The following is a 288,358-nucleotide window of genomic DNA, read 5'->3' as shown; positions in this document are numbered from 1 at the left end:
TGACAGTAAGCCAAAGGTACTGAGGATGAATTCAATCAGAGCTGATGAGACCAGCACATATCTAAAGATTAGGTTACAGCTATGCGTCTGGGTTTCTTGGAGATCTGGTTCTTGAACATTTTTAAGAGCAATACCCTTTCAGTAAGCCAAACAGTTTGGAATTTGCCTTAGCTCTATGAAAGCACAATGAAAACTCTCTATGCAAAAAAGCTGTAGTGTTTCTCTTTCAAAATAACGAATACAGCTTCTCGCCTTCACTGGCAAAAGCATCAAAAGCAAACTTCTATTTCTAGCATCTGTATTTAATAAAGAGTAGTATGAAGCTGTAATTCCTGAACTGAGAGCTTTCTGTATTTTTCTGTTCTTTGGTTTTCTAAAGGATAGCAAATACTCTCTTAGTTTGCCAAACCTGTCCTGCAGGGCTTAGCTCAGGAACTGATTTGCCTATCAGTCACTCAGCCAGCTCTATATTTATATTTTCAATGGAGACTTGATTTCATAGCCTCAGTGTGGGGTAGATGGTGTCTGGCTCTCAGTGATATACTTGGAAGGATTCTGTATATGAAAGTATATTTAGTGGGTGAAGAAGTGAAAATGCATGATTTAATTCCATCCTTGTTTGATTCAATGTTTGAGTAAAATGGTAAGAAGTGTTGACTGCAGATCAACACAAGTTTTGCTATCCTGGAAAATGCCATTTCATTTGTCCTACACTGCTCCCTTGGACATAAAAGGACTATATTACAACAGTAACTGGGGTCTTATAGCAAAAAAAACACTGCTTATTTTCATTCTCTAGTGATCAATGCTGAAAATTATTTTACAGGAGAAAGCGTGGCATTAGAATTCTGCATCTGGGGTTTATTGCCTCACCAGAAACAATAGACCTGGTTAGCTTTTCCCAGTGATACAGAAACCCGACCTCCTGACAAATGCCTGCAAATGTTTAGACTGAACCAGGGTGCCTGAAAATGGGGGGTTTGGTCATACAAGATGGTGTGTCATACTACTGCACATCCCTTTGCTTTGAACATTATTCACTATATTTGTGGATTCAGTTGGTCTCTTTAGTTCTCCTCTTTTGTTTTCCAAGTGGCTAAAAGAGAATTCTCTAGAGAGCCAATCTCACTTACTCCACGTGACTTCTATTTATCAACAAATTTAGTTGTTTTGATATGCCCTGCAAAACATAAATTTTTCCTTGGAGGGAAAGACTTCACAGGTAATTGGCAAAGCATGAAGTTTGACTATAGCCCATGTAAGATAGACCTGTAAGGGTAAAGACTGTCATGAGGACAAAGTGGATTGCTCTTGTGTTTTCTGTGGCTTAGGAAGGAAGAAAATTGCGGAGATATGCAGCCTCTGATTTATGAAGAATAAGGCTGAAAAAGCTCATCATAGCTATTTAACCCAAGCCTTCCCAAAGGGCAGATGGCATAATTTTGCACCATATTTATATTAGAGCCCATCTTTCTGTAACATATCAAGTCTTACATTTAGGATCTGAGTCCTATGCTTTTTCTTATAAAACATGCAATGTTTGTGCATCATGGCAAAGGAAGCATTTGAAGGAGAATAATAAGGTAACCCACTGCATGTTTCTGGAAGGTTGCTTGAAGGCAGGAACACCAGGGCAAGATGAGAAAACAACATTTGAAAACTTTAGTAAGCTGTGATTCTTACTAGTGCTGAATGAGGGATGAAGTGAGGAAAGTACACAAAGTGGTGAGGTGAAAGGTTAGTGTTCAAACTGCTTTTGGCAATGGAAGACAGGTAAAGGGTTACTGAAACAGAAAATAACTCCAGGGCAGGCTAGGAAAATGGTCTTTGAAACATCACGCCAAGTAGACAATGAGCACGGCAAAACTGCATTCATCAAGGCCAGGGAAAAGGCTGTTGCTAGTCAGAAAGTGAGATAAGGAGAGCCAGGGGATGAGTTTTAGGTATGTGCAGAGATAGCAAACTTTCTGTGGAATAAACTTGCCAACGTACAGCCTAAATGTAAGGACCTAGATGTTTTCATTTAAGTTTAAGATCTTGCAAGATTAAACTTTGTGTTGCAGGCAGAGTAAAGATTAAATCCATAGTGAACAAGAAAGGAAAGGAGGTCAACTTTTTAGGGGGAACTGGGCCATAACTCAGCAGAAGCTCTTGAGCTGGCAATGCTGTGTGTTGTCACGGTATTAATTGAACATGAAGTAGTGCATACAGAAAACCTCTTTTTAACGTATTTTATTATTTTCATTTTTTACCCAAAAAAATCTTTGGAAGGGAGGCTGAAAAAAAAATTTCCATTAAATGTTGTTAAACATGATGTTTGTAATTAAAAACAGTAAAAACCAAACAAACCACCTAATCCCCATATAATCAAACACAGCCTTTTACAATAGCTGTTTTTCCCACCAGTTCAAATCAACAGTTAGTAGATTTGTGGGGAGCATGCAATAGGAAAAGAAAATTTTAGCTTTCACACAACATTGCCTAGAAGTCACAGAGAACACTAGGTGCAGGGCGAGGATCTTCTAATCAGTCAGTGGAACTGTTCCACATCTCAGGAAAATAAAGATGCCTTGATACCTCTGTTTCTTTCAGAGCAATTGGAACCAGACTTCATGTTATAGAAGAAAAACTAAAATTTAAAGTGATAGTGGTGAGGATGTAAAGAATTCCATGTAATGATCTCATCTACAAACAGAAAGCCAAGATGATCTTCCCAAATAACATTCCTCTGCTAGCTGAAATACCAATGTGAGAGACCCATAATGATTCTTTGAATGTATTTTCAGGCAAGACATTATTACTGTATTAAGTCCCTTAACACAGAGCCAAGGGTTGAGACTGCAACTCAAGAAGTGTTTAATAGCTTTTTTATTATAACCCATGTGCATTGGCTGGCACCAACTCTCTCAGATGGATTGTATTCAAAGCTGCCACAGGCATAGCCGTGCTGGAATAAGGCGCATTTTGCAATTTAGCTATGGCTTGATCTGTACTGAACACTTTCCTCTGCAGTTGGCAGTGTTAAATGCTCAGTCATTACTCTGAAAGAGCAGCTTTTGTCTCTCAGATAATCAGGACAATCACATTTTTGTAATGGGAATATGTTTACAATTACTTTTTCTTATCTCTGACTACTGTGTTCTGTTGTATTGACAGTGGTGTTAGGAAAAAGTCTACTGACTTGTGAAGAATGCAGAAAGATTTTATGGGACAAAGGCGGTCAGTTTTCTATGCAGAGTAAGTTAGCTCAGCAAAGGTAAGTCCAGACAAAGATACTAGTTGTGGCGCTGCAGGAAGCACTTATCACGCTTAGTATTTGAAAAATCAGTCCTCTGGGTTGCAAAAATTTTCAGGAAAGCATTTACAGGCTTCCTTTTGTATGTGGCTGAATGCTTATGAACCAGCTGCTCAAGCTGTTGAACTTTTCTCTTGATAATTGAAGCAGGTGGAGTTTAACAGTTACATCCCCTTCCTCCTTTCCCTTCACGTCAGACTCCACTGTAATATAAGCAGAGAAGCAACCACATGAGATGCTGGTGAAAAGAGTCAAAGCTAGAATTCTCTCCTGCTTGTTTGTCTTTCCATGGCTGGAAGATGGCTTGAGCTTGTTTCTTGGTTACTTCAGAACATCCTGGCCCCTCTTCTCCATCTTCTCCTAAATGCTTTGTTTGTATCTGTCTGTATATGGAAGATTATTTATTGCTTTAATTTCCGTGGTATGTGGTTGCTCTGTTTTGCTTCAGACAATATCCTGTGGCTTTTGCTAGCTTCCACTTTGGATACCTCCTTGTGTTCATTGTGGCATCTTTATTTTCATATCTGCTGATGAAATATGTTGTCTTGAAGGTTCCTTAGGGAGTTTTCCGTGCCCTCCCCCTCATCTCACTTTTTATTGATGCTTTATATTCCCAATGAGATTTGATACCCAAGGCCTTCTAGTTGTCTGTGTTAATTTATTGTGTCTCAGCCCTGAGCATCCTAATAGCACCACATGCCATATTAGCAACTTTCAGAGACCTTGGCTTTAAACTTGAATTCTGTGAATTTGCATGGGTGTTTGATTATATTCTTATGTAACAAGAGGGTGAGAAAATATTTTACTTTTTAGCAAGACCATACTGATGATCAATTTCATTCTTCTGCAGTGCCTGAAGGCTTGGGATAGTAGTGGTACTGTGTAACTTTCCGAGGAAGTTTGGCTTGTAGGCCATATTTGCAATAGGGATGTACTTGCCATTTGATCAGGCTGATGAAAAAACAAAAAAACAACCAAAAGCCAGGAGAAGAGACTAGATTTTCACTTTCTTTCATATGAAAATTAATTTCTCTTGGTTCTTTTTGGTGATGAGAAGTGTATGTTTTTGTGCAGTTATACAGCAGGACTTCCATAATTACAATTTAACTCTGCTGGCTTACATCAAAAACTATCCATCCCTCTCCTGTCTCTTAATATTGCCTTCTAATGGGCTTACATCCCTGTTGGAGGGTTTATCTTCTCCCATGTGGAGAAATTCTGCTGAGAATGTGATGAGACTTACTGCTAGTGCCCTGCTGCAGAGACTTATGGCATGTCCCAAAGATCCTGTTCTTCTAAGAGTCTTCCATCAGACTGCAGTTGAAATGGGCAAAGGAGCAAACAATTTAACAAAAAAAGAAATTATGGTTTCTTTATTTTGTTGTTGATGAAGATATTTTGCCTTATGCTGGAGCAGAGCATGCCTGGGCTTACAACTTCTGTCACTAAACTAATTGCTGTAGAGTGTTCGGTATCTCTGAAAGATTTTTGAGGCAGACCTAACCCCTTGAAGTGTATTTCCCACTAAAAAACTAAAAGAATAGTTTTAAGACATAGAGGAAACTCCATATTCCAGTATCAGTACCACCTAGCAGGAGATACTACCAAATGTAACTACAGCATTCCAATATAGATGCTCTGAATACTCTATATTACATTTTGAGGTTTAGCTTTTAGTTCTTCACTGTTTTGTTTCACTTGCACAAATGAACCCCTTCACCTCTCTAAAAGGATCTCTATTGCATCCACACTAGCTATTGCTATTTCAGGAACTTCATACTTGGGGGTGTGTGTGTGTGTGGAAATTAGAACTATGCAGAGAGAAAATGAAAACAGAAGTCAAGACTAATTTTGTGCTCTGCCCCTGGCAGTCAGCCTTTGCTTCCCACCTTTCTCTCTTTCCCCGAGTGTCTTGAATGGTTGTTCCTCTTGGGGGCTCTGCCAGACTTGCTAAGCCTGGTTAAATCTCCAAGTTTGAAATGGCTTGTTCTTTCCTTAGAAACTATGCCACCAAACAGCTAGCAAAAATGAAGCTCTTCACTTTGTACAGTGTTTGAGGGACACTCATTAAATGGCCAAATTTTGGAAGGCCCACATATTTATTACTCTGCCCATAATTGATTTAGTGGTGGACTTGGTAGTAGTGTTAGGCTAACGGTTGGACTGGATGATCTTAAAGGTCTTTTCCAACCTAAACGATTCTATGATTCTATGATTCTACATTCTGGCTGAAACTGCTGGGAGAGATGTAGCTGCCCCTCACACCTGAGAAATACAGTCCTCTTTCAGTTCCAAAGTCTGCTGTCAAATTAAACTGCACAGTGCTGTCTAAAGGCACTGTCCGAAATACAATCCTAAGAGAGATTAGAAAAAGGGCGGGGGGAGGGGGAATATCACTCCTTTTCTTCCATCAGTTTCTATTATTCACGTTCAGCAGTCTACTGATGAGTGGCAGATTCATTGATTCTTTTGCATAGCTCAGGCTTTCATACAGAAGGGGAAGATACTTCAAAAGCCAGATAATGTGATTATGAAAGCATAAAAAGTATCAGAGAGAGTGTGTAAAGACAGAAGTAGAACTCAGCATGGTAACTTTTTTTTTTTTTAAGAAGGCTGAATTTTAAACAGTTTCCTTTTATGCCCGCTGCAACTGGAATCACAGTTGCTGTTGAGAATATTGCAAAGAAATATAAACAATCAATTTTACTTTCTTGAAAGACCTCTCAAACAAACATTTGCTCCAAAGTGGGATGGTAATCATTATTTGGAGAGAAAACTGTGACTACTTTTACAGTTTTAATTGCTTAAGAATAGATTTCATTGAACCAAAAACCCCAATTAGTTCTGGTATTGTCACCTGCAATTTTAAACAGCAAAGCAGAAAACACATTGTGACATATAAGGACTGTGCTAGAGGCTACTGAGAGCAAAGTGCATCTATACTTGAGATACTATGTGCAGAACTGATGCCTTATCTCAAAAAGGATATTTCAGACCTCAAATGAATGCAAAGAAGGGTGATGACTCTATTAAGAGGTCTCGTCTCCCAGCAAAGATGTTAAGTTTAATACCATCAAACAAACAAACAAACAAAAATACTCTTGAGGAAGTAGATCAAGAGCTTGTGTTTTCCCTATATCTGAACATTTGGACCAAAGCACAGTCAATGACACTAAATAGTGAGCAGTTCAAATTCAACCGACAAAAATTTTCTTTTTCACAAAATTTGTGATTAAGATGTGCAAACTCCCGAGAACTGCAGTGAAAATTAATTAGAAATTGATTAGATACTTGTACATGGATGACAAGACACTCAGTGATGTTGGTGGTAAATGTTTTGGAGTGGATCATAAATCTTGTGCTTTGGCATCCAGGAGACTGATAAAGATCAGGTGAGATGGATCAAATTTCCCCTTGTGGGTTTTAAGTGTGCCATCCCTTGAAACCTTTAATACCAGGGAGATACAACATACTGTAATCAACGGACAACTTCTCTGATCCAGGGTGGTAATGTGGGATACTAGGTAAAAGTGCCTTAGGCTTTCAGCTAAGAGTTTGAATGTGATTCAGCAACCATGGGAATTAAGTATGTACTTGAACTTAAATGCTTGTCTAAATGTGTTGTTGTATTTGAATATGTTTACTTTCAAGAAAATCTTCCTCTTCATAAAAAGTTACAGGAAGAAGCTGTACAAAGGAATGAAGTTAGCATGAATTTGAAATTTTCCACTGCATGTTCTAAAGGTTTTTATTACCTAGTGCATATTCAGCCCTAATACTTTTAGAGAACATTGCAGGCAAGCCTCAAGTTTCTTCTACTTAGCAAAATGTTTTCACTGCTGCAATGGCCTCTCCATCACAACTGGCTAGCCTTATGCTTAATTTTTTTTTGTTACAGTGGTGCACTGTCCTGGTTTCGGCTGGGATAGAGTTAATTTTCTTCCTAGCAGCAGGCATAGTGCTGTGTTTTGGATTTAGTAGGAGAAGAATGTTGATAACATGCTGATGTTTTTAGTTGTTGCTGAGTACTGCTTATGCTAGTCAAGGACTTTTTCAGCTTCCCATGCTCTGCCAGGCGCACAAGAAACTGGGAGGGGGCACAGCCAGAATAGTTGATCCAAACTGCCCCAAGGGCTATTCCATACCATATGACGTCATGCTCAGTATATAAACTGGGGGGGGTGGCCGGGGAGCAGCGATCGCTGCTCGGGAACTGTCTGGGTATCGGTCGGCGGGTGGTGAGCAATTGCATTGTGCATCACTTGCTTCGTGTATCATTATTATTATTATCATTATTATACTGTTACTATTAGCATTACTATTTTACTTTATTTCAATTATTAAACTGTTCTTATCTCAACCCAGGAGTGTTTCTCACTCTTACTCCTCCGATTCTCTCCCCCATCCCATCGGGGTAGGGGGAGTGAGCGAGCGGCTGCGTGGTACTGAGTTGCTGGCTGGGGCTAAACCACGACATGCACAAATTCAGGAGCTGCATTCTAAATAGATCTGTGCAACGTAAGCATATGTCTGTACCAAAACAAAAATGTCAAGCGTCTTGTGAATACCTGTTGCTCTTTCAGTTGGAATTAAAAGCTTCATATCCTGGCAACCTAATCTAAGGGGTTTTTTTTTTGTCACTAATTAATCCTGCTGACCCACCTCTATTTCTATGTGTGTTGTCTTTATGAAAATATCAATGATCAATGAGAAAGCCCAGGTTTCCAGTTAACCTAGCAGGCACATTGTGTTTGGTATTGTGTGGATTCCATGGGATAGTAAAGAATAGTTAAACTCTGCACTTGGTTTATATGTATATTTTGAGAGACATAGGGTTTCTTTTCCTGTTCATACAGCATTTAATACAACACAGTTACAGGCTGAACAATGTACAAGTACACCTACATCTTTTCTTTAGGAAAGTATAAAGAAGAGGCAATACATAAGAGGTGTTGTGTTGTTGAAAGTATATTTCTGGATGGACAATGCATTTCTCTGATACTTCATTGTTTAATTTCAACTTCAAGTAAATATTGTGGATAAGAAAATTTCCTTGATGTGTTTTTGCTCAAGAGCAAGATGTATGCACCCTTTTTAATGGATTCATAAAGGGAATGGTAGCAGTGTTGTTTCAGCCTTTTCCAGCATCTAAATCTTGATAAATAATTCAATAAAAATGATAGCTACAGTGAATAGTAATTAGGTTTATGAAAGAAAGAGCAGTTACTTCAGGTAAAAGAATGAGGGCCCCTATTTCTCACATTGCCCAGGCAAACATCCATCATTGTTCACTGTTAATGTAACTGTAGGTCACACTTTTTTCACACAAATCAAGCAGTGCAATTCCAGTTTGAGAAAGTTAAGGCCAGAATATATCCTTGTATTTTTTAGTACAGCTGCTAAGTTTCACCCAGTCAGCCTGTGCTTAGTCTTAAAGCTAGCTGAAATTTCAACTGCAATTACACTGGGACATGAGATGTACCATGGCTAGCTCTCAGAAAGACGGATCTCTGCCCTATCTGCAGGTATTAGCCAACCTTTTCCATTTTAGATGACCAGGGTATTCAGAACAACTAATTGAATTTGCTCAACTAGACTACACCAGGTGCTCTGCGAACAGAGCATTTAAACACTGATGAAAAATATTTAAAGGAACAAACTTTATAAGAAGTTTCCAAACTTCTCATTGACAGACCCTGATATGAGTTTGATATTCAACCATCTACCACTCTATCCATTCACTTCAGTAAGAGTTCCCTGATTTATAGTACCTCATATGCTGCCCAGTTTCTTTGACTGTTTTGAGTAGTTTACAAATTTTCAAAGTGTGCTCTGTTCTTGGACACCTGCTGCTGCAGTGGCCTGCTTGCTTAGGAGGTCAGAGGAGGTGAACATAGTCAAATAAATTTTTTGTACCAAAATAATTGGATCAATTCTACTCAGTCTGCCTCATAAGAATCCTTTCAACTTGGTGAAGTTCTGCATTTCAAGGGATAATAGTCCATAAAAGACCCTTTTTTCCTATTGAAAAGGTTCAATAAATAATGAAAGGAATAAGAAATACTGCACTACACTCTAACATTATGCAATCAGTGTGGCTGATGTGATTTATCAGTCTTTTACAACTCCTTTTGCTGCCAAAGGAACTGTTCCATGAAAAATATTCTGTAAAGTGGGAGAAACGATTTTTTAGGTATGGCTTATTTTTATGACATGCATCAATGTAGATTCACTAAATTTGTAGAAAAAGCCCACCAGTCACAGAAATCTTCCCTTTGCTTCCTTCCATCCTTATTTTCCACCAGAGTTCCCCGCATGGGGACTATGTCCTCCTGCTTCCCTTTGTTCCACTAAGCCAGCAGCCCAGAGTTGTATGCCCGCAAGGAACACAACTGTTTTCCTTGCTATACTCTTAATATTTAATATGTAACATTCAGCTCTGTGTTCTAAGTTAAATTGTTCAATAGACTATGTATTATTCAATAAAGGAAACTTAGAATGTTAAATAAGCAGGAATTTAAGATCCATCTATATGAATGGGCCTGATTACATAACATTTCCTCGCTTTATTTTGGGTTCATTGTTACTTTTAATCCTTTCATTATTTGATTAGGTTAAAAGCGAAGCAGTTTGCCATCCAGGACACTTCTAGCATTGACCTCCTTTCTTCTAGATAAGTACAAATGTGCAGTTAGTACCTAGCCCGAGTGCGTAATTCACGCAAAATTAATAGAGGGGCAATATCTGCTTGAGTGTTACGAAACCAGGACAAATGAATGTGCTGGGATTTTTTTTCCCTTCCATATAGTTTCTTACAGAGGTTTAGAGGTATTTTTGCAGAGTATTCTTTTATTAAAGAGGGTGGAGGATTCATACTTGCTGGCACATATGAATTACTTATACATTCCCAGCTCCTATTATTATTTATCTCACAATAACAACAGGAGTCCCCACCAGACTGATTTGCTGTGCCAGCACATATTAAGACTAAGGTACCTTCAGTGAACCACAAAGCTCACAACTGAGTCTAGAGAAAGGCCAAAGAACAGCAGCACAGATTTTCTATGTTTTATTTATTGAGCAGGGATTTAAGTATGAAAATAATCTGGGGCCAGTTTTACCAAGGCATTTGGTTGCCTCACTTCCATTTAAATAAATGTGAATTAAGTGCCAAATTGCCAGTTGAAAAACTGGCTGACAGTGACATCTAAAAAAATTATACCAGGTCTTGGCTAGAGGCATAAATTGCCCTCAGGTTTGCTGATACTCATTCCAAAATAAGTCCATTTTTTAGCACAACCACTTGAATCATTTGGTGGTGCTTGATAAATAATACTAACAACCCCAACCCCAGTGCGAAACCTAGAGCTGCTATGATACGATTGCTCAAGAAGTAGGAGACACGGCTGTTAGCACGTACCCTATCTTCCTGCAGCAGCAGAAATGCAATGTAACAAATCCCCTCTGAGACCTGAGGAAGACGACGATGTCTAGCAGTATCAAGAGAAGGAATTTTTTTTTTCTCTCTTCATTCCATGACAAACCTTATTAATCTTGCCTGGGCAAAACCACCGTTCTTGGATTGTTAGAAATCATCCTGTAATTTTCCAACCTGTCTATTTCTGAACATTATCTATCCAGTTGGTCTTGTGCCAATATCATACTTAAAGTTAGCTAACTCTTCCACTATCTTGACATTCATAGAATCATAGAATCATAGAATCGTTTAGGTTGGAAAAGACCTTTAAGATCATCCAGTCCAACCATTAACCTACACTACCAAGTCTACTCTAAGCCAATCAAGGGTAGACTAGACTAAACCATGTCCCCAGGTGCCACATCTACCCATTTTCTGAACACAAAAAAACCACATCCTCTACAAGATGAGTCACCATATTCTCCCTCAACCTTTATATTCCTATGCCAAGTGGAGCTTTTTATATCCTTGCTCCCCAATGGTCTTAGTCCATCTTTTTTGTTCCTCTTTCCATTTATGTTCTTTTCTCTTGAAAACAGGTGCTTAGAAATGTGAATACAATTCCATCTGACACCAGACCAGGCCTTTTTACAACTGCATGGGTAATTCCTTGCCTGTACTGAAACAAAGTCACGGGTTCAATCCCTGCTCACTGCAGGGGGGTTGGGCTAGATGATCTCTCAAGGTCCCTTCCAACCCAAAGCATTCTATGATTCTATGATTCTGTGAAATTCAGAATACTTTGCCATTTCTACCCGTATTGTGTTGGCTTTGTCCTTGCTTTGAGCAACTTGCTCGTGGGTCTCCCATGCACAGAAAGGAAGCTCCTTGGAGATGAACAAAGATGAGGTGCAGCCCGTTGGACATGTAGCAATAAGGGCCATAGCAGAGCACAAAGGAAATACGCTGACTTTGAAGACACAAATTGGTGTTCATTTCCTCTCCAGGGGACACAGTTTTGCCCTTATTAGCATATGATGTAGTATCCCTTCACATTCAGGTCATTCAATGGCATTCTGGTTTTCCACGCACACATGTCACAATAACATCCCCGCTGAACTGAAGGCAAATAAATCATAAAATCATACTTGAGGGTAGCAGGGGTCTGCCCAGGCGCTGGCATCGGGGCTGGGGGGCCCCTGTGAGGGGAGGCCGGGGCTGCCCCGGGCCGGACACAGCCGGTCCCAGCCGGTCCCAGCCGGCTCCAGCGGCCCCAGCGCAGGACACAGCTGAGCCCCTCAGCCAAGCTGGGGGCGCCGGCAGCGGGGAAAAGAGGTTTCCGAAAGGGCCCGAGGCGGCCCAGGCAGAGGAGGAGGAAGCCAAGGAGGGAGCAGCAGCAGAGGCAGCCCGAGGCCGCAGGAGGAGGAGGGCAGGAGGTGCTGCAGGCCCGGAGCAGGGATCCCCTGCAGCCCTGGAGAGACCCCGCTGGAGCAGAGAGCCAGCCTGCAGCCCGGGGAGGGCCCCAGGCCGCAGCAGGGGGATATTTCCTGCAGGAGCTGCGGCCCTGGAGAGCCCAGGCGGGAGCAGGTTGTCCCTGCAGGACTGCAGCCCGGGGAAGGGCCCGCGCTGGGGCAGGGAGCCGTGGCAGGAGGGAGGAGCGGCCCAGAGGGGCTGCCAGGGGCTGGCCCCAGCCCCCATGGCCGCCCTGCCCCGGGGGGAGAGGGGCTGGGGGTGAGGGGGGAAGGGGGGAATGGGAAGATGGGAGGGGGGAAGGTGTTTTAGTTTTTATCTTTGTTTCTCATGATCCGAATCTGTTCATGCTGGCAAGAAATTAAATTAGTTTTCCCAAAGTCTAATCTGTTTTGCCTGCGATGGTAATTGGTAAGTGATCTCCCTGCCTTTATCTTGACCCATGAGCTTTTTCATCCAAGTTTGTGGTCTGCTTTTTGCATCCTTGTGAGAGCCCACTCTGAGCCAGGGGACATATAACCTGGACACATGTGTCTGCACCCAAGTTAGTAAGTCCTTCTGAGAGACCTTGAGATATATTAGTTCAGGCTTTGAACAACACCAATACAGCTACATGTCTCTGCCTGTACACTCAGCCAGCAGAGACTGGCTATTTTTGTTTCCTCTGCCTGCCTAAATCCACAAGATATATTCTGAGTGACCTTGCACTGAGGTTTGCCAGGAAAGATCATGGCTTGAAGAATAACAGATTTTTAAATTTATTTCACCATAGAATCATAGAATGATAGAATTGTATAGGTTGGAAAAGACCTTTAAGATCATCCAGTCCAACCATTAACCTACACTACCAAGTCTACTCTAAGCCAATCAAGGGTAGACTAGACTAAACCATGTCCCAAAGTGCCACGTCTACCCGTTTTTTGAACACTTCCAGGGATGGGGACTCCACCACCTCTCTGGGCAGCCACCCTTTCTGTGAAGAAATTTTTCCTAATATCCAACCTAAACTTCCCCTGGTGCAGCTTAAGCCCATTTCCTCTCGTGCTATTGCTAACTGCATGGGAGAAGAGCCCAACACCCACCTCACTACAACCTCCTTTCAGGTAGCTGTAGAGAGCGATAAGGTCTCCCCTCAGCCTCCTCTTCTCCAGGCTAAACAACCCCAGTTCCCTCAGCCGCTCCTCATTAAGGCCTGTGCTCCAGACCCTTCACCAGCTTTGTTGCCCTTCTCTGAACACGCTCCAGCAACTCTTCCCAAAATATCTAGGCACGATCTGCATAGCTCTACATGTTATGTGTGTGAGATACTGCAGAGTCTGTATTTGCATTTAGGCCGAGAAAGCAGTGTTGCACAAGAGGTGTGTTTGTAAATAGTACTGAGATATCCCTCTGAATTACAGCAGTCTGCTAGGTTCTTGGTGGTGACAAGAGACATCCTAAGGATGTGCAAAAGAGTTAAGCATCATTGCTTCACCCCAGGTGTGATTCAGAGCTTTCTGGGAGGCCACGGCTGACTTTTAAAAAAAGTATTCGCTCCAGCTGTCCTGAGATAGATGAATTGTCTCAAACGTTTAAGGGCTGGCTGCTTCTGGCAGCATGAGGGAGATAGACCCTCTAATGTTTGTAAATGTGCATGTCACTTCTGCTGTGCCTGTGACTTCTGCCTCTGTATCAGAGACCGCCAATGACTGGGAGTGATAGAAATGTCATCTTTGTCTCCCAAATGCAGGAAACTCAGTGGATGAGGTTATAGGAAGGGGCACACATAGTTGCTCATCAGTGTTTGCAGGGGTGGAGGAAATGCAGGACCAGGCTGGAGGAAGCATGCGGTGAAATGGGCGCCAAACAAGTGAATTGCATTTTTAACGTGTAAACTTTTAGCCCTGGGTGTTAGTCACTGTAACTCAGATATACTTGCAGTACCAGTGTACGTACAAGGGTGTGAAGGATTTTTCAGTTTTGGTCTGCACTAGAGCTCACTTTATGTATAGTCATACTGCCATGAGCTATTTCCCATCAATTGTAGGAAGCATGTAAGCAACCGTCCTTCAACCTTGAAGTCTGAATGTGATTTTTCTTTTCATGAAGCTTCCTGCTTTGGTTGTCAAGGAATACTTAAGAGAAAATAAAATGCTATGCAATTATGATCATTGGCGTGGATATTGAAAGTTAAAATAATCACAATTTCTTATGGAATGCAAAAAGAAAGAGTAAAAATAACTAGAAGAATATTTTTATTTCAGTGGCTGAATGATGAGCGATAAACTTGATGGTTTGTTTCTAATCTGCCCTCTAGTGTTCAGGACGCCTTATCTTCTGGTGTGTTCTCATGTCCAAGGACTTGTTTGAGTGCAGGAAATAAACAAGGGAAGTGCAGAAATGAAAATGGAATAACGATTGAAACAGTAGAAAAAAATTCTAATGTCTTCTCAGTATGAATTCAAAGGATTCAGTTTATTTCATTGATTTGTCATATTAGAGAAACGAGAAAAGAATACATTGCAAAACTGATCAACTCCAATTTCATCTCAGATTTCTTAGTCTCTTAAAAGATTAAGCTGACAAAATCTTTGTATGTGTGTGAAACTGTGGAAAGATTGATATGTTTAGAGGTTATTTTCCTTGTAATTGAAACAGATTTGTTGAACTTTCCTAGAAATACCTTTTGGGTAATTTCAAATGTAAATTTATGGTAAATTAGAAGTTGAGAAATATAAATATGAGAATATTTTGGAAAACAACTTTGGTTTGAAACTGATCTGATCCTTTAGAACCAGCATTGTATTAGTCATCGTCTCAAAATATGTTTAAGATTTCAAATTCATAAGAAAAGAGGTATAAAAAAAGTATTAACTCATTCTAGAAACATGGACTGCAACCATATTTGTACTAAATGTGAGCTAAAACTATGCATAACTAGCTTAGTTCTGTAAGACCCAAATTTGTGTTTGTGCCTGTATGTACAAAAGTGCACACACACACATGTAATATCTTGTCAATATGTGATTATGGACTAAATCATATTGGGGGTATGCTGATGTATGTAATGTCTGTGTGCATTTATATAAATTAATATATATCTCTCTCTACAGAGTGTATCTGTGGATGTATGTATGAATGTGTGTGTGCATATATATTTATTTATATATTCATGTGTGATTCTAGATCATTAAAACATGAGGAACTAGAAAACTGGGACCTCTGCATTGTTTTTGTAGATTCTGGAGGATCTGGAACAAGGTGCTCAGCCACAGACCTCAGGCCACCTGGCTGAGTTTCCCACTATGGTACTTAAATAGTATTTAAGACACTTGACTCTTAGCCCCCCCCCAGAAGCAGGGATGTGCAGCAGTCCTTGTGCTGTCCCAGCGGAGACCCTCGGGAGGCTATAGTGCATAATCGCTCTTGCCTGCAGGCTGGCCCACCTTCACTGAACAGGCAGGGAAATCCCTGGCTGTGATAGCCACTGGGCCTGGTCTCCAGGCAAGTCCCCTGGAAACTGGGAGCCCTCTCAGCCCTCCAGAGGTATTCAGTCTTCCTGCTCCCTAAGACAAAGTAGCCCAAAATGTGAAAGCTCGAGTCAGATATTTTTCCTAGCTACTGCTCAGGGTAGGCTGGAGATAAGCTGAAATGGCTGTTCTTTGAGCAGCCTTCTGGAGATCCAGGTCTCTCCAGAGGACAGGGCTCTCCTACCTAACCAGACTGGATTACCCCACCAGGATTTTCCTTCCCCAGGACTACAGTGAAAAGCCTGCAGCAAGACTAGCCAAAGCACACAGTCCTGTTGCTCAGGGCTAGGACTGACAAAGTCTCCCATTTCAATCTCTTTACACCCTGTGCAGAACCCCTTCCAACTGCTTGTTGGGTGACACATCATTATTCTGCACCCACCCTGACCCTGTTTGTTCCTTATGTCACAACTGTAGCTCAGCAAAGGATTTATTAAAGTTCACCCCGAAATGAGTAATGATGCTGTTTGGTGACAGAACAGAGCAGAACAAAAATGTTTCCACTTTTTTTCTCCATTTTGAACAAAAATATAGGTGTGAGATATCTGGCCACATTAACGAGTCTGCTTTTGCCTGGAAGGGAAAGGTATAGCTAGCTTCTGAGGACTGCGATCCTGGAGGAGCCTGTGGAGCTCACAGCAAGGTAGCCAGGGTTGGAATATGCTCTCTCTAGGTTTTTTCCACCTTACATCCAGTGACGTGCACATGCAATATGTTGCCATTTCTGTTAGGAGGTAGTGCTTGTCATGGGTTTGTGCTGTGGCCACTCAAGCATAAGGACCCTATTTTGCTCTGTTAAAACCCAAACACTAGGTGCTGTTTTGGGCTGTTTATGTAGATTGCAGAGGATGATGTTAACACCTAATTTAAGCATAGAGGGGCTGTTACCATCCCTTGTCCCATGAGGCAGGGCAAACAAGGGCATGCTCTGTGATGGGAACTGGACAAAACGATAAGGGTTCATCACTTCTCAACAGACAGGCTATAAGAAGAGCCTTTACTGTTTTTCACCTTGATCTATCCCTCCTTTCTCTTTCATATCTCTTTCAAATCTGGGTGTTGGCAGGGAACTGGGTCATGCAGGCTTTCAAGGCAGAGGGAAATATTTACTTTTCCCTTTGTGTTGAAGAGATTGAGTCTCTCTCTTGCCCCATTTAATTTCAGAGCTGGGTAACGAAGCCAATGCTATTGCTGTGTTTGTGACTAGAGAAGAAAGGAAAAAAAAAAAGAATGTGATGTAATGCTCTGATAAATTCAGTGATTATCTTTAGAGTTCTTTAGTTTTCCTTTTTATTGGTTTGACATCTACCTGCTGTGCCAATCTGTTAGCCAGAATGTCGTCACTGAGAAGTACGCATGCATATAATCTCTGTTTTTCCTTTCACAGACTGAGTGCAAGGCAGGCTACTAAGGGAAGATTTGGAAAACTGGAAAAGTGACTTCTGTAGTGAGCCAAGTCATAGGAATCATAGCATAATTCAGGAGGTCTTTAGCTCAGCTCTCTGCTCAAAAGAGTCAGCTGTGGGGTCAGTTAAGATTGCTCAGGGCTTTATCCAGTTCAGTCTCAAAAACTTCCAAGGGTGGAGAGCACAAAACCTCTCTGGACAACATGTTCCACTGCTTGACTGTCCTCATGGGGAAAAGGTTTGAATCTCCTTATTTAAGCTTATGCCTATCGTCTCTTGTCCCCTTACCATGCACTGCTGGGAAGAACCTTTTCCTGCCTTCTTGATGACCTCTCCCCATAGGTAGTGAGGTGGCTGCTGACCTCTCAACAGTCTCTCCAAAGCAGTCTCTTATCCAGGATGAACAAGCCCTGGTCTCTCATCCTCTCCTTACCGGGTAAGTGCTTCAGGTCCTACAATCCCAGTGGCTCTCTGCTGAACTTGCTCTGGTTTATCCATGTTCTTCTTGTACTGGGGGGACCACAATGGGACATGGTACTTAGGTGATCTGAAGAGCGCTGAGGAGGGGAGGGATAATCCCTTCCCTTGATGTATTGGCTGTGGCCCTGTTGTTACGGCCCAGGAGGCTGTTGGTCTTTGCTGCCAAGGCTGACATTCAGCTCAATGTCCACCAGAACCCCCTGACCCTTTCCTGCAGTCCATCAGCCACAGCCTCTGTTGTTTCCAGTGTTTCTTCTTTCCCAATCCTTTACACTGAATCAGTGGTTCCAAGGACACAGCAGTGTTTGTAAGAGCCATGTTTTTCAGTTCTTCTCATTGGTTGTTGGATCTATATATAACAATATTCTTGATGTTATGCCATGATGTTGCTGTGGGCAGAGTAGTGCCAGGTGCCTCATGCTCCCACCCACTCTGTGGTGTGTGTACATGGAGTTGCTTACTTGTGCTTATGTAGCAGGGAAGACCATAAAATATACTCTGACGATGGAGCTGTGCCCAGGGCTTTGGCTCTGATTAAGGCTCTGTTGCTGTTAGTGCAGGTGGGGATTTTTCCCATTGGGGTGGAATGGACAGGAGGAACAAACCGATGGTTTTTTCCCCCGTCAGATCTGGGAAGCAGAGAAAGAAAAGGAAAGTGCCGTTCCTTCTGTCACACGTACGTCCAGGCTTTGCAGTTGTCCCCTGTACTCTGACCAGGCTAAATTATATAAGGTCTACTGCAGCTGTTCTTCAAGAATAACAGGGGAAATCTGCACAATCTGCAGGGAAAATCCTCAACAATTTTCTTTTTTCTTCCTTTGGAGCTGGATAATGTCTTTTCTTTAACCAGTATTTTCTGTAATAGCATAACGAAGGATATGCTGCTTTGGTTGAATGCTGAATGTGAGTTCTGCTGGGGGGTTCAGTTTACTGGGAAACCAAATCCCTCCTTGTTCATGTCAGGCCTCCAGCTGAGAAGTTAGTAAACGCAAAGGCCTAAGGCCTTCCACTTCTAGTCATTCAAATATCTTTAGGTATCAATATCCAGGCTGTATTAAAGATATGTGTTGAAGATATGCCTACTTGGCTGGGACATGCAGTGAGAGGGTGCTATGCTGTCATCATCCCAGATTAGCTCTATCTCCACACCTACTCTGTCTTTGTCCTCCCCATTGAGATAAACCGTTTGGTGTCATGTATTATCACTGACTCTTGTTGTCATACGCTCAATAGAAGCATACTGACAAATGAAGAGGGGGAGATGTTTTTGAATTGTGTACCTGTGGACTTCAAGATAAATCCTATGCAATGACAAATCTGTGAAGCCCTCCAGTTGCTGTCTGCACCTGTGGTTTACTTCTCACTTTAGACTTGTAGTAGTTCTCATTCTCTCTTCAATAAATAATAAGCTATAAGAACAGCAGCAGATGTCTACACAGACATTAAGACACGGTTCTGTGATTCCTTATGCAAGATAATATTTTTCACCTTTCTTTGAACTACTACAGACTGAAGAGCCGCATATAGCTTGCATAACCCCCTTTATGAAAACCCTTAATGTTTAGCTTGTCTTAAAGTTACGACACATGTATTTCATAACCACTGTTTGGCCTTGCATGCAAAGAGAGGTGATTTTTTTTTGGCATTAGATCTACAAAGCAGGTAGGTTTAGTTTCTTCCAACTAATTTTTCCAGCCACCCAGCAGGCAAGTGAGAACTCATCCTTTGGCACTGTGTAGCCATGGTCTATGGGATTTCAGAGGTTAGTAAGACTGAGACTCAGACATCATGCTCTGAATGGCAAGCAATTTTCTGCCTCCAATCCTCAAATTACATAGGCAAACTAAAAAATTGTAAGGCACTTCAAGAAGTCTGGGTGCACTAAACTTCCACCTTTCTACATGAACTGTATTTTTTCTCTCCACCCAAAGCATCCCAGTATTTTCTTTGATTTTCCAGTTCATTCCTTCCCTGAAAACAACAAAGAACATGAAAGCAGGCATCAAAGGAAAAGCTCTCCTGAAATGAGCCAGCGGCTGCTCTACAAAATGATCAGAGAAGGTTCCTGGAATCTTGTTCCCAACATCTGATTATCCCCTAGGCTGTGCGGTGCGTGCACTTGCTATAATGCACAGCAATTACACAGTGGCTGTATTGCTATGGCTGTGGCAGGGTAACCATGGGATGGAGACCTGTCTGAGTTCATTCAGGGACAGGAAGAGCAGAAATGAAATTTACTTTAACACCAGAAATCCTCTGTTATTTTTTAAAGTAAGACCTCATGAAATTTTAGCCGTTTACAGAATGAAAGAAGGAAGTCATAGTCTCTCAACCATTAATGCTTGTGAATGGGTTACTTTGATCTGTGCTTCTAGTCTGCTCTGCTGACTTGCCAGAACAGAGGAACTCAGCTTTATGGTATACATCATCTTCATGGCCTTTCGGTCATAAATTCATTGCCTCTCTGTACCATCCCCTAGATTACTTTATTGTAGCTGCTACAAACTTACTAACTTGGCTTGCTTTGCTGAGGGAGGATCTGAAACCTCATGCTGACTAGTCATAACTCAAGAAAGGAGAATGAATATGAGGGAGTGAGAAAGGGGATCAATGGGTATGTATCTCTACTTGTAACAGATTTACTTAAGCGATGTACTGCTGCATTTACACTCCATCCAATAGCTGTGCAAGTCTTTCCAAAGCAGTCTGCAATGTAGACGTGACTCAAAAGTTGTTACACTGAGCTCCTTCCACCTCATCATGCTATGAATGACCCATTTGCTGAAAGCCATTTTGAATCTGAGGTAAGGAAGTGTCCACTAGCATTATTAACATCATTAACACCATTAACATCATTAACAGGGGTGGTTGGGACACTGAAAAATATCCTATTCTGTTTTTATTGCAATGGAGTCTATAGAGCTGTGGTAGAAAGGTGGGACTCATAAGTCTGGATAATGACATCTTAAATTGCTTTGCCCAGACTTGTCAGAACTGTTTAGAGTTTGACTTTTCCCTGATCTTACTCCTTCATACCATTGCACTTCCACCTTGAGTCAAGGAAGACAATAATGTCTCTAGCAGTTTCCATCTTACCACTGTGTAAACGGGCTTTGGAGTGTCGTTGACCTAGAAAGCAATGTTTGTTGGAAGTTATAGGTCAGCACTTAAGGTAACTTAAACCAGCTGTTCAGATCTCAAATATTAACCTCCATCACTGCTGAAAGTGCTGGTTTGCCACTTGCTTGGGTTTTGTACAACAGATTGCCATCCACTGGCTGAATAACAAGTTGCATGCAAGCATATCTTTGAGTAAGCTGTTTGTTACGTTGTCCATTTTCTACCTGTAGTAGAAATTTCCTCAACTGCATTTAGCTTATCTGTAACATGGTTTACCTAGGCACAGATGAGGATGATGTTTCTCCTCTACTTGCAAGGCTGCAATGTGAAGCTTTTTGGAAGTAATGTTAGACAAGTGTTTGGTTCGGATTTTTTTTTTTTTTTTAATCTTTATATGCAAAGTCCACTTGATAGCAAGGAACTACTAGTACTGCCTGCCAACTGGTATTTTGCATTATAAAAGAAAGATGTATATAGAAAAGAAGCTGAAAACCACTAGGGAAGAGTCTTAAACAAACAAGCCCATCTGGCTGTTTAGTGAATTAATATGTATTTTAGGTGGGAGTGGTACCGATGAGTGTTGTTAAGGTTGTCCAGCATTCCTTATAGTAATACTCTAGCTTTTATTGCTTATAATTTTGCTGTATCTTAATTGCTTGGGCTGAAACTCTTTATGCAGAGGCATCTGCCTTGCACTGAATTAATTTTGGAAAACTGCAGCCAAAATAGTTTAGCTGTTTCCATAAAAGTATCTAGGAGAAATAATCAGTTTTGCCCAGATTAGAAAAGGATCGTATGCTTTTCTTTGGAAGACTTGCACTCATGTGCTTGGGAGCAGATACTCCAAAGAGAAAAGAGAAGAAGAAATGGTCTTTCTGTTGTGTCCATCCCTCAGAACTTCAATCTTAAGGCAGCCCATAAACATTTCAATAAGCATAGTTTTCTGGTGTTCAGCAGCAACTAGACATAGATAGCTAAGTTCCCCCAACATGGTAACTGCACTGGATATTTTCCAGTCTGTGTCAAACAAGAATTTATCTTCAACTTGCCTTCCTTTTTCTGGGAAAATATAGGTTAGACCAGATCCAAGGTGGGACACCAGGTGGGAGGTGGCACATGCAAGGTGGGAGGAAGGCTCCCTGTACTGTGCCCAAGCTAAATAGGAGAGGGAGTTGCCCTTGTGATTTACAGAAAAAAATTGGCAGAGGGACATCTGGGAGGTAACAGGAGACCTAGGAAGAGACCAAGTGATTTGGGTTCAGGATATTGTAGGTTGACTAGGATGGATGTGTGTGAGGTGTGACTATACGCGTATGGCAATATATGTGTGTGGACGAAAAATGAGGCTATGTGTAAAACTAAGGGAGAGGTTAGCAGTGGGTGACCTAAGGGGGCAGAGATCAAGAATCTGTGGAATGCGTGCTGGGGGTAGCAGGTTATGGGACTCGTTCATGACTTCACAGAGTGGTTAATGTGGGAAGGCACCTCTTCAGATCACATTGTCTGGTGTAGGGGTGATAGCCCTGGTGAAAGCAGGATCAGCTAGAGCAGGTTGCCTAGGACAATGCTCAACCAAGTTTTGAATATTTCCAGTGATTGAGACTCCACAACCTGTCTGGGCAATCTGTTCCAGTGTTCAGAGAGTTCAGCGCTGACCTACAGAAAGTCTCAGCTGCTTGTGTGGGTGCCTCGGAGAAATAAAATAAATGGCAGTGACAGCCCTTTTTCCATAGGGTATTTAGAAAAATAATGATGGGTTTTGATTCTGTGAGGTACTGCAGTGGTGAGCGAAGTGCTCTGCAGCTCCTGAGGCTGTCTGTAACATGACCTTTCAGGCCTGGACTGGGTTATTCACAAAATCCTCTTCCTCCCCCCCTCCGTGCCATAAAGCTGAGGGTGGAGGATGCTAATCTTGCATGCTTGGGTTCACTTTTTGCTTCAGCCATTGGTAAGATAAGAAACATACCTCCAAATCAAACTACTGCATTTTGCAGAGGACCCTAGAAAGATGTGCTTAAGTAGATATCTGATATTGGTCACTCTTTAAAGATGTCCAGAATGTGTTTATTCCTCATTCCTATAGTTTACTGTCAGTAGATGTGTTATTTTGCAGAACTTTGTTCTGTGGTACACAAAAACACTTCAGAAATTGTTTTTGAATTCCTATTACTGCTGTAGTTCCTTCAAGTCCTATCAGAAGTTTGTATCATGTTAAGCATTTGAAAAGCGCTTAGTTTATTTACTCTGGGTTTTCTATTTAGTAGGCAATCTTCCAGAGTCTTGAAGTAGAAGACTGTATCCTGAGATTTCCAGCTGCCTTCCAGGTAAGGGAAGCATTGATGGATAAATATACCTTTTTCTTATTTAAAGCAAGGCTGGTTACTTGGCAGGTTTGCTGTAACAAGTAAGATGCCGGACTACAATTTGTATGGTAGAATTAAACAAAATATTAAATGGATAGTAGCTGAATGAGGACTCTGTGGCTTGAGGATGGGATAAGTGTAAGAACTTGTAAGGAGAAGTATAAGCTTATGACCTTGAAGCTTTTCTTGGATACAACTATTAAAGCAAGCCAAATCTTTGTGATCCTTGCATGTATTATACAATGTGGGTTTTGTGTGAAATACATACTTAGTAAAATGGTAAATTATACTTTATACTGTGAGAGATTATTCTTTTTCTAGTGCTGTAGTCTTTACCTTTAATTCTCCTGTATGACACGTGAAAATGCTGCATGATTTTAAATGCTGCATGATTTTAAAAATGCTGCATTATTTTAAAAACACCTTTATACTGTGGTACTCCCCAAGAATCTTCTATATTTATTAGAATCATAGAATGGTTTGCATTGGAAGGGACCTTTACAGACCATGTAGCTCAACACCCCTGCCATTGGCAGGGACATCTTTCAGTAGATCAAGTTGCCCAAAGCCCCGTCCAACCTGACTTTGAACACTTCCAATGATGGGTCATGAATAATGGAGCTCTGAGTGTCACCAGCTACATCAAAATAAATATAGATATATTTTAACTAACCACTCTGAATGTATTTTATCAAATAGCTGCATGAAAGGCATTTTCTGATCCGCTTCCTGTTTTTCTCCTTCTTCCTTTGCTTAATTGCTCCTTTGTTGCATAGCGTGAAACTGGATTATATGAGACTGTGTTGCCTTTCACATCAGAGGGTGTTTCAAATCCTGCTACAGCAATATGGTGCAATGCTTCCTAAAAGGGTCTTGGCCATCTGAATGCTCCTAGAGAGTATAGAGGATCCAGAAGAAATCAAAGCCCCAAGACTGAAAGTACTGCCTGTTTTTGTGGGCCACTTTCCCTTTGGACCTTACCTTTTCCTGAAATTATAAAGACTGAGTAGAAAGAAACAGCCCCTGGAAACTCTGCATCATGACCAAGAGGTAAATTCAGCTTCTCAGTTAATCAAAAGAGAAGCCTAACTTTCTCTGTCCATTAACTACAGAGCTGTTGAGTCTCCTGCTGCTAGCCTGAAGCATGCATTTGGCCCTACCTTCTGCTCCTCAGCCACAGCGTTGACATTACACATCCACAGTGCACTGTCACAGGGTTTTCGTGCTGCAGACTGTGTCCCAGGGCTTGAAGAAAGCTGCTGCAGCCACGATGTGGTCTCTGCCTGTGACCACTCATTGGGTGCTCCAGGTGGAAGCTTCGTGTTGTGGTCTCTCCCTGCCACATGAGACAGCTTGCCTGAGGCACACTCACTTCCTTGTCCTGTATGTGTGTTTAACTCACACACTTGTGCCACTGAACACCTATTAGGTAACCTGCTACCTAATGCGAATATCTGTTCCAGGCTATTATTAAATAACCCAAAGGCTCTACACAAAGAATCTAGAATATGACATTTGCTGCCTATGCTGGTCTCTGGGACACCAAGTATGTCCAAGGATGTCTATGCTGTCAAGATTTCACCCAGTTTGGGAGCATTCAGCAGCTAAACAGGCACACAGGTATCTTCATTGCTGAAACCTCAGGCTCCTGTGGGGCTAAGGTGGCAGCTAAGAAGGCATTTCCAGAAGGTATGTTTTGGTTTTAAGCTCTGTTGACAGGCATCAGAGCTTAGATGTCTGATTTGGTGGGATAGCTCTTTGAAACAAGAATTAGGGATGGGATTTGTCTTTACCTCAGGGTGTTGTAGATAAGTACAGCTAAGTTAGTCAGCCTTGGTGTCTTCCTAATAACAGGGGAGAGAAAAGGAGACACAAGGGAAAATTTAACTGATTTGTTTTAGAAGTCTGTGTTAGGCTAAGTTTATTCACCTCTCTTCAGTATTTAAAGTAAGAAAATAATCTAGACATGACTAGGGTGCATAAACATAGATATCTAGCACCGTCTGAGATGTCCTAAGGGGTCTGTAATTTCTAAGCAGGGCTGGAAGATATGACATAGGTTATACACTTAAAAATGAAAGCTATGACTGAAAATGTAGCCTTTCTTCTAGACTCTGTCAAATATGGCTGTGATATGTCCTTTCTTTATAGAATTATATCTACTTATGGAATCAACATGCTTTATGTGTTGTAACATAACTGACTTCCCTAGTGAACTGGTGCAAGTCATTGATCTCACCATGCAGGACCTCCTTGCATGACCAAGGTCAAATGAGATGTTTTTGCCTTTTTTCTTTCTTTTGTTTTGTTTTGTTTTGTTAGAGGTTTATATCTACTTTGCACTCCCTTGGCACAGTTGAAGATGTGCACTCTGCAGTGTCCAGACAGTGAGGTGTAAGAGCCACTGGTTTTAGTGGGCTTTGCATGTCCTTAGGGGTGGATTTTTCCTCAGTGTTGCAGACTACTGCCAACAAGAGAACTAAGGTGGGCAGATCCTCAGTGGTGTAATATAGCCATGCTGAGCCAAAGCACCTGAAGCCCAAGTGGTCAGCTATCTTCTGCTGTTCTCATGTGTGTTCTTCAAATCAGAGATGCAGCTCTCAAAAAATAGCCCTAATAAGCAAAGCTGGAAAATACAAGCTTGCAATCTGATTACATGTACCTCAGCAGATACATTTTGCAGTACGCTCCCTGATTTAGCAGAAATAAGATCTGTTTGTGGTTTCAGTGATCTATTCAGAATAGCCATGGGTTTTGCTGTCAGCTAGTTAGTTATGGAGTGGATGATTTAGATATGCTTACCATCATTACTGCAATGAGATCTTCTCCCCCTGCACCCAAAATTACAGCAGGGAATCCTCTGGGCTGTATATCTACCAAATATTATTTTTTAGCTCTTGAGAAATGGTTCAGAGTACTGCCTAATTTTACATGCATGACATTTTTAAAGATTAAAATAGGTAACATGTTTCCTGTTTCTTTTTTGAGTGGTAGAAAGGCCCTTTGAGTCAACTATTCCACAGAGTCTCTGAGTGGACATCAGAATTATTGCCAAAAAGGATATTCATTAAAAAAACTATAGGGGCCATGATTTATATGCTGACTAGTTTTATAAGATAGATGGAAGCTGTGAAATGGGAAGCTATTCCAAGGAAATATGACAATATATGCTGGTTGGCACATTTTGCTCCTCAGTTGGGTGGTTCCAGGTTCTCCCATAGTAATGAGATATATACAAAATGCCTTTATATGAACCACATTATGACTCTTCAAATGAACATGGTGTGGAGACACTGTCTTCTAGAATACCTTGAGAAGAGGTGCCACCAGCACATCTCCTACCACTGCTACTCCAGGTCTGATACCTTAATAGGAAACACCACCCAGTGCATCTTCTTGGTGTCTCAAGCTTATAGCTTCAAATTGTCTGCAGCATCCAGGCTACAAGCAGAGCTCTGGCAGTAGGAAGCAAATCTCTTTAGAAAGTTTCCACCAGTGATTTTTCTTTTTCAGTAGGTTTTAGACAGGGTTGCCCGATGTCCTGCAAACACTACCAGCTCTTGAAAGAACTGTCATGGCTTATGAGCATTATGCAGCTTTTCACTGACATTTTTGGATGGAAGTGACATTTGATTGTCGTGACCTTGCTGTGTCTTGTGATGTTCCAGTGCAAAATGAGAGCCTCATGACATGAGTATTTGATAGATAAATGGCAACTGAATGCCTTGATTTCACATGTCTCTCTCAGTTAGGAGTCCACATTTTGATCATGTGGAAGTCCATCCTCCTGAGGTATTTTTCTTTCTTATTTTCAGATTTCTAGAGAAAGGCAAATTTCAGCTTGTTTGCTTCATGTAATTAGGCATGAAAGTATTAGTGTCCTGGGTTGTGTAAGAAGGTTCCTTTCAGAAAGGTTTTTTCTCACTGTTTTGTGGTAAGAGGCAGTTCTCTCTTTCACAAGGAACTCACTTAGAAGGGGATTTCTCTATGCAAAAAACACCTTTACACAAGAAGACAATAAAATCCCACTTTTAAGTCCTGTTTTAAAGAAAGAGGATTGACCTTCAGTTTAAAAGAGAAAAAGTTTAAAATTGCATCAAAACAGGAACTTTGAAAATTATTCCCCTCCTCAGCTTTGCTGTTTTGTTTGCTTCCTTATAAAAATGCAAGGCACCCCTGAAAAATGAAAATCTGGTCTCCTAGAAGCTGGTGTTTGACCTTTGCAGGGCAGCTAGCTCTTTACCCACAAGTGTAAAATGCAAACATTTCAGATGCATCGCTCCATCTGTTTTCCCGGAGCCCCAGCGCCGCGCCAAGGAGTGACCGCCATCCTCCCCACCATCGCTGTCCCTCTGGACGGGCTCTGGGGTGAAACGCCCGTGCCTGTACATCGAGGGCCCTTTGGCCGTGACGGGTGCTGAGGAGATCGGGGTGCTGGGGCAGCTGTTGCGCTGAGCGGTGCCGCTGCCGCCACTGAGTTGGGTAACCATAGCAACAGCATCACTGCCAGCATCCTCCTCCTCCTCACTCGGCTCTCCTCCTCCTCGGCATCATCAGGAGCAGCAGCAGCAGCAGCAGCAGCCCTGGCAGGAGCCAGAGCCCGGCAGCCGAGGCTGCAGCCAGCTGCCTGCTGTCCCCTACCTGCACCGTCACCCAGCCACAGCACCGGCCCCGCTGCTCTCCACGGAGGGGAAAAATAGGAGAGAGGGTGCTGAGGGAGGTGCACTGCAGAGGGATCCCAGACAACCCAGGTAAGAGCTGTGGGTCTGCTCGCAAACTCCCCGTGACCGATGTGGTGTGTGCCTGGCGTGTGTTTGCGTGCGAGTGTTTGTTGCTAGTTTTCCGGCTCGCTCCTTCTAACAGCAGTGTGATGACAATTCAAGGCAAGCATGTTTTCCGGCTCATGTTTCCCATCTCTGCCATACTGTCCCTCTCCCTCTCCTCCACCCAGATACATAAGGAATCATAAATAATACTCAAAAAGGTTGGTAGAAAATAGGGTGAGCGGGGAACCCAACGTGATCAGTGTTGAACGGCTGTGCTTCCAAAATAAAAGTGGACAGCAGCAGCAGAGCAAAGGTTGACATGGTAATTAATAACCCTTAAAAAAAAAAAAAAAATCATGCGACAACGCACTTCTGTCTCTGCCCGCTCCACAAATAAATCTCTCTCATCATATTCAGCAGAGAGCTGTAAACCAGAGAGGTGTATGAATAGCCAAGACTAGAAACCTCACTGTAGTCCACAACTGGCACATTTACCTTAAGTCCTTTAAAGCCAGACTAAATCATTGCAATAACAATACAGTCATACCTGTGTGTATATTTATATATATATTTGTAAAAAACCTGCTCTTAAACCTCTACACCTTCTAAGAAGAAAAAAACCCCAGAATCTTATTAAAGATGTGGGTGTGATGTCCAGGCAGTAAGAGACGCTCACTTCATCTGTGTGTGAGAAAGCATGTACTGGGTACATTTGAAAAGGTAGGAAGAATAGCTCTAATCCAAAGGCATATGGGGACAGTCCTTGTCATTTTAAAAACAGAAGAGATCCAAAGCTGTGGAGTGTCCTTGTGCAGGCAAATATATGTGGATGAGTGCGTACATGTCTGAGGAGCATTGAGGGGGAGAGAATAAGAAGTAAGTTTAAGCCAAGCTGTAAGTGTTTGCTACGTAATGACTGAAGAGAGCTCTTTCCATTTCCAAGTAACTATTTTTATTTATTCATTTATTTATTTTGTCAGTGGTAAGGAGAAAGAGAGCTGCTGCTGCTGCTGTCTATCTCCTTCTCTAAACCCCTGTTCTCCCTGTCTGGTGTCCTGATCTTCCCCTGTCCTCCCCAAATCATCCTTGTCCGTGTGGCTGGAAATGCCGCTGGCTTTAATGATGATAAGCATTTTAATAGAAGGCTTTTGAGCCCATCCCATGATATGATACAGTTATAATTCTGCTTCCTAATTATACCGTGGGGACAGTCTGGGTATGACCCAAGGCCAAGTAATATGGTAAAGGCTAAGAGGCACCTGTCTTTCATGTTAAATCTGATTTGAAAATCACAGGGGTTTTTGGTCCCAATCCTGTGTTTTGCTACTTGTCTGCAGATCCTCCTAAAATCAGCAGGACCTGGAAGGTCATTTGTGATTATAGGTATAGAACAGAAGGCAGAATTGGGCCCACCTTTTCTCTCTGATTATAAAGATCATCCTCCTGCAAGCTACAGGAGAACAAGGAATTTGGGTAGGCAGGACCTCATGCCCAGTTCTTATGCAGAAGTGTAAAAATTACCTGGGAATTATGTTCCATCCCAAGGGAACTTGATAGGATAAGGGATAGAAAAAGAACATGCAGACAAGTATTGGGAATCAGTGCTTTGATTTGCAAAATAATTTCCTTAGGAACCTGACCTTATCATCCCAACAGGTCTTCTCTACAAGGGGTTATTCGATTCATGTTAATAACAGTGCTCACGGACACTAAGTTTAACTGAAGAGGATGATTTTGGATACTTGTGTTAGTTAAACTGAGGCACGGTAGGGCTACAGTCCTCAGGACACTTGACTAGCCTGGCCACGTTACACAGTGTATTTCTGCATAAGATTTGGTGTCTACTTCAAAGCTAGAGAATATTTAAATCTTGCAACTTCTTTGTAATAACAGAGAGGGAATAACAGTGCCTGTAAAAAGAGCACAAATCTGATCATGCTTCTGACACTGAGGTATCTATCAGTAGTAGAATGAAAATCCTGTTCATACGTGTTGCAGAGATTTACATCTGTGCATAGTCAAGGGGGCACCTCAGTAAGGCATGGAGCAGCGATCCTCTCATCAGCGCAAGCAAATGAGTGAAGGTCAAAGGGCTTTGGGGATTACACATTAACACCTTGCAAATATTCTTATGTAGCCTTACTTTGGTGCTAGCTGTGGGCAGATGATTATGGGGAAACCCGAACTCATACACGGACTTTTGATTACTAGGGGGCTGAAAAACTTTCCTTATAAATGGCTCTGGGAAAGGTAGGGAAGGTTGATGTTTTAATGAGTACTGCTTTGCCATCAAAACCCTCTGTGGAGGGCTGTTTGCTTAGGGAAAGACAGCAAAGATGTTCCCCTCCTCACATAACCGATTTTTAATGCTCAGGGCCCCTCCTCCCCTGCACCTCTTTCCGTTGCTTAAACTGGAAAGCTTAGAGAGGTTTTTTTCATTTTGCCTTATAGCTTTTTCTAAGGTTTTTTATTTGTTTAGTAATGGAAGGTAACACAGTCTTTCTTTTGCTTTGTGCACAGCTGTTAAGAGCTGGTCTCTTGATGCCCACTTAGTGTTGTTCACTAGCACTGTTCTAGGGAAAAAAGCTATTTTTGTATCTAATGATATTACTAAACATCTTTTAAAATCCCAATCCTTATTTTCATTAGTCACCTACTGTGTCTCCTGGAGCTCAGAACAAAAGAAGAATTATAGAATAGTTGCTGTTCAAAAGTCAGCGTTTGCCAACAGGTTGAAACAGGGATTTCTGAAATGCTGCAGCCAGGGCTTTTTTTCTTTCTTTTTTTTTTTTTTTTTTTTTTTTTAAATAAGGAAGCTGCCGTTTTCCAGATCCTACTCTCTAGTAACCTGAGGCAAGAGATGATTTGATGATGAATGTTGTACCTTGCATTTAGTTTAACAATGCTATTCATTTTATTTTGAGGCTATGTTTAAACTGCTGTTTACTACTCCATTCAATAATCACACTCGGTGATTTTCCCTGTTGCAATATTGTAAATTTTTCTCTTTACACTATATGGTGATTGGCTACATTTGCTGCTTAATGAGACAGACATGTAACCATGGAAAATAAAAGTTTTCCTAGTGAGTAAGGGGAAGGTGAGACACTCTGTGTCTGTTTGGTCCCCTTAAAATTAGCAGGAGTTGTGGCCCATCCATACCTGGTAAGGAAATAACCTTTTTTTGCCAATACTCATCTTCTTGAGGGGTCAGTCTGGTCTTGGCAGGTTCTCCTCAAGTCTGAATCATACCCAGGCTCATGGAATATGGACCTTTGTGCCCACCCAGCGGATACCCTCACAAGCACTTGGAAAGATCGTAACTGCTTTCTAGTCTATTGACTTAGGTAGTGGAATCTCTTGGTCTCTTTGTTCAGCATCTCCTGGGGTCCATCAGCTTCCTTGCTCATGGGTTAAAACTTCCCCCTGCCTCCAGCTTGGTGAGACAGACTGTGAGTCTGTGCTTCCCAGCAGCACAGCTACAAGGCATTGAGAAAAGTGTGTCTAAGAGCATGAATAGTGCAGGTGTCTCACTTCGTGTGTATTTCTTCTGATCTTCCCTGTACCCACTTCCCTTCCTTACATGCCAGCAATGCCTGACGTGCTGCAAAGAAACCAGGGCCTGTGATGTAGCATAACCTTTGCTAGCACTGCTCCAGGAAGTAATGGTCTGAAACTACCCAGAGCGATTGCGGCTGCTGGGCTGATTGGAGTCCTTCTTCAGAAGGTCAACACCATGACATCCCTGATCTCAACTTGTCGGGCAAGTGAGTCAGAAGTTGACTTCCTTCAAATCTTCCAAATCCAAGAAGATATGATTTTATTCTCTCTCTAATCCTATTATTAGTTTCTGCAATGTTAAGAACTCTGTTATTCAGCAGTTTTACTTCTTCCCTGTTTCACTGCAGCAGACGGAGCATCCCAACAAAGTGTAAAAGGGAGAATTTCTTTCTTTTCTACACTCAGATGCTGCTGACACCCATGTGTTGTCCCAGATCAAAAGAGAACACCTTGGAGGGAGGTGGGGGGTGCTCTCTCTGGTCCTCCTACAAACCTGCCAGAAATCTCATGGCATTTCTGCTTCTCTCTGGGGTTCAGACTTGCCTTGGTGTGGTTTGTTTGTGCTTGCAGCCCCCACACCTCAGATGTGGCTATGTTTCAGTACTGAAGTAACCCATTTTTATGGCTGTGTCAAGTAAAGAGTGATTCTGGTCCTGCTGGTGTCCACAGAGAAATCTAAGTTCATCTTCAGTGGACACAGAGGGATCCACAAAGTTAACATCTTTTACTGCATGTGAGGCATTGTCCTGGCATGTCCTTGATACCTGATGCATTTTCTCATCCTTAGGATCATAGGTGTAAGACAGCCTAAGCAGTAGTTTGAACTTCTGCTGGTATATATATGTACCAGATTCTTGCTTTCATACTTTCTGATCTGTGTCTAGTAATTATATTGATCTACATTTGTTCTTATTTTTTCTTAGCTATGTGGTGTTGTCATGGATAGGTCAGATCTTATGCATCCTATTGGACTTTAAAGGAGGAATTGCAGATATTACACTTTATACCACAGACCTGTATTGATAATGCATAGCAGTGGTGCTACAATAAGTTGGTGTCTCTCTCTTTTGCATGCAAATTTCAAATTCTGACCTCCTGGTTAACAGTGTGGCTTTTAAAGATTCACAGCATGCAGCACAATGACAAGTGGGACTTTCTTAATGTAACTTGGCTTGGTGGGGACTGCTTAGAATCACAGAATCATAGAATCGTTTAGGTACTTGTGCTATTAGGACCACTGATGCCACCATTTAGCAGCCTGGGGAGTAGCAGGCTCTTTCTTTGTCCAGCTAGCTGGGCAAACAAATCTCTCCTGTTGTATTACTATCCAGATCTGCACGACTGGGAAAGAATCTGGCTCTACCAGCATCTTCTAATGTGTAATTTTAGTTCCTAACATGCTGCTAACACTGCATTTATTTCTGAGGCTAGAAAGCAGTGTTCCATTACTTTTTTATGGCCCAAAAGAACATGAGTATTACTTGGAGGATGTGGCTTGAGTGCAATGTTGTTTGTATCTCTGTCAATTTTTCAGCCTATACTGCCAAAACCGCTGTGGCAGTAGGGAAATCAATCCTATTTTCTGAGAATGATTTCATAAAAAACAGAGCAAAAGGACCAGTATTTCCCTCCACTGAGTCCTCTACAAGTAGGGTGTTTCAGTATGAAAATTTCCATCCCTATTATATTATCTCCTTCTCCTTTCCACTCATAGCCTCTTGTTCTTCTCAGTGGCTGTGACTTGACCTTGTTGTGGGCAGATCATGTTTGTAGATGGTGTAACCTCATGGTCTAGATAAATAGGCCCTTGGCTTGTGAGTGTCAGCTTTGAGGATGTCTACACAGAACTACTGCTGAAATGATTTTTTTTGCATAAGAAAGTCTCCCATTTGTTTTAGAGGTGATGGGGAAGCATGGAGCAACACACAATTATGGAAAATCATGTCCCTTTGTATACTACTTTTCTGGGTTTCTGTGATCTAACAAAATGTGGGTTCTTACTGGTATTTTGGCTTCTGCAAAGTATTGAGACTGAGCTACAGGTTTTGAGCCTAAAATGCAGCTGCTAGCTGCTCATACCTGTAGCAACTCCGTACCCTCTGTGTGACTGAGTACCTGAGTTCAGCAGGTACTGGTTTACATCTACACAGCTCTTCTGTGCTATTAGGACCCAACTATCCCATGTCTTAAGACATGAGGATCTCTGTGGGATAGGGCAGAAAACTTTCATTAGAGCTGAGCAGCATCTGCCACTGCAAGTGACTCTTCTTACATGCGCTTACAGAGTACACTGCACTGCATAAATCTATTCTACACCATGCAGCAGCACAGCCCTATTTATTTTTGTTGCCTGTCAGTCTTGGTTTAAAATCTCAGCTGAAAACATGTCTTTTCTGTCCATGTTCCCTCATTGTTTTCTCTCTGTTTCCCTCTCCCTTTGCAGCTGTGTTGAAGTTGAGCTGTGTGAGGGTACAGTTTGCCAGGGTAGATGTTAGAGAAAATAAAGTTGCATTGTGTTATGTTCTAGAGCGCTTTGCTCTACAGCCACCCAGCCCTTTCACTGCTGGAGGATATAGGATGCTTGCCAGTGACTTCAGAAACAGCAGGATTCATCCCCATGCACAAAAGCCTTTTCAGAAGGAAAGATAATGCACAAGGCTGTGAAGAGATTGCTGTTTGAGAAAGGTGTGGAAGCCTGAACCCCATGAGCTAAAAAGCTTTTGTTGGCTGCCATGGATAGATTAAAGTCATGCTGCTGTTTTAGCCTCAGACGTCACAACCACCAGAACGTTCCTTGTCTTTCTGTGGAGAAATGAGCAGCAAAGTTATGGACATTGAGAGGCAGAAGAGGGACAAGGCAGAGACACATCATTTCAGCAAGGCTACTCTTTTTTGCAAGAAGTCAATGTCTGCAGCTTGGCCCAAAACAGGGAGGAACCATAATTACAGAAGGTTAGGCTAAAAGCACTTAGATATGTTCTGTCTTTTATGGTGGGAAAGGGAGTAATAGATTTTGGATTTCATCAATTCTTTTGTCTGCAGAGGGAAAAGAGATTGTTTGGGAAAAAAAACCAATAAAAAAACTAGTGAGGAATGATCAGCAGACTCTTGCTAATTTTTAGCAGCACTGTAAATTAGGTCTTGTTTTCTTTAAATGACTTGCGTTGGTAGTGGGTGACATAAGTGCTTTAGAATCATAGAATCATAGAATTGTTTAGGTTGGAAAAGACCTTTAAGATCATCAAGTCCAACCGTTAAACTTGCCGTGCTGAGAAGCTCATTGGTTTAGTGCAGCTAATAATAACACCCTAATCGAGAAACAGAAGGTGGGATAACTCGGCATCAGAAATTGGAATGCAGAAATAGTCGCTGCTAGTTGAACTAAAAATACACAACAGCATAACCCTCTTGCCTACAGCATCACATGCTGAACACACATTGGGCTCTGGCAGCGGGGGGAATGGCTTTCCTTTGTTTTCGGCAGCTGCTAGATCAGCAGTGCTCTGTGGTGACCCGCATGTATGACCGACAAACTCTACCTCAGATGTGCAAGGCCCCTTGTAGCAAGTTAATTAGTACCCTTGGCAAGTTAATAATTCTCCAGAGCCATAAACAGACTATATAGGGTGAAACAGACTATGTAGGATGACTTGGGAAGCCAGCTTGTCCTAGGGTAGGACTATGTGATCATGGTAGCACCTGATGAGGTGGAAGTGACCTGCAGCAGGGATAGGGATGTAACCATGGCTACTCTGTTCCTCTGCTCCGTGCTCCTGCTTGGGGATAAACAGCAGATGTCAAGATCCCTGCTGAATTATGAGCCTTGGAGTTATCGCTGTGCAAGGGTTGTTTGTGCTCAAAGAGATTTATCCATTCTTTTGTACAGCCTCCCAGGACATACCCAACCTCTCAACTTAGGCTTTAGAAGGGTGAAATTTGATTTAGCATGTACACGTTTTTTCTGCTATGAACTCTGAAGTCTCCATGACAATAAGCTAAGAATGGCCCAGATGTAGTGGTGATAGGGGATGCTGAAATAGATTAGTTAGATTAAATTAGGACACATCTAATGCCAGAATCAGCAGTGCAACATGGAGTATCTGCTGCATTGTCAGGTGGTAGATCAAAGATGAGGAACACACTGTAGATGAAGAAAGGTGTTCAGTGAAAAGAGGGAGTTAACTGACTGTGTTGGGCATAAGTGATGAGACATTGTCTCCGGAGGAAGGACGCAAACACAACATAGAGCTGAAGCAGCGAAGGCAAGAAGCAAGGGTTTAATGCTCTAATCTGAAATTCCTACATTATACGTGGTAAACCCCTGGCTGTGGTGGGAACCCTTCACTGGTTCGAATACAGAGACAACTGTGGCTGGGGTAGGAGTGGGCAAGGATATGACTGTAGCTGCTGTGGTCACCACACCTGCAGGCAGGAGGAATACAGGTGGCTGCATCAGCACTCCTGACTTGCTTCCCCTCCGAAAGGCAGGTATCTGCTTACCATACAAGCACAGGTGCTTCCCTCAGAGCAGAAAATGGCAGTATATTGTATGAAGAAATATAGCTAACAGAACTGTTTTTAAAAGATTCAACCTAAAGGTAAGCCCTTTCCTCAATGCACCTGAGCTTTTCTTCTGTCTATTTTCCTTCTACGCTATATTACAACCAGTAAGTGTGAGGCCATCAATCTCCCTTGTGTCTCATCTGAGACTCTTTGGAGTCATGGGGATCAGCTGTAGACAGGCCAGGCAAAGCACAGAGGTTATTTCTCTCGCAATAGGTGCCTCTTGTGTGGACTTCTCTGGGCTGAGGTTACTCTAGATAAAGGAAGCACCAGGAATGACAAGCTTGCTTGCCAGTCCCTCTTAGCCAGTCTTAGCTTCTTTCTGGGACTGCTATTCTACTTACTCTTTGATTAACTGAATAGCAAAAAGCCATTTTTGTTCATAAGATAGGTTCATAGGATAATTCAGGTTGGAAGGGGCCTATTCCAATCACGTGATCAAATCAGGGTCACCTGTGGGGCCAGACCAGCTTTCTCAGGGTTTTATCCCATCCAACTTTTTACCCATATAATGAAAAGTGGGTGGCCTGTAAAAGCTTTTCAATTTTCAGGACTAGGGTCATCGGGAGATTTCAGAGAGAGATTGTTCTGAGAGAGAGAAGGTCTGACAGCATGTGCAAAGAGAATTTCCACGAGGACTTCTGACCGTGGAGATACCCAGAGGAAGGTGGCAGAGACTCTTAGAAGAGAACGTCATGCAGAGCATGACAGAGGTGAAGATGAACTCATCAAAAGCAGCCTTGGGCTGTCAAGGGCAGGTTTATTCCTAGGCATAAATGGCTTCCTCTGGGGACTTGTGGAATACGCATTGCTGGGGGGGAAAGTGCTGACGTTTATAGTGAAATGGGTCTGGCTTGCCCTGCTTCTGCACATGGCAGATGACTGTTCGGGGAAATAATGCCTCAGGTCAGTGATTTAATTATGTCTGGTTTGGAGACCTTTTACCATACCTGAGATAATTCAAGGCTTAAAGGATGGCTTTTGGAAGAATCACCTGTTCAGCAGCAATAATCACCAAGTACTAAGAAAAGATCACCTCACTTAGTCATTTCCCTCTTATCCTATCTTCCCACTAAAAGCTCAGTTTATAAAAGCTTTGCTTTCAGGACCAATGCCACTGATAATCAGAAACCTCTCACTGTAAGAACATTTAAAAAAGAGTTTGAGGACCAATTATATAAATGTTTCCTCTTTTGTAAAACAGCTTGGGACTTGTAAACATACTGAGTCCACATCTCTCTAAATAATTCATCATGATGAATTATTTAGTTGTGTAAGCTGTGTTTTACGTAAGGAAATGCTTTTCTTAATGTGAAGGAAATGCAGATATTTTAGATAGTTTTGAAAGAAGTAGCTGCCATTTCACTATTTTGCTTCTGTCTGCATTGCAATTGATTTTTGTCATCAGTGCGTTCTTCAGGAATGGCTGATACCAGGTCTGTAGCATGTCAAGGTGACTTCCTCAGCAGCAAAAATCACAAAACCTTTCAGCAGAATAAGGCTTATCAGAAGTCGAGGAGAGCACCTCCTGTTGTAGATGTGCAAAGGGCAGATCTTAGATTCATTGTTTATTTTCCAGATGAAACTGGGCATGATGACTTCAATCCATGGGAGAGGAGTAAAGGTGAATGCTGTTACTGATGGAGTCTTTTGTACAATGCTTTCCTTTTTGAGCCCCATTTGTGAGCTTAACTTGAATTTTGTTCTCTTTTTTTATATTTGGATAGTTCTTTTGCATTTTCTTCTCTCTCCCCTTCCTTTTCCTCCCTCAACAACAGATGATTTTGAAGACTGCATGAATGAAACAAAATGTTGGCATGGTCTAGCTGGATTTCCTGACAAGATAAACATTAAGTTAAATGTGAGACATATGCCGTAGTGTTTGACTGTAATTTTATAGGTTCTTTTATATGTTATGGTTGGCAACAGAATCCCTGTAGCCTATTCTGGCTAGAAAGAACAGAATTTCTTAGTCTTAAGACAGACACATGGTCTAAAATTGGTATATACCACTAGCTATACAGTGTGAGTGGTGAAGTGAATATTGGTTATGAGTAGTTTTCATTCCAATACATTTTATAATTGGACATGGTTATTCAGCCATGGTGAATTTGTGATAGGGATGATGGTCTCATTATCAGCAGTCCTCTTTTCTGCCTTTATCCCACTTTCGGTGTTAAACTGACTGGAGGCAATGCAGCTCCATTTACGCCCACTGTGGAGTACAGAATTGCACTGGGTGAGAATATTTCCTCTGATGGTTGCACGGGTACAAAATTGGAGGGATATTGGCTCCAGCTCACCCTGTGAGACATGAGTTTGTGTAGCCAGACCACTGGAGAGAGGATGAATGCCATGCCCCTTCTGACCCCCCTCAATTTTTGGGGACCAGTCACACAATCTGGGAGCTCTTTGAACTGCAATGAAGTCTTCTGATCCTCCTCACCACCACCACCTTTTCATGCAAGGATCTCCATGTAGAGATGCTGTTGCTAGTTCATGTATGGGAAGATGCAGGCCCATGAGTGTTTGCATTTTATATGAGATGCTGGTCATGGGTGGAATTTAATTTGCTTTACTTTAGTGATCTGCAGTGGAGTCAACTTCATCCAAAGTAGCCACCAGCTTTCTTCTTGTGGACAGGCCAGTGAAACAGATATTTCTAAGGCACTACACAGACAACTTTTTTAAAATGCCTGCTTTAGGATAGAAAGATCATGCTCAAATTTTGTCTCCACTGTCTAAACAGGAACCTGGACAAATAGTTGAGGAACAGCCATCTACATTGTCGATGTCTGTCATTTTACCAAATGTATCCAATCTTATTTACTGTCAAAATATGGAACAGAGCATGGACGTCCTGAGCCTTAGTCCTCTTCTCCAGGCACCATTGTCACTTGTTTGTAGGTTTCCTGATATGTGTGGCATAATGATCTTTTTTTGCATGAGGGATCATATGCAGGTCTCCTGCCTTTTTCATTCAGGTTTTCAGTCTGTTCTGGTATTTGGCATGGCAAGACCACCTTTCCTCTGATCTGCCATCACGTTCCTCTGTATGACGTCCTGCTTTGGACTCCTGGCTGGTTGCTGCACTACCACAGTGAAAGAATGGTGAAGCAGGCCCTAGTATTGCTTCACATTACGTATACTAAAGGGTTTTAGTAATAAGATATAGTCAGGGAATAAATGGCATGTTTGGCAAAAATGTAGCATGTTTGGAAGGTGCATTTGAGCTTCGAGGATGCAAAACCCATGAGCCAGCTTGGATAACAGAGCCACTAGAACGGCCTCAGCTGCACCAGGACGTCGCTGGGATCCACACCTGTTTGGTAGGGTGCTTTAGCCCAAGCACAGCAGCATCTTTTCCATCCTTTCCTTGCTCCTGAGACAGCTTGTTAAGAGATAGCTTAAGCACACCTCTGCAGTGGTTCAGATATGCAGTACCCTTCATTTGGAGGAGTAATTTAGTGCTTTGTGTGGGTGCATTTATGGGAACACACAGCTTCTCTTAAAGAAATATGCATGTTTCTGATATTTGCAGATGTTATAGCTGCACTTTAAGAGTACCAAAAAAAAAAAAAAAAGACATTTTGGTGGAGGAATTTTCCATTGTTCACCAGCAGTTCTTTGCAGACAACACTTTTAGTTGTGAATATCTTAGAATATCTTATTTGTACCTTAATAGCTTTTTCTGGGTCGGGAGAGAAGAGGGTTCCCAAAGCAATGAAGTATATCTGGTAGTAAGCAAATCAACAGCCTTGTGAAAAAACTTGCACCTTAAGGCCTTGTTCCTACAACTGCTATTGGAGCGGCAATAAACCATGCAGAGGCTTAGCCCTTGTTGCCTTCGTCAGGACTCCCACCTGGACTTTGCCTTTTGGTAGTCTGGAGCCTAAACTTCTAACGTGGTTGTAGATTTTTCCTGGCTCATTCGCCGCAAGTCTTTCTGACTCTGGGTGAAGTCAAGGAGAGCAGCAGTATGATGCCGGATGAACACTTAAAGCCTGAGGTGTGTAGAAATGAGAAAAAATTGAAAAATCCAGACAGTAAAGTAGTCCCCAGACCCATGCGTGTCTTCGCCCACCCCACACGCAGACCTGCCGACCTGGATGATGTATGTAAGGTACAGCCAACGTGCCTCTGTCCCCAGCTCCCCCGGTGCCCAGGGGCACACTTGGCACGCCGGCGGCTCTTGGCAGCCGCGCTGGGGCTGGCGGCTCTGCCGTGCCGGTCCAGCTGCGGTGTCCTCACGACTGCGGCTGGTGGTGCAGGAAGGAGGCTGAGATGCTTTGCCGCTGCGGCTGCTGACGTGAGTGGCTACACTGCCGGTGAAAGTTGCGTCCCAGACATTGCTGGCAATATGTTGAGCAGTGTTTGTCTTCTCTCTCCACTACTGCGCAATGTAGTACATGATCTGGCACAACTGCTCTTCACTTTTCTGTGGATGCTCCAGCGTCAGGTGGGTGGCTTCTCACCAGGAACCTAAAGTATTCATCTAAAATTTTTGTCTCTTCCAGAGAGAATTGAAACTCCTTCCTTATAAGAACAATATTTATCTCGTTTTGTTTATGAATCTTTGTCAAGTCTCGGCAAATCTACTGTAAGCCCCAAATCAGTGTTGAATACATCCTTTTTTTCCAGATCATTGATTTAATGATCAACAAAGTAATAAAGATGGTAGAAAATGCAGAATTACTAAATTTAGGCGAGACTTGTGGAAACTTAACAAAGCTGTATGAAGGAAAATGAAATTCTCTGTTGATGAATACAAAGTAATGTACAATGGAAAGAAGTAACTTGAATGATTCATTTCCCTTGCTGGGTTCTAAATAAATCCTCACCACTTGAGGGGAGATCCTCCAGAAAACCTTTCTACCTGTATGGTTATCTCAGTAAATAAAATCCTCTGTGACTGAATAGATTATTTGGTGCATAAGAACTGAGATGAGGATTATTTCTGAATATAAGAATTAATATTTTTTTTTTCCTGTAGTGAAATATCTGTCAATTAAAAAATGTTTTCACTTAAATTAACATCAACCTGTGGGAAGTATTGATGTTCTGAAATTTGTTTTGGGGAAAAGCTGGAAATTACGTGTTCCTTAATCCTATTAGAAAGTGCAGGGTTTGTTTTATTTAGAAATGCCTTTTTAAATTTCAAATTGCATTTTTTTTCTAGAAATAAAAAGCTATTTAGATTTTAAAAACCCCAAAACCTCAAAATGAAATGTGCTGATTCACTGAAACACAGTGTTTCAGATCCATCAAAATATTTTTATTTCTGTCAAAAAATGCTATTTTGTGGGAAATATAGGGTTTTCATTTTGAGTCTGAAGACAAATACCCACCCACTCACAGCTGGAGAATTGCTTGCTATAGGTCTCATGGGTGTCCTCTCCAAAACATTACAATGTCTTACCAGAAGCATCTTCTAAAATAGTGAATTTTAATCTGGTCATTGTTTCCTATGGAGTCCACATCATAAATAAGAGGCTTCAGAAGCAGGTGACCAGAATTATTAGCGATAGGAAGACTTTTCTATGCTTTGGATTTGAGTAGATCGAATATGTTATTTCAGCTGTGAATGTAGAAAATCCCATAGCTGAAGGGCCAGGTACTGATGTTCTCAGCTCCTATGAAGTTAATAGAAAAAATTCCCCTTGGATGGGGAAGGGTTTTCACTCCTGGTATATATCAGTAAGGTAGCTTATATGCCAGGCTAGGTGCAGTAGTGCTCTGTAGAACTAACTGGTGAGTACCTAGAATAAGAAGAGGTGAAACAGTTTACATTTCTCTCTTTTCTTTTCCAAAAATAAGAGAAAGATAGCATTCTGTGAAAGGCAATACATTGAATGTAGATTAAAAAATGTTTTTAAACTGTGAAGCTTGCAGAAAACCCAAACTAACAAAAAAAACAGAGGCCAAGGCTTAGGAGAATTTAAAGAAGGAAAATGGGGGAGAAGGGGAAAAGTACTACTCAGTTTTATAGCCAATAAAAAACATTTGCAGTTATAGGATGAGTTTAAAATCTCCCAGGTGCTGACACAGAGGCTGAAAAAAAAAAAAAAGGAAAGATTCCCATCAGATTCATTTTTGCATCAAGCAACATCTGAGGGACATTATGACAAAACCTGCCCACTGCAAAATACACTTTGTAACTTTTCATTATCGTAGATTCATAGAATAGCCCAGATTGGAAGAGACTCAAAAGATCATTCGGTACAAGCTTTCACGGGAAAGGGAGCTGAGATGAGATGATCTAGCAGCCTGTCCAGCTGCATCTTGAAAACCTCCAGAGATGGGGACTCTACCACTTCCCTGGGGAGGTTATTCCAGTGATTGATTGTTATCATAGTAAAAAAATTCTTTCTTATACAGTCATGAAACCTCTCCCAGTGTGAATTGCAACAGTTGCCCCTTGTTTTCTCCTCTTCCTTGTGAGGAGAGAGCCTCTGTCCTCTTTGTAGCTGCCCTCTAAGTACAAGAATACTGTGGTGAGGTCTCCACCGAGCCTGCTCTTCTCAAGAGAGAAGAGACCTTCAGTCAGAAGAGATGTCCTTCAGTCTTTCCTCATAGGGCAGGTTCTCCAGCCCTGCTTTGATCATCTTTCTAGCCCTCCTTTGGACTCTTTCCAGTCTGTCCATGTCTTTCTTGAATTGTGGGGACCAGAACTGGACAAGGTACTCCAAATGCGGCTGGCAAGTGCTGAGCAGTGGGATGATTACAAGTCTGTCTCTGCTAGTAATACCCCTGTGGATGCAGCCCAAGATCTGATTTGCCTTTGTTGGTGCAGCGGCACGCTGCTGACTCATGTTTGGCTGGTTGCCCACCAGGACCCCCAGGTCCCTTTCAGCAAGGCTGCTCCCCAGCCACACAGATCCTGGCCTGCACTGGGCTCGTTGGTTTTGTCATCCCAGGTGCAGCACTTGGCGCTTGTCTCTGTTAAACTTCACACAGTTGTTGCTTGCTCACTGTTCCAGCCTGTCCAGGTCTCTCTGTAAGAAGTCTCTCCCTTCTGACTTGTTCAACTCACCAGCCAGTTTGGTGTCATCAGCAAACTTGAGGGTGCTTTCAGTCCGATCATCCAGGCCATTTATGGAGATGTTGAACAGCATGGGGCCCAGTATGAATCCCTGGGGGACCCCACTTGTGACACGGTGCCAGCCTGAGTAAAAACCATTGATCACCACCCTCTGAGTGTGGCCTGTTAGCCAATTTCCTACCCACCTTGCAGACTGCCCATCCAGTCTGTATCTTGCCAGTTTGTCTCACAGATACAGTTTGTCTAGATTATCATTACAGGATTATTTTTACTTTTCATTGAAACTTCTGCAATTGGTCTTGCATGTCTGCATGCCAGATTTGTCTCTGTACTCTGAAGTCAAAAGGTGAACTCTGATATCCATTTCTTGGTTTATAAACCCCTATCCATATGTAGAGATGATTGTAGTGTTGTTTTTTTTTTCAGTGCTGATATTGTTAGGTCACAGTGCACATAACACTACACTTTACTACACAGAATTCTATCTGTATTTTGCTTTGCTTTTTAAATGTCACAGTGCCTTCCCTGCTCAAAGCATTCAGAAAGCTTGGTTTTGGTACTGCATACTGTGTTATGCAAGATTTTTTTGTAAAAAAAAAAAATCAACCCAAACCTGTTAATTAACTTCCTCAGCACTTCTTTTCTTTTTTTTTTTTTTTTTTGTAAACATGAGAATTCTATTTGTTCAATGTGTAGAAAGTAAGAACAGTGAACTCTGTACTGAAAATGGAGGGGAGGAAGTACAAAGGCACTGCAGAATGCCAAATCTTAGTATATACACGGAGAAATAAGACTCTTGTCACAACAGAAACCAAACTGAAAATGTTTTTTCTCTTCCACCTGCATGGTGAAGTTGTCCTATAAGAAATTGATTATTAGCAATCTTTTCATCAGGGCTCAAAGGAGACCCATCTGCTTTACCACAGTAGATTAAAACATTCAGTGTCTTTCTCAAGAAAAATCCCCATTGTACCATAGTAGGATTTAATATTTGCCATTATCATGTAACTGTGATTGTAAAAGGCAGTTGTTAAAAACCACAGTGTTCATGATGGTATGTTTAAAAGAGGAAGGCTAAAGGTAGCAAAGCTCCAGTAGGCATTTTTCTTTCTTTTTTTTTTTTTTCCCCCTCTCAGCTTAGAAACACCCCTTCACAGCTTGCTCCCTCTCTTTTCCCTCTTTGTCAAGCATCTTCTATGACCTCCCCTAGGTCACATGCAGAATGGAGGCAGAGTTATGTAAAATAGCTCTCAATATAATGAACTTCTCATAATGCTTGGGCCTGTTCTTATCTCCATGTCCCCATACCACAGATTGACACGGAAACAAGGGAAATAGTCTCATAGCCACTTCCCTGCAATTGTGTTGTGCCATTACTGCTTCATGCTAATCTGCCCAGGCATAATTCCCTGAGTGGAACAGGTCCTGACTTTGGTGGTCCTTCAGCATGTAATAGGGCTGGCCTGCTCATCTCCAGTTTCATGGACACATGCTGGCCATTGCCTCCTGCTGATGTGCCCTCAGCTCCTCTCTCTTCATCTCTGTTGTCCCTGTATGGGACTGTGCTACATTTCTGTTTCAACTCAGTGCTAAGCCCAGCAAACCACCTTGCTGACTGCTAGGGCATGGCTCCCAAGTATTTGCTTTTCCTTTTGTCCTTCTCCCCATTAGCCAAGACAGAGAGCTGTGCTGACCTGTCTCCTCTGGTTTTGGAAGGTTAGCTCCTCCCTTTCCTCCCTCCCTTACTCTCAAAATTAAATCTCTTTTCTCCCCTTTTGTCCAGTTTGGGAAGGATGATCTTGAGGTGGGTCTATCCTTGTGCTTCTTTGTCTCATAAGAAATGGTCAACTCCTTCCGTCCATTGGCTTGGTGTCTCTGGGAAGCAGAATGCGAGTTCTGCATCCTGGAAGCTTGTTCAGCTTTGAGGATTGAACAGGTTCCTAAAAGCAATTGAATTGATGCAGAAAAAATATCATATTATTACTGAAATCTGTAGCACCTTCGTCTTAGGCGGGCTTGAGATTGCTGTATTTTCTGGTAAAATAAGCTGGATTGTCCATGTTCTTCCTTCCATTCCCTGGCTTCCCTCTCCATACCTTCATTCCCTTTCCTTCCAACCTATAACAAATCTCTGTTTCTCCAAAACCTCATCATCTTTCCATAGGAAGGGGGCTTTCTTTCCCATCTCTCTCTCTCCTCCCACAGAGTTTAAACCATCCAGATCTCCTGTACTGGGGAGGGGACCGGTTTTCCCACGTAGGACCATGTTCTTATCTCTGCTGCGATCTGTCTTCTGGAAAGACCCCATCCTCTTCTAACCCAGGGAAAGAAGAGAAAGAAAATGGCAATCTTTAAAATTGTTCCTCTCTAAATGGTTGGAACTAATTACGAAGGCTACAGCTAGTGTGAGATCAGCTAATAAACTCCTTGAACAGGTCTCTGAAGTCTGTATTAGAAGTGTATGAGTCATAGTTGCACCAGCTGATTGCAAATAAGTGGGTGGGAGGGGAATAAGCCCTGTACTTTGTACTGGCAAGGTATGAATAAAGAGCTATCAGCAGGCCTGGGAAATGAGCAGGGGTGAGTTTGGACTGACAGCTCTGCAGCAGGGAAATGGAGGCAACTGAGTGCTTGTCAAAGAGGTAAAGCCTGAGCTTTTAAGTTAAATCACACCTTGAAAGCACCCTGTCCGAACAATGGAAGTGGGAGATCAGCAGAGGATCGGTCAGGCTGTGAGGCTATGCAGTTTAGTGCATATGGGGCAGGATTTAGTCTCTGTGCCCTGGCCTGACTACTTGTATGTAGCTCCTTGAACACCAACATTTGGAATAGGAATGCACTGTGAATTGAGTCAAAAATCAGAAAACACATTCAAGTTGCAGTGTTTAAGATCAATGTGGTGAAACTCTCTGCATCCGTGGCCTGTTACAGTCTGAGACTCCAGATGCAAAAGTCAGTTCTGAACCTGGGTCTGAGCCTAAGATTTGGTGAAATTATGTCAGAGGGTCCTTGCTTGCCCCCAAGATCTTGCAGAGGCTAGAGTGTGTTGTGTTTGATTTGCAGCAAAACTCTGCAGCTTTTTTTGAGTGAGGAAAACCCAGAATGAAGGAAACGGGGAAAATGATTTTGTACACCCCACTGCAGCAAAACACCCTGCCTTTGCACATATCACTGCTCAGCCTGACTGCTGTTTGTGTGTTGCAGCACTAGATCAGAAGAGGTTTGTCAGCCCTGTGAAGCTAAGCCTTGGCCTTTAGTTGGTTTCTGAGACTGAGGGGGCAGTACCATCTGTGTGGACGACATCATCTGCAAGCACTGCCCCACTCAGGGATGAAGCTTCTCGTGGGTCATAAAATCACGTGTCAGTTTGCCGTGTTCCACTGAAAATGGCTGTTTGTGTGATTTGTATTATTGAAAGATAAGTGCAGCCAAAAGGATTTACAGGATTAGTGTTTACAGATGGTAATATTCAAGGGTGATGGTGAGGGTGGGGCACAGAGCTCAGAAGATGCAGATCTTACACTTTGTCACTGAATGTAGTCTTAAGCAAGTAATTTCTGCTTATCTTGGAAAACTCACACAGCCTAGACCAGGTATGGTGTTTTCTGCTCTCTCTGAGGAGATAATGCAGGAGCTAACCTTTTTGGGCACATCTTGCTTGGGTTTTTGAGATGTCATCTGGACTTTTGAGGTGTGCATATTGGCTTGCTGCTTTCAGCACGTCATAAGATAGACAAAGCGGGATGCAGTCTTGCACATGAACAGACGGTGGTGGATGGGGAGACATGACCTGGGTTTAGCATGGGGCCAACAATGCATTTCATATTGGGAAAATAAGAAACCATGGACAACTCATGCCTGAAGGATAAAGACAGTATGAGAATGTGGTCTCCTTGCAGTATGAAAAACCAATCCACACTGGCCAATCTAGTTATAAAGCCAACATTCTAGGGCAGGTTAAAACAATTCAGCCAGACACATCATCAATAACCGATTATTTGCAGCTAAAATTAGACCTGGAATTGGTATTTTGTATCTTAATTAAAACAAAGCTATCTTTACCAATAAGCTATGACAACTTTGAGCAGACGTTTCCTAGCGAATGTTAATCCCTCAGTCTCTTTTGATTAGTAGATGGGATTACATTAAAATCGATCCTCCTCCCGAGGTCCATTTGTGTGCTCTCTCTCAGTATTGAATTACATAGCTGGCCTCGTGCCAGGCACAGGTCCCCCATCGGGACAATGAAATCACAGCCGCAGTGATGCTCATTTGTGTTTTACAGTACGCCATTTATTTATTACAAAAGGCTCGTGAGATTTAACGCCTTGGTGAGATATTATCTTAGGTTTCAAATCTCTGACAAACCTTATTACTCTCTTTTCAGTTTGGTTTCCACACAACTGGCTTTTGAAGATAGGAGGGGAAAGGGTAAGGGGAAAGGGTAAGGAGGAAAAATAATGTCATATTTAAAATCTAGCTCTAGTAAGATTTCCTCAGTTGTACTGGCTGATCTGAGGGAATTGTTGGGTTTCAGCCTGAGACAAAACATCACTGGAGGAGCTCAGAGAAATAGGCATCAGTTTGGAAGCATGTGGATCTTGTAAAAAGATGGACCCCTCTGGCTCATAATTGAGCTTTGGACAGCCAAGCCCTGAAAGAAGCTGTCCCTACATTGTGCTGACCTGTTGTAATTGTTCACTGAGGGTCCCTCTGAAGCTGGTGGGAGTCAATGACATGGTCCTTACTGAATTCAGGAGTAGAGAACAACTCCAGTGTCTTTGTCTTCTGTTTCAATGTTGTTTCTCAGAAAGTGAGAGTAATTAAAGCTACGAACAATTCTTCCTAGGGAAATTGAAAAAACTTCATAAAAAGTAACAGCAAAGAACTGTTGACAGTCTGGAAAGTGTAAGAGCTGGACAGCTTTCCATTTAACTCCCTCCCACCTTTTCCATCTGTAGCTCTTGTCATCAGTCAGCAAGCCAGCCAGGAGATGGTGATAGCTAAATGGTGTGCATTCCCTTAAGGTTTGAGATTACATCTTTCCTTTCCTCTCTGATATTCTTTAATAGTCAGCTTTTATAAGGTGCACTGTGTTCCTTGACTTGTGCAGTTGTGATCTAGTAGCTATCTTCCAGCACCTGACTGGTTCACTTGGAGTTGTATTAGCATCTTGTGAGAGTGTGAACTGATCTCTTAACTGAGCTGCTAAGCAGAATTCTGAGCCTGCCAAGGCTCAGATGTGAAGTGGAAACATATATATAAGTTAGGCAGGAAATATAAAACATTATGGGATTCCTTACACTGTTGTAAACAATGTTCTGTATCACTTTGCTTATGTGATTTGGCATTTCTAACAGAATTAATGCCCTATGATAACAGTAAGAAGGACGCTGTTCCTGAGTGGAATGGAAGTAATGTGGGATACGAGTGACGGATGTTCCTTGAAATGAAGAATATAAGAGACTCAGGATGGCAGACTAATTACGTAGCTTGTTTATTTTACAACAAAGTTCTCATTACTACAGTTGGTGTCAAATGGAGAAGAGGAATCAGTTATTCACTGTCTTGGATCTGGTTTATTTTCAGAACTCCAGGTTTGTCTTTGAATACCCAGAGATGTGGTGGCAAGAGTTTCAGAGGAAGAAAGATGGGCACAATACCTTGTTATATTTTGTAGCGGTGAATGTCTGGTGAAGAGTCACCTTGAGTCCATGTTAAATTTTATTTATTTATTTATTTATTTATTTGTTGTGGTAGCAATACCCAGGGTTCAGGATAGATACTTTATCAACTTTGATTGTGCCTCAGCCAGTATTTCACCTGCAACCCCTCTCCCCCCAGCCCCAAGCTGTCCAAATAAATTAATTGCTACACAGCATTGTGTGTTTCTTAAAGCTATACAAAAATTTGGGAGTTGAGGCGTAGGTGCTAAATATTTATTTTCTTTACTGTGATCTTTCCACTCAGGAAAAAGCAGCCTTAATTGGACTGGTTAAGAAACAGAAATGCTAACAAGCTTTACCAAGTGAAGTTGATGATGATAATTCTGTCTTGGAACGACAACAGGAACATGAACATATGTAGCTTTAAAACAGTCGCTGTCTTTGTAGTATGCTGAAGCAAGAAACTTCCAGTGCAAAACTAAAAAGAAACATAGGATACCTTCAGTAGTATGAGACCAGTTAAAAAAACCCAAACCCTGCTGATTGGTTTTTATACTTCAGATGTCTTCGTAAAGCTGTGGGGAATGTGCATAGTCCAGTTTCTTCTGTTTTATTTGGGCATCTGCAACATAAAAAATGGCTGCTTCTTGCTGCTGTTTTCCTGCAGAATCAGGGCTTTTGCACTCTGTGTCTCCAAAGACGCTGTGGAGTAGGTTTGAGTTGTGTTTTCTTGAGACACTGCCTCATCTGACTCTGTTCAGGGTAATCCATTTTATCACATGATAGCTGACCAAAAAATGAGGAATGGTGAATTTTCCTTTGTATTTCAGAGTGTTTCTTTAGTCTCATGTGGCCAAATATCTTTAAGCAAAGGATTGTTTTGTTTCATTTCATTTTTGTAGATGTTAGTGGCTTTCTCCCAACACAAAGAAAGCTTGTGCTAAGCAAACCAGTTCTACATTTTGCCTACCTAACTGCATGCAAGCTGGAAGTTGCTTCTTACTGTGGCAAGCTCCCTACTGTTCTGACGAGCCTTGGAGAGTCTTGGGCTTCCATGTACCCAAGCTCTGTGACAATGCTCCATGTGCTTGTATTACCAGAAGTGACTGTTTACCCATAATGCTTCAAATGCTGTTTTTCAGCTCAATGATTTATTCTGGGGATCAGGGAGAGGCTGCAGATCTTTTTGACTGCCTCAAAATTGAATAAACTAGTAGATCTGCGCATATTTTTGAAAGCAAACTGAGCTGTTGCTTAGATTTGTTTAATTTTACTAGAAATGTGAAGAAACGTGTTTTGAGAGCAATCAATCCAGTGGTGCCAACTCAGTATTTGACAGACAACATGAAGAAATACTACAAAACAAAGCAGAGCGATTTGGAGCATCCTGTGGGTAGAAAAGTCTAATCCCCTGAAGATTTGCTTGCTTGGGTTTAGGCACAGGTTTGCACTATTAACCTGCACTATCTCTACCCTGGGTGTTGTGCCACCAAAATCAGGCTAGACTGGAAGTGGACTTGAGCTGCTGTGCATCCAGGTTGACCTCAGTATCAAATTTTGTCTGGAAAAGCAGATTTTGTTTTCTTAGCTATTGGAAACAAGTTCCCTGTATAAATCCTCCGTACACAACCAGTAAGACCAGGTTTTGCACATTGTAGTGGAAGAGCACATACAAGGCAAGTCATATTGCCTTTAATTCGGTATTTTTTCATTAGTGGAAGGATGATTTTACTTACTTACATTAGTGGAAGGATGATATCTAGAGAGATAACATTTTAGTTGAGCTCTCTGGTTTGACGTAAAGAAAAGACAAATTTCTTTGGGATTTCTCAACCCAGTAGACCACAACAGATAATTCCCTTATACCGTTTTTACAGTGTCTGAGCTACAGTAATGCTGTTCTTCCTCCATCTGTGATGCAAATCGTTAATGCTTCTGTGGTGAGCTAGGATGATCCCTGCCCAAGTCAATCCTTGCTGCAGGTCACTCTCTTCTGTTGATTGATGCAGAACAAGGTGGCAGCACTTTGTGGCCAATTAATTTGTCAAAGTGACTCTATTGATATTGGTGAATATGAGACGCAGTAAATAGTTCAGGGCCTGCTTTGAAGCAAAAATTAAGTCTGATTTGCAATACGAGTATATTCACTGCCACCTATGAGCATGATGAAAATTTAGAGTTTTCCACTAGTTCCGAGTATTTTAAGCTATTGAAACTGATCTCCAGGCATGGAAGCAGAGAAGCTTTTTCTTCATACCTGCCTTCCCTCTGCAATAATTCTAAAGCACCTGAGATGGACACAGCCAATGATTCCAGTCAATCATTGCATGCAGGTAAGGTGGCTTCTTGAGAAATAAATCTGCTTACTTAGAATGACCTGCTGGTGCCTAAATTAGAAAAATGTCACTGTGAAAGTTAGTTTCTCAAGATAGAGACCCTCTGAAGTCAGGGGAAGGCATTTATTGGCTTGAATAAGACCAGCATTTCACCTGCTAGTTTTACAGAATTAAGCCTTCTCAAGCTTACTGCTGTGCAATCAATAACTGCTGCAAGAACAGTATCCACAGATGGAGGGTGAATAGCTCTGTAGCAATTTCAGACATGAAATTTTGTTTTTCAATTTATCTGCATCTAGCAATTTCTTAATTATAGTACCCAGCACTTACAGCTATTTACTTCCTCAAAGCACTACAAAATTATTAACAAATTAATTGTTGCTTCATTGCCCTACAAAATATCCTGATGGTTATCTGATTATCTGGTCCTGCAGTAAATGAGAATAACCATACTGGTCATAAGACTACGTCACATATGGTAGAAAATTCAAAGAAATTTTTGCTAAGTGGGGACACTGAGACCACCCATTATGAATACTTGCACTATAAAGTTTATTCAGTGCTGCAGTATAATTCCTGTATTGTGGCAGATGACTTGGGGAGAACAGGAAGAGCAAAAGGAAGCTTGTCCAGTCATGGGAGCAAAGAAGCTTCTTCTGCTCATATGGGAATCCACTGAGGTAGGAGTGTGGCTTAACAGGTGGAGGACTATCATCTGCACAAGGGCCTCCTGAGGAATGGAAATGTTATGGATGAAAGGAATTATGTCTGAAGTGCTGCAATTAAAGGCACTATAAGTGGGCAGAAAATCTGAACTGTCTTTTTTGGAAAGGGGAGCTTCAATTTCATTGATATTCTTTCTTTGCGTTCTGTAAATTTAAGTATTTCCTTCTAAGAAAATATGATCTAACGTGAGGATTAATTAGACTGTTAACCACATTTATCTCCTTTACACAAGAGATCATTCCCTGATGAGGGTGAAAAAGGGATGTTTTATAACGAGTAATGAAAATATGGCAATTTAGGGAATTAACATAGTGTAGTGGCTGACGCAAATGTTTTTCTATTTATAAGACTAAGTATGTTCGTCTGTCAGAGCCTCAAGAGCTAAATGCTGGGAATGATGGACCCCTAGTGCCAAGGCTGTACAAACAGGCAAGGGGAAGAGTTGCTTGCTGAGGGCAAAGAAAAGATCTAAACGACATGGGAATTGTTCAGTGCCTAATAAAGCTCAAATTTCTGTGCCCCCCTTACAAAGACTACAAGTTTTAAAATGCAGATGAGCCTATTTAAATGTATTTATCATATTTAGGCACCTTTAGGCCTTCCCCTGATAAATTTGCTTAGACTTTTTTGGGACTGAGGTATGCGTTTAGCCTTTGTGAGTGGTGATGGGAGGATATTTAGACTGTTGGCATGAAAAGGCGGCTTCTCTGTCTAATAGCTTTCTTACGCTTCCTGTGTTGTCTAATGGGTCCATGCTGATTTGGGTTAATAAAATGGGGGGATTAGAAATCACCAGTTGCCTCATGAAGGATGCAATCATACACTTCTTGAAAGAAATAGACTTCCTTTATGTCCGTTTGACCTCTGAGACACTAGGAGAAAGCAATACATTCCTGTTCGAAAATTGCCCGCCCTTGTTTTTGGACTGTTGCCAGCGTGTTGTGCGAATCACAGCTTTGAATCACAAAGGTTCCTAAGGCAAGTGGGTTTGGATGGTGCCCTGGCAATTTGATGCTGCACACACGATTGCATTCTTCCTGGTGATACAGTCCTGCAGTGTGGTACTTTTAGTCTTCAGCTTCATTTTGAGTTTCCTCCTTAGCTTATTTCCACTCATCTCAGGATCACTTTTCAACATTTTTTGAGCCTCAAAGAAATTGAAGATCCAAAGTTTGCAAAGGAACAAGGGATAACCAGCCAGGTTAGCTCAGTTGGTTAGAGCATGGTGCTAATAACGCCAAGTTCACAGGTTCAATCCCTGCTCACTGCAGGGGGGTTGGGCTTGATGATGTCTCAAGGTCCCTTCCAACCTAAAGCATTCTATGATTCTATGATAAGCCCTCTTCCCTGACAGAAAAGTACCTGGAAGTTATGGAGGGTAGAGACTAGAGAATACCTGCTTAGTTTCCATCGCTTGTGAGAACTTCTGAGGCTTTGAGCAACCTGATCTAGTGGAAGGTGTCCCTGCCTATGGCAGGGGGGTTGGAACTACGTGATCTTTAAGGTCCCTTCCAATGCAAATCATTCTATGATTCTATGATGGGTTCTCTGTGTGAGGCTACGGGTCCTCCTGTAAAGGACTCCTTCCCTTTTTCTTTTGCTCATTGCTGTCATTTCTTGATGGATTTGTTCCTGTTCTTTGGAATGTTTGTGTTATTTTTATTTTAAAAACAGGTTATGCATCTGTTTTTCCAATAGCATGTCTCTTCTCCAGCTTTTAGCTGGAGTTTTTTGCTAGAGAGACTGAGTCAATGATTTGGTCACTAGATGCTCTTGCCAGATTTGCTCCTTGCCATTACAATAAGACAGACAGCATTTTTCTTTTTTTTTTTTTTTTCCTCCATTTAAAGGAATGAACCTTCCTAGCTGACAAAGCCCTCTAGCAAAAGGGATGGTTAACCCGTGAACAACGTTTATGCATATGAAATTATCTCATTCTGAAGATGTAATTAAGATTCTGCTTCACAGGGTTAGGAATAAAGTCCTCCAATTTTTAGTTTATTCTAGCACTTTAAAATTTAGCATTTAGAACCTTCTTTTAAAAGATTAGTGCAAAGTTGTTGACTAAATGGTTCAGTACATCCTCTTTATATAACCCTTTTGCTGGGCTGGATTCCAGATTGTCTTGATTTCATATGTTTTGTATCTCCTCAAGAGAGATTAATTCTATGTTAATTACCATATTAGGGTCAGCTAAATTAACAGATATGATTTGTGATTTATATAACTTTAAAAGCACTTTACCTGCTAACTTTTTTGATGTGACATTTGAATACATTCAGGAAAGAAGTTAATAATAATAATAATTTTAAAAAGCTAAGTATTTTCACGTATGGATATAAAGATTGAGGCTTTGATAAGCAGCTTTGTATTTTGCTGGATTTTGTGTGAGGGGGACTACCAATACTGATGAGAAGGAAATATTAAGTCTTTACTGAGGCTCAGTGACTAGTACTGGAATACTTTGTTCTGATTTCAGATGGGTTACTGGAAAAATGAAAGGTTTTAAAAAGTTTAAAAACCAATAAACTTCTTGGAAATAATGAGAGACTTAGAAACAGTCTACTCAGCTGACTGGCTGCAATTCTGATTTTCCTATTTTAGAGTGCACTGGAAATGCTCCAGGCTCCACCAGTTCTGTGGAGTGCAATGGGGAGAGTATCTAGGTGCACATGTAGTCACCTTAATTCGTATGTCCGAACAAGGAGCCAAATGCCATATGAAGAGGTTCTTTAAATATTCCCCATCACTGCATGGTATTATGTGCTTGGTAGTCAGATCTTGCTCTTTGTCTCAATGTCGTTATTGAGTGTGTCTTCCACGTTCACTTTCAACACCATTTGGTGGGTATTCCATGTAATCTTAATACCATGGTGTGAGCAACAGTCATATCATGACTACTTTGTCCTGCATCTCTGTGTCCCCTTGTGTTGCTGTTTTTCAGCAGTGTTGTCAACCTGTAGTACCTATGGTTTGCATCACTTGATCCAAAGCCCAGTAACATTCCTGTGACTCTCTACCAAAGCCTCCTTGACCTGTGACACTCCGATGTTATAAAGAAGGCATGTTCCTGAAGTCCTCATATGACTTGGATGTACCCCACTGGAGAACCATAGCTTTCCTGAGGCTGATGCATTTTTATAGCTGAAAGCACTTAATGGGAATGTAGATTGTGACCCTTCTTTGAAACTACTGCTACTCAAACTCATTGTGTATCGTTACTAGAGACACTGGGGGAACTTGCCTTCTGCATAAGGCACTCTCAGTTCCCTATCTTTCAAAAAATCAAGTTCTGCTTTTTGTCCCTTCCTACCAGAGTTGGTCAGGTTGTATGGATATAAACCAGTGCAGAATTAATCCATTCTGTGCTGATCATTCCTGATTAAAATTTACCACATTTAATGTTTAAAATGATCTTCCACTGTTTTATTTAGCATCCTTTTTTGTAAAATTCTTTGCTGTTTGGCTGTGCTGTTGGACATAAGCTATTTAAAAACTACAATTGTAGGAGAAGATAGCATGAAGGTGACAGTGTAGACCCATCTCTAAAGTGATAAACTGACCAGATCCCAGTTGCTCCCCAAAACAGTCATGCTGTGTGCAATATTTTGTATATATTTCACCAAGGCTTAAAAAAGAGATCATACTTGATTGAAGCATTAAAGATTTTGAAAGACTTCTATTCTCTACCTGTAATCAGTGCTACGCAAAAGAGTTTCAAAAGTATTCAAGAAGAGATTTCAGGTCTAGCAAAAAAAAAATCTTGAGACTGCAGTAGGGATAAATGCAGTTTGGTAGTCATTGTTCAAGCTCTTCAGCCACGTTTCCACTTGCCAATTCCAAAGCTGTCTTGTTAAATATGAGCTAAAGAAAACACTTATGGGCATTTGGTTGGTGGACATTTGTGGAAAGTGGTTCAATACCAGCAAGATGCTGGAGCACAAATTACCTGGTGTTCTGGAGGAAGAAGAAAGTGTTTGGAATCGCATGAGAAAAACACTATCTGAAGTACTTTCTGGGGATGTGAAGCTCTCATGCCTGAGCATTTCATTGTAGCCTTTGAGCCAAGTGAGTGCTATTTATTCTGTGGGTTTGGGGTTTTTGTTTGTTTGTTTGTTTTGCTTTTTGTTTTTTTCCATAAAGGGAGTAGAAACATAAAGAAATTAAATGACTCATCCAAAGTCAGCTATAAAATGTGTCACAACACAGGAACAAATTCAGATTTCTTGTATCACAAGGTTGCACAATGTTCATTGAATCATTCTTCCACCTTGAGGTGAGAGCAGGGTGCCAGGCTATTTTGTATTGAACAAATATCTATGCAAGGGTGGGACTGTGAAATTAAGTTTTGGAAAGGATACAGTGACAGCAGCAAGCGCAGATTTGCTGTGCTGGATCCACATGTTTGCTGTGGATCCAGACAAGAAACAAATGGTGGAGAGATCCAAGAGCTAACTACATCAGGTAATTTCACCAAATGTTTAGTGAACAGAACATTGACTAATGTTTAGTGAATAAAAATGATGCTTATAGTGACTCTGTGTCTCTTGACCAGTTACACTGGCTGAAGTGAGTATGAGGAAAACAGAGGCAAAACTCATAGACAAAGGAAAATTCTTTTAGAGTTCATAGGAGTTTTAAGCCTTTATGTAGTTACATTTGGTTGAAAATTTGGCTATTTAATTCCTTAGGCGTTCTTAGTAACATCCAAGAGTGCCAGCAGTTACCCTTGACTATGAAAATCCACTCTGTACTGGCAGGCAACGGACAGATATTAATTTCATTTCTTCTCAGCTGAGTTATGAAAATGTGGTATTTCTGTACATAAACCTTAGAAAGTCCAAATTATACAGAACAGTGAAACATGTATCTTCAGAGACATCAGGCAACCAACCTCATGCATATATATTTTATCTTCTGTCCAAGAATAGTTGACACATTTTAGTCTTCAATAGCATCAGACAACTACACGACACCTTGGAGATCATCTAATGATGATGAAAAACGTAGTTTGTTAGACAGCTCTTCTGATCTGTTTTAACTCTATGGAGTAAAAGCTCTTATGTGTGTAAGAGGAATTTTTCAGTGGGAAGCCACAAAGCGATCTTCCAGAAGCAGCAAAGGGCTGACGTAAACCTCACTGTTCTGTCTGTAAGAAATTTTTCATTTAGTGTCCTTTCTCTAATTCAGATAGTGACAAGAATGCTTATTAACAGCAACTAAACTGAAAAATTAAAAAAAGAAAAAGTCCAAAGCCAGAACATTCCTCTGTGATTCTGGAATAGTAATCACAACTGTGAGATTTCTTCTGGTTTTGCACAATTAAGAGAAAGGCAGTGAATCCAGTCCTGACTAGGCTTGCTGCAGAAGCCCAGGCTTTAGCAGAGATGTACTTTGATTTCTGACTGGTTTTGCTTCTGCAACTTGTTTCAACATTGTTCATCTTTGTCAGGATCATTAAACTTGAGGGTGCCCTTTTTAGTTTTGGATTTGAGCCAGCAATTTAAAAGGATGCTCCCTCAGCGGCAAGGACTAAAGCTTGGTGAAGTGAGAGATGAGACAACGTAATAGTGACTGGCTGCAATTTGAAGCATTTTCAGCACAAATGACAAAAAACACTCTTAAAACTGCAGGGTCTGCTTCTCAGTGTTGACATGTACTTGGCATGTTTGTACAAGTCTTCATTCACCATCTCTCTATGCTTGGAATAAGCACTGGGGATATTTTCAGACACTATAGCAGAGGATGTGTTCAGATATGGAACAAAACCCTACTAATTATCAGGCCTGTTGCGGGGATTTCTAGCCATGCTAACAAAGAACGGGAATATGGTCTTCTAGACATTTAGATTTTCCCATTAGATATCATCATCCAAGCAACAAGCATGGAAATTATATAAAGAATTGTCCTGCACCCACATTATATAACTGAACATGTGTGTAAAATGTTGTGCATGTGTTTGTATATGCATGCATATGTGTTAGTAGCCATGTGTCTTCTTTCAGTCTATAATAAACATATTTTGAATAAGCATCAGTCTCAGGCATTGTTTTTGTTGTCTTCCAGTGTCTGTGGTCTGTTGACTAAGGAATTCCTTCAGTGGTAATATATCTTCATATCTTGCTTGCAGTCTTTAAATACCCAGCTGTTCCGTCTCCCTCCTGAAGACTGAAAAAGAAAATACCTGTTCTTATTAAAAAGTTTAGCCACCTTTTTGTAGTGACAAAACATTCTGGGCTGTTGACAGGTAGAGAGGAAGGAAGACAGAATTCACAACATACAGCATGTAGATACCTCCTGTGTGCACTTCTTGCTGCAGTAAAGTGTAATAATCCACTCGCTCATCTCAGCTGGAATTTTATATGTTTCAAATATAAGAACTTTATATATTTTCATGTGAAAATCCCTGGGAAGGAGGGACGGGAGCTGTTTCATTGCCTTCAGCTGTTGACTGGGTACAGCAAGATTAAGAATTTAATTATGAATTTACCTAAAACTGAATTACATTGGGTACTTCAAATTCAAGACAACTTACTGGTATTTCAGCTCTCATCTTTTCTGTTTAAATGTCTAGATGTATATCACCACATTTGTATGCCAGGTTGACACAGTACCTAGTGTCTGGGCTAACCCTGATCTTTCTTTACTGAGGTCTTGATTGAAGCATCAGCAGTGGATTACTGGGTTTGATGTTGCTAGATTAGATGCAGCCTATGGCTGAATATTGATCTCTCGCATCCACAGTAATGCACTGGAAAGGAAGAATTCACCTTAGATTTTTTTGTGTGTTTTCTGACTCATCAAACCAAGAGGCAGCATTTCCTCGTGGTGGGAGGAGGATTTTAGCATGGGGAAAGAGGAAAACAACTGTTTTCCTATGCTGTAAAGAATTACATTCACCCAGGTTGTGCTATACGTATGCATGCCAACAGAATACAGCTCCTAAGGTCAATTTTCATGTGTAGCAGGGTTGAAGGAAGATGATATCCTTTCTATCTTGTTCCTGCAGCTCAACCTGGGCCAATACTCATATTTCCTATAGTCTGCTGTTGTGGCTTGTTGGTCCTGGGATTTTGAAGTGGATGACTAGCAATTTTTCTGTCATTTAAAAAATCATGTTCATATGTAAGGGAAAGGTTGAAAGGACCTGAGTCAGTTCATATAAAATTTTCAGTTTTGGTGTGGTACCTTTATTGTGTGATAACAGTTTGTCTAGGTTGGATGTGCAGGCTTCTATCTCTCTGGTACTGTCCTTGCCCTCTAGTCATACATCTTCCTGACAGTATTTCTACTGTGGTGGTAAGAAAAATATAAAAGTGCTCTGAACTGGAAGTCAAGAAGGGAGGAAAATAATCCATTTATTGAAGTTTGATCATGTAATTTATTTTTTTACATACTTTTTTAGTATTTTGTGTTTATATTCAGTGAAGTGGTTGCTTATTTCAATCTTTCATGCCGCAACAGGAAAAAAAAATGAAACAGGACTTAAAAATTGGAATGCTTTTATTGCAAACAGTCCAAAATTACCAGCATTTTCCCAGGCATGGTGTTCACCATGGGAATATTTTATTTTTCTTTTTTCACTTATTTTTTGTTTCCCATTGAACCAAATATCTGGTTGTTAAATCTTCAGGTGACAATTAAAAAATAAATAATAACAGCAGACCCAACAATTCAGAACAAGGAAACAAAAAGATGCTCCTATGATCCTGTTTGTAGTAGTTTTCTTGTAATAGAATATTTTGAGACTTTGTATATTCCTAGCTTCATATCCTGCTCTGACTTGCTTAGCTCCTATTCGAGCTTAGTGGTAATATTATTCAATATAATAATTGAATTATATTGAGTGGCTGCAGATTATAGATCCCAGTTCACAAATGGGGGAATCATCCATATGTCAGATGACACTTTGTGCATTTTCAGTTTTTCCTTTATACTTCTCCACTTATAATAAAAGAAAGTAATTTCTCTTTGTCCTTTTTCTTTTCTAAAAAAAATCTCTATTTTTAAATAAATGCTGCCCAACTAGGATGCAATGTGAGTAACTTACTAAGCAGAAAGTTTTTATATCATAGATCATGACTGCATTAAAAGAGAAGCTTTCACATATTGGCGAGCCACATGATGTTCACTTTGTGCAAGGAAAGGCATGTTCAACACTCTGCAGTCTACAGCTCTTAGTACATTAATGTCCAGTGATTACTGTTGATAGGACAGCACCAGTACGCTTAAAAATCCTGGGGGAAGGTTATTGTCCCCAGACCACTTCACAGGTGCTTTCAACTCAGGTAAGTGAATAAACGCTTTACTGTACAAATCTGAAGTTCCAGAGTGGTCTCCTTAAAGCAGTATGAAAATGCATTGCTGAACAGCATTTGCAGCTGGGGATATACACAATAAGTAAATTTACATGATGAAATTTTGAAAATTTGTCATGTGCAGGTATAGAGTAGTTGGAATGGAAATTTATGCACCTTACTGTTCCTTTGCACACATAGCAGTCTTGTGCATGGTAGAGCATATGTGATCACACGTTGGTTAGGCAGGAAGTTACATACCTGTTATAATGAACATGACTGGTTGTGTTCTGTTGTGAAAATCATCTTTTATTTCCTAAATGAGGCTAATGATGATACATTGACTGCACTAAAACAGCTCATTGGTGGATGTGTTTAGAACAAATGCAAGTTCAACTGACTAAATGACTTTGAATTACTAATGGGAGATTTTTACAATAAAAGAAAATAGCTTCTGTTGTTCCCTCGATTTAGTCTATGAAGCTAGACAAAAATCCATTGAAATGTTAATCTCTACCATGACTGCTGCTGGCTAACAGTTGTTTTGATGTCCTCTTAGCAACAGTGAATATCTCTTAGAACGGCTATATTGGCATTTCAGTCTCTTCCTGGCACAAAAATTATATAGAGGGATGGGAGTGAGTTCGGAACTGCTGGGTTGTTTAAAAAAAAAAATGATGTACCACAATATAATTTGTTTAATAGCTATTTGAAAAAGCAGATGCGCAGATAGTGTATTGAGCTAAATGAGGTGTTGAAAGGGTTAGGCATTTGCTTGCTTGGCACATGCACACTTCAGTAATAGAAGACTTTCAGGCAGGCAGTATACAGGTGGTTTTCAGTAATTATTAGTTACTTAGAGTATTAGTGGCTTGCTGATGTTAAAGTACCACTGTGCTTCATTTTCATGTACTTTGTGGTGTGGGCATAGGGGCTGATTTCCAGACTAGCTGGGCTTCCACAAATTGCAGTTAATGGGAGCTGCAGGTGTTCAGAAGCTTTTTAAAGGAGAGGTGAGCAAAGAGACTTCAGAAAAACTCTGATTTGCCTGCGGTTTTGTTGCAGCTGCAGCTCCTGCACCTCCCCTCACATTTAGAGTTAAGTAACATCAAAGCTGAAGTGCCATCCATGAGATTTTTAGGAATTTTAAATCCTCTATTCAGGTGGTTTGATCACTAGAGAAGACTATCCGAAGCAGAAATTAATCTCCCATTTCCCAGGAGAGAGGTTTGCTAGTGCTGTAGAGGGTTTTCAGTTTTAGAATGTGTCTGTCTTCATTTGTTTAAATTGTCCTATTTTGTGTTAAAAAAAAAAAACAAACCAAAACCCAAAACATTAATGACAGTGGTTGGAGCCAATGTCTCTTGCACTCCCTTCAAATTGTTTAGCCCCCACTTGAAGACAAATTTTCTCTGACTAATCAAGTTTTTAATTATTTCTACACATTGGAACACATCCAATGGGCAAAAGCTGGGATGAACCATCCTAGAATTTCCCCCTAATTACAGGACTGTGAGGATGGTGAGTACCAGGCTCCCCATTCTGGTTTGCAAAGATGGAGGATATAAATGTCAGCACCCTGCCTCTTGGGAGTGATGTAGACACTGGGATGAGGAGTGACACTGATCTCATTTTCTTCTCTCCTCTTTCTCATGAAATAAGGCTCTTGCTACTAATAAAACTGTCCCAGGGAAGAGAAAAAAGTTTCACCTAGTTTTAAATATTGATATATGTTTTTTACTTATTCATATATGCATTTATTGTAGGGAAGGATAGGGTGACATTTTCATTTAGGTTGGTCTTGATATTACTCAGCCAGTAAACTTACATCCTCTTCCAGTCTTCTCATTCATGCTCCTTTAGGAGCTTTCTCCCTGTTCAGCTATTTCACAACACAAGAATTAGGGGGAACCCAGGAAAAAAGTGTTGATCTTTCTGTTGCAGAGGCCAGCCTATGGATGTTAGCAGTGGAGAAAACAGTAAATTTACAATTAACACATTTACTCTTTGTTTTGTTTTGACTTCAGAGCAGGTGCAGTAGCTAATGATCTCCTACAGATTTAAACCAAAGTTCTGCTGAGTAAGGAGATGATAGTTACTAGTCAGGTTTCAGCTTCTCTCAATATTCTTTAAAATAGGCTCAAAATGTAAATACAGAAAATGATTTGATACTCTAGACAAGCTTTTTGGATAGGGCTGACCCTGTCTGACTATTAATTTCTTCACATATTGCTGCAGTGTATGAGCACAGGTATGCATTTAAGTTTGCAACCCTGACAGTCTTTTTCTCTAGCTTGCCTCATACCAGTGTCATCAGGAATTTCAGTCTCGTTCCTTCCACTCCTACGCTTACACCTAATGTTGCGATGTGGTTGACATGGGCACTATGAAGCAAGGAACGAGAAGGGTACCTCGGCTTGAGCATCCTCCAATCTATCACCTTTATATCTTGACCCCTGGACCTCCCAGGCTGACTACCCCTGTGCGGCTTGCACCACCAGCCTACAGTGCTGCAGCTCATCTCCATCCTGGGCTCCCCTCCTCTCTTCCCTCTGCTCTCTGCATGAGCACTGCTTCAGTTACCCTTCTGCACCCAGGCCTGCAGTATTGAGAAGCACAGAGAGATTCCAGTGGGTCGGTACAAGCTGTGAGTCTCACAGTCGTGAGCAACTCTGCGTAGGTGTTTGCCAGGGGCCTGCTATGAAAGCTTAGAGAGCTGCAGAGCTTCCACCTACTTCCCTCTTGAGATAGTACCTACGCCCGTCTTGTTCGTCTGATTGTTCTCAGGTTGTAATCTCAACATTGCAGAGTCCTGGGGTATGAGGAAAGGACATGAAGGAGGTGGACCTGATAGCCTTTTTGTAACACTTGAAGATTTTTTTCTTACAGTTATGACTGCTGAGTTATGCATTGAATTTTTGCTCTGAAATATTCTTGCTCCTGAAGAAAGGGCCACAATAGCTCTGTTGATGACTTTCTCTACAATTGATGAGTTTCTCTACAGTTGATGACATTGCTCTACATATGCCAGCAAATATGGCAGTTCCTGGTACCCTTTCCCCTTTTATTCTTTCTGTTGTAACAACACAGATGTGTACTCTTAAATGCCCTGATTTAGCTATGCTTCTTGGGAGAGGATCATCCTTATGTTGTAGATTTACAGGCAGTTTAAACAGGCATCATGATTAGATTAAGCTGTCTGTCAGCATGGCACAGCTACAAAGGACTGCAAAACTTGGTCATACAATTAAAGACTAATTTGGGTTGCAAGGGACCTCTGGAGGAGATCTGGTCCAACCCCTGCCCAAAACAGGGGTGCCTCTGAGGTACACCATATTGCACAGGGCCGTGTCCTGTTGAGTTTTAAATATCTCTATGGATGGAGATTCCATCACCTCTCTGGGCAAGTTCCCAGTGTGCAACCACCCGCAGAGTGAAAAATATTTCCCTTACTTCTGATCATAATTTCCTTTGTTGCAACTTAAGCCCATTGTCATCTAAGCCAAATATTTTGGTTGGTGTAATCAACTCTGTCTCATATATAAGGTGATCCTTGGTTATTTATGCAGATTTCTCAGTGGACAGAGAATATTGTTGTAAAGAAGTTCCTTATTGCAGAAAAAGAGGACAGAACTTTGCTGTCAAGGATTTAACATGCCTTTTGTGTAAATCCTGGGTGCTCTGAGTGACACCTCTGTTAGGCTAAGGTTGTACTGGACCCATAGCTTCCAGAAGCAGGGGCAGGTCCTTGGCTCTGCCCATATCAATCAGGATGACACAGAGGGTAGCACCATGAAGAATCACTTCAACTGTTGAATGCTCAGTCCTACGAGTCACCTAATTCTTCATCTGTGAATGAAGAAAGCCCAGTAAATTAGCTTGAGGATGTTGATGTTAAAATAGCATATGAACAGAAATACTTAGATAAGCAGAGAGGGAAATAAGTGAGGTATAACTCTGCAGACCTGAGTAAGATGATGAGAAGTCTTTCCTGCAAACGGTCAAGATGGGAGTACTTTAACAGATAAAAGTGACTGGTTTTGAGGTGTTGCTACAAATCTTCTACATTACGTTGCAGGTTTGGCCCTTCATATGTGTAACTGAGCATAGCTCTATTGACTTGCCTCCATCTCCACTGCTTCAGGCTAGATGAGCTTTTTGTCCTTAGTTTATTTTCATTTTTATGCAGTGCCCACGGCACAGTGATATCACAGTTACTGTGCAGGAAATAGAATGTGCTGAACAAATATCACAGATCAAGCTGGAGGAAAAAAACTGTGATGAAATATTTTCCTATCAGAAAATGCTACTTTTATCAAAAAAAGTAGTAATTTTACAAGGTGTTGATTGTGATGAAATTTTGTTTTGAGGAGGAAGAATAAACAACAGAACTGAAACATACTGAAACACGTCAGCAGTGCCAAAATTATCTGTTTCAAAAAAATGGGTATTAGATGTTTCTTTTCATTCCAAAACAACAAAAAATATTCTGTGCCTCTCAAAAAAGAAGAAGAAGAAAAACCTCTCCCAAGATTGTCCCACTGAAAGTCTGCCACAGGAAGCTTCAAAATTCAGCATTGGTTCTGATTTAAAATCCAACCTTTATCTCGGAAGAATGACCTAATATTGTTTTGTTTGGATCTAGTCTATGAACAATGTGGTCAGGGGGACTGCTCAGGGTCCCCATTTGCCATGTGCTTGCATCTGTTGCTTTCTCTGCTTGCATCTCTGAATATACAGAGAAATTTGGACCTACAGGAAGGATTGACCAAATGGGTCTCCTTCCTGGAGACTCGCTCCATGCTTTGTAATTTCATTGAAGGTCCTTCAGAATAATTTATCATTTATTTACATAGAATCATAGACTGATTTAAAATGACTTCTATAACTCACCTAGACAAAACCGCTGCTTAAAGCAGAGCCACCTTCAGTTAGGTCAGGTTGCTCAGGGCCTTGCCCAGGTGAACTTTGAGTATCTCCAGGGATGGAGATCCCACAGCCTCTCTGAAGAAATGTTTGATTGAAGTATACATATATGTATATAAACATTTCTGCTATTTGTCAACTTGTTTTTGAACTTCAGAATTAAATAATTCTGTGGTTTTCATAATTTTCCTTTAAAACTTTGAAAACTATTTTTTTTTCCTGTTTTGCCTTTGGGTAACAGAAGATAAACATTTCTGTATCCAGTTGCATCTGAGATCTGGAATTTCAAGAAAAGAGCCAAATATTTGAAATAAATCACATTTTCACCATTTCCTCTTTTTTTGTCTTTGTCCTCTCCCTTCTTTTAATCCAGGGTGTAGAATTTATCACTGAAGGAATCAAGTCTTTTGCAGAAAATGTCTCCAGGTTAAATGTGTAAGTAAAACAAATGGAAAAAACCACATGACAAATTCTTTCAGGTTGGAGAGTTAATACCAAGTAAGACAGGTTAATATTTCTCTTTAAGTTTTGGAGTTTGGCTGAATGATAAAACAAGCACAACTTTGCTAAAAACAGTTGAATCCTTCCTATTGATAAGAAGGGTCTTGGCATCTCTTGGCATCTCATCGCAGGTTCTTAACAACATTAGTAAATATTTAAAGCGTACTGTTTAAAAATTAATACAGCAGCCATCCCTGGTGAAATGAAATAATTGAGCCTCTAGGCACCACCATCATAATACAGCTAATTAGAATAATATCAGAGAAATGCAGACCAAAGAATAAACTTCTAATACTGGCTCCATAGGACATTATAATCCATTGGTCTATTTGGGGTCCTTTGATCTTTCCCCAGCTGCTGGAAGTCCCCAAGCACCAAAGGAGACACTGAAAACAACAGGACTGATGTTTTACACCGCAATCACCTTCCATGTATTTCCCCCCGCTCCTTTCATGAGTATTATCTGCTTTCTCTTGGAAATTTCAGATTCTTTTTTATTGGCTTGGGAATTCGTTCTGTTTCACTTTCTTATACAAAAGATAAAACCTCTACAGATGTGGAGGATGCAATAACTGTGGGTTCTGCCTGGATGGGTGCCATGGGTGCCACTTAGTGTCACTGGGAGATGACTTTGGACAGGTTTGCCTCATAATCACCACCTTCACGCACAGAGAGTCTGCGAGGAGGGCAGGTTGTGCCCCACCATGCAGATGGCACATGTACCGAGTGATCACAAATACCTGGTGACTGGAGTGAGTTGCAATGAACAAGGTACCCAACCTCACCGAAGCTGGGTCTGTCCTCTGATGGCAGTATTTTCCCCATTGTTCTCAAGTGACCATCAGGATATCTTTCCATCTCTCCTCCAAAATGCCCTCAGTGCTGTAGTACGTATTTTGCATTGCTGGCTGGGGACACGCTTGCCCTGGTGCCCCGCAGGGAGGAGGAGAACCCTGTCCTGCTCCACCACGGCAGTGCGCCTTGCAGCCCTGTGCCTCCAAGCAATTCATCACAGCAGAGAGCGCTCAAACTGGCAGCAGTGTCAGCCTGCATTAACCAAAGGGAAGACATGTAGCGAGTTGCTACAACAGTTCTGTTTATCCTTTTGGCCATAAAAATCCCATTGTTTTGGAGGCTTACAATCCACTCCGATACTGGATCCCCCCCCACCCCCCCCCCCCCGCCAATTCTTTGTTGATTACAAAGCTCAGCTGTCTAAAATCATCTTGCCTAAGCAAGAACTGGCCTGCGGTAAATACAGCAATAAATACGTCATTTCAACCGTCCAAGTGACTTGACCCATGATGATTTCTTCCGGCTTCCCTATGGTATTTTTTGGAGATGTGGGTCTCTGCTCTCCCTATAGCTGGGAAAGGGTGAGGAGACTCCATCAGCAGAAAGGAGCCTCTGCTTCCCCAAGCCTGTAGAAGCAAGATCTCTGCTTAAATTAAGCAGCTTTTCTTGTGTAAGATGGGTGCAGTTCTTTGGAAAGCTGTTGTCTTTCCCACCCCCTGAACTTCCAGTCTCATCTCTTGGCTTTTTTTCTACCGTGATAACATTCCCCCTGTACAGTCTGTTAAATATGGGCTGAGTAGTTGGAAGATAACTGAACGTTTGTTATAACAAATGAGGCAATAAACGTCTGAGGTTATGACGGGCAGAAAAGTCAAGGTATTTATCAAATTGCCATGGGAAATAGCTTTGCCAAGCGTTAAGTAATAAACTTTCAATTATCATTTTTATACTCCTACGGCAGAATGCTTCTCAGATCAGATTTGCTTTTGTTGGTTCAAATAAGGTGAGAGGTGAAGTCGTTTTGCTCTGTGAGCAGGAAAGAGATGCATGTCCCTGTGTGTGCTTATGAACTCACAGTTGTGCCTCTACAGTTCTCTGTTACTTTTTTCCCCCTTTTTTTGGTTGTTTTTACTTTTTTTGCCTGGGGACTTTACCCTACCCTGGATTAACTGACCTACATGCTGATACTGAGGATTTTAGCATAATCCACTAAATAGCTCTTAACCTTTAGATTTGAAAAGATGCTTATACTTTGTTATTGTTTTGTTATCACTGTGGTATCATCCTCTGCCTGATCTGAACTTCCCAGCTGTATATTGGCTTCTCTGTCATCTTCCTTGTGGTATAAGAGAGGAGGATTTTCCCTTCTGCTGACACCTGGTTTGACATGTTAACCATCAAAACACAAGCTGTATTTAACATTCAACTTGTCCTTGAATTAAGTGAAAGTCAAGTCAAGCCCAGATGAAATTTTCTGTAGAAGCAGAATTTCTGTGTCAGTTGGTCAGGAAAAATACCCATTAAAGAAAATCCTCAAAACCTCAGTAGTTAGGGCCACAAAAATGATCCGAGGGCTGGAGCACCTCTCCTACGGGGACAGGCTGAGAGAGTTGGGGTTGTTCAGCCTGGAGAAGAGAAGGCTGCGAGGAGACCTTATTGCAGCCTTTCAGTACTTAAAGGGGGCCTGTAGGAAGGATGGGAAGAATCTTTTTAGCAAGGCCTGTTGTGACAGAACAAGGAATAATGGATTTAAATGAAATGAAGGCTCTAAAGTAGTTGCTTAGAGCACACAGAGATATTGGAAAGACAGTGAAAAATTCTTGCAAACCCCTCACTGCTGAGTAAAGAAAAAGGCAAATCACAGGTAGGAAGTAGTAGGAAATTAGTAGTGAAGAAGCTCAGAAATTTGTTACACCATTGAATTGTAAGCCATCAACAGTGAGTATGCACTTTAAATACAGTTTAAATTTCTGCCTTTGTTTCTAAAAATGTAGTGACTGGGGCACAAGTCACCACAAACACAGATTAGTTTCTGTAGTGAAAAAGGCAAATAGACTGGTGTATTCAGCTTGGGGAGGAACTGCCTGGGAGCCAGGGCATTACTTGTAGAGGGCTGGAAGTCTCTGTAAGGAGGAGGATGGCTCCTTGCTTTTTTCTGCCTCTCTTGGTCTCTAAAAATATATTGCAGGCCTAGAGGGAGTTTTAGTTTGATTGTTTATGAATGTGCTTATGGCATTCTCTGGTCAGCACTTTTCTCCTGATCTGTTCTTAGCAAACATTTCGTTGCCTACATGTAGTTCTAGAAAAAGGACGATGATGTAACTTTACTTCCCAGGGCAGTACGGAGATGAAGTACTGCTAAAGTTCCCATATGATGGGTTTTGTAGAACCACTAAGTTTTGCCACTGATATATTTTCCTTATTGTTAGGAATAGTAATGGAATACAGTGTTTTATACCAGAGTCTTTATGCATAATTTTTCTTAAGTTTGCTCAGAAGAGGACACACATCATCAGTTGCTACTGACATGCCCAGAATCCTTTTAGCCAAACTCCAAAATTTTCGGAAGCATGAAAACAATTTTTTCTCCTCTTCGGAGTTTATACTCTCCCCATCTTATTTTTATACAGCACTGTTGTAATTTTTAAGACCTGCTATATCTGGAATCAGCTCCAGCACCTGGCTGCTTAGGCAGCAGTTCACAAGCTAGCCTTGTAAAAGCAGACTCTTTGAAAACCTGCTTGTTAAAAAGCAGGCTTCCTCACAAGCTTTCTAGCGTACTCAGTTCCCACAGAAATCCAATGCTTTCTTTTATACCTCCAAAATAGCTGCTGATTTCAGAGGGAGTCTGTGATGTGCTGGTTCTGTAGAATTACAACCTTCACAGCTCTAACATCACTAAAAGGCTTATTTGGGGCGCTGAGCAACCTGATCTAGTTGAAGATGTCTCTGCTCATTGCATGGGGGGTGGACTAGACCTTTAAAGGTCCCCTCCAATCCAAACTATTCCATGATTCTATGATTCCAGAGAAAGACTGTGTTGTAAATGAGGTATTCAAAGACTGAAAGTTCCAGCTGTAGCTTGCTAACTGTGCCTGCTGCCAAAAATTATACTCCCCAGGGAAGTCCTACTCTCTCCACATTTGTGGTTTTTCTTTTAAAATACTCCAATTCTAGAAAGCTTGAAAATAAAAGGCACCAGTAAGGTGGAATTTCAGATGATGAGGTCCCCGACAGATGAATTATTATAATTAGATCTCTGAAGGTTAAGGACACTGTCATATTTATGTCTCCTCTGTCCCTCTATGGGAAGTTTTTGTCCCACCAGCCAAGGACAGTAAAGATAGGAGGTACCTGAGGTACATTTCAGAGTACAGCTTATTAGATGAAATATTGATGAAAGTGGTCTCTTGCTAAAGAAGCACGTTGGAAACTCACAGCACATATATATTCTGCAGCCTGTGCTCCAGCAGACAAACTTCTGGTGGAAGGCTGAAAGTGAGAGACAAGGACTGCTTAGAGCATCAAGACTAAAATTGTCACTGCCAAAGCCAGGAATTTAAATGTAGGCGTTGCCAGACAAGGCATAAGGTGGGGACATACAGTAGTAAATGAGTGTTGACTATGTTTAAGCCATGTATCTCCACTCTGATCCTTAGGGTGTTTCCTTCAGTCCCCAAACCCCTTTACAGCCTTTGCAACCAGCATTTTGGGTTTGGGGTGAAAGCACTCCTAGACACTGTATTTGGGGTGCAGTTTGCTCTTCACCATATGCTTTAAGCATGTCCACAATGTGCTTTCTAGACTGGGCCACTCAAGGACCTCATCAAAAAGATGCATGTTTTGAAGCTGCCCTGACCCATTCAGCTGGGAAATGGGAAAAAGCTGCTCAGCCCAGCCAAAATTGTGTCAATTGGGCCTTATACAGAATTGCAGGTACCAAGAGAGCTTTGTCAGTAAAAACTCAGATAAGGCACTGAATGGGGTGGGAGAAGAGCAGTGAGAAGACTCGTTCCTGACCTTAATTTTGGCACAGTAGGGTTATAAATACCAGAGCTATTTTGTGCTTCTGGATTTAAAATGTTTGAGAAATTTGGGCATTTTGTTATGCCTAAAAAAAACCCATAAAAAAAAAAAAAGGAGTTTAGTTTTTGTGCAGAAGATTCTACGGACACAGCAATCTGGATAGAAGAGAAGTTGAATCAAGTTGTTTTTTCTTCAAAAGGGGTTGCTTCAGATTTAAAGCAGTGTTTTGTCAGGTTCCAAGGGTTAATTACATATTGTTGCTCTGTCTCTACAGGGCTTATTAAAATGGGTGTCCTGTCTCAGCCTGATGCTCTCAGAACACAAATTACAATCATATGAGAGAAATACAAACCAAAAGGAAGAAAATGCAAGTTTTACAAGTTCTTATTCAAAACAGATTCTTGCCCTTTTTTTCATCCATATGTCTAATGATGGATCCAGAAAATATTTTAAAAAATGGTTAATTTTAGAACTCTTTTGATCTTTTTCTTATTGCTGCTATAAGGATTTGACTAAGGAAATTGTATTGTTTGTTTCAGATTTGCATTGAGCTGAAAGGATCAATAATAAATTCCAGCTCAAACTGTGAATCTTATGATGCTTTTCTAAATGAAATCCAGCGTTGTGTCAGGGATATTTTTATCCCTCTGACACAGAAATCATGTTTTTCAGAAGCCTCGGCTACAGAAATAATAGCTTATTATACAAGAACAGAAAAGGACAAGATATTTTAAACATATAGTTGGAAATATCCTCCCATGGCATAAGTAGACAAAAAATTCTCTCCATCCCAATCAAACTATAGTGATATTCACTGGCTGAGCACCTGACTATGATGAGAAATATTCCAGATATTATGTTGTTCAGATTCCATGCTGTTTGATAATTAACGTTCTTTGTATAGTATCATCCCACAAACCCATTCAGCTTGACAGATTCGTGAGAACACTTTTTGTAATTTTCAGAGTCATTTGTATCTCCTGATCTTCATAGTGACATGTAGTCATATGCAAAAAATTTTGAAAATAGCCATTTTACTGCTTTGGATGGGAGTGGGACCTTTTCTGGAGAAAGTTTTATTGATGGCCAAATTTGGAATGTTTCATAAATAAGAGACAGAATTTAAGTTATTTTTTCTTCTACAGACACAGACTTTTTTTTCTGGCTTAGCATTGAATGAAATAAGATTATGTGCAATGAGTAGATCTCAGTAGAATTACATCTTATAGAATCATAGAATTGTTTAGGTTGGAAAAGACCTTTAAGATCATCCAGTCCAACCATTAACCTAGCATTACCAAGTCCGCACTAAACCAATTAAGGGTAGACTAAACCATGTCCCAAAGTGCCACATCTACCCGTTTTAACACTTCCAGGGATGATCTTATGGCTTAGTATATCCTTACTTTGACAACACACGTACAAACAAGCTTCTTTCACTAGCCTGAAAGACAAAAAAAAAGCAATTTCCACACAAGTTATTGCAAGTTATTCTATCTAAAAGAGAGACATCTGGAAAGAGGGGTAAATGTCAAAGTCTTCACTGTGCCAGAAGGGTGTACAATGTTAAATGTGTTATTTGGCCTGCAGAGACTTTACTTCTACTATATTGAAGCTGGTTTTGAATTTAACAGATATGGTATCAAAGTCAACTTGGTATTTCAGATGTCCAAATTTGTGTGAGGATCTAGATCACTAAAATAGTAGTCTTTTGCACTCTCTAGTGCACACAGTATTGCTATTGATAAAATCTTAGCAGTGACCTCAGATGCAGCTTTGGGGTAAGAAGATGGAGATAGTGGTTTCTATTTTCTCTTTTTTCTGATATCCCCGAATAGGTGTTTAACACTCATAGACAGAGTACAAAGCTATTCTGTTGACACCAGTGTGACCAGAATTTTACCCAACATTGTTACTCTTATTGCAATCAGTATATTCCAGGAATCACTGGGCTATTACTCAGTGTGTGGTGTTGTCTTTGCTGCCAAGATTTTATCTCAGAAGACACACAGATGGTATGTTTCTGCATATAAACACAAAGTAAAAAGTGCTGGAGCAGCCTAAACCATGCTCGTCCTGTGACAGAGCTAGGTCCTGCAATGAGGACTCAGTGACTCAGCCAACACTCACTCTCCTTTGCCGGATCAGGGTGAGATTCTAGACTGTGTGAAATGTATATCCTGGCCCACAATTGATTTTATTACCTGGCAGCCTGTGTGTTGCTCAGCTGCTACAGAGCATGAAACACACGCTTAGGAAATGCTCTGCTATCTTCTGTCTCTCCTATCAGGACATTATGGAAACACGACTGTGTTTTCCTTATGACAGAAGTTGTAAATAGCTTGGGTCGCCTGTCTTCATCTGCTTCATAGTGATATTTATTCAAGTGCAGAAGAACAGAACATTTCACAACTTGCTATTTACAGCCTGGTGAAATCCTGTGCCTGCCATAGTCATGTGTTCTGTCTGTTTTCCTAATTTTCAGCGCTGTGTGAGAATTACATTTCATGGATGTCTGGCTGCTAATGGGAGGATGAAATCAGAAATCCATGATGAATGTTTATTCGATACAACAAGTTCAAGATTATGATTAAAATGCCAAAGATCTTGTTGAGACTTTGCCCCTTGATACCACTTTCTTTTTTTTTTCAGATTTGAAGCTTTTTTTTTAAGAGAGGGATCTTGTGAGGCACTGAAAACTGATGTTGATGATGATAACATGAGTTGGAGAAAATAAGCCTTTATATTTTCTTGCCCAGAATGACAGGCCATCACTCCTGGGGAAGAAGTGGCTTGCTGTTTTGTTACTTTGTTCTAACAATAATTCACATTTCTTTAACCCAGAGGAGCACCAAAGTGCTCTTCAGCATACATATATTTAATTTGTTTCTATGAGCTGAAGGAAGCATCTATTTTATAGCATCAAAACTGGAAATTGGTTTGAAACAGACAATATGGCAGTGGAAAATTTATTAGCCAGAAAATGTCATTCACTATATTGGGAGTTAGATGAAGGACAATGGAATTTCTACCTGTGAGTGGACAGGACGTAGTTTCATGGTACAATACCTGTTGCATCTAGGGTCTTTTTTGCTATTATTTAATCTTACTTTTCCTTTCCATGGAGTCATTAGAAATTAGTAAAATATAAAGAAGATAAACAAACAAAATTCCATTTAAAATTACTGAGAGTGATTAGGCTGATGTTCATACAGAAAGTCCCTACATCAAAGTTTTGGGTACATTTTTGAATCTTGTGATTTCTTTTTCTGCTTGAGGTAAACAGTCTGCAGGTTAAAGTTGCATTTAGATGCCTAGCAATAGTTTTTTGTCTGATATGTATATAACTGAAAATTGAAAATTAAAAAGGGATTGCTCTGAGTTGTGTTTTGGAGAGCAGTGAAATCTAGCAATTTAAAATTAGGGTTTCAAATGCATCTTGGGTGTCTAAAGATATGTGTGGATGTTTAGTGGTATTTCTGACAGACAGGTATCTAGTTCTTGATCAATACCCACTTTTCCAGAAGTGGGATTTCTCATCTCTCTTTAAGAAGTCTACATCAGAGAAAAGCACCAAGATTCTCCTGCTAATCTGTGGAGAGAAAGGGTGTGACACATTTCACTCTAAAATAGATGTGGAAAAAAGGGTCAGAGGAATCTCTTTCTAAAGGTGTCTACTTTTTCCTACTTTTTTTCTCTTTGCTAGACAAGCAGCCCATATGTAGAGATAGACAATGTATATACCTAAAATAGGTGAGATGAATTTCAGTTTGAGAATGGGATGCATTCCCACATTGAGACACCTACATTTAGCTGTCAATGCACACATCACGTGTAGAGATCCAAGTGTTTAAGCTTCCATCAGACCCAAAAGAGATGCAGTCACTAGAGGCTGAATTAGTGCAGCTGGGTGACTGTTTCAGGCTAAGTTTAATCACTTTCTAGGCTTTATTTGTTTGCAGACTTTAGAGGAAAAGTTCAGTTGCCTAACCAGAAGTGTGTGATACCATTTGAGAGGCTTTAGGATGCCTCATCTGGTATTTAGCTGTTGCTTGAAAAGGAAACAGGACTCCCCTACATTGTGGATAAACTGCCAGTTGTGAATAGATGTCTTATTTTATACCTTAGGGGGTATAAAATGGCACTAGATCTCTATGTTTAGACATTGGAATTTCTCCCTAGGTGCCTAATTGCTATTGAAAATAGAGCTTGAATAATTTCATATCTAGTGTCATAGGTGAAAATAGTAGTGGTTTGACATTCTGGCTATGCATTTGAGTCTGCAAGATGTCCAAAATTACACTTTTCCCAAAGTATCTTACATAGATATAAACATTTGATGGAGACAAAATGAGAGGCAAAAATGCCATTGCTTCTAAGGCAGCAATAAAAAGACCTTGGAGGCCCTCTATTCTTTGCATCTTGTCGACTTTCAGATCAAATCTGAAATGTTTGCTTGCACAACAAGCTCGTGTCTAAATTTCAGAGTGTGATGCAAACATGAAGCTAGTTTCAGCCCTGCAGGCTCATCATCAGTTCTATTGTAAGTTCTGGAAATAAAATTACGCTTCTGACAAAAGCCATACAGAATTTCTAAATCGGCTAGACCCTCTACAACAGAGGTAAAATCAGGTCATAAGAAATCCAAGAAATTAGCTGGGTTTTGTTCATGTTTTGTTAAGCTCCATATAATGCTGAGTGCACTGTAAGTTCTCTTGATGTTGATACATATTGATTGTATTTTTAATACAAAAATCAGGAATAAGGGGATTAAGCATTTGATTGTGGGACACCAGGCATGAGTAATCTGTTACAAAGAATTAGGCTGTGAAAAAACCACAGGTACAGAGCAGACATTTGTGCTAAATATGCCTGCTGTGAACAAGGATATTCACATGACAGGGACTTTTATTCAGATGTTGATGTACCTATTTTTGCTTATAGCTTTATGGTTAACTACTTTCTCTTGACTTCAGTTTCACGCGCACCTCACTTTCTTGTTTGGAGACTGAGGAAAAGCAGCCTTCTTGTTTTAATATAGATGCTTGATCTGTGCCTGACAGTCACGTCACATCTTGCTCTAGAAGCTGTTAGTGCCTCTCCTAAGCTGAATCTTCATTCTTAAGAGATCTTGAATGTTCACCATGAGGTATGTAAATACAAGGAGCTCAAATATTTAGCAGGGTCAGGATTTGGAGGCTAGTCCTCTAATAAAGAATTCAGTTACTTAGCAAATAATGTCAATAAATTTCAAGATGACACTTTATTTCAAACTAGTATGAAGGAAATGATCTGATAAGTTACAATGTGCCAGAGGAAATCTGAATAGTATCGTCTTTCAGGTTGGCATAAAACTAAAAAATTGGTCTGTGTCTCATCCTTGTTTGCTAAGGGTTCCTGCTTTGAATAAGAAGTGTTTAATCCAAAATGCTGTCCCAGTTTCTGCTTGGGCAATGAAATTTCCTCTGTTCATAGATAACCTCTCTGCTTCTGACTAGGTGTTTTATTCTTACTGAATTCCTGGCCTGGAGTACCTGAAGTTGTTTTGGTTTGGTTTTCAGCTTGGCAGCTTGGTGTGTGATTGTGCAATTGCAGTGTTGTACAAGATATTTGTGGTGACATATATTTTCATCAAGATATTCTTGTTCCTGGAATTGCATTGTATTAGTGAAATGGAGCAAGATAATCAAAATGACACCTTTGCTCGCTTCAAATTGGTCACAGGGAGTACATGGCGTTGGGTGCATTGCTTCATTTTGCTGAGAATATCCTACACAATACGAAAAGGTCTAGCAGGAAACATTTTAAGTTCATTCTTTTCATGCAGAGTTACACTTTTCCATGTGGGTTTTTTTTCTGAAACTTTATGAAAATATCCAGCTGGACCAATCAATACCAAGTAGTATCTTCATAGAGTGTATTTTTATTGGACGCATATCTAATGTTCTAAAGACTTGAGAAAGAGTGGTAGTCAACTTTCTGTCCTTACTGAAATGACAAAGCAGGACTTTAGGGTGGGAAAGCCATGTAGGTGGGAGAGTTCCTCCATAATTTCCAAATTTGCAATATTTTGCCTTGAGAAGTGTTCCTGTGTGATGGTTTCCTAGAATCTTGCCCCATGTTATGTCTATTTGAGTATAAATATTTGTATGGAAGGTGTTGGAGTTTCTACTGAATTGCATTATTTGGTGTGTTCACAGTCTGGTTCTGGCTGCCAAATGAAATTGTGTGTCTGCATTACCTACAACAACAATAAATTAAATAGACCTCCTAGTTAACTAGCTCTAAGCCATGGCAAACTAGTAAAAGCAGTCATCACTGCTATACTGTAAATAGTCCAATACCCAAAACACACTATACTGCTATATGGCAGTGATCAAGAACAACGATGAAATGTTCCTTAGTTTTTCTAAGTATTTCTGCAATATGGCATATGTACCTGTGGACACAGAGCTTTGCCAAAGAGGTTTAAAAAAAAAAACCAAAAAACCCAACAAAAAAGTAGGCAAAAAATTTACCCGTCCTTTATTTTGCTTGTCAGGAACAATAGTCTGACAACAAAATTAGGAAGGACAGTTGAGAAGATCTAAGTGGGAGAACTTCACTGCAGTGTTTTGAAGATGTGATGTCAGTACAGGCTTGTCCTCACAGTCTCCAGATTTCTCTACCTGATGGGGTTTCTCATATGAATGACTATATGAAATTGCTTCTACCAACTACATTCTTTCCCTGACTTTCTTCTGTGACTTGCTAGAGATGGGAAACTGAATGAGGAGGAACCAAGGATAGTTTTGCTATGTATGTTTCTGTATTTCCTTCATTCTCCAATGACTGTTACTGGAACTGCTGCCCATAATTTTTATATTTTGCAATAGTGTTGATGTTGTAATGAAAGGATTATAAAGCCTTTCACGTAATTCCTCTCTGCCTCAGCTTTTGGAGTGATCATGAGTTTAAAACTCTGCTGCTTCCAGCTTTGCTATTGGCATCATCTGACAGGATTATCCTGTGCATAGTCTTGTCTGTGAAAGAGAGGAGTTAGGTGAGACCTTAGACACTTACGTAGAATAAGAAAATATTGAAGAAGCTTTCAACACTGCTTATAAGTCACTCAGTTATTGATGGAAGGAGGAAGTTTATACATAACAGGCCTTTCCATTCATTTTAAAGATCATCAGTTCTCTCAAAAGGCCCCAGTGACCATTTGGATCCAAAATCAAATTCCTTGCATTACTTTATTATTAACCGCATTGGAAACCATGAAGGAAGACGGTGCTCATAAGATTTCAGGACCTGGTCTGTGCTTACAATGGCAGAATAACAGCTCTGGTGTCTGGGAGAAGCCAGCCACAAGTGCAGTCAAACTCCTTTAGAAAGCAGCGTAGCCTCAGAAGCCCCATTTGGAAGAGGAAAGTTTCTCTGCTGCCCACGACTCAGCAGGCGATTATCTCCTGGGTGTAGAGCTGTTAGCAACACAGTTCTGCCTGATTTTGGCAAGAAGCATCTCCTGCTGCCATCAGCTTAGACCTTACAAACTGAGGGCTATGTCTGAAGAGTGGTCTCTATAACTTCAGGGTATGGGTACCCTCCTTACCTTAAACTAGCCTGTTTGGGCCCTGGTGCCAGTGTAAATTGTGGCAGTATGTAGTTCATTACAGGCTGCAAAATGACTGCTGAAGGAAGACATTTTCTTGCTGTGCATACTGTGCTGGTACCATCAGACTGTTACCTGCATCAGAAATGCGCAGTTTATTGCTGGTTTATGTACATCTGCAGCATGCCATGGACATTGAGTCTGCTCACAATCAATGCTAGGAAAGCAGAACTTCAAAGGGACATGGAGGTGGCATGGCAGGCTGGTGGTACTGGCGCCTCAGAGTCTGCCTTTCTAGAAAGCTCCCTGTGTTGCCCGTTTGCTTGGCTGGAAGTATTTGGGCACAAGCAAAGGGGATTTCAGGGAAATAGCCTCGAGCTGGATATCTTTATCTTGTTAGCATATCTCCTTCCTCTTCAGGCACTGTTTGCTTTGCAGCTCAAGTAAGTGTGTTAAGGACAACACCAAAGCCAACACTTAGATGCTTTGGAGAATCAGTAATTCGTGCCATGTGATGGCATTCGTGTCAGCTCTCCAAAGGAAACTCCAGCTCCCTGTCCAACTGAACCTCAAGAGCTCAACACCCAACCTGCAAGCCCGTACTCGTTTGAAAAGGGTCATTAGCTCCATGAGATGGCTGAGCAGCATGCTTGCAGCATGACAGGTTTTTCAGGCAATGCTTGAGGGACAGCTGTTCTGAGGCTGGAATAAGAGCCAAGGCCTCCAGGAAAAATTACAGCCCTTCTGTGAGGCAAAATTTGTAGCTGCGCAAAGCCCTCCTTCTGGTGAAGTTTACCAAGATGCTGGCCTGAATTTGAGAAAGAAGTGTTTTTCCTGTTGTTTTGATAGACTCTGCTAGCCTCATTTTATTCAGCAGCTGTACCTCAGGCCCTCTTGTGTTGGCTCTATGTCTAGCAGTGGCTCACTTGGTCCTTTCTTTTTTTGTCACAGATCAAGCAATGCCATGACAAATAAGTCAGCCTTTTCCTCTGTTTGTAAACCACTTAATTTAGCTCTTGCTCTACAGCAAAACCTGGTGCAGTTATTTATATCAACATGGCCCCAAACACTTAAAACAAGTCAACATTCTGATTATGGCTCTGCATATTTTATTGCCTATATTTAAATCATGTTGCTCTAAACTGGCACCTGTTCCTCCATTACTTCATTCCAGTTTTATAGTTATTGCCTGTACGAAGAGCCATCATGATGCAAAATGGTCTACAGATTCCCTACTTTCTACAGTAGTCAATGCCCCTTGGAATAAGCACTTGTTTCAAAGTTTGTGTGCAATTTGTTAAATATTTTGCAACTGAGGATGGCTATAATTGTGTGTGAGAGTATGACTCTGCTTGCTGTGCTGTTCTCTTTTGACCTAGTACTGCAAATACACAACAGCAGCTCCTTATGAGTGTCAGTAGCTCCACTGATTCCACATGAAACCTTAACACAGCTGCTGAGAATGTTTAATTTGTTTGCAATTTCAGAGAATTTTATTAAATTATTTTATTAAATAGAAGTCTGTGTTAAGAGCCTTTAACTTGCTCAAAACTTGGATCAAGCAAGAACCTGGCTTGCTAAATATGCACATACTTTCTTGAACCAGCAGAGTCCTCTCTTTTTCTCCCTGGGATCCCCTATGTCCCTTATAACATATCTTCTGAAATCTGAAAAAGGGAAGAGACTCTCCTAAAAAGTCAAGATTCATTCCCAGAACTTGTCTGTCCTGAGCACTGCAAGAGAGAAAATTGGTTTTGTAGATCAGTGTCTGATCATAACATGATGCATGTACATTAAGTAAGGAGAGAATGGAGACTCCACGGCCAACCTTATCTTTGGCTTTTCCTATCTTCTGAGTGCTGAACACCTTTCAGTGCAATGATACTCTGAATGTTGATTCCAGCTAGATGTCTATATCTCTATCATAAAAGGCAAAATGTTGTACAGCAAAAAAGGGCAAAATGTGATATCATTAAGTTTTGAGGATTTGCTTGGTTTTTTCCTTTATCCTTTTTAAACATATAAGGCAATAATATCTATACAGACACACACATTCTGCCTCTCTCACCCTTTCCATGTGTGATTATGCAGACACATTCAAAATCTTGTTTATATGTGCAATTTTGCTATGAATGACATTCATCTAACTAGATGTGAACTTGGCTCATATGGCTACACCCGAGCAAGTTACCTTCAGCTCCCTTGGTAGTGAGCATAGAAGTAGGTGTCAATGGCCACATGCATCTTGTTGAGTGTATTTTCTAGATCTCAGTTGACTATGTTGTGACTCTAAACACCTCATACATATTAAGGCATTTCTAGTTGGTGAGATGAATCTCATGGGCAAATGCCTGTGCTTTAAACTTTTCACAAACAAGGATAATCAGTGCAATTAATGTAAACTATGTGCTTACTTAGAATGTCCTCAGAACATCTGAAGGAGACTATAAGTTGTCCAAGTGAAAGTCTGTAGTGAATTTGATCAGGCAAAATGCAAAATAAGCATTTAAAGTCTGACAGGACAGCTGAGTTTACAGTGGAGTTAGATAGTGCCATGAAATTTTTCATGACCAGAAATGGAAATGCAGTCAGAACAGTACCAAAAATCATGTAATCCATTAGCCTTTCACTGTCTTAGCTGTCACTAGTTCATTAGCTGTCACTAGTTAGTAGCATCATGGTGACGTTCAAGTCCCTCTGTTATGTACTTGGATTCTTTGTCAATGTCTCTATTGACATGAAAGTTTGTGCTCAAAAGCAGTTAGCTCCTTTACTCATGCATCAGGCAGCCACATGGCTCTTACAAGAGGGTGCATCTCATCCATTGCGCTGGTTTTGGCTGGGATAGAGTTAATTTTCTTCATAGTAGCTAGTATGAGGCTATGTTTTGGATTTGTGCTGAAAAGAGTGTTGATAATGCAGTGATGTTTTCATTACGGCTGAGCAATGCTTACACAGAGTCAAGGCCTTTTCTGCTCCTCACCCCACCCCATCAATAAGTAGGCTGGGGGTGCATAAGGAGTTGCTCTTCCAATTTTCTCCCCCATCCCACGGAGGGGAATGAGCAAGTGGCTGTGTGGTGCTTAGCTGCCTGCTGGGGTTAAACCATGACATCCATATTCTTACACCTCCTTTCCAGCCCTACAGCTTCCAATGCTGGAATCTCTCCAAGGAGGATCTTGCTCAACTGGCTATCATTTCCAGATGTGGCCTATTCAGAAGAGAGACAGAATTGACCTTTAGGTGTTGCTAAAGATTTGAATGAGGTCAAACATCCTGACATACTCCCAAGGACTTAGTATAGTCCTATGTCCATGCAGTTTGGAGATCAGTCATGTATGAACTTGAGTAGAACTTAAAAATATATACATATTATATATATATATATATATATATATATAGTGGGGCTCTTTTATGACTGCAGGAAAATAATACATGATACCATGTCCTAAAGTGCTCTAATTTCTTGTATGAAACCAACGAAAGAGCCCAGTCAAAGATGAATATAGCTGCTTTTATTGGTGAGAGGAGCACAGTCAAATATGAGAATGATGGATAATTCTGTCTGAGTGTCTTAAATAGGCTTAGAATAGAATAGAATAGAATAGAATAGAATAGAATAGAATAGAATCAAATCATTAAGGTTGGAAAGGACCTCTAAGATCATCAGTCTAACTGTCAACCCAACACCACCATACCCACTAAACCATGTCCCAAAGTGCCATGTCTACCCGTTTTTTGAACACTTCCAGGGATGATGACTCCACCACCTCTCTGGGCAGCCTGTTCCAATGTTTGACTACCCTTTCCATGAAGAAATTTTTCCTAATATCCAATCTAAACCTCCCCTGATGCAGCTTGAGCCCATTTCCTCTTGTCCTATCACTAGCCACTTGGGAGAAGAGACCAACACCCACCTTGCTACAACCTCCTTTCAGGTAGTTGTAGAGAGCGACAAGGTCTCAGCCTCCTCTTCTCCAGGCTAAACAACCCCAGTTCCCTCAGCCGCTCCTCATAAGGCCTGTGCTCTAGACCCTTCACCAGCTTCATCACCCGTCTCAGGACACGCTCCAGCACCTCAATGTCCTTCTTGTAGTGAGGGGCCCAAAACTGGACACAGTATTCCAGGTGCGGCCTCACCAGCGCCGAGTACAGGGGGACAATCACCTCCCTGCTCCTGCTGGCCACACTATTCCTGAACATAAACCAGGATGCTGTTGGCCTTCTTGGCCACCTGGGCACACTGCTGGCTCATGTTCAGCCGGCTGTCAACCAACACCCCCAGGTCCTTTTCCGCCAGGCATCTTTCCAGCCACTCTTCCCCAAGCCTGTAGCCTTGCATGGGGTTGTTGTGCCCAAAGTGCAGGACCCGGCACTTGGCCTTGTTAACCTCATACAGATGATCTTGGCCCATCGATCCAGCCTGTCCAGGTCCCTCTGCAGGGCCATCCTACCCTCCAGCAGATTGACACTCCCACCCAGTTTGGTGTCATCTGCAAACTTACTGAGGGTGCACTCAATCCCCTCATCCAGATCATCGATAAAGATATTAAACAAAGCTGGCCCCAAAACAGAGCCCTGGGGAACACTGCTTGTGACTGGTAGCCAGCTGGACTTAACTCCATTCACCACAACTCTCTGGGCTCGGCCATCCAGTCAGTTTTTTACCCAGCCAAGTGTGCACCTGCCTAGTCCATGAGCCATCAGCTTCTCTAGGAGAATGCTGTGGGAGACTGTGTCAAAGGCTTTGCTAAAGTCCAGGTAAATGACATCCACAGCCTTTCCCTCATCCACTATGCGGATCACCCGGTCATAGAAGGAGATCAGGTTGGCCAAGCAGGACCTGCCTTTCATGAACCTATGCTGGCTGGGCCTGATCCCCTGGTTGAGCTGAACATGCCTGTTGAGCATACTCAAGATGAACAGCTCCATAATCTTCCCCGGTACCAAGGTCAGGCTGACAGGCCTGTAGTTCCCTCGATCCTCCTTCCAGCCCTTCTTGTAGATGGGCATCACACTGGGAAGCCTCCAGCCATCTGGGACCTCCCCTGTTAACCAGGACTGCTGATAGATGATGGAGAGTGGCTTGGTGAGCTCCTCTGCCAGCTCCCTCAGTACTCTCGGGTGGATCCCATCCGGCCCCATACACTTGTGAGTGTCTAGGTGGTGTAGCAGGTTGTTAATTGCTTCCTCCTGGATTATGGGGGGTTTATTCTGCTCTCCAACCCTGTCTTCCAGCCTAGGGGGCTGAATACTCTGGGGATATCTGGTCTGATAACTTGCTGCTTTTTGATGTGTTTTGTGCTTCTAAGACTGACAACAGAAATACCCGAAAAAAGATTCAGGTGAACAGTAGGAATAAGACACAAAAACTGCTGAAGTTTGAAGATGATGATGTTCTTAGGAGTCTGGAGTTTTAGCTCTCAGTTGTGCATAGAACTTTAAAACCTCTTTTTCTTTTCAAGGTCATATAGAAGAAATACAAGTTGGGGGAGGAAGAGGTAGGGAAGGTGTGAAGAGAGGATTATGTAGCAGTGGGAAGCTAGTCCAGGTGAAAGTTTGTATTATCTCCTTTTTCCTTCTGTTTTGCTCTCCCTCTTCTGAGTTTGCCCTGCTGTTTCATTTTGTGCACAATACCAACAGCAGGTTATTATTAACTGGTGTAAGCAGATAGTAATTTGTGCTGAGCTGAACTCAAACTGGTGTCCTGACAGGCACGTGCTAACAGAGGACAAATCGAGGTTGCTCTTCATTCTTTTTTTCGAGTGATCTGACCTAAATTTGCACAGCTGTGTTCACATTTAATCCTGCCTAATACCTCAAGGGCTTTATATCTCGTAAGAGCAGCCTACTGGCACCTGACATTTACTCTGGCCCTCGTTCAGTTCTGCCCTACAAATCCTCTGGCACAACCTGGTATTTTTGTTTTTTTTCCCTAGTAGATTTATTCCTCCATCTAAATACCCTGAAAATGACCAGTCTGCAAAGGGTATAATCTAGACCATTGGTTTTCAGCTGTCTTGGATTTGGTGACCTGTACAAATTTGCCAGTGTGGATTGGTCCCACAAACAGAATGTGAGAGGAATTGAAGTAAGTTGTTGACTTGTTTTCCCAAGTGACTTTCTTTGGATTCCTTAGGTACACTCTGTTTTCACCCATGACTATCTGGTCCATGTATTTGAAGCTATTGATCTAGAGTGAAGGTTCTCACTGTGAGGTGCAAGTGGTTTTACTCATAACACTAGTTTTGTTGCTGGAGGTTGAATGGGTATCTGCCCCTATCGAACTAGGTACTACTGGTACGTTCTGAATTCCAGCTGTGCTGGCAAAAGACAAAGCACAGCAGAGTTTGTAAGTGCAAAAAAAAAACCCCATAAAATAAACCAGTTCCTTTCTTATTTGCTCTACTCTGAATACTCTTTGGGTTATGAGTAATTTTTTAAAGGATCACTTATTATTTGTCTTCTGTGTCTCTAACTCATAACATTTTGGCGGTAGCAATCAACGAACCTTGGGAAAAGTGATTCATGGTGTTGCACTCTCTATGAACATATGTCTAATGCATCTGACAAAATTGTGGATATTGATTTTCCCAAGAATATTAAACAGCAAACTTTTTTTTTTTAATATTGGAAGATTATTTTCAGGGCTTGCATCCAAACTGAGTTATCTCTTTAAAGTGTAAAAAACAAATTAGTCTTTAACATTTGGAACTAGACTAAATGCTTATGCAGTGGAAAAAAAACATGTTTAATAGATATGATTGAATAGGACTATGTGCCTTGCAGTTGTTTTTACCTGTATCACAGTCTTTATTTTGGTTTACCTATTGAAGAAAAAATTCAAAGGATTACAACAGACTGGAAACCTGGAAACCTAAAAACCCTAGAAAAATAGCTGCAAGGGATTATTGCTAGCTTGTGTTGTGATACTATCACATTCGGTAAACTATACTGAGTAATGTTTGGTGATTGTAAAGATTGGAGATCTTACAAAGTAATTCCTGATACTTCCGTGACTAAACAGAGCATTAGATGGTTTCTCATGGCTAAGAATAACACGATTTCTGAAAAAGACTTGAGACTGAAGGCTTAAATGGTAATATGTATTAAAACAAACAGAAAAACCACAAACAAGCAGTGACCTGAAAGTTGTGGATTTTGTAAGCACATTTAGGAAACAAACTAACAGGCCTTCTGGATGAGTTCTAAATGTGCATCATCTATGCAAGTTTTATTGCATACATTCCTTGCTTTCAACTTCATTACATACTATTGAGTAAGGCCAAATATTAGGTGAGATGATACCCATTTTCCACTGAGTGTAGATATTTTGATTTATCAATCTGTTAAAGTTCTTGTACTTGAATGTGAGAAACTGGATACTAGGCAGAGCTTTTTTGTTACTATTAAAGCTGTGTCAAAAGGTGAGTCTTGAGGGATCACATACTTCATTGGCTTTTCATGACTCAGGATAAATGCTCTAGCTTGTTGACTGTGTTATAATAAGTTGCAAGGTCTAATTCAATAAGTCAAAGGAACATAAACCTATGCTTGAATCACTTTGCTGAAGTAAAACCATAATCTTTGGTGGTTTCCCCAGGGTTGACACACATGTCTCAGGAAAAAGGAAGCTTTACAGTAATTAAAGTAAAAAGTTTACATTCCAGTAATTATTTAGCCTCAGCAGTGCTGGGGAAACAAACAAAACTCTTTTAGACAAAGAAGAGGTATTCTGGATAAAATTCAAAGCCACATCTACCCTGGAATAGTCTAAAAACATATTACTCATGGGAGATCCAGGTTCTAGGCCCTGTTATGTCAGTGATTCCTAGCAAGGAAGGGTAAAATATAAAGTATTGTAACTACTTATTTAATAGTTTTGCTGAACAAGCCTCATCATTTCTTTGTATCTTTAGTATTGCATTTAGATTGGCTCCTTTTAAAAGTGTAAAGGACTTATCTTGCCATCATCCAAAATCTTAGAAAAGAATTACTGGCTTGATTTATTTTAACAAAATGAGGTATTAACTCCTGAAATCATTGTTTTGCTGAAGACCTCACCTCTCCCATTTTACTGATGTGCTGGCAGAAAAAAATGACATGTGCTGTAAACTGGAGAATGGTTAATGACAATGTTGTAGTGAAAGGACTTACTGACATTTGTGATGGCTTTGACTCAAGCAATTGATGTATGCTCAGAAAAGGCTATTGAGGTGCAGTCACTGGCATAAGAACTGGGATCCAGTTCAGCTGCATGAAGGTGAACATTGGAGTAATTTAATTAATAGAGAAAAACAACAACAACAAAAAGGGACTTAGTCCAATGAGTGTGCTGCTTCTCCTAATGCTTTCGTCTCAGAGCATATTTGTGTGTGTTTATCATCCTCCTTCTACTGTGTTCGTCTGTTCCTTCCTTAAAATTTTACAGCAGAGTAAGGTATTTGTGGAGAGGAGAGTAAGGTTGTCTCACTGTGACTTTATTCTACACTCTTAACCAAGGAACTCTTAATAAATAAATAAATAAACAAATAAAAATGCACAGCTAGCAACAAACACCACCTCATGAAGAAATCTGCAATAATATAAAAGATGCTTTAAAAGCAGTAAGAACAGTGGTGCTGTCGTGGAGATAGTATGTGCTGTGTTTCCTCAGAGGCAGCTTTATTCTCCTAAATGAATGTTTCTAGGTTTATGAGTCATTGCCCTTTATCACATGGTGTGTTGTTCTTTTGTCCTTGGTGTTTTTCTTGTTTTTTTCCTTTCTTTTCTGGCTTCTCTTGATGGAGATGGACAAGAATGGTGAAAGCACTAAATAAATGTCTGGTTTATTTTTCACTCAGACATAATTACACAAATGCTAGAATGTTCATGGACTGTCAGAATATGCAGTATTCTGTCCTTATTTCCACCCAGCTCTGTCCCCATCTCAACTTCCTCTACTCCCTTTGGTTGGGTTGGTGCTGGTTGTTATCTCAGCAGGCAATTCTCAGACTCGTTTTTTAGCTTCAAGGTGTTTAACAGTTGTGTGTGTGGTATGTAACCACCTGCTGTCAGAGGGCTCAGTCAGTTGACTCTCTAAGATGCTGTTAGCGCAAATACTGTGAGTGAAAAAGATTGCAGAGAGCAATGGAGCATAAAGATGCAGTTTGGCCAATATCATATGTTGAACAATCTCCAATCAAGAAGGTATCTCCACTGACAACAATGGAGATGTGGGGAGTAAAATCAAGCCTTCCTTTAAAAATGCAAGTGAGACAGTCTCCAATCTTTAAACATGTAGATTTTCATAGGGCTTTATTTGTATATAGCATTCTGGTTTTCAGTTAGTGTCTCCTTGTTACAAGTAAAACGGCATTTGAAATTGACTGTCCCTTGCTAGGACACCATCTCCAGTTGGGAGGACAAACTGTCAAAGTGGTGACCTGACTCATAACTTCGGTGCCTGTAGGACAGCACAGCACAACCAGTGATGATGGCAGCACTTCAGAAAGCTATCCAGTGCTTTAGAAGGGATGGCAATGATCATGGGCACTGCTTTTACAGAAGCATATGACCAAAACATGTTGCTTTAGTAGCTTCCCATGGATATTTACTAGTGTTGTCTTCAATCCTCTTCTGGAAATTGCAAAGGGTTTGACTTAAATCCAGACATTTTAGAAAAAAACAATGTACTAAAGCCTCCCCAAGAACTGCCTTTATATTTTTCTTTAAACTACTTATTTCTAAATTGAGATACTTTGGTACTGGCAACATTCCCTATCATGTTTACAGTGCTGATGTAATGGCATCCTTCACTTCAGTATTAATTTTACCGACTATTCCTCTATTTATAACCCAAGGTTGTCCCACATAGTGATCAGTGAGCAAGGGGTGATCAGAGGTCCTTTATAAGCCCTGGATTTTGAAGGGCTGTGATCATGCTCCTTTAAGGAGGCACCTGGGACAGCAGTGAAAGCTTAGTGCATCATTTTAAGCAGTTGTGTTTTCTTGATCAAGGGGTGTCTGCAGCTGTTTTTTCAAATTTCATAGCTTCAAATTTGATTGAAGCGTGATGCCCATGTCTCTGATGCCCAAATTTTCTTTGAACCTTGCTAAGTGCCATGATGATAATGTGCGCCAGAGGCCCCTTTTAGTACTTGTCAGGTGTTCCCTGAAGTTCCAGGCTGTGCTGCTGGGGACTCAGTACCTATAGCCACCTGACATAGACTGTGTGCTCCAATCCTCTGGTGGGCCGGTGGGGTGAATGGAAGTCCAACCTGGTGTAGCAGCTATTTACTTTTTCATTCTGGTGATCAGTGAGGGAAATAAAGTTACAGAAACAGGTTTTTTCTTTTTGCAGGACAATTCTTCTACATTTGTTTTGAAAAGGTGCAAAGCATGCAAAATAAAATGTAAATATGGTTAAGACCCGTATTTCCATGTATTTAATTTTTCATTCACCCTGGCTAACCTTAGCTTCACGTCATTCTTTCTGTCTTTGACAATATTGGTGCTGGCCATCCATTCACACCTCTCCTCTTTAAACTGTTGTCTTCAAAAGCATGGAGTTTCCCTTGATCCTGAGCTTTTGGTCTAGGGAAATATGCCTCAGCACAACACGCAGATTTATCCAGAGGCAATTCTTTCAATTATCACTCTTCTCAAGGCTAAATACCTTGTCAGAGTATCGCTTTGTGGTATTGTCTGGTTTTCTCTTGGCTTCCCACACACAGTCTGCTTTGCTTTCATGCTGTACACTCAGACAAGACTATACACACATAACCAGGTGGATATGTGATATACATGCTTTATAAACAGTATACAACTCCTTAAGCTCTGCAGAAAGGCAAAAGGATTAGTCTCATTCCTGTTGAAATAGCGGGAGAAGAAAAGAAAATAGTAGTACTTTGTCAAGTAATAGCATTTGAGTTTACCTTCACTGGTCCTAAATCATGGCCTGACATGAGCTAATGTAGAGTTCCTTACCTTGGAGGTATATCAGATAGATAGCTTAGCAGTTGTCCTTCTTTCCTTTCTCACAGTTATAGACATATATTGCGTACATCTTACGTCCCATTCTTGTTATTGCAGAGTCAACATCTGCAATACCTGTTTTTGAGGAGGGTGAATGAAAAATCAACAACCTCTTAGCTCTGGAATAAGCTCTTTTTGAAAAATAGTAGTGCTTGAGAGGATAGCCAGAAAGAAAACATAGATTAAAATAATTGGTGTAATAAGCCAGTCAGTTGGAAAATTACTAATCAGGAGTGAGCATTGAGACTTATCATAAAGCTACAGCCTAATGCTTATCTGAGGACTTCATGTATCAAACTCCTTTTCATTCCTACTTCATTGGAGGAAATGGTCAAATCTTTGAGTGCCATGGAAATTACTACTTAGCACATATGGAGAAATTCTCCACTTTTCAGTCTGAGGTGGATGTCCCCTTAAAGGCCTGTATGTCTCAGATAGGGGAATTAAGAGCCCTGACATGGGTCTTCTTCAGAGGTTGTGAAACAGGTACCAAAATGATGGTTATGAGCGTGTTAATTAAACAAATCTGATCTCTAACTTCTCAGTGATGCTATAGACAATTTCCAGAGAGCTTGCAGATTGCCAGAAGTAGACTCGCAGGGAGAAAAAGAGGAAAGGGTAAATAGCAGATCCAAAATCTGTCCAAAGGCTGTAAAAGCCCTTGTCTTGCCTCTGGATTCCTGGTTAGCCATGAATCTTCCCACTTCTCATGTTACTGTGTGACAAGCTGCCTGTTTTTTGTCATATTCGTCTGCTTTTGCATTCAATAATTTCTGCAAAATGTACAATTAATGTCAAGGGTTTACACAGGTTTATTAAATAGTGCTGGTTTGGAAACTTACTTTTGCAAAGCTTCCTTGAGTAAGGTATGACACCCTGAGTTCCCTTCCAACCTGAATTATTCTATGATTCAATGAAAGTATGAGATATTATTTGTAAATGGCTGTAATGCTTTAAAATCTTGATCTGGCTGTTATGGCCTCTTAGGTGCTTTGATTGTCAGCATTTTCCTTAGAAGAATCTCTTCCATTCACTAATCTTTAAATTATTCATATTCCCTCAGAAGCTTCCCTTCTGGGACTTTGGTTAAGTCATAGGAGGGGTCAAAAGCAAGAGAAATCTGAATTCTGCTCTAATCTGTCTAGGGTTTTTGTCTTTTTGGCCTGTGCTTTTACAGAAATGAGCTGTGCTGACCCTGGATATCTGCCATTTGGTAAAACGGGGGAAAAAAAAAAAATCAATTTCCCATACAAGAGTAGGAAGAGAGTTAATTAAAATTTGCTTTGAGATCTTGCATATAATATGTTATTTACTTTTTGCTTCTTATACTTTCCATAATATTATCATTCTGTCCTCAGGCTTAATTAGACTTCTTACCTCTCTTAATTGCTGCTTTGATCTGACTTTTAGCAAGTCTTCCTGAAGATGGAGCCCAGTGATGTTACTGGAAAGATTCCAGCTGACTTCTGTCAGTTCCAAGCTTTGCATGAACCCCAAGATACCAAACAAAATGTAGTAATCCATTCATGGATTTGTTAAGCAAAATACTTCCAATGTTTGTAATGCCTGTATATATGTGTTGTTTAGGTGATGACCTGAAAAAATCATGTCTGAGGTCCAGGGAACGGTCGAGTTTTCTGTGGAGCTACACAAATTCCATAATGTGGACCTCTTCCAGAGAGGGTGAGTTGATGTTTGCATTAATTTGCAGCTGATTATAGAGGAGTAGTTTACAGAAAAGAGTTAAACTCCAAAACAGGGTCTTTTCTGCCAAATGCAATTATATTTCATGCAATCTCCAGGGCAGGGAAAGATGTCATTGGGCTTTCATTGCTGTCAAGGAAGATCAATGTACATGACTTTCACTATAAAGTCAGACTGACTGACTTGTTTTTGTAATACAATGTTGTAATGCTCCAAATGTTTTTAAGCATCTGTTCAGCTGCTTTAAATGCTTCTGGACTGGTGTTGAACCTCTGTGTTAAATGATAGCTGCACTGAACTGTAATGAAAACATGTTCATTTTAGGGTCATAAATCTAATGACTATATTCTTTTAATGAAATTTACCTGAATCCCGCTATTTCAGAAGGGAACATGAATAATTGTTTGCCTACAGCTCTGGTTCTGGTGGCCACATTGTTTTTTCACATCCCTGTTAAGTTAGAAGAACATGTAAATCTTCTGGTTTACTGAAACTTTTGCCCCTATTCTTTTTCACCTTTCTTCCTAATAGCTTTTATAACAACTCGGTGGCTGTGAAACGGAGAAGCCTTACCAAGTGTGAGTTGTTGCTCTGTTTGTATATTGCACCCCACAGGTGGTTTTCAGTGAGGAAAAGACAAGATACTGAAACACTTTTTGAGGAGACCAGAAGACCCAGATAGGTCAAAAGAATGTACTTCATGGACAATAGTGGGTCTAGTGGAATATTGTTTTCTTTCATCTATGAGGACTGATGTGTACAGCACAGTAGATACTCTCTTTTGAGCCTTAGCTTGGCACAGGGATGGTTCACAGCTGGTTTGTCCATCTTGAGCACCATTTCAAGCAAGAAAACTATGGAATGGTTTCAGTTATTGGGATGGAGTAGGTAGAGCTGTTTCCATCTGTATACAGGCTTTTTGTTGACTATGTGGAAAAGATGCTGTGAACTTGAATGAAGGAAACATGGTTCTGTTTTGTTTTAACAGCTGACATTCTATTCATGTCTCCAAGTGAATATCCACCAACTTTATGTTAGAAAGCATTCTGACTATACCAAGTACTTGTGTTAAAAAAAACCCCAACCAAAACCAAACCAAAACCAAACCAAAATCCTCTGTGCTTGAGGTGTTTGTTGTTTGTTTATCTGAGTTATAAGTCTCCTGTGTATTCCCATCCTTATGACCTTAGAAGATAGTCCCAGCTATAGGTTTTTTGTTGGCTTCTGGTGATCAGTGTAATGTCTTTGATCTTCTTCACTTTTGAAAATCCACACTCATCTGTGGGTTCAGTGATTTTTTTGGACTTAGGCAGTAGGATGTTCAGAGGTTAGCCAGGAATCTTCCCACTTCTCATGTTACTGTGTGACAAGCTGCCTGATTTTTGTCATATTAGTCTGCTTTTACTTTCAATAATTTCTGTGAAATGCTTTCTTTGGCTTTGACAGTCAGATCAAATCTCTGGTGTGGGGGTAAACCAGCACTAACACAGATAATATATTCTGCTGTCACACTAATGAGTTCCTAATTATGCTTGCTTTTTTCCCCACTGGTGCTTACCTTGCTTTACTGATTAATATTCCAAGCACATAGTACTATAGGTTATACTGCATTAATTTGTTTACAGTAATTTTTTTCTTTGTATCCCACATAGTATTACATTTGCTTTCCCTCCACATTTTTAACCTTTGCATTTCCAACAAAATCCTTTATTGTGTCTCATATTTGCTGATCAGTATCCTCTGGCTGGTTTTATCTACTCAACAGCCCCTATCACTGTAGGATGAAAATGTGAAGGAGTAGATAACCTTGACAAATTCCATTCAACTCGGGCACACTTTTTATTTTTTCCCCTATTGCCATTGTTGAGATTCACTATACACATCTGGGATATCTTTTATTGACATATGGTCTCCCCAGATGAGATGGTGGTAGAAGTAATAATGATGGGAATTTTCTATTTAACTAGTCTTTTTCTTCTTTGAGTGCCTTGTAAATTGAGTCAATATCATTCTGTCCTGATGAAGGCCAGAAAGGTGATTTAGTAAAGGTTGTCCATCAGGATAGCAGCGGAGCTGAAATGAACCTCAATTTCTGTGGGAACCCAACATGCTGTGTTTTTTAACAACAAAAGCAAGGACAACAATGAAGCGTATTAATAACAATTTATGTTGTCTACTTTTCCTCTTAATACTTTGGTACAAAAACAAAATTAACAAAACATAATAAAAAAACCTGATTATATAACTCCACAAATACATAGCAGTTCTGCTACTGTATGCCTAATTGACATACGGTTGAAATTCCTGGATTGGAACTGTATAACTGTGCAGAAATAAGGACAGTATTTTCCAAAAACACTTAGTCTTGGCTAACTGTCCTTCTAAAGACAGTACCTGTTGGGACAGTGTGGCTGGGCCAACAGTGAGACCTTTAGGAGAGAGCACTCCATGCAGATAAAAGAATGAATAAATCAACGAGGTTTAGCAAGAGAATCCTGGGAGAATCAGCCCTTCTGGAGCTGTTAGGTGATGGTTAATAACCAAACTTGATTAAGGACATGATCTGTTGGCCATAAGCCACACAGTCAAAGCGCTTTAAAGTGTTAGGCCTTTAGTAATGGTCCTTTTCTATTTTTGATTGCACTGGAAGCTATTTTGAATTCTGTATGCGCACACAGCTACTCTCCGTCCCCACAAGAAACAGAAACTCCTTAATCTATCTGAATTACACCCTGTGGTATTTGAATCATGTTTCTTAACCTGTATGAATGGTTAATATTGAAAAGAGACTCCAATATAAAATTAATCAGGGTTTTTTTGGTAAATATTAGTTATGGTTATATGTTTCTGGCATATATAATAGGAACAGTCATCAGTAAATTATGTGTTGCGGGTAGTTTACTTTGGTCAGTTAGGGTTAAATTTATCTTCTTCTGAAGCACAAATGTAACAGTGTCAGCATTTAAAGATATCAAAGGTTAAATGCTGTAGGTGCTGCTATAGGGGAAGAAACAACTTTTTTTTTTGTTAAACCAAAGGATTTGCAATGCTGTTTGATGCCAGAGTTCTGAAGGTTGAATAATAAGTAATGCAATTTCTGGAAGAAAAAATATTTTTAAGTTTTCTGTCCTTAATTCTCTTCATCATGTGCTGCTTAATAAATGGTGACAGATATTTTCTCTAGTGAAATCAGCTAACTGATTCTGATTTTCCTTAATAGAGTAGGAAATAAAATTATCCCTGGCTGCCACAGATCAATTAATTGATTTGTCTGGTTTTGTCAGAAGCAATCCCTCTACACCTTTTTTTCTTAAAGCTTTTCAAAAACTATTTGACAGAGAAAAAAACCAACCACACAACTACCACATTCACAGGGTAACTTTTGGAGTGTGAGAGGGAATAGAGGGCACAAAGAAGGTGAAATACTGACTTAATAATGCTGGGATTCTGGCAATGATGTATTATAAAACAAGGATCAAGGTAAGTCATTAGTTACCAATCATGGGACTGAATAAACTGCTTATCAGTCTTTTCACTCCTCAAATTCCAGGCTGCAATTTATAAGTGCCTAACATTTACACTGGTGGTTTGTGTGTGTAAAGGGTGGCAGTGATTAAAAATGAGTGGAAAAATGAAGTCCAGCTTCTTCTAAAATGAATACAACATTGCCCTGGGGAAAAGTTCAGTGGTCAGATCAAGTATCAGCAGCATTCAGAGCTGCTGAAAACATGATATTCTGCCTTAACAGACAAAGCTTTTATGTGGCAAAACATCCCTGTTGCCTACCAGATGGACAACAGCGTTTCAGTGTACTTAGTCATGAAATCATCCCCTTCAGAGACACAATGCAACAGCTCCTTTCCTTAGCAAACTGGGGTTCAGCAAACAACCAATGCCTTTCTTGTCAGGATGGATACCTGGAAAATACACATTGTGTTCAGAGGTTCAGACCTTATTTCCTGGAGTCTTTGAGGTACAGCGTCAGCATATGCAAAAAAAAAAAAAAAAAAAACATTTAAAAGTCTAGGACAGAGGCAAATCTTGTTACTTTGTTCATAACAATCTGCATTTCTTCAAACTTCTCACCTGTAATGAAATGCAAATCACTTTTGGACGGTAAATCTATGTCATTTTGAAAATACTTACCTAGTTCATTTACAATACAAGGATTCTCTTTGATATAAATGAAGTAAAAATGAAGAAAGAAAAAGAAGAGGCCTAACAGGCACGCTGAAGTGATGCATTTCTGGAATAATGAGTGCTGTCCCTTGGAACAGATGTATTGACAGAACTGATTTTTTCCTTGGCACGAAGACATGTTATTTCTGTGACTCTTGAACAGACCTTCACTTTAAGGCAGCATCGGATACCTTCCAAAAATAAAGAAAAAAAAGCTCAGGGGTAAGAAGGCAATGGCTGTCTACATGGTCATGCAGTGATAGTTGAGAACCTGCTACACTGAACTGACAGGATTGAAACTCGCGTAGCACAAACCCGTGCTTATGAAAGTAGCTGAAGTGCTGACGTTCAGTAAACTGAACATCAATGTCCCAAAGCGTAGCAGATGTCCAACTTCAGGAGAATCGGGTATGATGAGTTATTTTCATGGCAATTGGTTAAGACAATTCTCTCGTTTGGTTAGATAGTGTAGCCATCTTTACTTTTCAGGCACCCTGTGTCTACTGAAGAGAGGTAGGACCTCCAGTGATAGTGGCAGGGGGAAAAGAATGAAACTAAATAGCATCAAGTGTAAGATATGAGACTATTCTGCAAGTGAAGAGCAGCATCTCCACAAACTCCATTGATCAAAACAGTCAGTGGAAAGTAGGATACTCTTGTATCTGGAAATGATCTTCCTCCTTCAAATAAGCAATACTCTGACTTATCTTACTGTAAATACATTAGGTAACTGTTCTGTGTCACTTCTTTACTTACAGAGAACTGAGCTAATGGCCAGCTCCAACTCATTGTATTGGGTTTGCGTGGCAAGGTTTTGGTAGTGGAGGGGCTACAGGGGTGGCTTCTGTGAGAAGCTGCTAGAAGCTTCCCCCATGTCCAATAGAGCCAATGCCAGCCAGCTCCAACACGGACCTGCTGCTGGCCAAGGCCAGGGCCAACCAGTGACAGTCGTAGCGCCTCTGGGATAACATATTTAAGAAAGGGAAAAAAACTGCATGACAGCAACTGCAGCTGGAGTGAGGAGAGACAATATGTGAGAGGAAGGACTCTGCAGACACCCAGGTCAGTGAAGGAGGAGGGCAGGAGGTGCTCCAGGCACCGGAGCAGAGATTCCCCTGCAGCCCTGGTGCAGCCCATGGGGAGGCAGCTGTGCCCCTGCACCCATGGAGGCCCCCGGGCGAGCAGAGATCCACTGCAGCCCGGGGAGGAGCCCACGCCGGAGCAGGGGGATGTGCCCCAAGGAGGCTGTGACCCCGTGGGAAGCCCACGCTGGAGCAGGCTCCTGGCAGGAGCTGTGGCCCTGTGGAGAGAGGAGCCCAGGCCGGAGCAGGTTTGCTGGCAGGACTGGGGACCCCGCGGGGGACCCACGCTGGAGCAGGCTGCTCCTGAGGGGCTGCACCCCGTGGAGGGACCCACGCTGGAGCAGATGAAGAGTGTGAGGAGGCCTCCCCTTGAGGAGGAAGGAGCAGCAGAGACACTGTGTGATGAACAGATCCCAACCCCCATTCCCCTCCCTGCCCTGTGCTGCTCAGGGGGAGGAGGCAGAGAATTCAGGATTGAAATGAGCCCAGGAAGAAGGGAGGGGTGAGGGAAAGGTGTTTTAAGATTTGGTTTTTATTTTCTCTTTATCTTACTCTGATTTTGATTAGTAATAAATTAAACTAACTTCCCCAAGTCAAGTCTGTTTTGCCTGTGATGGTAATTGGTGAGTGATCTCCCCGTCCTTATCTCTACCGACAAGCCTGTTGTGGTTTAAACCCAGACGGCAACTGAGCACCACACAGCTGCTCACTCACCCTCCCCCCCAGTGCGATGGAGGAGAATTGGAAGTGCAAAAGTAAGAAAACATGTGGGTTGAGATAAGAACAGTTTAATAATTGAAATATTATAATAATAATAATAATAGTAATAAAAATTGTAATGAAAAGGAGAACAAGAGAGAGAAAAACAAAACCCAGGGAAAAAAACAAGTGATACAACTGCTCACCACCCACCGACCAGCACCCAGCCAGTCCCCAAGCAGTGATCGCTGCCCCTGGCCAACTCCCCCCAGTTTATATATTGAGCATGACGCCATATGGTATGGCATAGGCATTTGGTCAGTTTGGGTCAGCTGTCCTGGCTGTGCCCCCTCCCAGCTTCTTGTGCACCTGGCAGAGCATGGGAAGCTGAAGAAGTCCTTGACTAGTGTCAGCACTACTTAGCAACAACTAAAACATGAGTGTGTTATCTACATTATTCTCATCCTAAATCCAAAACACAGCACTGTGCTTGCTACTAGGAAGAAAATTAACTCTATCCCAGCTGAAAGCAGGACAAAGCTTTTCATTATATTTTCTCTACGTTCTCCAGCTGAGGAAGGAAGTGATAGTGTAGCTTTGGTGGGCAGCTGGCATCTAGCCAGGGTCAACCCACCACACTCATCTAATAGGTTAGCAAGATCACAGAATTAGTACAATCTAGATTCAGAAATAAGGGGCCTGGATAGATAGTAGTTAGGACCCTCAGAAGAGGAGGCTGAGGGGAGACCTTATCGCTCTCTACAACTACCTGAAAGGAGGTTGTAGTGAGGTGGGTGTTGGGTTCTTCTCCCAAATAGTTAGCGATAGGACAAGAGGAAATGGGCTCAAGCTGCACCAGGGGAGGTTTAGATTGGATGTTAGGAAAAATTTCTTCATGGAAAGGGTGGTCAAGCATTGGAACAGGCTGCCCAGAGAGGTGGTGGAGTCACCATCCCTGGAAATGTTCAAAAAACGGGTAGATGTGGCACTTGGGGACATGGTTTAGTGGGCATGATGGTGTTGGGTTGATGATTGGAATGATGATCTTAGAGGTCCTTTCCAATCTTAATGATTCCTAGTTTTTACTTTCATTATAAATAATCCAGCCGCCAAGCCAGGAAACATGAAATTGCTACGCTACCCTTAATTGGTTTAGAGTGGACTTGGTAGTGTTAGGTTAATGGTTGGACTGGATGATCTTAAAAGTCTTTTCCAACCTAAATGATTCTATGATTCCATGATTCTATAATGTTTCACATGCTAGATGTGGCAGAGAACCTTAGTGTGTCCTCTCTGAAATCTAGCCAGCGTAGTGACAAAAGCTGTGTCTTGCCTGCTGGAGCCTCTTCCTCTGTGACCTCCTGTGGTCAGTTCCCTTTGTGTCTTTTCAGCCATTTTTGTGTAGTAATTGCTGACTGTACAATTAACCAGATCGTGTAAAATCAAGTGACAACATTCAGAGGATATGCATATCTATCTGTTGCATATAAGCGTGTCATACTACAATGGTTAGTGAGTAGCAGAGAAAGAAGAGGTGAACCTAAGCAAGACACAGGTTAGCAGTTAGACGACAGTTTCCTCTAGAGTATGGCTCACTATCCTTTGATGAAAGATTGAGATATATATAAAAATACACACACACATATATATATATCCCCATAACTGGTCTGTCTGGCCCACAGCTTGGGACTATCCCTAGGCTGCTTGCTGATAATAACCAAGGACTGATATTCCTTCTATCTCTGTTTGCATAGGAGATACCCTCTTGCTCTGATGTCCTAATGCCAATTGTTCTGACTGCAGAAATGTGATCGTGAGGGAACTGCTACAAAGCACTGCACAGTATCTCCTCAGCCCCACAGGTCACTGTGAGCACATTGGACACCAGGTTATGTAGGAAGCCAGTGTAGAAAGCAGAGGATAACTCACTTTCTGTTTTCAGAGAGCTTTGCAGCCTGTGACCAGAATCTAGGCAAGGGTTCTTAAGCTCAGGATTGAACACGGTGATCAGCAATTTTATTTTTTTTTTAGAGAATTATAACATTGTGTCAGAAATGGAAAATGCAGCTGCATGAAGGATCATCCCTTCTCTTAAAACTGATCTGGCTGGGCTGGGCAGGTTTTGGCTGGGATAGAGTTAATTTTCTTCATAGTAGCTAGTATGAGGCTACGTTCTGGATTTGTGCTGAAAAGTGTGGATAATGCAGTGATGCTTTCATTATGGCTGAGCAATGCTTACACAGAGTCAAAGCCTTTTCTGCTTCTCACCCCACCCCACCAATGAGCAGGCTGGGGGTGCATAAGAAGTTGGGAAGGGACACAGCTGGGACAGCTGACCCCAACTGACTAAAGGGATATTCCATACCACATGACATCATGCTCAGTGTATAAATCTGGGGGAAAATAAAAGGAAGGGGGGGACATTTGGGGTGATGGCATTTGTCTTCCAAGTCACTGTTAGGTGTGATGGAGCCCTGCGTTCCTGGAGATGGCTGAACACCTGCCTGCCGATGGGAAGTAGTGAATGAATTCCTTGTTTTGCTTTGCTTGCGTGCACAGATTTTGCTTTATTTATTAAACTGTCTTTATCTCAACCCACAAGTTGTCTCACCTTTACCTTTCCGATTCTCTCCCCCACCCACCGGGGGGGAGTAAGCGAGCGGCTGAGTGGTGCTTTGTTGCCAGCTGGGGTTAAACCTCGACACCAGCATTTCTGACAAGAGCACGCAATAGTGTGCTTGTGTTTGCAAAGAATATAGAGTTAAAACAGAAAACAGTCTATTGCACAAGTTTCTACCCAAGGGGAGAAAATAAAAGGAAAATTATATGACAGACATTGTTCTTTGTGGAAGCACTTCTGAGAGTTGCTCAGATATTGATGATGAGTATCGTACAAGAATCTCATACTGAATGGGATTAAAAAAAAAGAAAAAGCTTGTCAGCTTGTGTGTTTATGTACATATTTGTAATTAAAGAAGGCTATAAAATTTTGGATGTTTAGACAAAGCCAGTACCATAGCAGAATGGACACTTTGTAGTGATCTTCTGAGAAATGGGTTGTGATAGCCGAATAAAATAATGCAAACATCTACAGTTCAGAAAGTACAGGGGGTTTGCTGTTCTTCCAGCTTCAGTTTTCAGGACTGCTAAGTACTCAGGAAATCAATTAAAAGCATGTGGCATTTGATGTTAACCAGGCTTCTATAGCCTTCTTCAAAAACACTGACATTAATGGAAGTCTCTCCATCAGCTTGTTGGATTGTGTCATCTCTGATTTAGAGGCTGGCAAGCAACACACCTCTGTAACTCATGCCTCCAAAGAAGCTTCTTTGTGATACCCAGTATTAAGCAAGGACATTTCTTGTAAGTTTTATGTGCCAGAGTCTGTAGCTAAGCCTTTGGAAATGTCTATGCTTTTGATGTAGGTTCTACCCCTTTTTTTTAAAGCCGAGTCAGACAGTTAGACAAGACATTCTTGTACTATTTAAAATTAACCGTTTAATGCTCATGATTGGTATGAAAACCATGGAAGATTGTATCTCAAAGCTTCAAAAATAATTTCATATTTATTACTTTAAAAATATATATTTAAAAATATTAACTCCAGGTTCCATTCATCTGTTAAACAATCCCGTGCTGGTAGTCAGTGCTGGAAGAGTGGAAAAGAAGTGCATTCCTTGCAAGCTTTTTTTTAAAAAAAAAAAAAAATCAAAAGGAAAAAAACCCCAAACTTGGGTAACTGTTGTATTTCGTTAACCAAAAAATAAACCTTTGCTCCCTTAACATCTGGATACTATCTCCTCTAGGGAAAGCAAATATCATCCCAATCCAAGTGACATTTACATTGCTGCTTTGATGACTTTCTGAGTGAGTTATGTCAGAAAGCAGCTTCAATTTCACCTAACATGATTTACATTTACACAGAGCTACACTTCAAATGTTGACTGCAGTTTCTAATTCATGGAGTTACAGATAGACCCGTGTCCACTACTGGGAATCACTCAGCTCCGTGTGTGTGTAAGGGAAGGGAGTCTAAGCCCTCAGGCTTGCGAAAGGATATATGCGTATGTACTGCAACATTTTATTACTTAAGAACAAGTGACACATTTTTAAAGCACTGAACTTAACTAGAACAGGCCAGAAACGTGACATCAGCATAGACTCTGTCAGTGCAATTATTCTAAACAACAGGGGGTGCCAGAAATTACTGAATGAGCAGCTCTGGTAATAAAATAACTATGAGATCCTTCAAAAAACCACTGTATTCCTTAGGTGTAATTTTTAGGGAATGGGAAGTTATTCTATAAGTTTTCATGTGAGGGTGATTGTGGTGCTTTACAGCTCTTTTGGCACTTTTCCTCTCTAGAGCACTTTACAAACAGCAACTAATTGAGGCAGATGAAGTTATTTGTGTTCAGAACGTGTTATCACGTTGTTACACACTGTGCATATCCCTAGAGGAAGCATGGCATAATCACCAGCAGCAAGTCTTGTCTTTAAATATAGGACAAGCTGTTGAGAGAACAGCTAGACCTGGTCCTTTCCTACAGTTCCTAGTTTCAAGGGGGAAAAAAAAAAATCCTATAAAGATAGTTAAGCTCTGGAATTTGCTGTCCAGAGAGGCTGGGGAATCTCCATCCTTGGAAGTTTTCAAGACCTGACTGGACACAGCCCTGAGCAACTCAGTCCAAATTCAGTAATTGGTCCTGCTTAGAGCAGGCGTTGGGCCGGAGACCGCCCAAGTTCCCTTCCAGCCTGAATGATTCCCTGATTCTAGGATGAGTGTGACCATAGCCTTCCTCAGCACTGAAACAACCCCGTGCAGCTTCCTTCTGCATCACTCAGTTTCGGCCTGTGCAGTAGACACTATGTTTTAGTGATTTATCGTCAGCACCATGGTGTCCAGTAATTTGTCTAGCTGCTTAGGTTACAGCACAAAATAGGTTTATTTGATTAACATTAAAAAGTAATTTTAGCTGAGAGATGCAGTTTACAAATAAAATTAAGTTCTGCTGCTCATCTATATGCAATGCTCCACACCTTAAGTCTTAATGTTATTGTGTCCTGTTCCTCAACAAATGCGTCACAGCCTGAAGGAGCCCAATTTTCAATGCTGCACTTAATGCCACCTGATTCTAAGAATTTATGGGGTTTGTATCTTCAATTCTCCATGATATCATTAAGCACAAATACTCAGAGGGTAAAACAGTTAGACCTGAGTGCATCAGTGAAGATCACAGCTGTCTCTAGAAGACCCACAAATGAAAAGCAACCACTTACTTTATAAAGTCTATTGGTTCTAGTAGAAATTCACCTCAAAGAGATGGTTTTAGCCCATTAAATGAAAACCTTTGCTTTGCTGAACTTAAAACTTAATTAACTTTCTCAAGGATGATCAAAGCCACTCTGTGATACTCCAGAGGATAATACTTCAAATTTAAGATGTCTGCTTGTGGAAATATTTTTATTTTATGAATTGGATTCATAAAAATGGTCAAAGCACTGCACAATTACACACCAAGAGCTTTGAAGAAAATCTTATGATGGTCAATTTTTAATGTGATAGATGACAGAATGAGCTGTCTTCCAGGTTAATGACTGATGAGGATTAAAAGCTGGCTAAATCCCAAAAGTTTCATTTTAGTTTGTTCTCTTTTTAGCTATATTTTTTTACCCAAGATTTTAATCTAACATCACACCTTGCATTTTATTTCTGAAGAGAGTGGATCCCATCTGTTTGCATGACATTCCTCTTGGCTAGCACTGTCTGTATGATATATTTTAATGTTTGTCTTCCAGGAGCAAGCAGAATGCCTTCTCTGTCTGTATCCTTACCTCTTGACTTCTGAATTTTCCTGGTGTGTACAAAGCTTTCCACCTGGGTAGCCAGAGTACCTATACCAAACTGTGCTCTGCTAAAATATCACCACCTTTTATCTTTGGATTAGAAATCACGTTACAACCTTTATTTATCCTTCAAAATGTCTTTCTTAAGTCCTAGTTGTTTATATTCTACAGATGGGGAAAAAGCTGAGACAACTGTAAAAAGACTAGGATCAGAAAGAAAGCTAGGAAGTTCATGTATTGATTTACTAGATTATAATTAAACTTTTTTTTCCTTGATACCTATGACTAAACATAGGCCAATTTGCGAATGTTGTGCAATGTGTACTTTTAAATAATGTCTTTTAATGACTAGTTATCATTCTAGTCTTCATGACCAAGAAAAATCAGCTGCCATCCCATGTGTGAAAGGTGACCAAAGTAAAGTGAGCACACTCTTTCTTGACATATGACTCAGCCAGTTCTTGTTGTGCTACATGGGCACCAAATGGGAGCAGAACAAGTGGTGAATGTGGCCCATATGGGTTGAGAAGTGGTAAGACGACATTTGGAGTTCTCATAAGCTCTCAAATTAATATAACATTTCTGGGCTCTCCAACATGTGTTTGTTTTAAATAACCATGTTGTCCAGAATTTTTCCTCCGATATTGCACATGCCTGGTTTCAACTCTGTATTAATGATTGCTGGGAACTGTATGTGAAGAATTTCACATTACCATCCAAGCTAGGGTTGAAGAAAAAAACCACACCAGTAATTTCTCTCACTGTTATGTCCCTTAGTGCTCCATGTCCACCATTTTCAGAGAGGAAGCACTGCCTAGTGGCTAGGAGCTGTGGTTCAGCTCTATTTCCCTGCTCTATATTTGAAGAAATCCTGTCTCTTGGCAATACTGTCCACACACTTCTGCACAGTTTTGTAAGATGCATTTTAATGTAACTGTTCCAAGCCCGAATGATCTATGACTGTTATTTGTTGGAGTGAGTAATGAGTTTGGGAAATTTCTTGAGGTGGGCTTGAACAGCCTTTTAGCTCAACAGCTATTATCTATAAACATGGGACTAGTAATAGTATCTCAGAACATTGTTCTTAACAAGGTACAATCACAAATTCTCCGATGCTGTGATAGCAGAAAACATCATCGTGCATGTGGAAAAGTTTGTTCCAGAGTGTCTCTGACTTTTATTTTCTAGATATTTTTGTATTCATCTTAAAACATCCCAAAGTCTAATTTTCCAAATGGAAAACTGTACACCATGTCTGGTTCAGATCCTTTTAACATGGCTTATGTTGGGAACTCAGAATCATTACTCTGTTTTGACACTTCATCCTTTAGAGTTGCCTTGAGTTAATAACTGTTTGTGTAACTGGGTAGGTTAATTCTATGGATGAAATCAAACTATATGGTGTGTACACTGCAGACAAGGTGCACTTAAGATGCAATGGAAAAAACAATTGGCCTTTGTCCTTCCATTAATGGAGTTCAGTATATTGTGTTTCTGGATGGGAAGATCTTTTTTAGCACTTTAATTATTTAATGTGCTTGCTGCAGCAAAAGTACATTAACAAATGCAGATCAATTTCTCCTATCAATCCATGTCCACTTTGTTACTTCAGAACATTCATTCATTTGTGGGGATAACATCTGCCAAGAAAAGGTATTACAAATAAAATGCAGGTAAAAAATGAACTGTTCTTTAGTAATCTCTTGTTCCCATTTAGCTATGCATGATAAATCTTTCAATGATGTCCTACAACAAATGAGAAGTCTGTTTATAATATGACTGTTTGGAGAGATGTCTGCAACCAGCCAACACCAAAAATGCTGAGGAAGCTGTGGATTTTTAATTTATTTTGTGATTTTTTTGCTGACCAGTTTAACGTATTCTCTTTGGTTTACATATTGCCGGGACTCACATGTCCTCCTCACAAGATAAACCTTGTGAAGCACTGGGGAGAAATAAATTGATGTAATAGACCTACTAGAGTTTAAGGAAACTGACTGGGTGTGAAGATTCTCAGATAAGAGCAGCCCTGGCTTGTTCAACCACTGGATAAGGAAAGAAGGCTACATCCCTTAACAGAAAACGTACTGGACCAAAGTTCTTACTTTTGGAGATGGGCACAATACTTAAACATTCTGATTTTAGTAAATAGATAATTTCGTTTAATAGGTCAAATTACCAATTTGGGATGAATAAACCTATTTAGGGCTTGCCCTAACTATGTTCAGATAAAGAAAATATACCTGTGCTCCCCTAACTTATGGAGTTATTGAAAGGCTAAATACATTGGCAGTTTTTAGAGAATAAAACAGTAGGAAATATTTCAGAGAATAAAGTGGATAGAAGGTCTGTAAACACTGAAAACTAGGCATTTTTATCTAACCTGAGCTTCTGACAATTTTTGTTTCCTTACTTAAAGCTGTCATACCCAATTCGGCACAGGGATTCTCTGAAAATCCCTAGTCTCTGATACATGTTTCAGTTAAAAATTGAATTAAAATTGCATTACAAGTCACAATAGGCAACTAGCTTTTCCTGTTAGTTTGTGATTTGGTGTTTGCCAAAAGATATTTATATACATTATCTTCTAGTATATTCACCAACAATATTCTGCCTTCTGATAGCAAGAAAAACTGTCTTTATTGATATGGTGGCACTCTGGATCCAGTTTTTTGCTTTAAGAACCCTTTTCCAAGTATAAAAAAGCTATTGGAAAAAGTTGAATGTTGGTGCTGTCTTCCTTCACTTGCCCTGTCTGTGATGATGTGGCATCCCAGTAAGCTGGAAAATAATCAAGAGTACTAGTAGTCTGTGATGCAAAATATATTGTATGCTATATCAGGTAATATGCAAATGATGCAAGTTTCTGGAAATCCCTGCTCCATGGTTTAATTGAGTCCCCATAACAGTGCTGTCTTTTTTAACTTCTGTGACTTTTCACAAGTTCGATAGTCAGTAAGATTATTTGTCCTTATGACACTGATTTGAATAATATCCAGTATCTTTTGGCTCTAGGAGCTCTTGAATTCTCATCTTAAAGTTGTATTGTACTGTTCTTGTAACTGCCATTTGAGCATTTTTTCTGAAAAATCAGACTGGAGTGTTTTTCACCTCCGCTGTGCTCTGTGATGCGGAACTCAGTGCTCACCCTTGTGAGCACCCACTGGGACAGTGACCAATTTTACTGTGTTACATGTCCTAACTGATGAAAATGGCACCTATCTAAACATATACCAGCCTATTTGTTGAGTTGGTGAGATCTCTCTAAAGATCTAACATTCATGCCTTTTGGACATCTGTCTTTGTTCTATTTCATGAAAGAATATTGTATTTCAGCATGAATATAGTTTCCTCTTGCAAGGCTTGTTGTCTACAGCCCTATATGCATTATCATATCAAAAGTTTTGTCCTACATGCTGGCTGTGCTTTCCTGTGTTAACATTGCCATCATTTTCAATACACTCTGAGAAAAATTCTGTTATCTCACTTGAACTCTTGTAGCACCTAGATTACTTTAATGGTCTTTCAGCTGACAGCTGAATTTTTACCTTTCTGTTGCATCTTCCTGCCAGTGAGAAGTCATTAAAATTCACCCCTGTTCTAAGCTCCTACTGCTTCCCTCCTTGAAAGCAATGCTGGGTTATTCTTGACCTGGTGCACTGCTTCTTGGCTCTTCAGAACTTAGTTGAATGTCAAGCCGATTTGCTACCTGCAGATAGACACTGTGCTTTTAGGATGGCCCAATCCAAAGATTAGCCCAGTGTCAGATGACATCCTATATTTTACAGGATCCTCTGCTAGCCGCATTAGCAAGGTACAATATACACTGAATGCAGGCACGTGAAAGTCCTAGCAAAGATTAATAAGAGTAGGAAAATGGTTAAAGGAAGCCAGTGAGCCTTTCGTTCTCTAAAGTAGATGGCCTATTAGCTGGTTGGAGAGAGGAAGAATAAACAAATTAGGATTACTTCATCAATGTCTATCCATACTCTTGTGGTGCTCCTGATGTGCAGAGAATATTCTTAAGATTAGGCTGCTGCCAGAATCATTATCTAGATGAAATTAATATTTATTCCACTATAATAAAACACCAAGTTTACAGACTGAGACATCATCTGAGATTCTTTTTAGACTTGCCTGTGATAGAAGTTTTGAGGAGTCTTGGCTCCCTTTAGAGGATCTCATATGTTTGATCAAAGAATTCACATATCTGTCATTAGTATCTTAAATGCTGGCATGAAGATCCAGATCCACAGAAAGGCTTGAGTCTGATGGTGTTTAATGTTATCAGACCAAATGTTTAGGTGCTTTGCTTTCCAGACTGGAATTCACAAGTTCAGTTTAGACACATTTATCTGATACACAGTGAATGGACAGAACAAGTTAGGTGAGTTGTATTCTGAAATAGGATGAAGGGCTAGAGAAATAAGAACGTTGTAGCTCCATCACAGTGAATTCACTTATGTTAGTGGAGTCCTCAGTTTTCATTCTTGCTTCTGCTAATGCCTAATATACAATACTGATCTGAGATCCAATTAATATTTTTATTCGATGAAAACAGGAACAGCCTCAGCAGGAATGAAAACAATACCATATGGATAAGCACAGAAAAGATAAAAGATGCAGATGATCTCAGGCACGGGAGGGAACTGGACCTAGCCATCGTTTGACTGACTTAGGTTACAGAAAAACTGCAGAAAAGCGTAGCAGCGCTCCCTGCTCAGAAAGGAGTCTGCATGGACCTTGACTGAGCAGATGTGATACCAAACTTCAGCAAAGTGTTCAACACTGTTTCCCACAGCCTCGGCCTAGACAAACTGTCAAGATACAGACTAGATAAGCGGTCTGTGAGATGGGTAGAAAATTGGCTAACAGGCCACACTCAGAGGGTGGTGATCAATGTTTTTTACGCAGGCTGGCACCCCGTCACAAGTGGGGTGCCCCAGGGATTCATACCGGGCCCCATGCTGTTCAACGTCTCCATAAATGTCCCCCTGTACTCGGCGCTGGTGAGGCCGCACCTGGAATACTGTGTCCAGTTTTGGGCCCCTCACTACAAGAAGGACATTGAGGTGCTGGAGCGTGTCCAGAGAAGGGCAACAAAGCTGGTGAAGGGTCTGGAGCACAGGCCTTATGAGGAGCGGCTGAGGGAACTGGGGTTGTTTAGCCTGGAGAAGAGGAGGCTGAGGGGAGACCTCATCGCTCTCTACAGCTACCTGAAAGGAAGTTGTAGTGAGGTGGGTGTTGGTCTCTTCTCCCAAGTAGCTAGCGATAGGACGAGAGGAAATGGGCTCAAGCTGCGCCAGGGGAAGTTTAGATTGGATGTTAGGAAAATTTTCTTCATGGAAGCATTCAAGCATTGGAACAGGCTGCCCAGAGAGGTGATGGAGTCATCATCCCTGGAAGTGTTCAAAAAACAGGTAGACGTGACACTTTGGGACATGGTTTAGTGGGCATGGTGGTGTTGGGTTGATGATTGGAATGATGATCTTAGAGGTCCTTTCCAATCTTAATGATTCCTAGTTTTTACTTTCATTATAAATAATCCAGCCACCAAGCCAGGAAACATGAAATTGCTATGCTACCCTTAATTGGTTTAGTGGTGGACTTGGTAGTGTTAGGTTAATGGTTGGACTGGATGATCTTAAAGGTCTTTTCCAATGTAAACGACTGTATGATTCTATGATTCTAAGTTTAACAGAGACAAGCGCCAAGTGCTGCACCTGGGAGGACATAACCAACGAGCCCAGTACAGGTTAGGATCTGTGTGGCTGGGGGTGTCCTGGTGGGCAACCAGCCAAACATGAGTCAGCAGTGTGCTGCTGCACCAAGAAAGGCAAATCAGATCTTGGGCTGCATCCACAGGGGTATTACTAGCAGAGACAGACTTGTAATCATCCCACTCCACTCAGCACCTGCCCAGCCACATTTGGAGTACTGTGTCCAGTTCTGGTCCCCACAATTCAAGAAAGACATGGACAGACTGGCGAGGGTCCACAGGATGGCCATGAAGGTGATCAAAGCAAGGCTGGAGAACCTGCCCTATGGGGAACAACTGAAGGAGTTAGTTCTTTTCTCCCTTGAGAAAAGCCGGCTCAGGGAGGACCTCATCACAGTATTCCAGTACTTAAAGAGTGGCTACAAAGAGGGCAGAGGCTCTCTCTTCATGAGGAGCCACATGGAGAAGGCAAAGGGGAATGGGTACAATTTACACCAGAAGATGTTTCATCCCTGTATAAGAAACAAAGTTTGTACAGTAAGAACTATCATTCACTGGGACAACTTCTGCAAGGACATGGTAGAGTCTGCATTGCTGGAGGTTTTCAAGGTGTGATTGGACTGGCTGGTAGATAACTTCATCTAGGCTCCCCTTCCCATGAAAGGCTGAACTGGATTATCTTTTGAGGTCCCTTCCACCCTAGGCTGTTCTATGATTCTATGACTCTACGAAGAGTATTTGATGTGTGGATCTTGATGGAACATAAGTGTGTGTTTCACTTCTACCTGTTTTGGAAATAAGTCATCCTCATACAAAGAGTAGATTTGCAACCAGCTTGGAGACTTCACTAGTGTAAGTCTAAGTGGTGACAAACTCTTGGCATTTCCAGGATTTGGTGGCAGCTCAGGTGGACACATCATTTGTCTCTGTTGCTGTGTTGTTCAGTACTGGTCTGGTTCTATTTTGTCTTCTGTGAAAAATTTCCCCTGGGAGAAAAATTCTGAAACACAATTTTTTGTGAATTCTTACATGATTAATGTTAATATTTTTAGGATTACCTCAAAAATGAGGTCAGAGCTTTAGCAGCAGGGGCAGATTCATGATGCAGTTGGGAATGAAAAGTCTTTTCACCTCTCTATACAGATTTTCTGTAAAGGAGAAAGGACTCACATTGACAAAAACATTGTGAAGAGAGGTTGCAATGCAGTTGTTAGTGCTGAATCCATTCCGCAGAAAATGGGATTTCCATCTCTAGAGCTGTCAGACTTGTGCCAGAACCGAGTGCACTTTTAAAAGAGACTATTCATCCTTCTTGGAAAAGGGGGAAAAGTCCCTTCAGTGCTGCCAACAGTTCAGTGAGAAAAATAGGTAAATTTGGGTAAGATCCTACATTTAGCAATTAGTTTTATTTGTGTGGAGTGAGTGGGTGGAAATAGAGATGACCCATTTCCTGAGAAAAAGTAGAAAAGAAAATCTGATGCAGAAAGTAAAAACGAGGAAAATAAGGAGAAAGGGAGGAGAAGGAGGATTTCCTTGGGGTGCACTGATTTGGTCACCCCCAGTCCTGGTGTGGGAGAAATGCACCTGTGTCTGAAAGTCTGGAGTTTCTTCATCTGCTCACTGAAATGTCAGCTTCGCAATTTCTCTTGTGAAACAGCGTTTGCGGGGAAAGGAAAGCCGAAGTGTCACTGTTACCCAGTGTATCAGGTGCCCCTGCCCAGGCGCTGGCATAGGGGCTGGGGGCCCCTGTGAGGGGAGGCCGGGCCTGCCCCGGGCCGGACACAGCCGGTCCCAGCCGGTCCCAGCCGGCTCCAGCGGCCCCAGCGCAGGACACAGCTGAGCCCCTCAGCCAAGCTGGGGGCGCCGGCAGCGGGGAAAAGAGGTTTCCGAAAGGGCCCGAGGCGGCCCAGGCAGAGGAGGAGGAAGCCAAGGAGGGAGCAGCAGCAGAGGCAGCCCGAGGCCGCAGGAGGAGGAGGGCAGGAGGTGCTGCAGGCCCGGAGCAGGGATCCCCTGCAGCCCTGGAGAGACCCCGCTGGAGCAGAGAGCCAGCCTGCAGCCCGGGGAGGGCCCCAGGCCGCAGCAGGGGGATATTTCCTGCAGGAGCTGCGGCCCTGGAGAGCCCAGGCGGGAGCAGGTTGTCCCTGCAGGACTGCAGCCCGGGGAAGGGCCCGCGCTGGAGCAGGGAGCCGTGGCAGGAGGGAGGAGCGGCCCAGAGGGGCTGCCAGGGGCTGGCCCCAGCCCCCATGGCCGCCCTGCCCCGGGGGGAGAGGGGCCGGGGGTGAGGGGGGACGGGGGGAATGGGAAGATGGGAGGGGGGAAGGTGTTTTAGTTTTTATCTTTGTTTCTCATGATCCAAATCTGTTCATGCTGGCAAGAAATTAAATTAATTTTCCCAAAGTCTAATCTGTTTTGCCTGCGATGGTAATTGGTAAGTGATCTCCCTGCCTTTATCTTGACCCGTGAGCTTTTTCATCCTATTTTCTTCCCCTCTCCTGTTGAGGAGGAGGAGTGAGTGAGCAGCTGGGTAGGAGTTTGGCCCTTAGCCATGGTTAACCCACCACAGATACCCAACGTTTCCAATTACAGAAATATTTTTATTTACATACTAGAGCAGAATATTTGATTTTGCCACCAAGGAGTTTGCCACTCTGCCACAAAGAATCAGAACAGAGACATTTTGATCTCAAACTCTATTGTTACAGGAGCTGGAATTAAATAGAAAGGAATACAAGGTGGATTAGCATAAAGCTCTTCTTAATTTTAAATGTGCTATTAAATTACAAAAAAAGGAAAATTATTCCTATTCTGTTGCATTTGGAAGTGATCAAAAAAAAGGCATAAAATCAAATGTAAGCTTTGAAACTATATTGAAAACTTCTTTCAAAACATTTCATTTGCGTGATGTTTCCTGAGAACTTAACACACATCTACAAACAGCAATCTGGACACTTTCTCAATTAAATGCTATTTCAAGACGACTTTGTGACCTAGTTCTACCACAGGCTCCTGGCAGAGTATAGAAGAGCCCCAGAAAGAGGGAGTCAGAGTGTGTGGCACAGGAGCTACCAGTAGGCGCAAGGTGCTTGTTCACAGCAGCCATCACTGTTCCCACAGTCAGCATTTCCTTCTCACCTTTTTGGCAGTAGGATGAACACCTCGGGCAGCCCAGGGAGCCTTCCCCTCACTTTGGAAGCCATTGAAGGTGGCAAAAGGAAGGCTTTCCTCAGCCCTCAATGCTCAGTCCTACACAAACGCTGCGCAAGGTGACAGGTATGTCTGGCAGCTTCCTCTGTGTGGCCCACGGCTGCTGTGCCAGGGCACAGCAGGTTAGTCAAACATGACTTCAACCCAAACTCCACAGCCATTTATCACATCAAGTTTCTACAATTCTTGCTCCAGATTTATCCTCAGGTTCTCTAACTTTTGATGAAAGTAGGTTTAAAATTAATAGGGAAAGAGGAGGGCAATCCATACCCTCCCTGCAGCACAGTAGGTAACGTAGGCCTTGTCTCTAGCTAGAAGGCATAGTGGGTCTCCTGAAAGCAAACTTCTCCCCTACAAGCATGATAGAGAGCTGTGCATCCAGCAAGAGGAAATTGTTCAATTCTAAATGTGGGGCAGCCCTCTCTTTTGATTTTTCATTATGACAGAAAATCTTGTTTTAACAACAAATGCTGTCCGGTTCTGCAGACCTGAGAGGTACTTGGTGTGAGCTGTGCTCACCCAAGCAAACAGTATGCAAGGGTTCTCGGCATCTTCTGGAAGTGCTCAGCACGTCCCAGGATCAAACACAGGTAGATAGGTTTTGAGTCCAAAATTTAGAGCTGGAAGCTCTCAATAGCTGCGTCCTCTGGGTACAATGTGCAGAAAATATAAACAACTTTTGGCAAATGAGCACTAGTGTTAGCGGGAGAGCTCCCGTATTTCAGTACATTACTGAATCAGAGCCTACACTTGGCACTTGATGCATTTGCGGCAAGGCTTTCATTTGGATCCAGGTAAGCCACAACCTTGATCATTTCTATACTTCTAGCTTCTTATGGCTTTTCATCAGATCATCTCTTCTCTGCAGAAACTTGCAACCCTACGGGCCATAAAAGCTCCAGTCCTTGCATCCCTGCAGCTCTCTGACGATTACGCCAACCAGCACTCTTTACATCTCCTTTTATGCTCACTTCAGGGGCTCTTGCCCTTTTATGCTCACCAAGGTAGCAATGCTGCCTTTTATTTGGTCCCATATCCATACTCTTAAAGCAATTTGCCCTTTACTTCTCTTTCAGACAGCATAGTAAAGTAGGGGTGAAGAGGAGTAGGCAGTAGAACAGTGAAGAGCAGAGTAAAATGAAAGAAATGTGCTTTGTTGTTGGAAAAGAGAGACAAGGAAAGGAAAGGGCAGAAAAATTAGAATCCTAATAAGGATACGAGCACTTATATCCTTGTCTCAAAGGCAATGAAAAACCTTGAAAACGTGGCTTAATTTGGTCTCGCAGTCAAGTAGTAACCTTTTCCAGTGTGCTCTTATGGTAGACGAACAGCTAGAGATTGAGAGATTTTATGCACTTCTAACTGAAGCACACGAAAAATCTTATACTATGATAGTCTCAGACAGTTAAATAACCCTTAACTGTTCTGGGTGCAAACATGAGGCACTCTATAGCAATCATTTAATAGATATAAAAGGAGCTGAATATTCCTGAAAGTCATTCTTTTTCTTTCTTAATTCAAACTTTCAGGTTACATCTTTTTTACTAGAATAAGACAAATATGGTGTCTCATGAGAGTTCTAAAATGTTTCTGTAATATTTATAGACTGAAACGGATAAGCAGTGCTTACTTACACTAAATTTTATTAAGTTTTGGATCCCACTCCCGGAAACAGGAGACAGCAGAAAATGATAGCCAGGAAATGGCTTCTCAGAGGCCACTGCTTTAAAAAGTATACAAATATTTTCATATTCTGATTCTCAAAACTTCCCAGAAGATTGAAAGCCAAAGTGACCATGAAACAGATATAAACTGCCTGGGGACAAAATGGGTATGTCTAACCCAGCAGACCAAGGAGAGACTTTCACTTAATTCACAGCCTGGCAATTGTCTAATCCCAAATGAATACAAAACCTGAGTATCTTCCAGCCATTGCCCCTGAACTAGTTTCCAAAAGAAGGGGGTTTGGGGACATGAGCAAAGTGGATATGCAGTCCGATCTGACACACAGTGAATCACGATCCCAGGACAAGTTATGCCACTTAGCCCATTTAGCAGATCCCTAAATTCTGCTATTGCTAAATTGGTCAGTTCAAACACCTGGAAGTCCCATGTAAGATGAATACTTCTTATGATGGAAACAAGTCATGCAGATAGGTCAAGTTGCATGGTGTCAGCATAAGACTTGTTTTGTTCCATGGCTATGCTTGTATCTCTGGCAATTTCAGGATGGTCTCCTGGTCCACAATCCCTCCCAGTCATTGCTCTGGTACTGATGTGCCATCATTGAGCTCAGTTTCAGCCATTGCTGGCTGGCTGGTGGAACAAGAAAAGGAGAAGAGCCACATTACCGTACTGCAGCTGGACAGTGCCTCCCACCAAGGCCTGACATTTACAGGAGCCCAAAGGGAATTCTCACTCACTGCCTCCTCTTCTCTCCATAGCAATTTGGTGTTACAGCCCCTGCTTCACATCGCTGACCCAACATGTCAGGTCTCCACTCTGCTCAGGTGCATCAGCAGGTGTATCCTCATGAATCAGGGTTCAAGAAGGTTGAAGTATCCGGCAATACTACACAGTGCACTTCCCAAGGGCAATACAGAGCTGCATAAAACTGAGCCCAGTGAAGGCAGATCGACACCAGAGCAAAGAGAAATTCAAAACAGCCACCCATCATCATTTCTGAGAATTCAGCCTTTCTATCTGGGTCCAGCTGGATTCTTAAGGTACCTGTCAGAAAACAAAAATTTATCTTAGAAGTGCAAAGGCACTGTTTCAGTGGTTTCTGCTGAAATGAAGCTTTATTTGTTCTTGTTGCATATTTTTGGGGGGAGTATATTCTTTGCATTCAAATATTTATCTGAAATATTTTATTTTGCACCAGCTTAACATAAGCTATATTTCTCTCATGCATTACCTTGGAAATTGTAGGTTATAAATGCATTACTCTTTGTGGCCTACACTGCCCAGACAAGTTCTTCTGAAAACCAGCCTAAACTAGTAGAACCCACATATACCATTTGATTTAGAAAAAACTTTGACTCACATGAGTATTTCTACTATGCCTCCATTAAAGGAAGATTATTACTTCTGTAATTCATTCAAAATTAATTTTAAATTTCCAGTTTCTCTGAAGACAGTCACTAAGGGAATGAAAGGAGGAAAATCGGGGTTTTCCTAAAAAGAAAAAAAAAAAAAAGTTTTTTTAGAAGCTACATTTTGCTTGAGAATAAACAATGGAAAAACTTTGAGCCATTTCCTGAGATGTCTCAGGTGAGTTTGGGAGAGGAATTTCATCCTGTTCTCTTTTGGAGCTTGCTTCCCAGAACTCATTACAACTTGATTTTCTCCTGTTAAAGAGAATGCGATTGCACTGGTTCAGCTCTTCTCAAAATTAGGTTCTTAATTCAGAGAGACAGCCTTATTTATGAGGGTAACTCCTATGAGATGTAAACACAGATTAAGACAGGACAGTGTCATACATGGTACAAATAAAGAAATAAAACACAAAGGCAGCATTCCCTATTCTAAAAGGCTAAAGATCTCAGTACAGAATCAGAAACAAACACTCAAACAACAGCTAGGAAATGTGGACACTTTTCAGTGTTTCATGAGTCGAACATGGAGCAAAAACTGTACAGTTTTTGTACAAACAGAGCATTATTTTGACAAGTTTCACATATCCTGTACAACACTGTAAGACAATAAAAAGAAAGTGATATGCTACAAAACTGTAAAAGAAATAATGCAATCCCTTGTCTCCTGTTATAAACACTTTCTAGGACTGGAAGTGGAATTTTTAGCAATGGAGAAATTAGAGCTTCAGTGTCAGGCAGGAAAGGTCCATTTGAGCTTACCCTCTCAAATGAAATAATAGGATGTAGAACATGAAGAACAACTGCATAGTAATCAAGACTTGGCTAATTAATTATTGGAGGCTGGGTATCTAAACAAGCAAATTCCAGTCCTTGAAAGACAGCTTGAAAACCAGTGGCAATTGATGGATAAGTAAGCTACAGAAAGGGAAAATTAATGGGATACAGAAAATTAAGGAACTGGAAGAACAGTTAAAACTTCCAGAAACATCGAAGACTTCTGTAATGTTTAGAGAATATGAAGCAGAATTTTTGCAAGCAGAAATAAAATAGAAGATGGATGATTATAGTAAGTTTTCATTAGAAAAGGAGCAAAGCCATCAAGAATTTACATCTTGTAACACAGAAGTAGAGAAACTGGTGGCACAGATGCAAGAACTGTAGAAGAGGTACTGAAGTCTTGAAGACTGTAAACTAGTTGGAACAACAACTACAAAAAAATGAAGAAAGTAGGAACAGAATTAAAACAAAATGAAGAAGAATTACAACTGCAACAGCACAATAACCTGATTCAGATGTCTGCTCTACAGTTTAAATTGGATGATACAAAGCATGGCGAACCTACAGAAGGCAGTTCTGATCAAGTGCTGAAGGAACAGTTAGAGGCAGAACAGGAAGCACTTGTGACAAAAGAGAGAAAGACTGCAGCCTTACTGGGCTAACTAGAAGAATATAAAGATAATTTGATCAGTAAAAATTAGGAGATATCGCAGCTGAACTTGCAGTTAGAAATGCAGGAAAACCACCGGACTTCCAGCATTGCTTAGCTTCAGTCAGAGAATGTGCACCTGAGGGTGGACCTGGGGGTGCGGGCTGGCCTGGGCCAGCTGCCGCATCCCGCCCAGCCGCTTTCTCGCTCCCCCTCAACAGGATGGGGGGGGAGAAAATAAGACAAAAAACCTCTTGCATCAAGATAAAGACAGGGAGACCACTTCCCAGTTACCATCACAGGCAAAACAAACTTGATTTGGAGAAAATTAATTTCTTGATATTTGAAGGTAGAGCAGGATGCTGAGACACAAAAACTGAAACACTTTCCGCCATCAACTACTTTTTCTGAGGCTCAGCCAGCCACACTCATTCAGTCCTAACTCCTCTCGCTGCCTTTTCCCCGATTTCAACCTCACTCCTTCATTCCCAGCTCCTCTACCTCCTTGCTCCTGCCACCTGGCAGGGCGGCCATGGGGGCTGGGGCCAGCCCCTGGCAGCCCCTCTGGGCCGCTCCTCCCTCCTGCCACGGCTCCCTGCTCCAGCGCGGGCCCTTCCCCGGGCTGCAGTCCTGCAGGGACAACCTGCTCCCGCCTGGGCTCTCCAGGGCCGCAGCTCCTGCAGGAAATATCCCCCTGCTGCGGCCTGGGGCCCTCCCCGGGCTGCAGGCTGGCTCTCTGCTCCAGCGGGGTCTCTCCAGGGCTGCAGGGGATCCCTGCTCCGGGCCTGCAGCACCTCCTGCCCTCCTCCTCCTGCGGCCTCGGGCTGCCTCTGCTGCTGCTCCCTCCTTGGCTTCCTCCTCCTCTGCCTGGGCCGCCTCGGGCCCTTTCGGAAACCTCTTTTCCCCGCTGCCGGCGCCCCCAGCTTGGCTGAGGGGCTCAGCTGTGTCCTGCGCTGGGGCCGCTGGAGCCGGCTGGGACCGGCTGGGACCGGCTGTGTCCGGCCCGGGGCAGCCCCGGCCTCCCCTCACAGGGGCCCCCAGCCCCGCCGCCAGCCCCGGGGCACGGACAGGCGGTACATTATGCAAGGTTGTACATGGACGGTATCGGTGATCAATACTTCTTTTATAAGCGTTGTTCTGTACTGAGAGTTGTTTTTGCAGGCACCATCCACAGCTGCTGTGAGCGCTGTCCTGTCACAGTTCGGAGGGTGATCATGAAGGGAAAAGCCACCAACAAAGTGCTCCCGTGGAGGTGTTGGTGAACCAGGGGCACTGGCCGTCCGTGAGCATAAAGGGATCAAACGCTTTGTCTGAAACATTTTGTTGCCATATTGCAGGACTTCCTCATCTGCGTGGGTGTTACACACTGTACTTGCTTATATAGCAATGTGGTAATCTTTCTGATACGCAGCATAGTCTAATTTATCTGTCTGTCTTCATTCTTTGGTGTAAAATCATCACCTTTTCCAGTGCGCTCCTGTCTTTAAATACCCAAAGAATCCACCAAAATATAGACAAAATAGGCAGTGAAGGAACGGGGGATGGATTCGTACAGTGCACTGCTGTTTCAGTCATGCGCTTTATAGATCTGTGAAATATTACTGACTCTGTCAGATATGTAACCTAAAGCATTATTGACACAAGCAAGTGTTTGCTGCTGTCCTGGTTGCAGCTGGGATGGAGTTCATTTTCTTCCTAGTAGCTGGCATAGTGCTGTGTTTTGGATCTAGTATGAGAATAACGTCGATAACACGCTGATGTTTCAGTTGTTGCTGAGCAGTGCTTACACTAAATCAAGGACTTTTCAGCTTCTCATGCTCTACCAACTGAGAAGGCTGGAGATGCACGAGAAGCTGGGAGGGGGCACAGCCAGGCCAGCTGAGCCAAACTGGCCCAAGGGCTATTCCATACCATATGGTGTCATGCTCAGTATGGAAACTGGGGAAACCTGGCCAGGGGACTGCTGCTCAGGGACTGGCTGGGCATCGGTCAGTGGGTGGTGAGCAATTGCATCATGCATCACTTGCTTTGTATATTCTTTTATTATTATTGTTATTATTACTAATTTATTTTATTTTATTTCATGTATTAAACTGTTCTTATCTCAACCCACAATTTTTCTCACTTATGCTCTTCCGATTCCCTCCCCCATCCCACTGGGGGTGGGGGTGAGTGAGTAAGCGGCTGTGTGGTGCTCAGTTGCTGGCTGAGGTTAAAAGTTAACAGGGGATGCAAAGTTACAGAATCTTTCATGGCGACACCTCTGATTTGTCTCATTGAAGGGAAGAGAAATAAATGCAGTGCTCTGTGTTGCCTCCTTTACCCATGCTTTCTCCCTATACTTTCAAGACAGATATTTCTTTCACTTTTTACTTTCTCAGCATGAAGCTAAGTGGATGGGAGGCTTTTTGTTTTTATGTTTCAGCCCCCAATGTCTGTATAGGAAGAAATTGTTTGTTTGGCTGATTATTGATTACTGTGTTTTCCTGCAAATCAGCCTGGATGATCACAGATGTTTCCTCTGTCCAGCATAAACTTCTGGAATATGTAGCAAGTAGCTCTCAGATAGTAATACACTTGGGAATCCTCTTCTGGGGATCATCAGCACAGGACAAAAATGTCTGTTAATGTTTCCAGAGAGGGAATGCACTTTTTCCAGCTGAAACCCCTGAATTCAAACTTTCCTTATGGCCAATGAAGTTACATTTTGCATAGAGATCTGAAGTCTCTTCTCATGCTGTTTTCATGAAGAAATCTGTCTTTTTTCTTGATTTCCAAAGTAGTGTGCTGCCTTGGCTCCCCAGTAGCAGTAATTCAACAGAGAAGTTTTGCTGACATGGGCTGCTGGTCTGAGGAGCAACAGAAACTCCAGGCTGACTGATCATGCTCAAGCAAACAGCTGGTTGGTTTGCAGTATGTATTATTTTAAGGGTTGTTTATTAAAATGCAGCCTAACTTGGGATAAAATGTTTAGCCTTGAGCTGGCCAGGTATAATTCAAATCAGGTGGAAGCTATGCAGTTTTGAACTTGTCTGGCTCCTACAGCACCATTACTGAGCCAGTCTTTTTGATTTCCATGCTGCAGGAATGATCAGGGAAGAGCAGCCTGGTTTGTCAAGTTCCTGGTGGGAGCAATCTGGTTTGGTAGCGTGATGCATCAATATCACTTGACAAATTGCCTCTCCCAAACTAGTCATCCCTTCTTAACCTAGGGTCTACAATGCTGTTACCAGTCAGTGGCAGGGGAAGACAAGTAAGCAGCAGCTTGTAGGACTAGATAAGAGCTGAAAAGTGCTGGCATGGATCTGAGAGGAGAAAGCAAGGGAAGGATGGAGTCCAAAATGTTGGTAACAGGGCTGGTACCAGCCTGCTCCCTTGATGTGTCTCTCTGCTGTTTTTAAATGTAAATCCTTTGGGGTTAGGTACTACCCTGTGGTATGGTCACATCGCTAAAGATGGCACAATGAGTTATCTGAAGCAGAAACATTTTATTCACCTGAAAGTAAATATTTCCTCTGTGTATTTGAGTGCAATGTAATAATTAAAAAAACCAGCAAAAAAACCCAGCCCTCTGCACCCTGCTTGATCATTAAGTGCACTTAACATCTGAGAGTGATCTCAGTGCTCCTGAGAGGAGGTCTGACCACCGCAGTGCTGAGACTGGGGGGCAAGGGGAGGCAATGTTACCCAACGCATCTGTTAGTGGAGTCAGGCTCCTGAGGGAGGCTTTAACTTCAACATCCTAGGTGAGTCAGTGTGTGTGTCCAGGCACAGGAAAACAAAGTTAATATTCAAATTATCTATTTAATTCTAAAGATGAATAATTCACAAATGGCCAGTGAAGGCTGTCATGGCAAGTTCATTGCTACTAGGGTGACCCATGCAGGCTGTCTTGCAGGAGAGAAAGGACTTGGACTGGTACGCACTGCCTGCGTACATAACATTGTTCCTGCAAATAAGAAGGATCCATGTCCTATAAATCTTTAGGATATTTACCAAACTTCCCCTAAAAGTAAATTGGCTTTTCCATTCCTGCTTCTGTTAGGAGGTTGTTTCAGTCTCGCTCCTTTGCCAGCTACTTCTTACTTCTAAATTGCATTTATTCACAGGCAGTTTATATGTGGTTTTTCTTGTGCCAATGTTGTACTTTCTTGTACCTCACTCTTCTTCCTTCCTGATGTTTTTCCTCCCAGTGTATTTATAGATCAAGAGAGGATCTGATTGCTCTGTGTTTTGCTGTGTTAACTATGCCAAGTTCCTTTAGTCCTTTTCGTAAAATCAGCTTGCTGTTTCCTGATCTTCCCCTCACAGTGCCTGTTCCACATTAACTGGAGATTTTCCATGGTCTCCCTACTTTACTGAAGTCTGAATAAACTTTGCTGCACTGCTCTTGTCTTAAAAAAAACAAACCAGAAACCAACTGTTTACTCAAAGAGAGGTACTGCCTAGCCTAATTCTAATGAGCCAGACTTAGCCTAATTGTAACAAAACAGGACCTGTATTGCAATTTCTCATTTATTTCATAATTATTCTTTCCTTCAAAATCTACTGTAAAGTCTTATGTATTTCTGGGGCCACACTCAGGGCCCATAGTGCTGTCCATTTCAGCCCCTTTGCAAAATGACTGAAATTACATCATCAGGCCCTTCTGTACCTTTATCAATTTCTTGGATTTGTTGTAAACCTGTATTACTGAGTGTCCCGTTCACATGCCACTTCTGCCAAGGTTCTCCAGCTTTATCTTCACTAAGCATGCTGACATCTTTGATTTTGGCATCATGGCTGTGATCTTTTTGAAAGCTTTGTATTCCTTCCCTTCAGCCTTCCTGCCTGTGCTCTTCATAAAAAAGGTAAGGAGGAGGGCAAAATAGCTTGTTATTTTTTGGAGGCAATTTCTCATTTATCATTACTGTCAGCCCTATATCACTATCAGACAGTCCTTTCCTGCACATATGTGGTGGAGGACCTCCTGTAACTATTTTGGTGGCTTTTGCAATGTTTACTTCAGCCTGATCTTCCAGTTTTAGGTGTAGATTTTGACCTCCAGGTCCTGTTCCTATTCTTTGTAGTTTTTCTGTTTGTGCCTCATATCATTTTGCAGAGGTTCACTCAGCTGAGCAGGGATACAGCCCTTGTCTGTAGGATTTCTTCCCAAGCCTGAAATGCAGACAGCAGCTGCTTACACAGAGAAGGAGAAACCATGTCTGTGCAATTGCCTCCACCCAGATAGTAGCCTACCCTCAAGGCTCTGCTGCCGCAGTGTCCACACAGCAAATGCTCCACTCAGGTGAGAACAGGTCGTGCAGACTCTAGGAGAGCTCAGGCCACCAAACTGATCCCTCTTTTGCTTGAGTGGACTGGAAGAGCCTGCTGAGGATGACCAGCCTATGAGGCCACTTCCTGATGAGAGTATTTAAAGCCAGCTGCAGATGGTTTGCTTTATTCTGAGGAAAACCAGAAACACTGTATGGTCAGCTGTACCTGTTGCTTCTCAACATGATTTATGCCATTTCTAGTTCAGATAGTACCTCACTCTAACAGAATGAGCAATCTTAGTATGTCAAAACCATTTTCCATCTACTGTCCTGTTAGCAGAGACTGAGCACGATATTCAGTCATAAAACAGTGTGGTTCTTTGTAGAGGTACTGACAAAAAGAGTGTTTTATTTGTTATTTGCGCTCACATTAATATGGTTCTGTTTTACATCTTGGTCTCACTGTTACTTGCACTGGCACAACCAAGAGGTGTGTAGGGTGAGTGGGGTGGGGAAACCGAGGTATTTATCTATGTTTGCTGCTGAAGAAAATGTATGGGACTCTGCACCTTGCAGTAGCCTGTATTTTGATCAGGAAAACCCTCCTCACAATGCACAAACTATTGTGAAGTAATATCCAACTTCACACTGTGGGAGCAGGAACCTTCATTTTTATGTTTTTGCTTAGGCATAAGGTCACTGTTTCACAGTTCTTCCCTGCCTGCAAAGATTCAGAGGAAGCTCTGAGGAGGAATGGATAATATTTGCCTGTCTTATGATTTAAATATTGATGTGTGGCTTAAAAATAGAAAAAACAAAAAAAACCCAAGTAATGGGTTTTATTCAGTTTCCTGTATGGAGCTGGTTTATTTTAACTGTACAACAGGTCTGGTGAAACTCAAATGAGGATGTCTTTAGCTTTTTCTGGCCACCCAAGGTGAACCTGTTCTTTGCTCGTATTCTGCTTGTGATATTTATAACCTCCTTTGGAACTGTTGTTAACTTTTTTTCCTGAAACTTTCATTGAAAAATGACTTGTTCTCAAAGATTTTCAGGGAAACTATTCAATTTTAAAAGGAATAAACTGATAAATTGTGAGCATTTCTATTTCATTTTTAATTTAATTTTTCAGTTTGAGCCTTTAACACTTTCACTGCCCTGTGTGTTAATTTCCATGAATGTCACTGGGGTGTTGGGGGACTTCGATCTGAGGTCCTCTACATCACTGTCCTTCTCTGCCATTAATCTAATTGACCAACAGTGTCACTATCTTGAGGTGCAAGACATTGCAATGCACACGTATGCACAATTGCACAAATCTTGAAAAAACAGGATATTTAGAAGCCTCTTGTGTCTTCTGGCATAGGACCATTCTCTTAAAGTCTTTCTTTAAGAAGAATGTATCTAATTCCATGATAGTTTTTACTGGAATTGCTTTATGCCATTGCATTATCAATACCAGACCTTTTGGCATCAGGTGCCAAACAATCCACAATAAATTGTTTATTAGTAACTGATTAGTGTCATTCTTTTTATTAAGAATGGAAATGTGTTTGGTCACCTATAAAATACGAGTGGCATTTTTGGCTGCATTCCTTAGTATTGCAGACCTCGCTAGTCTCCAGATTCTCTTTACATCTGGACTTTTAACCTTAGAGTTGAACCTTAATCTGAGAGTTCCTTAGGTTTCTATGACTTCTCTATGCAGTTTTTGTTTTGAGCAGTTAAACTTGGTGGGTACACAGGAAGACGTCTATTTATGACTTCTAGAATATCTCTGACATTCAAATGAATTTGTCAAAATTAAGGGGATGAACAGGGAAAGGTTAAAATAGGATGAAGACCTAGCTCCTTTATGTCATTACTCCTACTCCATTTTGCAAAGAAAATAATAAAGGGTGGAAATAACCTCATTATGAAGTCATCAGTATTTTGGTATCTTCATGTGTTTTTGATATCCGAGGGTGTATTGTAGGCAGCAGTTCTAGTCTGGACAATGAGTGAAGCCACGGTCTGCCCAGAATTCTCTCTTAGGAGCTGAATGTCTCTAAGTTTACTGATCGTATTGACTACAGGGCCATTGAAACTGGCACCTTAGGCACCTATGTATAGTCTCTCCAGCTTTAGGTGACTTAATCTGGAGCACCAGCCAAGCCACTGGAAATCAGTTTCCTAATGCAAGTATTTAGGGCTGCTTGAGATGCTTCTGAACATGAGACACCTTATGAGGGAAGGCAGACATTATCATAGTGTGGCAATAGGTAGCCAGCTGGATATTTCCTGAAGCAAGTGCAGCCTGTGGAATGGTTGAGGAAAGGTGTCAGACAGAGTGAAACTGAACCTCGGAAGAAGGGGTTGGGTGGGAGGAGGTGTTTTAATGTTTGGTTTTGTTTCTTACTACCCAGTTGTGAATAAATTAATTTTCCCCAAGTTGAGCCTGTTTTGCCTGTGACAGTAACTAGTGATCTCCCTGTCTTTTATCTCACCCTATTTTTCATCCCGTTTTCTCCCACTGTCCTGTTGATGAGGCAGAGTGAGAGAGCATCTGGGTGGGAATTTGGCCCTTAGCCAAGGATAACTCACCACAATCTTAAGCAGCAAAAATCTAAAAGACGTAACCAGACAGTTATAGGACATTTTCTTAGGAATAAGTCCAGTGGAATGGACATGTAGTAAAACATTAATATCTGTATACTGAGGTGTGTCCCATTATGCTGCTGTGACAATCCTCCTTTACTACCATATTGCTGTTATTTGGAAATTATTAGACTGTATGGATAGACCAAATAGGGTATTTCTGTCAGTTAAAAAATTGTATTGCATATAATTGCAATTAAAATACAGTCTTAAGGCATGATTCTTGCACATGCTCTGAAAGAAATCAGGAGCGATAGCATTAATTAAAACCTCCTACCATAGTGCAAGGACAGCATAAGAGAGAGAAAGACAGGCAGTTTAGGTTTGGGTGCTGGTTTTTTTAACTAGATACTGTGTTTATTTTGAATCTGAGCTTCTTTTATTTTATTTTCTGAAAACTTAAATGTAAATTGAGAGTTTTCATGCCCAAGTTCTTGCCTAAAACAGATACCTAAAAATGTAAAAGGTTGTGCTGGAATAATATCCAGGTTGGCAAGGATCTGCCAGTTGGATTAGGTAGGGTAAAGTGAGCTTTCAGCTGTGAAGGACCATGACACAATTGCCTCTGAGGTGTTGTGTTTTTTTTTTTTTCTCCCCATCAAACCCCTTTCTTCAGCTTTTAACCTAGCAGAGACAGATCTGGTTTATCCACTATTACACCCGTAGCAAAGATTTTATTGGTAAGTGTAACTTGTGTGAGCCGTTGTTTATACAGCAGTTCACAGAAAACTGGGTGTCTTAACTGTTCATTTCCACATATCGTTATGCTCTTCTGAGGAACTAATTCTGCTAAGTGTCATAATGTCTTTAGGTGCTGGGTGGACCTTTACAGTTATAATTTAACCTTTATTTTTGTATTTAGAGGTTCAGACACAAATCAGGCCAAAAATATCTGCAAGCACTTGTGAGCTATGAGGAATTTATAAACAAATAGACCAAACAAAGGGTAGGAGCGAAAATGAGGAGAAAGGGGAATTGATACCAACAGGCTGTTACAGCAGGTCAGTGGGAGATCTGCAGACAGATGGAGGTATCCTGAGCTACAGTGTGGTGGATTAGGTACGGTACTGTACACTGCCTCTTATTCCTCATTCAAGAAGTGGTGATGAGGGAAGACTGGGATGAGTTTTTTCTCTGTTTAGACTGAGCTCATATTTGCAAACTTTCTGAAGTAACCTGAACCATGTGTAACTTAAGGTGGTGAAATTGCTGATGTTTTCTTTTTCTGTCTTCCATCATCTAACATACTGATCACCTGTGGGATAGCAAATAACTAGAATACAGCTGGTTTAGATGTGATTAATGCTAACATTTTCATGATATGGTAGCCTCAATATGGAACAGCAGAATGGTAATTACTGTATAAATTGAATTTTCTTAGACCTGAGATTAGCACAGTTGTCTTTCCACAGAAGTTTTCTCTTCTTTATTTTATATTAAATTTTTATCGCTCCTTGTCTGATCTCACTGCCTTTTATCATAAATATTTCTCTGTCTTTTTTGCCTGCAAGAAGCCAAGAGCTTTTCACAATCTTTCCTCATTAGTCACACATCAGGCCAGTGTGTCCACTCTGACTACTGTAAATAAAGAAGGGCCTGATTAAAAACAGTATAAACCCACTTTAGTTAAAGTTCCAAAGCAGAAGAAAAGGCTCAGTATTTCCGAGCATACCTGTTCTCTTGAGCACTTCTGTTTGAGTGTGGATGCTCAAGATGTCTTTGCACAGATTTTTAGGTTGGATCAAGTGGTTGCCTGTGTAACAGCATGTCATTTTTAAATCTTTCTCCTCAGTTATTACCAGATAAGAGCTGGATTGAAGATCCCATCCAGGATTCCCCACAGGCTGTTTGCTACGATTGCGGGACAGACAGGTAAGCAGTTCGCAGAGGGATGTGACATGACTGTAAGTGGGGTGGGATGGAGGAGGAGGAGGGAGGGTGTGGGGAACAGGTGAAGTGAGGTCATGAATTTCAAAGTATGAGCTTAAATTTGTATCCAAACCTGAATTTCCATAATGATCAGTAGCTGTTCAGCTTTCTGCTCTGGTATGGGTTGTTACTGAGTTGGGCTTGAGTTTTGGCGCTTGTACCTGTTTCCGTGTTCAGCTCTGGATGTGTGCAAGGGGTCTGGTTTCAGACTGGGTCATGCTTGGAGGAGGTGGATGGAGAGCAGTCCTTGCCATCATGTGGAAAGAGCAGCAGGAGCAAAGTCTGCTGAGGTGGACAGAATTGGTCCACTGACCAATTCCAGATTTTACTTAGACATATTTTTTTTTCATATTTTTCTGGACTTACAAAATCTGGGAGGCCTTACGAATTGTGCTGGGACTGAAAGCAGAGAAAACTAAATTACGTACTGGGGAAAAGCTGCATGTAAAGGGAATACTTTAGAACCTGCCCTAAATTTTTGGGTAATGTTGAGTGCTGTCATGTGGTGCTGCAGAGGTAGGAGCATCTCAGTTAGCGTGGTAATGAGTGTTGAAAGAAACCTGACCAAGTCCACACCCAAGTTCAGGCTGGAGGAAACTGGTGCAGGCTTGGATGCAAGGTGCTTCGCGTAAGGGTATTCACTAGCAGAGCAATGTTGTACCGTAGAATTATTGCAGAGCTTTCTCTGCTAGCTGTTCTCCAGGTGTATCTTCATTATTTGGACATTTCTGGACAGACATCACAGTCTGGCACATCTGTTAATTTTTTTGCAATATTATTATTACCAGCATAGGTCCTGTTACTGCTTGTGGAATTTAAATTGCCCTTTCTCTCTTGGGACTTCATGTCAGAAGAGCAGAGGAAATTCTTACCATCTTACCTGCAAGCAGTTGCTTATACGTGGCTTTCCTTGCTGACAATGGAAAGAGTTGGCTTACTAATCACTAAGTGATTTCTCGATGAAAATTGTTTCAGTGTCAATGGCAGCTTGTAGAGAACAACTTAGAGTCCTTTTGATTCAATATTGTGCACAAAGGAAGGAAAAATGTGAGTGCAAGATTAATGAGTTCTTGAGCTTGGATATCACATTTTGGTTTTTTTACTTTTTACATTTGAAATATTCCAATTTAACATTATTTGGTGAGTTAAAGGTTCTCTTTAAGTAAAAACGTGTTTTTCAGTTTGGAAGTCTGGATCAACTAAATAGATACACTAAAACACAAAATTATTATACAAATCATATTTGTATAAAATGCAAAGAGTTCTTCACAAATATATGAAGAAATCACCTGAATAAAAATTCACAAACTCAAAATCTGAGCAAAGAAATTTGTTTGGGAAGCAAACAAACAAACCAACCAACCAACCAACCTAGTCCAGGTTTGGCAAACCTTGTAGTGTAAATAATCCCCAGGGAAGAAAGAAAACTATTTTTCATCACGTTCCAATGCAGTTCACCTTTGGTGTATCCAGAATATGATTGAGTTCCCTTGCTTTCTGGAAATGTCCTCAATTTCTGGTAGTTTCTGGCATAGGCAGTCTTGAACTAATGAAATACTCTCAGTATGACGATATCTAGTATTTTACTTTCTAGGAGCAAAACCTCCTTAACAACAGGAAACACTATTCCTATTCTTCTTTAAGCCAGGGATGGCTATATTATTTAAGGAGGAAACTCAACTATTTTCTCTATTTATTTTTTATTCAGATTAGTATTTTCTTCTGCCTGGTACATCTTCAGTGTCTCATCTTCCTTCACCTCTGCTCAAAACAATCCATGTAAAAGCATGGGCAGGAGAGAGGCAAGGCAGGCAGTGTGGTTACAGGATTAGCATCTGACTTTCATAGTGCTAATGTAATCCAAGCTGGAGTCTGATAGCTTTATAGGGCTAACATCAAGACAGGGGGTATTTAAGCAGTTAAGGCTTTAAATAGTTTTTCCTTGGCTATCTCCACAAGTACTTCTTAATTGATTTCATAGGCCTGCAAGAGAGCATCGTTTAATGGGACTGAACTTAAAGGCAAACAGGCCATAATGTTCTTTTTGTTCTCATGCCACTGATCTCTCTCAGTATGGGGATAGCTGAGATAGGACTAATTAAACTGCTGTGCATGTTTCAATAAGTCACCCCTATTAAAGTCATATTACAACAAAACAAGGGTGTCATAAAATAGTGAATAAGCTCCTACCTCACCAAAAAGAATGAATACAAAATAGATGCGATTCATGAGTTTGATTTAAAGAAAATATTTTTAATCTTTTCCTTATCAGGTTCATAGCATCTATGAGAACTGAGAATATACTTTGAAAACAATTACGTACATTTATAAAATAAAATCTGTAATAATATGCAGTAATAAAATATCTAAGGTATGTAAATAGATAATAGAAATAAGAGGTAGTACTTCTCTTCCAGTGCATATGGGCTTTCATTTTTATTACATTTTGCAGGATTTACAATAAAACCATGGGAACTGACAGCTGACAACATTAGCGATATTTGCTTCCCACTAGTTGTATTCAGCAACAGAGGCAAAAAAAACCTATTAGCTTTCAAGAATTCAGCAGAGGGGAAGCTAAAGCCCGTGCTGGGCATTCCCTTGGTGGTTGCCAGCCAAATCTGAACAGCAAGGGCTCCATCCATGGTGCAGGACTGGCAGGTTGTACAGGAAGCCTTGGCAACCTACTACTGGTCCACAGGTTGGCTGCATCCTGTCTACATTGTGGGAAAAGAATGGGCTATGTGCCCCAGTTGAAGGAGAAGGGAGCTGTGCTGGAGCCCAGTAGCCCCTGTGATTTGGTCACTTATGTCGTCAAGGCTGCACATTAGCTTGTATTGAGTCAGGCTGTATGAACATAATAATAAATATGTCATGTAGCATATAGAGATATGCACATATATATATTCATAAAAATATATACATTTCATTCATACTCCTAAGCATTTTTAACAAGGGTGGGTTTCCTTAAAGACAAGAGAAGACTGGTGGGTGGTGACTTTTTCAGCAATGAAAAGGAGAGAGGGAACAAGTCTTCTTGTACATAGTCTTTAGTTGGTCTCATGCAGGTTTTCAACTCCCATGAAATTTAGCTTCCTGTCTTTGAATAGATATCATGACTGATGCAGCCTGCTTTCAGCTTATAAAGAACAAATTATGGTCTCTGCTTGTTCTTGTGCAGCTCATAACAGCACATACTTCATTGACCTCAGCATCAATTCTGCAGGGCTGAGCTAATGCAGACATATCTTAAAGCTAAACTCTAGAAATGCCTTTCTAAGGAGATTTATAGGGCTTTTACCTCTGGTGCTCTTCAGCAGCATGGCTTGTTAAAGTCGCCGTGTGATGGTGTCCACCTGCAGCATACAGTGGGCTGAATCTGCATGACTCAAGCACGATCAGCTAAAGGAATGGGGAAAGAGAATATGTCATCTCACAGTAGCACATCTGTAGAATTAGCTCCTTGGCTGAGTTGTTTTATGATCCACTAAGGGTCTTCCATAAGTTTTCAGACTACCGTATAAATTTGGGGACAAGGAGTCATAGAAGTTATGAATATGCAGTCATTCAGTGATTTCCAGTCTATAGATACAAGATGAAAGACTGCAGGAGCTTATCTTAAAAACATACCTTTAAAACATTTTTATTTTAAAGTTTTCCCATAAGCACACAAGTTCATTGGTCAAAACACTGGGAGAAATAACATTGGTCAGAAACGGTTAGATTTCCTTTGTTTCTCCCATCCGGAAGTACTACATTACCAATTTTCAAAACTTTTCATATAGACAAATATTTTTGAAAACTTGGCCTGAAAATCTAATTGCAAGTAATATAAAGTATTTAAGAAAAATTATTACCTGCCAGGCTAATCTTAGTTAGATTGTAGCAGTGTTCCACCTCATTTTAGTCAATTAAATTGGGCTATTGTCCAAGAGTGCAGAAAGCCAAAGACAGCCAAGGAATGTGGTTCTTTCTTCATCTGTCTCATATAAGGCAGGGGAGATAAGATGCAATATTTGTTCCAGACAAGTCAAGAAAAATTAGGTGTGACTGCCATTACACATTAACTCTTTTGATTGGTGATGTAGGGATATTTCATGTACATGCAGTTTGATGCTTTCTCATAAAATGGAATATCTTACACTAGGTGACAAGAAAAAATTAGCATGATTTAAATTGTGATATGCAAAAAAGAAAGTAGGAGAGGGTATCAGAAAAGGAAGAACATTGCTCTAACCTGTGTCTGCATTGTGCTATACAAGTTCATGATCACCCACACTAAATGCCTTTTGCTATAAATTAAATGTTGATCTGTGACTACCTTGCACCTAAGGCCTAATTTGGAGGGTTATTTATGTTTCTGGTATGCTCCTTAATGAACTGTTTGTGCCCGTTTTTAATAAACAATTAGTGATCCTAATCTCTTTATTAGTATTTGGATATCTCTAAGAAGTTCCTGGTGAAGGAATTCTACTTTGATTATTAAAGAAAAACCTTTTCTTGTAAATGGCTTCTTAATGCAGTCAAAACAAGCATTTGCAGTTAGTTGCTCATTAGAGCAAGAAGAAACAGCACCATGACTTGTGGAACAGTATGAAATTGCAGTCATTAGTTTCAATAGCTTTTTGAAAGGTAATTTCTGCCTCCATTAAGTGAAGATAAGCTTACTGCTTTTGAAGCATGAGAATGGGGGGGAGAGATTCATGCTTTAGCAAACACATGGTTTTGTTTTCAAAGCTTATTAGAGTAATCTGAAAATAAATGTGTATTTTGTATATATAATAAAGCACACCTGACAAATAGAAATAATATCTGGGAGGGACCTTACTGTGAGAGAAGTTATTTGGGGGATGAGTTGTTTTAGAAAACCTCATTAGTTGTGAGATCATAAGAGATGGTCAGACATTTTAAGAATTGTTAATCCACAATCTAAATGGAACTAATTCCATGATATTCCAAGAGAAAAGAAGAAAGAAACAGAGAAAAAAGATGAAAAGGAGTAAACTGAAGATATCTCTGACTGACGTGCTACTTCTGTGTGTATGTCTCGATCTTCTTCCAGTCAAAGCTTTTCATAAATGGCTCAAAGGATGGAAGCTGAAAAGATGTATTTGTGGCTGGGGGATTTTCTATTACAGACCCTGAACTATGCAGGACACCCTCCATTCTCCCCTCCAGAAGCTGGGGCAGATCACACAGATGGCAGTGGGGTAGGCCACAGTCTTGGAGATGCTGAATAGCATCCCAACCCAAAATTGAGACCTGGTCAGTGGAGAAAGCCAGAACTAGGAAGGTTCTGTAAGCACCAACACATGCCACAGGTTCTCTTCCCCTAGGCAGTGAGTCTGAGACACAAAACTCCACCATCAGTGACCATCTGAAAGTCTGGCAGAAACAGAATCCAGTTGTTCAGATGCAGAGAGCCGACACTGTTTCTGCTACTTGAGGCCAACGATGAACTTCAGCTCTGTGGTTAAATAGGCCATGCAGCTTCTTCAGACCTGCCACTCTGGTGTGAACTGGACCTTCACAGAGATTGCTTCTCTTCCATGTTTACTTACATGTCTATCATTTCCTCACACAGTGATCCTTGCTGCCTTCAGTCTAATGTAAGGTTCAATCTTGCAAGTCCTTTAAAATCCACAACTGCCCAGAATATTGAATAGTCATTTACACTAATTCAGTAGCTAAATTACATGCGGAAAACTGTTTCCTCCTGCACTTCTTTCATTAAAAACTATGTGGTGTCCTATTGTGATGTCCTATACTTTACTCAGGGAATTTTCTCATCTGAATTAATATTTGGAATAAATATATGGAGTGTCAGCTACACGGATAGGTGACACAACAAATGAATATTTGCTCACCTAAATTTCTGAAGTGCAGAATTATTTTCAGAAGGGAATTCTCGAACTGAACAAGGCTTTTAGGGAACTGGCAATGAGTTTAGAAACAGAAATGCAACATTACAAAAAGCATAGATTTTGTTTATTTTAACAAAACATTAAGTATTTAAGGAAGCAAAGACAAAACTTTCTGCTGATCTTAAGTGGATCAGCTATTCTACCATCTCACATTTCAGCATGTCTGAGAAATGAACCTTGGTTTGTAGAGCAATACAGCGGTAAGAGACTACATTTATGTTAGCAACTTTCATACAAGGAAATTAATAGGACATCTTGCCTTTTATCGTCACTGAATCTATGCATGGGTAGAGAGGCAGTTTTATGTAATTCTTTCCATGAGGTTAATTCAATATATCAAAAGGCAAGGTTAAGATAAAGGATTATTCTCAGAAATGTGAAGCTTTAATCAAAAGTCACACAGAGAGAAAACATTCTAAACTTTTTGATCAAGCAATTTAAAAATAATAGTGTCTCCTTTAGAAATTATTTATCCTAAATATAACATCTGCATTTATTCCAAATATAAATATGCTAAACATAATATTTCAAAACTAAAACAAGTCTCTTCAAACATTTAAATAGGAAAATGATGAGGCATTGAAAGATTTTGTGCCTGAAAAATGTTGTCTTTGCACTTTCAATGTAGTCTTATTTTAGCTCAGTTGTAAAAACAGAAGGTCTGCACAAGCATTCCTCTGCTAAAGAATGCGTATTTTCAAGCTTCAGCAATTGAGTTTTCAAGCCTTCTAGAAACCAAATGTGCAACTCAGTACATGCAGATAAATGTGGCACATTCAACCCGGATTTGCTGCCTTTAGAGCCTAAATTTTCAAAAGTCATTGGTTATTTTTACTGCTTCAGTCTTTTTTTTTTTTTTTTTAATTCGGCCTGAAACACAAACATTTCAGTAGAAATGTACTTCTGAAACTGGGATGTCAAAGTGGGTTAACTAAATAACCTATCACAGCTTAAAATCTTAAATAAGATCTAATATTTCCTGTGCAGTGAGTGCCAAAAAGGCCAAGTTGCATTAAAAAATGGACAGCTTGCATCAAATCATGAAAATCTTGACAATTGACTGTTACAAACTAGCATATAACAATTTTATATAGATCACAGGTGAAAAAACCCACAAAATGTACCCACAATTCTATGCAGGAGACAACCCTGTTTTACCAGCAAAGCTCCTTCAAGTCTGTCATCAGAGCCAAAACCAGAATGGGTTTGCTTTAGCAGTTCATGGGAGCTATAAATTCCTGTGAGCTCTAAGTACCTGAAAGGATGGTATAGCAGAGTTAGTGCTAAGCTTGAATAACAGGTATATTGTCTTTCTACAGATATAACAGATAAAACTGAAAGTTTGTCCTGCGTCTCTTGAATTCAGTGTGAACTTTGGGCAGTATCATATTGTAATGACACCTGTAATAACCTCATATTCTGTCTAGGTATATATCAGAGGGAATACAACAAACTGAATAGAGGTCTATAAAAATACTAGAAAATTCTGCAGAAGTTGTTACTGTACTGGATTTTTGTTAGCTAAGAAATAGACAGACATCACAACTGAGTGTTTTCTACAGTTTTTAGATAGTTCAACTCCCAAAAGAAAGGGCATAGACACCTTTGTTGAAGGCTATGAATCAGCAATTAGAATCATAGAAGGGAAGGATTAGGGAAGGATCTTCCATGCATCCAAAATGCAGAAGGGAGTGAGAGATTATATGAAGGAGCATGCAGCATGTCTGCATGTCTGTAGCCATGTGTTAGAGGGGTTCCCCAGTAAGAAGCTTGTTTAGCATGATTGCAGTCTTGGTCACAGCAAATTTATGCTGTGATTGCAGTTTGTGCCTTCGTGTATGTATGCATGCAAATGAGACAAGTAATAATACAAAGTAGGAAAGGAGACACAGTATACAGAGAGAGCAAATGGTACCCTTGTCTTTCCCAGAAATAGTCAAAGATGATAGCTTGATTCAGGATTTTGTATAATGCCTCAGAATGGTTTTTCAGGGTAAAAAATAAGAGAAAGGAGAAGACTCCAGTGTGAGAGCAACTTTTGTATTCTTTTCTTTGGACTTCATTCTGCTACTAACAGGAAAAAAAGCTAAATGATCTAAAAAATTATTTCACATTTTCCTTCTGGAATGGCACAGTGATTTATTAATTGAAAATGAAATTGTGGAAGTGGTGTAGTTTATTTGTATTTTTTAAGACTAAAACTATGATTATATTTGCACAATAAATGTCATAGATGGACAAAGAATGTACTAAGAAATAGAAGCCAGGCTTGCATTTTGATGAACCAAGAATTTAATTTTAGGTTCAGCAAAGCATTCTGTGCTATTAACAGTTCTCTAGGACATTACTCTGTGGTGAGTAGCTCTGAAGTTTAACATTATGTATTAGATGTGATCATAAATTAGAAAAATGAGAGAATTTTCTGTGCATTCAAGTGTATGTGGGCCCTTCAGAACTATTTGCTTAATTTACAATTCCAGCAAAGGAATGGTGGTTGGTTTAATATCCTGTCGATAATGCTGACAGGGACTGCTCTGAAAAATCTTGTGGCCTACAGATTAAAACAGGGAACATAGAGAGCGGGACAAACTGTGTGTCCTTGTCTCTGTCCTATCTGTAAAATGATGGTACTGCTTCAAAGATATATATATGTAACTTAATAACTTTCCAAATGTGTAAGATAAACAACAGGAATCCAAATAGCTAGGAAGGTATACCCTCTAGCAGGTGATTTAGAATCTTCCATCAGCAGAAAAGCTATGTCCCAGATAGGATAATGATGTCACAATAGGAAGGAAAATTCTGGAGGATTTGTTCATGGATTCTTTTATATCCAGGAAGCACCGTTTTGATAGCTAGTCCGATACCCTCTGAACCTAAGCCATAGAACTTCAACCAGAGTAGTGCACAAAGCACAGCTCTGGTGTTTGAACTGTGGCGTATCTTCACAGAAGGATGTTCTATGTTAATTTTTAAGAGAGGTGTGTTTTCTGGGACATTGGTTTTGGGTTTGGTTTGTTGGGGTTTTTTCACTTCCACTTTAGAGAAAGGATTTGCCTGCTTTTTATAAATAACTTTTTATAGTAGAAACAAGTGGAACACCCATTGCCTTTCTAGCAGCTATAATCAGAGAGACTTGATGTCTCTTTCTTTTGTGGTTTTAGTTAGTCTTCATCTTCTTTGTGTTCTCATTGCTGAAAGAAGCCAAAAAAATCAGATACAGTCTGTTGGATAGGGCATTGAGCAACCTAATCTAGTGAAAGATGTCCTTGTCCATGGCCGGGGGGTTGGAACTAGGTGAACTTTAAACATCTCTTCTAACCCCAACCATTGTATGATTTTATGATGCTAGGTATGAATTGTCATGACCAGCATGAACAAAGAGTATGGGTTTGAATGCAGTAATTTCCATTTTCTTTTTACAGTTGCCTTAGATACCCATTAAGTGTGAGAATAAATTAATAAATAAATTGGTCCCTTTAAGCATAAGCACTTTTACTGGACTGAGATTGCCCTTCTAACTACTTACATTTCATTTTGATGTTTAAGTTGCACAGACAGGATGTATGTGACGGTATAAAACTGTGCCTAGAGTCAAATCGCTTTCTCACTGATGATGTGTGTACTGCCCTTAAAGAAAGGTCTCATTGTGTAGGTACTCTCATATCTTTCAATCTCCCATCTGTAGTGGGACCTTTGAGACATGCTGTAGGCAAGCCTGTCCAGCAGTGCCTAGCAACCTACTACAGCAGTCCTGATGATGCACTGATTGGTCCTGGCACTGGACCATACGTCCCAGTGGGAAAATCCCATTTTTGCTTTAGACTTTGCTTGCCAGCATCCGTTTTTATAGAGAGCGAATCTGTTTAGAATGGCAGCCTTGAACTATTTGCTGCCTACAAGGCCTGATCATGCTTTTTCTCTGACAAAAAAACTTGAGAGTCAAGGCAACTCCAGTAAACTGGAGAAGATAGAGACCTGAGGAAAATGAGACCTCAGATTTGTGTAACATACTGAAGAATAGGGGGATGATTTGAACCACCTTCTTCCTTCTTTCGACTTGCATTCCCTGCTGGTGTGACACTACAGAGCCTGTAGGTAATGCTGGAACTCAACACTTCTTTTCCTACAGAATTCCACATGCAGAAGTATGGTGTGTGTATGTTTATACATTTACTTAAATACCCTTTTTGTCTTTGGATTTCATGCAAACCTTGCACACCTTTGCTGAAGATTGTATCCTGAACAGGAAACAATTTGCATTGTCTTTGCACCTGCATGAATGATTAGGAAGCACTTGAAACAGGATAACAAACCAAATGGCTCAAACAGGTGCAAGCTATGTGGGAAAATCTCCACTCTTGTTTTGTGTTTTCTTCTTCTCTATATCTAGAGTCATGCAAATTTGTGTCTTCTTTCATGTTCCATGAACAACTTCCTCCACACTACGTGGAGACTGACTATGGCCTGATCTGTCAGAAGCAGACATTTTCTCTGGTGGCTGTTGTAAAATTCTGTGGAGTAAAATGCTGGCTTGTGACTTGAAGCTTAAAAACAATCCTGTTGGCTTAAATAGATCCTGCTCATTTATTAGATAAGCACTTGCTTAAAGGTTTGATAGATTGGGAATGAATGTTAGGAAATCTCCTGATTTCACCTTGATTTTAAATTGTATAGCTGGTGGCATAAAAATATATGATGTAATAGTATGCATTCTATAGAAACTAAGAAAGTTCAAAATGACAGACTTGGCTTTTACAGACAGGTGGTAAAAGCTCACCCTCTACTGCAGATACCGTGTACCTTAGTCTTCGCCTTGCATACATGTGGGGGAAGTCATAATGCATATTAAAAATTTGCTACCACAACACCCTCCACTGGTAAGATCATAAACTCCCTGAAAGTGCACTGTGTCCATTTAAATGTGCCTCCGAGGACTGCATGTAAAGTGGGTAGATCAGTAGAGTAGTTGACTCACTACATCTTTTTGTGTCAGAGTAAAAAGTGATAAAATCAGTCTCCAGCCACTATGGGCCATAATTTTTTACTCTAGTATTGCAGACTAAAACTGAGAGATCTGTTTACAGGAGTATTTTATATATGCTGTGAATGATGTTTGAGGAGCAAAAGAAAATGTATTGTGAAAAAAAAAAGCATGTTTTTTCTTCTTCAAGAAATGATATTGCACATTACCTAATAGGCATCAGATGTTAGTATCAAAAGCTGATATTAAAAAAAAGAAAAAAAAAACCCACAACAAAAGTAAATTAGAAAAAAAAAAATCTAGGAAACAAACACAGTATCCCTTAACAGTAAGAAAAAAGCTTTGTCATTATGTTAGAAGAAACCATCATGAAATTCTGTTATTCATATTTAGTTCAGAGAAACTTATTTCAGCATTTGCTGCTTTTACAAAAGAAACTCAGCTGAAAGTATAGTATAGAGAAGATCCTTGCATTACTGACATTTCACCTGGTTAAACAAATACAGAATGCAAAAATAAAACTATGGTATATATGGATAGCAACCAATGTATATGTCCAATACTCCACGTCTAAGGTACTCATTCAGAAGCAAAACCTCAGGACAGAGCTTAACAGAAAGAAAAAACCCTGAGTGTTTGTAGCACTGGGCTATGTTGAAGTTATAAATGTGACTGTGTGGCATCTGATAGCTGGAGGATTTGAGGACCCAGGAGGATTTCCTAGTCCTTAATTCCTATGATTGCTGGGCTCTTTTTACCAGCTCTGATTTTGAGCAATCAACCTCCCTCTGTTTTAGTTTTCCCATATGTCTAATGGGGTTAATTATATCTGTATCATAAGGGTATTGTGAAACTTAATTACTTAATATAAAGAGCTTTGATACTCTTGGATACGTGACAGTGTAGGACAGCAGAGAATTATTTATGGTCTTGAAACATTTTATGGTTGGTTCACATTTTAGAGAGTAATACAGTGGATCCAAAGAGGGAAATGTTTGACCTATTATTTCTACCACACACTGCATAATGAGTTGCAATAATAACAGTAATCTGGGAGTCTGTTAATGTAATTAAAACTACTGACCTTTCTTCTAGGTGGGAGGATTTTGAATATGGCTTATGTCCTAAATGGAAGTGTGCTGCAACATCATCGTAGCTGCTGTACCACATCCAAAATTATGAGACTAATTCCGCTCATGAAACTATTTCTCCCCCACCTCTACACATTAACCTGCCAGAAATAACTAATATGCATTTGGAAAATCTGCAGCAGTGGACCAGCTTCTGCTTTTTACAGTCTGAATACAGCCCGTGGCTTTGTGCTGTCATCAGTCCCATAGTCCTTCATGGTGAGAAAGAAGGGTTCGTCTGGTGGAAGGTGTTGGCCCTAAGCACTCCAGCATAGGTGGCATAGTAAAGGAGTTGAAGGGTGTCTAGGACCTGTTCTTCTATTATGTGCAAAGGAAAATATAAAGCTACTTTTCTTATATGCTCATCAAAACTATTGTCAATTCACCTGAACTCCAACATGGGAGAGTCCTCTCAGTGTTTGGTGCCGCCTTGTGTGTGATGGACACCTCTGGATGAAGGTCAAGGAGGTGAATCACTTGCTGAGCACAGAGCTGAATGCAGAGCTTCCTTGGAGCTCAGGCTGCCACCCCATCGCAGGAGACTGCACTACTGCACTTGCTCCATGACCCTCTGTGCCCGTCAAAGCTTGGAGCTGAAGGGACACTGTGGATGCACAATTTGTTGTGAATATGAAACAGAGAGCAGCTGAGATCAGTGTGCAGTTAAGGGCTATCCAGAGGGAAAGAGATTTAAGCCTCAAACAGCAAAAATCACTTCCCTCACCAGCTTAGCTACATCCCTTCTGCACAGTGCCTGGGTAGCATAATATATGCAGCCAGATACTACCTCAGTGGGAATTTTCTCTTTAACACCGTCTTCACCTTAGGGCTCTTAGGCAGGTGACATCTTCCTGTTTGCTGGGCAATGTTCTTTCACTTTCTGGGAAACTCAAGCTTAATGCCTGTCATGTATATGGAGGAAGATGCATATTTATGTCTTCAGAAGCAACAGAGCAAACCCATTAAAAATGTGGGGAAAAATAACTATTTTGTTTTAAACAGCTCAGATACATTGATTAATGATTTTTGTTATTTACTTATTAACAGCTACTAGGTCTTGCCGCTTCTGTGTAGCACTTTCCATCTGCACATCTCAGCATGCCTTATTACTGTGAGTTAATTGTGCTTTGGTGAAGGTGAAGGCCTCATGCAAGTCCAGCCTACTGTTGTGCTGAGAGTACTTCCAGACATGGTGACTAACATCATCGCATAATTTCCTGGATTTGTCTGTTTATGTCTATCCATCTGTTATCTCTCGTCTTACCATTTCACCTAGAAACTGTTTACAAAAGTGAGTATCACTTTGCTTTGGATTTGAGTCCTGCATATATGTCTAAAGTTTCTACCACACCCCTGATAATGTTGAATTGTCTCTTGCACCTCAGTCAGCTGGTCTTGGCATTGGACTTCAACTCACAATCTCAGGAGGAGGAAAGGGAGTTTCTCACACAATCTTAGCAACAATTACAGACTTGAGTAATCTTAGAGTCAGATTGAGTAGCCTAAGATTATAGTTCAAGTTTTCTTCATAAGTAACACTGTAAGGACTTCATTCCACACATCTGAAGAATGAATTTTAGGTTACAGTGATTTTCTCCTATTAGGTCTTGATTTCTCTCCACCAATCATAAAAAAAACCAGCTTAAATTAGTTGCCTGCCTTTTCTGTGACTAAAATGAGACATGACAGATCCCACACTAAAAATTTTATTCAAGGCTAGTGGGTTCAACTGAGTGGTAGTACTGGTATGATGTGGATCTGTTCTAAGAAGTATGTGGAAGTTATGTTTTGAGTTTTCACCATGTGACCTACTCAGAAATATCAAGGTTTAATTCCCTCCCTTTTAAGTAGTGGGAAGTAGTGTAATAACTCCATTCGACCACTAATAAAGTAGGTATTATATTTGTGGGAGATGAAAAATCTCCTGTACAAATAACACGGTAAGGATCTCTGTGTTACTAGGCATAATAATATTTGATTGAAAATACACTCACCAGAGCTCAGAGTCTCAAGATTTAGATTAGAAGAGACTACAAAGGACCTCTGACAGGATCCAAGGAATTACCGTGTGCTTTTGTACTCATGTTGCACAGAGGAAGCAAAAGCAGAGTTTTAGACTTCTATAATTAATTTCTCTTGTTTGTGGATTATAATAGGAAGGCTGGGGTTTTTTTTTGGTGAATTGGGTTTTAGGTTTTAATGAAACCAAATTAAACTGCAAGTTGTTATGTCTTTTGATTTGCAGTAACAGAAGTTTCTACAGTATCAGGAAGAGAGGAGAAGACCAGGGAGTCTAGACTCTGCACTGTGAGATCTGGCTTCAATTTCCTACTATCCAATAGGCTTTCTCTCCAATGTTAGGCAAGACACTTAGATTCAGATCTTCAAAGTCCCTCAAAGGCCTAATTTACATTTGCTTATATTGAATACTCCTGAGGAGACAGGCCCAAGTCATGCTCTGCCTCAGGTTCCCACCTGTAGAAGGGGCATGAACAATCATAGAATCATCGAATCATAGAACAATACCTACAATCAGCATTGTGAGGGATAAAGAAGAAGGTGAAGAACTCACACTGTGAGGATGTGGTGAAGGCCGTAAAAATGTTTGTGTGATGGATTGCCTCTAAGCCATTCAAGCAATGTTGAAGGCTTTCATGTCGTATCAAATAGATTTAATCTAGAATGTTGCTCACTGTTTACATTGCATGGTGCCTGGTTTTGGCAGCAGCTAGCTGCAACAGGAAACTGAGTGACTACACACAATGAATTAAACTCTTTGGACAATATCATCTGGAGGTGGGTTTTCATCCATTTATTGTCCTTTTGGGATAAAGAAGAAAGCACATTTTAAAATGTCCTTTTTTAAAAATTATTTTTATTTTCTAGTTTGGGTAGCCAGCTCTTTCCCCAGACTGAAATGAAAGTTATTTAGTGTTTTTCATCTTTTTGATTGTGAGCTGAGAGGAACCAATGGAAGTTATCAGGAACTTTACCTTCATTTACATACCTGCTATGTGGAATTGGAAACTGGCTTGTGCAAGGAAGGAATCTGAGGCTCATTAGTGACAAGCGTCTTCAGAAGAGAGAGAGCTCCCTGACATAGCTGCAGGATGTGGGTGGTCTTAGGGGATACCTTTCATGTTAGCCAGCCAGTTAATGAAAACACAAGTGAATTGAACTGAATTTAGTGCTTGCCTGTGTCTGTGAGGTTGCTTGCCTGGTGATTGCAAACAAAAGCCTGATGACTATACTCATCCAGCAAAACAAGATGGTGAATACAAACTCAGTGAAGTATGGGAAGTACTTCTATTTCATACAGTGTGATGACCATAGACTAAATACAGGCTTTGTAGTTTGAGTTGTGAAGTAGAATATAATAATGGATAAAAAGGATAAAAACCTCTCCTTGTTCTTTAAGCTTTTAGGTCTGTCAGCAGCCTGGGGAAAAAGGGGGATGCAGGCACCTGAGGTAGCCAGCCTATTCCTGCACAGAATTTTGATTGCATTCACTCATACTTCTTGATTTAAGTGGCTGATCCATCACCAGGGAAAGGGTAAACAACATGTTGGTGGTGCTTTTGTACAAACAAGGAGCAATGCCTCAATGGGGATTAGTCTTAGGGCTCACATACTTTATAGTCCACTGAAAAGCTTATTCTCCTCTGACCCAAACCTCACATTGAAGGCACCCGATTTTGATATCAATCCCATCTCTGCAAATGTAGTTCAACATAGGCCAAAGGGACCTCAGCAGTATCCTTGATTTAAAAGATAAGAAGGTGGAGTTAAATAAGTGAAAAGTTAAAGGATGAGTAAGAGATGTGACTGGGTGAGTTGATCCAAGTGTCTCCTCTTTTTCACTAGATGATCAGAGAGTCCTTGTTGCAAATTTTGTGGCAATCTGAGTACAAGGTAGACCTTGGTATACAACCACTGCTGAAAGGGAACAGCATGAAGGGAAAAGCCATCCTCAGCTTGGAAGAGTTCAACCTTACAAAACATCTTAGTAGACTGTAGCAGAAAAGAAACAAAAGCAGTCTAGTAGGGATTACTCTCTAAAACCTGCAGATTTGAGTTGAAAACCATCTTTTTCATATATTTTGAGAAAGTTCCCAGAAATGACCCAATTGTAAATGACTGGACAATGTTCTCAAGCAGAAAAAGCACAGCTGCACTGAAGAAAGAGCTGCCGTTCCAACATGAGCTCTCTTCAGAGGTGCTGACCCAGCTTTAGATGAAATTTTGCTTGAAACTGGTGCACTTATATTTCTTTGCCTGACAGAGTATTTTCTCAAAAAGACATCAAAGTCCCTATTAAAAGTGTGAAGGAAAACTGGTTGAATTTGTGTAATTTCAGCCAGAGAAATGTAGCAATTCAGAAAATGGCAACAAGATCTTAGAGAAACATTTGCCAGGTGTTAATGTTAGTGTGCTTTATATTATTCATTTTGTTGTAGAAATTAAGATTCAGTCAGCTGCTCAGCCCTAATTCTAGCTGATGTAGACATGAAGAACCTTCTTGCCTTTATCCTCTGCAGAACTTCAGCTGTAACTAAGAAAAAACAGAGAAAGAATGTTTTTTCTTTTTCAAAGAAAAACAGAGCCTAATTCTTTTATATTGGTGCTAGTTTACAGAAGTGACCACTTTTCCAAAAATCCTGAGCTTCTAACAACCATCTCTGGCTCTGGAAGGGTCTGCTGGCTGCATACTGTTTCAGAGAACCAAGATACTTTGCCTTTGCCCAGATTTGGGTATGAAAGAGTACTGGGTGAGGAGGTGTGTATTAATGATCCAGCTTTAGGAATATGGAGCTAGGATTTTTAATCCAGTCACATGTAATTTACTTAGTACCACAGACCAAGTGTCTGATAAAGCTGGAACAGGAGTTTCTGTTTTCAGGTTTGGTGCTGAGGTCACTGGAACAGCGTTAGCATTTGTGCCATGGTTTTATTTCATCCTTCTAAACTGTATTTTTTGTAATAAATAAGACAGGAGCACAAACTCTTCACAAAACACTGGTTAAACACCTATCTGACTGTGCATGGCTTCTATTTCAAGCTCTTTTTGTTAAGAGTTTTCACAGTAACTCCCACTGTTGCTTTCCAAAGATAAGATTATTCCAGCTCTGACCATTGTCACAAAGTTGACTCACAAATTGGTAGAGAGGCAATGTGATGGAAATTCTTGAAGAGCTATATGCGAAAAACTGCATCTACTGTTTTTGTTTGACATGTTAAGCCTCTACTGCTGTTAACTTACTAAGGGCTAGCTGTCCAGATAGAAGTATGACTTAAAATATAAAGTAGACATGTGGTAGGCCATGCAAGGGGAAAGTACCTGGCTTCAGTGCACAGAAGAAAATAAGAGTAGTAACACAGGAAGAGCAATGTGATAGAAAACTACTGAATATCAGTTGTAGTTTCTAAAATGTCTGTCCAGAAAGTCTACAACAGCTAAATATTAACTACTGCATGGAAATGGTTGTCATGCTGTATGGATAAACTCTGCAGTTCTGAATGTCTCTAGCTACTAAGCTCCTTCAATTCATGACTTGTTGTGTGCACCTCTCATATAAACAACATAAATTCTAAGTCTGACCTCTGAATTCAACCCTTCAGACAGAAAAGGAGCAAAGAAGTATCCAGGATGCTGAAATACCACAAACTTAAGCATCATCAAAGGAATTTTTTTTCAAGACAATGAGCCTCTGAAACTCACTGACACCAAATACAGTTGAATTTGGTAACAGTGGGTAAAGATCATAGAATCATAGAACGGTTTGGGTTGGAAGGGACCTTAAAGATCATCTAGTTCTAACACCCCTGCCATGGGCAGGGACACCTTCCACTAGACCAGGTTGCTCAAAGCCCCATCCAACCTGGCCTTGAACACTTCCAGGGATGGGGCAACCACAACTTCTCTGGACAATCCGTTCCAGTGCCTCACCACCCTCATAGTGAAGAATTTCTTCCTTATATTGAATCTAAATCTACGCTTTTTCAGTTTAAAGCCATTACTCCTTGGTCTATCACTACATGCCCTTTTAAAAAGTCCCTCTCCAGCTTTCTTGTAGGCCCCCTTCAGGTACTGGAAGGCTGCTATAAGGTCTTCTGGAACCTTCTCTTCTCCAGGCTGAACAACCCCAATTCTCTACAGAGTGCTCCATCCCTCTGACAATTTTTGTGTCCCTCTTCTGGACTCGCTGCAACAGGTCCATGTCCATCTTATGTTGGAGGTCCCAGAGCTGAACACAGTACTCCAGGTGGGGTCTCATGAGAGCAGAGTAGAGGGGGAGAATCACCTTCCTCAACCTGCTGGTCACACTTCAGTTGGCTTTCTGGGCTGCAAGTGCATATTACTGGGTCATGTTGAGCTCATCAACAAACACCTCCAAGGCCTTCTCCTCAGGGCTGCTCTCAATGCATTCTCCGCCCAGCCTGTATTTGTGTTTGGGATTGCCCCAACCCATCTACAGGACCTTGCACTTGGCCTTGAACTTCATGAGGTTCACACAGGCCCACCTTTGAAGCCTGTCAAGGTCCCTCTGGTTGACATCCCTTCCCTCCAGCATGTCGACCGGTTGGTATCCCTTCTCTCCAGCGTGTCGACTACACCACACAGCTTGGTGTCATCAGCAAACTTGCTGAGGGTGCACTCAATCCCACCATCCATGTCACCAACAAAGATGTTAAACAGTGCCAGTCCTAATACCAACCCCTGAGGAATACCACTCATCACTGGTCTCCACTTGGACATCGAACCATTGACTGCAACTTTTTGAGTCTGACTATCGAGCCAATTCCTTATCCACTGAGTGGCCCATCCATCAAATCCATGTCTCTCCAATTTAGAGATAAGGATGTCGTGTGGGACAGTGTCAAATGCTTTGCACAAGTCCAGGTAGATGATGTCAGTTGCTCTTCCCTTATCCACCAATGCTGTAACCCCATCATAGAAGGCCACCAAACTTGTCAGGCACGATTTGCCCTTAGTGAAGCTATGTTGGCTGTCACCAATCACCTCCTTGTTTTCCGTGTGCCTTAGCATAGTTTCCAGGAGGATCTGCTCCATGATCTTGCTGGGCACAGAGGTGAGACTGACTGGCCTGTAGCTCCCCGAGTGATGATGTGTAAGAATAAGATGTATAAGAATATCCAGATTTATCAATGGTGGTGTATAAAGTAAAGTGAACTTGTGGGCTGCATATGGGTCCCTCAAGAAATTCATCTGCTTGTGGAATACTAAGGAAGTACAGTATTCCAGTACAGTATTCCACATCGTTCCCCAGAAACCAGGGAAGTTTGAACAGCTCATGCAGTAAGGTGTTTGTTGTACAAGAGTCATGATTTAGTCCTGAGAAAACCCATAATCTTCCTTCCTTCCTTCCTTTCCTTTTCTTTTTTTTTCTTTTTTATTATCCTTAAAATTTATGAACGTTTTCTATCATTTCTGCTAAAGGTTCTTGCCAAGCCTATTTTGGACGTTTTCCAGTTTCCCCATAGTTTTCATTCTTTTTGCCTGTGTGAAAAGTTCCCATCAAGTCTTTAAATTCCCTCTATTAATTTTAAATAAGAACAAGCTAACTCTTAGTCTCTTCCCCATGATTCATATCCATGGGCTCTTATATGATTTCCCATAGCTCTCATTTTCAAGGACAGCCATCCTTACAAGGGCATGGGCATGTGGAAAAGCCTTATGCAAAATGCACTGTAATATTTTTATCCTTAATATCTTTAGAACAATCTTAACCTAAATCACTCTTCCCTGGGTAATGGAAAACAACATCTTGGTTTCCAGCATTTGTAAAAGTATTGAAAAGAGAAGGGAATTTGTTTCTACTAGTTCTGAGTTTTCTTACCCTATGTTATACGTACTTTTCTGTTTACTCTAGTGCAATATCTGCTAGTTGCGATCTCCAATATTTGTTCTTCTCTCAGACTTTCCTACCACCGAAATCCAGGGGAACAATGCACTTACGTTTTCCTTCTCTCAATTCAAATGTAGCAGCAGAAATGATGGGTTGTTTCCAAAGTTATGTCACTTGAATATATACTATTCATTTTATTATTCTTTGGGAAAGAGTTTGAAAGCTAGGAAGGGAGCTATAAGCATCTGCAACACAGGCCTGATCTGTCATCTTCTGTGAAATTTGTAAGAAGTTATATTACCTCCAGGAAATGACCCCATGGACTTAAATTCAAATTTTGCAACTCATGTGTCCTGGATATTGTCAGCTTACATCAGGGAGGTGTGTTTGTCTCCATGGACTGCACTTGAGATCTTCCAAAATCATTAGGAATGTTGAAGGATAAGTTTAGAGGACAAAGAAAAAGAGCCAAGATTTTATTAAATCTTTAGAAAAACTTGTGAGTATGATTGTCAGTAGCAAAAAATATCTAGGGAAACATCTGTATAATTTATCTATTGTGGAAACCATTAAAGACTTGCATCCCAGGTTCAGCAGTATTTCTCAGCTGAGTGAGATGTAACAGCTGAGAGCAGTGTGATAAGTATTGTAATAAAACTCAGAGCTCAAAATGGCAGCCACAGACTGGTTAAGTGAGAGAAAAAAACATAGGAGAAGTTAATATGTGGGAAACTGAGGCACAGAGATGCCTCATGATTTGCCTAATGTCTCTCAAGAAGACAGTGATAGCACGGGAATCCAGATCTCTCAAGTGCTGTCTAAATAGTGTTAGTGTAGCCACATACCCCTACAACTTGATGTGTAATACAACAGCAGTGCCTATGTCTGGTAGTAAATACAGGATTTTCTTCACACTAGATGTGAGTTCATTCTCAGCTTGCCATTGATTTTCAGGATTATCCTGAGCAATCTACCGTAACTTTGTGCAAGTTTACTCTCTATAGTGTGGTGCTAATAAGACTTTTTTGGCACCTTTATTTGTCTTGGAGAGGTAAAGGCATTTAAAATTTTGAGTATAGGAGAGTTTATATGAGATTTTTTTTTTTTTGATAGATAGATAGGATTTGACCCATTTCAGTTTCTTAGTCTTAGTCTTAGATGGGTTTTGTAGAGGAAGGTAGGTAGGATTAGATTCAAGACCCTTTGTCTTATATTGCTTAGTCCATTTAAGAGCTTACTGCAGGACCATGATATGTATGCAAAGTTTATGCCAAATAAAAAGACAGACTGTTCAGAAAGTGATAATAGATCCTTTTCTTGAATGACCCTTAACTCAGACTGAAGGCCATGAATAGCCTTACCAGAAAACAGCCCAAAGAAAGGGAACAGCTAATGATACTCTTGGCACATCACAGACAGAGAGAACATTAATGCAGTTTAATGAAATCCCAGACAGAAAGCCAAATAGCTTGTGCCTGACATGCATTGACAAAGTATGGTTGGTCTCTGGCTGATTTATGTGCATGTGTGATCCAGATGAAGCTACAGGATTTCAACTGAGATAATGTGCATAATTAAAAAGAAAAAAAAAATTACCAATGCAGTGGCAGAGGTTGATGGAATCTAATTGGAGAAGCAAATTAATAAGAAAAAAGAATTCTATTGCATTTTTATGCTGAGCTGTATAGACAGTTCAGCAATTAAATCACTAATCAGACAAGAGCTGGCTGACCTAGGAAAGGAGCCATCTCGCATCTCAGCTGGATGGGAAGTTTTAAAATATCTGCTCAAAGGAAAGTTTAAAAGATACAAAACATACAGAAGAACATTTTAGGTTTCAATTAATCTTATGGCTTATATGGAAACAGTTCCTATTACAGATTAGCAATATAGTTTGCTTATTTGGAAGCTACTTTATAATGATATTGTTTTTATTTTTAACAGAAACTTTTTCAGCAAATGGAACTGCAATTTATTTTTGTGTGCATGTGTGTTAGTATTTAGGTCAAATTTTTATTCCTTTAGCCTCTTTAATAAGCAGACAAAATTGTCTTTGTACAGTTTTGCTTGAGTATTTAAGTGCCACCTGTGTGCTTCAAGAGTTGAGATGACACTTGTGTTGAAAATATGAGGCCTCAACATAATTTGCCTGTGGTCTGATCTTGCCAATCTCCATCACATTGACTGCCTTTCTGGAGGCTGGTTTGTATTTCTTTGCCTTAAGAAACTGGTGCTGTACACGTGAAATGTCTCCAGAACAAAGATTGTATGGTAATTTGTGGAAAGAATTGGGGTCAGAAGAAGAAGATCTGATTTATAACTCAAAGGATTCTATGATTCTATGATTACCTTGTCCCGGGAACTCAGTGAGTTCTTCCATCTGTTTTATGGGCAGGTAAGGAAGTGTATGTGTTTCTACCCTTTCTCCCACTATATACAAATACCAAATCTAGTGGTCAGAATCACAGACCAACTGGGCATTAGGATCAGGTCTCTCTTGAATGAGAAAGGGATCTGATCAGGTCCACTTAAACATAAAGGAAGAACATAATGTAGAGGAATCACCTCGTGAATGTGGATGCGATAAACCCACCTTGAACATGAAATGTTGAATGGAAGATCCTCAGCTGCAGCAGCTGCAGCTGAGGAATCAGGTTTCTTCTTTCTAACTTAACTCTGAAGATTGATCATAGAAAGGATATGAAAGACCTCCTGACTGGTATTGTACACAAAGGAAAAAAAACTGTAGGACCTCAAAGCCTTTTTTGTGTGTTTACTTTTGTGATCCAGAGTGGGATTCAGAAACCTGTGTTTAAATACCTAGATAATTTGCCTGGCTTTTCAGAAACACTAACCAGCAGTGGTGGCTTCTTCCAGTGGGAGTCTGAGGTCCTGCACTCTGAATCCTCAGGCTTTTTATTTTACAGTGGGATCTTAGGGACTACCTCTTACATCTGACAAATTAGATTTATTGTCAGATTTTTTATTAGACTGTCACAAAATGTTTTACATATTTAATTCACAGTAATTTACCCTCTGAGTAAAGTGCAACTGGCCATAATACTGAAGATAAAAGTTTGATTAAAAAACCCTTCATCCATCACCTACTTGAACACAGCAGGCATTGCAGTAGTACATTAGAAGACCATTTAGTTCCCAATCCATACCATTGATCACAGGACTTGAAAGTGTTACAGGCCCATCTGGGAAATCTTTATTTTCCAGTTTGACTTAAAGACCGTGATTTTAGCTCAGGACTTTTCTGATTTAGTTGCTGTTGTGTTGATGAGATGATGCCAGTTATGCTATGTGGCACTGAAGGAATGACAGGTGGGTCCTAACGTTATATCCATGCTTGAAGCATCTGTAAAGTACATGGATTCACATTTTTATATGTATTTCAACTCTTACATATCTGTACCTTTAAACATTTGTGGAGTCCTGGAAGTGTTCTCTTTCTTCTATGTGCACCACTCATTTACACAAAGAGGTTGTGGTGGTTGTAGTGGGAGACAACTACCTGCCTGATGGCTGGAATGAATTAACTTAAAACATAGTTTCCTTTTTTTTTTTTTTTTTTAATCCTAATTTCTGCCAGAACAGTTCTGAACTTCCTAGAAGATCAGCATGACAGTCTGAAATTGCCACAGTCTTGTGATGCTGAAAGAGCTATTTAGTGTTTGGGGTTTTTAAAAGGCACTTCAACTCTTCATTTGCCATATTTAGGACTGGATTAATTTTTATCCTTCAGTCCTTTCACATTACACAGCAATGCAGAGTGACATTGACACTGGAGGCAGTTATAAAACATTTGCCTGAATGCTGTAAATTGACATTTATACAAATAGACGTTTATACAAATGCCCATTGGACATGAAAGTAAAATCTTGTCTTTTTTGAGCTCATTAGGCGATTTATTGTTCTCTAAATGGGCTGGAATATCTCTTCCAAAATTTAATTTTAGTATTGGATCCTTCTTTGCTCCAGTTTGTCAGTGCTAAAAACCAGATAATTTTGTGACAAGGCTATTTCTTTTCTCTCTCTCAGTACAACAGCACAGGGGCAGTGAAGGAAAACGTGAAACACGAAGAGCTCTGCTACAGTACATGTCAGTGGATATTTATTAGACTTTATTAGACAGTCACTTTCTGTCCCAAAGTCACCCCTCCTAATGTACTTGCTGGGAACTGTACTTTGGCTCTTATTATTTCTCCAGCTTGTTATGAATTTCTCCCATGTGTTAACACAGACATGTGTGCATCAACTGTAACTACTGTGTACCCAAGTCCAGAAAACTGGAGAAAGGCAACCATCTCAGTGTCTGGTTTGGGTGGAATTTTTACAAAGAAGAAATTAAATTTCTGGCTGAAATTTCCAACAGATACCACTGTTTGATTAGTTGTGGTGGAGACCTATAGTTAGCTCTTATTTAAGGAGGCATATGGCTCCGACAGACGGTAAAGGAAAAAAAGCAAGTTAGATAAACAGAGCTATTTGCACATGATTTTCTGGTCTCCTTTGGTTATATTTTGCAGTACGGTGCTTAGGTTCTAGCAAGATGGCATACTGTTCATTCGAGGAATGCTTACATGTCTTAATTTTCTCTAAAAAATAGCAAAATTAGTATGGCCTGCAAATGTTTAAGAATTTTGGCAATAGTAGAAGAAACTAGATGACAAGAAAATTTAGAAATTGGAAAATATATATATACCTATTCTGTAGGGACTCTGAACAAGAACCAGCTCTCCTTTTGAGGCTAGTGTGAATTTCAGATGTTGAAGACCAAGAGACAGGACAGCCCAAAGCATGTGTCTGGCTGGGTGAGGGAGGTAGTCATCCACTAGATAGATTTGGGTTATGTTTATGACATTACCAACCCAGACGATGTGTGCTGTAGAGATCACTCAGATTACAGGTAGGTGGGCTACAGCTAGTCCAGACTGAGATTTTAAAAGCAATTCTACCTATACCCATTTATTATTGCCTTCCCTGTTCACCTATGTGACTGTGTGATTGCTTCCAATTCACTTCAGGGCAAGGACATCTAGCTCAGTTTAAACTGCCTTCTGCTGTGATTTACCAACAGTTGACTTTCCACTGAAGCAGATTAGGAGAGATCACATGAACCACTGACACAACATGTCTGCGTGGGTAGTAACATAAGGTTTGTGGGTAGGAAGGTTTCAAAACGCTCACAGCTCTTTCTCAAGTGAATGCGTTGCAATGCCCTTCATCTGTCTGTGCACGAGTGACCTGGGAGAATGAACCCATCTGTGTTTAAAGGTATCATATGTCTCTGAGATTTTCTTGTGTGGGAACCCAAGTATAGAGACTATGATATGCTTCCTGTGGCTCTTAATTAATCTGAGATACAAACGTTTAAGTGTGTACTGTTATTTATAAAAAAATATTTACAGTAAAGCTCTCTTTACAACTGCAGCATCTTGATTTCCCTGCATTTCTGAAGAGCATCTCTTTCGTTAAAGCAAAACGTAGGAGAGCCCTGCTTTTCCATTTGTCTGAGCAGCAGCATAATAATACTGCTTTTCTCAGACAGCAAGAGAGATTCAAGAAGTTGCCAGCAATTGAGTCATTATCTTGTTTCCAGTGCTATAGTCGTAAAGACATCAAAGAAGCTAGATCCGAAGTTAGATCTGTTTTCCACATGGATTTTTTCCTGTCTGTATAATCATTCCCTGTTCATTTTAGACCTCTCACGCAATGCTCAATAAACCGTAGAGAGATAATTCTGGAGAAAGCAGGATGTAAACCCAAAGTGATCTTTCTAAAAGGCCATATTCCCTGGAGTTGTGATTTTATATTTAGAATAAAACATTATTACTTTATTTGTTCTCTGCCTTGCATGGGGGATAAGAAGCAATGTAATGTCTCCAGCAGCAGAGTGTCAGGACTGAGTTGTCATAATTTCCTTCTTCCTTATTTTGAAAAAGTAGTAATTAATCTTACTTGTCTGGACTATTGAATAGAGGACAGAGTCAAGGTTAATCCTGTCTCTGCTCTTTCTTTGTCAAACCCAGAAGTTGAAGTATACTAAAAGCAGAGGTAACCGAGGGCTGTAAGTATCATGTTTTCCCCTGTAAGTCTGAGCAAAGCTGTAGTCAAGTCCTACAAGTCTAACAGAAAAGTTGTATAGGAGAAAATTTGCTGTGAAGGAGGTTTTAATGTGTTTCCTCTGGAGAAGACTTTTTCACATTTCATTTAGGTCTCATGCTCCTTGTTGTATAGGTAAATCTAACATTATTTAAAGTTATTGTTAGCAAGGTAGTCAATTTTAAAATAAATCAAGGACCTAATTCCAAGGCTTTCTTCATGCTTCTGGTACTTGTTGGATGCAGAGTTAAAAAGTAATGCAGAGTGATGTAATGATGATCATGCTTGCTGTGAATGGTCTCTGTAGTACCACAGCTGAGAACCTCTTCCTTTCTAACTGCTGTTTTTTCTTCAGAAACTCTCTAAATCATACTGCCTTTCACTCATGGCTTTTAAGGTACCCTCCTATCATAGGAACATTACCTCATGCAAGAGTTCTGAGTTAGGGGCTGTGCGATTAGGCATTTACATGTTTTAAAGCCCTGAAAAACTAAATACAAACAAAACTCCAGCATTTCTCAAAGGTCAGATTATACAAATACTTTTGGGCAAATCTGGGTCTCAGACTGGGATGCCTACCATCCTTGAAAAGGTTTGTTGGTTAACATTTATTCCAGTTTTCTTTGATAGTTATAGACATCAAGAGGAAGCACAATAGAAAATGTAATTATGGAAAGAATCTAGCTGCTGAGATTGGAGCATGCTAATCACTTACACACCAAACAGATTGTAGAGGGCATAAAAACTGGCCAATGCTATTGCTTTGGAAAGAGCAAGGGTTCATATGACTTAGGTGGCTCTGGGGAAATTATTCATCATCAAGTCTCAGCTACACCATGACACTGCCATTTCAAAGTCTCTCCTTGACAGAAATCAGAATTTGAGATAGGTGCGTCATTGTCAGTTGATTCTGCCAAGGTGAGTTCATTGTTTGTTTGCTCCATGGAAATGTTATTGACATAGAACAACTATGAAACTCCTCAAATCATTTTTATAGAGGTTAAAAAAAAAAAAAAGAGTAAAGGATGGTTCAAATAAAGGAGTTTTAAAGGGAAGAAGGGAGATAATTTAGACATGGTGAAAGCAGAGGAAAGATGCTATAAAAGCTCAGAGTTGAAAAATGAAAGAAGTGGGATATCTGGAGAGGACAATTGGGATAATTGGCCAGTGGGGTCTGGGACAAGGAGTGCTAATCTATCTGGTGTGTGTGTATTAGGATCTTAGAAAGGTTGGGGGAACAGTTCTGACCTGCAGAATATTATCAACATCTTTGATTTCTTTTCCCTAGAAATGTCTTCGTCTCCTCACATGACCAGTGAGGGTGCTGCCGGGGTAAATAACACAAATGAGAACATTTGAAAATCAGGAAAACTTAGCGTCATGGTTTAACCCCAGCCAGCAGCTAAGCACCACAGAGCTGCTCACTCACTGCCCCTGCCCCGGTGGGATGGGGGTGAGAATCGGAAGAGTAGGAGTGAGAAAAGCTCCTGGGTTGAGATAAGAACAGTTTAATAATTGAAATAAAGTAAAATAGTAATGATAATAATAACAATATAATAATAATTATAATAATAATAATAATGATAATATACAAAGCAAGTGATGCACAATGCAAATGCTCACCACCCGCCGACCGATACCCAGACAGCTCCCGAGCAGCGATCGCTGCTCCCCGGCCAACCCCCCCCAGTTTATATACTGAGCATGACGCCATATGGTATGGAATAGCCCTTGGGGCAGTTTGGGTCAGCTGGCCTGGCTGTGCCCCCTCCCAGCTTCTTGTGCACCTGGCAGAGCATGGGAAGCTGAAAAGTCCTTGACTAGTGTCAGCACTACCTAGCAACAACTAAAACATCAGTGTGTTATCAACATTCTTCTCCTACTAAATCCAAAACACAGCACTATGCCAGCTACTAGGAAGAAAATTAACTCTATCCCAGCCAAAACCAGGACAAGGTTCCAGTGCTTTTTCTTGTAGATGTTAAACCACATTTTCTTACCCATTGCTTACTTTGTTTTGCTTTCCTATCACAACTCTCATTACACGCTGAGGCATTATGCAAAACCTATTCCTATTCTATTCTATTCTATTCTGTTCTGTTCTGTTCTGTTCCGTTCCATTCCGTTCCATTCCATTCCATTCCATTCCATTCCATTCCATTCCATTCTTCAGGCGCTTTTGCACATCTGCCACAGACACCCACCACCACCCCCCAGCACTTTCCTACTGGCAGTGGTCATCAGGACAATATAGTTTCTATTCTCACTAAATTAGGCTGAAGATAAGTAACAAATCTGTTTACAGGTCACCTATCCATCAGTTCCTTCCTTGTAAGATTATCTGGGCAGAGGTTTCTAGGGGCCTCCAGGATCTAAATAGCAAAGCCTCTCTCTGATTCTTTAAATGGATTAATAATATCTGTATGATGTGCTGCAATAGCATTTAGAAATCTCCATCTATAGAAACTTCCATATGGGAAGATTAGGTAGACTAGAGTGTATCTGGGGGAGCTTGGTAAATTTGATATGGAGACAGTGGGAAAACAGGACGTGATATACTGATTGGTCTGTGCAGGTAGCCTATGCTATGTGTATGAAAGCATGCACAACTTCAAAGAGCCTTTTTTCCCTTCCTTTTTTTAAAATGACATTACTCAGTAGTCTGTAAAGGGATTTCTAGGGGTTATGGTGGGATGGCAGTTTATTTCCTGTGGAAAGAATAGAAAGAGACAGGTGCATCAACAGACTTTCTCTCATTCTCTTAAATGAATAGTTGTGGAGCATACCTGTGCTGTTCATGCTTGCGATGGTTCTTACAGCGCTGAGAGCTCTTTCACTTTCCAGATAATTTGAAGACCTATTCAACCCAGAGAAGATAAGCAGTAAATTGAATAGCTACTTAGGAAAAGGAGACAGGAAAACAGGATTCCTTCCAGCTTAAGGGACACTGCAAGTGTCAGAAATAAATCTCCTAACAAGGAAATTTACTGAGCAAAAGTTCATTACCACAAAATTAGACTTTCCTCGTTGGCTTAACCAAAGTTCAAGCCTTTGAAACTGTGGAATAAATACCTAAATGTGGGTCAATACAGTCTTAGCTCCAGCTCTCACCAAGGAGTGAGAGCTCCCAGCAGTTTCCACACACTGTGTCTGTCTTCCTTGGACTGCATGTGACTGCTGAGCAGTGCAGGCAGGCACAGCTCAGAGCTGTTGGCGTAACTGAGGTTATGCTAGAAAGAGATTTGGGAATAGTTTATATTATATATATATAGCTTCAAGCTTCTCTCTCACACCATCCTGTGCTTTGTGCCAAAGGACAGAGGTGCTTGTGTGAACACAGGGGTACATCTGCTATGTCTCCTGCCAGCGACCCTCTCTGAACAATGTCAGCCATGGCAAAAGCCAACCTTATCGCTCCTGTCTGTTAGCAGACAAGTCTGTGGGTTGAGAGAGACATGAGTGTCAGAAGGTATCCCAGGAACAAGGGGAAGTTTGTAAAAGTTACAGGGATGATGATGTTTTCATGGAGTAGACTAAGGAAGAGTATGTTTGGTGCAGGTAGCAGTTCTTGTTAGTGAAAGAAGCTCAAGTACAGTCATACAGTCTGGTCCCTGTCTGTACCTTAAAACACAGAATACATCAGTGAGTGCTACTGCCTGAAGGGCAGTATCTATGGAGATGTTATCGTTCCCCTTTGCTTCGAAAGGCAGGATACCTGTATTGCTGTCAGCATTACTAAGACATCTTCATGCTAAGTGCTCCTCTGAGAAAACTCCTGCCACAGCCTCATGTCTTACTTTAAGAGAGAAAGCAGCAGGCTGTGGCCATTGAAATAGGCAGAGATGGGTTGTGTTTAGGAGACAATCAGGCACTCATGTGCTGCAGTTCTCTGCTAGATCTCTGCAAATGTAGATCTCTGCTTAAAACTGAACAATTTTTGGCCCTGTAGTATCATATTCACTCACATTGATTTGAGACAACCCTAAGCATTGTAGCATGTCTTTGACTTCGACCTTTGCAACAAGAGAAATGACTCTTTATGCCACCTTGCAAATCTAGCTCCTAAAGCAATAACACACTAGGAGTGGTCTGCGCAGGAGTGTGTTTTAAAAGAAAATGACATTAAACTTTCCATCGTAGAAGAGTACCAGTATATCAATATCCAAATCAAATAACAGAAAGCTTCCTTTGTCTGCCAGCTAGGAATAAGAATGCATTATACCTCTAATATGATATTTGCAGTGTCTCTAATATGATGAGGTTTAAATTAAAATAAATACGACTGCAAGCTTTTGAAGAGCTAATCAGCCTGAAACATTCTAGCCTAACTGGTGTAGCACAAGGAAGGAAATGTGTATTTATCTAAGCTGCCTGCACTTATGCATAACTATTGTGCAGGATATGTGATGGGAAGACAATAGCAGGGTGAAACACTTAGGCTGTTCCTGGATGTGCTTGGTAAAAGTCAGTAAGAGGAAAATTATTTGAATGCAGTCTTTCAATGTAGATTTGAATTAGTAGCACTATGGTCTTGCTAATTAATTAGCTCGAGTCTTATTGGTCTTATTGGTTTTTAATCAATTCTTCCCCCTGCCCCATATGATTTCTTTTTTTCTTGCACTTTTTTCTTTGTCAGCACTATTCCAGGTCCAGCAGATTGGCGCCACAAATACTAATCCTTATAATGACAAAACTTCATTCACTTGTCTACTGGGGCCTTTAGTACTTTTTTTTTTTTTTAAAGTCTTGGGGGTTTTTTTTGACCCTAACCAAACTTTACCTTGGGAAATCTTTAGTCCTCTGTCAGTCTTGAATCACTGACTTCTGATTGCAAATTATGTATGACTCTTTCACTGAAAAACAAAGCAGTAGCTTTAGCACAGCAGAATAGACCTGTCCTGATTTGAAACTCTTGACAAACCAGCAGTCCCTAAAACTTTGTGACTCGGACTTTTATCTTACCACAGCTCATGGACTGAAAACAATTCTGCAAAGGACCAAATTCCCAGAAGTACCTTCTGAAAAACTATTCTTTGTAAAAAGCATGTGCCTGCTGGCTTCCTGATGATGATCACAGATCTCTCTCTCTTTGAAGGACTGATAGTGGTACACCTTTTTTAAGCCCACCTTGTCAGGAGAGTTCCAAAGTACCATTTGCTAAAGGACTATATTTCAAAAGCTCAGATTCCTACAGCATTGAATGTTGGAAAGGGACAAAACTAGCTCTGAGTAAATTTTGCAAGAAGTTGTTGCTCAGGGGCTACGGAAGTAGAATTAGCAGAGGATTCTGATTAACAGCCAAGACACAACTTGAAAGTACCTAACTCTGGTGCCCAGTTGTTCATTAAAGAGTCAAACAGTCATCGCAGGTTCCTCTGGAAGGAATTCACTGTAGTAAATGTTATTGCCTCCAATGTGGGTTTGTACAGCTAAGCAAGTCACACTGTTTTCCTGTGTGTGAAAGAAGAATTACTCAATAAGCAGCGGACTTCAAGCAAAAATGTGCCTCAGACTAAAGCATGCCCTTTTTTTGTGTCATATGAATGGTGTCTTAAATTCCATAGACTCCACTGTAACCAAAACAAAATACATACACTGGAGGCACCTAAAAGTTAGGAAGGACAAATGCTACCTGAGTGTATGTGAAGTTTGTTTGTGATGATGTGATACATCAGCACACAGATGAAGGTATTGACTGTCTGAATTCAATGTGGAGAAGCTTAGGGTTTTGGTTCTTGAGTTCCTCAGATTAATCCCAATTGTATGGGCCAGATTGGCAGCTCTCAGATGGGTCAAGGCCTGAAGGATTACCCAGGACTTTTGGCATCTTGAAAAAATAGCTACTTTTTTTCTTTTTCTGTATTAAAACTTAAGACGCCTCTGCAGTTCCAGGCTCTACATTCAAGATCTGCTATTGGCTATTGTCCCCCCTCGCAGGTAGTAACTTCTGGGAGCACCAGAGATGACAAGAAAACTCCCTCTTCTGAAAGATGCCCATTGCAGAAAAAAGATGAAATTTCACAGGTGAACACCCACAGTCCTCATGGTGCTGGGTAGCAAACATCCCTAGTAGACATTTGATGCTTTAGCTTTCATTAGAAACAAAGTTACTAGGGTAAGTGCTGTCACAGGGTCAGCTATTCTCATTTTGAAATCCAGCCTGCCTACAGTTTAACATTTATTTTCTTTAAATACCATGTTTGGGAACCTGCAACCCACAATAACAATCTGCTCCATTACCATTACTTATTGAGAATGCAAGTGTTTAATTACAAGTACTAATACAACGGGCCTAGATAACCCTGAAGTGAAAAAGTAGGAGAAAAAATAATCTCCCTGCAGAAATCACACCAGGAGTCTGTCTGTGTTTTGTGCAGGTGATTCCAGCCTTTGCTCAGCCTGCGTTCATGAAAACAACGTTTACAGCAGAATATTTCAGATTTTGTACAGAAATGAAGAGATCATTCTTAATGAATCAATGAACTTCAGAGTGCACCTGCTTCTGGATGGCGAAAGGGTGAGTTGTCTTGGGATGCACATAAAAACCAGGAGGGCTGGGATTCCTCTTACCTAGCTTTAGGCGTCCATTGCACAGATATCTCCATTTGAGAAGTTTTCATGAGGTCCCTGTGGTGTCACAGGTCTCATCAATGTAGCTGGTGGAGGCATGATTTATCTGCCCAAATACCAGTATCTGCATTAGAAGGAGATTGACTGTCCTGTACCCATCATTACCTATGCTGACAAGGGTGCCTGGGGTGATTTGTTTATTTGTAGATGCTGACACTATAAACATCTGCATTAGGTCAGGTAGACCCTCTGCACTGTGCCTGTTATGAAGAGTAGTCTACACCTTGGCTTTCCAGTGGAATAAGATGTTGACATATACTGGTAAATCTGAAGAGTATCAAACATAATTTGTCATTTGTACACTAGACCACTCATTCTACATATCTGTGTAGATCAACCTCACCTGAGAAATCCAGGAATCTTCTGCATCTCGCTAGGACCAGCTTCTACTCCTGCCATCCAGTACTGCTATCTTCTCCTCCTCCTCTCTCCTTGTGACTGGTTTTTGCTACAGAAATGACAATACTGTGACCAAGCTACCCAGTCCCTTTCCACCACTCAGAGGTCTCTTCACCCTTCTCCTTAGTGATCCTGATTGCAGGAGTGCGTGGCAGAGTTGCTGGATCTTACCCTCCTTATAGTCCATGTACAATCCCTTTGCTTTCCGTCGTGTCTCAGCTAGAATGAGTTCATACTGAGATCCTCCTCCCCATTTAGCATCCACTCCTTCAGCCAACATGACCACCCACACAAGGGAAGTACATGTTCTGAGCCACACATCTTGTAGGGCACCTTTGACTTCCTCTTACTGATGTGAAACTAATGCCTACCTCTTCCCAGGAGCTGCAAGAGAGGAGCAATCTTAGAGTACAGAGAATAGTGTTTTACTGGACTCTTAGACAGAAAGGGAAGAAAGTGAAAGTGTCATAGTAGAATGGCACTCAGGCCTGGCACAAATGTGTCGTCACTGTACTTTGCCAGCACAAGGACTGATACAAAATAGATGGCATTGGTACTTGCTCTCATTGATAATGAGACACATGACATCAGCTGTTTTTGCAAAATCAGCATGTCATCAAAATCAGTTATGCAGCCAGTGTGAATCAAATGCTGTGCGTTGAACTCGGGGCCAGAGATTCTCACCTGTCCTTCCTTGTATAACTTTGTATTTGAGCATGAAGAGTTTTAACATTTCTGTTTTGTCTGATTTCAACCCATATATACATGGGTTATATATAGATCTAAATTAAAACAGCTGGAGAACCTAATTTAAGCTCATTTCACATGCTTTCCTTTTCCTCCTACTTGGTGTTTTGATTTGGTTTTGGGGTTTTTTGTGGGTTTTTTTTTTTAAATAGTGTCATCAATTTATTCCTCCCTAGAATTGTTGTTTTCTGCTTATATGAAAAATTACTGAGTGCAAGTTTATCAATATTTGTTAGGAAAATGTTCCAACATGTGTAATTGAATATTAATTTTATCCTTCCTCAGTGGAACATCTCTGATTAAAAGTCCCTCCCCTCAAATTATAGCAGTTTCCGCTGTGTTGAGCAGGGATGATTTCTGATGATTTTTGCATTAATATTCAAGGAAGTTGTGCACCTCACAAAATGAAAAAAAAAAAAATCCCACAAGATTGCTCACAGCTAAACCTCATTCCGACTCTTGATGTGCTGTGTGCATCACACTTGTCTTTTCATAGGAGGTCCCTTGAGAAAAGGACAGCTGCCCAGTTCTGTACTTACAGAATGGTTTTGCACCGAGAAAACTCCATCGTCTCTGTGTGATGAAGTTGCTTTGGGTTTTCAGGGGTGTAGAATAAGAGGATAAACAGGTCTATTGGTCCCAGATGAGTTGCTGAAGAGACGCTAAAGAATCAAACACAAAAAATAAAGGTCTGTGAAATTTTTTGCATGTTGAGCAGATTAACACAATTAATTTCTGCTTAATGCTCCAAGATCTCTTTTTTCTGCTTTGATATCTTGCCCTGCACAACTTTACAAATTTGATATAAATATGGGAGAGACCAAAGTGTGCCACTCCACTAGGCACCATGCTCAGAAGAAACCTACTATATCCACAACTATTGTTCAGAGAAGGTTTTGCATCTCTGTCATGTAATCTCATATGTTGGATGTGATTCTTGCAGTGTGGCATTGGCAAAACACCTAGAGATTTGTAAGGTGTTTTAAATATTATTTCTGTTCATAACTTCTTAACTTATTTAACGCACAACCGATGCAAATCCGTTTTGTGCCAACTGTCTGCCATGGTGAGGTTTTTTGGTTGAGGGTGAAGGATCTGTTCAGTGGAAATTATGATAAATAGACAAGGAAGTTAGAGGGGGTAATGGAAGTGCTGAGTTCGCATGCTCCATGTTGTTTCTGTTGAAACTCTGTCAGAGCTAGAATTATCAAATATTAGATAAAGTGAGCAGCATGCTTTCTCCTCATGGTGCTAGGGTAGTTTTGTTGATGAGATATGTTGCTGAGATAGGCTCATTGCAAAAAAAGCCCCAAACAACAAAACCCAGTGTGCATGTCCGGATTAGATTATTTGCTACTGGTTTGGGGTTTTTTTTGTTGTTGTTGTTTGGGTTTTTTTTCTTTTTTCCCCCTCCTCTTGCATAACCCTAGATAAGCATAATTATGGAAATACATCTTTTTTGTCTGACATTAAATGGAAGAAGCCTCAGTTATCCACCTAGAAGTGCCACTGAGCATACCTTTCTGAGGTATAAATGGTGCTTTAAAACTCTGGTTTATTAGATGCCTTTTTTCTATATTATCCCAAAATGCAGCATTCTTTGAATTCATAGGAAACAATATTGCAGGGCTGAGGCAGCCTTTAGTGTTACAAAGAAGTCTAATTTATTTTCATAAGCTTTTGCTTTCATTCTTATTAAAGAAGGAGTTCTGCCTCTTTCATCAAGCAATAAAACAGGTAGCTTGTCTGTCTCCTTGCTTGCTGGCTCCATTCAGGGGCAATTTAGTAGCAGGGAGAGGACAAAGTGAGGCACGCTGGGATATCACAGTATATTAGATTTTGTACTTTCTGGAGAAATTTAAGTGAGATTGGACATCCAGATCATTCAGTCTGACATTCTGGCTAAATGATTAAATATTAGGGAAGTACATCACAAGAATGCTGGAAAATTCAGTTATAGCTATTATTGCAGCTCTTAAAAGCTAAACCAAAGATGTAAATGTAAGCTTGAAAAATTAGAATTCAAAACTGAAATGATGCACTTGATTCCAGACCAGTTCAACAGAAATTGGAGTACTTTGCTTTGTATATACTTTTCATTGTATAAATACTTTCACTTGTTAGATGCAAATACTTTCTGTTGTACAGATTCCAAATAGCGTTCTATAAAATGCGTTTCCCTATCAGTGCAGTCCTTTGGCAAGAGAGGCAGAAGTTCAAATACAGCCTGAACTCTGGACAGCACCTTCTGGAAAATTGTGTGTGCTCACAGATGAATATGGGGTGTTTTTGCACAATCTGTGAGGCCTAAGATGGGAGCACTAGGGGAAATGTAGGCGCGCCTCAGCAGTGGAGAAGAATTTGCAGACTTTACTTTCCGCAAGACGCAAGATGATGTTACAAGAAAATGCAGAGTACTATTAAATTGATGCAAACAATGAAGAATTAATCAAACCAGACATGACAAAATTAGTTTCAGCCTTGCTTGATGTTAGGGGGAAAAAAGAATGAATTGCATGTACTATTTAAAAGAAAGTTTTCAAAATTTCTGTTCAGAACTGTCTTTTCTGATTTTATTTTTGACTGGAGACAAATCAGCATGTAAAATGGAATAATATTTCCCAGACATCCTGAATGTTCTGTACTTCTGTTTAGTATGAATGTATTTCCACAAACGCAGATCTTTATTTTTTCTTTCATGAGTTGTGATTTTAATCATTAACAGAGCTGAAAGGTCAAAGAACTTTGTAAAAACCACTGGAAGACATTTCACAGAGTATCTCAGAGGATGCTGCTTGGCTTAGCCAGTCAAACACTAATTATATTCCAGAGAAATTTTTCAGGCTAATCTCTTAAGTATGTTGGTGTGCAATTTTAAAGCTTTTCTTCAGGGGGGGAAAAAAAAAAATCTGATAGTCTATCAAACTTTTGGAAAATTATAGTCTATAAATTATAACTCTGGGAAACACCATAATAGTCCCAGTAGTGCTAAAAGAAGCAGCCAATATTTCATTTAAGTACAGTATTATTTCATACAGGAGACTAAGGAATGATAGAAATTTCAGTGCCTCTTCTGTATGAGCTATGGAAAGGCCATTTCATTTTCTCCCATGTAATGGATCTTATGCATCTGTGGTTCTAATAAGTGAAAAAAAGTAAAACACAGGAAAGTCCAGCAGGTATCAAAGCTGTATAGTAACTTGTGTGATATAATTACAGTACATAATTCTGTTTTGTCTCAACCTGTACATAAGCTTTTTAATGTTATTTTCTCATGAAGAGTCCAGTGATTTTTGAACAACTGTCCAATTTTCACTTAACTTTAATATTTACACCTCCAATATACAAAGGAAAACATGTAAACTCTGTAGTGAGAACAGTGATTTCATTTTATGTGGGTTTTTGCAATATTCTGAGCAGTCTGATTTCAATACAGTTTCGGGATTAAAAATATCCTATATTTGAACCTTAATGCATGACCCCATGCAGTGATTAATATCTCTAAGTCTCTCAGACATCTGCTCATTGCCTCAAGGTTTTTGAACTAGTGTCACTACGTATTGAACTTGTTTTAAACACAGACTCAGATTTCAGAGACAGTTGCAGGTGCTCAGCAGTATTAGGCACAGACCCAAAATTTCATCCCCTCTGTTGGATGATGAGGTTTGCTTTGTCTGAAGCACTATACTTGAGTTGAATTCCTAGTTTAAATTCAGACTGTAGCTTCAATAATGATTATTTTCTTTGCAACTGCCAGCAACTGTGATTTTCAGTGACAACTCATTAAAAAAGTCTTTTTTCTGAAAGACATACTGCCAGGTGTTTTAAGACAAACACAAAAGAGAATGCACACTTTCAGTAAAGAGAAGCTGGAATTTTCTCCTCATATCTCTGTGCCTGTGGTCATGCTAGAAGAAATACCGTGTTACTTCAGAAGGATTTAAATTTTACATCTTTGATAATTTTGTTAAAGTACAATTGATCCTTGACTCTCAATTTTCTTGCTTCAACAGAAAAAGGCACATTGCAGATGGAGTTTCACCTTTGGAAAACCCAACTAAACATGTTTTATGTTACATATTTTATGAATCCTACCTGTCAGAGCAGGCTAGATATCTCTGACATTGCCTTCAGTGCATTTTTGGTATAGTCTGTTGTTAAGAAGGTGCTAAACAGCTGGAGAAAGTAGAATTCATCTTGCCTAACTTAAGCCATCTAAAATTCAAGTGTATCTAGACCAATGTATTTCTCTAGGCTCTATATATTGTCAATGGAAAGAGACAGACAGAAACAGAAATCAGTTGTCCTTTTCAGACGTGTACCTCAGGACAGGTCAGCTCACTGTATGCATCTGCTTGTTGTTTTCCATTGACAAAAGACAGAACCTAAATGTCTCACCTCACCTTTTTGTAGCAAAAATTGGGTTAAAAGAAGTTTTATTTATATATACCCTATCCCCAGTGAACAACTCCACTTTTCCACCTGCATTCCTGTGCATCGTCTGCGGTAGCCTGGTATACAATAAAGGATGATTATGCTCACAGAAAAAGACCATTTTGGTAATAAAATGAGTGATTTTTTGTTCATATTTCCATTTAGGTTGATAGAGATAAAACCTTTTTCTATTCTACTAAACCTACATTGCTGGGGAAGAAGAGACATTCCAAAGGAGTGAAGGAGAAAGTGCTGGGCAGTTTAATCCTTCTTCCATTCTAATTTATTTATTTCTATTGATTATAGTTGCTTTAAATGTGCCAAGCTGGGATGTGTTATCCAATGTAGTCCTTTCCAGGTGAAGGTAACAAACTGACAGTTTCTTTCATGTACTGTTTCAGAAAATCCAGCTGAAGTATTTTATTGACAATAAAAGAGGGGTAATCTTGCTGGTGGGACCTATTAGATGAAGGTACCAGTGAGCCCGCTTATGATCACACATATCTTCAGTGTATCTGGCAAGCTGAATCCTACCATGTATAAGCATGCTCAGTGCCCTGCAACAAAGTGAACAGTTAAACTTCCATTAATTGAAGCTTTAAAAACAATAAAAGCCTTTGAATTTTGCAAAGAAACTGGTCTAGATGAGAATCAATGACAAACGTCTTCCATGAATCTGTCAAGGGCCAGAAAGAGTGACTGGGAGGCAGGAAAGCCTCAGTTTGCTGAGCAAAAAACTAAAGAGCTAACGATGAGAGATCAGAAATTTTCAGAATTATTTGAGCCATTTCTGTTTGTTTTAAACTGTAAATTTTGAATCTTGTATTAGTTACAGGCAGGTAATCAGAAGGATTAACGGCTGTTTCTCAACCAAGAAAACCTAGTCCTTGTTCTCATTTAGCTGACAAGGTAACCCAAACGAATATTCACTCCATGAGGGAGCTTGGCTTCAGAAATACTCCACTGACTCTCAGTGTGCAAAGAGCAAGAATCCAGCAAATGCAGTGCTCTATGCACTCTGGTTACTCTTGTCTGGAGTGATTTTTTTGACATGACAGGACACCTAGGAGCAGATAACACCTCTGACTGCTCTGGTTCCATCTGAATCCTTCAGCAATTACCTTGACTTGCTGTCGCATTTGCTCCTTTTTGTCAGTGTAGCAGGGTGCTGCTATTGCTGCATATTTTTGCCTTTGCTCTTATCAGACAAACGCATCCACCTTTGTCTTCAATGTTGTAGGTGCCAATTTATAAAGGTAACCTTATCTTTCACTTTTTGTAGGTGGAAGACGCATTGAGTGAGGCAGATTTTCAGCTCAAGTTGGACCTGCACTTTACTGATAGTGAACAACAGTAAGTGCTGTTTTAAATTTCAATTGGTAATGCAGGCATTTGTTCAATTCAGAAATTACTTTGATGAAGTGAGAGTCCTTTAGAAAAAGGGATAGCTTTGATAAGTCTTTCCTTTGCCTCAGTGTTGAAGTCTTTCTGTTTCTCCTCTCTGTATTTAAAGAGTGTATCTCATACTTCTCTTTAAAGGAACAACGTTTTATCTCCTTTAAGTGTGAGGTTTTCAAAGGTGTTAAGTGTTGCTCTATCTCTGTTGCTGTTAAAGTCAAAGGGAATATCATCCCTGACCTTCATGTGAGCAGGGGCTGTGGTTCAGGAATATATTTATCTCAGGAGACAACAAAGTATTTTCTGGTGGAAGATGAATGTATGAACATGCTAAGCACTCTTCTTGTATAAGAACCAAAGCTGTCTCTATATTTTAGGAGGAAAGAGTTCCCATTGACTTTAATCTCTTCCCACTGCATTTGATTCCACAATATTATGTGAAGTGGGATTAGCAGCCCTTCCTAAAACATAGCAGAAGGTGTGATCCCAGATGTTATTCAGCCTCTCTGAATCACAGAAAAGGCTTCCAATGACTTCAGCAGCCTTTATTGCGGGTGGGGGGGAAACAGAGAAATATCTGAGCTGTGTTTCATGCTAAGACTGTCCCCATGCGATTTTATTCATATCCATAGGGCACCTAAACAAATTTCAAGAACATGTTTCCTTTATCTTCAAGATACAAAAAGTGAAAACTTGTTCTCTCAGGCAGGTAGGACTGGACCATTAGTCATCAGCTGTGATGTTGGTGGGTCTAGAAGAGAGAATAAACAAACATTAAGTGATAGCCAAGAATAAAAAGAACTGAAGCTTTCAATTTATGAAATTGTGCTCTAACACATACATTTAACTTCTGTTATCATCTGAATGATTAATCTGATTTAGTATAAACAAAACCAGTGATTTTTATAAAAGGATATTCTGCAAATCTCATTGAAACACTTCTTGGGAATAACCATGCACCATACTCAACCACCTCATCATAGGTTTTCTTAGCTCTGGGAAATGATTGGCTTCAGAAGGGTCTTTAATGCTGTAAAACAATTCATAGAATCATAGAATGGTTTGGGTTGGAAGAGACCTTAAAGATCATCTTGTTCCAACCCTCTTGCCATGGGCAGGGACACCTTCCACTAGACCAGGTTGCTCAAAGCCCCGTCCAACCTGACCTTGAACACTTCCAGGGATGAGGCATCCACAGCGTCTCTGGGCAACCCATTCCAGTGCCTCACCACCCCCATAGTGAAGAATTTCTTCCTTATATTGAATCTAAATCTACTATCTTTCAGTTTAAAGCAATTTTTTCTTTTTTAGAAGTGACTTTCACTTGCATTGGGAGGATGTGGTTAGGCATGTTCCAGGTTTACATCTCAGTCTCCTGCCCTATAAGTGATTCAGCTGTCATGTGGTTGACTGCACACTAAGAAAGTTATTCTGGAATACTTATAATAAAACTTTAAAGTCTTGGTTTTTATTTACTGAAAAAAGGAGAAGCCAGTCCAACTTGTACTGTTTCTCTGCAGTTAATTCACCTACTCTTTTTTTGGGGGCCTCTTGCAAAAAGTTTTTTCAGATCATCTATCTGGAAAGGTACTCTGTAATATTTTCAGCGCTGACACAGGAGTGCTTCTAACTCTCACAGATTGCCTGAGTTGAAAATCACAAGTAGTGATCTGTCCTGGCTATGAACACTCAAATAAGCTGAGCAATTTGCTAAATGCATTTCCTTCTGCTACTTAGTTCTTGATGTCCCCAGAACTAGTGCATAGGTGGACATCAAGAACAATCACCAGGGGAAACCAGAATTGCATCACATCAATTTTTCTTTTATACAGTATATTTATATCTATCTCTACATCTGTTATTTATTATTTTTGTATGTATATGTGCATGTATATGTATATTTATTTATGTTTATGTTAGGCACAAATACAACATAAGATACTCATCAGTTATGTAAACCCTTATGAAGCTGGGAAGTGATAAAAATTCACCTCAAGCCATCTCCCAGTCTGCTGCCTATAGCATGTTACAGGCTGCGACAACTCAAGCTTTCACTAACTCTTGTAAACTTCTTTCTCTTCCAGGCGGAGAGATGTTCCAGCGATCCCCATGATCAGCAGCCGTACACTGTGTCTTCACTTCCACCCCCGGAGAGGTCTGCACCACCATGTTCCTGTCATGTTTGACTATTTCCACCTGTCAGTGATATCTGTCACGGTGCATGCATCACTGGTAGCATTACACCAGCCTCTGATCAGGTAAAGGACACAGAAATGTCTGCTGAAAGGCAGAGGAGATTCTTGTTCTGAGTTCATTTGCTTTCTGTATAGGAGAAACAGTGAGGATAATTTCATTTCAAGTTTTTTGGTCCTGGGATAGTATTTTGGAGTTTGGGGTTTAGAGCCAACCTCTGACACAGGCTCCTTCCCTTGATAAGACACTAGGGGTCCAATCAAAAACTAGCAAAATCTTTGGGCAGAGGTTCAGTAATTTTGATTAGTCTTGATCTCCCTATTGCCCATCTGTAACATGAGGAAAGTGAAAATTCTCTTCTCCCTGGCTGTTTTTCCTCTTAAGTCTAAAAGCAATTAAGAGCATTTACATTTTTTCCCCTGTTGTTTCGTAAAGCGTTTATGACAGTTAGACTCTAATCTCATCTGTGGCCTCTGTGCATTAGCATAATTCATAACATGGCTAGAAGGAGGTATGCATGAGTCAGTACTGGATAAGGCTCCATTGAATTTTTCCTTTGCAGTATCATCTGATTTAACCATGCAGCAATATAATACTAGCTGCCATGGGGTCTAGGTGTGATTTATGTTATCTGATTCATAATGACAAGAAAATAATTCAGAACTCCTTCAAATAAAACAGGGCTCGAGGTCAATATCCTTGAATATTTAGAGCAGATGAGGGGAAGCAAAGGTCTTTCTGGCAATTTACTTTGTGTGCAATGTTGTCATCGCATGAGATAAAGAGTGCTGAGAGGGAGGGAACTCCTTTGGTCCTAAAGCAAAATGCAGTGTTAGGCATTGTTCAGCTTCCCGTGCTCCAGCAAGGCCTTGCTGTTTACCAAATGGCCAGGAGACTCTTAAGTTTGTCAAATACTGTGCAAAGAGCTGTGGCAGAAAGAAAAAATGAACCTATAAACTCTTTTTTTCTCAAGTTTCATGTTTTGACTTAATAGATCTTTGCTTCAGTATTCCATTTGTATAAAGGCATTGTTTGTACATGATGCCACAGAATGAATTAAGATTGTAAGATGTTGAGTTGTGACAGTGATGCGAGTCATATTAGTAGATCAGACTGACATATCTCTCTTTGCTGCTGCTGCTGAGATACAGGTAACTGCTGTATCTCTCTTCTGCTATGTGTTGTCTTTTTTAATAGTGAATTAGATTGTAACAGACTACTTTTAACTGGATGATTTTGCTCAGACAATTTTCCCATTGTTCTACTATATAAAAGGATGAAAGAACAATCGTTATCAGGCTTAATGACAGTTTTCAGTGCTTTGTTATCCTCTAATGAATGGGGCTGCAGAGACTTGTTACTGGTTTTAGCAATAAATCTCATAATGAGCAACTGTTCCGTAGTCAGATTATTATAGCTTTTAAAATACGAGTTTGTGGACATTTATGAAGTACACTGTATTTTTACTTAATGCAGTGGAATGAAGATTTTTGACAACACAATATAGAGTCTCATTTGCTTAAGCCAGTAAAATCATTTTAAAATATAATACTGAAGATTTATCTTCTTCTTGATAAATATTCAAAACCTGAAGAGTTTTTATATCATGCGTTCTCTAAACATAAATTAGGGTGAAGACACTAGTGTGAAAGAAATGCCAGTTCCAAGCATTCTGAAACAATACCAGCCAACTAAAACTTTTTGCTTTTCTCCCAGCTCAGAACTTTCTTGCTTATCACTTATCATTGGAGTTTACTAGGAAGACTAAGAACTAGAAAAAAAGTTTTAATTGTAAAATCAGATCTTTATTTTTGTAACACAATAGAATCTTAATGACTGGAAAGTGGTTTTTTCACATAATAGAAAAACACAAGATAGTTACATTGTCTGGGAAAAATATCTATGCAGTATTTCACTGCATTTTAGTTTGCTACCTTATGCTGTCCCATCATAGTACATACTTTACATGTATATACACATTATTTCTATAGATGTGTATACACTTAAATGTAAAACAATAACAGTTCTAGACCTGCCTTGAAAATAAAGATCTCGTATTAAATAAAATTGAAATTAACTGCCGTCCTGAAGTTGTCCTGGAAAACAGCTTTGCCTGAAGGACAGCTATCTGCTCCCATATGCCCTGTGGACTCAGCTTTTCATATATTGTTAGCTCTGTTGGAAAATTAGATACTCTTCCTCAAAGTCCTTCCCTGTTGCCTGTATTTAAACAGGGAAAATGGTAGGGAAACCAGCAAGACCGATTCAGGTCTTTCCCGGCAGGGTAGTGTACACCTACAAATAGCTCCTTGCCAGGATGCCTCCATTATCTCCTGTTTTTTGTCAAGTGAACATTTTGATATTGATGTTTGTTCTGGCTAATAGTTCTTATACAATAAATATTACATTAAGTTTGATACTTTGAAGCTGTTGCCTCTTATCAAACTGAGAATGAGTGAAATTCATGTTTCTGGGATCCTTTGCAGGATTCTGGATAGAAATTTTGTCACTTGAATCACTGCTCCCCTCACCTGCATCTTCCCCTACAACCAAACTTTCTGCCGAGCGCAGCAGGACAATGTGACACCACTGCTTGCCAGCCAGAGGGCTGGAGCTGTGCCGCTGCAGACCCTAAGCCCCTCACCCTCCTGCAGTGACTGCCGCTGTGCAGGTCAGTAGTGCCTGCATTGAATGCTTTTGGCAGCTGCAGATCACAGAGCAGTATTTTCAGACTTTTGGGTTGTGGGAGAAACAGAGGAGAATCTAGAGCAGGAGTTGGCTGGCATGTCTCTCCTAACATCACAGAAATGACGGTTCTCTTTGCAAAGTAAAGGGCTTGCCTCTGTCAACCTTATTTTGCCCAGGATGACAGAAGATGACTCCAGCAAGTCTGTCAAAAGATGAACAGAATAAGTGAGCAATGCTCAGGCTTAAAAGTACTCCCCTGCTGAATGCACTGGCCTCCACGGACTGCTTAAATACCTTAAATACCCTAAGATCCAGAGGCTAAATGTGAGTAGACAGTTGCAGGAGGAAGGTGATGAGGATTTAGGGCTTTTGCACTCCAGTTTTCTGTTTTGTCTTTTGTATAGATCAGTTTAGTTTCTGGCCTGAGACATTGACTTCTCCTTCAGCTCCCTGTCACTGGCTTTGCTGCCGGTCCAGTCTGTAAGTGGAATCAGCAGTTATTAGCCCAGCATCAGCAGTTAGAAAAGGTGCTTTGTTTCACCATAGTTCAGACTTCAAGAAATATTTCTACCTTTCCCAAAGGGACACATCCATCTCTACAGCGTGCAGGTCTACTTAGACTCAGGGATGCTGCAAGCTCAGTGCTTTTCTTATATTGGACTCATTTAGGAAGCAAACAGCAAGAAACATGGTTACCCACTTCATTAATTCCATAGACCTCTGCACCACTCCTTCCCAAGAGGAGTTAGCATATGCTACTGTTTATAAGCGAAAATACATCTCGTAAATAATCTCTGAAACAAGTACCCAAATACATAGTTTCGCACACACAGTTTCCCACACTGAATACATTGCCCTTTATGTTGTATTTCCTGTTAAGTAGCATGGACAATAGGATCTGGTTGGCATGCCTTCTACTGAATGTTTATCCAGTGACTTCAGATGATTTATGCTTTCTTCCCCTGAAAGCTTTGTGGAAATGTAAGAGCTGTGTTTCAGCACCAGACTGCTACTATCTGTACAGACTGGTCTCCCCAAAGCCATGCTTTGTCTGAGGACTGTGCAGAATCCAGCTCACTTGATGGCCACAGCATCTGCAGTCTCACTGACTCTGGCTCTAGGGCTTCAGCTGAAACCATTTGCAATCTGAATGAAAAAAAAAAAAAAAAGGCAAAAAAAAGGCAAGACTTGAAATTACTGCAAGATCCTTCATCACAGGCAGCTGGTAAGCCTGTTTTCTCTTGTTTGCACAAGAAAGGGTTTTAATTTCCTCAGGTTTCTGGATTCTCTTCAACTTTTTATTCTCTTCCCCACTTTCACGCATACTTTCAGGATTGTACTTGTTAATATTGAATTCTTAATTGCCCACATCTAAGTCACTGTATGAGAAACAAGAAATCTTGGTGGCATCTGAGATGGGGAAATAATAGAATACGCATTTTGCAGGTGGAGAAAGCAAGACAAACATACTAAATTTTTCAGTGCCTTGAGCTTGCTCTGCTTTGGGAAGAGGAAACGGAATCAAAGGGACACAGAGTATTTAAAGCTTTCAGCCCTGACCTAGTTCTGCTCTGCTCCACTGCACTGAGGAATCAGGCCAACCCTAGCCATCCTTGAGCAATTTTATCTTGCCTAAATCGTTTTATTCCCAGGCGCCCTCCTGTTCCTCAAAAGCGCAACTGATAGATCTGTATGTGATACACACACTGTACTACTGGACTATGCAGGTCAATTTTTCTACAATTGTAAGTGTAGCTGGCACCTACTTATGGGCAGCTTATATCTGAAACTGCCACAGATGTAATCCTGGGTAGCAAAGTTCATGACTTAGTTTACCCACTCCATCCCATTTGCAAATAAATTAATCTGTAGAAAGCAAATGGAATATTTATGCAGTAGAACTATTGCTTCCATAATATGTTTATTAAAAGAATACTGGTTTATATTTTTTTCCTCTAAGGGATCTTGCATAATAACTGGATTATTTTTCCTCTGAATTTTCTTTTATTTGTTACTGTTTGTTATGTATCTGCAAAGATAAACCTCCACTTTGACATGCCATTCTCCTGATCTACCAGCTGAGAAGTCACATAAGAAAAACCTGACTATTTCTGTGTCAAACTTTTAATCTCCCCCAGGACAACCCCTACCAAACCCCACCCAAAACTAAATAAATATCACTGCATGACTTTGCCTGCTTTGAAGTTTTATAACAACTAAGGGTGTTCGGGACAAATGAACCAGCATTTTCCAGCAGTCAAAATAGTTAGAGATTTCAAACCAGATTCCTCCTCCGTTTGGGATCTAGGGAGAGCTATCTGTTTCCATTACAAATTATATTTTAATAAATCTTATCAGTTTTACAGAAGAAGCTCAGAACATGGGGAGAAACTTTTTAGCAGGGTCTGTTGCGTTGGGACAAGGGGTAATGGTTTTAAACTAAAAGAGGGTAGATTCAGACTAGATATAAGGATGGATATGAGGAAGAAACTTTTTGCAATGAAGGTGGTGAAACACTGGCACAGGTTGCCCAGAGAGGTCGTAGATGCCCCATCCTTGGAGACATTCAAGGTCAGGTTGGACAGGGCTCCGAGCAACCTGGTCTGGTTAAAGCTGTCCCTGCTCATTGCAGGGGGGTTGGGCTAGATGACCTCTAAAGGTCCCTTCCAACTCAAAGCATTCTATGATTCTATGATCCTATGATAATATTTTACAGTCACTGATTACAATCTCAGTGAAACTCCTTGTGTAAGAGAGAAATATGTCTAGGGGAGCACAACTGTAACTATCTGCATATTATTCTCAAAAACAAGCAACAGATCATCCATGTATCCTATGGTCACATACCAGCAGTAATTTGTCAAAAGCTATGTTAATGTTTTGAGTTAAAACAGTGAGGGAAATCAGTGTTGTGCATTGCATCTTTCCTGATCTGTGGGAGTTAGAAGGAAGTTCCTGGTGAAATGTAAATGATGCTGTCAGTGGAGGATGTGGGATTTATTTTTAAAATCAGTAATATTTTATGCATCAGGGACTGAGGGAAAAATAGTGATTTCTCCATAGGATCTAAATGGGATGCAAGTTCATTTCCTGAACTTCCACTCCTGGTTCAGTCACAAGTTTATAATTTCTTTGTCATTAGAAATGTGAAGGTTGTGGGCTTTGGTTGGTTTTGGGTTTTGTTTGTTTGTTTGTTTGTTTGTTTGTTTTTACAGTTTGACCATTTCGTATAATACAAGATAGTTTTTTCCCAAGCAAGATTCAGAAGATCCCAATCTGTTAGTTTTTTGCCCCATTCTGCTGTAATCTACAATTCGTGAAGGAGTTACATTTCGCTTACCAAAAAAAGTCTTCATTTTGAAAAAAGTGAATGAAAATTTAAAAAAGGTTATTTCGTTTTGGGGTGGTTTAGTCTCAAAGGGAATATCATATTTTATTAAACTGGCCTAAAGCATTTATTCTGAATTACTTCAATAACACATCCAAATTAACATTTATCAAGGCCAGTACATTTCTTATGCTAGGAAACTGCCATCTGGTTTATATGTTAAAGAATTGTCCACAGAAGATAAAAACCAGGGAATTATTATTTAATATTTTGTGCCGTACAAAAGCTAAGAGGTGCCACATTCAATTCTCCAACAGCAGGTTCAAAACAAACAGAAAGCACAGCATATATTACAATGTGCCATTCATTCCAAAAGATGTTACACAGGCCAAAAGTATAAATCAAAAAGGCATGGACACAAATTCATGGAAGATAACCATGACTGCTGGAAATAATTGCCTGAATATAACCTCTGAGTCAGAAAGTTCTTAAATTTTGATCACTGGTATCTTGCAGGCTGTACCGTAGGAAAAAACTGGGCTTTTCAAGGTAGCTTGGTAGAGTATATGTCCCTAGATGGCTTCTACAAGAACTATGAGACTCCTCTGAAGGATGAAGACATCTCACGGATAAGGTCATCAAAGAACAGCTCAAAAAAAAAAAACCAACCCCCCCCCCCCCCCCCCAAACAAAAAACAAACCAAAAATAAATCGTTTCTTTCACTGAAAATATTAATAATTCTGCAGACATGTTCATTCTTTCTGACACGCACACATTACTTCTTTTGACCTTTTTTATCCTGACTCCAAATAAAAGCTAAGGTTAACATACAGGATGAGGATCTAAATGTTGATATTAAATCAATGCTATTAAAATATAGTCCAAATGGACATGTAAATAACCAAGGTTCAAGCATCATACAAATGAGAATGGTTTCAGGAATAATAGGCAAAAATAAATACAGAAAATGAAATTTGATGTAGCAAATTAACCTGTTACTGCTAATAAAAATTGTCTTCCAGTATTATGTGCTTCAGAAAGCATTAGAGGAACCTCAACAGTTTGTAAGCCTTCCAGTTAAACTTTCCCTCAACAGACAGATGACATTTTGGCAGGTTTCCAAAAAAAGGTTTTTGGTTTATAGTACTATGTGAAATCAATTTCCATAAAACCAACAGATTAAAATTCCTTCTGTGCTGTAATATCAAAAGATAAATAAATAAAAAAGGCATTAAAAAGTGCTTTTCTCTCCCTTAAAACGTTTGAAAGCTTTGCTAATATTCAAATGAGGAGTTTTTAATGTGCAGGCGACATTTGTTTAAGCTTCTCTCTCTGATACCACAGCAATAATTTTTTATTTCTGCTTCTTGAGCTTTGCAGCAGACCAGGGCAGACAACATCATCCAGTAACAGCTGAAATTATTCAGAGCAGTGTTTATCTTTTGGCTGTTTGTAATTGCTTTAGTTTGTTTATTTATTTTTATCTTAAATGTTGCAGGTAGGAAATATGTGGAAAGACTTCATGGTGCTTAGAAGCAGCCAGCTGGAAATTTCTTGATGACATATATTAATACATATATAAGCAAGACCAGATATATGCTAAGGTCTTCTGGACCATTCTCCGCATCATGGGATGTCCTTTTTTTCAGTATATGAATGCTAGGGGATATATAACAAACAGCAGTGCTGACTTAGAGGCAAGGCAGGGATTTGTGATGAACCTTCTGAAACTGGTCCAGTTCCTAATTTTGTTTGAGATTCTTTTTCTGATGTTGCGTACATCACTGAGTTTTGCTGCACATCAGAACCTCACCTGTTTTTTGGGTGATAAAAAAGTATTGCTGCACCTCTCTTTATAGTCTCGCCAGGGACTATAAAGGCAGCCTATGTCATTAACTGGGATGTAGACATTTGCTCAGATTAATCCAGAATAAGAGCCCTAGCTATGCATTGGGAGTCTGGTGGGCTTGATGCTGAGTAAACTCCAGACATGATGTTCCACTCTTCATGGGTTCATGCTGTAAGATAGGAGACATACAGATACAGTCAGAAGGGAACACTGTGACCATAATAGTCAGCACTGAGAGCTAATGACCTCAGCACTAAAACAACTTAAATTCTATCAGGCTTTTGAGGAAAGATTTGGATAACAGCGAATTCATGTTGCACGTGGGTATGGCAGGACACATCCCAAATGAGTGGATTGCCTCCAGCAAAAGGAAATGCATGTTTTGGGTTAAAGTCTTGTAATTTTGATGCTGGAAGCTTATGTCATGGGACAGTGAGAAGTGAGAACTAAATTTACAATCTGTAATGATAGACTAGGATGAGCTATAAAGGGTATTGATAGTAAAGAGAGGTCATACACAGTTCAAAGAGGAAGGGTGATGGTTAAAGCCAAAGAGAAAGATGATAGATCAATCAAGATGCAAGCTGATGAGAAGCTGGATAAGAGATAAGATATCTATGTGGACAGATGGAAAGGTTTTATTGTTGAGATGTTACGCTGGAAAAAGGATCTGTAAGACAGCAGAGAAAGGACTGAGTGAAAGATAACACTCAAGGCACTGTACTGAATGCCAAGAAAGCAAGCTCCATTCACATCATTTGAGCTAGTGCATACTGGACAATGTCCATTTAGAAAGGAAAATGTGGACTTACAGTGTCAGCTTGAAATAAATAAAAGCAAAAACCAACAAGAACAACAACAAAGCCAAAACTGTAAACATATTCTAAGGAAGGAAATAGCACTGGGACAACAATGACTCTTCTCTAACAATACTGCTCTGATTATTTTTCTTCTCCATTTTTCTTCTTTTAGTTTTGCTCGTCCAGGGAAAGGTTCATGGCTTGGTAAAGGAAACCTGGAGGCGGGACCAGACCAGTCCAGTATGTCATTAGAAAATCTAGTGTTTGGAGCTGGCTACTGCAAACCCACTTCTTCAGAGGTAAGGAAGATGAACAATGATGTCTTACTTCCATTGGGTCACACAGAGAGTCCACATTATCTGTGAAGAACGTGCCCTGGTTTATATTGGTAGTAGAGGGATTTTGTTGGAAGAAGAACCCTTCAAACATTTCTACATGAACTGCCTGGCACTTGGATACACAGTTCCTGGGTGTTCAGCCCCCAGCTACATAAACCATTTCAGAAAAGTTCAAGATGTATGGATATACCCCTGATTGCCAATAACAATTTTAAGGCAGGATTCATCTGACCAGGTGTCTGCTGTAAGGTGAAATTAATTATTCAGCAAAAGATCCTTGCTTTCATGTCTTATGTTTGACAGCCAGAGGACTTGAGTCATTATAAGGATGTTGTGAAGGAAGGGTTTGTGTCTGAATATTGAGTATTGTGTGTGTTGGTGACGGGGTGTTACGCACATTGCCTTACTCAAGGCAGGTCCCACAGTTAGTGTATGCCTTTGATCTTATTACTTACCACAGGTGAAGAGGCAATCTTGTTGTGCACTTTTTAGCACAAAGTTGTTTGTTTGGAAAATAATTATTAATTGGGGGGGGGGGGAGGTTGTTTTGGTTTTTTTTTAAAGTGATAGCTTTGAAGTGTTTTTTGTCAGAAATGTTTCCTCAGATCTAGAAACTCAACCCAAAATATTGGAATCGTTGTTAGGAAACTCTGATTCAAGGGTTCTGATTAACATGCTGCCCTCAGCTTCCCACAACCTTTCCTGTCGAAGCTATTCTGTTCTGTATAAATATTAAAAACATGCTAGCCTAGAGTGGCTGGTGCAGAAGAACTACCAGGGAATTAACTCAGACTGAGAGAATGTTTGGCCTGAGGCTGCTATCCAAACCATTGGGTCATTGTATGCTTTTGGCAAACAAACTGACCTCAACCTCTGCCTCTCTGGTAGACAGTCACATGATATAAATTTAAATAACTGATTCAAATGCTTGTAGAGTAATCTCTGTACATCTCTGTACATCACATGAGAGAGGCTTCTTTGGAGAGTCATTCCTGCTTTTCATTATCCTCTGGACAAAACCCTGTTGTAAGAAGATAAATGGAAAGGCTAACTCTCCACTCCCATTTTTCCTTTTACTCTCCATGGAAAAATCTTGGTCTGCTGTGATTAGGAAACCTTATTTCCTTCCCAAATGTTTTCCTCAGCTGCAACCTTTATTTTCTACCTCTGTTGACTAATCTTTGATTATAGGGGTATTTCTTCCTCTTTTTTCTCTTTTTTTAAATGACAGCATAATTATTATCCTAGCAGATGACCTATTAAATACCAAAATGAAAGCACTCTATCATGAACCGACTTTAGCGCTCTGCTACACTGCAAGTCATCCAAACATCACACACCAAATAATCATAAATATATTGTTGCACACTCCACCTCCATGTGGTCAGATGTGCATTTGCTTGACTTCAGAAACCTCTGTAATTCATGACATCTGTTCTTGATCTGAGCATTTTAATTTAACAGACTGTGATGGCTTTTTTGCATATGCTGTCCATGATGTATGGTAATGAGTGAAAATTGTTTCCCTTGGTTTAACATAAAAAATAAAAATTCAGAGGTAGAAAAGAAACTGTTGTGGGGGAACACCTAACTCCAAGTGAGGGCCTTGTGACTGACTGTTGGTTTATGTGTGGGTTTATATCAAGCCATAAGGCATTGAAGGAAGAAAAGTAATATTATTTCTTACAGTGCTGCAATGCTTTGCGCTGGGTCAAGTCTACTTCCTTTTACAAATTTGTAAATTCTATACCAGGTTGTTTGAATGTGTTTGTTAAGTGTAATTTCAACTGCACTATAGACATGTCCAGATTTGGGGAATTTTGCAATCACCATCAGTGGGCATGAGAATGGATTCTACCCTTTTCATTAGATGAAAACTGCAGACCTCTCTACTCACTTCATAGATATTTTTGGTTGGACCTTGCCTACTGCATGTCCAAATTCCTAACTGTTGATGCAATTGGTTAAATCTAGGCTAGAACAATTAACATATCTTGTCTTCCACAGCAGACAAAGCTTCACTGGGCAGCAGGACATGTGAAAATGAATTTTAGAGACTTTGGTTAGTTCCTTTTTATGTCATAAAATGCTGTGAAACAGTTAATGTTGGTTTATCCTGGGCTTGCTTTTGTTTTGTTTTGTTTTCCTCTCTGCAAAGCTGAGTTTGGATCCTTCTACTTTTTATGTACATTTCTGTGTTTTCCTTGATCTGGAAAGTCTCCAGGCTTAAGCTCTTAAGACGCATCTCCTGGGCAAGTGTCTTCTGCCTGATATCTTTTCTAGGGAACTGAATCTGATTCAGTTCTCTGTAAGACTGCAAACAATTGAGACTTTCCTTATTTGAGGTTTCCCTATTGTGAGTAAAGCAAAAAGAGCTTTTTCCGCCCCCAGTTGCAGCCAGGTAATTTTTCCAGAATATTTCCATTTGAGTGGAAGCTTGTAATGGGTAGGAACTCTAAATCAATCCTACTGCACCCTCTTCCTCAAGCGTAGGAGCTGCATGGCTTAAAACCCCTGGAAATCAGCAGTTCATTGTGTCTGAGGCACTTACTAACTCCACAATTTATTCATTTTCATAGGTTGGGCATAAATTCTACAAAGTCATGAAGCACACTTGCTCACAAAAGTAAGCTTTGCCCTCACTAGTGTCATCGTACTCAGTAGATGGACTAATGGCATGGTGTGTTGGGTTTATGGGGTAAGGTTTTAGTAGCAGAGGGGGATGGGAGCAGGGGTGGCTTCTGTGAGAAGACACCAGAAGCTGCCCCCATGTCAGACAGAGCCAGTTCCAGCCATGACCAAGATGGACCCACTGCTGGACAAAGCTGAGCCCATCAGCGATGTTGGTAGCACCTCTGTGATAACATATGTAAGCAAGGGTAAAAAAAGTCGTTCAGCAGCTGTGAGAAAGAAGAGTTGAGAAAATGTGAGAGAAACAACTATGCAGGCACTGAGGTCAGTGAAGAACGAAGAGAGAAGGTGCTCCAGGTGCCAGAGCAGAGATTCCCCTTCAGCCTGTGGTGAAGACCATGGTGATGCAGGTTGTCCCACTGCAGCCCTTGGAGGACCCCATGCCGGAACAGGTGTCTGTGCCCTGAAGGAAGGTGGTTTTAGATTTGTTCTTATTTCTCATTCTACTACATTTAATTGGTAATAAATTAATTTAATTTCCCCAAGTACAGTCTGTTTTGGCCGTGATGGTAATTAGTAAGTGATCTCCATGTCCTTATCTTGACCCATGAGCTTTTCCTTGTATTTTTCTCCGTCTGTCCCGTTGAGGAAGGGGAGTGATAGAGTGGCTTGGTGGGCACCTGGTGGCAGGCAAGGTCAACCCACCACACACGGTTCAGACAGGTTTTGAACACATAGCTTCAGTAGAGTAGTGGCTGGATTTACAGTAGTGCTAAGCCCTCAGGAAAGCCAGAATTGTGCTGAAAACTGATGTTAATGCTACTAAGTCATGTTTTCCAGACATCTGTTGAATACAAAGTAGAGGACTCTTATCTTGACATATCATCTCTACGTCATAAATCCCATTTTACCTCTTTCTTCCTTATAAAACATGGGTGCATCAGAGAGCTAATTTTCTTTTTAGGCCCATAGATTGACTGTGGAAGTTCTCATCTAGTTTATGTAGTTGATTTGCTTTTTCCTTACTGAAAATGCAAAAGACTGCCTTTATTTCTAAAGAAAGTCTGTATCGGTCATCAGATCCTCTTGCCACTTCCTGAGTTCGTCTTCTGTGTTTGGGCTGCTGAGGTGCCACTGCTTAATGACAGATCCTGAAGGCTCCTCGTTCTGCATTCTGACTTCTTAGTGAGGAGACTAAATGGCAGCATCTTTGGACTACACATGTGTATTTTTCCTAGCTCTCCCCAAGTGACTTCTGAACACCACTGACAGTTTTCTCATCTCCTGGTTTAGCAGAGTAGTTATAATAATTAATCCTATTTAAGCCTTGGCATTTTTTTTTTTAAGTCTTCCACTATCTTCCCAGTCATCTACCCAGCAATCAGTGATGTTCCCTTTCTCCATTCCTCCTTCTCTCCCTACTATTTTCTCTCCATCTATACTACACTTTTCCTTTCAAGCAAAATTAAGACAACAAAGAATAAGAAAGATATTTCTTATTGAAATAATAAATTTTTACGGTCAGATAAATATGAAGGAAGATGCTTTTGTGGTCAAAAAACTAGTACAGAGCAAGCTACAGAATAAGAAAACGTGCTAGTACTTTCTCAAGCTCTCTTCAGCCCATAACCTATACTCACAGGGAATATATAGCACAGCAGATTAACGATATGTTCAAAATAGGATCGTATCTACTGCAGGCTTGGGAGATCTAGTGGGATGAAACAGACTCATGAGCTGTGTGTGACTGGCTTCCCTCAGGGGCATCTGAATTCCCCTCTGGGTCTACTAAATTCCTTTTCTCTGTGAGGAAGTTCAAGGGCTTGTTTTGGATGTTAAAAGGTCTGTATCTGAACGTCACACTGACTCATGCTTTCAGGTGATCTCAACAGCCATAAGAGCTGGACACTGAAAAATATCTACAGATCCTACATCTACAATACAATAAAATGTTCCTTGCAGAACTGAAAATTGAATGGTCATTTACATTTCAGGAGTTTTATGCCTTACCCTGTACCATACACCTCTTCTGTATCCACTGTTGTCAGGCTGTTTTAGTGTCTTTGTAATATTGTGCATCACATGCCTGCTGTGTTATAATCAAGTTGAGTCAATGACATACTGGGGGTTATTAATAAACCGTACTCACAGTAATCTTATTTTCATCTGGATAGCAGTTGCACTGCAGATAAATTGACTTCTAAGTAATCAGATTGATTAATCACATGACTTCCCATTAATAAGGCACTGATGTTTGATAAGAAGTGTTCTTCCATCTAGCACTGATGTAGCTATCCCAAAAAGACATAAAGTTTATGCCTGGCATGATACAAGAACTAGAAGTGTCATTCAAATAAAATTGCACTGATGATAAGAGTTCTTTTCCACAGTTTGCTAATATTTTCATCTTTTCAGCAACATGTGAAAAATCTAGGCTGTTTCAGCGTAACACCAAAACATTACTCAAACACATATTTTTATGTCACATTGGAGTCATCTGTGGCTTGTTCTTCTTTCCTTCTGTATAGTTATGGCTCTTTGGCCATGATACTTCACTTTTTCAGCTCTTGAAAAAGGAACGTTGTGCATCAGAGAATAGCCTGTGTAGGATCCATTGTGGAAACTGTAGTATGCCCTAAAATCCCAGTTTAGCTGAGAGAAGAGGAATACATAGCTGCAGACTTCATTCCTCTTCAGACATAGGAACCTTAGTGTAGAGATTCCTGTTACCCTTTTTTGCATTTATTGGCACAGCAGCATCTTTCTAACTTGATTCCGTTGTTCCTTTTTTTTTTTTTTTCCAGGGCATCTGCTGTGTCCTGACCCCAAAACAAAATTGTATGAGAAAGACACAGAAAGAAGGGGAGGGAGGGAGGGAATGGGGAAGGCTGAGGGAGAGGGGTATGGGTGAGGGAAGGGAAGGGAAAGCAAGGCAAGAAAAAAAAAAGTTGTTAGCTTTGCAAAAGAACTAAAACTTTGCAAAAGACTAAAACTCTGCAAAAGACTAAAACTCCACTGTTTCCTTTTAATGGAAGGACAATGTGTATTTTTCTCTTTTTTTCCCTTTGAATCTAGCAGAGGTTTGTCACGACCCAAACTGGGCTGTCCAGAGAGGATCGTGGAGGTTCTGTGTTTCCATTGGACTAAATTAAGGTGAAACGACACCAAACAATGAATTAAACACTTTATTGACGGTAAACACCAACCTGAATGGTAGCGTAAGGGTAGGCAACCTGAACCAGGAAAGCACCACGATAAGCAACGTGGGTTCTAATCTAAATACTTATAAAAGGAAAGGAAGAGGAAGAAAGAGGAGAGAGAGAGAGAGATCACCACCCTTGGCCTCTAGCCTCGCCCCCCTTGAGGCTTGTTCCAGAATGTTCTCCATCCTCTGTGCAGGTGCCACTGTGGGGGGGTGCTCGCGAGCGGTCTTTGGGGTGGTCGTGAGCCCCTTCCTCAGATGAACTCTGCGTGGCCGTTGGCCGTCAGGGGGTGGAACCGTGAGTCCTCCAACAGCCTCCCAGCTCCGTGCCAATCTGCTTCTCACCTGTGGTGCTGTGCAGACCCCAGTTTATTGCTATGCAGACCTTAACTTGCCTCACCACAGTGTTTGAGACATTAACTCTTTCAGTCGCTGACAAGGTTTTCTATCTCCTGCTAGAAAGAAATGGACTTGATGTGTCTAGATGGCTGTGAAGTTGCCAAGCCTTTTTCTGATTTTTTTTTTTTTTCCTTAACTGTGTAACAAGGGAGATGTTTTACAAACAATGCCTGGCTATTTATAAACTTAAGGCATAGTTAAGATTCTAATTTTACCGATTCAGAACATATGTAAGATAGCTGGTGTATATTATTTAATGTTTAAAAAAAAAGTCTAATTTTAACCCCCGACAGTATTTAAAATAGCTTTTACTTATAATTACTCCATATAACTAATCCAGACTGCAGAAGTGTAGTTTACATCAGATTTTCATCCTGATTTGTTAATTTTACATGGAAATGGCTTTATTTTTGGTTTCAGACTTCTCTGCTTCAGTATGAGCGTGGCATAGAAAGCACATCTTTCATATATTAGCATGTGTTTGTAATGGGTGGTTTTAAAGGAACAGGATTCTTTCAGTGTCTTCCTCATGCAAACGGTGAATAGTTGCGACTGGGACTCCAGCATATATCCAATGCATAATTATTCTGAAATACTAAGAGAGCTGATATACTGTTCTTTATAAGGTATAATGACAAGTGGCTTTAATCAGTGTGTTCAGGACACCATTTCTGATAATTACTGATGAAGTCTTTAATTTCCAGTTGCCTGAAGATAAGTGGCTGATCTTTAGAAAGAATTAAATGATTTCCTAGCTGTAGTAGTGTCGTGGTTTAACCCAGCAGGCAGCTAAACACCACACAGCCATTCGCTCACTTCTCCCGAGTGGAGAGAGAATCATAGAATCATTGAATAGTTTAGGTTGGAAAAGACCTTTAAGATCATCCAGTCCAACCATTAACCTAACATTACCAAGTCCACTCTAAACCAATCAAGGGTAGACTAGACTAAACCATGTCCCCAAGTGCCATGTCTGCCCGTTTTATGAACGCTTGCAGAGGTGGTGACTCCACCACCTCTCTGGGCAGCCTGTTCCAATGCTTGACCACCCTTTCCATGAAGAAATTTTTCCTAATATCCAACCTAAACCTCCCTGAGATAGGGGAGAGGATCAGAAAAAAGGTAAAACTTGTGGGTTGAGATAAAGACAATTCAATAGGACAGAAAAGGAAGGGAAAATAATAATAATGATAAAAGAATATACAGAACAAGTGATGCACAGTGCAATGGCTCACCACCCACTGGCCAATGCCCAGCCAGTTCCCGAGCAGCGGCCCTGTCCCCCCCGGCCAACCCCCTTGTTTTTGTTCAGCATGATGTCGTATGGTATGGAATATCCCTTTGGCCAGTTTGGGTCAGCTATCTTGGCTGTGTCCCCTCCCAGCTTCTTGTGCACTTCCAGGCTCCTTGCCAGCAGGGCAGTATGAGAAGCTGAAAAGTCCTTGACTTTGTGTAAGCACTGCTCAGCAACAACTAAAATGTGTTATCAACATTATTCTCCTACTAAATCCAAAACACAACACTATGCCAGCTACTAGGAAGAAAATTATCTCTATCACAGCTGAAACCAGGACAAGCACAAAACATGGTAACCAATAATGTGACAATACATTAATTATTGGCATATTTCTTTTCTGTGGCTCTTAGTTTTTGATCTGGCATATGCATGGTACAGCAAGGCAATGATCAGCAGTGTGCCCAGGTGTCCAAGAAGGCCAACAGTATCCCGGCTTGTATCAGGAATAGTGTGGCCAGCAGGAGCAGGGAGGTGATTGTGCCCCTGTACTCAGCACTGGTGAGGTCGCACCTGGAATACTGTGTCCAGTTTTGGGCCCCTCAATACAAGAAGGACATTGAGGTGCTGGAGCACATTCAGAGAAGGGCAACGAAGCTGGTGAAGGGTCTGGAGCACAGGCCTTGTGAGGAGTGGCTGAGGGAACTGGGGTTGTTTAGCCTGGAGAAGAGGAGGCTGAGGGCAGACCTTATCGCTCTCTACAACTACCTGAAAGGAGGGTATAGTGAGGTGGGTGTTGGTCTCTTCTCCCATGTAGTTAGCGATAGGACGAGAGGAAATGGGCTCAAGCTGCGCCAGGGGAGGCTTAGGTTGGAAATTAGGAAAATTTTCTTCATGGAAAGGGTGGTCAAGCATTGGAACAGGCTGCCCCGAGAGGTGGTGGAGTCACCATCCCTGGAAGTGTTCAAAAAACGGGTAGATGTGGGACTTTGGGACATGGTTTAGTCTAGTCTACCCTTGATTGGTTTAGTGTGGACTTGGTAGTGTAGGTTAATGGTTGGACTGGATGATCTTAAAGGTCTTTTCCAACCTAAACAATTCTGTGATTCTATAAATGATCTGCATTATGGTAGAGTTAAAAACTGAGATTAATTTGGGATTAGCCTAAAACATGATGTTGAAATAGCTTGCAATCTTTTCACTGTGGGTGTTCAATGAAAATGTCATGAAATCATCTGGAGATTCTTGTGAGACAGGACAGTGTCTTCTTCTGGAGAAAATCCTCAGGAATTGCTCATATTGGATGGATAATTGGTTCCTTTTGAAAATCAATAGAATTTGCATAGGAAGTTTCACTTTTCTTTTTTTTTTTTTTTCCTATTTTTCTGCAATGCTTATGTATTGGAAAAAATCAGACCGCTGCATTCTCTTTACAAATCCCTCTTTTTCTCTGCATACCACTGTGAAAAAATCAATGACACCTAGACTTGTGTAACTGAAGTTTTTTATGGCTAATTTAGAGTAGTTGTGAGTAGAGACGTAAAAGACAGACTGAACATGAAGAATTTATTTCTTTTTCCCAGCTGCTATTACAGATATATACTGAAGAACTTACTTGGCTCCCATCACCATAATTTCTCACTTTGGGGCTGAAATCCACTGATGTGGTTTGTATGGTCATTCACTTGACAGACATTCTTTCACTTAAAGTTTTCCCTTTCTACAGATTTCAGCACTGATTTCTGAAGAATTTTATAGGAAGGGGCTTGGGACAAATGTTCCTTTCTTTCTTCCCTGAAATGGAGTGCACGAGCAGCAGGAACAGCCTTCCTACTCTTCAGTTCAGGAAGTGGACGTGGCTGCTCTCTACCTTTTGATAGAGTGCTTTATGATTCAGTTTTGCTTTCTTCTCCGTATTTATTATCCCAGTGGTACTTTGTTGAAAAATTATCTTCATATGCCCTAAAGAACACTACAGTAATTCCCACTGACTGATGATGAGAGAGTTCTTGAAAGGACACCTAATCAACTCTCATAGCTTCCAAGTTGACGGCCTTTCCAAACAGGAGCACAGATGCCAACAACAGCACAGTTGAGATCCATCATCTGGAAGCTAACCCTTTGCTATTGGCAAGTGTCCCAGACAGCAGCTTAGGGACTGGGGAATGAGAAAAGAAATTCCCTCTTTTTCCAACCACTTTGTCTTGTTTTGTGGAAACAAATCTTCAAGTGACAGCAAAAGCCTGTACCTCTGTTCAAAGCATTCATGTCAGTCATAATGACCCAAGAATCAGTTTCACAGCTAATATGAATTATAAGTTTTGGTGTAGTGCTTGGGAGGAACACTTAGAAGCGCAATCCCCACGACAACAGCTTGTGCACAAACGACTGCCCCTGCTCCAATGATCTCATGAGTTCTCCGAGGATCAGAGATCAGTTTCAGTTTCACCAGGCTGACGAACAGAGAAAAATGGGCTAAAAGAATAGACATGGGTCAGTGTGTTATGATTCTAAAAAGTATTGGCAGACAGAGGTGAATAACATTAGACAAAAGTTTAGCCAATATAGATAAAACATTTTTTGAAGCTTCATGGCAGGATAAGAATGATTTTAGAAGCTCCTCAGTACAAGAATAATTCTTCTGAAGTTGATTTGATTTAATCACATGTTCGGAGTCTGTACTGGAGTGTTTTGATGAGTGGCAAAAAAAAATTTTGGGGCAAAATTGGGTAATGCTTCAAGGATACTCTTTGCACAACCAAGTAAGGTGTGTGAGTATTCAGGCAGTTAGGCATATGAGTATTTGTGTGAGAATCTGGGTCCAAAGATTTATTTAAGGTAAGCTACACACAGTCATATGCACATGAGCTTACACTATTTCTTTGACTGGCATAAACCTTGGGAAATCAAGCTTCCAGTCAGTCTGGTTTTACAATAGTATTTACCTCTGCTGTTCCCAGCTTCATAGTATTGTATTTGAATAGGGTCTGGTGCATTGATGCTGTCTGTGCACTCAGTCACTATATTATCCCAGGATAGCTGGGTGTGTCATGAAGTGTGAAGGAACTGCAGTATCATTCATCTCTAGCCTCTGGTAGTAAGTAAGATAAGTCAGATAAGTCAGTCAGATAAGGCCAACAGCCTATTCCCATCACTTTTCCTCCTTGTCATGTTCATAAAATCATAGAATGGTTTGTGTTTGAAGGGACAGGCCTTTAAAGGTCAGCTAGTCCAACCCCCCTGCAGTGAGCAGGGACATCTTTAACTAGATGAGGTTGCTCAGAGCCCCATCCAGCCTGGGCTTGAATGTTTCCAGGATCAGGGCATCTACCGCCTCTCTGGGCAACCTGTTCCAGTGCTTCACCACCCTCATTGTAAAAAATTTCTTATCCCTAGTCTGAATCTACCCTCTGTTAGTGTAAAGCCATTACCCCTTGTCCTATCGCTACAGGCCCTATTAAAAAGTCTGTCCCCATCTTTCTTACCAAGCCCCATTAAAGTATTGAAAGGCTGCAATAAGTTCTCCCAGGATGTTCCCAAACTCTTTCCATGTGCAAGAGAAAGCCATAAAGTCAGTTGAAGGCACTATATGTCTGCTCTTTGATGTCCCAAACCAAAAGTCATTGTCTTCTCACAGGTTTTTGTTAGGTCTTAAAGCAATCTGCAGCATCTCGGTTGGAATTAGGTCTACCTGGCATTGGTAGACAGAGTTGGCTGATGAGAAGCAAGGGTGAAAGCCTGAACAGGACACAGAGGTACCTCCAAAGCAGTGTTAAGTCATGTTCCTGGGGGTAGTAAAGCACTGTTTCGGCTCTATGTATTGTGTTTCTTTTGTAAACAAATACAGTTTGACTCTCTAGAGCTGTCAGTCAAACCCTTTCTCCTCTACTGAACTGACTATAAGTATTTTGTTTAAAACCATAAAATGATGGCCTGCAGAATAAACGGTAAACTACTCATGGCTCATGAAATTTGATTGTCTTTGAGTGTAAATTACTTGAGGGCTGGTATATGTACTATGCATAATACAGGAGGTATCTATTGGGCTAGAAAAAGAACCTGTGAAAATGTAATACTTATGCAAATTTATACAACTCCAGCTATTCAAAATTTCCCCATTTTGTTGCAGTAAATTATAGCAAATTAATGTAATTGCCTTAAAGTAACATACCCAGGAAAGTTTCTGATTAGCCATTACTTCTGTTTCAGTGTTAAAATAGAAATTGTGGATTTCTGAAGTGATAAAAAGGACTGTATATTGTTTTATGATTGGCTTTGCAATCTGATGTACATTTGCATGCATGTCAAAGAGCTATAAATGATTCCTTGCCTGAGAGTGTCATAAGTGAAGACTTCAGGAACGCAGCATAATGACAGCATTAGACATTGAGCTGTTTTCTGGAGGCAAAAGGCATAGAAACAACATGCCCCTACATCGAAGAAAACAGACCAGCATTACAGCACCTAGGCCAAAGTGGAGCATTTCTTGTGCAGACTGATTGTTTGCAAGAGGGAAGGTGCCTGTAACCAGGACTGTAAAGGATTATTTTGGGGTGTGATTGCTTGAAATGAGGTAATACTCCAGAAAAAACAGGGTTTGAAACATTGCTAAGAGAAAAATCCAATGGATCTAATTTGGTCACTTTGAAAACTTGAATTATCTGGGTGACGGAACTCTAAGCCACAGAATTATCCTCAGCAACATAACTGGGAAAGGAATAGAAATTGATTTGTCTTACTTGGTTTTACAACAAACCTTGGAATAGGATCTTGACAGAGATATTCTGTTGATTATTTTTCACAATACAGTAACGGACAAAATTCCGATAACCTGAAAAATAGTGTATTTAGAACCAATAAAAGGATTCTTTTTTTCCTCCATTTTTATACATCATAAGATAGCTGATATAACACATTGCTGAAAGATGCTTCTGTGAACTTTGTAGGATTTGCCACAATCGTGCAAAATGACAGCACTGACAATTCCTACAGTCCTTTTTCAGAAAGGATGGGAACTATGAGGGCTGTAGCATGCTGTAGCATAAACCAATATTTGGGCAATTTGAGAAAGACTTTGCCTGAAGGCATGCAATTTCTGAAGTTGTCAGGGCTTGGGTTTGGATTTTCTTTTCTTTGTTTACCCTATATCCTCAGTGAATATTTGATACTTAACTATGATCGGTTGTAAACACAAGACTTCTTGGACTTCTGTTCTGATAGTGAGACAGTTTGACAGAGCTTATACAAATCAGCATATTTTGCTCACATCTTTGGGGAAAAATGAGAACTTAATTGTGAACCAAGTAGAAAGAGGGGGATATGCAAGAACATTTGCAAATAATAATAATAAAAAATAATAGTGCTATCAATAGAGACATGATTTCTTCCCACCTGCATATGACTCATAGGAACCTACTGGGTAACACTGTGGCTGTGTAACAGATGAAAAGAAACAATAAAATAAAAAATCTGCCTTAGTAATGAAATGTCAAACTGCTTAAAAAAATGAACCCATAAAGGTTGAAGTAATTTGTCACTGCCAAAAGACAACTAAATATTTCCTCTTTAGCCATTGTTTGACAGCATTACTGATGTTTAAATTTACCAAGCTGAAGAAGAGATCAGAAATAGTGTTATGATTGTTCTAATTTTTATCTCCATTTGTGAAGACAAAGCTAATTAACCAGCAAGCAGCAACTGGTCTGATTATAGAGATCTCCATACTGAATTCTGGGCAAAGCTCTCAAATAAACAGATTCGGGTGGGCATGGTTAGCACCATATCCCTTCTCTCCTATGAGACTCTTTGTGATCAAGAACTATAATGACCCACTGGGAAGCTATTTTCAGGTAATACCTATTGTAAAAATCTTTTCAGAAGCCAAGCCAGTGGGAATAGAATGACAGGATTCAAAATGATCTTGGCCACCTGCGAAGTAGTCTGAAAAGCAAAGGGTGCAATTCATAAACATCCTGGTCATAGGCAGGAATGACAACATGTCACAAATCCCAAGAGGCTTATGTCCCTATACCCTTCCTATTAAAATAATTCACAAGCATTCTTGCTTTCTTGATGTCACCATGCCGTGTTGCAAGACAGTAGATATGTTCCCCACAGCTAATACCAGTGGGTCTTGATTAGAGCAAAGGCTCAGGCCATTAGATTGATAGGGAAGACAGACAAATTCTGTAATGCACAAAGATACTGTTTTGTCTTTTTTTTTTTTTTTTGGTCCAGCCTCTTTGAATTCTAGGTTCCTCAAGAAAAGGAAATATCTCTTATTTTATATTGCATGATGCTTGAATAATAGTCCTCAGATTTTGCTTGTGGCAGCATCAAACTCAAAAATGTCTTTTCTGTGAAATGTGAACTGGAAATGAGGAAATTCATCACCTCATTTAAGTGGGACTCGCTTTTTGATAATCTGTTTAGTATCCTTTCTGCACTTTTGTCCTGTCTGGTTCTTTATATATTCCTTTCTTTGTACAGGAGGGTCCTTGTCTTTGCCTTTGAATCTGTCCTTCTGCACAAATGTCACACACACTCATCTCAATGACATCTGAGAAGCAAATTCTGTTTCTACTTGTAAGTCTTACACCAGTCATGAAAGAAGAGATGTAGAAATAGAATACTACTTCTTGGAATAACCAGCAATCCATCTCCTCCCATTTCTTACTACACATCTTCCAAAGTAAGAATCCATTCTTATGTCTCCATCTAACTTCTCCTTCTCCTTCCTCATAGATCAGGATCCATGTCCGCTTTGTCACCAAATTCCCTGCTTTATAGCTGTGGGCTCTTTTTGCCTCTGCTCGGCTTATAGGTAATTCTGATACATAGTCAATAGACTGCACCAATGAGCTCACTTTTCAATTCAAATACATTTCTCTAACTCAAGTTACTGCTGTGTATAACTTGGGCATGATTTGTGTACCACCAGGGTCATAAGTTCCAGAACTTCCTGGCTGTTTCCTTTTATTCAACCTCCAGATTTGGAACATAGTCTTCAAAATAAAAATTTTTTTCAAGTTGCAGTAACACTAAAAATCCATCCTTTATCTTCTGACAGGTTTGTGCTCAAGTGTTTGAAGTGATTAACTCTTCCTCCATATATGGACATATTTGTAGCTGAGTATAGTTTTATTTTAAGAGTAGCAGGATGCAAAGTGGCTGGGCTTTTTAGACTTAAAATGGCAGCTTCTTGTGCTGCTGTCTCAAGGTCTTCACAATGTTCAAGCACAGTTTGTTGGGAAATTTCACTAAGCCCAAGCTAAGTTTTCATTGTCATGATCTGTTGCATAAACAAAGTGAGCTTGGTTGCTATAGGTGAATTTCTTTAATGAGACTGCTGAGCTGATCCTGTGTTTAGCAGCAGGATATCAGTCAGAATACTCTTCCTCTGAGTCCAGTGACAACACTCCACCTTAAAAATAGGACTCATCAAATGTTTGATCACTGTGATACTGAATTTTAAGGCAATTTCTGTGAACATTTTGGAAGGGCAAAACAGGATTTTCAGAAAGCCCGAATGGAGTAGCAGTGGAACAAGGGCAGTGCAACTTGGGTTGTTTCTCAAAACTTAATGACATGCAGAGGATGCAGTGTCAGCCTAGTTTTCCTCTTATATATTGTAGGCCATTGGTATGCCATTTTCCTAACAAGTGGGAGAGCCCAAATACTGTGGTCAGAGATAGGAAGGGGTGATGCGACTGCTGAGTTCAGTCCACCACCTTTGTGGGAAACTGTGAAATAGGCATGTAGCAGGTTGGAATATATTTTCCATACAAACATCCTCTTTGCATCCTACTGTTTACTGTTCCCCAGCTTAAAAAGTTGCTGTGGCATCCTGTGCTGTGTTACATGATTCAGCACATGGCAATTTAACTATCTTCACAATGTACAGATGAGTTTCAGATACGTTTTAATTTGTATCTGTAGTGCATTAAGAGGGTGTGCAAGGTCCATTATGGTGCTTAAGTGACAAGTCTGGAAATGTGAAGCCACAATAATTAGGTAACTTGCAATCACTATTAAAAATGTCTTTTAAAAAAAGAAGGGTGTTTCACTTCACTCTGAACAAGGAAAGAGTTTCTTTCTAAGTTGACCTAACATGTTCTTGTTTTTCCCAGTTTGGGCATCGAACTGTAAAATCAATTATTCCTGTAGCTCTAGTCATACGTGAACAGAGATCCAAGCCTGAAGTCACTTTCTCTCTGGCAGTGACTGGCAGTATTTAATAGAGCCTGGCATTTCTAAATAGGAAGCTGTGGTCCTCGCTATTGCTTTTATTAAATAAAGAGCATTTCAGAGAGACAATTTGCTCTGGGTCTGTGCATCAGAAAGCAAAGCTGAGCTAACTAGTACAGTGCATGCAGTATGACAGAAGTTCACTGTGTTTAATAGGATATTGTGCCAAACACATGAGAGAAATGGCATCTGCAAGAGAACTGTATCTTCAGTTGGCTTTTGTATCAGCCGTGGCCATACCCTCCTTCAGGGAACACTGTGAGGACAACACAGGATGGGACCTTCACTTCCCTACGCACCTCTTCACTTCCATCTCAGGTCCCTCCAGCTCCTGCTTTTGCTCTAAATTAGAGGATTTCCAAGCTCACACTAGACCCAGACAAATACATGCTCTGGGACTGGTTGTCAGCTCCTCGGAGCCAGAAGTTACCACTGGGTGAAGAATCAAAATCATTATGTCTGAAACATTCATACTGTTTGAGGGAAGAAAATATGTATTCAAATTCAGGATGCCACGCAGTTCTCTCCCTCTGCCTGCACCTGAAAAGAGTTGCTGAGATAATCTTTCTGAGCATTAATTTTCTCGAATGTAAACCACAGGAAATGGTACTGACCTATTTATGATGCACTTCAGATTTTATAAATGACAAATGCTATATAAAAGCAGAGCCTGTTAATCTTTGTATGTTGTTTTTATTGCCATTGATATTTCAGTATTCCAGGCTGGCATAAATATAACCTCTCAATTAAATCCTGATTCTTGCTCCAAAAGCTGGAGAATTAAAAAAGTAAATTAAATTAGAAGCTCTGTTACCTCTAAGCCCTAAAACGTCACAGTTCACTAGGAAAGGACAGTTCAAAACTGTATAAATTACTTACTTTTCTTTTTTTTTAGTAAGCACTGGGATAGAACTTCTCTGCCTATCTCTGAGTTGTCTGCATATGAACCTCTAGTTTAATTTTCTTTCGTACACAGTCTGTGGAAAGCAAAGAGCATTTCTAGGGAATAATGCATTATAATAATCAACATCTGAAGTAGAGGGGATGAACTGTGCTCCAAAAATGCCTGTTTCTCTCTATGTGATCATTGCCCTCTATGTAATTAACTGCAAACTTTTTAAAACAAAACTATCAGGATGCTATAAAATCCTGGGAAGAATGTATGTATTTATCTATTTATTTATTCATGTATTTAGTATCCGACAGCACATAGCATTGACGCAAAGAGCAAAATTCCTCCACCAGCTGCTAACCTGCATGTTTACATAGAATAAAGCTATCTGCACCCCAGTTAGAGCAGCAGCTGAACGTATCCTTCCCTGTTGCTATGTATAAAAGTTGAATCAAAATGTTTGGGGTATTTTCTATTGTTCTGAATGCCAATTCTAATGGCACAATTGCATTATGCCACTGAACAGGATCTCCTTCTGTATGTGTGAGTGTGTACATACAGGTGTGAGAGACAAAAAAATGTTAACAAGTGTCCTTTTAAAACTTGACTGGTTTTATGCTTGCTGCCTGTGGCGATGTGTAATAACAAGGCAGTTCTTCAGCTCAGGGGTCCTTGTTTGATCACAGCAAGAGGTGTGGATTTGCTTTCCTTATGAGTAAGCAGCGTGAACTCTCTTTAATCAGAAAGGACAATGTACTAAGGCCCTTTTTGATGTCTCCACAGTGTGATTTTGTTTAGGAGGTCAGAATTTATACTATATGTGTTTGTGCATTTATAAATATTAAATTTAAAATTACATATAAAGACCATCTCTCTCCCTCTCTCTCTTTGCATCTAAGCTGCCCCCTTTTTTGCATAAATAATTATTTTCAAACAGTTTGAAAATCAGCTACTGTTTTTTCCCATAAAATAATTATTCAGTATTGCTGAGTCTTCTCTTAACCAAAGGATACTTCAGCGTGCTTTGTGAATGTTCCCTACACAGACTCTTAATAACAACATTACGAAGACATGGACTAATATGTGTCATACATATATCCAACAGGGGAAAGGAAAACATATGACTTTTCTTGTGCCAGATGATTCAGTGCTCATCTTGGAAGAAGTAAGCCTCCTGTCAGACACCTGCTCTAACTTCCATGAGATGTCTTCCCCAATGCTTAATTTACTGCTAAAGAAATGTTTTTATGGCTTTAATTTTCTCTATGGTGATGTATAACCCTAGAGATCAGGTGGAGGAAATGGAATTTTTTCCCTTCTTATTCATTATCATCAGAGTTTTTTAAAGACTTCTACAGAATACCCTATGTGTGCTTTTACCATAATGATTGTAGACACTTGTGATGATACATAGGATGTAACTTGACCTCCAGACACTAGGTTCGGTTTTCAAAGTGATGTGGGAAATAGACTTCAGACAAGCTAAGGAGATTTCAGAATTTGGCTTCATTTCTATTGAATGGAAATTAAAAGATGTGAAATGTCCCCTAAAGCAGCAGGATGGCTATGACATAGTCGCCATCACGGAAACGTGGTGGGACGACTCTCATGACTGGAGTGCTGCACTGGAGGGCTATAAGCTCTTCAGAAGGGATAGGCAGGGTAGGAAAGGCGGTGGGGTGGCTCTGTATGTTAGGGAGTGTTTCGACTGCATAGAGCTTGACAGTGGTGATGACAAGGTGGAATGCTTATGGGTAAGGATGAGGGGGAAGGCTGGAAAGGCGGATGTCCTGTTGGGAGTCTGCTATAGACCACCCAACCAGGAGGTAGAGGTAGATGAGGCATTCTATAAGCGGCTGGCAGAAGTGTCGCAATCGCTAGCCCTTGTTCTCATGGGGGACTTCAACTTGCCAGACATCTGCTGGAAATACCACACAGCAGAGAGGCAGCAGTCTTGGAAGTTCCTAGAGCATGTGGGGGATAACTTTCTAATGCAGCTGGTAAGCGAGCCTACCAGGGGAGGTGCCCCGCTTGACCTGCTGTTTACCAACAGAGAAGGGCTTGTGGGAAATGTCGAGGTCGGAGGCCGTCTCGGGCTTAGCGACCACGACATGATAAAGTTCTCAATTTTGGGTGATGCTAAGCGGAGGGGCACCAAAACTATTACCATGGACTTCCGGAGGGCAGACTTTGCCCTCTTCAGGACCCTGGTTGGGAAAGTCCCTTGGGAGGCGGTCCTGAAGGGCAAAGGGGTCCAGGAAGGCTGGGCCCTCTTCAAGAAGGAAGTCTTAAGGGCGCAGGAGCGGGCTGTCCCCGTGTGTCGTAAGACCAACCGGAGGGGAAATGGACCGGCCTGGCTGAATAGGGAGCTTTTGCGGGGACTCAGGGAAAAAAGGAGAGTCTACCGCCTTTGGCAGAAGGGGCGGGCAGCTCAGGAGGAGTACAGGGATCTTGTTAGGTCCTGCAGGGAGGAAATTAGAAAGGCAAAAGCCCAGCTAGAACTCAATCTGGCCAGTGCTGTAAAAGACAATAAAAAATGCTTTTATAAGTACATCAGCAATAAAAGGAGAGCCAAGGAGGATCTCCATTCTTTGCTGGATGTGGGGGGGAACATTGTCACCGAGGACAAGGAAAAGGCTGAAGTACTTAACGCCTTCTTTGCCTCTGTGTTCAACAGCCAGACCGGTCATCCCCAGGGTACTCAGGCCCTTGAGCAAGAGGATAGGGATAGGGACCAGAATGGAGCCCTCATAGTCCAGGAGGAAGCAGTTAATGACCTGCTATGCCACCTGGACGCTCACAAGTCTATGGGGCCGGATGGGATCCACCCGAGAGTACTGAGGGAGCTGGCAGAGGAGCTTGCCAAGCCACTTTCCATCATCTATCAACAGTCCTGGTTAACAGGGGAGGTCCCTGATGACTGGAGGCTTGCCAATGTGACGCCCATCTATAAGAAGGGCCAGAAGGAGGACCCGGGGAACTACAGGCCTGTCAGCCTGACCTCGGTGCCGGGGAAGATTATGGAGAGGTTCATCTTGAGCGAACTCCACAGGCAAGTACAGGTCAACCAGGGGATCAGGCCCAGCCAGCATGGGTTCACGAAAGGCAGGTCCTGCTTGACCAACCTGATCTCCTTCTATGACCTGGTGACCCGCCTGGTAGATGATGGAAAGGCTGTGGATGTCATCTACCTCGACTTTAGCAAAGCTTTTGACACCGTCTCGCATAATATCCTCCTCGGGAAGCTGGCAGCTCACGGCTTAGACAGGCATACTCTTCGCTGGGTAAAGAACTGGTTGGGTGGCCGAGCCCAGAGAGTAGTGATAAATGGTGTTAAGTCCAGTTGGCGGCCGGTCACGAGCGGTGTTCCCCAGGGCTCTGTTTTAGGGCCAGTCTTGTTCAATATCTTTATCAATGATCTGGATGAGGGGATCGAGTGCACCCTCAGTAAGTTTGCAGACGACACCAAATTGGGTGGGAGTGTCGATCTGCTCGAGGGTAGGATGGCCCTGCAGAGGGACCTGGACAGGCTGGACCGATGGGCCGTGGCCAACTGTATGAGGTTCAACAAGGCCAAGTGCCGGGTCCTGCACTTCGGTCACAACAACCCCATGCAACGCTACAGGCTTGGGGAGGAGTGGCTGGAAAGCTGCCTGGCCGAAAAGGATCTGGGGGTGTTAGTAGATAGCCGGCTGAACTTGAGCCAGCAGTGTGCCCAGGTGGCCAAGAAGGCCAACAGCATCCTGGCTTGTATCAGGAATGCTGTGGCCAGCAGGAGCAGGGAGGTGATTGTCCCCCTGTACTCGGCGCTGGTGAGGCCGCACCTGGAATACTGTGTCCAGTTTTGGGCCCCTCACTACAAGAAAGACATTGAGGTGCTGGAGCGTGTTCAGAGGCGGGCAACGAAGCTGGTGAAGGGTCTGGAGAACAAGTCTTATGAGGAGCGGCTGAGGGAACTGGGGTTGTTTAGCCTGGAAAAGAGGAGGCTGAGGGGAGACCTTATCGCTCTCTACAACTACCTGAAAGGAGGGTGTAGTGAGGTGGGTGTTGGTCTCTTCTCCCAAGTAGCTAGCGATAGGACAAGAGGAAATGGGCTTAAGCTGCGCCAGGGGAGGTTTAGACTGGAGATTAGGAAGAATTTCTTTACGGAAAGGGTGGTCAGGCATTGGAACAGGCTGCCCAGAGGGGTGGTGGAGTCCCCATCCCTGGAGGCGTTTAAAAAACGGGTAGATGTGGCACTTCGGGATATGGTTTAGTCTGGTCTACCCTTGATTAGTCTAGAGTGGGCTTGGTAGTGTAGGTTAATGGTTGGACTGGATGATCTTAAAGGTCTTTTCCAACCTAGATGATTCTATGATTCTAAAAGAAAAATGTGGAAAAAACCCACAACAAACCAAAAGACCTCTGCATGGAAGAAAGCTTTTCGGGTTTTTTTTGACCTTTAAACTTATGAAATGCTGCTATCTGAACACGATGAAAAATAAAATAAAAAAAAAAAAAGCCGGAAGTTTTATTTGAAATGAAAAATCAAAATGTTTTGTTCTAAGAGTGTCAAGCAAGACATTTGGAACTTAGTCAGTGTTTTCCCAGATTTTTCTCCTAGGGAAATCAATGTGACCTGTGAAGCATTTTTGTTTTACTAGAATGGTATTTTTAGATGGAAATTTTCCTGTCAAATACTTTCTTGGCCACTTCTTTCTCAGCCACTTGTAATTAAGAAACCTACAGCTTGTGTTTTGAACAGTGACTTATAGTATTGAAACCCTGAGACACAACCATTAGAGCTGACCAGGATAATTCTCTTCTACCTATTCAGAGGATGGCTCTTTTTCAAGGCTGATGGTTCTGTTTTTCAAGGGTCTCAAGTCAAATACTTTCTTCCTGCTAATTTTGTATGAAGTGTAAATTATCACTAAATCTGACTCCAATCTCAAATATTTTTTTCTACTGCGTTATCAAACCAGTGGTTTTGACAAAGTAACTCTAACTTTAAGAGTTAGTATAAATGTCAAATTGTATCTTGTATTTATGTAATAGCAACCTCCTTTTTCTTACATAACAGATTGAGTGAGAGGCAAAGCCTAAATAGTTCCATATATTGTCAATGTCTTTGTAACTATTGTCCTTTATTGACACTTTTAATTAGTGTTACTAGTATCATATAAATCAAAGGTAGATCTAATATAGTGATTTTTTTTTTTTTTTTTTTAATTTTAGAGCTTTGGGTAATGGACCATCATATCATATAGCAGACTAGTAAATCAACACCAGCAAGGCAATTTATTAAGTTGATAGGATAGCACATTCAGGTGCATCCTAGTCCAATATATCCGTTTATCTCACGTGTTTGGTTCTAGGTTGCACTTTGTTTGATGGAAGGTGCTTAATTTTCCCAGTTTTCCATAAGCATGTTGTCTTTCTGTTAGTGGATATTAGAGGAATGAAGTTTCTAGGAGCTGGCTTACATGGTTGTCACCCATCCTCAAGAAAGTTCTGTGTTCACAGATCTGCTGCTGACAGATGGAGAACACAGAAATGTATTGTTTTTCTGCCAGATAGGATCAAGGTTTGTATACCATGCCTGTGCTGTGTAGTCTACAGTCTTTCTGTTAGACAAATATTTAAAGTCCCTTTTCTTTCTTGGCTGCCTATTTTCACCACACCTTTAGACATTTAATGTCTTGGAGACTTTTTCCTATCTCTCAAAGAAGGCTAAACTCAGCCAGCATTTAAAAAAATTGCTGGGAGCACTGGCAGAGTGACACATACACAGACAGCATGATTGAATATGCAGTGTTTGCGAGGAAACCAGGCTAAGAAGAAACAGTATGTCACCACAGAACGGCATCCACAGGTTGGCCACTGTGGACTTTCATGTCTTTGAACTATGGTATGGTTTCAGATTTGCCAATAATTTTTCACTGTCTGGCACAGGGAGCTAGAAGTTATTTTCTATTTATGAGTGAATTAAGATGGGGAGTTGTTTTGGTTTGGGTTTTTTTCCATAACACAATGGAAATACAAATATACATATATACACACATGTGTGTATACGTATAGAGTTTTTTATATATGTACCATATATTTACAAACAATATTCTTAGTCAACCCAAATGCAGGATTTTTCTGCTTTTTTCTCATGAAACATTCTCACTGAAAGTACTTCATGTTAAATCATCAAGGTTCTTTTTTTCCCTTTGGATTTCATGTCATTTGTGCCATAGGAACTGCTTTGGGGCTCAGAAGAAGACATTCTTTGCCTCTTCAGTCTTCTCTCAGAGTTCAATTTAGCATATTTACATGATAACCTCTTTATGACAAAAATAATTTCTGACATGCAAACAGTTTCAGTAAATGGGGTAAGAACTTGCCTGTCTCCCACCACTGGTGCCCTCTAATCAAGCTGTAGATTTTACATTTTACATTCAAAACACTGATTTGATTAACAGGGACATATCATATCTCCCTCAACATGTGTAGTCATGTGTGTCCCTTCACATAAAAAGGGAACATCTGTGGGCCTGCTGTTGGTTTCTCAGCAAGAAATAAAAAACTGGGTTAAAGGAGGGAGAGAAACAAAGGTCAGGATAAATTAAAAACTAAAATAATTTTAGCCATCTAGTAAATCTGTGTTTTCTTTCTGTCTCTGGGGGTCCAGGAACCCCTCAGTTTGTTGCCTATATGGATGAGAAAATGGATCAACCTGAGAGGAGGTGGCAACAATTAGAAGCAACATTAACCCATTGCTGTAGAATCTTTCTGGGTGGGAATTTGATCAGACCCAGAGATTCTTCCAAGCAGCTCCTAGAAAAGCTGACCGGTACAACTTGTGTGCTTTGATATAGTGACAAGCAACCTGGGTGGGTATATCTGGTTGTCCCAGAGATTCTGATGGGAGGTTCCTGATGCAGAAGTGACCAAACCAAACACAGAAAAGACTCTTGTGGATGGTCAATAGGAAGTATTCCTGTAGAGGTCTTTCTAGAACAGTCTTTCATAAAAAGTTGAGATATTAATGAGATGTTTCATACGTAGTTTAGTATACTCAATAACAATGGGTGATGGATGTGCTGGAGTGGTCACACAGGACCACAGCCCAGCTGGTATAGGACTTCAGCAGAACAACAGCTGGGGGAGTCTCACCTGATCCAGCTGAAGATCATTGTAAGGACCATTGCAACAGAGACTTGCATCATCCTCTGGACAGCAGCCAACTGTCCTGTTCAGGAGATTGTATTCCCAAACAAGTGTTTCGTGATGTAAAGATCCCAATAAATTAGGGGGGGGGTTATTTGTTTGTTTGGTTGGTTGGTTGTGTTTCTTTAACAAACACTCTGCAGATATAAATGTTTGTGAAATATTTAACAAGCATAAGATAAGTGGCATAATATAAGCTGCATGACGTAACTTCTGGTTCACTTCCTGTTTTGTTTTGTTTTTTTTTTTTAAGTATAAAATACAAGTATCTCTCTTTGTCATTTGTGTTCCTACACATGTCCTGGTTTTGGCTGGGATAGAGTTAATTTTCTTCCTAGTAGCTGCCATAGTGCTGTGTTTGGATTTAGTATGAGAATAATGTTGATAACACACTGATGTTTTAGTTGTTGCTGAGCAGTGCTTACACTAGTCAAGGACTTTTTCAGCTTCCCATGCTCTGCCAGGTGCACAAGAAGCTGGGAGGGGGCACAGCCAGGACAGTTGATCCAAACTGCCCAAAGGGTTATTCCATACCTTATGATGTCATGCTCAGTATAGAAACCGGGGGGGGGTTGGCTGGGAGGCTGTGATAGTTGCTTGGGAATTGTCTGAGTATTGGTCAGTGGGTGGCGAGCAATTGCATTGTGCATCACTTATTTTGTATATTCTTTCATTATTATTATTATCCCTTCCTTTTCTGTCCTATTATACTGTCTTTATCTCAACCCATGAATTTTACTTTTGTTTTTCTGATTTTCTCCCCTATCCCACTGGGGAGGGGGAGAGTGAGCGAATGGCTGTGTGGTGTTTAGCTGCCTGCCAGGTTAAACCACAACATGTGAAAGAGTATTCTTCTGCTTGTATGCTTCAGTCATATCCCTAATTACCGGAAGTTGTTATCTTTCAATCCTCTGTCTTTATTTCAAAAAATTATGAGGTGTAAACACTAATGTATTATCTCAAGCCATAACTATGATTTCATTTCCAACCACCAAATAACAGGAAATGTCCTATCTTAGAAAACAGTGTCCAAAGCAGAGATGAAGAATCTCCTTAGTTAGCTAGAAGCTAGAATAAAATTTATATATGAGGTGACAAATGGGCAGACGCTGTGCTCTCAGAAACTGCATTCATCTTGGGATGCTGAGATTTATTGCTCTGTTTCAAGCAGTTCTCCAGATCTTTGCCAGAACTAGGCAAGGTAGGCTAGTTCTGTCTGCTAATGAAATACTGTTGGAGACTGAAAAATTTACTATTTAGTCTGGAATGGCTTTTTAGTATCTTGAAATTATTGACAAGCAATTTGAATTTGAATCTGAATTGTGAAATGCTGTTTCAATTTAGATTAAACGTAAAGGGTTTAATTTACCAACTGTTAGTGCTATTGTTGAACATTGCACATAGTTAACATAGCTTGTGAAATGACTTTAATACAAAACAAACACAAGCAACTTACTGTATATTACAAAACATAAAATCCAATTGGTGCCTTTTGATATTAGATGGATTTAGTACCCTGGAAGTGGATATTCACAACTTGTTCTCTGCATTTGAATAATGAATTGGCATGAACCTTATTTAATTACAGTGTTTGCTTTTCTCAAGTAATTTTCCTTTCTCTTGTTATACAGGAAAGTACATTTATAAAGTAATACACTCTAATTATAGGAGAATTCTGTTGACTGAAAAGAGCATTACACAGGAAAACTATTCATTTAAAAGGATGATTTATTTAAATGTATTCAGCAGTGATATTGTCAAGAATGTTTAGTTTGTTTGGGGTTGTTGATTTTGTAGACTATTTTACTTGGCTGGGTAAATCTAGAAGAAGAACATCTTAAAAGACAGATGGACAAGGGACAGTGACAGTCCAGTGTTGGGATCTAGCTTTGCAGAACATGATCAAATTGAACTGAAGCCTTTACATTTCCAAAACACTAGACAGTTGTTTATATCTGGCATTTGACTAGGTTTTTCTTTATGTCATCACTCCTCAGTAAACTGAGGAATGGAGAAATTAAGGCTGTATGTACATGATTCTTCATGACACCCTGCAAACATACCTTAAGTGATATATCCTTTCTGATATAATGTGTACACTTACATGCTCACCTGACACTTAGGAAAATTAGTTTCTCTATTTCACCACTGAGAAGCAGGAACTAGGAAGTGTTTTACATTTACTCAGTTGCTGAAGTGAGCAGCTCTGGTGGTGGCACGATCGGCAGCAGAGCACTCTTGTGTGGTGCACAGCAGGGTCGCCTGAGCAGGAGTAACCTCAGAGCAGTGGAGAGACCTGCTGGAGCCTGCAGCTCGTGCGACAGTGGTTGACAAGACCTGTTGCCGAGGTGAGCAGCTCCAGTTTGTGTAGAAGGGCGGGCAGGAAGGGTGCTGTAGCTCTGCCAGCTCGACCAAGGAGCAGTGGTTTCCACCCAGCAGAAGGCCGTGTCCTCTCTAAACTCTGCACCCCCACGACTGACGCAGCTTCCAGACAGAGCTCTGGAGGGAACACGCTGCTGCCCAGGTGCTGGGCTGCAGGCTGTGCCCTGCTCTGATGCCAGTGCCGGGTGGCAGCAGCGAGCACACCTGTGGGAGGGTGCCCAGGTAGGGGAACTCCTCTGCTTGGTGACAGAGCTCCGGGGCAGGTGAGAGGTTGAGGAGTATCAGGGAGTTTGAGAAGGAGACAGACTGCTGGAACCACACCCTACCATCCCTGGGACAGATCTGTCTGGCAGGACACATGATACGGAGGATGCCCTATCCTCTCCCCACCCGACAGAGCACAGCGACCTAAGGGATGGGGGCAATGGCGACAAGTTCCTGCCCAGCGCAGCAGCTGCATCTCCTCCGTGACTGCTCCACCTTCCCAGGTGCCTTTGCATAATAGCTATGAGGCTCTGCAAGTGGAACCAAACAATGATGAGGATGATGGTCCATCTAGGTTGGAGGTGTTGCCAAGGTTAAGTTGGCCTACACCCTGCATCAAAACCACTTCAATGAAAAAAAGACGGGTCATTGGCATAGGAAACTCTCTTCTGAGAGGAACAGAAGGTCCAATATGCTGACCGGACCCACTTCTCAAGGAAGTCTGCTGCCTCCTTGGGGCCTGGATTAAAGATACACCGAGAAAACTTCCTCCCCTAGTGCGGCCCTTGGATTAATATCCATTATTGCTTTTTCATGTAGGCAGCAATGAAGTTACACTAAGAAGTCCAAGGGCAATCAAGAGAGACTTCAGGGCCTTGGGACAGCTGGTTAAGGGATCAGAAGCACAGGCAGTGTTCTCCTCTATCCTTCCATTTGCAGGGAATGATGAAGGAAGAAACAAGAAGGCCCAGCAGATCAATACCTGGCTCTGTGACTGGTGTCACCGGCAGAATTTTGGGGTTTTTGATCATGGGTTGATCTACACAACACCAGGTCTGCTGGTGACAGATGGGGTGCACTCCTTTGCACAGCAGTTAGCAGGGCTCATTGAAAGAGCTTTAAACTAGATTTGAAGGGGGAAAGAGCTAAAACCAGGCTCGCTAGAGATAAGTCTGGGGGTGGCACACCAACATTTGAGGAACAGTGTGCTAGCAAGGTCCTTCAGTCTGCTCCACAATGTGCTGAGTACACTGGAGCACATTTGAAATGTCCCTGTACTAATGCGCACAGCACCTTGGCCATCTCATTGGGCGTAGGAGATGGAGATCCATGCGGCAGCAAAGATGCAATGATTGTCAATATGTTAGAAACCACAGAAGTGCCTAAGAATAGTCACATAGGAATTAAGGCTTGTCCCCCAAAAAAGGTGGTAATAGCCCAACTGAAGTCTATCTACATCAATACATGCAACATGGGCAACAAACAGGAGGAGTTGGAAGCAATGGGGCAGCTGTAAAACTATGATATAGTTGCAATCACAGAAACATGGTGGGATGACTCACACAACTGGAGTGCTGGAATGGATGGCTATAAACTCTTCAGAAGGGATAGGCAAGGAAGGAGAGGCAGTGGTGTACCTTCTTATGTTAGAGAGTTTTTTGACTCTCTAGAGCTTGACAACAGTGATGAAAGTCGAGTGTTTATGGGTAAGAATCAGGGGAAAAGCCAATAAGGCAGATATCATGGTGGGAGTCTGTTATAGACCACCCAACCAAGATGAAGAGGCAGATGAAATATTCTATAAGCAGCGGGGAGATGTCTCATGATTGCTAGCTCTTGTTCTCATGGGGGACTTCAACTTTCTAGATGTCTGCTGGAAATACAATACAGCAGGGAGGAAAGAGTCTAGGAGGTTCTTGGATTGTGTGTAAGATACCTTCCTGACACAGCTGGTGAGTGAGCCTACTAGGGAAGGTGCTCTGCTGGACCTGTTGTTTACAAACAGAGAAGGACTTGTGGGTGATGTGATGATTGGATGCCTTCTTGGGCATAGCGATCATGAAATGATAGAGTTTTCGATTCTCGGAGAATTAAGGAGGGGGGTCAGCAGAACTGCCACCTTGGACTTCTGGAGGGCAGACATTGGCCTGTTTAGGGGCTTTGTTGACAGAGTCCCTTGGGAGGCAGTCCTGAAGGGCAAAGGAGTCCAGGAAGGTTGGACATTCTTCAAGAAGGAAATCTTAAAGATGCAGGAGCAGGCCATCCCCACGTGCCAAAATATGAGCTAGTGGGGAAGAAGACTGGCCTGGCTGAACAGAGAGCTTTGGCTGGGACTCAGGAAAAAAAAGAGAGTTTATGATCTTTGGAAGAAGGGGCAGGCAACTCAGGAGGAGTACAAAGATGTTGTGAGGTTATGCAGGGAGGAAATTAGAAGGGTCAAAGCCCAGCTAGAGCTTAATTTGGCTACTGCAGTAAAAGACAATTAAAAAATGTTTCTATAAATATGTTAGCAACAAAAGGAGCACTAAGGACTATCTCCATCCTTTATTGGATGCAAGGGAAATATAGTGACAAAGGATGAGGAAAAGGCTGAGGTACTTAGTGCCTGTTTGCCTCAGTCTTTAATAGTACGACCAGTTGTTCTCAGGGTACCCTCCTGAGCTGGAAGGCAGGGACAAGGCACAGAATGAAGTCCCCATAATCTAAGGGAAATGGTTAGTGACCTGCTACACCACCTGGATGCTCACAAGTCTATGGGGCTGGATGGGATCCACCCAAGGGTGCTGAAGGAGATGGTGGAAGGGCTCACCAAGACACTTCCAATCATTTATCAGCAGTCCTGGCTAACTGTGGAGGTCCCAGTTGACTGGAGGTTAGCAAATGTGATGCCCATCTGCAAGAAGGGCTGGAACGAGGGTCCAGGGAACTATGGGTCTGTCAGCCTGACCTCAGTGCCGGGGAATGTTATGGAGCAGATCATCCTGAGTGCCATCATGCAGCATGTACAGGACAACCATGTGATCCGGCCCAGTCAGCATGGGTTTATGGAAGGCAGGTCCGGCTTGACTAACCTGATCTCCTTCTATAACAAGGTGACCCACTTAGTGGATGAGGGAAAGGCTGTGGATGCTGTCTACTTAGACTTTAGTAAAGCCTTTGACACCGTTTCCTACAGCATTCTCCTGGAGAAACTGGCTGCTCATGGCTTGGATGGGCGTACTCTTTGCTGGGTAAAAAACTGGCTGGATGGTGCAGCCAAAGAGTTGTGGTGAATGGAGTTAAACACAGTTGGCAGTCGGTCACAAGTGGTGTTCCCCAGGGCTCAGTATTGCGGCCAGTTCTTTTTAATATCTTTATCAACGATCTGGATGAGGGGATCAAACACACCCTCAGTAAGTTTGCAGACAACACCAAACTGGGTGGGAGTGTCGATCTGCTGGAGGGTAGGATGGCCCTGCAGAGGGACCTGGACAGGCTGGACTGATGAGCCAAGGCCAACTGTATGAGGTTAACAAGGCCAAGTGCCGGGTCCTGCACTTGGGTCACAACAACCCCATGCAACGCTACAGGCTTGGGGAAGAGTGGCTGGAAAGCTGCCTGGCCGAAAAGGATCTGGGGGTGTTGGTCGACAGCCGGCTGAGCATGAGCCAGCAGTGTGCCCAAGTGGCCAAGAAGGCCAACAGCATCCTGGCCTGTATCAGGAATAGTGTGGCCAGCAGGAGCAGGGAGGTGATTGTCCCCCTGTACTCGGTGCTGGTGAGGCCGCACCTGGAATCCTGTGTCCAGTTTTGGGCCCCTGAATACAAGAAGGACATTGAGGTGCTGGAGCGTGTTCAGAGAAGGGCAACAAAGCTGGTGAAGGGTCTGGAGCACAGGCCTTATGAGGAGCGGCTGAGGGAACTGGGATTGTTTAGCCTGGAGAAGAGGAGGCTGAGGGGTGACCTTGTCACTCTACAACTACCTGAAAGGAGGTTGTAGCGAGATGGGTGTCAGTCTTGTCTCCCAAGTAGCAGGTGACAAGAGGAAATGGCCTCAAGTTGCGCATGAGGATGTTTAGATTGGATATTAGGAAAATTTCTTCACCAAAAGGTTTATCAATCACTGGAACAGGCTGCCCAGGGAAGTGGTTGAGACACCATCGCTGAAGGTATTTAAAAGACAGGGTGCTTAGGGACATAGTTTAGTGGTGGACTTGGCAGTGTTAGGGTTACAGTTGCACTCGGTGATCCTAAGGGTCTTTTCCAACCTAAATGATTCTATGATTCTATGATTCTACTTTCAGTATAATACGTTCATTTTGATGCCTTCCTTCTAGTTTGGCGCAGCACAACAGAACAACATTTTCTATAGGAGATTAGACAAGGTACAACCTTATCAACCTCCCTGTCTGCGGTTTTTCAAATCTATCACTCACAGGACTAGTTCAGTCTCCAAAGCTGGTACAACTTTTCCTTCTCTTGAGGCTGCTAGTTGTAGGTTTTGGTAATATGCCTACCTCTCTACTGGTTACTTGCTCAACATAAAAAGGAACCTCATTGCTGAGTTCATCAGATATGTGCTGGAAAATAATCTCATTTGGCAGCTGATGGGACACCTTTTTTTTTTTTTTTTAACATCTGGGATCAATACAGCTGATGTTCTTTCACATACCACGGGAAAAAAAACAATTCTTAAAGCACATCATTGCAGTGTGCAATTATCAGCATTATTTGCAGTTGTTTGCATTGTTTTCCTGACTGCCTCCTTTTCCATCATGTCTTAGTTTTCTTGATCTGTTTTACCTCTGATTATGTTGGCGTAATGGAAGTCATACTTTTCTCTGGTATCAGTACTATTAGCTTCTGTGTTGTCATCCATCTTTGCTATCAGAGTACCTTTAGGTGCTAAGTCTTGAAGATATGTCAGGCATTCATTTGCTCCCAAAATTTTCAGAAGCAGAAAAGGGCAAAAGCAGAGATACAGTCTACTCTTACAGACAGACAGGGTCTTGGAAAAGGAAATCAGTACAGATGCATGTTACAACTAGCATAGAAAAATCTGTCTACCTACAAGCTAATGAGATTAAAATAACAGTAGACTAAAGGGATTAACTCAAAAGGTCATGAGAATCTTTACAAAGAAAACTAACATGTACTTTTAAAATGGATATTACAAGCCCAGGGCAGCCATCGTGCCTTGTGCAAGCTGGGATTGTCAGCTTCAGTATGGACTTTTACTTTTTAATGGGAGTTTTGTCTTAACCAGAAGTAAACTGTCATCTGTCCTTCTGCTTCAAGAAACCCAGAATGCTAAGGACTTTGTAGCTGTTTAATGCGTCATAGCCACTGGTTTTCCCGACTACGAGTTTTACGGCAGTATTTTCCTTAGAATAGCATGTACCATGTCTGTTACTGAACTCGATTTCTTAGTATTGTAGTCTGAATCCCTGTTTCAGGCTATAACCTAGGAAACAGGGGACCACCTAAATAAATGCGCAGAAGTTGCAATTAAAATAGTGAATGTGGAAGGTTTGCAATCTTCAGGCCATCGCAAAGGAAGATATTTCTTGACATTTCTCAGCTTACTGAACAGTGACAGATAAGCTGATTTAGCTGCAGTAGTTTATAATGACATCATCTGACAGATGCCTGCCCTGCTGGAGTCCCTGCAGACGTGGATGCACAGACCTTAGTTCACATTAGCTTAAACTGTCCCTGAGGTGGGTTTAACAATCGCTGTTATGTCCTGCTCTGCACCCTGTATGTGTGTGACAACTTTCAGAAAAAACAATCCTGTGAGAGCAGTAATGTCTTTAAGTCACTGAAGGACCAGAGATTTGGAGCTTGGCGTCTCTTTTCTATCATGCTCACTTTCCACCTTGACAAGATGATTTTTCAAATTAGGATGAATGTTCCCATTAAACAACAGGGTTTCAAAGTCTGTTGCCATTTAATAAAGTTTCATCAAAATGCTTCAACTTAATGATATGGCCTCTTACTCATGCACGGCATGGCCTGGACTATGTCTGTTTGGCAATGCCTTCAACTGTGACTGTGAGGTGCTGTTCCTCCCATGCAATGGTATTTGCAAAGCACAGCGCCTTTCTTTGGTACAGATATTCCTCCCAAAGAGCTGGGACAGGAAAAGAAAGGACATCTGGAGGCAATCTTTTCAGACCTTTATGCACACATGTATATCATCCATATCTTACAGTAGTTTGAAGAATGTTTACATTTTGATGAACAGCAATGCTAGAGGAAATTTGACTTGTCTGTTGTAGTTGTGCTCAGTGTTCCTGATTCTATGTGTCTACAGTGTAGAACATGTGGTCAGTTGTCCTATGCTTCCTTCATAATTAATGGGAAGAAGTGGCCACAGTTCAGTTCCTTGATTTTAGATGTCAGCTTTATGATGAAAACAATCATTCCCCAGCAATGTATTTTTCTTTATCAGTTCTCCGTCTCTCAACAGAGGTGGTAGCTCAGAAATAGGTATCTAAGTTCATGGGTGTGAGTCCTTCTCTCAGAGCCTATAATTTTCTTATTGTCTGGTTTTAATGAGGATATTTGACAATCTTTCTCCTTATATGTTTTCTCTTAAAGTGGAAGGTATAAAACTGGAACCTTTTTCTGTGAGAAATACACCAAGCTAGTCTTTATTCACTTAGTGCTTACAATTAGAAGATGGCACTCCTTTAAGGAGGGAGCAGAAGGAACAGTTTCTCTGGACTCAGTATGATTCTACTTATGTGGAAAACCAACATTACTTCAGAGGACTGCACCATTTGCTAACTGTACTTCTTCCATGTTAAAGCATCTCCTTTTCCAAAATGAGGAGCCAGACTGAATTGTATAGAGTATGGCTAAAATGGTGGCAAAGGTTCTGCTCTTTCTCTTGATTGCAGAGAACCCTAGAACTCTGAAATGATTAATCAGGAGGCAACTTGCCTCGTTGGTAAACAAACAACCTAGTCCCCCATACATACACTCTTGCTATTCATGCATAAAAAATCCCCAAAACCCCAAAACAAAACCCACAGAGACATCAATCCTAGAGTTGTCTTTAGAGTAAATAAAACAAATTTAGGTTGGCATTTAAAATCTTCAGGTGGCAGATTAGTAGGGCAATGACTCCAGGTGCCTGTTGCTTTTGCATGGAAGTGTCTCTGAAACTAATTGTTTTGGGACTTAATGTTAAAGGATCTTCAGAAATATCTGACTTCTTTTTAATTAATTTTGGATTCATACTAGTCTGTTTCCTGAAATCCTGAGTAAATCTGTAGGATTAGTTGACAGAAATGTTTGAAAGAGGACACAAAGCAGGTAAATTCTTCTCATTACTTTGTCTACAAAAGAGAAAGTAAAACTGAGGTCCTTCTCAACAAAAGCAGATACATTTCAAGCTCTTTGGTATAGGTAACAGTGTTGCCAAAAAAGAAAAGTCCTGGCAGCATCCCTGAGATCATTGCCAGCAGGGTGAGGGAAGCAAGCCTTCCCCTCTCCTCAGCACTGGTGAGACACGTCCGGAGTACTGTGTCCAGTTCTGTGCTCTCCAGTACAGGAGATATATGGACTTACTGGATCCAGTTCAGCAAAAGGCACCAATGTATTCAGGGGCTAGAGCACATGATGTACAAGGAGAGGCCAAGAAGACTGGTCTTGTTCAGTCCAGAGAAGAGAAGATTTAGGGGGAATGTTACTGCCATTTACAACTACCTGATTAAAGAAGAAAGAGAAGAAAAAGCCATATTCTTCTTGACATTGCATGGCAATAGGATGAGAGGCAGCACACACAGGTTGAAACCTGGGAAATTCTGACTTGATACAAAGAAAAAATATTAATGTGAAGGTGGTAAACCACTGGCACACATTGCCCAGACAGGTGGTGGGATCTACCTCTTCAGAGTTAGTCTCAGAAGGATACAACACTAAGCAATTTGTTCTGATTAGACCTGTTTTAAGCAGCCAGTTGGACTAGATGATCTCCAAAGGTCCCTTCCAGCCTAAATTATTCTAAATTTCTACAATAATGACCAAGTTATGCTGCTAACAGACAATGCTCAGTGAACTGGGTTTATTTTTTTTTATAATTGTCCTTTCTCTATTCTGTATTTTGCCACTATGTAAATCTTTGCAAAGTATACTCTCCTAAATCCTTCAGTAAGTTGAACTATCTGGTCTCTAAGATTTTTATTAATGCCGCTGCAGTCAAATTTGAAAAAGCACCATAAGAGAAGTAGGCAAACATTAAAGAATTTAAAACAGAGCTAATTGATAGAATTTTCAACATCTTTAATTCACACATTTTTGAGCCCACCTGCAGTTGCATTATCCTATTACTTTTTATTGTTAGTTTTAAACAATAATCTATGCCAAGAAAGGCTGCAAATAGAAGTGTAGTCTTGCACAACAATACCATGTTATTGTATTGATATGAACTATGAAATTATCTCACATTTTCCCTTCTGCTCATCATTGTAGCATTTAAATGCCAGAGTAATTTTTGCCTAAAAAAAATCAGCAATGGATTATAAAAGAGGACATTTTTTCATGACATTGTATATCAATCCCCTTCCAATTTTCTATTGTTTCCAGCATCATTTCTTTATGCTCTCTTTTTCTGTATTCCATGGTGGAAGTAAAATAGATTTATGCTGAGGCTGGAGGTTTTGAAACCTTCCAAGAACAACCAACTCCATCAATTTTCATCAGCCATTTCTCTGTGGGTCAAGATGAGCAGTTCCCTTTGTGTCTACCACAGAATGCTAGTTAACATCTTGAAGACTTGCATGAGAAAGCTGAGGGAAACATCCCAGCTTAAGCTAAAAGGCATGAAATACAGGCTTTAGGGAAGTCAAACGGAGAAAAACATAGGAGATGCACTGGTGTGTGGTTGGTGGGTCTTCACCGTTACTCCTGGGGATGCGTAACTATTGGACTGTCAGTGTCTAAAAAGGCAACCAGTACCTAGCTGGAATGTAGGAATTGTATTCTTACCCCATCAATGATAAGCAGTGGACTAAGTTGCAAATTGTTCATGTTTCTCCATAGGCATGCAACAGAGGGAGTCCTCTCCTGGTGCCTTTGTGCAGCCCATATGCTGTAAAAAGGCAGATGTAGATCTATTCTCAATTTACCTGATGTTCCATACAGTTCATGGACAGAGCACCTAGGTGGCTTTCTCACTTCTCTGTTTTCATAAGCTTTTCTTCTCCTGCAATACAGATAACTTACTCCTGTTTGGGGGATCAACAACCAGATATAATCAATGATTACAAGTGCTCAAACACCTTTCTACTGCATCATTGGATAAAAATTGTAAAATGCATACAGAGACCTCAGAAATATGAGCTGTTATTATAGAATCATAGAATTGTATAGGTTGGAAAAGACCTTTAAGATCATCCAGTCCAACCATTAACCTACACTACCAAGTCTACTCTAAGCCAGTCAAGGGTAGACTAGACTAAACCATGTCCCCAAGTGCCACATCTACCCGTTTTTTGAACAATTCCAGGGATGGTGACTCCACCACCTCTCTGGGCAACCTGTTCCAATTCTTGACCACCCTTTCCATGAAGAAAATTTTCCTAATATCCAATCTAAACCTCCCCTGGCGCAGCTTGAACCCATTTCCTCTCGTCCTATCGCTAGCTACTTGGGAGAAGAGCCCAACACCCACCTCACTACACCCTCCTTTCAGGTAGTTGTAGAGAGCGATAAGGTCTCCCCTCAGCCTCCTCTTCTCCAGGCTAAACAACCCCCATTTCCCTCAGCCGCTCCTCATAAGGCCTGTGCTCCAGACCCTTCACCAGCCTTGTTGCCCTTCTCTATTGATAGTTGTCATACTTCTCCTTGCAGCTCTCCATGAAATCCTGGGCACAAAACCAGTTTAATAAATAGTCTTATTTTAAATCTGAGCAATGCAAATTTCAAATATGAGTAATTTATACAAGCAGTGTTTTTTGACAGAAGTGAAAACTTTTGATTTATGGCGCCCTAATGCAAACTCAGCTTATTATCTAAGTGTAAATGTGATGTTTGGGAAATTTTTGTATTAAACATGCTGTGATCTGTCCAATTACCTGTCCTCCCACAAGAGATATACTAATCCAGACATTGAACCTGGAGTACAGTGGCTCATATTTGTTGATAGAATAGCAATGCCATCCTCATTTTTTTCACTAATATGCATAACAAAGCATACCGCGATACCATCAAACTACAACCTTCGCAGAAGGGGATAAGAGGATATGAGGAAAAAGGAAAGTGAATGTAGCCACCTTTATAGTCCTTATCACCCCTTCTCTTATAGCAGAAGGAGTGTGTTTTGCACAGCACTATCTACATTGTGGGGAGGCATTGGCTCCACAGTGGGACATGTGTGAAGGACAGAGATGGACTTCTCTGTTGGACTGTTTGGACTGAGGGTCTTTGCACATGCGACAGCATTGCTGGGACCTAATAATTTTGGTATGGTTTGGGCAAAATATATATGTAGAATGACATACTATTATGATTACACATCTATCTAGTTAGGTGGCTAGGAGGTAGGGATAATTAAAATCTGTCTTTGGTGCCAACTGCTTGATTAGAAATGAAAGGCTGCCCACAACTGGATTTTTGTGGAAATGTCTAGGACAAATGGAGACCACAAATTTTAATCTCTGTATTTTATTTTCTTGTTACTTTTGTTACACAGGGCAGCTTTTATGTCCCATCTGAAAACTGCATGCAGCATGCATACAAATGGCATAAGGACCTCTGTCTTCTGCTCTTGAATGCTCAAAGAGGACTTCACATGTACTACACCCTCATAATGAAGGAGATTCCTGATTTACCACAGCTGAAATTGGGTAAGTGAACAGACATTTAAAATCACTGAATATCTGACAGTGCTGCATTTTCAATACACAATTTAGTACCAAAATTCTTGGGCTGTTCAGAGATTTTAGAGGATTTTTGTCCCTGTTTTCTGATTAGTGTTTATTTTGGCACACTGTTAAAGATGACTGCCTTCTCAGCTTATGCAAATCCTTTTATAGGATGTGACCTGATGTGTAGAGGGGTAACATGTTCTGATAAATTTTTCAAAATACTTGCCTTTCAGTAATTTTTGGCCTCAGTTGCTTTTTGAAGACTTGAACTTCCAGTTCTGAATTGCCATGAAATCTGGGGAAGACTCTAGCATATTTTTTCCTCTTGAGCAAACATTTTTTTAAAACTGAAAAGAAAAATCTGAAAGGTGATATGAGTGTTTTTGAAACATACTCCCTCATTTACAATTTGCAATGTATTTCTTCTCTGCCAATTACATAATTACAACTTGCTCTTTAAAATTATTCTGCTTTTCTTCCTAATTCAATTGTTCAATAGATTTTCTGGTTTTGGCAGAAGCTTTTTTTGGCTGGTCAGGCCTGTTAGGTCCAATGTGCAAGTGCTGGCTGGCTGGATTTGCGGGCTGGAGCTCTGTAATTTGTGTTTAGTCATGTCTGTAATGACAGCATGGGCTCCTGTGAAAATGAGGCGCGTCCCTGACTAATTCCTGCTCTCCCACCTGTTTCTATGAATTCAAGGAATGTGGCTTATGATTTCACATCTGCGTTTTTGTGTCTTTGTATTTCTGTATACAGGTTTTGAAGTTATCAGTTTGTTATGTTACAAAGAGAATTATATTAGGAGAGTCAATTGCATTGGCCAACAGATTTAAAAAGGGAGCAAAAAACATTTTCCAGTTTCACTGTATAGTGCTTGTATACAAGAACTATCAAACATAATACATTATGCTTTACAGACTTACGGGCTTGATAGCTACTATTTTCCACTTCATGTCTTGTTTCCCAACTTACATTTCCCTTCAAGATAGCCTAAAACTCATTGGGTGGGAAGAGCACATACTGTGTTATTCAATCCAGCTATGAGAAAAAAAAATTACAGCATTTTTATTTGCAACTTATGAGCTCTCAGACAGAATCCAACATGCAACAAAACTCATGCTTCAGGCATCTTGGTTATTGGGCATATATAATAGATGATTTGTATCTCACCTGGACAGGCTTATAAGATCGCAGAGTTATATATGGTTGATTGACCACAACTTGAGAACTACCCCAGAGCACATATTGGCTTTCTAAATACAATTAGCTTGGTTTTCAAATTACTACTGGTACTGAACCAGGCACTTAATTTGCAAATATACTTCTTGTAACGCATGCGACTTTGCTAAATGCAAATACCATTTTTAGCATCTTGAGCAGAGTGCTATTTGCATCATTTTATTCACAGTCTGAAAATCTACTGAAGATTTGGTTTTAAGGCTAATCTTGTGAAGCGTGCTGCAAAACTCAGCAAAATCATGGGGTGTAAGATTCACCCAGTATGTTGAATATGAAGCAAATTTTTATATATGTCTCCTTACAATCACTGGAAACAAACAGACCCATTTAGGACAATAAAATATGTTAACTGACAAGTAGTGCTTTCTACCTTGGGATGGCATGAACTGCACCTTGTATTTGCTCATTTTTCTCCACTGACCAGAGGGAGAATGTAAGTGACTCATTCAGTTGTAAACATCTATATTGGTCAGATTAATCTCATCATAGATTTCTAAAGATAGTTAAGATAAATCCAAGACTATAAATCTCTGCAGACTTTCTTAATTCTTTTTTTCTATCTCCCTGAGTACTGTACTAAAAAAATAATAGCCTAGTTTAGACATTAAAAGTGGGAATGATTGTTTCCCAAATTTTACCAGCTGAGGATGGGTCTTTTCAACACGTTACCTATCTCAGTCTGTCCTTTCTCATCCCTTAGTGCTTTTTAAGAAGAGTCATTTGGGAATTGGGGAGGAGATTGGCCTGTTGGTTTTTCTGCTTGTTTCTTTACAGATACTATTAGAAAGTTCCACATTGCAAAATCAAGCTGCCAAAGTTGGAGAGTTGATTTATGTCCTCCTTTGCCTTTTAGTCTGTGGTGCATTTAAAGTGGAGTATCTCTGTGCTGGATTCTCTCAGGACTACATCAAAGCAGTGCTGCTTGCTATAGGAGTGGAGAGGTGCTTCACACTCCACAAGGCAAGAGATGCCCAATCTTTTACTAGTCAGACATCTAGCATTGCTTACACAGTCCTGTGTAGCACAATAGGGAGAAATATTTCTTGCACATTTGCTCAGACTTTGCAATGGTGAGACTTTGCATTCAGTTCTGGAGTTGGCCATAAGTACCAAAGGCTAATAATAAGCAAACTTCTAGTAAAAGAGAAGGTAGACAATGAAAAGCCAAATTCTGTTGTCTTTGTCCTGAAAACAACATTCCAGATCTTCTACAGGTTTAGTGGTCCAGGTTACATGAGCAGAAGTTGTACCTGCACCTGCACCAGTACAAGGTGGATTGTGGAGTGTCCACATCCAAACAGAAATTTGTCTGTTGGGGAAGAATATCAAATGACCTATTTCTCACATGAATAGACAGCAGAGTATTACCATTTCACATGTACTGTTCTCAAACCTGATCTCTTTCTTTGTGTTTTTTCCCTAGAGGAGCTATCTGTGGAAGAGACGTTATCTCAGTTTTGTACAGAGCTGCAGGTATTTTCTTCAATAGAATCTGCCTTTATGTTTTTCAGGTCCATTTTTCAGGTACACTGAGACAGCCCAGTCACATATCAGAGTAGGGAGAAAGGGAATTTGTGCCATCAGAAAGTTTGTTGAATGTTTCTGTTCCACCAACAATTTCACATAATTTTGATGAGTCATTTACAAGATGTTTCCGTCACTTGTAATAAGTCACCAGCAGGATTGCTTTAAAATCTTTCAGTGAGCCTAGCCCTGAGTATCAGAGTATGCAGAAAAAAATTATTTGGGGGTAGACTGCAATTACAGTTTTTATGCTGACAGGAGAAAAGACACTTTGGCAGGTTGTACAACCATACCTTTTCAAATAAAAATACCTGTGTAGGGAGGCTTATGGGAGGAAAAAAGTGATTTTGGCACAGAAGTGAGTGATCTACTCTCTTGAACTTGCTTCTTCCATGTTTATTTCAAATGAGACACAGACGAGTTGTCAAGGGTGCCAGGAAGAAAAGCGTCATCTGATCACTAGGGAAAATGCTTTATAATCAGAGGTTTAATAGATTTGATTTGCTCAGTTTATTAGCAGGAGGGACAGCATACGGAAGAATGAAAACAATTAATGGAGGGAAGCTGAAGCCAAACCAAACTGGAAGTACATTCATACTCCAGTTACAAATGGTGGGCTAATGTTTGTCAGCCATGGGTGAAAAATGTTTGAAGTGGCAAGTTTCTTAAAATTAAGTAATGACTTGGATACTTTGCAAGAAATCTGATTTCATATAAATTTAATTTAGAGAAACATAAGTTATTGGGCTCAGCTCTACTAGATTTAGAAGCTGTAAGGGTATAGGAGGTCAGACAACACAACCTCGAGTCTCCTTTGGACTTATTTTCTATGAGTCTGGGAAAGTCCAAATTAGTTTGACATACATCAGAAAATGCTAGCAGTAATTTCTCTGTATTTTCTAATTCCTGTCCAGTTCTTGTTCTCCCAAAAAGCTTATTGATTTATTTTGCATGGCAATATTAATAAAGCCAGACTGCTTTCACTGCTGTTTGAAAGCTGCTGGGAACAGCATAGCAACAGATAGGTGAACACAACAGCTAGAATCTGGGGTGTTATAAGAACTTTGGTTTTCCTGTACACCGTGAAAACATTTTGCCTTAGTGTCCTGGGATGATAGCTTTCTGTCCATCTATGCATAATGTGATGATAAAGGCACTGAATTTGCAGAGACTCTCAAGACGTGTTGAGATCTTATACAATATTGGTGGGACATAGGTGCAACATTGACCATCACTGCGGTTAAGTGCTGAAGTCATATGTACCTCTGTATGGTGCACAGATTAGTATTGACAATGGTCTCCCAGTGTTTTGTCTCTAGGAGTACGTGAACTGAAACCATTTCTTTTCAGCAGAACATACAAAAAAACGTAATTTATAAAGGAAGAAAATGCTATTAAAAACCATACAGAGAGAAGCCTGTGGGGTTAGTCTCCCATTACCACTGTGTTACCAGAGCCAGGAACATTTTTAAAATTAAATACAAACAAAAGAAGAAAAAAAGTGAGTTCAACCTGCCATAGCTTTGTATTCAACCCAAGAACACAGCAGATAACTCAATGCAGGAGAAAGTGGAAGGGGAATATTTTTTTAATCGTGTGCTTGATTTATAAACAAACAAGCAAAAACAACTCCTCAAAAAAAACCCTCAATTTGTTTTGCGTGACAGTATTGTTAAAGCCAGACTACCCTGAGTGGGGTTTGAAAGGTGCAGTCATAGGGAACAGCCCAGCAGCAGGTGTGTGAATGGAGTAGCCAGAATAGCGTTTGGTGATCATTTTAATTGCTAGGTTTTGCTCTGAGGAATTGAGTCCCTGGGATTTGACCTTCATTGCTAAGCTCTTGTGCTGTGTGTGGCAGTGCAGTAAGACTCTTACAATTAGAAGCAGGCATTGTCTTTTCCTTCCTTCCTTCCTTCCTTCCTTCCTTCCTTCCTTCCTTCCTTCCTTCCTTCCTTCCTTCCTTCCTTCCTTCCTTCCTTCCTTCCTTCCTTCCTTCCTTCCTTCCTTCCTTCCTTCCTTCCTTCCTTCCTTCCTTCCTCTCTAATATGTTCAAACGGTTAAGAATCAATAAACTGGAAAAATAGCCATCATACACCTATTCCTAGTATGGCTTGCATTAATAATGCATCTTCTTTAAAGACTGTGCTTTCAGTTTATGTTGTAAGAGGCAGCTTACTGACTAAATTAAAATAACATAGGAATTGACATACAGCATATAAAATTGAGTGCAGTAAATAAAGTAGTGCCCTGACTCTGCATTGAGAAATGTTTGGGCAGGATCTCTTGTCTACCAGTATCCCCCCAATTTTTCCAGTACCAGAATGGATACTGGAGCTTGTGCCATTTTGGACAATTCATTAAAACAGAATAGCACCCTAACAATGTAAACTCAGTAACAGTATCTGTGTTATCCACACACACATTTTCTCTGTTTCTTTCTCTCTCACACAGACAATTTGCTTTTAATCATCGCTTAGTTTGCAGTGTCACCAATCTGGAAACTACCTGCATAATAAAATGTGAAAAATAAGCAGGCTTTCAGATAGACTGCAGTCCTAACCAAAAAAAGACCTGGCCAAGAACTGATAAGCAGTTCCTCTGGTATAGTTTCTGGAGTATTTCTGGTAGTATTACCTGTTTCATGGAGGCAGATAGGCACCCTAGGAACAGATGAAGGCTCTCTTTGTGCCAAAACATGGAGCTAAAATGCAATGTCCGTTTCTTGTTAAAGAAATTGTGAAACCAGGGAGATTGATATGCAGAGACTTTGCTGCTGACATTCACTTCCTGGGCTGCAGAGCTTTAGCGCAGAATTGCAGCCTAGAGCTGGAGGGCACGGAGGGCCCCAGCACGTCCTAGTGCAGGAGAGAAGCAGCAGCAGACTCTGGGATGTCTGTTTTCATCGTGTGTTGAGTACACAGTATTTTGATTTTGGGTTTGTTGTTCGTTCCCCCCTCCCCCCAACCCCCTGCCCAGTCACCCATCTGGTATCCTAGTGTGACACGGCTGAGGCGGCTTCTTTTGCTATCAGAAAGGAGACGATGGGCCATGGTTTATTATTTCAGAGCATCCAGCACCATCTGGTGGATAATTTGGAACCCACTTTGATTTTTTTTTTTTTTCCCCAATTACTACATCTGCAGTAAAGTGTCTGCAAAAATTGAGGCCGTTCCCACTTCTTGCTTTCCAGTTGTGTAGCTGAGACCCTTTGTGCTAAAATATGTGGCTTTTAAAGAGTGAAAGAAAAAGTCTCACCAGCTTTATTTAGGGTAAAATAGCTGAAAATAGTAGCTTTAATAATAATTCTAAATAAAGAGGAATTTTTTTATTGTTGTTATTCCTAAAAGGACTCAATCTAACATATGAACTGATTTTCCTTCACGACACTGTCTTGACCTCGAAATGTCCTTTCACTCCTCCAGCTGCTGAGCAACCCAGAGAAGATAGCAGAACAGATAAGCAAGGACCTCGCCTGGCTTTGTTCCCACCTTCTGGCCCTGTGGACCCAGTTCCTGGAGGTGGCAACACTCCATCCAGAAGTCACAGCTTATCTGACTCAGGAACATCACATGCTAAGGGTAATGTTAAGAATTTAAAAGCAAGTTCAGTAATGGTAACCTTCTGATAGAAATTAATGATTTATCTATCTGGATGTGTATTTCCAATACCCTTCTGCCTGTATGAGTATTTACTTGAAATGGGGTGAGCAGGACAAGAGGTGAAGAAGAGGTGAAACCCAGGATTTGAAATTACAGCTTTCAATTTCTGGAACGGAAGCTGTTGCTTTTATGGGACCCAGGATCCTGTATAAAATGAGTGTACTTTGAACACCAGAGTTAGACATCGAACAGGAGGTGGGTGGGTAGAGGTAGATATTGCCTGTACTTGTTAGCTATCCATAAATCATAAACATTTGTTTTAAAAAGCACAAGCATCACAGTGAAGAATAATCAAAAAGATGATTTAATCTCAACTTCTTTCACAAAACTACCATGAGGGATATAGATTGGTTCTCTTCACTGTCACATAAATGTATATATAGCAAGTTCTTGCGTTTGTCCTAGTGAGGTGCACACAACAAAATATTAATGTTGTTCATGTGGAAATTGCTTCTTGTACTTGATAATAAAGAAGGGACAAAAGCACTTGTCTTTTGAGCTAACTTTGTCAGATCTGCTTATCTGATTAGTTCAGCAAGTGCTGTGTCTTCCATTAGGATATTTTTGGTTATTGACCAGACCTGAGCACATCACCTGAGCTGAACTCACAGTCTGATCTAATCGTTAGAGTAGGGACATAGAGAAAAGAGTAGAATTCACCTTGCTTAGCTTTAGGAGTCTACAGTGTAGGTACTGACATCTCAGCTTATGTTCTGGTTCCTGTCAAAGTCAGCGGCGGTCCGGTTACTCTCCAAAGTGACCAGAACAACTCTCTGGTTGCTCTCCCCAAGAGCATGGCTGAGCTTGCAAACAGGAAACATAAAATTCAGGAAGAGGTGACTGCGTGGCTGATGCTGAAACTCCCCTGGTTAGTTTGACTAGGTCTCCTCTGACTCTGAGAGGACCTGGGTGGCTTTCAGCCAAAGGACCCAACTCTGTATGCTCCCAGCTCCATCAAGGTGAATTCCAGCCTGTAGTTGTTCCAGCCTTGACTGATGCCAACTGCCTGCTTGACTTTGGCAAATTACATACCTTTGTGTAATGATACTCTCCCAGCTCTGGAAAGCAGTTTGAGACCCCCAGATGAAAAGTCAAACTATTAAGATACAGTCTTTTTGAAGGGATGCTAGTCCTTTTTTTAGAAAGGCTGTTTGTTAAAGCACAGTTGGGATTTAGGGAGATGCTGAGATGCTATGACATATGCTTTTCACTGCCATTTTCTGACACGGTAACAGAGGTCACTTTTACAAATATTATTAGTAATGTATGGGCTGCAGTTTAACAGCTTAGTACATTTGATTGCATATTATGCTTGATTAATTTAAACTCAAAGCTTATTCCAGGGCAGATAGCAGCACTGAATTTTTTATAGCTTATTTCACACTCTGTGCTCTGCCAGCCACTTCAGTTCTGTGGCTCTTTTGTAATTGATTATCCAACACTGAACAGATCTAATGTCCATGAAGAGATTTGAAGAGTTCTCATTTGTAAGTATCATGACATAGGCAGATGTGTTTGTACTATGATAGGGCTTGTTCTCCTCTGGGATGATATATAAGGCGTCCTTTACTCTCTTGGAAGTCACTGTGGATGTTTCCATAGAAGAGATGATCAATTATGAATTGCTCTAATTTAGTAACTCACTCCACTGCTATATGGTTTGCATGGTGGGAAAGGAAGAAATCTTCCCCACTTTAAGACTACAGGGGAAAATGGTAAATTTGACAGCTTTTAGAAAAGTTGTCAGAAGATGCATGTAAGCAAATCTTGATTTACTGTCAAGGTACACTTCTTGCCTCCCAGCAAAATATGCAACAACACCAGCTGCTTTGCGCTGGACTGGGTAAGTGAAGCAGAATTGAGATTTTGGGGTTTTTTACTGTCACCAGAGTGGTGCAACACAGATGGAGCATGCTAAGGAATCTGGTCCTTACAATCATTGCTCTGTTATTAGCCTGATTGTACTTGGCACCTTTCAGCAGATCTTAGGTTTAACTTGTGTGTTTCTCCCTCAGGTGAGGAGATTCTCAGAAGCTTTCTTCTACACCGAGCACCAGAAACTCGCTGTGCTCACGTTCCAGGAAGGCCTGTAAGTAACTCATTAACCCTCCCCTGTCACTGGAACAACTGAAAATGTAGTTTAAAACATTTTTCAAACAAGCCTGAGGTCTTTTTCTGCTGGATAGGGAGGAGTTTGGTTTGAGAGAAGTCACTGGGTCTGTTCTAGGTCCATATTGTAAAAACATTGAAATCAGCATCAAAAGTAAGTGACTCCAGTCAGGCCCCAGGGATTATTAATTTCAAGATTCCTATATTCTAGGGATACGATGCAGGAGATCCTTTTTCCCCACCTCTCTTCTCAGTCACAGTTGAGTGCATTTCTCTTCAGAGTGTATCTCCACCAACACCACCGGCCTCAGGGCAGGCAGAAATATTTTTTTATATCTTTCTTCAGTTAACTTCCTAAACCCACTACACCAGATCCAGTACTGGTACTTTTAATGGGAAACAACTGCTGACAAGCAACAAAAGCTTAACATTTAAAATTTGCTTTTTACTATCCCTAATTTACATTTTTGGGGGTAGACAGTCATGGATTTCTTTTGGTCTTTAGTCCAGCCCTACTTTCTGTAGCAGAAAGGATCTTTAAATGCAGACAGGAGCATTAAACAGCTAATGCAAAGCTGTGGATGTTCACTACCTGCAGCAGTGGAGGACAGGAATGGGGAATATCACCACATAAGGTGGAGGAACTGTGGGAGTGATGTGAGCTCAGGGTTGATAATTAATTGACTGAGAATCAACAGTGCAAAACAGCCTGGGAAAACAAACGTTGCACTGGGCTGCATTCATCAAAATATGCTATAAAACATTGGCAAAGTAAGTATTTCCTTCTGCTTGATACTTCTTGCTTGGAACTGAGCTGGGCACTATGAGGAGCCAGTTTTAAAGCTAAACCAGAGCAAATCCTGCTTTCAGTTTTAGCCAATGATCCCAAGTGGAACATATGGATAATTCTCAGCACCTGACCCCTGAAGACATCAAAGAAAGATGCTCAGATTTGAGTATTTGAGTAATGAGGGATGTCTGGACTATTTGTCCACTGAAACAGCTTGTCACCATGGGGGGACCACAGCATTGTCAGTGTGGAAACCCATCTTTCAGAAGGGGCTTAAAGGCCATGACATCAGGTCCTGTCATGATGATGAGGCTTAAGTGAGACATCTGCTTCTGACCTAGTGCAAAGAAGAAAATTATTTTCTCAGAGCTGTCACTAGAGACTTTACGGCTGATTCAGTGTTGATGGAAAGGGCCATGACTTCCTTAGTGGATGGGTTGTATAAGGCTACCTCGTTCTGCCAAATTAGAGCAGCACCATGGCTGCAGGGGCCCAGTTGTGCTCACTTAGTCCTCCCGTGTCAGGTTTTAAGTGAGCTATGTGCAAGGAAACCCCATGTCAAAATCCTGGGGTGAGGGCACAGACACTCATTGCCCCATTCAAGCAAACATAACCCTGCACAGGGGGAAGCCTAATTGCATGAAGTGCTTTTATTTCTCCAGGCAGCCACAGAACTAGGCCATTTCCTGCAGATAAACATAATTTCTCCTCAGTGATCATAAAGGAGACTGAGTAAAAAAAAGTAAAATAGTTTACAAACTTCAAAAGTTGTTCTACATAGTAAATTCTGTCTATACAGGCCGCATGGCAGAGTCATGTTTTCTTTTTGATTTTTGCTAGATGATGTAGTTGGAAAAACAGAATCTTGGCTGCCAGAGTATTATTGATGTTAGGGGTGGCAGTAGGGAGTATTAATTGGGTTCACAGAGTCTCCAGGTGAGATCAGCTCTCAGCATGCCAGGTGCTCTACAACCACCTCACACTGTAACAGGTTTTTTCCCCCAGTTCCTTCTTCCTTCTTACCAGACAAGAGCTTTTTTTTGCCTCCCGTACTGTTGTTGTGAGTTCTGTGTGAGGCCATGCACCTGCATGCCTGGCAGCATTTGACTGCTTAGGCAGAAGAGGACACACCATTTTCAATAGGCTGGGTATCATACAGGGTGGGAGTCTCTAGCAGGTGACATATCCTCCCAATACTTTACAGAAAAAATATTTTTTTTCTCATACCTTTCAATATCAGTGATTCATCTTTTGTGAACAGGGGTTGGTCTCGAAGCAAGTTTAGTTTATTATTTTTACATGTGGTCTCTAGTAAAATGCTGATGCTATTAATTAATATGTCAGTGAGAACTTTATTATGGCGCTGAGAGTTAACTCTAAACACCCAGGTGCTGCTGCAGGCAAGAATGAGCAGTTAGCTGTTTGTGAGTCCTGTCTGAGTCATGTTTTAGCAACCAGTGACTTGTTTATCTTTGAGAAAAAAAGTAACCCACAGGTAAGAACAAATGATAGACAGCAACAATTATGTTCTGAAGTTGAATCTGATATGCTGGTCTGAGTAAGTTATTTGTGTCTGGACATAGGCATCTTCCATGCTGCCATGAATTACAAACCTGCTGTTTGAATTTTGCTTCATAATGTGTAAAGTGTATTTTTCCAGTTAACTGCCACATGATGATTACCTGCCTTTTGCCAATGATAATCTGAAATATTGCCATTGTGCTGTCCTATGGGATCTGTGTGGAATTGCTTTCAGCTGACCATCTATGAAAAGCTTGTTTCCTTCCTCTTTATTCCTTAGGGTAAACAGACTAATTTATCAGAGTCAACACAAATAAACAATCTTTGTATTTGATGTTTTTCCTGTTTTTTAAGGAAGATGCTTACACAGGAAATCTCATCAGAACTAAAAATTATTGTATTTATTCCTGTGCCAGTTTAATGTCGCATTCACTGATAAAAGCCAGGTAGAATTTTACATCACCCAAAAGATGGAAACAGACAGCTATTTTAGTTCTGCCAACAGGCAGTGGCTGAATTGATGTGTCTTAGTTTTTCCAGATGCATACGTATGTAAGATATCACAGTGCTCTGAGGACTGGTGTGAGATAGAGCGACTGCCATGCATCCTTCTTGTCCTTCTTCCTCCCTGTACTGCTCAACCAAATTTTTGATTATTGCTTCCTGCATCTGGGTTTTGAAACACTTGCCACAGCCAGAGTGACAGACCTCTTTTTCTGACCAGAAAGCCAGATGAGGGATCCAGTCTCAACCAGCTGCAGTGACCCCTGGGAGGACAGCAATGAGTTATGGTAGCTAACAGGAGCCTGTGGCAGCGGCAGCCGGAACAATTTCAAAAAGAGAGAGGTTTTGCAGTGAAGGAGTGTGCAAGTTGTAGGTATCTCTAACTGAGAGACAGAAATCAACTCATGAAAAACCTCCTAGGAGTGCTGGGTACCCCCTCATCATGCAGTACTGCCTCCTCTCTTTAATTACATTGCCCCTGTCCTCTGCCTACATATGAGCTTTGCTGCCGGGTTTGCAGGAGTGATGGAGAAACAGCATGCTAACTACTTAAACACTCAATTTCTTTTGTACTTTGCTGCCAGTATCCAAAGTCATGGACAGATTTCTACAGAAATTCGTAATTCGGAGTACTTCACCAGCATGCCCCCGCTCCCGGCAGAATGCCTTGACATAGATGGGGACTGGAACACGCTCCCAGTTATCTTTGAAGATAGGTACATGGATGTGCCTTGCAAAGGTGGGTAAAACACCACAATGTACAGCTTCATGAGACAGCTTGAGCTGAGAGAGGTTCATTTCCCCAGCCCAACATAAGCGATCTCACATCCCTTGGGCTGACTCTGATCAGAGTGTGATCCACTATGTAACATAACTGAATTCTTCTGTTTTCCCTAGTAGCAAACTAGAGTGTTTCTCGTAGCTTCATATTTTTCATCTTCAAAGTAAAGTGTTTAGTTACAAGAGCTGGAGACAAAATCTAGAAAGAAAACAAAATCTTTTGGATCCTTGTTACAGTACAAATTTAAGGGAAAAAACAGCACTATGAACTTCATCCCCAGTGTGACATCTAGTGGTAAGAAAACTTAGAACAAAAAACACAATTTCAGCATAAAGCCCAGCACTACCACTGAAAGGCAGCATTGCTTCCCCCCAAAAAATATTTTCCCCTTGAATACCTAAATCAAATTTTTAATTAAGAAATTATGTAGTTCTGCAGATTTGTAGTAAAACCTCATAGCCTTTGTTCCCTTTTCTTTTTACTCAACTATTAAGATTAGCAAGGAAGCAATATGTATTAATATTATAGGTGACCATTGTCTAGTAAATATGACCTGTGGTCCAAAATTTCCACGCTTCCAGAGTTATCCAACTGCCTAAATTTTGGCAATGCTCATTACAGATATTTAAACTATTAAACTGATTCTCAAGCAAGAGCTATACTATGAACAGTGTCATATGACAGCAGGAATACAAAGAAGTGTCAGCTTTGTTTTGCTTACCTATGCTGTAAAAACTAGCAGTTTAGATACAATTATACTGAGGGAAGTATATTTTATGGATATTGTCTTATTTGGCCTAACTATAACTGTTTAGTGAATATAATTCTAGTTAAATGCACTCTGGCATTTGCATTTGTAATATGCCTCTAATGTATGTATAATTTATATCATATAAACATACATACTTTTTTAGGCCTTACAATCACTTTTCAAAGTCCCACATCACTTTGGGGTAACTTGTTGTGTTCTTGCAGGTACTACTTTTTTTCTCTTTCTTTCTTTCTTTCTTTCTTTCTTTCTTTCTTTCTTTCTTTCAGATCAGAATTTGGAAGTTTTCCCAGATTTTGAGGCTCCTGCAAATACTCAAATGGATGTAGTAGACGACAACGAAGATTTTGCATCAAATGATGCCACTGCAGTAATGAAAGGAGACTTTGGGAAAGGTACTCTGCTAATACACACAGATAGGATAAACGGGAATGCCCCCTGCATATACAGCAGTACTGAAGGTGCTGCTTATACAGCTAAGGGTTTAAACCAGCACTCCACGTCTCAGGTATGTACAGCAAACAAAGATGGCCAAAGGAAACTTGAAAATATTTTTGTTTCAAGTAAGGAAACTACTTCTGACTCAGAGCCAGGCAATACAGAATGCACATCAGAAGACTTTAGAACACCCGAGGAGGTTTTATTGAAAGACAATAGACTTGCGGCAGATGTTACCTATGGAGATACTAAACCTAGCAATAAGGATTCCCACAAAAGTGAGCCCGTGTTAATTGTCAGTGCTCAGTATGAGTGTGGAGCATGTGGAACTGATGGCTTAGAGGAGAGGACTGAAATACATAAAATAGATGACTCTAGTCATCCTGAGAATAATTTCACTTCTTCTGAGCTTGCACTGAATGAATTAACCAGTCTTGAAAAAACAGGAGATCCAGACACCAAGGCTCCGCTCCCTGTTTTGAAAGCTTTGCCCCCACACAGCTTTGAAGTGAAATTGTTCACAAAGGAACAACGAGGTGAGGAATGTGAAGAATTTACCCCGATGTCAGGGGTTATAAAAAGATCCTCCTCTATTATATCTGATTCAGGCATTGAAAGCGAACCAAGTTCAGTGGCATGGTCTGATGCTCGTAGCCGGGCATTGGAACTGCCCAGCGACCGAGAGATCCTGCACCACTTGGTACGAAGGCACGCCATCCACCGAAATTCCCTGGAGGGTGGCCACACAGAAAGCAATACCAGCTTGCCCAGCGGGATCCAAGCGTCACTCACATCCATCAGCTCTTTGCCCTTTGAGGAAGAGGAGAGGGACGTGGAGCTTACCAAACTGACAAAGTCTGTCTCAGCTCCTCAGATCAGTAGCCCGGAAGAGCCTGCAGAGGAGGTGGATATATCCAAACACAGTGAAGCAACCTCAGGAGATGCAGAAGGAAACTTAAAAAGTTGCATGGAAACAGAGGGTGGAGATGGAAAGTTAATTGCAGACTTCTCTGAGTGTCAAATCACCACTGAAAGTGGACAAATAGAACCCAGAGAACATCCCAACCTCTCTGTCAAACACAGTATCAGTAAAACTGAGTTACAAGGGGAGGAGGAGAAGGAAGGTTTTCCAGAGACTTACTGCAGTTTGGAAAATGCAAGACTACCCATTTGTCCAAAGCAGCTTCAAGATGTCTCTGAGTGCCAGTCACTGGAGAGCAATGATGAGCGCAGCTTAAAAACACCAAGGGTTTGTAATTACTTGGACAAAAATATAGATAAGTTTGATAGACACATTGAGGATACAAAGGATAAACTTAAGCCGGACAGTTTAAAAATACAACAAAGCTTTTACGCCAACAGCAGAATGTCAGGAGAGGAGAGTTTCTCACAAAGCATAAAGCTGGTACCAGATTTTTGCTATCCTGTTCCAGCTCCTTCAGAGACCTCAACTGAATTTGGCTCAATGCAAGGAGAGTGTGGTAGCTCTCTTGCTGATGAGAGCCCAGCAGTGTATGCAGAAATGCAGGGGTTACAAGAAATTGAGCTCAATGACTCACCTGCCTCAGCAGACCCTGCTGCAGGATCCTACCAGGCTGAATATCCTCAGGAGCCCAGCAGCCAAGAGCATAATCTTGTAGCTAATGGCACCGGGTTTCATTTGGCAGCGACGGAGGGAGTAGCCCTGGAAAGCAGAAAGGCTGTTGATGTAGTTAACCTGTCTGTCTCTTGCACAGCCACATGTCTTCCCTTTTCTTCTGTGCTCAAAGAGACCCCTGCTATGGTCGGCTTCTCTGCAAAGCAGGCTGCATTCCCCATCACACGCCAGCCTCTGGGCTCTTTCGGAGTTGTCTCTTCTAATTCAAATGAGATGGATGAAGAGACCAATGAAAGGATGCTGAAGTAAGAATGTCTATGTACTTTCTTCGTTAATGTTACTGTAATGCCAAGAGACCCTGACAAAGTTCAAGGCCCTAATGCAGTAAGCATACTGTAAGCTTGCATTCAGAGACAGTTACTGCCTGAGTAATAACAGTATAAATAATCCAAATAAACGAATGGTTTATATAGAATAAATAATCTAAATAGACAGGAAGGATGAAAACACAGAGAGACTGAGATTGTCAAAGACATTAGGTCCTTAATCCTCATTGAAAATGGTGGGATTTAGGTGTCGAAATAATCTTTAAGATCTGGCTCTCCTTCATGATGTCAAGGTTACCCAGACTTGAGTATTGATCCCAGACGGTCAGTTCACTATGGCAGTACCATAGCTTGTTTTTCTCTTCTGCTTTAATAATTGCACTCATTACCTAAACTATGAAACAGGAGCACAGATTAGCTCGTAGGTCTCGGCTTCAGCTTCTCAAACTGGAAAAATGGAAGAATTAGCATCCTGGGTAGCTGAAGAAGAGGCTTTTTTTTTTTTCTTTCTTCATTGCCCATGGCAAAAGTGCCACATCATGGCCATGATGTCACAGTGGCCCATTTCACAGATTCACACACTAGCACATGTATATTTCCATTATATTTTGGTGTCTCTGTTCTGCTGACGGAAGACAGTAGCATGGGAATTTCTCAATCCATTCAGCTGCCCAAAATGTTGGCTCTCTGCATGTACATTCATTTGCAACACAAGGCTTTATTTTTATTTTTTTGAAAACATCTTGAGGTTTGTTTTATAGACCCTGCTGTAAGTCATTCTTAATCTAAGCACAAAATTTGTTTCTTCCTTTTGAAGCAAAATATTTAAGTATGTATTCATGCACATGAATCCAGGGCCTCGAGGTCCATGGCCTGAACACTAGATTTTTTTTATTCTTGCATCCCTTTAAAGTCGGTAGGGCTGATGTAAGTAATTGCTCACCATTATATCAAGTGGCCTTAAGCTATCCCCAAGCTGTAAAGGTTTATATCTCCTAACCTTGTCCATCCCAGTTTTCTACCTAATTCTACACTTACATTGTGATTATTAACTCCTAAAAGCTCTGGATAAGTTTTGCTAAGTCAAAAAGCCACTGAAGGGTTTCGCATCTTTAGCCAGCAGAATGCTTCAGGGTGAATTCGTGTGTCAAATTTTAGGTCCTGAGTAGGAAAGGGGCTAGTTTAATTCTTTCAGCACTGAGCTGCTCCTGCTCTTAGCTAGTAAATATTTTCAAAAGAACCTGAAACCAAACTAAACCAAAAATGTCTACCATATGAGGTGCATCCTTTAACTCCACAGTCTGAGGAATGGGGAGAACACCTTCTACCCACCTATAAATGCATCTGATGCTAGCAAAATGATACATCTTGCATTTCAGTATCTATAAGGCTGATGACATTTTTAAGAAGTAAAATTGTTAATTCTGTATCTTAGTCTTATTGCTGTGGACCACCATAAATGTAAATCTTGCATTCCTCTGGCAGGTCTGAGGTGCTAATGGGCTTCAACTATTCCCTGTGTATAGGCAAATCACTCAGAAACTGATTTTCTTCCCTGCCTCCTGATTTCTCTCAATCGGAATAGATAAGGAATAGTATCCAGGTCTCTACTTGAAAGTTGCAAACACAACTTCTTACAAACATCAACCTCCTCATTTCTAGTTTGAAGGTTTGTTGTTGAACACCCAGTTCTATTGTGATTAATTAATGTATTCTCCAGTTTTTATCAGGCCAAAGAAAAATTTAAAAAAGAAATGAAGATTGAAGGATTTCTGTACAGTGACTTATCTGTACTAGCTTCTGATATCCCATATTTTCCACCAGAGGAAGAGGAAGAAAATCTGGAAGATGGAATTCACCTGGTTGTCTGTGTCCATGGATTGGATGGTAAGGGCAGGAGGAATTGCTGTTTGCAAGTCATTTTGCTTTAAACAAAAAGGTCAGATGATCAGCAAGTAGGAAAGAATGGACACTCTAAGGAAAGCATTTATCTTAGCTAGGTATTTAGTCCTTATTATGTTCTTCAGTCCATTGTAATAAAGGATCTAGGAGAGTAATAAATATTTGCTCTAAGAAATGGGTGCTGCAACTTTTTTTTGTTCTTGTTTAAACAGAATTCTACACCAAAGTACATCAGTCCTTCTGTGTACAGGAGGAGTGCATTACAGTAACTCTTCTTGTCTTTCTGCAGATGCTTTGTTGTTTTGCGGTATGTCACCAGGATGAAAACATTATTTAAACCTCCCCAACACTGTTACAGGGTAGATAGTGGCCACATTTAGCAAGTGAGAGAATAAAAATCACTATTCATTGTAGAGGAAACATGGCCTTGAATTTTTTACATATATGCTTTCTAAGCAGAAAACAGATATGTTAAGCTTGAAACTTCTCTTGACAAATTATTGGTATCAATGGAAACCTTAACCTTGAAACTCCAGAGAAGGAAGGGTAGAGACTCAAATCTCAGGCATTCTCAGAAAGGTGGAATATAAACACTTGCTGGCTTGAGCAAGGACCGTTTGCCATTCAATATCTCAGTGGCAGTAATGTCCTTCGCACGAGGTGGAGGTACCTCCTTTTCCAACAAAACATTTCAGAAGACCTTGGAATATCCTAGTATGGAATGGGGCATCTCCCGAAATATTAGGAGCGTGACAGTATTTCAGCACCATCTCCAATTGTGAATACACAGAGGCAGGCTACTCTACATCTGAAGGTACAGCCCTATACCCCAGCATATGTGCTGATGTCCCTGGCAGGGCTGCGGTGTCCCCTGGGAGCCTCACCAGCTATGAAGGCGGAAGGACAGACCTCAGCTTTTTATCTTTTTGTTGTGGTTTAGCCCCAGCCAGCAACTGAGCACCACGCAGCCACTCGCTCACTCACTCCCCCTACCCCGATGGGATGGGGGAGAGAATTGGAGGAGTAAGAGTGAGAAACACTCCTGGGTTGAGATAAGAACAGTTTAATAATTGGAATAAAGTAAAATAGTAATGCTAATAGTAACAGTATAATAATGATAATAATAATGATACACGAAGCAAGTGATGCACAATGCAATTGCTCACCACCCGCTGACCGATACCCAGACAGTTCCCGAGCAGCGATCGCTGCTCCCTGGCCAACCCCCCCCAGTTTATATACTGAGCATGACGTCATATGGTATGGAATAACCCTTTGGTCAGTTTGGATCAACTATTCTGGCTGTGCCCCCTCCCAGTTTCCCGTGCGCCTGGCAGAGCATGGGAAGCTGAAAAAGTCCTTGACTAGCATAAGCAGTACTCAGCAACAACTAAAAACATCAGCATGTTATCAACATTCTTCTCCTACTAAATCCAAAACACAGCACTGTGCCTGCTACTAGAAAGAAAATTAACTCTATCCCAGCTGAAACCAGGACACTTACCTCTGCTGTTCAGCAAATAGGGGACAGAGTTATTCTGGGCCTGATATTTGCCCTTTCTTCCCCACCATTTGTGCTGTCCCCAGCAGCAGGAGGTGAGGTTGAGCTCCACCTTGTGCAGGCTGTAGGCATTCTTGCTCTCCTGCTGTTTCAATGCATGATCCTATGGTGTGTTGTGCTGTCTTAGCAGCACTTAGCAAAAGCTCCCTGGTGTCAAGGTTTATAGGAAGACAAATGTATTAAATTGGCTCTATATTAGTTATTTTTCTGTTGCATTACATCTTATAAAGTACCATTTATTTCTAGGTAACAGTGCAGATCTGCGGCTGGTAAAGACTTTTATAGAACTGGGACTCCCTGGTGGAAAACTGGACTTCCTAATGTCTGAAAGAAATCAGGTAGTACAGAGCTAATTTCTGTCTTCCTTTAGATCTGCTACAAGCTGTTGACACTGCTGAAACAAGGCCTTCAGCAAAGCCTTTTCACCAGCTGAATGAAGCAAAAGCACTGGGGATTCAGGGAATTTAATATATTATTTGGCACAAAGGCCTGGTCCTGTTTCTGTACAATTTGATAGGGTGTTCAAACCCACCAGAAGATATTCCTAGCATTCAAGTCAAAGGCAATGACATTAGCACTTATAGAACTAGACCTTAGAAGAAGAAAATTGATTTATCTTGTCAGTTTGCAAACTCAGAAGCCTGGTGCCTCTGCCTGTTGGATGCCAGGCAACGCAGCACTGACAGAAAGCAGCAAGTTTAGTGATGCTAAGTACTTCGGAGGATGTGGAATATCCAGCAGGCATTGTCAGCTTCCTTTCCTGCATCAGCCATTGTTTCTCCTGTTGCAATGTTTGTGAGATTTATTTCCTTGAATGATAACGAAACGTCTTCCAGAAAAATTTATTGCTAGTCTAGGCAGAGAAACAGAAATTAATTTTGCGCTTTGCTCTGCAATGAACCCATATTTATGACACAGATGCCTAACACAGTTTAAGGATTTCCAGTGCCCAATCAGAAACACTATTCTGATTTACAAGCAGCTGAGAAAACTTTCAGAAAACCCAGAAAACTGTGTCCAAACCTTCCAACCTTCTTTGTTCAACAGCTTTTATATTTTGCAGTGGCCAGTTGGTGTTAGTCTGTGAACTTGCCACCATCCAGTGCACATCTGTCATCAGCACAGTGAATGTAAGCAAGATGAAAATAATGAGGAAACCACTTCAGACTTGCATCAAAGGCTCTTCTCATGTTTTCAGACAATGAAACATCTTACAACATCTCTATTTAACATTATCTAGAGCCCATAATGGGAACTTTTAGTGCTCTTATGGTCTGGGAAGGTGAGGAAGTTCCCATAGCACTGGAAATAGAGCCTGTGTGGTTTGATGAATATTTGGATGCTGTAAAGCATCCTGTCACCTTTTTTGCCCTGCTCTGAGAACCACACTGAAAATGACCCAAGAAATCAGTCATTGAGCTGAAGTTTGCCTTATAGAGGAAAATGCAAATCACTTTTTTTAGGCATTCATTTGTGATACATTTGACAAGCTCAATCAGGCTTAGATGATACTAAAGGATGGAGGTATAATATGACGCTTGATGTGTTTTATTTATGATTAATGTTCAGGCTGATATTCTTCCACTTTTAAACAACCTGAAAGATTTAGGATAATGAGCCTAGGAGGAAATCATTAATTATCAATGCAGACAAAACAAACAGGCAGAAGGTTAGTGGACTGTTTGTAGTTTATGAGAACATTTATTTCAAAGCTGTACCGCAAAGTGAATATGCTCATGTTTTCCTTTGCAAGAGCTGCAATTAGCAAGATGAGTTGTGTCACCAAAGCATTAATTACTGATATGTTTGCTCTGAATAGCTGTTCCAACATTTGATGATTGTTTTTGTGGCATCTCATTAGTTACGAATTTGATTTAGAGTCCTGTTGGATTGCCAAATGACACAGTTCTGAATAAGATCTGCCTGTAATGGTATAGTCTGGACAATATATTTTTTTCTTTATTGTATCACAACTGGCAGTATAGTTGCAAGCAACAAATTGTTTGTCTCTCTCTAGCACTCATTTTCCTACTGATAACTGTTGAATAACAAACCCACAGCATTTCATTAAGATGGCCAAATAATTTTGTGATTGCATCCTTAGAAACAACATAACTTGTGTGTCAGTGTATAATGCTGTAAACTTTTACTGTAGTAATCTGTTAAATCCTAAATGTCAAAAGCTTTTCTTCCATGTGCAGAGCGGCTTAGCATTAGCAGTTCTCACCGGTGTCAAGTCAGGCTGCTTTAAGATCATACTTATGACTCTGGAATCACTCAGCCTAATATTGTTAATCTTACTATTAGTAAATTGTAGGTCCAGGTTTATCCTGTCATGACACGTGCCAAAGTTAGAGGCACAGTCGGTAGAGAAAGAGAAGCAACCACACGAGGTAATTTAATTCCCTTAAAATATGAATTGTCTTCCAGAGGGCCCTATTTCCATGCCCTACAAAGTGTAGGGTTACTCTAGTCCTAAACTGAATTCTCAGGTTCTGTGCTTGAAGCTAAAAGGCACAATATAGAGTCAAAGAGACTCTATGACAGAAAACTTTGCTTTACCTTACCTACGAGCTCACTAAGGACAGTTAATTTCTATGTGGGCTTTAACATTAGCTATGTGACCCACACCGACCCATGGCATTGTTGTTACTATTCATGCTATGTGAGAAAGAAAATACTTGTCTTGAGTAAGATTGCAATAATAGTTGGAAGCTATTTGCTAATAAACTGAAAATTAAACTTCATGACTGTTTTCAAGGGAGAACTTAAATTTTTAGAGGACCTGGAGACTGAGACAAATTCCATCCCTCTCCCCTTTTAAGCATGTATAAAGAAAATTTGGACCGGTTATTATGTTTCTGCTTGCATTTTACTTTGAAAATAACATCAGTCTGCAATAAGTGCAATATATTTTAATTCACTGACTCATTCCATTTTTCACCAGACTGATACTTTTGCTGATTTTGATACCATGACTGACCGATTATTGGATGAAATTATTCAGCATATCCAGTTGTACAACCTCTCCATATCCCGAATAAGGTAAGCATTCTGATAGTTAATAGTCTGTAACTGTTTGAGTTACATGAGCAACATTCAGTGAAATTAGCTTTTCCGAAAGTGTCCTGTGTCAAAAGCCATTGAATCAATGAGATGAATTTTTACATTGTTGTAGATGAAAGGGTATCTACTAGGCTGAAAAAAATGTGAAATGGTAGCTAAATGATGTTACTGAAAGCCCTGATAGAGTCCTTCAAGAGCAATTTATGCCACCCTCATGTTTAATTTAAATAAAATACAGATGACTTTTGTGTAAATGTAATTCTTTCTTTCCCAACAGTTTTATTGGACATTCCCTTGGTAACGTCATCATTCGATCTGTACTAACTCGCCCCAGGTTTCGCTATTACCTCAACAAGTTGCACACCTTCCTGTCCCTCTCTGGGCCTCACCTGGGAACCCTTTACAACAACAGTACTTTGGTTAGTACAGGTAAGAGTTGATGGGAAAGCTATGACTAGCTGCAGTACATGGCAGAGTGCATTGGAGAGAAACACATAGAGGTAGCAATAAATCGTAACAACATGACTTGTACACTGAAATTGCGGAAAATATTTGCTAAAGACTGCAAACCCACACTGAAAAAATTGCAGTGAGAGGGGTTTTCGGTATCTACTACAAGATGCAGTGCAGCACTCCCTGGAAAAACCAAGAGTGTGCAGCAGTGAGAGATGACCTTGCTACCACTGTATTCTTCCACTTCTCTGTATACTGCCAAAGAGAGGCATCTCCAAGGCTGAAGAAGACACTTACAGTGCTATGGGAATGTAATGTCCCACAGTTCAACCTTCCTGTTTATGCTACCATGACTGGGATAGAATCATAGAATAGTTTGGTTTGGAAGGGACCTTTAGAGGTCATCTAGTCCAATCCCCCTGCAATGAGAAGGCACATCTTCAACTAGATCAGGTTGCTCAGAGCCCCGTCCAACCTGAGCTTGAATGTTTCCAGGGATGGGGCATCTAGCAGCATTCTGGGTAATGTGTTCCAGTGCTTCACCACCCTCATTGTAAAAGATTTCTTCCTCATATCTAGTCTAAATCTACCCTCTTTTAGTTTAAAACCATTACCAGTGGTAACTATCCAGTGAGACCCTTAGACTTTTCTCCCTATTGATTAGCAATACAAGGGGAAACAAAGACTTACATTGAGTTACAGTGTTACCCTTACTGTAGGCACACGTCTTTAACCCCCTTGGTTGATAATTAGCAAACAGGATAAAAATATGCACCGATTTTCGTTCCAGGTCTATGGCTCATGCAGAAGTTGAAAAAGTCAGGGTCACTTTTGCAACTGACCTTCAGGGACAACGCAGATCTGCGCAAGTGTTTCCTCTATCAGCTCAGTCAAAAAACGGGTAAGTAGGGCTTGATGTGGCTGTGTAAATATCAAGAGCTATTCCAAAGGATTGTGCTGGATTGCCATGTCCAGGGAATAAAGGAAATCTGCATTTGGTTAATGATCTTTCTTGAAACACTCCGGCTTTCTAGAAGAGCTGCTCTGTCCACAATATAATATATATTTCATCTGTGCATTTTTTCTGTGCCAATTACCAGTGAATATATTTGCCAAACTGTTAGCACCAAATAAGACCTCCATGCTGTAGTAAACATGCACCTAGGTTTATATTCTGTAAGCAAGAAATATCATTCTTGACAGGCCACCATTGCTTAATTTATGCTACTAGATGAAAACTACTTTTCTTTTTTTATTATATTTTTAAGTTTAACATCTCTTGTCTCTAGGAAATATGACTCTGTGAGATGAAGAGCAAATTTTATTCATGTCTACTGTGACACCTTTGTACTACAGAGGGAGATGTATGGCCTCACACTGGAAAAATTATGTCTAAATAGAGATCTCTTTACCTCTTCCTTGGTCTGTCATGAATAAATGAAATAAATGAGGCTTTTCTTAAGAAAGCAAGCATGATCCTTCTGTTCAAGCAAATGTTTTCTTTTAAGAGTTATTTTTAATACTGTGTGTGAGCAAACTGATGTTAAGTATGTAGTCACAAGGTCACTACTTGATATTTAATTTTTTTCTCATACTTTGGTACATTGCTAATAGGAAACAAAGACTATGTTAAGATGAATATAACTTCTTGAATTCTTAAGTCTGACAGACATAGAGCTGTTTTGTAATTTTATGAACACACTACACGACATATCTAAAATCTTATGTGAAGAGGTTCAAAAGGGAATAATGGAGGGCTCAAGAGACTGCAGACAGGGCAAACAGTGGGAGCCTGTTTCCACAGTCCATCAGTGGCCACATTGCCTCCAGGGAAGAGGGAGGATTCCTGGTGTCCAGTCCATGTACCAGCAGTGTGCATTTATCAAGGGACTGCTGAATGCAGGGACTGGATCCCAAGGCTCCCTCAACACTGATGTAATAGTATGACATCATAGCAGTGAAGTTGGTTCCTCTTTTCCTCCTTCTCTCTATTTTGTTTGAAAATTGTACTAATTTGTTGTGTTATTTTTTTAATGTGATCCCCACTCTTGTTAACACTTATTTATCCAAAACTACTCATTGACTGTAGTGGGGCTGTACATGTGTTTCCACTGTTTAAAGGCATAAATATTTGCAAGGTTGAATTTTTAACCAAACACTTCTTTTGAACAGAGACAGTTCTTACTTTTTTTGTTGACATACAATTAACCTGTATGAGTGTTGATAAGTAACAAATAGTTCACAGAAGCTGCAGAAATGGGTTTAAGCTATTAAGAATCTTTCTAAGCTTGCATTGCATATTTTAATTATTATCATCTATTTTACACTGTAGATTTTCAAAAGTGTTTGAAAATGAAGTAGTCATGCTGACTCTGTATGTATTTTCATCACTGTGCATCATTGTGATAAATGTATTTAATGCATTTGCCACAGGTCTTCAGTACTTTAAAAATGTTGTGTTAGTGGCCTCGCCCCAAGACAGATATGTACCCTTTCATTCAGCAAGAATAGAAATGTGCAAAAATGCACTTAAGGACAGACACACAGGTATGTTTAAGATCCTTTCTATATTTACAAAGCTGTTGAGGAATTGTGTTTTTGTGTAACTGAGGTCATTGCATTAGAAGGGCTTTTCATCAGCATGATGAAAACTCAAATGTTTATTTGATAAGGAAGAAAGTGTTCTCTTCCCACAGGAAATTACTGAAATCAATAAAAGAAGGTTTTTAAGAAGCTCTTTGCCTGATGAAAACAAATTTCAATCAGGTCATAATCAAAGGTTTCTTACTGCTTCTTCCCCTTCCCTCTAATTTATTTTTTTAAAAGTGATGATAATAGAACTAGCTCTTGACAATGTTTTTCTGTAGTCTGCTGATTTACTAGTATTATCTCACCTTTGTTTGACATAATGAAATCTCTCTCGGCACATTCAAAGTCAGGGGGTTTTCCCTTTGTTTTCAGTAGTGTTTGGATGATTGCCAGGTAACTTAAGGGACAGATCTAAAATCATATTGGTTCATAATAAAATCTGTAAAGCACATCAGGGCTCTTGCCGTCAGAGGCATAGCTCTCCTGTGAGCTCAGACTGTCTAGAATCCCAAGTATTGCCTTTGTTGTTAGCAGTCTCCCTCATTTATAAAATGTTTCATGGCTTGAGTTTGATACCACTTCCAGAAATAATGTTCAGTGTAATTTCATACCCATTTCACATATGCGATTACTTAGAAATGGAGGTTCTCTTTGGAAGTAGAAAGAGACACCCAGGCCCAATAATGAACATGGTTGCCTTCACACACCTTACCTAAGTTACAGGTCTTTCTATCCTACCTCATATATGAATTAAAAGGTAATTTTCTAACTCTCTCTTGCAGTGGTTGTTTCTCAGGGAGATGTTTGACCTAGCAGGAGCCATATCTACATTCAGTGTAGATATTTTACGAGCACCAGTTTCCTGAGCCATTGGTTTTGCCCTATAAACTCCTCGACTATCTGCATATGTCCTTCCTGTATTAGATTCCCCAGAGAAACCCAAATGGACCTCTATGTCTTGCTAGACCCTTTTGCACTTGAATTCAGAGGCAGGGTGAGTCCAACGCTCCTCCCCTGAAGGAAACAAGAGCATTTTCTTCCACCACAGAGGAAATGAGACTAAATGCTGAGGAGTGTCCCACTCTTCATGCTGGCAGCCTCAGACCTCTTCAGATGGCCAGCGCCTCCATTAGATTAACAGCATCCTGGCACTTGGGATATCTTCGAAATGGACTGCTATCCCTTGCATTTTTGCCTTGCTTCCATTTTCCTTCTCATTGCAACTGTAATTAAATGATACTGGAAAGAAAGAGGGGATCTTGCAGCTTTGGCATGTAGGTGTGACATCTAAATTCTTTTGCAGGTCCTGTTTATGCAGAAATGATTAACAACCTGCTCCAGCCTTTGATTGGGGCGAAGGACTGCACTTTGATCAGACACAACGTGTTCCATGCTCTGCCAAACACCGCCAACACATTGATAGGCCGGGCTGCCCACATTGCCGTGCTGGACTCGGAACTTTTCCTGGAGAAGTTTTTTCTCGTGGCAGGACTCAACTACTTCAAATAGTGCCTGAAGTATGGGGTAACAGAGGCAAACATTTTCATTGCGTGGAAGAGAATCCCTTAGCCAAAAGAGTGCAGTGTTAGAAATGAGATCAGGTGGGACTTTCAAACTCTCCATTTCCATTTCTGTTTCAGAGAATAAAGTGCTATGGCTTTAAGGCATTCAAGCTTCCAAATATTGGTGCTTTTGGAAGAAATAGATATTCCTCTTCAGTCTCTATGTTCTTTGTCCACATAAAGACATAAGCCACTTCTGAAGTACAGAATCAGAATAAGAAGGCTAATTCTCTAAATGTGATTGGACCAATATGATTCCCATTTCTCCTGAATATTAACCGAGGAACTTGGCTGTCCTTGATTTAATGCTTATTTATGTATTAACAAAGCTATACATTTGTAGCACTTTTGGGGTAGTTAACACAAGAGGAAACAAGCATATATGAACTCAGGTTAAAACCTCCTTTGTGATGAACTGAGAAGTCTGAAAAACATTTATGAAAGTTTCAATGTTTCCATTTGTTGAAAGAAAATATTTGGATGGTTCCATTACTGATAGTAATTTGTAACATACGTACATTCAAATAATGGAAAGGAGTGAAATATTTAACATAGTACAAAGAAATCCTGATATTTGTCTTTAAAAAAAAAAAAAACAACAAACTTTAAGTTGGGAAGAATTTTGTTCAAAATAGAAGCTGCCAAACCAAGAGGAGTCTATTGGATTACTCGTAAAATATCAGTGGCATCTGTTAACATTTCTTCTGTTTACATTTATAGAGGATCATTACTGTGCTTGTTATAACCTTAGAGGTACAATTTTTACTTTTACATTTGTATCTAAGTACAATTACCCCAACAAATTTTTATTTTTTTAAAATTTATTACTGTGATATGAAATTCAAAATCTAGCCAGTAATACCCCTAAAAAAACTAGTCAGATGAAAATAGGCTGGAGACATCGAGTGGCGAGGATTATGGAAAGCTTAAAAAATATAAGGATGTCTTCTTAGGCTCCTCTGCAATGCTCTATTAATGCTTTACTAATGCCCATTTGCAGTGCTGTATACAGTCCTAATTATTATATGGTTACAGCTTGGTTGAAATGTTTAAAACTTTATTCATACAAAGATATCCAAGTTGTCTTTAAGGGTTTGGAAAAGAACCCATTTTTCACTTTTTTAGTTTTTTTTTCAATTTTTCATTAAAATTTTTATCAAAAAGTTATCAGATTTAAAGTGACAAATTTCAATAACTTTCTACACTTTTTCATAATATTTTGATAAATTTTCAATGTCACAGCAATTTTTTCAAGAAAGAGAAAGTGAGTAATTATTCATAATTATTTTTGTTTGGAAGGCAGGCGATTTTTTAATGCAAACATAATTTGTTTAAAAATATAAGCTACCAGCCCTCTATATCTTGTGACAAAAACTATAAAAAAATGACAGAGGTGGTTTCACGTGTCAAGACTCTCATCAGTAAATTAAGGTCAACATAGTGGTGATTTCTGAAATAAAAGAGTTAAAAAATGAAAACAAAAAACCTCGCAACTACAGGGAAATATTTGTACATGCAAAAAGTAAAACTAGTTTTCAAAAGAAGAAAAGTGGAAAACTTACACAGAATTAGTTCAAGAAAGGAGTTGCTAGCAGACTGGTAAAGGCTGCTAAAGAGCAAGGCTGTTTTGATAATGTAGGCATGTTTTTAAAATAGAAATGAGAAAGAAGTATTATACCATAGGGTGAGATTAAGATCACCTGAAAATAGGAAGGTATATTGCACCTAAAAATCATCTGCCTTTCAAAGGGGCAGAAACTATATAGAAACATTTACATGGTGTGTTTCAATATTGACAGGGTTTTAAAATATTAAATGTTCCCTCAATACTTGAATTAAATAGGTAGATGCTATTTTCTCCTTTTTCACCCTTTATAAATTGACGGTTTAAAGCTAAAAGTCAGATTTACCCAGATAACAAATAAATTCTGTCAGGAATCAAGAACTTCTGGTTCCCAGTTCTTGTTTGGGAAGTATTTATCACTTTTTGGCTACAACGTTTTGGTGCCAGCTACCCCTACATATCACAGCTTACTTCTTCCTTGGTCAGTTGTTTACAGAATTTTAAATATAATGGGGCATGTAGGTTGAGCTGTTATACAGTGCAGTGGTTTTGAGCCACAGACATGAACTTCTAAGGAGTATGTGAAAAACAAGAAAGAAGAGCAATCCTCAACCATCAGCAAGCTTCAGTATGCTTATGAGGGTCTGCTCCTCCTTTAGAAAACGTTCAGGAGTCTGCCAACAGAAAACTCTGAACATTAAGAGAGAAGTTAGTTTACACATATATACATGCCTAATGTGTGTGTGCGTGTGTGTATACAGTCTATATAAAGAAGTGTGCTTATTTCAAGGTCTCACACACCAGCTTCTTCAATCCTGAGTATACTGGGTCTGACAACATACCAGTGTAGCTGTTCTTGCATTCAGATCGGTGGTTTCTTCCTTGCCTTATATGTTAGGCAGCATTCCCAACCTTCTGTTTGCATGATTGTGGGAGAAGGGAAATGTGAAAAGGTCTCTTTTGTATTTCTGCAGAAGTTGGTGGGCCTTTCAGTATGTTCACTTTCACATTCTGTACTGCTACCAGTGCTCTGACTGATGGATAAACATACCTAAAGGTTTCCATGTTCCTTTACATATAATACTCTTCCATGCCTCAGAGTCTCATTTCAGAATTGAGTTGGATTGTGCATGGAGTTGGGTTAGGTCCATACAACTTGCTCCTTGTGGGGTATGGCAGAGAGCTTCTGTGGAGCCTCAGAAAAATCTGGGAGATGTCATTCCTGGTAGAACATTGTGGGAAATATTGGCAGTAACGGTCTAGCTGAGCATTCAGTTTAAGGTTCTCAGAATAGCCTCCCCCTCCTTCTCTTCTTTTATTCTTTTTAATACGATGTTGCCTTGATAATGACTCTCAATATTGTAAATCCACTCTAATTGTGTAGACTATATTGCAAAGAAATTTTAATCATTGTTATAATATAAATAACATCTAAGTGGTTTGATTTCATCAAACTATAGTAATCAACATGGACTTATTTTCAGATTTCGTTGATTTATATATAGAGAAATATGTATTATGTATTGCATTCATAAAAAATAGCAAAATAACCGCACAGTTAGCATCTTTGTTTCTGTCTCAGCCTTTGCAATTTTAGTGTATTGTCCTTTCATATAAAGCCTTTTTAAATACATTTGAACACATTAGCAGTATTGCTTCAAGGATTTTCCTTCAAACTGCACAAGCTTGTCTTGGCTTGATATATCCATGGGGGCAGTACTTAAATTCTTAAGTGAAGCTCTCACATTCACAGAGGGTAAGACAGTAATTGGACAGAGGAGGGACTACCATAAAATTTTTGTAGCTTGCCAATGCCCAGAGTCAGCTCTGGCTTTAATGTTAGCTGTATTTGAAGTGAAATTCCCTTCACATCTATGAGATTTTTTAGCTAAGAAAAAAACAAAACCAGCAATTCAGGGTTGTTTCTTTAGCACCTAGAAGTTTTACAACCAGCATGGAGGATCTCCTGGCTTCAACAGGTAAAGTGCATTTGGCTACTTTTTACTTTTCCTGTGTTAAAGATGAAGTATGGGATATAGCCCAGATGAGTAAGTTCCCTGAAGGAAAGGTGATAGCTCACGTGTAGGAAAAGAGCAGCAAAGACAGAGGATCTCAGGGCGTTGAAAGACAGGGGCAAAGGCTGGGGAAAGAAAGGAAGACAGGAAAGTTCACCAGCAAGGGTGAATTTCATAGAATCATAGAATGGTTTGGGTTGGAAGGAACCTTTAAAGATCATCTAGTCCAAACCCCCTGCCATGATCAACCATCAGGTTGATCAAAGCCCCATCCAGCCTGACCTTGAGCACTTCCAATGATGGGGCATCCACAACTTCTCTGGGCAAGCTGTTCCAGTGTCTCACCACCCTCATTGTAAAAAAAATTCCTTTTAAAGAACTGAAAAACTCAACACAGAGTAGTATTGTCTCACTTAACTTTAGGCAATTGTGGTGCAGATGTCTGTTTGTGCCCTAATTGGGGCACAATTTATGATCAGCAAGAGGAAAGGTACACTTTTAGGGTGTGATTTGTCAGACATATTTTACTTTTCTGGTCTCATTTTCTCTAGGCCTGTTCTTTTCCACTGGCTATGCAGTATATCAGATTTAGCTACCTACTTACTTGACACCTACACTTGATCAGATGAATTCCACGCAGTGCTGGAACTCTTATGGGACTCTATCCCCACCCCAAAGGTCCAAAGAAGGGATATTGAGCTTTTAGATAGCACCTGGCCCTTGAAGCCATTTCCTTTTCAGTGACAGTTATCTAGCTTGGAATGGCACAGTAATTCTGGAAGAAGGAAGAACAAAAACTTACCCAGTTTTATTGACAAGTTTGTCAAAGGACATGGTGAAAAGACACAAAAATGCCTTGACTTGTTTTCAATCTCTATTTCATCTTTAACTAAAAATTATATATAAGCAGTCTATAGCATTTAAAAGGATTGGCATTAACTTTTTTAAAAAATTTGAAGCACTTGAAAACAGGGCAGTTATAACAATTCAGTGGAGATCATGCCTTTATTAATAGCTGGATTAATTTTTTTCACTATTTTGGGGCTCCTAGACCCAATTGAGCTCAACTTTTGAAATAATTTAATCTCTTCTGAAAAGGAAGAATTGTTTCTTGAATATAGGTGGAAAGGAATTGCAGTAATGACTAAGTGTGAGTAGACAAGGGACAGAAGAGCTAGCTCGTTCTGCAGCTGGGCCAAGGATTTTCAAGGGGGTGGTTTTCAATCTCCTAATCATAGAATCATAGAATCGTTTAGGTTGGAAAAGACCTTTAAGATCATCCAGTCCAACCATTAACCTACACTACCAAATCCACTCTAAACCAATCAAGGGTAGACTAGACTAAACCATGTCCCCAAGTGCCACATCTACCCGTTTTTTGAACACTTCCAAGGATGGTGACTCCACCACCTCTCGGGGCAGCCTGTTCCAATGCTTGACCACCCTTTCCGTGAAGAAATTTTTCCTAATTTCCAACCTAAACCTCCCCTGGTGCAGCTTGAGCCCATTTCCTCTCATCCTATCACTAACTACATGGGAGAAGAGACCAACACCCACCTCACTACAACCTCCTTTCAGGTAGTTGTAGAGAGCGATAAGGTCTCCCCTCAGCCTCCTCTTCTCCAGACTAAACAACCCCAGTTCCCTCAGCAGCTCCTCATAAGACATGTGCTCCAGACCCTTCACCAGCTTTGTTGCCCTTCTCTGAACACGCTCCAGCACCTCAATGTCTTTCTTGTAGTGAGGGGCCCAAAACTGAACACATCCTACCCTCCAGCAGATCGACACTCCCACCCAGTTAGGTGTCATCTGCAAACTTACTGAGGGTGCACTCAATCCCCTCATCCAGATCATCGATAAAGATATTAAACAAGGCTGGCCCCAAAACAGAGCCCTGGGGAACACCGCTCGTGACTGGCTGCCAACTGGACTTAACTCCATTCACCACAACTCTCTGGGCTCGGCCACCCAAACAGTTTTTCACTCAGCGAAGACTACGCCCGTCCAAGCCGTGATCTGCCAGCTTCCCGAGGAGAATATTATGGGAGACGGTGTCAAAAGCTTTGCTAAAGTCCAGGTAAATGACATCCACAGCCTTTCCATCATCTACCGGGTGGGTCACCAGGTCATAAAAGGAGATCAGGTTGGTCAAGCAGGACCTGCCTTTCATGAACCCATGCTGGCTGGGCCTGATCCCCTGGTTGACCTGCACTTGCCTGTTGAGTTCACTCAAGATGAACCTCTCCATAATCTTTCCTGGCACCGAGGCCAGGCTGACAGGCCTGTAGTTTCCTGGGTCCTCCTTCCGGCCCTTCTTGTAGATGGGCATCACGTTGGCAAGCCTCCAGTCATCAGGGACCTCCCCTGTTAACCAGGACTGCTGATAGATGATGGAAAGCGGCTTGGCAAGCTCCTCTGCCAGCTCCCTCAGTACTCTCGGGTGGATCCCATCTGGCCCCATAGACTTGTGAGCATCCAGGTGGCATAGCAGGTCATTAACTGCTTCCTCCTGGACTATGAGGGCTCCATTCTGGTCCCCAAATAATAATAGACACATGCTGACCTGCATAAAACCTGGAAAAACCTCTGGAGATGTTTCTACTTTGAGGATAGAATTTAGCCTCTCTAATTTCATCACCTAATTTGTGCTTAAAAATTAGTTCCAAAATGAATCTATTCTACTAAAATAAAAGTCTTAATTTCTCCATGTAGTCAATGAAGAGAGGTAGGTACTACTGAAAGTCTGCAGGAGTGATCCAGTTTTCTGCTTTGGCGGCATTCGGGGTTACTTACCTCTCTTCCCTGACCAGTGAACTTATGATTTACAAGGCTTATTTTCTGGGTGTCTAAGACATAGACTAAAAGTAGAGGCACCACTGGATGACATCTCTAATTATTAGCTTTTTGGTTTTTCATACTCAGGTGCAAGTTTTGACTGTACAGCTTGATCAAAAGCAAACACTGAAGAGATGAATCAGGCTCTTTTAAAATTTGGCAGGAAATGTGTCTCTTCCCAGCCTCCAATGGATGCCCATTTTCTCTTTAATGAAATTGCTCATTTGTTTTCAAAATCCGGTCTGTCCACTGACAATACAGGAAGTTGAAATTGCTTAGCTTTAAAGAATTGCATTCTAAAGGCTTGAAACCTTAGCATAGAGCTTTGGAAATTACTAACAGGAATACTGAGCACTATTTTACTTCAAAGCACTTCATAAATATCTACTGACCGATCCTCTTCACTGTTCCCTTGCCAGAGAAGAGCCACACTTGAGAGAGAAAACTATCACAAGACAATGTGAAAACTGGGAATTCAAGCCCAATTTGTAGGTTCCTCTGGTGCTTTCTGCATATTAAAAAAAAAGATGTCTTCCTTTCTGCCTCTGCATTTGAAACAGCTAAGTGGTGATGCAGGAGAAAGGTGAGAACTTCTAATAACAGGGGTAGAACCTTGTGAAGGTTTATGCAAATATCCCATGAAACTTTATATATAATGAATAGTCATGGGGCACTTCTGCAGCTGTCTCAGCAGGTCAATATGTGTCAGCCTAGCTGAATGATTATTTTCTTTGTGGACTTAAATTTCCATTTAAAAATTATCATCAGAACAGCATAACATATTTCACTCCAGCTGGTCATTTTGATGCTAAATGTCATGTTCATGGAGAACTCTTATGGAGTGGGTTTTTTTTTTTCAATACATATGCTCAGCAATTTTCATGTTGAATGTTGTTAAGTAATTGACAATTTCTAGCTCAGTCTTTAGTATGCATTTGCCCCCTCCCCCAAGTTGCCAGTGTGTATTTAATCATTTAATTGTTTTCAGGTATAAATCAGTATAAAGCCAGGTCTGTTGGAGTCAGAGTTCAGCCTACCCATTCTCACTCTTTAATGCAGCTGCTTTATGGCAAGCTATAGTACCAGAGTCTCAGGAACTTCATGAAATATAGCACAAGTGTGTTCACAGATAATCATGGAAGTAAAAATTAGTTCATTAATGTTTGCAGTCATAAAATACATAGTCTGGGACTTGTTTAGCTACAGCTCACTCTTTTCTGGTTTGTTTTTGCCTTTTGGATCAAATGCTACCACAGCAAGATTGCACCTCTTGCTCTGTTTGTTCATGGCTCCCCTATTTGCTATCCTTTGAGTAGCCTAAATTGCCCTAAGCTGTTCTGCTTTGCCCAGACATTCCCAGTTTTGCATGGTCACCTTTCCATGATCTGACTATATCTCCTGCTTTTCCTTTGCCTATGTCTTCCATGAGTTCCTCTTCTCTTTATCCTCTGTCTTTGCCGTCATGCAAAGCTACAAAATTGTCTAACTATCCAAACAAGACAGTTACTTTCTACCATCCTCTGAAGTACTGTCAGTGGTTTTAGATTTTGTACTGATTTTGAACTGTGATACAGTTAAATTTCTTCATAGTAGCTTTTATGGGGCTATGTTTTTGATTTGTGCTGAAAACAGTGTTGATAATACAGGGATGTTTTCATTATGGCTGAGCAGTGCTTACACAGAGTCAAGGCCTTTTCTGCTTCTCATCCTACCCCACCAGTGAGTAGGCTGGAGGAGCACAAGAAACTGGAAGAGGACACAGCTGGGACAGCTGACCCCAACTGACCAAAGGGATATTCCACACCGTATGATGTGGTACTCAGAAATAAAACTGGGGGTGGCGGGTGTGTGGAGGTTGGCTGGGGCTGCCATTGCTCAGGGACTGACTGGACATCAGTTGGTTGGTGATGAACAATTGGGTTTTGTTGCCTCACTTGTTTTTCTTGGTTTTTTTTGTTTTGTTTAGTTTTTCCTTTTCTCTCTTTGTTGTTTTTCCCCCCTCCTTTTTTTAATTGTGTGTGAGCGAGCAGCTGTGTGGTTCTTAGCTGCCTATCAGGGTTAAACCATGACAGATTTGTACAAATCCAGTCCTTCAAGCTGCATTTTATGTGTGCAAGGTTTTGATTAAATAACCGAACAGAACTTTTTCTATAATTCAAGCTTATCATTCATGAATCCTTAGATGGAAGCTGAAATACAGATCCCCTGGTTACTTGGGCTTTGTGATGGACAGAAGATATTTTGCTGATTCTGGAAAGGTGGTGTACTCAATTCACACTGGTTTACTCCAGTCTGCTTTGCACAGTCTTTCAGCATGCTTTCTCTGCATCATTGTCATATGCTTCCAGTTGTGACTGACTTCCTTCCTTCCTTCCTTCCTTCCTCCCTTCCTCCCTCCCTCCCTCCCTCCCTTCCTTCCTTCCTTCCTTCCTTCCTTCCTTCCTTCCTTCCTTCCTTCCTTCCTTCCTTCCTTCCTTCCATCTGTGACATTCATGGTTGCTCAGAACAGAACTCTAGAAATTAAAGAAAAAACTGTCATGCAGGTGATTAGCATCTCTTTAAAATGACAGAACTAAGTGAGGGATGCGCCCTTTTAAAGAAAAAAGAAAAAGATAATTATTTGTACTTAAAATGTTCTATAGGCCTGGTCCAGCTCATTCTGAAATAAATTAAAAGCTCTCAATACCTTTCAGAGTGCCATGTACAGCCACACACAGAGCTTCTTGCCACAGTGAATATTCAGTTGATAGTGTTTGGTCCAGAGACTGTGAAGTCAGTGTGGATGTGCAGTCACAAATATATTCAGCACTGCCATTCCATTTATCCAGGAGTGGTACATCGTGTTCACACATTCATTCCAGTCAATTTTCTCAGTCCTTTATATGAGAACTCTTATCCACCTATCCAAACATATTACAGATGACGGAATATTTTGTTTCAGAAGGAACAGTTGGAAGTCTCCCAGTCTAATACCTGTTCAAAGCAAGATTATCGCGAGCATTGTGGTAAGGTCAGCCATCTCTTTGTCTTGCTGAGTCTTGAAAACACCTGGTGATGGATATACTACAACTACTCTGGATTACCTTTTCAAACACTGTACATCACTCCTAAGGAAAAAATAAAATAAAATTAAGAAAAAATTCCAATTTGAATTTTCCAAGCTGCAACTTCTTGCTGTTACCTTTTATTACACCACCTTTTTATTCCATGGGGAAGATCCCATTTCCAATGTGCTTGTAACTCCCTTTTCAATACCTGCATACAGCTCTTAGGTTGTCACTTGGTCTCCTCTTTGCCAGCCTAAACAAGCCTAACTCTCAACCTTTCCTCAGAAGCCACGTGCTTAGACTCCTCACCATCTTGGTAGCCCTTTGCTGGGCTCTTTCCAGTTTCTCAACCTTGAACTGGGTTTAGGAGGCTCTAGTTACTGGCAAACTTCCTCGGATGATAGCTCTGGTGCAGACTGGTGCCTTTTTCCTGTGCAGGAGGGGCTCACTGGCTGTTGGCTCTCATCACATCCTCTTCCTAACTCAGGTCTAATCTGAAGAGCTGGAGCTGTTCTCTGTTTGCCACAATTTGCAAGCTTCTAGCTCGCATCCCGCTATGAGTTCATCTTTACTTCTTGCTCCTGTGTTGTCTTGGTCAAGGTAACAGCACCAGCAAGGGCAAAGAGTTGTTACCCATGGCATATCACCATCATTTATGGGCCTCTTTTTCAGCACACAATACATCTGGCCCCCCGTTGCACCCTTGGTATGCTCACTGCCATGCTAATTGTTTCCCTCCTGATTTTGCACATATTACTTGAGGTGATCTTAGTCATTGGTAAGCTTTAGGCACAGATAGTGAGGAAACTTGATGTCAGTCTGCTCCACCCTTGCATGACAGCCAGGGATAATCACTTACATTGTGATCATCAGGTCCATGGCATGCTGCTTCCTGACAGTCTCTGGTCTGAAAGAGCTGCTGCTGCTGCTGTTTCTTCTCAATTTTAATAAGACTATATAAGTGTATGCACTTCCCTAATAGAAATCCACGCACTGAATAGAAATGCTTATGAAAACAGTTTAATCAGTGTAGAGCCGCTTTAAATGCAGATGAGTCAGGCCTTCCTTGTATAGGATAAAAGCATAAGGAATAAATATGCATAAACTCTTCTTATGCAAAGGTCAGACTAAATTAACTTCTATTACAACCTTGAAACTTGATTTCTCTGCTTTCAAAAAATTCAACTCTCTATTTTCACCCAAAGTGCTGCAAGATCCTATTATCTGTGCAGCAAACTAACCACATCTGTCTGAAACTGATTTGCACACATACGTCTATGTGCCAGAAGTCCATTAGCTGTATGCATGGAGCTGCACATCTTCAAGTAACTTCTGCCTCTGAAAATATGAAACTGTGACACAGTGAATAGGACTACTCTAACTGCAATCCAGCATGCCTTTCACTCTTTGAAAGCTATCAGCTACAAACACAAACAGCTTATCCAAAGGAACAAAACCTCTGACACGTAGAAGTCCAGCCTCAAACAACTCTTTTTTTCAAGTGGGTGGTTTCAGTACTGTGATGGCCTTGCTTAACCTGTACTTCCCATAAATGGGCTTATGCTAATAAGTATAACAGCTTCTGGTGCTGAAAGTCCCAATATTTCAATTTTCATGTCAGTTTCTAGCAAGGTATTTAAGAAATTTTTCATTCCTTCCCAAAAGCATAAGTGCTAGTAGAAAACTACCTGTCCCAGTCCAGGAGAAATGCCCACTTACTCTTTGCTATTTTCATATGGATAAGACTACCTGCATCATTCCCCACTGTGGAAAGACATCAAGGCATTTCTGATACGCTATCATATATGCAGCTACATGCACAGGAAAGGTTGAAGAAGAGACTAAGGGAACGTTTTTGATCGAAGGTGTGCCATCACTTTTGATAAAAATGATAATACAAAATGTAGTTCTTGTATGCCATATATAACGTGGTATACCCAACATACATATGTATACAGGAAATGGCTTTTCCCTCACGTACTGTATGTTATGTTCCCATATGTAATGAATGCATGTTCCCATGCGCAGTGTAGGTATGCCATACCATACTTAGAAGTTGGAGTCTAACAGGTTTCTGTTACTTTTGGGGGGAGTTTACTTTGGTTATCCTCCAGAGCTCCTGTTGAAGGAGCAGTTTGCTGGCTCTGTCCACCTCATTGGAGGAGAGAGATTGTTTTGTACAGTGATTTGTCAGCCTCTTGGCACACCATTAGTCGACTAATCTTATCTAAGCAGTCTTGAATTTGATGTATGTTATCTACCACCTCCATGGTTTCCATGGTCAATGCAACATGTCAAACTGAGCTGCCCTATCTCCTGAGACAGGAAGCTTGTCACCATTTTTTAATTTTCCTTGACACCCATCCTCTTCAACCAAGCGTTCATTTTTAAGCTCATAGACCAATGATTTATCAGTTTTGCCACTCTTCTTACTAATTTTAGTCTTATATCTATTTGCCTATGCATCCAGTTTGGGAAATTAGCTCTTTCCTTTTTCTGCCATTAAATCTTCTTATGAATCATGAGGGAGATCAATCTAGACAAGCCATGGTACTCCTTTGCAACTGCATGTCTGGAAAAAATAACCCATCAAAACCCCACTAGTAATCTGTAGTGTTTTCTAGGTTTATTTTCTGTTGTGTTTGTTTTGCCAAGAAAGATGATACACTGATGTTTTATCCCATGCCTTTTAGGATCGTCAGGTGAGTAAGAGTCCAGATATAGCTCTGATAGACTAAGGATGGGAGAAAGCAAAGATGCAGGATAAACCCTCCTTCTGTCTATGATGTGACAGGAATATGCCCCCACCAAGATGGCAATAATGATGGAGAAAGCAAAAAGAACAGTTTCCCAAACCCTATTCACTTCACCAAAATAAATAATTCCAGAATATTATTGTGTGTTTGGGACAAGTATCAGATCAAAATCAAAACATAGGTCAGTATATTCCAAAACATAAAGTTCAGAAATAAATTTACATTTATGTCTATGTTTTGTTACTTGGATTTGTCTCTAATATTAGTCTTTCTTAAATGTTGAACAGTTTAACCAAGGACTGGATTTCTTGGACTTGAACAATGAATCCCTTTATTATTGAGGGGTTGTTTTTAACCAGTCTTAGATTAAGACCTCAATCATTTTCAGAAATCCCTTAATATATACTCAAGTCCTTTTTAAAAAAAAAAATAAATCTGACCTTAAATCTCTTTCCACTTACACTTAGACAATTAACCACAGCATCTGAGATAAAAAAAAATAAAATTAAACTTTCTCTATAGACAGAATTACCATGAATGAACAGTACAAGCCTTAACTGGGAAGACTTGCCTGCTGGTGGACCTTCTTTCTTGTTTAGAGGGAGCTTAGGGTAATGAGTGTCTAATTTAGGCAAATCAAGAATAATGAGTGTCTAATTTAGGCAAATCAAGAAAATAGGTGAATCCTGTCCTCTCTCTTATTCCTTTGCTCCACACTGCACATTCACACTCAGGCACTTAAAATTTGAAAATTCTGGTTTATATTCCAAACAAAACACATCTGTGAGGCAGGTCTTGACTGATGTCATATCTTTCCCTGTAGGCAATGTACAAACACAATTACTCTGTTTTGACACTGGAACCATTATCTTGGTTTGAGAGTCTTGGAAACTTTGATGAAACTCTCTTTGAAGTGTATTATAATTGCAACACTCAAAATCAGGCTCTAACTTTTTAATAGTTAAAGTTAGCAAGGTCATCAGAAATAACTTCTCAGTTGTACAGTATCTATCCAAATGGAACACCTTACACTGATGGATTAATTCTCAGAGCAATGGTAACACCTAAAATTGGACCTTCACTGTTTCTCAGCTGTGGAATAGAATTCAGTGGACGGGAGCACACTTCTGTGAAGATCCTATCATATGTTTCAAAGAGTTATGTTTTACTTATTTTATTAAATTATAAGAAAATACCCATTAGAATTAAAACCTACTGTTTCCTGTAACTAATGAGCTCTGAAAGTGGTTTTCTTTAAGCACACTTATACAGTTTTTAGTTAACAAGGACAAGGCTAGAAAATTTTTAAAAGGAAATAATAGGTGGTTTTTTTCCAGATAAGCAATGGATAAATACTATTGGGCTGAGTTTCAAGTAAGTAATTTCAACTTTAAGCAGTTCAATATTTTTTTCATTAAAAAATATAAAAAATCAAGAGGCTGACCCCTGGACTTCCTAACCATTTGTACCCATGCATAGTGGATGTAAAATACTAGCATTGGAATACATGCCCATGTTTGTGCACACAGGCTGCAAAGCAATGCATCAGAGATAAATCGTTCTCCAAGTACTTCCTTTAAAGCTGATTGTTCAGAGCAAGCAATATGCATGATATAACTGGTGCATGTAACAGTAAGTACAATATTCTGCAAATTTGGATTTAAAGACAGTAACTTGATACTGAGGCTGAACTTAGCAGATGAGTATTCTATGGTATTTTTAATTATAACCATTTCTGTGGTCTGAATATGAGTACAACTGATTCTGTCATGTGACACCAGAGGTCGTACTTTTAAATGAGACATTATTACATTTGATTGCAGCAGTTATGTTTCTCACAAATTATATTTCAAACCAGACAGAAGAGGCAATAATTAGAGGCTGTGAGCTTGGAAAATCTGTACTATTTATTTATTTATTTTTAAGACACCAAGGTTTACAACACATGCTCCATCTGCCTCTCTCTAATTTACTTCCCTTTCCCTAACGAACATTTGTCAACAGCCATACACTTCGATTTTCTTTAACTATGTCTGTCAAAATTTAAGTGAGACTTATATCGAAAAAACAAAACTGATCTCACAAAGTGGAAACAAATGAAGTTGAGTCAATTCCATGACATTTTAGGGGAAATGGAGATGCAAATCAATTTTCTTGAAATGTAGTTTCTGACTCAACTACATTCACAAGGTCTTGACTAAAGGTCTGATCCTGAGAAATGCTGCTCAGATGCACTCTTGACGTAATGGGCCAGATCCCCAAGTGGATTAACCTGATAAAGCAGTTTATACAGCCTAAGGATCTTGCTGAATGGCAGCCAGTAGCATTCACGGCATCTCACAGGACCACCAGAAGATAGCAAATGTCCTGGGTACTTTTTAAGGCCAATTTTCCAGTTGGTCAATTGTGTTTTAAAAGTAATGTCTTTTTAGACAAATGCAGACCTCTCCAAGGGATCAAGTCAATGGATTAATGTGGACAGATCCTTATAGGTTAAGGGAAAGGGCTTTTAATTTTTAAATCTACTACTTTGAGTCATGATCATACTAAAAAGCGGAAGAAATCTGACATGGTCCCTTGTATAAAAAAGATAATGAATGTAAAGCTTATAATGCCACTGTGAAATTTTAATGCTTATTTATTATGGTTATGATGAAACCTGTATAATAAGATGATAATAATAATAATAATAATGAATAGTCATCAGTGCCAATATGATTCTACTATTTTTCTACATATGCTTTATTGTGGCATTTTGTGTAGCTTGTGTTCTGTGTAAAGAAATGTCAATAAAATCTTTGCTTCCTTTTGTCTGTACTTCATGTGGTTCTTGACACTTAGACAGGAAGTTCCCCAACTCCTTTTGTCCATGTAGCATGGGGCAAACATGGTGACAGTGGTAATAAGAAGTAAAATATAATATTCTCAAGTATGAAGCAAGAGAATAGATGACCTATATGAAGGACTGTGGCTGGTTCAGACTGTCCTTCTGTTTGAAGAATGCAAACCAGCTCTGACTTCCTGAATCACTAATTGTTAAATAATCATGGCCTAAACCCCCTTTAACATAGAGCTCTTTTTGACCAGTTAAATGAATGAGACCTTGAAGCAGCAAAACCTCGAAGGCAGCAAATTAGTAAATGCTTGAACACCTTTTTTGTAGGTCTTTCCATGTTTCATGTTTAAGAACTCATTTCAGGAATGTAATTCATAAGTAGACTTGAGTTCCTCTGGTCTCATATATTAAGACTGTGAACTTCCTTACACCCAGCTGCACACTATCATCAGGAGGTTACAGGAATAGGTGGGATGGCATTGCGGGGTCTGTTGTTTCTTCATACCTCTATGGCAATGTCTATACCAGTTAAAAGAACAAGGAAAGGACATTTCTGCTTTTTGTTCAGTCAAATGAACAGGGACTACAGCCGTAAGTTCTGGTCTTACCCCACAAATTTCAATAAACGTACATCTGTACTTAAAATTAGTCACAGCTCCACATCAGCAACACAAACATCTCTTTCTCTACCTACTAGCAAGGATATATCCCTCTCTGTCTATTTGTTTCTTTTTAACCCAGAGATATTTACAGACTGCTGATGGCATCAGTGGTATAGTGTGGTATGATGGGATCCATCACCGGGTATCTGTGTTGGGAAAGGGAAAGGATGGCAGAGCAGAGTACACTCTCAGAAGAAATTTTCTGGCCCTAACTAATGTATTGTTACGCTATTTCAGTCAATTCTTGTGGAAAAAGAAGTTTTCAAAGGTATGTTCCACAGAGACTCCCAAAGTCAGCGAATATATGGAGAAGTTGATGGAAGCCTGGCCACAAGCAGGGAAGGAGTACAAAATTTAGGGGATTGCTGCCTTCATTTTGCAAACTGATTAGTAGCCAACAAAAGGCTGTGTTGTTGTGCCTGTGTCTGTATAGATAGGTTTTTTCCTGACTCACTTCTCAATCATATCAAATGGCAAAGGGACAAGCAGCAGGGAGGGGATAATTAGTGCATTGATTAAATGCATTTCCCTTTTACTTTTGATTACAATTGCATTCCACTCTCACAGGCAGAAACTGAATTGGCGTCACCTTAATCGCAACAAGTCATTTCATTTGTTCATCCTAAAAATGTTACAGGAGTTGGCATATTTTCTGGGATTTGGCAGAATGCACCTCTAAGCAATCAGGATAAGCAGATAAGCAGATACTCTGGTCAATGTCAGGAGAGACTCATTGGCACAACTATGCTGGAAAGCCAGACCAATGCCAATTTTACGATGTCTGTTCCAAATTGGTATTTTCAGTCCATTATTTAAAAAAATGCTAAATACACCTTATTATTCTTGTAAGTCAAATTGTGTCACCATATGGTAAACTATATCCTCATCAGATTCTAGTGTTGTGCTGGGGACTATTAGTGAAGAAACACCATAATCTGTTGTTCTGATTGTCCAAGATGAAGTAGGTATTTTCCAAAAAGATTTATGGTACAGTCCACACTGCTTAGATCTTAGTCTACATTTCAGAGACACATGGGTTTCCTAGACCAATAAAGTAAGATGAGAGCAATACTTTGAAAGACAGGTCTCTGTTTTCTAAAAGGCAATAGGCAGCTGCATATAAGAGGGCAAAGGCTCTGTTTTGTCCTTTGGATGCCTTCTTAAGGGAGTATGACAGCAAGGGGAATGTATGCCCTCAAGACATAGTGTGAATCACAAGTAACTCCATGGCAGGCATGAGCGATGTGAAGCAGAGAAAGAGGTCACATGAGCTTTTCTTTCTTTTCAAGACTAGGGCCAGTCAGTGCTTTTTTTCCTTTATGGTGTCCCTTCCTGTAATCTTTATATCCCAATTTCTCTCTCCCTTTCCTCTAACCTGCGCCCCCAACACAAACACATCCTTCTTCCCTGCCCATTACCAAAGATAGTACATAGCGTGATGGACAATTGACTGGCAAAATCAGGAGGCAAATTTGAAACTAAAGAGACTGAATTAATGCAGACCCAAACACCTATTGACGCAATTAAGACTGTAATTAGCAGATAAATAAGCCAAAACTGGTCTGCTGGACTTTGAGTTCATTACTGTGCTGGAATTGAGGCCTAATTACTCAAGAAAAGGATAAGTCTGTGGGCTTTCTGCACTCATCCTTCCAGGTGTCATTGATCAGACACTGATGTGTACAGAGTGGCGGTATTAGCAACCTGTTCTTCAGCTTGGATGGTTCCTGAGAGATCACACTGGCCTGATCAGGTTTTCATTATCATATATATTCACACATGCACACATGCATGCTCTCCCCCGTCCCTCCCCAAGATAACATTAGCATCTACTTTAAGTTACAGTTAATTCTGCTGTAGGCCTTTGTCCAAATAGGTAGCTACTAGCTTCATATTCATACAAAATTGCACACATCTGGAGAGACAGATGAAACTTGGGTTGTGCTTTTCTTCCTTGAGCCATAAAATTGCAAATAAGAATCAACACCCAAATTGGAAACGCTGTCTTTCATTATTGCTTGCCTTTTCTCCCTCTCATTGCATGTCTACAGCATTTTGTATTCAAACTCAGCCATTAATTAATCATTAATAGCAATTTTTGTGCACGCATCTAGAATAAGTTCATCCCATAAGCAGCAATGAGGTGGGGTTTCAAAAAAAATGTTCATTGCAGGGACTGCAGAGAGTGATGGTGTTACTCTGTAGAAACACAGGAAGTCTGCTTTGCACTGTGCATTAGGGGTAGATTAGCTCAGGAAACACTGACTCCATCAATTTGTTAGACAGATCTGGTGATTTCTCTACAAATTTCAAATTATTTTTGTGTACCTGGACCTCAAAATCATAGAATCGTATTGCTTTAAACTGTACAACCTCTTGCCACAAGCATTCATCTTGCCTGTTTGTATAATCCAAAGCTGCCACAAGCTTTTTAGCTGCAGAGTTATTTATGGGTTACCCTGTCTGATCGTCAATGTGGAACATATACAGCAATATCTCTCTAGTGCTGCACGCTACTGTGCTAACTGTAAAGAAGCAGCAGGCAGCTCAGAAAGAACATCCTTAAGAAGCTTTGATAAATCATAAAAGCAATCTCTACATGGCAGGGCGACACAGCTAGTCAAAATGAAAGCTATTTTAAATTACCAGTAATAGTAGCTGGAGACTCTCCGTGCCTGGTTCAGTCTGGGTTAGATGTGAACTTCCCCAAGAGCATTTTGTACTACATGGACTTGTGATTGTGAAACTGGTGTGCTGCCTTGTCTCCTTGTGAATGCCTTTGACAAACAATGTCTTTGGCAGGGCTAAACAGGTAGCAAATCTTTGCTTCTATTCTCAACAGTAAACTTTGAATCCAACCTAGCACCTGCATGCCCATGTTGTTTCCTCCATGCGGAAATGCCTCTGACTATGCAGGCGAATCAGTGGGGTATCATTACCAGCCCCAAATAACCTGCACGATCATTTTGTACATAACACAATGGATGGCCCTTGCCACTGGAAATTTTCAGAAGGGAAACAGGAGGGGAGGCTCAGGTTTTATTACTCTTATGTTGGCTTCCCAAGCTGCAAATCACGAACAGATGCTTTTAAAAATCACAGGGTTTGTCAGTCCTACAGTCAGTGGACAGTCACAAGAGAAGCCTGAGGAAGAGGTCTCCTCCCCTTGCAGGCAGCCACACGATGTCAGTGTTGGTTCATACAAATACGATGAGTTGTGCATTTCCTCGACTGTCATTGTGCACCCCGGCAGGACTATGGTGTGCCAAGGATCTGATGTTAGAAGCAACCCCAGGTAGGTGGCACACCATGCCCAAGCACAGAACCAGGCACACAACAGGATGGTCATAAAGGCAATGCTGTGTGTTCTTCTGATGTGCAATTTTGCACGAGTCAGGTAAATTGTTTCTCTTTTCTAGAGTACCATCACGTATCCTGAGGGTATATGAATCACTGTTTCCTTATGTTTTTCCATTTGAAGATGACATAAATTGGAGATTCAGACCCAGCACATGGCTTAGTGCCCACAGGCTTGCTTTGTGTTTTACCTCACGACTTTCTTACTAGTTGTCCACTGAATTCTTACAAATCTGATTTCTTTTACAGACTGTTCAGGACTCACTGCTTCTTATTAACAAAGCTGTGAGCTCAGATTAGGCTATTGTACTATCAAAAAGCATGAAGGCACACAGCCTGCTGGAATTTAACAGGAAGATTTCAATGGATCAAGCTCTTAACACAGGAATTGTCATGAGGCATTAGTCAAATACCACCTTTGTGCTTTTTAAAGGCTTTCATTAAAATGTCCAATGAATCTTTGATAGGGACATGTCCTTCAGCAGAAAGGAATACTTGTATGACATGAAGTTTATGTGAAAGCTTGGATGTATTTTTCCATTGGAGAACATGCAAAAACTGAACTGGAAATGGAACAGATCTGTTACTTGGCTACTCCATTCTTGGATTTCTCCTTCAAGGTTGAACATCCTTCACCTATTTAAGGAATGATGCTGGAGACCTTGTACTGAAAAGCTTAATCCGTTCTACTGGTAACATGTCAAAGCTCAGCTGAAAGCATATGCTAGATACATTCTGTAAACCTTCTTAGGTTTCTTAATTTCTGGTGTTCTACACTTCCTTTTCTACAAGATGATTCATACACAAAGAAAGATTAGCACTGCACTAGAACAACTCTGTTGTTAATGTTATATAAATTCATATTTTCTCTGTTGCCATTTTTTTTTACAGTATAAACACGAACAACAGCAACAAAAAGCCAAATGATAGTTAAATACTGAAATCCTCTTATACCCCTTTAGTAGGCAGCCAGCTGTTGGAGTTGTTATAGTTAAGCAACAAGTTTCTATTTTAGATTAATATTAGATTTTTTTACATTATAATTGTTTAAAAGTCTTCCCCTGTAGTCCTCTCTGGATAAACAGATGCAGGAATTGGGCCAACTTTTCACTGTTCTGCTGCTGCCATCAGCCACTACCTTGGTTGTTTTCTAAGCATACTACAACAGCTATCTATGTGTCTCCTTGTCTTTTTTGTTAAAATGGATGGAAATTAAGGGCTGTTAGAAACACTAAGATCTTTCCAAACTAGAGTTCTCTTGAAACACTCTGGAAAAGCCTTGATATTACTGACTCTTCTGCTTGAAGTGGAACAAGTCCATTTGCCTAATTTCTTTAGCTCAGGTTAGATTCAAGTGTCACAGTAAGCAGCTCTGCTCCAGAAATGAAATCCAAGATGAAGATGTGTCAGAGTTAAAGTGGAAGTACTTCAGCCCTTCTGGCTTCCTCAGCAAATGGCAGGATCACACTATACCACCATTCTTCCTCTTCCAGTCCCTCTTACTCCAAAGGGAGGGAAGGAAGATTCGGGGCACAGACCCTACTTTCTGCATTACCCTGGGATCTAACAGCTAGAGTGGAATTGCTTCTGTGAGGGACAAATGAAAGGACTCCTTTCAGCTGATCTTGCTTTCAACCAACCTAAAATAGTGAATGCCACAGCCTCTCTAGGAAAGGCTTTCATATGGGCTTTTTTTTTCATAATAATATAGAAGGAAAACGGAAGTTCAAGCCATGAAAAATACTCACAAGCACACAGTTCTACCTTCCTTTGAGCCATACTGCAATGCCCTTCTATTTGTCTTGGAAGAAAGTTTCCACCACATAATAAAGGTCCCATTATGCAGACCCAAACACCGAAACATACCTCTAACTCTCTCTCACTCTTTAGGACTGCACTTACCAGCAGCATACGCTAAATGCCCTCCTGTCCAGTGCATTTCCCATAGGAGTGCAAATTACTCATTAATATTAATTCTCCAGAACGGAACTGAGTATGTTGAGTAGAATATTTTTAACTATCAAGGGATTTAGCAGTTTTATTCCCAACCTCTACCACAGGTTTATTGGAACAAGCAGATCCCAGGAGTACAATATCTGCATGGTGGTCCTTGGCTCCTAAAAGAGTTTGTGGTACAACTTTAGATCTGCACCGAGAAAGTTATTATTTTTCTACTTAACTTTTAATTGATAGGATATTCTTTTAGATCCAACCAAGTGCAATGTCTTCAAGGGCTGGATACACCATCCTCCTTGTTCCAACTCAGATGGCAAATGACTGAAATAACATCAGAAGCCAGTTCTAATGTAGAATGAAATACATGGAGTAGGGGAAATTAATAAGGAATAGACATGTTAAAAAAAAAAAGGAAAAAAATTCTTTGTTTAGAGAGCAGTCAGTCAAGACTTTTTCAGAGGTTTTTAAAGCTTCAGACACATTAATCGAAAACTATTTCAGATACTTCTGCAGTGCTCAGCCTTCACAGAGGAAAGAAACACATTGTTAGGCTGAAGTGCTAAAAGAAACAAGTAGGAACAAAAACAATTGAGAGACCCTGAAAACACTCATATCAGTCACAATGTTTTAACCACCTGATTAGTCTTCACTGGGGCAATTTTGAAGCAATATTCCTATTAGATAAGAGTGCTTGTACGTTTTGTAGTTTAAAGGCTTTTAAAAGAAATTCTTCCATGGTTCCCCAATCAGTGCAAATATTGACCCCTCCTTTGAATAAGACAAAATAGAAAAGTGGAATCAATTAAACACATCCTCTGATTGCCAATGTACACAGGAGAGGTTTGCAATCAATCCTAAAAGAGTAGTGTGGTGGTGAAGAAGTATCAATGCTCCACTTGTTCTCTCAGGGTAAAAGTGTTTCAGTATTCCCTTGGCTATTTTGTAGACTATTTTCTTGAGGAAATGAAGCTCATACAGTCCTGCTAAGCATTTCAGCTGGAGTCCAATTTCATCTAAATTTGATGGGGGATAGAATTCACTAAGGTATTAAGTTCTCACTCCTTCTGTAAGCAGGAGAACCCATCAGGAAAAAAAAAAAAAACAAACCAAAACCCAAAAACTAACCTAAAGTGCCAGCTTGTTCTTTATTAGATATGTTAATCTGCTCATTTTCTTTTTAGCAGCAGAGTAACTCAGCATTAGTATAGACTTAAGTTTATAATTATTATTTATTGCTTTTGAAATTAATGCCTAATATTAAGATACCCAAACTTATTGAGTAGTTCATGGGGTTCTTAAGTGATGAAGTGAACTGTGATCTCTCCTCTTTCTCTCATTTTTTCCCCTTAAATTGTAAAAACACACCTACCCTGTTTTGCTAGTAACCAGACAATATTTTTTTCCTCTGAAAGGAGTTAACATTAATAACTGAGTTGCCATTGTGCTCTTCTGAACACTAAACTAACCTTAACCTACACTATATATATTGAGGGGATTAAAAACTTGTGATGCTACAAAGTTAAATTTTATATGTCATGAGGAAAGATAGAAGAGGCAAAAGGAATAGGCAAAAGGCAAGCTCCAGAATTTTACTCAGACTGATGTCCTATATTGCTGCATTCAGTCTGGGCTCACAGGTGGCTGATTCTCTGTCTGTAGTAAAGAAAAAGGCTACAAAATTCACCAAAGGTCTTGTTCACGCACTCCATCTTCACCAGTGGCAGAGGTGGATAATGTCCTCACTGATCAGCATGTCACATGCATTTTGTGGGGTTATAAACAACTACACCAAATGCAAACAGGAGAAAAATGATTCCCAAGGTACCTGTCCCTTCAGGGTACCCGCTCTCTTCACTGCAGTAGCTGTGTGTTTTCGAATAAAAATGTTTCTGTTGGAAAGGCTGATGGAAACCAAAACCCAGTCTCACATCCCCTGCTGTCACCACAGGCAGGTCAGTACTGTCAGCCATATATTTATGTTTCTTAGCCTGACCTACTGTCCCTTCCTACCAGGTTGAGAAGGTTTTGTCTTGGAGCCAAACCAGAGCTAAGTGACAAAACCCACTCTTGCTTTGTTATTTGGTTGCCATCAAGCTGTAACTGATGTCTTCTGACAAAGTGCCTGTGTCTGTTAAAGCTCTCAGATGCAGAAGACTCCTGATAAGCTTGTAGCATAGGCACAGTGGCGTTTGTATAATGGGCAGTTATTTCAGCTTTCCTGGCCGTTACTTTCTACAATACTGTGGTGTGATGAATAGCAAATTGTCTGTGTTACATTTTCTCTCTAAGGCTTTTTTATGCTTAGCAATAACTACGCTTTCTGACAGAGCTAGCTGGGACTCGTCTCACATGAAATGCTATTTGGGGGAGGATTGTAAGTTGTTCAGTGCTAGATCTAAATTATATAGCATGCTTGCTTCAGCAGAGCAGAATACAACTCTACCTGGTCTGTGCTTGTTCCTCTGGCCAGAAAGCAGAGTTATTTTGTCCCATCCCTGCTGTTAAAAGGGCCATTTAATAATTATAGCATCTAGTCTGTTCAACAGTCCCAGCTGGCCCTAGTCCTCATGCTGTCAGGCTTCTTGCAGATTTATCTTCAAACACAATGGGAAGTTCCTAAGTCAGTCAGTCTGAGGACACACAAGGTGTGACTGGGAAGCCAACCAGACCCCAAACACCTGGCTGATTCTGCAGTTCCTCTCAGTGTGAGGATTCATATATTACAGGCAGTTGATTAAGACCTCATGGCTTCTCATGGTTCATGCATGTTTAAAAGAACTATTACAATGATTCTGGCAGGAGAAAAGGGTCTCACAGAGGGAAGGAAGGAAGAAAGGGAGGGAAAGGAAAAGAGGAGGGCGAGGAGGAAAAGTGAGCAGATAAAGGATGACAGCAATTAACCAAGGAATATAGCTTCTACTCTGTGGAGATTACTGTATAAAAACATCCAGGAGGATGGATGTATGAAATACTCTCTTTTGAATACTCAGGCTGGAGGAAGAAGAGCAGGTTTTGTAGCAGCATTATGTTTTCCTTTTCCTGTGGGAAGCACCTGGCCCTTCTCCCCGTAGCATTTTCTGGCATGGTCCAGAGGAGCAGATATTAATTGCTCAGAGTGCTATACTGTACGTCCTCGATGCATGTCTTCACAGGACAGAAGTGAGTCTGGAGGCAAAGAAGGAACTCTGAACAGTTACAGATCCATTTGTTGCAACTGATTAGCATGCAAAGTTTGAAGGATTAAGAATAAAGATAGGGGACCTTGCAAAGGTGAGAAAAAAATCACCAGAAGTCAACAAAAAGCCAAGACAAAATAATATATCAGTCAATTTAAAAGACAGAGAAAAAGTCACAGAACTTATCTGTCATACTAGGTACTAGTAAAATCTCATCTGAAACTGAATGTACAGCGCTGGCCACTTCTGTCCAATCAATGTACAAAAATGATTAAGTGAAATAAGGAGATGAATGTATAAATAGACTAATATGAAAACAGAGGAGAAGGAAAACCTTTCAAGACCTAAAGAGCTTGGCTTTAGTCTTAAAAAAAAAAAAAAAAATCATAGTAAAAGGGCAAGGAATGCTGCCTGTAAACATTAAGAAGGTAACACTTAGTGAGAAGAGCTATTTTTGTTGAAGGAAAAATAGAACACAAAAAAGAAACTCTGATAAACTAACCATGAATGTAATTTGGCTGAATATAAAAGGCTTTCAGCTGCCAAGCACTATGGTCTGAAACAAGTGAGAGTAAAAGGAAGTGGAAGCTGAGCTTGCCTCAAGGTGTTGGTGAGTGATTTTATAACTGAAGTTGCAGGATGCTATTTTCTGCAACAACAGTGAGCTGAGCTCTGCAAGCTAAGAAATCCCTTTCAATCAAATATCTTACTCCTAAATAGACCTGTGTCTCTAAATCATAATTTGATTCTCATCGTGTCTCAGAGCAGTGAACTTTTCTCTGTTCAGCAAATCTTTTTTAGATGTTAAAAGAAAGGTCAAGAATAGGGAAAAAAAAGTGAGAGTGGAAGCTAATAGTAACTATTTACAAAAATGGTCATGGTCAGCTATCAGTGAAGAAGAAAGAATAGAAACATTCACAGTTTGCAAATGTAACAAATTTCACAAGGAGTTTGAAATGTGAGATTTGCTTCAAGAGAAAAGTAGGATTTTTTCTGGAGAGATATTAATGGCTTAAGTTTTCAAAATATACGAATGATTTAGCTTAAGTCCTTTCTGCAAGTAATTACTTGAAAATCAAAGTCCCATTTGCCTCAAAAAGATCCAGAAACCTACGTCATTCAAATACCTTAAAAAGAAATAATTTCTCATTTATGCTGCTGTCTTCCAGAGTACCTTGTATTAGGGCAGAAAATCGGTGAATATGAGATGCTGACTTGAAATATTCCTAATCCTTTGCCACTAAGAAAAATTTCTATATACAGTCATTTTAACACATACTGGGGAAATACAGTATACAAAGAAGAAAATTACTGTGCTTGCTAAAAACATGTACATGTCTGCATGGTACCATGGTTATTGATCTGTCACTTAATGTGGACACCCTGGACTTTCAAGTTTCAGTCTTTACGTCATGATCTGAAAGTCTAACTTCCCTTTGGAATCAATCATCAATGAGGATATATAATTTACTGCCCAGCCATACATGCAATACTATTAAAATCAGTCTCAAAGACCTGAGTTTTGGACTCATTGACAAATATTATGCCCAGAAGGAACCACTGACACTCTACAGTGAATAGTCTACCAACAGTAGAATTTCACCTGCTGCTGAAATTCATTATGTCCTAATTTCATCCACCCTTTGACCACATTGTGTTAAACACTGCAACTTAACAAAGTTATAAAGAATAACTGGCAGTTTCTGCCCTCAAGTCCCTGCAATTTCAAAGTATGACCAAAAGGTAACTGGGAACTTTCAGAAATGGAACAATCTACGCAGGAGAAAACTGCCAGCTTTCATGTGCTAGACATGCAATTGAATTACCTTCTTGAGTTTGATTTCACTTCACTGGGACCAAAACAGGATGCAATCTGTAGTCGTTGAGAGAAAAGCCTCATCAGCACAATGAAATGGGAAAATAACCCTGAAAATAGTGCTGAGGTAAAAGCCCTTCCACTCCTGCTTATCCTTTCAAATGGCTGGGGGTGAGAAAGAACATGTTGCTAACTTTGTAATGAGGCACAGATTGAAAATTGCTTAAAAGCCTGTGCACAGTAACAGGGAGGATTTTACCCAGTGGCACTCTGAGAAAATTATTGTAATTGCACTTTTTAGTTATTATCAACTTGGTCTCCAGGACCTCAGTAAGTGCCATTAGACATCTGCTGTGGGACTATTCTCAGCAAGCAAAGAAGCTGCCAAGTCCTTTAAAAAATATAAATAAGTGGGGAGAACACATTGTGGTTTTTTTCCTGTAGATGCGTCTCACAAATAACATCATGGGGATTTTTTTTTTTTGTAAACTTAAATATTATTATTGGGGTAGGTTGGCATATGCTCTTTGCTGTAATGAGTGCTTTCCAGGTGAGTTGGATAGTGTTTATTCTACTCATTTTAATACTTAAAATAGCTGAACATCTGATTAAGGTGAATTTTCTAAACAATCCAAGAAAGGTATGTTATAATAGAAGTTGATAGAGGCTGAATATCTAGACTCCTCACTTTCAGAATTTCATAACTCATATTTGCTTTACTTCTGCCACAGTTTTGCAGGGTTACTCTTATAAAAAGAAGGGGAAATAGACAGAAAAGGGATTGAATCCAGAAAAGAATGCATGGATTTAAAGAAAAAGTCATTCTCTGTTCCAACAGTTAGGAATTAGGTGCACAGCTCCAGGTGTGATGTTCACAGTACTGAGCCTGTGGTAGGGTTTCAGGTGCTGATTTCACCTGTGTTTTGTAGAATTGTTGTGGGTTATCCCTGGTGGGAAGCTAAGCACCACACAGCTGCTCACTCGCTTTTCCCCTCCAACCTGTAATGGGACAAGGGAAGAGGAAAGGAAGAGTAAAAGCAAGCAAACTTGTGGGTCAAGTTAAAAATTGTTTAAAAAATGAAGAAGTGGAAGAAGAGAAAAAGAAAACAAAATGAAACAAATGATGCAAAATCAATCACCCACCACCTCCCACAGGTAGACTGATGCCCAACCAGTTCCTGAGCAAGAGATGGCTAACGTTCCTGAACTTCCCTTTTTATTGCTGAACATGGCGTTATATAGCATGGAATATCTCTTTGCTTAGTTTGGGTCATGTGGCTGGTCGTGTCCCTCCCAACCTTTTGTGCACCCCGAATGTATTCACTGTGAGGGCAGAGGGAGAAATGGGGAAGGCCTTGGTGCTGTGCAAACACTGTTCAGCAATAGATAAAACACGAGTGTGTTATGAGCATTGTTTTGGTCACAAATGTAAAACGCAGTGCCATATGAGCTGCTATGAAGAAAATAAACTCCATCCCAACCTGATCCTGTACAAAAATATTCAGAAGGAAGAGCTCAGAGGGGCAAGACCTGAGTTCTAGGCCCTCTTTCACTGGAGATCTCCCATATCCCAAGGGAGAATCCCAAAGCTCTTCCAGAGTCTGGGCAGAGCCTGGGCAGATCCTGAGTAGAGAAGTTACCATCCTTCCTGTGGAGGAATGTGGGCTACTGCAGACATGGGAATGCAAAGTGTGTGGCTACAGGAGGAAAACAGTCATGAAAGAGCACAAAGTCATAGTGAGGATAATCAGCTGGGCTGGGGGCATCCAGTTTTCATCCCTGCTCTTGGATTATTTCAGATTGGTAGCCAATGCTTGTTTAGCAGAAATAAGTGAAGGCTACATGTACACTATTAAATTAAATGTGCTGGGATTTTCCTCTGGCACTGATACTACTGGCATGGAGTGGTCAATATCTATACTGTTAAACTCTCTTGCTTTCTAAAACAGGATGGCTGCATCTAATAAGCTTCTTGGAAATGGTCTGTGGCCCACATTGACAGGTTAATGGCCTGAGAATTGTCTGGAGAGTGCTAGCTGGTCCTGACCAGAACTGTGCCACACGCTATTTTAACAAATCAACCGTATAATACAACAAGTTGTTGTCACTGCTTAAGTAGAATATAGACACAGTCAAATGGCCCAACCCACCGGTGGCCTGATTATCTGCTGTAGCTCTTTAGGACTGCCAAGTATCTGGGGCAACCAGAAGTTAACCTGCCCTAAATGGACCCACCTCAGTGGACGTGGCTCTTAAATGGACCCAACTTCAACTGTCCTTAGACTTCAAATGATTTATCAGACCAGCACTGAGCAAAGGACAGGAATCTTCCTTTGCAGATGGAGTCTTCCCCTTGTAATAGCTACACTATAGAAAATGCAGAGCTGGAATGGCAGGAGGACAGGGAGGGATTCATCATTCAAAAGAGTCTTGTTCCTTCCCCATGTACGCCCCACTGTTTGCCCAGGCAAGACAACAAGGTAGGGCAAAACCAAACAATTGCACAATGATTCTTGCAGGAAACCTTGATTTGCTCCTCTCTGCTCTATATTGTACCTGTGTTCATGTATTGTTAAAACTAGGACACTACTTATAAACAAAGAAGCTAACTCAAACCCTCTCACAGAAGTAGGCCCTCAGCCTCCTGCTTGTTCATTGTTTTTGGTTTGGGTTTTTTTTTTTTTGTTTTTTGTTTTTCCAGGAGGCCTTACCTGGGAGTCAAACACAAAGCTGCTCTTCTCCATCCTTTGAAACTTGGTAAGACAAAAGGGAGAACCTTGAAAGCAAAGGTAACTGCAAAAGAGCAGGCGGCTATTCACTTGCAAAGCAACCCTCTTGGGCTGTTTCCTGTGTTTTTTCTCCTCAGTTTCCCCCTGATCAAAGAGCAGTCTCCACAGCCTGCATAATACATGAAGCTGAGATAGCTAACAGCATGCTCTGGCTCTGAGAGCTGTGAGAGTGTAGGGAGACTTTGATGTCTGCATGCTCTGAATGGCCCCAATGGCTGCTCTTTCCCTGTTTGCCCCTGCATCCCTCAAACCGCTGCTCAGGAATGGAATGGAAGAATTACAGTTTCCTCACTTCTTTCACTAGGGTGGTCTCTTTTTTTCCCCTGAAAGAAACCACCCCAACTGGGGCTATCTGATGCTTAATGAAGCAAGCAGAGGACAAGATTCCTGTCAATTCAGTGAGGGATGAGAGGAGGAAGAAAATGTATTTAGTGACACCGGCAGAGACAGGTAAATACAGGGCAGTATCTCACAGTGGAGCTAAAAACATCCCTTACCACTGCACGAAGGAAAGGGATTAGCTCTCTGTGCTGAAGCCATGCTTTATGGTAGGCTTCTACATGCTTTGAAGCACAAGCCTGAGAAATTGAAAAAGAAACAATCCTTAATCCTGCTTTTTTACGATTTAGTGATAAAGTGAAATCCACTTTGCTGTAAGTAGCTCAGCTGATTTTTAGAAGCCAGGCTATTTCCTGAGATACAAGGCTTTGCTTATATAAAGAGATCAACACTGTTTATGGGGGAGAGGGGAGGGGAGGAGTAGGCAGTGGTATGTGGGAGAAGTTTGATCTTTGTAGAGGGCTGTCTTTTTTAAGTTTTGTTATTGGTATTATTACTATTTATTTTCTGCGTGATTCAGGGAGTGGGGGATAGAAAGGAAAGAAGAAATATGAGGAAAGAAAAGTGTTTTGTCCATTTTTACCAAGACATCCTGAAAGTTCATTCAACAGGTCCATTTTTTCACTTCCCATTATATGAATATTTCTTTCAGAAAAAAAAAAAAATCTGCTGTTCTCATCCTGTCCAATATCAATGATGTAGTCTTAATTACATATGTTCCATCCTGCTAAAAAAGCCCATTTACTTATTCTCTGCACGGCTGCTGAGCACACAGAAGATCTTAAAAGCACCATACCAGTGCATTTCACGGTGTAACCCAATGAAAAATGCTCACTGCAAAAGAATAGATAGCTATAAAACAATTACAATTGTATATAAACACCATTAACAATAATTGATCTTTTAATTCAGGAAGCTTTTACTGATCTACCTTGACATTGGAGGTTTAGATACAGGCAAAAATAGCTTGCAACAAATGTGAAAGGAAAAGCCACTATATTAGATGCATCCCACGGTCAGTCCGCTCGTAAATCTGCAGTCCCACTGATGGCACTAGGCTTATATTATTAATTCTAGAGAGAGGGATATTAAGAATGACTAATTAAGAAATAAGTTTGTATTGGTTCAATAATACCATCTTTGTTAGTAACATGTATCAAAATTTTAAAATACAAATTGAAAAGGGAGGAATTAAATACATGGCATTTTATCTGCCTGAGAGCAGTCTACATTCAGAAATAAAACAAAAGGTTGAGATATAATCCATAAATATGAACATCCTGTATTTTCACATGTTGGCAAATGATCCTTATTTAAAAAAAAAACCCACCACCACAATTATCTTATTATCTTATTTTCATTTTATAATTTGCAAGGACAAAACAAAAGAAAGCAAAACAAAAGACTACTAGATGGTAATTTCTTCCTTTTGACAGAGAATAATTGTAAATGAATACAGAAAAAAAGAAGGGGGGGGTGGGGGATAAGGTGTTTCTATTGGAGACTCAGCTTGTTGATAAACTGCTTTTTTAGTGAGTCAGCCAGAGAGCTGAAATGAAGAATTGAAATATGTCAATACAGTAGGTGGGCTGGTGCTGTGGACGCTGTATTTCCTGAGGGACTGGGGGAAATCTGTTAAAAAACAAGTAGTTGCAAGAAAGATGTTGACCGGATTTTTTGGGGTTTCTTTGCTCGCTTGTTTTTTTGTTGTGGTGGGCTACAGAATTCTCACTAATTAAAATAAATGAGTGAATATTGCAGAGGGGAACTTGCTAAAGAAAGCCTTAAAGGAAGCAACTCTGGAAATCAGATTTCATAGAATCATAGAATGGTTTTGTTTGGAAGGGACATTCAAAGATGATCTAGTCCAACTCCCTTGCCATGGGCAGGGGCATTTTCACTAGATCAGGTTGCTCAAACCCCCATCCAACCTGACCTTGTACACTCCCAATGATGGCACATCCACAGTTTCTCTGCGCAACCTGTTCCAGTGTCTCATCACCCTCATAGTAAGAAATGTCTGATCTAAATCTACCCTCTTCCAGTTTAAAACTTTCCCCTTGTCCTGTCACTGCAGGCCCTGGTAAAAAGTCTCTCTCTGTCATTCTTATAAGCCCCCTTTAAGTACTGGAAGGCTGCAATAAGGTCTCCTCGCAGCCTTCTCTTCTCCAGGCTGAACAACCCCAACTCTCTCAGCCTGGCCTCACAGGAGAGGTGCTCCAGCCCTCGGATCATTTTTGTGGCTTCCTCTGGACCTGCTCCAAAAAGTCCATATCTTTCTTGTGCAGGGGGACCCCAGAGCTGGATGCAGTATTCCAGGCAGGGTCTCACCAGAGAGGAGTAGCGGGGGAGAATCACGTCCCTTGACCCACTGGACATACTTCTTCCATGCAGCCCAAGAAGCTCTCTCTGTCCTTAGTTCTTACCTTCAAGTGAAGATCTGTCAAGAGAAATCTTGATGGGTGAAGGGGAAGGACAGAATGTAATAACAATGGTAAATTAAATTAATCAGGGAAACTCAAGCTGGACCTTCAAAGATAGAATCATAGAATCATAGAATCGTTTAGGTTGGAAAAGACCTTTAAGATCATCCAGTCCAACCATTAACCTACACTACCAAGTCCACACTAAACCAATCAAGGGTAGACTAGACTAAACCATGTCCCCAAGTGCCACATCTACCCGTTTTTTGAACACCCAGGGATGGTGACTCCACCACCTCTGTGGGAAGCCTGTTCCAATTCTTGACCACCCTTTCCGTAAAGAAATTTTTCCTAATATCCAACCTAAACCTCCCCTGGTGCAGCTTGAGCCCATTTCCTCTCATCCTATCACTTCTTACTTGGGAGAAGAGACCAACACCCACCTCACTACAGTTGTAGAGAGGTCAGATCAATCCTGTTGAGATGCATATATTCAAAGAAAAATAGGAGCTATCTTCTTTCACTTCCTTTTCTCCATTTTTGCTTTCTGTCTTTCATCCTTCTTTGCCCCTATGTGCCCTACCATTCAAAGTGTATTGCCAGTCACCATCTTTGTCTAAAAGAGGAGATAAGACTTAACTGCAGTTTAGGCCACACTAAATATCCCCACCCACCAAAAGCAGTTTGTTCAGGGGCTGTACTAGTCTTTATATTAAAACATTAGTGTCATTATTTTCTCACTATGACTGCCTTTCTCCTACCCGTATCCTCCCATTATACCTTTCCAACTTAATCAGGGCACACAATACAGAGTGTCCACAACTGAGCTCCACCTTGGCAGATGTTCTGCCTCCCTGTAACAACTTAGAGGCTGTTCCAGGGCAATATTGGTCTCATAATCAGAAACAGTCTACTATATTAATTCAGAGTTACATATTAATTTCTTCAGTCATTAATCATGTCTTTTCTCATCCTGTGTTTTGCAGGGACAGACAAAATCTCCTTCAATCTTCCTTGATAAAACAGAAGTGACCAAATCTTGGTGTCTGCTTCAACACTGAGTAGCACTCCACCAACAAGAAAGAAAATAAAAGCAGAATGATTATTCTGAAATATCACTACAACCAGATAGATACAAATATAAATGCAGAAATGTTTTATAATTGGAATGCGTTAATTTCTGAGCCAAAGCTAACTTCAGGGAAAAACTTCAGTCACTACCTATAGGAAAAACATAGAATCATAGAATCACAGAATATCTCAGGTTGGAAGGGACCATCGAGTCCAACTCCCTGCTCCTCATAGGACTACCCTGAAACTAAACCGTAGGACTACCTGAAACTATACCATATGACTCAGAGTGTCATGCAGATGTTCCTTGAACTCTGACAGGCTTGGTGCCATGACCACTTCCCTGGGGAGCTTGTTCCAGTGACCGTCCACCCTCTCTGTGAAGAACCTTTTCCTAATGTCCAGTCTGAACTCCTCCTGATGCAACTTCATTCCATTTCCTCAGGTCCTATTGCTGGTCACCAGAGTGGGGAGATCAGCACCTCCCCCTCCACTGCGGCCCCCGTGAGGAATTTGTAGAAGGTGGTGAGGTCACCCCTCAGCCTTCTCTTCTCCAAGCTGAACAAACCAAATGACATCAGCTGCTTTTCCTAAGTCTTGCCCTCGAGGCCTTTCACCATCCTGGTCTCCCTCTTCTGGACACCCTCTAATAGTTTGATGTCCTTCTCATATTGAGGCTCCCAAAACTGCACACAGTACTCGAGGTGAGACCGCACCAGTGCAGTGTAGACTGGGACAATCACCTCCCTTGACCAGCTAGCTATGCTGTTGCTGATGCACCTCAGGACACAGTTGGCCCTTTTGGCTGCCAGGGCACGCTGTTGACTCATATTCAACTTGCCATCAACCCAAACCCCCAGATCTCTTTCTGCAGGGCTGCTCTCCATCCTCTCGTCCAAAACTTATTTTTTCTGTAATATGTATAATTAGATTACATCATCAGGTCAATGTCTTCTCCATTTTATATGTGGAAAGTATGCAGAAAAAGGCAATAAAGAAGTTTCCTCATAGTTATACAAGAAAATAAAACCATGCATTTGACAAACAGCATGCACTAAGCCTATGACCTAATCCCTGGTCTATTCAACTAGGTCCTGGCATCTTCTTTTCAGAAGACAAAAAAAATCTGCAATTCAACTGAGAACTGTATACTGCATAAAAATGCATTTTCACTGCATATTTCACTAAAATATAAAATATTATATTTTCAGGTAGGTGTCAGCATTGTGAAATGTCAAAGACTTTTTTTCTTTTACAAGGCTTTTAAATATTATCACAGCAAAACTGCTGTTTAATTAACATTCCCTTTACTGTCACTCAGACACACAGAAGGATTAAAACATCAATTAAATGGTAATTATGACACTGTGCTACTTCACAGAATCTGAAATTAAATGCTTAAGAATACAGTCCTGTGATAGAAGCTGTTGAAGAACTATTTGAGGAAGCTGTCCTGAATGTAATATCTGTAAATCTTATTTTTGAAATAAGGTTTTATATATATATATATATATAAGAAAATGGATGCTTTTGCTTCTATTTTTGAGAGTACATGTGTACCAACACAATATGGTATATTAATAAAACAAGGACAAGACACAGGAACCTAGGTTTTCCTCTAAACCATCTATGCAAATTCAGGCTCTAACCCATCAGCACCTGCCTCCAGAACAGAGATGAAAATAGATGGTCATCTTTGCAGCTCAGGCAATCCCCTGAGAGCTAAGTGTAGTTACTGGGGACAGTGAAGACGCTGAATGTCCGTTTCAGTTTAAAGTATGATTCTTTTGCTCAGTATGCATAAATGTATGCTTTCATAGTCAATGTCAATCCAAAATAGATGTGGTCACTGCAGTACTGGGATGCAGAAGTCCCAGCTGATATAAAATGAACTTAGTCTCTTCCTGAGTTGTGTGTGGGTACATTCATGACTACGTAGGCACAACTTAAAATAAAAGATTTTCCTAAGAGGTGGTTAACTCAGTGCTTGAAATGTAGGTGCTCGGTTTGCTAGGCTGATAAGGGTCTGCTGATGCAAGGCAGGCTCTTCAGAAAACCAGAAAACTCAGAATCACCAGCCATTTCCAAAATTTGCCATGGATAATCTTCAGAGCTAAAAATAGGGAAAGTGGGGAGAAAGTTTCATATTTGAGTGACCTCCAAGCCATGTATCAAAAATTTCCAGTATTGACTGCCTGCTGTAGAGAACGATCCAATCATACATTAACATTTATGTCATTACTGTCTGTGGAGTGATTGCTGGAGGTGACTTAGACACCAGACGTAGATTTACGATTACAAGAAAGGTACAGCATTGAAGAAGCTTTCTGGATGGAATGCAGCTGGATGCAAGGAATCTATCCCACAGGAAGTTCCTAAGCCTGTAATCTTGGATGTCACAACCCAGGGGAGCCTGGTGTGCTGATTCTGAGAGGAGCTGCCCAGGGGGTGGAGTGGTGTGGAGACATCACGGCCAAGCCCTGTGATAAGGGAACTCGAAGGGGCACCATGGTCCTGATAAGCTGCATAAGTGATACCCTGAGTCAGCAAACTATCATGATGTTGACGAAAATGCTGTCCTTTAGTAACTTTTACTCATTATAATATCATTATAATACTAGAACACACTCCCATCTCAAAACCTACCCACCTCCAAGGTAAGACCCCCCCTCACTGAGCCTGCGCTCTGAATTTTTCTGAGCCTGTACCTTTAAAATGGAGTGAGAAAGTTTTACACCAATCGTAACAAAAGTATGTATGACTAGAGTCCCTCAAGCTCCACTTAATGTGTAAAATACTATAAAATTGGCCTAAGGGAGAGGGGATGTTAGGGAAGACATCACCGTGTACTACTCTGACCTCTGGGATCAGTCGACGGGCTGAGCCTCTCTTCCCCCCCATCAGGACGCCTTTGGGTAAGAATCTAACACTTGGTTATACCAAGTGCCTCCGCGGGAAACTTAGAAACCTCTATAGAGTCGCTTTTATGTCTTTTGATGCATCTGTGTTATTCTAAACTTTGGCACTCGTAGGTGCCTTGCAGTCAGTGAATTTATCACCGGTAATCCAAAGAACCTGTGTGTCTGTTGCTTTAATAAATTGCTTTGATTTGTTGCTCTAGCGTGATAGTGGTCATTGAACACGACCACACACTTTAAGTGTGGCCGTGATAGTTCATGCAGCACGACTAGACGAAAGGTGCCTACGTTATTTGTGAATGCGTAATCGTGATAGTTCAGTGTACTGAACGCGACCGGACTTATAACGATAAATTGGGTACCTTCCAAAGCCGATTAGACAAAAGGTGCCTGCGTTATTTGTGAATCCGTAATCGTGATAGTTCAGTGTACTGAACGCGACCGGACTTATAACGATAAATTGGGTACCTTCCAAAGCCTCTCTTCACGTGACACTGTCACCTGGTACCATTTGATGAAGCCAATTAGAAATTTTGGAAATAACAGGTTTTCAGCACTTCTATCAGGAAACCTCAGATAAAGCAGCATTTCCCCAAGGTGATAACACCTTTAGGCAATAACCCCTTTAGTCTGCACAGCTTTCTGGGGAGGGCCTGTCTTTGGCTGGCTCCTCATGGTAGGTTCCACACCAAGACAATGGTCTAGTCCTCCTCTGTTGACAGCCTGAGGAGCAGCTGTTTAAGTGCTCTGGTTTTCACTGATTAGTTTTTTACTGATTAAGTTATTAGTGTTCCTTCACCTATCATCGTTCCTTTGATCCTTGCCAGGTCCTTATGTTTAATTTGCTTAGCCTTCAGTCAGATAACAACATTGGTGCAAACTCTTTAAAGAAAGCACATCTTATATTTCTACACAGGTGCTAACCCAGGCTTGGGTCTCTGGTAGCATAATATTGTTACCAAATTGCACTCCTGGCTATGCCACTGGCTTGCTGCATATTCTTAAACAGCTTCTTAAACAGGTTATTTCAATGTCTGCTGTCAACTGGTAAAACATAATGAATGCAAACGCATGTAGTTGTCATAATGAAGAATGAAGTAGTTCAGTTTCTAATCCATTACTAATGTGTAAACATAAATATTAAGGTAAATTTCTAATCTTTTGAAGACTTCAGCACAGTCCTTTCATTGCCTTTGCCTCTACATTAATGTCTCAGCAACTTCCTGAATTCCAGGCTTGCATTGTGCTGCCTGTACTATTTCCGTGCTACACTAAAAGTACTCAGTTGCAGTTTCTCCAGAATTTGACATCAACTTCTGTTCAGATTTGATAAGCGCTCTCTCATACTGCATATTTTGTGTACTGCATGGGTGACTGGGGGTCTGGTAATTTTTTTCTTGCTGGAACAAAACAGGGGTGTGTTCTGAGATACAGATATGATAATGAAGGGGTGGTGCCTGCGAGTTCTTCTGTGTTTTCACTCCATCCACGCTGTGTCTGATAACTGTGAGAAAACAAATCATTTGGAAGTCGCTGCCTCAATTTTCTTTGAAAAGAAACATTGCCGTAGACTTGTTAAGTTTATAAAAAGAAATATGCCTTAGGGTAGAGTGGCTGCAGTCAATGACTTTAATGTCCTAAAAGTCTAGCAAAAAGATCCAATTCTCAGAACCAACTGTGAGTCTAAAACAGGGGAAGGATAAACAGTTGGGGGCGGGGGGGAAGATGGGCTCAGGAGGAGAACACCCAATCCTGTGATTCCTGTAGGGAATTTAATGACATAAATAAATGAGTTAGAGATGTTGCTACAGCAGATCCTCCCTGAGGGAACGGTCAACCCTGAGGAACTTTAAAGGAATGCATGTTTTTTTTTTTTCCTTGCCAACACAATTCATGTGCTAGGTATTGTGTTTCCATAGCAACACAAATTTACTTAATGAGACAGTTTGCACAAAAGGAGACCAAGGGCTCCATCTCTCTGAGTGTGCTGATGTAGATAACTGCATGAGCCATCCAGCATCTACTACACAAGGATGAACACATCGGGTAATATGGATGAAAAAGCTGTAGTTCTTTCTCGTGTTGTTCCAGGTAAGTTAAGCTATGATTTTCCCAGGTATTTAGCGTTTAGGATTGAGACCATACCAGGACTCAAAGATGCCAATACTGCTGGCATAAGCTTACGCACTGTGCGAAGTAATGAAGGGGGAATAACCCCTCCTGAAGGGCTTTGAGAAGCTGTAAGTGGACGTACTACCAGCACGCTGTGGTCTATTGTTGGAGCCCAAATTTAACCAAACCATTCTTACAGGCACACGAACACACACTCATACACACATGCACATATACACTCATATGAGCAACACAGAGCACAAAGCACATGCAAGAAAGGAAGAGGTTAAGAGAAAAGTGGTCTGCTTAGTGCTGAAAACTGTCATGCCACATGGAGCCTCTGGTCATTTTTAGAAGGGGCCATGACCATATTCACAGATAACCAGGCTCCCACATAGTTTGGGTGCATTCCCTTTTTCTGGAACATTTCCAGTTATTTTTCAGATGACAGCAGCAAAACAGGATCACACACACACAAAAGGCTGAAGGGAAGCAGACTTCAGCTGCTATCTGAAAACACATAAGCTGGAGAATTTAAGGAAAATAATTTGCTCACCTAAATTAGCATTTACCTGTGAAAAGAGAAATAATTACCATGCTCAACTGAGCATAGATGATTGAAATATGTTAAATTATAACAATTTCTGATGATTGTATTACAAATAATGTCCCGTAATGCCATACAAAGAATTCATGTCAACAAGAGGTCTACCTGCCTTCTGCTTATGGAAGTCAAGCCTTTTGATCAATGCAGAACAGAGGTGTCCATGCCTGAAATCATCCCTAAATCTATCTACATGCGTTCCCTATTTCTCTTGCTGGTTTTTCTCTTTTTTCCTTAAAAAAAAAAAAAAGGAGGAAAAAAATCACTATTTTTCATGTTTTCAAAGGCTGTGAGTGACAGTGAAGAAGAAACCCACAAACATTATAAAGAAAGTGGAATTTCAGTTTCCCTGGGACAGAAAATGGAATCTGGGTGTATAATTTCCTGACATCTTATTTATTTTAGAAATAGAATACCCATCCTGAGAGACTGATATTCATTGTCTTTGCTGCCACTAACACCTGAAAAAAGAGTTATAATTGTATGCAGAGAAATTCCTATTTGATCTGATTTCAGTGTGGTAGTATGAATGAGTAGGAAATACGTGGATAATGCAAACTATTAAAATTAGACAAACAAAAGCAAAAATCAACAAGTTTTCCCCTCAAGTATCTGGCCAACCTCTCCTTTTCATAACTCATTCACTGTTCTTCCCATTTATCCATAACAGGCACAGACCCAAAAACAGTAGTAGGGACACATGACCAGTTTTATCCATTCCCACTGAACCAATGCTCTTCACTTCAAACCCGTCATTATGCTTGTTGTGAAGAGGAGCGTTTGAGTGTATCCTTGCATGACTGGTGAAATGGGTGGAGGCAGCCGTTTTAATGATGCTAAAGTATTTGTTTATCATGGATATCTTCATCTCTTTTTTCTTTGAACTGACAGAGATTATGCCTGTTTCTCTTCTCTCTCCCACTGGCAAGCCATTTTTCACCTAAGGGTATTTTGGAGGGTACAAGATGGGAACATGGCTACTAATCAGAGAAGGTGTCTCTTCGTGGGGATCTGGGTCTGAAGACATGGAAGGAAAGCAGAGAGACATGAAGCCCTGGCTGGGTCTTTGATTATCTTTCCTTTCCTATTTTTCATTGGGTTCTAATTCCTTTCCACTGGCTTGCTGAGTTTTCAGCAGCTCAATTTTCCTTTCTATATGAATTACAATGAATGCTGGGTCTTCTGGTAACAACTGGCCCAATTCTGTCTACAACATGAGTCTAAATCTGTAATTGCATTAATGGTGTCCTTTTCTTTGTTCACAATATGCTCTTTCCTTAGTTTTAAACAAAAAAATGCTCTCTGGAATTCCTTTCCTCTTAAACTTTATGTATTCATTAGTCTCTCCCTCTCTCTCTTTCACAGTTGGTTAAATAATTATAATTCCTCCCTTCTCTGTCATTGGCTTGCTAATTCTGAGGAATTTCCAGTCTGTCTACAGAATTTTAGCTCAGCAAGGGATGTGTTGAAAGATATTACCATCATCTCAGTATTGCTCACACCTCTGTGTAGATGCAGGTCTCTACCCTTGCTGTCTCTGTTTTGGTCACCTTGATACCTCTTCCTTCTGAAAGGAACTTGCAAGTGCATCCTTGTAGAGTCCTCTAATATGGTCCTAGTTAACCCATGATGCCTTACCTTGTTTAATTATATTCCCATTTGCTATGAAATTTCTTGGTGACTACAGTGGCAGCAGACTATGCTCTGAGAAACCAATTGCACTCAAATAAATGGAAAATAAATTCCACCTGGGACTTAAGACAGGCAGCATGCCATGCTTGTGATTTTTTTATTCCCCCTGTTACATGTGCTTTGGTTTCAATTTCCCTGTATTAACAGCTTTCTTTAGGGAAGTAATTTGCTCTTGGTGATCTCTTTTTCTCACATTTTCCTTCTCTTTTTTTCCATCTTTCATTTTGTAGTATCTTAGGACTCAAGGAATAAAGAGTGTCCTTTACCATCCCAGCATAGCGCTCTAGGAGAGATGTGTAGGTTTGAATCATATGGTGTCACTCTAAATGCATGTATGTGTATACACTCTACTGTACATACCATACTGTTCTTGAAGGAAAGGTTGGAAAAAATATAGATAGGAAAATGACAAACATAAATGGCTGATTTGGATTTACATAGATATTTTGAAGATATTTTGGTCTAAAATCATCACTAGGTTGTAACAGTAAAAAAGCACTGAGACTAAAGACTAAGGTGTTTTGCTGTATTGTTGATCCATATCAGTTCATGGTGCTGTCTTCCATTAAGTTCTGTAAAACTGCTACCAAGCTTCTGGGAAAGGGTTTGAATTAGGGAGTGTTGTACCCCCGCTCAGCTGCAATTCAGTCTGGCATCATAGCTGAAAATGAGGACAAGAGTCTTATGAAAAGCAAGACTTAAGCTAGTAAATGCTCTCTTTCATGAGCTATCAAAGTGTAAAGAAATTGTAATATTCGTACTATTTGTTAGCTCTGGGCTGAAGGTGTTTCCTATAAATGTAGGTAGGAGTAGGACAAATGAGACAAGGTATTGATGGTGTGAATTTATAAAAGAATTTATTTATGCAGTCTGAATGTGTCAAAGATTATTCCAAGTAGATCTTTTCTTTTTCCCCCTCAAAGAATAAGCAAAAGTATAAGTTTTGTAACTGTAATGGCACATACAATCTTAATGAGCTCAAAGAAAGGCAGCAACCTTTTTGAATGTATTCTCCTGTGAATAAGCTGTGAAAGTGACAAACCCATTGCTAATTAGACTAACAACATTCATCTGAAATGGCTCCAAAGAGGGTTTATTTTCAAAAATGGATCTGATGATCCAAAGATACTGCATTATTGAAAGGACCATTATTGTTCCAGTCATAGAAACAGATTCTGTGTTTACTCAGGTTTTTACTTATTTACAGTTTCACTTTCTTTTTTTTTTTTTTTTTTTTTTAATTCATGCTCCCACTGAAGTCAATGGGAAAGGATATGGATCATAGCACTCTGACATCTTTGTACATGTGTTAGATATACCTTACCCTCTCCATAAAGCATATAAGGTAGCTGTACAGACTAGTAGAAATGTTAACTAAAGACCATTGTCCTGCCCAGAGCCTTCTGTTTTAAGTATTTGGGCTCTTAGATAGATGGTTGCTGGATGACCATGAAGAGTGGGATTCTTCTCACCTAACATCCATTTAAAGATGCAGGGTTTAATATAAACTATTGCAGGGTTCACCTCATCCAGTGCTGTGTGTTTACAGTGCAGGCATCTCCATCTGCACGAGGAATCTGCATTGTTATTACGGTTAACAAAGATAAATTAATACAATCAGTGAAGTTCAGGAGGTCCCTAAACTCTACTGACTCTCTTGACCACACAGGGAGCATAGTGTGACTTGATCATATGGAGATACCAGCCTGGTGGACACACATGTTCATTCAGCAGATGCCACCTAGGTGTCTAGGATTCCTCAGCAGTCTGTGAAAGATGGAGAGATGCCACTCCTATCCTAAGACTGATATCAAAAACACATCAGATGAATCACCCTCTTAGTAACTAAATCTAACTCTTCAAGCCATGCTGGTGGAGGTAGTAGGTAAAATGACCCCCCTCTGAATCCAACAGACCTTCTGTGAAAAAGACATTTTTCTTTCTCATCAGGACATGACAGCATGACTTGCAGGCTACAATGGCCACGGGTCAACTGTGAGGATGAGAAAGAGCCCTTGCCCAGACCTGTGAATGCTAATGAATGTAACTCACCCAAAAGAGAAGAAGGTAACCTGTGAGATGGCACTGCCTGCCTTACACTCAGAGAGACTGCAGGGTGCAGAGCAGTGGTGGCAAACCCCAGGCTAAGATAGGGGTTGGAATGTCTGGGTCTGAGTTTTGGCCTTTGAGCTGATCCACTGCTGGCTTGCTCTGACTGCACAGTTTTAGTCCCCCCTTGCCTAGAGCCTCTGGGGATTGCTGTATGTATAAGTGTGTGCAGAGAGACTGCATTCACATTTTGATTAATACAGAAAGCAACAAGCAAAAAAAAAAAAAAGAAAACAAGCAAAACCAAGCAAAAGCACAGGCATAGAGGAATCAAGTGCTCTGTATTTTAGAGAAGTGACTTCATCTCCGTAGCCATGTTTCTTTTCACACCCACTGCTCCAAACACAAGTGTTATCTCGCTCAGTTCCATGACAGCACATTCTTCTTTTGAAACTTGACATGAGTACTTTGAGAAAGGCAGGAAACAGTTACCGAGCACACGTTACACTCAGGGATAAGAACAATATGTGTCACAGTCACAAAGCTGCCATGCTTACAGGCATTTGCCTACCAACCTATTAGTCTGATGTTCTTTCTGAAGAGCAAACAGAAGGTGGCAACCCATCAAAAAACCCTAGATAATCCCAAGTCCCAAGACCCTATAATCTAGATTGCCTGCCCCCCTCCCCACAATCCTCCTGGATTTGCCACTGATCTTGACAAAATAGATTGGAATATGGGAATGGAGGTTGCTTGGGGCAGGGGGCTGGGTCTGGTTCTCAATTTAGACTTTAGATAGAAAATCAACTGTAAAAATCTGCACGAAATATGGCCAAACATTTACCTTTATATGTCTATTTACTGGGGACAGATGTAATGCTGATCCATATTGGAAAGGGAAAGAGAAGACAATCGGTGTGTTGCTGCATGGCCTGGGCCACAACACAAAGCACTACACACCTCATAGAGATATGATCCTTTCCAAGATCCCACACCAGTACATTTTCACCTGTCCCAAATAAGGACCCTGTAAAGACAAAGTTAGGCAACCTATATCCAAAGGCTGTAGAAAATCCAGATATGCAAATCCCAGATACCTGAACATCAGTGTGGTTTCTACGTTCTGTGTTCTGCAAAGTCAAACTAAAGCCTGCCTCACATCTCCATGTCACGGCAGGTCAGTCAGTTCATAATTGGCTCTAATTGGTACAGTGACGTACTTTACCTGCAGGCAAATGGCACTCAGAATGGTGCAAAATTCTCTCCTGCTTCTGAAAAAACATCACAGCTTTCAAACTGATCTTTACATCCAATAAGACCCACTGATCAGGATAATTGAGAGGCATTTTTTTAGATGCATAAAGCCATTAAAACCCAAGCCAACTGTGTAATAAATTATACACATCAGGGTGCATGAACGTTCTTCCGCAGGATCTTTAGAGGCTGCAGGACTGTGGTTAGCCTTTGTGTGTCACATATAGCCTTTGTGTGTCGCGTATATACATAATTTCCCTGCCTGAATCATGCAAAGAACAGTTAGACCCTGCAGCTCCTCACTGTAGCCATGTGCTCTTCCTTAGACAAGCCTTTCAGACAGAGTCTTCCAGGAGTGCATTTACTTTCTGCAGTCTTGGGCAACAAATGGTGAGGGAAGAGACAGAAAGCAAGTCCCTGGATATATATCTCCAGGCTTTCTTTGATCATATCCTAGTTTTTCAACTTGATTTCAAGCTAGATGCTGTAGCTATTTTAAGATTTAAAGAAAATGATGTTACAAAAAATAATAGGAAAGGAAAACGATATTAGGGGTACAAGGTGACTTTTGGGGTCATAAAGTCCAGTCCTCAAACTCACAGGAAATAATGCAATTAATGTTTGGTCCACAGAACATATACTTCAAACCCTGGGGCAGCAAATACTTTCAAGCAGTCTACATGTAACTTGAATTTTATAGTGAAAGACCAAAATCTCCAAATATGATGTGTCAAAGGAAAAAAATGTGAGAGATGTTGGGCATTGCCAGTATACTCACCTCCTGCAAAAGGCAGCAATGATTTAGGAAAAATTCACGAGTGATTCTAGAAACACAACATACTTTGTAGGTCTGCAGAGGTTTGTCCTACAAATTCCATTCTGCCTGCAGCCTGAAAATCATTTCAACCCTGAGTATGTGTTGAAGAAATGCCATCCAGATTCTGGAGAAATTTCTGTATCATTCCTGTCATCAGCACATCCCACCCAGAAACCTTGGGTAAACTCTGAAGCGTCAGAGGGAAACAAACAGAGAAACAAACGCCAACAGTAATTAAAACCAGAAAGAGATGATGAGCAGGGAAAGGAAAAGAGGTAGACATTTTGCCCCAGCTGTTGGAAGTCATTAGGGGAAACTGCAAAACATGAAGTACAGAATAAATACAATCCAAGCAAAGAGCAGCCAGGTCTCTTTTCAGACCTTTGATGCAAACATACTGGTACAAGTCCCTGCAGACATTCCTTCAAGACCCACTTTTCCTATCTTTTATTCAGGAAAATGAGAACACCTTTGCACCCCATTTCATTCCCTCAGCTATAAGGCGGCACAGAAATGTGCCATCCAGCATACTCCTTCAGCAGCTGGAATGAATGATTTGCTTGGAGTCTGGCTTCATAACAGTGCTTTGCCTTCTCATTAAAATAAATCACAGAAAGTGTTGTCATTGCATGCTCCGGGCTTAAAAAGAAGTCTTCAGGTAGTTATTCATATCTTAAGGGACAGGCACAAAGGCAAACTCAGAACAGCACAGGGAGAGAGTATAGAGAAAAAGCTTCACAATGGGAGTGAGAATAAACTTTCGTTGTACGTACTCTTGAAAATTCAGATTCTAGGGTGTATTAAAGAGTCGCTGAGATTTTACATACATTTGGTTACGTTGCCATAGTGAAATACTTCAAATTATCATGCATATATAAGGCTGTCATTTGGGATTGGTTAGTCTGTATGTGTGTGTCCATGTGCCTTTTTCCCCTATTTGGAAATAGATTAACAAAATAGAGCCTCTGGGAATCAGGTTGCTAAATTTTGAGGATTCCACAGATATTTATATATGCTGCTGGGGAGATATAGATGCATATATTCACAAATATCCATATATATATGTGGAATATAGGTGTATATATGTACCAGGAATATTCAAGGGCATCACAGGACCAGATTCGTTACTTTCTCTCACTCTTGTAGGTGCTAAGCAGAGTATCCTAAAACCTCACAAACAGATCTCAGTGGGTTTCCTTTTTAACCAAGCTCTGGATACTGTCTCCTCACCCTTACTCCTACCTCCAGGGCAGCTCTCAGGAGTGTGTGTGGACTCTGTCTGCCTCTGGGACAGGTCACCCTGATGTCACAGAGGCATTATTAAATATTATACAAACCAGTTAATTCCTGGGGGAGACCCTGAGCATTGCTGCTCTGCCTGGTGACTCAGAGGCACATGTGTCCCTTACATCACTAGATGGCACTATTAACTTAAATTCATGACACACTTTCCCTAGAGCCTCCCTCCAAGCCTCAGACAGAAAAGAAATAGCAGACGGTCTTTCTGGTGAGAAGAAAAGGGGGAAGAGTGGAGGCCATTGGCAAAATAATCTACATTTTTAATTTCGCCAGGTTCTTAAACAGTTACACATCTGAAAAGGGTCCAGGGCTGTTAAAACCACAGCAGAAAAAAAGCCCCAGGCTAATTTGGCTCCAATTTGGATGCTGCTCACAAAAAAGGTCTGAGTTGCATCTTGAGTCCTAGGTGGGCTGGCTCCATTCTCAGCTTGTGCCCGCAAGCCCACGGTGTTTGTGCCTGCGGCAGGAGGATAAACACAACATAAGTTGTCTCTAAATTGTTATTGTCCTTAAAGCCAGGAAGCCTGTGGGATCAGCCCTGGGAACTTTTCTTTGTAGCAATGAAAAAGAAAAAAAGTGCTTGTTAGGAAAATCACAGTTAATTAAATTATGATCTGAAAGAAGCAGCAGTTTCCTGTCTTTACTGACCTGATATTATCTGCCTCTTATGGTCGGTTAGTGGGAGAAATTATGTGCTGATTGTTGAAGGATCCTTGCCAGTTTGGGTCAAAAAGCAAGGGGATGCGTCAATTTATTCATGTAATTATGTGTGCTGCTACTCTCCCTCCGGTTGACTGTGCTCTCCCTCTGCCTTCCTAAGCCAAATTTACATGTGCATTCAGTCTCTCCATGCCCACTCTGTAGTGTTGGACTGGTGCTGGGGTCAGTGTAGTTGTGAAACGGGTGTGAGAGTCCTCTCCTAGGCCCCTGGGGTGGCAGTTTCTCAGCACTGAGGAGTGCAGGGCCAAGAGGACCTGCTCCGGGGGCATATAAAGTCAGCAGCAGACAGCTGGGAGCAGCAGAAAGCATTGCTTTCCTGTGGGAGCCCAGAAAAGGCAGGCTGGATGCTGGTACCTCTTTATAATGGTGGTGGTGGTAATATAGGTTTGACCTATATTTCTGAGAAGTTTTGGGTTGAGTCCGATGCTCACTGTCCTCTTCTAGACAGACACCAGTATCAGACATGTATTCCCTTTTCCTGTCACTGCCACAAACCAATAAAATTCTGACAGAAATTATGGATGAGCTAATATATTGTACTGCTCTAAATACTTCTGGCACCTTCTTAGTCTTAGAGATTATTAAATTGGTGTGTATTCCTGGTGAGGGCAGAGTAAAGGTGAAATCACTCCTCCAGGAGTCAGCATGAGTAAATGAACATTGGACACCTAAGAGATTCAGGTTCCCCAGCTCCTAAATTAATTCACAACCCTGAATGAGATGCTTGGGCACCCTGCACAGTGAAGATGAAGAGGTAGGAACATAGAAACAGGACCTGCAGAAGACATTGTCCTGAACAAAGAGTAGGAAAAAACAAGTGCTGAGAAGGCAGCTGAAAACACAATTTTTTCAAAGATTTGGGAGTTTAGCTCTGGGTTTCCCAGACAGTTCCATCTCTTCTCAGGATTTACTTATTTTGACAATTCAATGTCCAAAACACTCTAACAAACTGCTAGGAAAACTCAGTTCCCTGCCTTTCCATGTCTAGCAGATACAGGATACCAGTAATGCCAGAGTCCCGCTATGCCTTCTCATGGAGAGAAAGACCTTCATGATGTGGTTAAGACCCACGTTGTGAAAGAGGGAATGGAAATTAAATTACTATGTAAATATTTTAATACAAAATGCAAGAGTTTCAGTGAAACAACTGAGTTGGCCGTGTCCTCCTCCCCTCTCGCCTTCCCTTCCCTTCAGGATACTTCATTGCCTGATGATTAAAGCTTAATTTTAGGAGATTAAAGATAGGATGTTGAAGTATACTTGGTCCTTCTCCATCCAAATTACAATAATTTCTGAGTGAAGAACACTATGTGACACTGACATTCTTATGGGGGGAATATAACAGGTATTATATGAAAGTCTTTATTTGCTGAGGGTTTTTTTCTCCCCTCAAAGCAAGCTCTTTGATTCTGACAGGCTGGAAGTTTTGTGCTATTTCTGTTGAATGCTGCAGACCACAACCAGAGCAAACTGTGAGGAACTGAGTGTTTGAGGGAATGAATAATAAAAAATCAAGAAGGTTTAATAAAATGTGAAAATATTGGCCTGGTAAAGGCACTAGCTCAATAAAGAATGGAGAATGCATAATTGATGATGAGTGTTGTGTTGGTAAGCACTAATTCTGAGACATCACTGTGAGGGAAAAACACTATTCTTACAAGACACCAGGTGTGTGGGGGAGTGGGTTTTCAAAAGGCATGTTTAAGAAAAGCTTTAAAAAGAAGAAAGTGTCTATTTTTTTTTTCTTTCTGTCCCTTGTACACACATAGAGACACACACAAAATACACAAAGTTGTGGTGAAAACAAAAAATATCTGTTATCTTCCCATTTCTAATTCCTTGACAGATTTTCCCCACTTCTTTTTCTGCTGTTGTTGCAGCCAAAGTCTTCTGACACTATTGTATTGCCGTGACACCTGCCAGGAGAGGGGAGACAGGGAACAAATCCTGCTTTTCCCTTCCACACAGCTAATGTCAGTTGTTGCTTTAGGAGTGTGCAGCTGCTGCTCATGTGGCAGGACAAATCAGCCTGTTTTGCCTTCCTCCCCTAGAAGTCGTCACCCTCATCAGAGCTACAATGCCTGCTTTCAAGATTAGGCTGACTTTTGGGCATGTTTTTCTTCAAATTGGGTCAGGTCAGGGGTGGCAACTTTCAAGAAGAAAGAGTGCACTGCAGAAGGTGGAATGCATTAATGCCCTGAGTCGGTCGTCAGCCCTGAACATTTTCTTGAACTGTCAATTCTATTTTAGGAGGGTGAATTACATTTCACTTTTGTGTTTGATTGAAGATTTATTTAATAAAGCAACTACTTCTGTGAATGGACAGGTTTATTTTCTCACAGTCTTCACAGAAAGACTTGG

The 288,358-nt window shown here is 40.6% G+C and overlaps 1 protein-coding gene across 1 annotated transcript; it reads left to right on the top strand.

Annotated features, from left to right (window-relative positions):
• The first annotated feature begins 90,481 nt into the window (after window positions 1-90,481).
• Window positions 90,482-239,837, top strand: FAM135B (family with sequence similarity 135 member B). Its single transcript, XM_075705113.1, has 19 exons — window positions 90,482-90,558; window positions 125,518-125,597; window positions 158,049-158,188; window positions 165,164-165,234; window positions 167,364-167,537; window positions 176,311-176,437; window positions 213,326-213,479; window positions 216,163-216,212; window positions 219,686-219,841; window positions 221,938-222,011; window positions 225,431-225,585; window positions 226,666-228,736; window positions 230,478-230,644; window positions 232,467-232,558; window positions 235,168-235,265; window positions 235,564-235,715; window positions 236,530-236,640; window positions 238,173-238,286; window positions 239,632-239,837. The coding sequence occupies exons 1-19, from the start codon at window positions 90,482-90,484 to the stop codon at window positions 239,835-239,837; spliced, it is 4,269 nt and encodes a 1,422-aa protein (XP_075561228.1).
• Window positions 239,838-288,358: the final 48,521 nt, after the last annotated feature.

Source organism: Pelecanus crispus, chromosome 2, assembly GCF_030463565.1.
Source record: "Pelecanus crispus isolate bPelCri1 chromosome 2, bPelCri1.pri, whole genome shotgun sequence".
NCBI classification, from domain to species: Eukaryota; Metazoa; Chordata; class Aves; order Pelecaniformes; family Pelecanidae; genus Pelecanus; species Pelecanus crispus.
This window is presented reverse-complemented; position numbering and strand designations above follow the sequence as displayed.

Excerpts from the sequence above, each read along its gene's own strand:
- FAM135B (XM_075705113.1), top strand. The coding sequence starts at position 90,482 with ATGTCTGAGGTCCAGGGAACGGTCGAGTTTTCTGTGGAGCTACACAAA. Across the intron at positions 90,559-125,517 it reads GTGGACCTCTTCCAGAGAGG|TTATTACCAGATAAGAGCTG; the intron begins GTGAGTTGATGT and ends CTTTCTCCTCAG. Across the intron at positions 236,641-238,172 it reads TCAGCTCAGTCAAAAAACGG|GTCTTCAGTACTTTAAAAAT; the intron begins GTAAGTAGGGCT and ends CATTTGCCACAG.